Source organism: Phyllobates terribilis, unplaced genomic scaffold, assembly GCF_046119375.1.
Source record: "Phyllobates terribilis strain yellow unplaced genomic scaffold, ASM4611937v1 Scaffold_1__5_contigs__length_1240528914, whole genome shotgun sequence".
Taxonomy (NCBI): Eukaryota; Metazoa; Chordata; class Amphibia; order Anura; family Dendrobatidae; genus Phyllobates; species Phyllobates terribilis.
The window spans coordinates 597,972,300-598,197,679 of record NW_027362761.1 but is presented as its reverse complement, the minus strand read 5'-3'; the positions used below and the strand labels follow the sequence as shown (position 1 = coordinate 598,197,679).

Sequence of the window (225,380 nt, the reverse complement as noted above, 5' to 3'; positions counted from 1 at the left end):
CTCTCTCCCCTGTTGTCTCTCTCTCCTCTGTTGTCTCTCTCTCTCCCCTGTTGTCTCTCTCTCTCTCCCCTGTTGTCTCTCTCTTTCTCCCCTGTTGTCTCTCTCTTTCTCCCCTGTTGTCTCTCTTTCTCCCCTGTTGTCTCTCTTTCTCCCCTGTTGTCTCTCTCTCTCCTGTTGTCTCTCTCCCCTCTGTTGTCTCTCTCTCTCCCCTGTTGTCTCTCTCTCTCCCCTGTTGTCTCTTTTTCTCCCCTCTGTTGTCTCTCTCTCTCCCCTCTGTTGTCTCTCTCTCTCCCCTCTGTTGTCTCTCTCTCTCTCCCCTGTTGTCTCTCTCCCCTGTTGTCTCTCTCCCCTGTTGTCTCTCTCCCGTTGTCTCTCTCTCCCCTCTGTTGTCTCTCTCTCCCCTCTGTTGTCTCTCCCTCCCCTCTGTTGTCTCTCCCTCCCCTCTGTTGTCTCTCCCTCCCCTCTGTTGTCTCTCCCTCCCCTCTGTTGTCTCTCTCTCCCCTCTGTTGTCTCTCTCCCCTCTGTTGTCTCTCTCCCCTCTGTTGTCTCTCTCCCCTCTGTTGTCTCTCTCCCCTCTGTTGTCTCTCTCTCTCTCCCCTGTTGTCTCTCTCCCCTGTTGTCTCTCTCTCCCCTGTTGTCTCTCTCTCCCCTGTTGTCTCTCTCTCCCCTCTGTTGTCTCTCTCTCCCCTCTGTTGTCTCTCTCTCCCCTCTGTTGTCTCTCTCTCCCCTCTGTTGTCTCTCTCCCCTCTGTTGTCTCTCTCCCCTCTGTTGTCTCTCTCTCCCCTGTTGTCTCTCTCTCTTTCCCTTGTTGTCTCTCTCTCTTTCCCTTGTTGTCTCTCTCTCTCTCCCCTGTTGTCTCTCTCTCCCCTGTTGTCTCTCTCTCCCCTGTTGTCTCTCTCTCCCCTGTTGTCTCTCTCCCCTGTTGTCTCTCTCCCCTGTTGTCTCTCTCCCCTGTTGTCTCTCTTTCCCCTGTTGTCTCTCTCTCTTTCCCCTGTTGTCTCTCTCTCTTTCCCCTGTTGTCTCTCTCTCCCCTGTTGTCTCTCTCTCCCCTGTTGTCTCTCTCTCCCCTGTTGTCTCTCTCCCCTGTTCTCTCTCTCTTTCCATTGTTGTCTCTCTCTCTCTCTCCCCTGTTGTCTCTCTCTCTTTCCCCTGTTGTCTCTCTCTCTTTCCCCTGTTGTCTCTCTCTCTCCCCTGTTGTCTCTCTCTCTCCCCTGTTGTCTCTCTCTCTCCCCTGTTGTCTCTCTCTCCCCTGTTGTCTCTCTCTCCCCTCTGTTGTCTCTCTCTCTCTCTCCCCTGTTGTCTCTCTCTCCCCTGTTGTCTCTCTCTCCCCTGTTGTCTCTCTCTCTTTCCATTGTTGTCTCTCTCTCTTTCCATTGTTGTCTCTCTCTCTCCCCTGTTGTCTCTCTCTCCCCTGTTGTCTCTCTCTCCCCTGTTGTCTCTCTCTCCCCTGTTGTCTCTCTCTCTCCCCTGTTGTCTCTCTCTCTCCCCTGTTGTCTCTCTCTCTTTCCATTGTTCTCTCTCTCTCTTCATTGTTGTCTCTCTCTCTTTCCCCTGTTGTCTTTCCCCTGTTGTCTCTCTCTCTCCCCTGTTGTCTCTCTCTTTCCATTGTTGTCTCTCTCTCTTTCCATTGTTGTCTCTCTCTCTTTCCCCTGTTGTCGTTGTCTCTCTCTCTTTCCATTGTTGTCTCTCTCTCTCCCCTGTTGTCTCTCTCTCTCTCCCCTCTGTCTCTCCCCTCTGTTGTCTCTCTCTCCCCTGTTGTCTCTCTCCCCCCCTGTCGGCTCTCTCCCCCCCCCCCCCCGTCGTCTCTCTCTCTCTCTCTCCCCCCCTGTTGTCTCTCTCTTTCCACTGTTGTCTCTCTCTCTTTCCACTGTTGTCTCTCTCTCTTTCCACTGTTGTCTCTCTTTCTTTCCACTGTTGTCTCTCTCTTTCCACTGTTCTCTCTCTCCCCTGTTGTCTCTCTCCCCTGTTGTCTCTCTCTCCCCTCTGTTGTCTCTCTCTCCCCTCTGTTGTCTCTCTCTCCCCTCTGTTGTCTCTCTCCCCTCTGTTGTCTCTCTCTCCCCTGTTGTCTCTCTCTCTTTCCCTTGTTGTCTCTCTCTTTCCCTTGTTGTCTCTCTCTTTCCCTTGTTGTCTCTCTCTTTCCCTTGTTGTCTCTCTCTCTCTCCCCTGTTGTCTCTCTTTCCCCTGTTGTCTCTCTCTCTTTCCCCTGTTGTCTCTCTCTCTTTCCCCTGTTGTCTCTCTCTTTCCCCTGTTGTCTCTCTCTCTCCCCTGTTGTCTCTCTCTCCCCTGTTGTCTCTCTCTCCCCTGTTGTCTCTCTCTCCCCTGTTGTCTCTCTCTCCCCTGTTGTCTCTCTCTCCCCTGTTGTCTCTCTCCCCTGTTGTCTCTCTCCCCTGTTGTCTCTCTCCCCTGTTGTCTCTCTCTCTTTCCATTGTTGTCTCTCTCTCTCTCCCCTGTTGTCTCTCTCTCTCTCCCCTGTTGTCTCTCTCTCTCTCCCCTGTTGTCTCTCTCTCTCCCCTGTTGTCTCTCTCTCTCCCCTGTTGTCTCTCTCTCCCCTGTTGTCTCTCTCTCTTTCCATTGTTGTCTCTCTTTCCATTGTTGTCTCTCTCTCTCCCCTGTTGTCTCTCTCTCCCCTGTTGTCTCTCTCTCCCCTGTTGTCTCTCTCTCTCCCCTGTTGTCTCTCTCTCTTTCCATTGTTCTCTCTCTCTCTCTCTCTTCATTGTTGTCTCTCTCTCTTTCCCCTGTTGTCTTTCCCCTGTTGTCTCTCTCTCTCCCCTGTTGTCTCTCTCTCCCCTGTTGTCTCTCTCTCTCCCCTCTGTTGTCTCTCTCTCTCTCTCCCCTGTTGTCTCTCTCTCCCCTGTTGTCTCTCTCTCCCCTGTTGTCTCTCTCTCCCCTGTTGTCTCTCTCTCTTTCCATTGTTGTCTCTCTCTCTCTCCCCTGTTCTCTCTCTCTCCCCTGTTCTCTCTCTCCCCTGTTGTCTCTCTCTCCCCTGTTGTCTCTCTCTCCCCTGTTGTCTCTCTCTCCCCTGTTGTCTCTCTCTCTCCCCTGTTGTCTCTCTCTCTTTCCATTGTTCTCTCTCTCTCTTCATTGTTGTCTCTCTCTCTTTCCCCTGTTGTCTTTCCCCTGTTGTCTCTCTCTCTCCCCTGTTGTCTCTCTTTCCATTGTTGTCTCTCTCTCTTTCCCCTGTTGTCGTTGTCTCTCTCTCTTTCCATTGTTGTCTCTCTCTCTCTCCCCTGTTGTCTCTCTCTCTCTCCCCTGTTGTCTCTCTCTCTCTCCCCTCTGTTGTGTCTCTCTCCCCTCTGTTGTCTCTCTCTCCCCTGTTGTCTCTCTCCCCCCCGTCGGCTCTCTTCCCCCCCCCCCCGTCGTCTCTCTCTCTCTCTCTCTCTCTCTCTCCCCCCCCTGTTGTCTCTCTCTTTCCACTGTTGTCTCTCTCTTTCCACTGTTGTCTCTCTCTTTCCACTGTTCTCTCTCTCCCCTGTTGTCTCTCTCCCCTGTTGTATCTCTCTCTTTCCCCTGTTGTCTCTCTCTCCTCTTCTCTCTCCTCTTCTCTCTCCTCTTCTCTCTCCTCTTCTCTCTCCTCTTCTCTCTCCTCTTCTCGGCCGGGGATATGGGCAGATAATGGCGGCCATCCAGTAGCAGCAGCTCCTGTGTACCCGGTGATGATGATTAATCTTCCTCAGCGCTTAGTGTCTCCGCGGAGGCAGAGGATCAGTGTTGTCCCTGTTCAGGACTGATCACCTCGTGTAATAACAGATGAGATTCATTCTGCTCCTGGATTCTAGTCGTAGACTTTCCACATCTCCTCGGTCTCTGCTACACTTTACACTGAACAGACGGTAATAACATTTCACACTTCTCGGTGTAAATAAACTTTCCCCCAGTGATTATACCAAGAGCAGAAGGTCTGTCCAGCTCTGTCTGACCTGTGGCCTCCATTATACAGTCAGAGGCTTCTCCACAGACAATACTACTTCTATAATGTACAGATATAGATTGTGGAAGCACAATTGCCGTTTGTTTTGTCAGGAGCAGCTTTTTTATTACCACATTACCTGATCACTGTATTTACATATGGTCCACAATGGGTTAATCTCAATTGGTCTATTGTAACCATACAATGACAACTATTCTAAGTGTAGTGCTGCTGTCAGATTACTCTGGGCCTGGGGCTCCTTCCCTGTCCTAACACTAGGGGCGCCCTAGCTATCCCTGCTCCCCAGGTTACTTCTGATGGTGAAGATGCCGGGGCCACCGACCTTGCTGTACTCCTGAATCAACCCTTATTTGTCCCCTCCCCCACCCAGGAAAGTGGGGGAGAATAATGTATATAAATACACAGGGATAATAAAAATACCAATCCTACAGATATGTACTGACAGACAACAGAGAGGAACACTGGGGAGGAAAGGAAGGAAAAACCAAATAGGAGAGGAAGGGGCAATGCACACAACTGAAACACCAAGCAACAGTCAAAGATCAACACTCCAGATGCCTCTACCGAACACCGAATCTTGCGCTCCTCACCAGGCAATACAAGACTTACCCTGGCAATGCAGAGAGCCAGAGCAAAGACTATATAGGAGAGGGGAGTGGCTGATGCTGCACAGCTGAGAACCTCCAAGAAGGAAGCTACAGAGACTCAAAGTTGAGTAGTTTAACTCCTGCACTGCTGACAGAAACCTGAACTGTTCAATATGAAGGAGAAGTGCTTCTATTCAATGCAGGAGTACGTGAACTCAGGCGCTGCCGTCTTCTGACCTCTCTCTGTCGCGGTAAAACTGTGACAGCTGGGTTTTCTGTTCCATGTCTGTTCTCACTTGCTCTCAATGAGTAACTTTGCTATTTAATTAAGACACCGGTGTGTTAACCGGAACTCTGTATATAAGCCACTACTCACCATTGTCGATCATCATGATTAAGGGTAGCTATCACCGGTCATGTGAGTTGTATCGCCGATGGCTTGTTTTATCCTCCACTGAGCACTTTGTGAATAAAGCCATTTCACAGTCCATTGAGCTGGATTCCCCTCTCTTCTTTGGGTAACAGATAATCCCTGGACCCACTGCTTGAAGTTGCTTCTGAGCCCGTCCACCACATCACTGTAGCTGTCGTGAGGTCCACGTTAGAGGGTCCAGAACTTTTTGCGGTGCACCTCAGGAGTCTGCTGCTATTTCCCTTTCAGGGCCTATTTGATGGCCTCATAGTCTCTGTCTTGATCTTGAGGGAAAGAGGCGAACACATCCAGAGCTTTGCTTCGTAGCAGCTACATATCGGGCTCACTGCTAATCAGGCAGTTGGTATTGACAGCAGACCTTCGCAAACCTTCTCAAAAATGTGTCCCGATCAGCGTCTTTCTTCATGACAGGAAAATGCTCAGGGTGGGGTTTAACCCTTACTGACATTGTAAGTAATAGTACGTCCCTGTGTCCTGGGCCTTATGGACCAAGTCCGTACTATTACGCACAATGTTATCGCGCCCGCACAGAAGCTGAGCGGGGTGATCGCCGCCGGGTGTCAGCTGATTCTCACAGCTGACACCCGGTGCTATGTGCCAGGAGCGATCCCGCACCACTCCCGGCACATTAAGCCCCGAAATGCTGCACTTCGAGTAGATCGTAGCATTCCGGAAGCAAGTAGCGGGTCACCAGACATCAGGAAGTTAGGTAGATCGTGCTCAGTGCACGTTCTACCTAACTTGTGTCTGGTGGGCTGACAGCCTGCAGGCTGCTGCATCTGTATGCTACGTAAGCGATGAGCTTCAAAAAGTGTAAAAGAAAGTGAAAAAAAAAAAAAGTAAAAATAATAAAAAAAATATATATATATATATATACTAGTCAGGAACTCCACAGGGACGACACCGGGGGGATCACGCAATATCTCGTCGTTGCCGTCACGCTGTCAGTATTTCGTCCAGAATCGTGAGCACACGATCCAGGCTACTCACTCCTTAGGTATCGGCAAGCGACCAGTGAGCGTATGGGCATCACACCTCTGGATTCCAACGCATGGAATACGTGTTTACGCCCTCTGTACTGTCACTGTCAGCTTCACGATAGCCCGATTATTAATATTTTTCTCTACCACCACCATCCAGATTTGAAATATAATACAGGCCCGGGTGGACGCCTGCGTTTTGGTAGCGTATATCGCTTCGGGGGGAGGGAACGATTACAGGACAAAAGAAACAGAACTATTTCATTTTATATTTAATCCAAAAGGGAGGCAGTGTTTAGGAAAAATATATACAAGGATGTTAAAAAGGAGACATTAAAATACATAAGCAGTTACAAAAAATAAACAGGATTAAAAAGGAAACTTACGCTATACAGTTCACAGGGAAGAATCCGCATAGGTGGAGGGGAGACGCTCCGCTTAAACTGCTATCGAACAGGGTCCTCCGTTATGATAGACATATACTCCAGAACAAAGAACATCGCTCCAGCCTCAGGAAACCATTTTATGCTGAAGGGAGAGACACCCCCCCACTTGGGATGACATCAGAGGGGCTGGGCTCCAGCTTGCATGATTTATTAAAACTTTAACTTCTGGGATAACTTATCGCTCATTGATGCCAGAAGCCCAAAAGTGGTATCATATTTTCTATTATGATTTTACCTTCATTTAGAGACCACACATCGCATAGTTGCAGTCTGATATTCTGGTGTTTTTGTGCTACCGCTCTACGGAGGGTTTTTCAGCGACAGAAAAATATCCCTATCATTCCCTAGCTGGTCCTACCCCTAAAAATATGGGTCCCGTTATTGTCGGACGTATGGAACTTACAATATTTCATATTTCTTTTTCGGCTCCGGAGTGCCTGGAGATTTCTTTTTGAAGCTCGAGGAGCAAGCTTCCACAGTTACACGTAAATTATTGCAAGCCTGCGTTTTAATCACCCCCTGCGTCTTCCAGGGAGAAGGATGCTCGCATTTTAAGTAGCTTGGTGGAACCTCTTGGCTGCCCGCGTTTGTTTAAGGCCTTACTCATGACTGTGTTAATTGGGGCTTTGTGATGAGGTTTTTATGGAGACAGTTTTTGTACTGACCAAAAGGGGAATAAGGGAGGGGGTGAAGAGAGGCTTGGGAGAAACGGTCAAGATCGATGACAGGGGGAGGAAGAATATTTTCAGTATTTCCCTGACAATACTGTACCAATAAATAAATATTATGAAAAATAAATAAATAAAAGTACAAATATTTGGTATCGCCAAATCCAGAAGGACCTGACCTATAAAACTTTTCCACTAGTTAACCCCTTTAGTGAACACTGTAAAAAATAAAACATGAAGCAAAAACAATGCTTTATCATCATACCGCTAAACTGAAAATGGAATAAAACGCGATCAAATAGACGAATGTAGATAAAAATGGTACAGCTGAAAACGTCATCTTGTCCCGCAAAAAACAAGCCGCCATACTTACATAGTCTGTTATGGTAAATATTTATACTTTGTTTTTTTCTATAGACAATTCATATATCTTTGATAATTTTGTATTTTAATATTAGCTTTATAAGTGTTATTCATAAAAGCAGGGTGTTGTCTCTGAAATTGTTAGAACTCTCCTGTTAGGTTTTTTCTAGTTTGCTGGTCACATGACCTTTTTTGCCTATTTAATCCTGCCCGCCCTCCTGGCCTTGCTGGACTTCATTGTAATTTCTACTCTAAAGTTAGCCTGGTGCTTAGTTACCTTTCTCAGTCAGTTTAGCTAGGTCTTCGGACCTTTATGTTCTATGTTGTGTGTTTGTCTTTTACTGCTACAATTTCTGCTAGGAGGTGTCCAACTTTATCCCAGTCCCTAGTTCTTGTAGGGATCCCTCCCTTGCATCTATAGGTCTTCGTACAGACTAGCCGAGGACTTTAGCGGGTCTGATCGCAGGATCAGGTTCCCCGTTACATTGTAGGGATCTAGCATAGTTCTATTGTAGGGACAGATCTCCTTTCTTTCCTTAGTGCTTGTAGCAGATCATAACAGTAAGTCCAGCCCAAAAATATCTCTAAGGAAAGACTTCCAGTTTCCATCATGGTGTCGGTTCAGGATTTGGCTCAACGCCTGCAGGGACTCTCTCTGGAGGTGGCCGAGCTCCAACAACACGTGAGTAGCTGTTCTGGAGCACATTTTGTGGAGCCAAAGGTACGTTTGCCTGATTTATTTTTTGGTGATCAAGAAGAATTTTTTTCCTTTAAAAATGCTTGTTTGTTGTATTTTCATTTGAGACCCAGATCCTCTGGTGATGAATCACAGCGCATAGGGTTCATAATGTCACTTTTGCGCAAAGAACCTCAGGGATGGGCCTTTTCTCTCCAACCTAGTGATCCATGCTTTAGATCAGTGGATAGTTTTTTTTTCTGCTTTGGGTTTGTTGTATGATGATCCTGATCGTGTCTCATCAGCTGAGACTGAATTGAGAAGTTTGAGGCAGGAATCAGGTAATGTGGAAAAATATGGTTCTCACTTCCGTCGGTGGTCTGCCCAGGTGGGGTGGAACGATTCAGCTTTGAAAAGTTTGTTTCTTGCGGGGCTAGGTGAAAGGGTTAAGGATTTGCTGATTGCTTATCTCACACCTGGAAACTTGCAGGAGGCAATGCAATTAGCTATACGGGTGGACAGGAGACTGCATGCAAGGGTTAATGAGAGTAATCCTCTGCCATGTCAGCTCCGAGTCTTGAGAGGGTCTGTACTGACTTTGGAGAGCCGATGGAGATTGGGGCGATGGCACTCCGCTCTCAGGAAAAAGACCGCAGATCTTCTGAAGGTTTGTGCTTTTATTGCGGGAAATGTGACCATTTTATTAAGAACTGTGTGCTTCATATGAACAAAGAAAAAAAAAAAGGTCAGTTACGCCCGTATTGCCTGTTTAAATACTAAGGGGGTATTTCTTTCTGCTACTACTGCTGCTCAGGAAGAATTAATTGAATTTTGGATATTTGTGGATTGTGGTTCTTCTCTGAATGTGATTGATGGGGGATTCTTGGAAAAACTTAAATTAAAACCCAAACCTTTGTCATCCCCTATTGCTGTGGTTTCTGTCGATGGCTCCCCCTTGAAGAGTGTTACTCACAAGGTCTGTGAATTTCCCCTCACTATTAATGGTATTCACCAAGAAAATTTGGATTTGGTGGTATTAAATAATTTGCCTTCTCCAGTAATTTTGGGGTTACCCTGGTTAAAATTGCACAATCCTGTACTGGATTGGTCTACCAATGAAATTAAGTCCTGGAGCCCTAAGTGTTATGACAAGTGTTGTAACGGACGTATTGCTGCGGTGGAAAAAGGGGAATTACCTGTACCTATTCAGGATTTTTGGAGAGTTTTTTCTGAGGAGGAGTCACAAATTTTGCCTCCCCATAGAGACTATGATTGTACCATTGAATTTGTCCCTGGAGCGACTCTTCCTAAAAGTCGTTTATTTAATCTTACTATTCCTGAGAGAAAGGCTTTGGAGGAATACATACAGACAAGCTTGGCTGCCGGTCACATTAGGCCTTCCAAGTCTCCTGTGGCTGTTGGATTTTTTTTTGTTAAAAAAAAGGACGGCGGTTTACGTCCTTGTCTGGTTTTTCGTGAGATTAATAAAATTACTGTACGCAATCCTTACCCAGTGCCATTGATTCCTGATTTGTTTAACCAGTTAGTGGGGACCAAGTGGTTCTCTAAAATTGATCTCCGGGGGGCATACAATTTGTTGCGCATGAAGGAGGGTGATGAATGGAAGACTGCTTTTAACACTCCTGTGGGTCATTTTGAGAACCTGGTTATGCCTTTTGGTCTTACCAATGCTCCAGCATTTTTTCAGAATCTTATTAATGACATCCTTAGACCTTTGATCGGCAAAAATGTGGTTGTGTATTTGGATGACATTTTGATTTATTCACCGGATCTGGAGTCTCATTGGCGGAGCGTACGTGAGGTATTACAGTTATTAATTGACAATTCGCTTTTTGCTAAGCTGGAGAAATGTGAGTTCGCTGTACAGAGAATTAGTTTTTTGGGCTACATTATCTCCAGCGAGGGCTTTGAGATGGACCCTGTGAAGGTTCAAGCGGTTCAGGAATGGCCTAGGCCTATTGGTTTGAAATCGATACAGAGGTTTTTGGGTTTCGCCAATTATTACAGAAAATTCATTAAAATTTTTTCTATTATTGTCAAACCACTGACCGATCTCACCAGGAAAGGTGCTAATGCAGTTCAGTGGACTACTGAGGCCATTGAAGCTTTTGTGTTTCTAAAGGAGAGGTTCAGCTCTGCTCCCATCCTTATGCAGCCTGATGTGACTAAGCCGTTTTTGGTTGAGGTTGATGCTTCTTCGGTGGGGGTAGGTGCGGTGTTGTCTCAGAAAAACAAGGATGGAGTACATCCCTGTGCCTTTTTTTTCAAAAATTTTTTCTGAGACTGAACTTAATTACGATATTGGTAATCGGGAATTGCTGGCTATTAAACTCGCATTTGAACACTGGTGTCATCTCTTGGAAGGTGCTGAATTTCCCATTCAGGTTTTCACTGATCATAAAAATCTGATCTATCTTGATGCTGCCAAGCGCTTGAATGCCCGTCAGGCTAGGTGGGCACTTTTTTTCTCGCGGTTTAATTTTTCTGTAACTTACATCCCCGGTACCAAGAATGTTAAAGCTGATGCTTTGTCTCACAGCTTTTCTCCCATGGTCGGTGCTGAGGAGGAGGGGAGCATTTTACAAGAAGGTGTTGTGATTGCGGCATTGGACTCCGTTTTGGAAGATGAGATTCTTAAAGCACAGGAGAATGCCCCATCTAACACTCCCCATGGGAGGTTGTGCCTAGGACCTTTAGGAGAGATTTGTTTGTTGAGTGTCATGAGTCTCGGTTGGCAGGTCATCCAGGAATTTCTGAGACCAAGAGACTTGTGGGTCGCAGTTTTTGGTGGCCTGGATGGCAGAAGGAAGTCATTAAGTGGGTGCTCATAAACTCCTAGATGAAGAAGCCATAAGTTGTACCTGCACTGATGTGTAGTGTTGTATGTACCTGCCCATTCAGTGTTGTGAAGACTTCCAGGGGTCTCTCTGTCTTGGTGAAATTGCTTCTCTGATCTTCCAGACGGATGATGTTTAAAAACTCCTTGGTGATGAAGTGAGTATATATATAGATATATATATATAGATAGATAGATAGATAGATATAGATATAGATATAGATATAGATATATAGTACAGACCAAAAGTTTGGACACACCTTCTCATTTAAATATTTTTCTGTATTTTCATGACTATGAAAATTGTACATTCACACTGAAGGCATCAAAACTATGAATTAACACATGTGGAATTATATACTTAACAAAAAAGTGTGAAACAACTGAAAATATGTCTTATATTCTAGGTTCTTCAAAGTAGCCACCTTTTGCTTTGATGACTGCTTTGCACACTCTTGGCATTCTCTTGATGAGCTTCAAGAGGTAGTCACCGGAAATGGTCTTCCAACAATCTTGAAGGAGTTCCCAGAGTTGCTTAGCACTTGTTGGCCCTTTTGCCTTCACTCTGCGGTCCAGCTCACCCCAAACCATCTCGATTGGGTTCAGGTCTGGTGACTGTGGAGGCCAGGTCATCTGGCGTAGCACCCCATCACTCTCCCTCTTGGTCAAATAGCCCTTACACAGCCTGGAGGTGTGTTTGCGGTCATTGTCCTGTTGAAAAATAAATGATGGTCCAACTAAACGCAAACCGGATGGAATAGCATGCCGCTGCAAGATGCTGTGGTAGCCATGCTGGTTCAGTATGCCTTCAATTTTGAATAAATACCCAACAGTGTCACCAGCAAAGCACCCCCACACCTCATCCTCCATGCTTCACGGTGGGAACCAGGCATGTAGCGCCCATCTGTTCACCTTTTCTGCGTCGCACAAAGACACGGTGGTTGGAACCAAAGATCTCAAATTTGGACTCATCAGACCAAAGCACAGATTTCCACTGGTCTAATGTCCATTCCTTGTGTTCTTTAGCCCAAACAAGTCTCTTCTGCTTGTTGCCTGTCCTTACCAGTGGTTTCCTAGCAGCTATTTTACCATGAAGGCCTGCTGCACAAAGTCTCCTCTTAACAGTTGTTGAAGAGATGTGTCTGCTGCTAGAACTCTGTGTGGCATTAACCTGGTCTCTAATCTGAGCTGCTGTTAACCTGCGATTTCTGAGCCTGGTGACTCGGATAAACTTATCCTCAGAAGCAGAGGTGACTCTTGGTCTTCCTTTCCTGGGGCAGTCCTCATGTGAGCCAGTTTCTTTGTAGCGCTTGATGGTTTTTGCAACTGCACTTGGGGACACTTTCAAAGTTTTCCCAATTTTTCACACTGACTGACCTTCATTTCTTAGAGTAATGATGGCCACTTGTTTTTCTTTACTTAGAATTTGTATTATGGCAAGAAAAAAGCAGCTAACAGTCTATTCAGTAGGACTATCAGCTGTGTATCCACCAGACTTCTGAACAACACAACTGATGGTCTCAACCCCATTTATAAGGCAAGAAATCCCACTTATTAAACCTGACAGGGCACACCTGTGAAGTGAAAACCATTTCCGGTGACTACCTCTTGAAGCTCATCAAGAGAATGCCAAGATTGTGCAAAGCAGTCATCAAAGCAAAAGGTGGCTACTTTGAAGATCCTAGAATATAAGACATATTTTCAGTTGTTTCACACTTTTTTGTCAAGTATATAATTCCACGTGTTAATTCATAGTTTTGATGCCTTCAGTGTGAATGTACAATTTTCATAGTCATGAAAATACAGGAAAATCTTTAAATGAGGTGTGTCCAAACTTTTGGTCTGTACTGTATATCGGGGTTTCTATCTAAATCTCTGAGTGACGTGATTTAGATGAAAACCCCCAAGGGATCCATTCACTATAATGAGGCAGCAGAGTTACTCTGGACTCTGTCTGGCCTCTGTTCAGCAGTGTCTTTTTCAGAAGTGCACAAAACTGTAGTCAAACACGCTTAAAAAGATGGACACAGGCCAGAGAGTCCACAGTGCCTCCATCTGCCTCATTATAGGGAATCTTCCGCCGGGGGTTCGGTCTGAATCATGTATTTCAGAGATTTACACGGAAACCCCTGTGTAAGTGCTCAGCGCAGAGCGCAGGATAAATGTGAGCCGAGCCTTAGGCCACGGCCCCACTATCAGTATTTGGTCAGTATTTTTTCTCAGGAGTGGGAGCCAAAACCAGGTGAATAAATAAGGGAAAAGGTATAATAGAAATAAGTCACCAATTCTGCATTTATCACCCACTCCTGGTTTTGGCTCCCACTCCTGTGAAAAAATACTGACCGAATACTGACCAAATACTGATAGTGGAGCCGTAGCCTTAGGCTATGTGCCCACGATGCAGAAATGCTCCGGATTTTTCCTGAGCGTTTCTGCATCTCCCCTGGCAGAAAAAACGCATGCGGATTGTACATGTGGATTGTACATGCGGATTGTACATGCGTTTTTCACTTGCATTTCCGCATGCGGGTTGACAAGCGCTTTGTGATTTTAGCATCACTTGGAAAGTGCTTGTCAACTTGGTCATACTATATAAATCCATGCAAACAGCATGGATTTATATAGTGTGACCGGAAAAAATGTTTAAAATAAAAAAATAAATCTATACTTAACTTCTGATGGCCCCCGCAGTCTTGCTTCCCTCCGTCCTGGCTGCCGGCACATGGCGGTACACTGAAGGACCTGCCGACGTCAGCGTCACGTGACCCGTCACATGACTATGACGTCAGCGCAGGTCCTCCAGTCCATCGCGATCTGCCGGCAAGCACAGACAAGGAGACCGGGGGCCATCAGAAGTTAAGTAGAACATTTATTTTTTATTTTATTCTTTTTTTTTTTCAACAGTTTTTTATGGTACCCGGGTCCGGAGGAGAGTCTCCTGTCCTCCAGATCTGGGTACCATCCGCACATTGAACGCATGTATTTCGCATGTGCTTATCTAGTGAAGCGGAATGCACGCGTTCTAATGCAAGTTAATGGCGGCGAAAACGCAGCACTTCTTCAAAATAATTGGTAGTGCTGCGTTTTTTTCCGCAATGATAATCCGCAGCGGAAATTTCCGCAGCATGTGCACAGCACATGCGGATTATCATTGGGGAACATGGCAGGCCTTCTACTATGCGTTTTTTAAGCGTTTCTGCAGTGTTTTTGCAGCTGCGGAAATGCTTAAAAAACGCATCGTGGGCACACAGCCTTACTGCGATTTTTGGGAGGCAGAATGAACAAATCAACAGCAGGTGAAGAATTGGTTTAATTTATTTTTTACACTGTTCCTCGTGTGGTATAAGTGATTAGACGACTTTATTATTGTTTTATTTTTTTGCCATCACAAACTGAATTGCGATATTTTGATAGCTATAATTTTTCCATATTTCTGCCCACAGAGTCATGTGAGCGCTTGTTTATTGATGGACGAGTTGACGTATTACTGGTACCATTTTTGGGCACATGCATTTTCTGAATCGCTTTCTATTCTGATTTTTGGGAGGCAGAATGAACAAAAACCAGCAACTCAGTTTTTTTTTTCTATGCTGTTAACACTTTAACCACATGGTGAAGGCAGCTTTACTCTTCAGGTTGTCATAGTGATACCACATTTATATGATTTCTTTTATGTTTTGGCGCTTTTTACTATAAAATTGCTATTGCTTTTTTATTTCTCCTGTGATGGAGCTGTACGGCGTTTTTTTTGCGGACAAAATAAAGTTTTTAGATATACCATTCTTTTTGGTTGCATTTTATTCCACTTTTTTTGGTGATATCATAAAAAGGATATTTTTTTGCCATGTTTTTATTTATTTTTTTAACCAGTGTGACAGTTTTATAGTTAGGATTATTCCGAACATGGCGATATCAAATATGTGCACTTTTTAGTTTATTTTTGTTTTTACATAAATGTACGTCCTTATTGGTATAATGTTTTTTTTCATTGTAAAAATAATTACAAAATAAAGAACAAAAACAATCTTTTTAAACTTTTTTTTTTTACCTCTATGGTACTAAAGTCTATTACTCTGATCGCTGGTATAATGCACCAGCATTGCAATGCATTATACCTGTCAGTGTGACACAGAACACTGACAGAACACCTTTTAGACCATCCATGCTCCTAGCATGGTCTAACAGGCCATTGTAGCTGGTAGACCCAGAGGTCATTATTTTACCTTCTGCTGTCATGGCAACCACTGGACTCCAGTGATCATGTTGCGGGGGAGCCCCCTCCCTTTCCTTCGAATGGCTATTAGAGAGTTAAACAGCCAGAGCTAAGCTATCACTTAAGCAGAGCGCATAGCGGCATGCATGCAGGCACAGCTCCTGCGCCCGCACAACTACCATCATGTACCCAGGAGTGGGATTCAATTTTTTAACAACAGGTTCCCTATTTGTGTTTGGAAACCACGTCCAAGTTTGAAACGCGCCCATTTGGGGGCCACACCTATTTTCACTCACACTTTCCTCAACACAAGATACTTGTAATGGTAACTGAAAGTAAAAGTGCTTTACCCTTGTTACCCTACTTATACCTTTATTTATAGTCTCATTGACTCCTGGCAAGTACATGTTGTTCCAGACACTTCTTAGTATGCTGACTAGCGTTAAAGGGGTACACCGGGGAAAAAAAAAATTATTCTAATGGCTATGCCTTCATAAGCCATAAAGATAGCATCCGTAGTGCTGTTTCCCATCCTCTCACTGCCTGCGATCCCGAGTGAGGTGGACCGGCTGCTCCCCCTCCAGTCTGGGACATTACGGAGTGAGGTCTGCTACTAGTAGTTACCAGCCCCCTGATACTATCTGCTGCAAGCAGCAGTAAATCTATGTAATGCTAAAACATGCTGCGATCCTCTGCTGTGCAGCCATGACAGTCCGTAATGTGTACTGTCATGTGCCAGACAGGGAACACAGGCAGAGCACTGCATTGACTTATTCAGTACTGCCACAGTCAGTCTCCCCTCACCCCATATCAATTTGGTTGTGTTCTGACCCCTGCAACTTTATCACTCTGGATTCTGTCAGACATGGTAAAATCCACCCCACCTCGTCTCATTATTATGCCCTGATCCTTATACTGTGCACTAAACATACATGGGTTTATAGTCTGTCTATCCATCATCTATGTATATATTCTTCTACCCATCTATTTACCTATCCTTTTATCCTTCAATCTATCCTATCTATGTATCTTTTCATCTATCCTTCTATCGCTCCATTTACCTAGCCTTCTATCTGATGAGGATAGATAGATAGATAGTTTGTTACGCCGGAAAAGCGTCAGCGTTGCAATATGGAGCCATGCATATAACTTTTAAAACAAATGCACCACATTTTTAATGTTCTTGGAAATGTCAGCTCTTTTTTCTTCATCCTTTCCTACTAAAGGAACCCTGCTCAAATAGGAAAGGACGAGCCCCAGTCCATCTGTCACCTCAACTGTCTGCGGCACCTAATCTGTCGCCTCAGCGGACAGAGGCACAATATACAGTATAGGTATGTCATAAAAATATCAAGAAAATATTAAGGATTTCTCTCTCCCCCCTGAAACTCTCCCTTCCTTCCTCCATACCAATTGTCAAAGGAGAAGAGCTGACACTTTGGCCAGTGGCTTCTATGCAAATTAGCACACACAGGAGAAGTGGCTAACAGGCAGATGCTAGCCCAAAAGCTGCTACCAACCCAATTAACATGCGAGTGTATTTTCCAGTGGCACAGGCCTGCGATAAATTTACACTTAGATGAGAAGTATACAGTTCCTGGCTTGAAAAGAATTCAACAGAAACCACAAAAGGTTAACATACAGTAGTCTTATTTCAACTAAATATCATTCTAAATGTAAGAGATATAAATGACTTTTAAAAGTTAATGAATATCAAAATAAGAAAAGACTTTATTACAATTACTATAACAATCCTACTAATTCTTTCAGTACCCCCTTACATTGTCTTTTGGAGGAGGGTTTGGTATCGGCTGTACTTAATGCCAAACAAATAGAAAAAGACTAAAGGAAAATCACCCACAATGTCCAATATTTCATACATTACCGAAAACGCACAAAGAAGGAAACATCCATCAGTCTAGAGATACATTCAATACTGGCTGCAGAGAAGATTCCTATAATATAGTGAATATTACCAGAAAACATTTACCTATGTTATACACTGACAAGGATCCAGCAACAAGAAACGCAACTGACACGTGGAGGACAAACACCAAAGGTTTCATTGAATGTGGGAGAAATAAATGTGGTTTGTGCAAGTCTGTGCACAAAGCAAAAATGTCTGCATCTACTAACCATAATAAACCCTATAATATCCGACATCTCATTAGTTGTAGCTCCACACGTCATTGACACCATACAATGTGAAGCTTGTCTGCTGCAATATGTGGGGGGCACGGTCAGACCCTTGCGTCACCGCATTGGGGGACACGTTAGGGACGTTCTTGGCCCCACAACACGTAATACATCTCCAGCATCACAACATCTCATACAACACAATAGGGATTAATCACTTTACAGTTGTGGGTATTGAATATGTCACCAGACCAGCTAAGGGGGAGATTGGTATAAAAAGTACACCCCCGAGAAGCCTTGTGGATTCTGGAATTGGACCCCAGATTCCCCAGTGATATGAAGCTTCATTCAGACCTTGTATCCATTTACTGAATTGTGTTTTTTCCTCTTTTATAGTAATTATACATAATATACACATTATAGATGCAGACACTTCATTCTTCTATTGCACGGATGCTTTTTGTTGTGGACATATGATCATCCATAGGGGTAATGTAGACATACTTGCACATGTCCATTTGGGGCTGGGGGTCTCCGCTGTGCATTAGACCCTATGATGTGTATAAGAAGCCGGTTACTGGTGATTTATTATGTCATGAAGAAGAACTGAACACAAATACCAGGTAGAAACGCAGAGATGTTTTGCTCCTATCTGTTTTTTAATGTTTCTATGATTTTAATTTGGATGTTTCAATAAAAAAAAAATTATTCACACTGGAAAACAAGTGCTATCAGTAACTTTCTTTGGCCCGTCCATTCCTTCCTAACTGTGATTTTCCATCCGAGCATTGAGAGATGAGCTGAAAGCAGACATGGGTGTTGTCTACATAGAAAGCCTCTCATTAAGCCCATGGACAAAAAAGCCGACCTACAATCTGCCAGGACACATGCTGAAACATATGAAGACTCCGGGGACTCTATACTCTGGAGTGATGAGACCAAGATAAATGTTTTTGGAACTGATGGCCTCAAAACTGTATAACATTGAAGAGGTGAGGAATACAATGAGAATGCATGGTGTCTACAGAGAAACCTGGTGGTGGCCGTGTCCTTATGTGGGGCTGCTTGAGCGCAGCTGGTGTCGGGGAGCTACAGGTCATTGATGACATCATGAATTCACAGATGTTCTGCTCTATAGTGAAAAAGAAGAGGTCATCACTCCATGCCATTGGTAGACCTGCATTTTCCAACACGACAATGAACCAAAACACACATCTAAGGCCACTGTTGCATTTCTAACGAACAGGGTGACAGTGATTCTGTGGCCAAGTGTCTCCTGATCTGAACCCAACCAAACACCTATGGGGGATTCTGTAGAGACAAGTTGTCATCACTCCATCCAGCATCCAGGCTCTAAGAGAGCTCATTATTGAAGAAGGGAAGATAGATAAATGATGTATTATGTTACTAACTTGTTCATTCGAGGCCTAGAAGACTTGGTGCTGTCCTTAAAAATCAATGAGGCCATACAAAATACTAGATGTAGTGGCTTTTGATGTGGGGTGTACTCATTTTTGCATTAACTAATTTGAGTTAAACTGAAGATTTTGTAAAGAGAGTTATATTATTACTCTTACTTTCATGTTTTGATTAAAAAAAAATGTTCTATGAAACTCAGTGTTGGCAAAATGTTAGAAATTGTTCTTGTGTTCAGTGAGATATTAATTAAAATCTTACTTATCAAAGGGGGTGTACTCTTTTATGCTGAGTAATGTTTGTTAAAATTTATAGAACATAATTACAGTTTCTTTCCTGTATGACTTCTCTCATGTTTTGCAAGGTGTGATTTATGTATAAAAGATTTCCCACATTCCGAACATGAATACGGCTTCTCTCCTGTGTGAATTCTCTGATGTGTATTAAGGTTCCCTTTCTCTGTGAAGGACTTCCCACATTCTGAACATGAATACGGCTTTTCTCCTGTGTGAATTCTTTGATGTTCAACAAGATTTGATTTATCTCTAAAACATTTCCCACATTCTGAACATGAAAATGGCTTTTCTCCTGTATGAATTCTCTCATGTGTAGCAAGATATGATTTATATAGAAAAGATTTCCCACATTCTGAGCATGAAAATGGCTTTTCACCTGTATGAATTCTCTCATGTGTAGCAAGGACTGATTTATATATAAAAGATTTCCCACATTCTGAGCATGAAAATGGCTTTTCTCCTGTATGAATCCTCTCATGTGTAGCAAGGTGTGATTTATTTAAAAAAGATTTGCCACATTCTGAACATGAAAATGGCTTTTCTCCTGTGTGACTTTTCTCATGTGTAGCAAGGAGTGATTTATATAGAAAAGATTTCCCACATTCTGAACATGGATACGGCTTCTCTCCTGTGTGACTTCTTTCATGTTTCACAAGACCTGATTTATCAGTAAAGCATTTCTCACAGAATGAACATGAAAACGGCTTTTCTCCTGTGTGAATTCTCTGATGTGTATGAAGATTCCTTTTTTCTGTGAAGGACTTCCCACATTCTGAACATGAATACGGTTTTTCTCCTGTGTGAATTCTCTGATGTATAACAAATTTAGATTTTTTTGTAAAGCATTTCCCACAATCTGAACATGAATACGGCTTCTCTCCTGTGTGAATTTTCTGATGTTTAATAAGGTTCCCTTTATATGTAAAGCATTTCCCACATTCTGAACAGGAGTATGGGTTTTCTCCTTTGTGTTTTCTTTGTGTTAAAAAATCTAAACTTGTAGTAAATTGCTTGTCACACTGAAATCTTGTATCCACTGTGTCACCTGGAATTGTGGTAACAATGTGAGATTGTTCAGGAGATGATTCCTCATGATCAGGAGGATTATAAGTAAGTGAAGTGCTGTGAAGTCCAGGAGGTGCAGGAAGGGTGATGAGGTTTTCTCCATTAGAGTGCTTCCTGATATCTTCTTTTTTACAATTTAGTGATAAACCGTTATTCTCACAAGGATTTCCTGTAAGGATGAAAGATAGATTGGACTCACTGAAATGCATGCTAAAACATAACTTTTATTCAAACTTTTTATTTAAAATAACCCCTATGACATACAACATGACGCACTCATGTGTTTCAATTCCTAGAGTGACAGAATTGACAAGAGACAACAAAAAACAAAACCACAAACTACCCACAAATCTACTCTAGATTAAAATACGCTGTCTCTGTCCTGTCGCTCCGATTAGGGCAACTCATCAGGAGACACACACTAAAGAATTGGAGACAACCTAGCTTAACCCCTTCACGCCGCAGCCCTTTTCCATTTTTGCGTTTTCGTTTTTTGCTCCACTTGTTCCCAGAGCCATAGCTTTTTTATTTTTTGGTCAATATGGCCATGTGAGGGCTTGTTTTTTGCGGGACGCGTTGAACTTTTGAACGCCACCATTGGTTTTACCATATCATGTATGGGAAAATGAAAAAAAAAATCAAAGTGCGGTGAAATTGCAAAAAAAATGTAATACCACAGTTTTTTTTAATTTTTTGACCACATTCACTGAATGCTAAAACTGACCTGCCATTATGATTCTCCAGGTCATTACGAGTTCATAGACACCAAACATGTATAGGTTCTTTTTTATTTAAGTGGTGAAAAAAAATCCAAAGTTTGTTACAGAAAAAAAAAAAGGCGCCATTTTCCGAGATCCATAGCGTTTCCATTTTTCGGGATCTGGGGTCGGGTGAGAGCTTATTGTTTGCTCACAAAGCTGACGTTTTTATTGATACCATATTGGTTTAGATATGATCTTTTGATCGCCCGTTATTGCATTTTATTGCAATGTTGCCGCGACCAAAAAAAACGTAATTCTGACGTTTAGAATTTTTTTTTCGTTACGCCGTTTACAGATATGATAAATTCTTTTTTATACTGATAGATCGGGCGATTCTGAACGCGGCGATACCAAATATGTGTATATTTGATTTTTTTGTTATTGTTTTATTTTGAATGGGGCAAAAGGGGGGTGATTTAAACTTTTACATTTTTAACCCCTTTACAACCCAAGGTGGTTTGTATGTAAATGACCAGGCCAATTTCTACAATTCTGACCACTGTCACTTTATGAGGTAATTACTCTGGAAAGCTTCAACCGATCCCCCTGATTCTGAGACTGTTTTTTCGTGACATATTGTCCTTCATGATTGTGGTAACATTTCTTCGATATCACTTGCGTTTATTTGTGAAAAAAAATCGGAAATTTGGCAAAAATTTTGAAAATTTTACAATTTTCAAAATTTGAATTTTTATGCCCTTAAATCAGAGAGATATGTCACACAAAATAGTTAATCAATAACATTTCCCACATGTCTACTTTACATCAGCACAATTTTGGAACCAACATTTTTTTTTTATTAGGGAGCTATAAGGGTTAAAAGTTGACCAGCGATTTCTAATTTTTCCAACAAAAGTTTACAAAAACATTTTTTTTAGGGACCACATAACATTTGAAGTGACTTTGAGGGGCCTTTATGACAGAAAATACCCAAAAGTGACACCATTCTAAAAACTGCACCCCTCAAGGTGCTCAAAACCACATTCAAGAAGTTTATTAACCCTTCAGGTGCTTCACAGGAATTTTTGGAATGTGGAAGAAAAAAATAAACATTTAACTTTTTTCACAAAAATGTTACTTTAGACCCAATTTTTCTTATTTTCGCAGGGGTAACAGGAAAAAATGGACCCCAAAATTTGTTGTGCAATTTCCCCCGAGTACGCAGATACCCCATATGTGGGGGAAAAAAAACACTGTTTGGGCGCACGGCAGGGCTCGGAAGGGAAGGAGCGCCACTTGACTTTTTGAATGTAAAATTTGCTAGAATAATTAGCGAACGCCATGTTGCGTTTGGAGAGCCCCTGATGTGCCTAAACAGTGGAAACCCCCCACAAGTGACACCATTTTGGAAACTAGACCACTCGGGGAACTAATCTAGATATGTGGTGAGCACCTTGAACCCCCAGGTGCATCACAGAAGTTTATAACATTGAGCCGTAAAAATAAAATTTTCACATTTTTCCCACAAAAATGTTTTTCAGCCCCCAATTTGGCATTTTCATAAGGGTAGCAGGAGAAATTGTACCCAACAATTTGTTGTGCAATTTCTCCTGAGCACGCAGATACCCCATATGTGGGGGAAAACCATTGTTTGGGCGCAAGGCAGGGTTCGGAAGGGAAGGAGCACCATTTGACTTTTTGATTGTAAAATTTGCTTGAATAATTAGCGGATGTGCCCCTGATGTACCTAAACAGTGGAACCCCCCACAAGTGACACCATTTTGGAAACTAGACCCCTCAGGGAACTTATCTAGATGTGTGGTGAGCACCCTGAACCCCCAAGTGCTTCACAGAAGTTTATAACATGGAGCCATGGAAATAAAAAAAAAAATCTAACTTTTTCCACAAAAATTATGTTTTAGCCCCAATTTTTTTTATTTTCACAAGTATAAGAGGAGAAAACGGACCCCAAAAACTTTTGTGCAATTTCTCCTGAGTACGCCAATACCCCATATGTGGGGAAAATACAGTGTTTGGGCGCACGGCAGAGTTCAGAAGGGAAGGAGAACTGTGTGACTTTTTGAATGCAAAATTGTCTGGAATCGAGAGCGGACACCATGGAGAGCCCCTGATGTGCCTAAATAGTGGAAACCCCCCACAAGGGACCCCATTTTGGAAACTACACCCTGAAGGATTTTATCAAGGGGTATAGTGAACATTTTGAACCCAGAGGTACGACATAGAATTTGATAACATTAGGTCATCATATTGAATAAGTTGTCATTAGTCTTGAGCGCAAGTGCTCGCTACTTGAGTTTGCATCGGGTACTCAGGTATGCACCATGTATCGCGCGTGCTCGAGTGACATGCTCGAGTCCCCGCCCGCATGATTCACAGTTATTAGACACCCAAAAAAAAACATTCGGGGATCGCTCGTGCATGGCAGGCAATACCCGCGAGTTATTTTTGGCCATGAAGCATATGGGGCGGAGACTCGAGCATGTCACTCGAGCACCCGCGATACTCAGTGCATACCCGAGCAACCAATGCAAACTCAAGTAGCGAGCACTTGCGCTCAACACTAGTCACCATATCGCCATCTTTTTTTTTACTTTTGAAAAAAATCCCAACCCTAACCCCAACCCCAGCCCTAACTCTAAGCCTAGCCCAACCCCAACCCTAGCCCAACCCTAGCCCAACCCCAACCTTAACCCTAGCACAACCTTAAACTTAACCCGAGAGTTTATATTTTACGCCGTTCCTAATGCGGTATAAGTGATTAGACAACTTTATTCTTCGGGTCGGTGCGATTACAGAGATACCAGATTCATATCGGGTTTTTATGATTGACAGCTGTCACATGCTAAAAGACGCTTTTTTTGTAAAATCTAGTTTTTGCATCGCCATATTTTGGGAGCTATAATTTTTCCATATTTTGGCAGACAGTCATGTGACGGCTTGTTTTTTGCGGGATGAGTTGACGTTTTTATTGGTGCCATTTTCGGGCACGTGAAATTTTTTGATCGCTTTCTATTCCGATTTTTGGGAGGCAGAATAAACACAAACCAGCAATTCCGGAATTGTTTTTTTTTTTTAATTTTTTTTTATGCTGTTCCGCGTGTGGTAAAATTGATAAGGTAGCTTTATTCTTCGGGTCAGTACGTTTACAGCGGTACACATTTATATCGTTTTTCTATGTTTTGGCGCTTTTACACAATAAAAGCTATTTTATAGAAAAAAATTTTTTTTTGCATTGCTTTATTCTGAGAGCTATAACTTTTTGATTTTTCGGCTGATGGAGCTGTATGGCGGCTTGTTTTTAGCGGGACAAGATGACGTTTTCAGCGGTACCATTTTTATTTATATTCGTCTTTTTGATCGAGTGTTATTCCATTTTTTGTTTGGCGGTATGATGATAAAGCATTGTTTTTTGCTTCTTTTTTTTTTTCTCTTTACCGTGTTCACTAAAGTGGTTAACTAGTGCGACAGTTTTATAGGTCAGGTCGTTCCAGATGCGGCAATACCAAATGTGTGTCCTTTTATTGTTTTGTTTTTTCATAATAATATTTATTGATGGGTACATTATATTTTTATTTTTGGTGGATTATTTTTTTTATTTTTTTTTTTCACTTTCTGACACTTTTTATTTTTATACTTTGTCCCACTCTGGGACTTTCACTTTTTTTTACTCTGGTCGCCTGCATAGCACAGTAATGGAGCACCATCCCTGTGGTATGCAGGCTGTCAGCGCTGAACAGGGAGAAGATAGTTTGGTCATGCACTGCGCATGATCAAAACTTCTTCCTGCTGTCTGGTGACCCGGATGTTGTCATGACGACATTGGTCATCATGGCAACATCCGGGAAGCCGCGGCAGACAGCGCAGGAGGCCGGAAGAGGAGGTGAGTATTGCGATCACCTCCCCTTGCCACCGCAATGCTGCGATCGACTTGGATCGCATCATTGCGGGGGTTAATGTGCCGGGAGCGGTGCGGGACCGCTCCCTGCACATTGTCACAGCTGACACCCGGTACTATCAGCTGACAACCGGCGGCGATCGCGCTCGCACAGCCTGTGTGCGCGCGCGATCGCAATGACATATTAATACGGGTCAGGCTCTTAAAGCCCAGGGCACAGACGCGTATTAATACGTCTTGGGCTTTAAAGGGTTTAAACACATTTTTTTCTACTTTTTACTTGCTTCAATAGTCTCCATAGGAGACATGAAGCTGCGATTGTCTGATCCCCAGTGTTACACATAGCAGGGCTATGAAAAAATGAAATGAAAAAACGCACACATAATTGGTATCGTCGCATCCGGAACGACTCGGGCTATAAAACTGTCACGTTATTTATTCCATTTGGCGAATGGCGTAAAAAAAAAAAAAAACAACATGGCAAAATGACGCTTTTTCATCATACTGAATAAAAAAGTCGCATGTAAAAACAAAAATGATGTAAATAAAAACGCCAAACCATCCGGCAAAAAAAAAAGTCATAATATGGCTCATTCGGCAAAAAAATAAAAAAGCTACAGCACTCAGAATATGGTGATGCAAAATCAAATTCTTTTTTGTAAAATCCTGCTGTTTTTAGTCTGTAAAAATAACACAACATAAAAAAAAATAATCATCTGGTATCACTGTAATCGTACCGACCCGACGTACAAATCGGTTTTATCACTTTTACCGCATGGCGAACGGTGCAAAAAATAAAAACAATAACTGAATTGCTGGTTTTTGTTCATTCTGTGTCTGAAAAATCTGAATAAAAAGGGATCAAAAATTACTATGTGCCCCAAAATGGTACCAAAAAAATCTGCAATCCGTCCCGCAAAAAATAAGCCATCATACAGCGATGTTCACTAAAAAAATAAAAAAAAGTTACAGCTCTCAGAATATGGCGACTAAAAAACTACTTTTTATTTAAAAAAAAAAAAAAAAAAAAAGCATTTTTACCGTGTGATCACAAAAAAACCCTAAAACCCATATAAATCTGGTATCAATGTAATCACACCGACTCGAAGAATAAATCCGTCTTATCACTTACCGCACAGTGAACCACGCAAAAATAAAAATAAGAACTATTCTTGTACTGCTGTCTATATGTTCATTCTGCCTCACATTTATCCTGCGCTCTCTGCTGAGCGCTTACGTCGGGTTTCCGTGTAAATTCACCAAAACTGGAATTCAGACAAAAAACCCATATGGAGTCAATCACTTATGAGGCCAATGGAGTCCCTTTAGACTGGTCTGTGTTCCCGACGGAGTCCCATCATTTTAGGCTTTTTTTTTTAGCGCACAAGTTTGGACGACCACAGATCTTTGTGCGCCTAAAAAAATGGAGACCACCGGATCAGATGCCAAACTGACTCCAAAGTGTCTCCATCTGCCTCATTATGGTGGGTGGTTCCGTCGGGGGTTTCGTCTGAATTGCATTTTTGTGAGATTTACATGGAAACTCCGACGTAAGTGCTCAGCGTAGCCTGGCGATCCAGTCTTATTCTGGAAGCAATCAAAAATTATGTACTCCGAAATGTTACCAATAAAAACCCTAATTTATCCCACACAAAACCAGCCCCCTCTCAGGTCTGTCATCTGTCACTGCAACTATGGGGGGTCCCACATTACAGGAAGAATAAAGACTCTTTAAAAGAAACAGCTCCCACCCCCTCAAATAAAATCCAGTGAATTCTGCGCTTCCAAATCCAGCTGCCCCCCTCCTTCTGAGCCCCACAGTGCCTAAACCACAGTAAGCAGCCACATGTTTGGCATTATTGTAGAGGGGAGAGCACTTAATTTACAGGGTGTGTGTCACCAGGAGAAATGTATGAGGGCGCTACAATATATGGGGGCACTACAATATATGGGGGCACAATATATGGGCACTAAACTGGCATATTTGGAATTCTCCAAAATAAAGCCTGGCGAGGATGGATGTTACATAATAGTCACAGCAGAAGTAGATGAATTCATTGAGATGTGTAATTTCTAAAATGGGGTAACTTTTGGGGTTTTTCTGCTGTTGTGGCATCTTTGGGGCTCCGTAAAGGTCACCTGCAAACTATTCTACCGAAATTTGTGCTCCAAATCCAAATAGCGCTCCTTCCTTCTCAGCCCTGTGTGTGGCCTAACAGTAATTTCTGACAACATATGGGGTATCATCGCGTTCTGGAGAAACTGCATAACAAATTATGGGTCCGTTTTCTTCTACTATCCATTGTAAAAATTACAAATTTGGGGCTAAAATTACATTTTTGTGAAAAAATGAACATTTTCAATATGACGACCTAATGTTAACAAATTCTGTGCAGTACCTGTGGGTTCAAAATGCTCACTATACCCCTGGATAAAATCCTTGAGGGGTCTAGTTTCCAAAATGGGGTAACTTGTCAGAGTTTTCCACTGTTTAGGCATATTAGGGGCTCTCCAAACGCGACAGGACACCCGCAGAACATTCCATCAAAGTTTGTGTTCCAAACGTCACTCCTTCCTTTCCAAGCCCTGCTGTGCGCCAAAACAATAGTTTTCGCCTACATATAGGGTATGTCCGTACTCAGGAGCAATTGCACAACAAATTTTGGGTTCCATTTTTTTCCTGTTACCCTTGTGAAAATAAAAAAATGGTGTCACTTGTGGGGTGTTTCCACTGTTTAGGCACGTCAGGGGCTCTCCAAACCAAACATGGCAATCGGTTTTGATTCCAGCCATTTTTTGCATTCAAAAAGTCAAAAGATGCTCCTTCCCTTCCGAGCCCTGCCGTGCACCCAAACAGTAGTTTTACCTCACATATGGAGTATCAGTGTACTCAGGAGAAATTGCACAACAAATTTTGTGGTCCGTTTTCTCCCGTTACCCTTGTGAAAATAAAATAATTTGGGTCTGAAGTTAACATTTTGTGAAAAAAAGTTAATGCAAATATTTTTATGCCCAAAAATGACAAAAGTATGGAAAGTAGGAATGATATATTTTTTGGGGGTTAGCCAATAAAGGTATGTATGCAAGCTTTCAGAGCGCAGAGGCCCCTTCTTCAGGCTATATTACGAATGAACTGATAAGACAAAAGGCAAAAAAATGTTTAGTTTCAAAAATTGCGCTGATAAAAAGTAGACATGTGGGAAATGTTATTTATTAACTGTTTTTCTTGTCACATAACTCTCTGATTTAAGGACATAAGAATTCAAAGTTTGAAAATTGTAAAATTTCCTTAAATTTCCGTTTTTTTCACAAATAAACGCAAGTCATATAGAAGAAATTTTACCACAATCATGAAGTACAAGATGTCAAGAAAAAATAAATCGCAGAATCACCGTCATCGGTTGAAGCGTTCCAGAGTTATTACCTCAAAGTGACACTGGTCAGAATTGTAAAATTTGGCTTGGTCATGAAGGACATAATTGGCTCCGTCACTAAGGGGTTAAAATAACCCATATGACATACAACATGATGGACTCATGTTGGCTGTAAGCCATAATCATCAACATGAACAGAAATAAACACGTGAAATATCTCACTCTGCGTGTAATGACTCTATATAATATAGGAGGTTCACTTTTTGTGTTGAAGAACTGAAATAAATTAACTTTTTGATCATATTCTAAATTAGTGAGAAGCACCTGTAGAAAGTATTAATCAGCCTCTGAACCCCCCGATCACCCCCCTATTACATAGAGCAGCAGGACACTAATGGATTTAGCATCTGAATAGATTCGATGGGAATTTTTCTACAACACGAGAGAGATTTCTCAATGTATTTTCTGGATCTCACAGTGAAGACCCTCGTCAGTGAAAGTACCGGTAATAAGGAGGATGTTATGATCTGCTACAGAGACTAAGGAAAGACAGGAGATCTGTCCCTACACGAACTAGGGACTGGGAAAAGTTGGACACCTCCTAGCAGAAATCGTACCAGTCAAAGACAAACACACAACAAAAAGTAAAGAGGTCAGAAGACCTAGCAAAACTAACAGAGAACGGCAACAGAGCACCAAGCTAGCTCAACAGTAGTAAATACAAATGAAGTCCAGCAATGCCAGGAGGGCGGAGCCGGATTAAAAAGGCAAAACTGGTCATGTGACCAGCAAACTAAAAAAAAACTAACAGGAGAGTTGTAACAGTACCCCCTCTTCTAAGAGGATCCTCCGGATCCCCTAGGCCCAGGCTTACCAGGAAACCTCCTGTGAAACGCTCGGACAAGTCTGGAAGCGGAAACATCATCCGCCCTCACCCATGAGTTATCCTCAGGTCCGAAACCCTTCCAAGCGACGAGATACTGCAAACTCCCTCTATACCGTCTAGAATTTAGGATGCGGGAAATTTCATATTCCCCGTCCTCCACCACCGGAGGAACAGTGGCAGAGGCGTCACCATCCGACACATCAGCTTTTTTCAACAGAGAAACATGAAACACCGGATTAATCCTCCAGGACGTAGGAACCTCCAGCCTAACAGCAGATTGGTTAACTATCTGAAGCACCTTAAAGGGCCCTACGAACTTGAGACCCAATTTTTTAGAAGGAATCCTCAATCGCAGATTCTTAGAGGACAACCAAACCATGTCACCAACAGCAAACAAAACCTCTTGCCGTTTCCTATCAAAGTACCTCTTAGATTTTTTGTTAGCCTCCTGAAGATTACCACGCACATCCGTCCAAACTCTCTCCAAATCACCGGAAAAACTCTCCTCCTCAGGCACAGCCAAAACCAATTTGGAGAATGACCCAAAAGACGGATGTCTCCCAGAACAACAAAAAAAAGGCGAACACCCAGCAGAAGAGGATGTATGGTTGTTAAGAGCAAATTCAGCAAGTGGCAGAAACTCAGACCACCCCTCTTGATTGTCTGCCACAAAACAACGCAAGAACTGCTCAACATCCTGGTTCTTCCTTTCTGTCTGGCCATTAGACTCAGGATGATATCCGGATGAAAACGACAAATGGACTCCCAACCTGTCACAAAAGGCACGCCAAAAACGAGCCACAAACTGAGGTCCCCTATCAGAAACAATGTCAGTAGGAACACCATGTAGTCTGACAATCTCCTTGACAAAGGCCTTAGCGAGTGTCTTAGCGCAAGGCAGTTTGATAAAGGGAACCAAGTGACACATCTTGCTAAAACGGTCCACGACCACCCAGATGACCGTGAAACCTTCAGAGGGAGGAAGGTCAGTAATAAAGTCCATAGCCAGATGTGTCCAAGGTGCACTAGGAACCTCCAGAGGGCAAAGCAACCCCGCAGCAGGAGCATGCGTAAACTTGGATCTAGCACACACAGTACATTGGCGCACCCACTTAATGACTTCCTTCTGCCATCCAGGCCACCAAAAACTACGACCCACAAGTCTCTTGGTCTCAGAAATTCCTGGATGACCTGCCAACCGAGACTCATGACTCTCAACAAACAAATCTCTCCTAAAGGTCCTAGGCACAAACAACCTCCCATGGGGAGTGTTAGATGGGCTATTCTCCTGTGCTTTAAGAATCTCATCCTCCAAAACGGAGTCCAAAGCAGCAATCACAACACCTTCTTTTAAAATGGTCTCCTCTTCCTCCTCAACACCGACCATGGGAGAAAAGCTCCGAGACAAAGCATCCGCTTTAACATTCTTGGTACCCGGGATGTAAGTAACGGAAAAATTAAACCGCGAGAAAAAAAGTGCCCACCTAGCCTGACGGGCATTCAAGCGCTTGGCAGCATCAAGATAGATCAGATTTTTATGATCAGTGAAAACCTGAATGGGAAATTCAGCACCTTCCAAGAGGTGACGCCAGTGTTCAAATGCGAGTTTAATCGCCAGCAATTCCCGATTACCAATATCGTAATTAAGTTCAGTCTCGGAAATTTTTTTTGAAAAAAAGGCACAGGGATGTACTCCATCCTTGTTTTCCTGAGACACCACCACACCAACCCCCACCAAAGAAGCATCAACCTCAACCAAAAACGGCTTAGTCACATCAGGCTGCATAAGGATGGGAGCAGAGGTGAACCTCTCCTTTAAAAACACAAAAGCTTCAATGGCCTCAGAAGTCCACTGAACCGCATTAGCACCTTTCCTGGTGAGATCGGTCAGCGGTTTGACAATAATAGAAAAATTTTTTATGAATTTTCTGTAATAATTGGCGAAACCCAAAAACCTCTGTATCGATTTCAAACCAATAGGCCTAGGCCATTCCTGCACAGATTGAACTTTAACCGGGTCCATCTCAAAACCTTCACTGGAGATAATATAGCCCAAAAAACTAATTCTCTGTACAGCGAACTCACATTTCTCCAGCTTAGCAAAAAGCGAATTGTCCATTAATAACTGTAATACCTCACGTACGCTCCGCCAATGAGACTCCAGATCAGGCGAATAAATCAAAATGTCATCCAAATACACAACCACATTTTTGCCGATTAAAGGTCTAAGGATATTGTTAATAAGATTCTGAAAAAATGCTGGAGCATTGGTGAGACCAAAAGGCATAACCAGATTCTCAAAATGACCCACAGGAGTGTTAAAAGCAGTCTTCCATTCATCACCCTCCTTCATGCGCAACAAATTGTATGCCCCCCGGAGATCAATTTTAGAGAACCACTTGGCCCCCACTAACTGGTTAAATAAATCAGGAATCAATGGCAGTGGGTAAGGATTGCGTACAGTAATTTTATTAATTTCACGAAAGTCCAGACAAGGACGTAAACCGCCATCTTTTTTTTTTACAAAAAAAAATCCAACAGCCACAGGAGACTTGGAAGGCCTAATGTGACCAGCGGCCAAGCTTGTCTGTATGTATTCCTCCAAAGCCTTTCTCTCAGGAATAGTAAGATTAAATAAACGACTCTTAGGAAGAGTCGCTCCAGGGACAAATTCAATGGTACAATCATAGTCTCTATGGGGAGGCAAAACCTGCGACTCCTCCTCAGAAAAAACTCTCCAAAAATCCTGAATAGGTACAGGCAATTCCCCTCTATCCACAGCAGCAATGCGCCCGTTACAACACTTGTCATAACACTTAGAGCTCCAGGACTTAATTTCATTGGTAGACCAATCCAGTACAGGATTGTGCAATTTTAACCAGGGTAACCCCAATATTACTGGAGAAGGCAAATTATCCAATACCACCAAATCCAAATTCTCTTGATGAATACCATTAATAGTGAGGGGAAATTCACAGACCTTGTGAGTAACACTCTTCAAGGGAGAGCCATCGACAGAAACCACAGCAATAGGGGATGACAAAGTTTTAGGTTCTAATCTAAGTTTTTCCAAGAATCCCCCATCAATCACATTCAGAGTAGATCCACAATCCACAAATACCCGAAATTCAATTAATTCATCCTGAGCAGCAGTAGTGGCAGATAGGAATACTCCCTTAGAATTTAAAAACAGGCAATACGGGCATGACTGACCATTTTTTTTTCTTTTTTCATACGAAGCACACAGCTCTTAATAAAATGACCAGAATTTCCGCAATAGAAACACAAGCCTTCAGAAAGTCAGCGGTCTTTTTCCTGAGAGCGGGGTGTCATCGCCCCAATTTCCATCGGCTCACCATTGTCAGCACTGAACCTCTCAGGACTCGAAGCTGACATAGCAGAGGATTTGCTCTCATTAACCCTTGCACGCAGTCTCCTGTCCACCCGTATAGCTAATTGCATTGCCTCCTGCAAGTTTCCAGGTGTGGGATAAGCAATCAGTAAATCCTTAACCCTTTCACCTAGTCCTGCAAGAAACAAGCTTTTCAAAGCTGAATCGTTCCACCCCACCTGGGCAGACCACCGACGGAAGTGAGAACAATATTTTTCCACATTACCTGATCCCTGCCTCAAACGTCTTAATTCAGACTCAGCAGATGAGACACGATCAGGATCATCGTACAATAAACCCAAAGCAGAAAAAAAACTATCCACTGATCTAAAGCACGGATCACTAGGTTGGAGAGAGAAGGCCCATCCCTGAGGATCTTTGCGCAAAAGTGACATTATGAACCCTATGCGCTGTGATTCATCACCAGAGGATCCGGGTCTCAAACGAAAATATAATAGACAAGCATTTTTAAAAGAAAAAAAATCTTGTTGTTCGCCAAAAAATAGATCAGGCAGACGTACCTTTGGTTCCACAAAATGCGCTCCAGAACAGCTACTCACGTGTTGTTGGAGCTTGGCCACCTTCAGAGAGAGTCCCTGCAAGCGTTGAGCCAAATCTTGCACCGAGACCATGATGGAAAACTGGAGGACTTTCCTTAGAGATATTTTTTTTTTTTTTTTTTTTTTTTAAGGCTGGACTTACTGTTATGATCTGCTACAGAGACTAAGGAAAGACAGGAGATCTGTCCCTACACGAACTAGGGACTGGGAAAAGTTGGACACCTCCTAGCAGAAATCGTAGCAGTCAAAGACAAACACACAACAAAAAGTAAGGAGGTCAGAAGACCTAGCAAAACTAACAGAGAACGGCAACAGAGCACCAAGCTAGCTCAACAGTAGTAAATACAAATGAAGTCCAGCAATGCCAGGAGGGCGGAGCCGGATTAAATAGGCAAAACTGGTCATGTGACCAGCAAACTAAAAAAAAACTAACAGGAGAGTTGTAACAGAGGACAACTACATGCCATAACATTAACGCAATGACGGGTAAAGAGAATAACACTTATAATCTGGTGACATTGGCACAAGTCAGGGGTGGCAGAGATTAGACAGCAAATAGACAGTTCTTAAAGGGAACCTGTAATCAGGAATTACCCCCTTAATGCACCACCAGTGACATTTCACTCAATGCAATTAAAAATGGAGTTTTAATCTATCATAAATGTATGTAAATGAGATTGATGAGTGACACAGGCGGCCGTACATCCAGGAGCAGTCGAGCTCCAGCCGCCATCATCATGTCCACAGTATGTCTAAGGGCATGATGGGAAACATTAGGAGGAGACTGGAATGGGGGCGTGGCCTGAAGTCCTGTCATGTAAGACGCAGGATTTCTGAGCTCTGTGAGAACACCCTATAAAGCGACTGATATCTCTACTACAAGAAGCTAGTCTAGTCTGAAACCTTTTGGAGAAGATATAGATTTGCCTCTGGATCATTTTAAGACCACCCGTGTCTTTTTACACCCTGGCACAGCCGAGATATTGACTTTGAAACAGACATGACAGGTCGGCGAGTGGAGCCGCAGTACAGACCCCTGCGCCATAAAAAAAATAGTGCCCCGTTTTCAGCTGCCAGTGTGGCCATCAAGTGATGGTCACTTATTTTATTTATATAAACTATCTCTGGACCTCAATGGGTACTTATTAAATCATCCTCACCTCCCTATACGCCGGCACACCCGAGTGGTTACTGCTCTTAACAAGCGGGTACGGACGCTGCGGTCTGGGGAGAAGAGCCGCAGTACAAATCCTTGCACCCAAAATAGTCCCCTGTTCTCGTCTATTTGAGTGGCCATCTGGCGATGGTCACGCAGAAAATTTGTCTCTTCCACTTCTAACAATCGGGGGGACCATCCCCAACCCGCTCCTATCTCCCCTGTAAGTGGCACACCGGTGCAATATCCCTTCAATAGAACGCATCTGCCGGACGATCCCTGCTGCGGATCATTGCTCGTGCCTGCGGTCTCCATCCAGCTCTCTCATACTCGCTGAGGAGCGCTACAAGTCAAGACTCAAGACCCCTACAGACACCAGGGATTTAATCTAAAGTATCAGATCACCCTCCTCTTTCTTTTATTACAGAGAGGAACCATAAAAAAACCTTGTACGATTTTGGCCAGATCTAAATATTGCGATCTAAAAAATAACAGTTTAACCGCAGAACCTCATAAGAAATCCCTCCACAGCGATTACTTCATAGCAACCATTTTCCTCTTGCTCCCTCATAAACAGTGGTTAATAGCCTAGGTGTGTATGGACTACAAAAACCATAGATAGTACCTCTGATTTCATCCACTCAATATCTACTATATGTGGAAGCTCTGTCTGAATCAGACTTAGTAAATGAAAAAAAAAACCTTAATTTCCATGCCATACACTATGCATTAGGTTCTCACAGTCAACAATAAACCTATCCACTATAGTTCCTTTGGTCAATATCTATCACCATTGAATTATACAAGTGACTTACTCTACTCTGTGAACCTATTACGTTCGGCACTGAATTCACCTACTAATCCATAATAAATCTCATCTGAATCCATTATAGGAGTGAGCAACAACTTTGTCTCTTCTGGTGGAGTCTCTGATCCGGGGTTACCCCTCATCATATACAGCCCTAATCCTAACCTACGCTTTATCCTCCCTATTCAGGATCTCATCATCAATTATCTTATACTTTTCCAACTTTCTTTTCCATCCTCCAAAATGGACAAAAGTGGTCTCAAATCTAAATCCACAAGCTCCAAAAACATTAAATCTGTACACAACATAAAAATGGGCTCTCAGAAAGAAAATCAGAGCCTTCTTCGAAACACTAGACACATTTCTCTCTCATCTACTTCATAAGAATCCCCTAACTCGATTAGCCCTTAAGGAGACTATATAACAACCCGGAGTCTTCCAGACAAAAACAATACTCCTCTTATGGTGGACAACCAAAATCCAACACACATCTTAATAATTCTATTAAATCTGGTATAAACAAACACCATCTTTCTGCTACTGAAGACCCTCCTGTCGATGAAATGGATTTTTCAGTATCGTCAAAGAGGAAGGAACCTGATAACAGAGAAGTCAAAGACTCTACCTGTCAGGGGTTTTCTGGGATTGAAGATGACGTCACCTCTCCCACTCAAAGTCCGAATAGATACCATCGTAGGCAAAATCAATTTCCTTTTTCTTCCCAATCTCGAGATAATAAACTAAAATCCTCAATCAGTTTTGAAGACATTAACTCTTCTGATAAAAACGCCTCTGAAAACTTTATGAGGAAATTGACAAAAGCTTTAAACAACAATATGGAACTAGGCTTTGAACGACAAGCAAATCTTCTCCAATCCACTCTTAATGCCATCACTCAGAGAATTGAAGACAGTAAAATAAGAATCACTTCAGTTGAAAAAAAAAAAACCAGACCAATTATCAAAATCCCACCAAGATTTGCATCAGGAAATTTCTAAACTTAGATCTAAGCTGTCAGATCTAGAGGATCGTAACCGGAGAAATAACATCAAACTCCTAGGGATTTCTGAAAACATCTTGCAAAATAATTTAACAAACTATGTCATAGACCTATTTCATAAAACTATTCTAAACCTAGATATGTCTATCGACAGAATCCATCGCCTACCTCGTCCCCCTGGTCTTCATCCAGATTCCCCAAGAGATACCATTTTACGAATCCGCTTTTTTTCCACCAAAGAGAAGATCCAAAATTTCATCAAACACAATAAATCTTTCCCATATCCATTCTCCCATATTAATTTTTTTTTTCGGATCTATCTAAAGACACTATAAACACTCGGAAATCCTTCGGTGAAGTCACCTCTTCGCTGAGATCTTTGGAGGTTCCCTACAGGTGTGGCTTTCCTACTAAGCTCCTTGTTTTTTTTTCAAAGGAAAGACTATACCCCTATTCACTCCAGAAGAAGGCATCAAATTTATTTCTTCATTAAAATCTGTCTCTCCAACCAGAGTGAATCGCTGAGTGAGACTTTTGTTTTTTTTTTGGGACTTCCTCACCACCATTTATAAACATTTTTTGTATATTTTTTTTTGTACACCCTTCATGTCATTGCTAACCTTTGACGGTTTCCTCACTTGTTGAACTCTGCATTCCAGACCTAGTCTTTTTGACTTGAAATATTGAGTAGATATTTTTTGTTACGCAGGTCTTTAATGTCATTTTAGCTGTATGTTGTTTGTATTTTTCTCTAATTCAAATTACATTACAAGGCTTCCGAAAAGTTAATCGGGATGTCCCTCTTCACTGAACTTTCCCCCACCAAGAGGAGAGATCCCTTTCTTTGGCGGTGCTCCTTCAGGAGAACTTTTTCTTCTATGTTTGTTCCTTTTAAATATCTCAAGTAAGATTTTATAGTTCATATTTAATTAAATTTCTATTTTACACCGTGACTGCTGTGACTTACTGCGGTCTCACTCTGCGATTCAGAACGTATTTGTTCTGCAGTCTGAGAATTTCGCCGTTCTTCACAGCACTTACTGCCTATATTCCATCTCTTAGCTTGACTTCATTTTGCTTGGTTCCATCATTATTTAATTAATATAATCTTACCCCTAAATACATTACACCACGTCATGAGCACCAATTTTCTCTCATATAAATGTCAGAGGCCTAAACAGTCCCATGAAAAGGTTCACAATTCGGAGAGAGATCAAAAATAGCCGTGCTGACATAATTTGCCTTCAAGAGTCCAAATTTAGTAAATCTAACCACCCATCTTTCCAACAAAGAGACTTTCCCCATATTTTTAAAGCTCTCAATGATAATAAAAAAGCAGGAGTTATTACAATTATAAAGAACACTATCCCTTTCAAATTGATAGAGGAACTAGGGGATGACTTGGGTAGATTCCACATATTAGTTTGTTATCTTAATAATTGCCCATGCACCATTGCCAATATCTATGCCCCTAACAAAAGAATTTTCAAATTCCTGGAATTTTTTTAATAAGTTTATCAACTAATAAGAAAAGGCGATCTAATTTTACTCGGTGACTTTAATATAGTACCTGAATGCTTTATTGACTCCTCCAATTCCAAAAGACAATCCTCCCCTAGTCTAAATTCCTGGTTGACAAGAAATTAGTTTTTTGATGTATCAACTAATTTTCTAGAGAACACACACATTTCTCTGATGTTCACAACTGCTCTTCTAGAATTGATTTACTACTTACCGACACCTTCTCTATTTCCAAATTTGTAGAGGTCTCAATCCTACCAAAATCCATCTCTGATCACTCACCAGTTTTGGGAAAAATTCAAAATTGGTCCTAATCTACTAAACAAACAATTATGGAGATGTAACTCCTCCCTCCTTCATTTCCCCTCCTATAAATCTGAAATTGAATCATCTATTAAACAGTATTTTATTGAAAGGACGTCCAATGAAGTAAGCCGTTCCATATTTGGAACGCTCATAAAGCGGTTATAAGAGGTATCCTGATGAAATTACCCTCAATTCACAAGAAGAAATACAGAGAAAAAATTTCCTATTTACAAACCCAATTAAATGTTAAAATAGCCTCACAATCTAACTTAGCCTCCCCCTCGCCCACCCTTCAAGAAGAAATAATTACACTCAGACAGGAACTCAAAAAATAACTCTTTTCCTCATACGATACATACATCAATTCATGTCAATTTAAATCTTATTATTCCCTTAACAAACCATCTAAATTCATGTCCCAGAGAATTAAACATTCCAGAATCAAACAAAGAATTGATAGAATCCTATCTCCATCAGGCGAAATTAAATATCATCCTAAAGATATTGCTGAATCATTTGCCAAATATTACTCAAACTTACATAATCTTGATTCTGACCCTTCCATTAAACCCCCAAATGAGGAATCCATTAACAACTTTCTCTCCAGTATTAATCTCCCTAAAATCAATCCATTAGACCTAGAATCTCTTAATCTTCCCTTCTCAACTGATGAAATTCTAGCCACAATACAAAAACTCAAATCTATGAAGTCTCCTGGTCCTGACGGATTCAGCAAAGAGTATTATAAAAATTTTGGCACCCTCCTTGCTCCTCATCTTGCAACAGTCTTTAATTTGGCCTCGGCTCAGGGCTCCTTTCCAACAGAAATGATGGAAGCTACAATCATTCTCATCTACAAATCTAAAGGAGATCCTGACCAGGTTAAAAATTACAGACCGATCTCTTTAATTAATTCCGACTTAAAAATATATGCAAAAATATTAGCAAATAGATTAGAAACAATCTTACCTAAACTCATTAATAACGATCAGATAGGATTCATTGTGGGTCGTCAATCGACCGATGGTACCAGGAGACTTCTAAATATTATAAATAAAATTAATACCTCTAATCTTTCATCTATCATCCTTTCCTTAGACGCCCAAAAGGCATTTGATAGACTAAATTGGAGATTCCTCAAACTTACCCTTGCCAAATTTGGGTTTAATAATAAAAGTCTGTCCTCTATTTTTGCACTCTATTCTTTCACTAAGGCCAAAGTATACGCAAACAATCACCTTTCAAACCCCGTTGAGATATCAAACGGCACTAGGCAGGGTTGCCCCCTATCTCCTCTATTATTTGTCCTTGCTCTCGAACCCTTAGTTCAATCTATAAGAGATAACCCTGCTATCAAGGGTATCCATACTCCTACTCGTCACTTCAAAATCAAACTTTTTGCAGATGATTTGATTCTCTCCTTAACTGACCCCGCTACCTCTATATAAGAACTTTTAATTACGTTAAAAGCCTTTTCTGAAGTCTCACACTTTAAAATCAATTCTGACAAATCTCAAATTCTTTACTTTAATCTAAAAAGCTCTACCATCGACGACATCAGGAATTTATCCTCTTTCAACTGGGAAAATAAGGAAATACCGTATCTGGGAATCTTCCTAACTAAAAATTTGAAATCCCTTATTCCTACAAACATGGATAATATTTCTAAAACTATTTCTAATGACCTAATCTCTTTTAACACCTCCGAATTATCTTGGGTAGGTAGGGTAATGGTAATCAAAACCTATATATACTCCCTAAAATCTTCTATATCTTTAGAACTCTCCCCATTATCATTCCTATGTTCTATCTCTCCAAGCTACAAAAATTACTAAACGACTTTATTTGGAATCATAAAAAAATTAGAGTAGCTTCTAAGGTCCTGTATGAAAACAAACTTCATGGCGGAGTCTACCAAAACTTCACGCATACTACCTCGCTAATTTAGTTAAACAAAGTAACGGGTGTTTTAACCTTAAATTCACTCCTGCTTGGCTAGACCTAGAATTAGCTCATAACAATTACCAAACCTTGAGAAACCTTCTATTTAAACATTTGCTTAATCCAAAGTCTCACGAACCAACCCATCCCATTCTACAAGCTACCATCTTCGCTTGGAAAACATTGGCCAAACCTAGAAAAAAAAAATATAAAAAAAATCAGACCAAATCGTAAAACCTCTCCTTCCTGTCTGACAATTTAATTCTTGATCAACATTTACTCCCTTCGTGGAATTCAGTTGGCCTCCAAAATATAAAAGATATTTATAATGGCTCCAGTTTTACTCCCTTCAAAGATTTAAAAAAGAAACAATCTTTCTATGACTGTTTTTTTATATTCTACATCTCTGAAGGATAATATAAACACTATCTTATCTAACAAAGCTCCTCTATCTGAGGTTACATGTAACCTAATTAATGATGGGGATCACAAGGTCTTCTGGAACACTAAATATCTTTACGATACTTTTAATGACGACCCTTCTTTTTTCAAACTTTTCTACATGCACAAGTGGGAAACAGATCTAAACAAAATATTCACCCTTGAACAATGGGAGAATGCAATAGATTACTCCTATTCTTCAAATATCTCTATGCTCCTTCATGAGTCTTTCTTCAAAATTTTATCCAGATGGTACCTCACCCGTTAAGACTCGCTCATTTTTCTAATGATGGTTCCTCTCTTTGTTGGAGAAACTGCGGCCAACCAGGCACACTTTTTCACATCTTTTGGAGCTGCCTCAAAATTAAATCACTTTGGAGCCAGGTTTTTTCCTCTGCTAACAAATTTATTCAATAATAATTTTCCCAATTACTCCTCAAATAGCCCTCCTCTCTCTAGATTTAGAAAATGTTGAACCTTTCCAAAGACAACTTGTGATACACATCTTTCTCGTAACCAAGAATTCTATTGCCGCCCTTTGGAAGGATTCTCAACCTCCTAAACTTTGTGACATCATTGAAAAAAACTCTCTCTCTCCATAGCTCATTAGAATCTAGATATGCCCTAATCAATAACTATCTTCCTAAAGATCACAAAAAATGGAACTGCTGGACCTCAAAATCCCCCTGATTCTCTCATCTTTGACATTGTTATTTGAATACTTCTCTTTTTTCAATTGGTACTTTAGTGGGTAAGTTAAATATTGATTATATATAGTATAAACCTAATGATAATTCTCAAACGTTTTTTTTTATATCTCTAATTTGCTATACTCGTTACTATCTACTTTGTAACAAATTAAGTTCTCCCTTTTTCCCTACCCTTCTCCCTCCTTTTTCCTTGTCGGTGGAAAATTAAATACATTTCTCACCTCCCCCTCTTTATCATTCCCTTCCCTTTGTTAAATCTAAATTTAATAAAAATTATTGGAAAAGAAAGACTGAAATAGCACTGAAGGCACATTAACCCCTTAAAGGACCGAGCCACTTTGTATGTTAATGACCCGGCCTCATTTTACAATTCTTTTTAAATCAGATGTTTTTTTATTGATTTGTATAAAATTTTACACAAAGGAAAAAAAAAAAAAAGGAAAAGAAACACAGCTCTCCACCCCCCAACCTTAAGAAGCATTAAATATGAGTTATTTATACATCTTGGCTCTGCACAACCAGCATAATTAGATGAACAAACATTTGAGCATAGTAACAATAGTCCATCCAATTACATATAACTGGTGGAAGTGCTAATAACATTTTTATTAATTTCCAAAGAACTTTCATTTGAGGCATCGTATAAACGTAACTCAAAGCAAGCCGAGGCGAAATCCCCTCAGTTCTCTAGATGTCAAACCAGAACCATCAATCCATAGACCCCATATCTTGTCAAATTTACAGATAGCATCTCTTTTTTAGGTAAATGCCTTTTCCCAAATTTACTAGCCAGTTACCTTTATCATTCTGGTATCATGGGCTCCTGATCTGCTATTAATTTTCTTGCCATATATAACATAAGTGCCGCCGCAATTTTGCCGTACTCCTCAATAGTCAAATCTTCAACATATCCCAGTATACATCCTAATGGTGAAAGCTCTATGTCAATTGAATAAACCCTGTTAATCATTGCTACAACACTCTTCCAGAAGGACACCAGGTTAGGACCGTTCCACATCATATGAAGCATGTCTGCTATGCTAGTTTTGCATCTAGGACAGTGCGGACTTGAACGAAATCTGATGTTAAATAAGAATTGATGTGTCCTGTATACCCGGTGTATCACATATATATGGGATTCACTTAAAGACAATTGTGGAACTCTTTCCAGTATATCTGACCAGTGATTTTCCTCTATGGGTCCCATTACACTCTCCCATTTCTCTTTTGATCGCGTCGGCTGGTTTGTCAATATAATGTAAGAAAAATATTTAGATTTGAGAGTCCTCAGTGGTTGATACCTTTTAATGGCTGACTGAAAAGATGGTAACAAATTGCAAGCTTTCAAGACTACTGAGGTCTCTTCATCAGGCTAGTATACCACAAAATCTGAAGAGTCACATATTTATACACAATAAGACACACAGACTCTCAAATCTAAATATTTTTCTATCTACTGGCTAACACGGTACAAGAATATATATTTTCCCTATATCAATATAATGTCCAAGAGAATGTTATAAAGTAATGAGATCAGTCCTCGAGAACTGTGTAGATTAGCTATTCTCTGTATTATTGAGTTTCGGGGTACCCCTCCTTCCAGAACAATGCCTTCCCCCCGATATGCGCGCCTAAATTGTAAGTATCTATAGAATTCAGAGGAGGTAACTCATATTCATTGTGTAGCTGTGAGAATTCCTTAATCACACATTGTACAATTCTGACCGGCGTCCCTTTATGTGGTGATAACTCTGGAGCGGCCGCACATCCCAGCGATTCGGAGACTGTGGCTTCCTGGCACATTGCTCTTCATGTCAGTGGTAAATTTCGGTCGTTATTATTTGCATTTATTTATGAAAATATAAAAAATGTAACAAAAAAAAACTGAGTATTTTGCAGTTTAGAAACATTTAATTTTTATGTCCTTAAACCAGATAGTTTTACCACCACAAATAGTTAATAAATAACATTTCCGCTATATCTACTTTATATCAGCATCATTTTTTTAAAAAAAAATTTTTCTTGTTAGGAAGTTAAGGGTTAAAATTTTATCAGCAATTTCTCATTTTTACAACAAAATTTACAAAACTAATAATTTTTAGGGACCACATCACATTTGAAGTGACTTTGAGGGGCCTATTTGACAGAAAATACCCCAAGTGACACCATTCAAAAAAATTGCACCCCTCAAAGTGCTCAAAACCACATTCAATAAGTTTATTAACCCTTCAGGTGCTTCACAGGAATTAAAGCAATGTGGAAAGAAAAAATGAAAATTTTACCTTTCCCACAAAAATGTTGCTTTAGCCCCAAATTTAGCATTTTCACAAGGATAACAGGAGAAAATGGACCATACCATTTGTTATGCACTCTCTCCTGAGTACACCAATACCCTATATGTGGGGGAAAACCAATGTTTGGGCGCACGGCAGGGCTCAGGAGGGAAGGAGCGCCATTTGACTTTTGAAGTGCAACATCAGCTGAAATTGATAGCGGACGCCATGCCGCGTTTGCAGAGCCCCTGATGTGCCTAAACAGTGGAAACCCCCCACACAAGTGACGCCATTTTGAAAACTACACCCCCTCAAGGAATTTATCTAAAATGTATGGTGAGAAATTTGAAGCCACAGGTGCTTCACAAAGTTTCAAAACATTGGACTGTGAAAATTAAAAATTAATTTTTTTCCCCAAAAATTTTGTTTTAGCTCCAAATTTTCTATTTTCACAAATAAATCATCTAGGGGTGCAGTGATCATATTGACTCCATATGTATTTTACAAAGTATTATACTATTGAACGGTGAAGAAAAAAAAATACATTTTTACCACTATAATGTTGTTTTAGCCCCAGATTTTACATTTTCACAAAGGGAAATGGGTAAAGATGACCACATAATTTGTTACACAACATCTGCTGAACGTGTCAATACCCCATGTGTGTCTGTACAGTACTGCTTAGCCATACGGTGAGACTCGGGAGGGAAGGAGCAATATTTGACTCTTGGAGAACAAATTTGTATAGAATAGCTTACGGTCTCCATATACAAAGCCCCTAAGTGGCAGAAGAGCAGAATCCCCCCCTCAACTGACCCCCATTTGGAAATTACCCCCCTCTGTGCATTTATCTACAGGAGTAGTGATGAATTTGACTCAATGGGTGTTTTCCAGAAACTATCATCAATGGATGTTGCTAGGTGAAAATGCAAATCTGCCAATATAGTGCCCAGTACATTGCAGTACCTTTACATTGTAGCGCCAATACATCATGCCCAGCTCGCGCTTCTGGAGTCACACACCCTAAAAATTAAGTGGGCTCTCCTCGCTACAGTAATGACAAACATGTGGATGCTAACTGCACACTGTGGGGCCCAGGAGGAGGGGGGGGGGGTATTTGGATTTGGGAGCGCAGATTTTGCTGAATTTCTTTTAGTGGGAGCCACGTCACTTTTCCAGAGCCTTTGTTCTACCAGTAATGTGAACACCCCCTATATTACTGTTTACAGATGATGAACCTGAGTGGGGACTTGTTTTTTTGAGGGTTGAATAGAAGCTTTTAATGGTGGCATTTTTGGGTACAGAACATTTTGGATCACATTTATCCTGTGCTCTACGCTGAGCACTTACATCGGGGTTTTAATCTAAATCTATAAAATACGTGATTCAGATGACATCCCGAGAAGAATCCATTCACTATAATGAGGCAGCAGAGTTACTCTGGACACCGTCAGGGCTCTGTTCAGCGTTGTCCTTCTTTTCAGAAGTGCACAACACTGTGGCAGACTGCGCTTTTATGTACGCTTAAAAAGACGGACACTGCCGGATCACAGGTCAGACGGCGTTCACAATGTCTCCATCTGCCTCATTATAGGGAATCTTCCCCCGGGGTTTCTGTCTGAATCACAAGCTCAGTCATTTATATGGCAGCACGGGACTTGTGTAAGAAAAATATGAAAGTAAAGGATGGAAGTAATATAAAAGCCAGTCATTATTATACATTGGACATTATTACACACCTGTGGAAACATCTACCGTAATCTCCTCCTTCACGTCCCTCACACACGGCTGATCCCCGCTCGTCATCGTTTCTTCTTCTGTTTCATCCTTCACTTCATTCTTAGTTGGATCTTCCTCCTGATATATCAGATGTAACAATCAGCACAATACAAGAAACCACCAAAATCTATGACCTCGATCAGAAATGTCCCCCCATATACAGATCCAGTACAGGGCTCAGCACCATCTACCTGATGACTCTCCGGGATGTTGTGATTCTCCTCTGGACAGTCCTGGGGATACAGAGGACGGGGACATCTCTCTGGTGGATTTCTTTCCATGAATCCATCTGTAGGAAACACACAGTGAAGGAATACAGTGGGATGTAAAAGTTTGGGCACCCCAGGTCAAAATTTCTGTTATTGTGAACAGTTAAGTAAGTTAAAGATGAAATGATCTCTAAAAGGCCTAAAGCTAAAGATGACACATTTCCTTTTAATTTTAGGCAAAAAAGTATATATTTTCATCTTTTACATTTTAAAAATTTCAAAAAGGAAAATGGTCTGATGCAAAAGTTTTGGCACCCTGCATGGTTAGTACCTAGTAACGCCCCCCTTTGCAATTATTACGCTTTTTGTAGCCAGACAAGAGTATTTTAAATCTTGCTTGAGGAATTTCCATCCATTCTTCCTTGGAAAATTCTTCCAGTTCTGTGAGATTCCTGGGTCGTCTTGCCTCCTCTGCTATTTTGAGGTCTAGACACAGATTCTCAGTGATGTGAAGATCAGGGGAATGTGAGGGCCATTGTAAAACCTTCAGCTTGTGTCTTTTGAGGTCATCTATGGTGGATTTTGACGTGTGTTTAGGATCATTATCCATTTGTAGAATCATCCTCTTTTCACCTTCAGCTTTTTTACAGATAGTGTTATGTTTGCATCAATAATTTGTTGAAATTTCATTGAATTCATTTTTACCTCTACCCGTGAAAGGTTCCCCGTGCCATTGGCTGCAGCACAACCCCAAAGCATGATTGATCCTCCCCCATGCTTAATGGTTGGCGAGATGTTCTTTTCCTGAAATTATGTGCCCTTTTTTCGCCACACATACCTTTGATCATTGGGGCCAAAGAGTTCTGTTTTAACAGGACTTGTTTCCAAAATGCATCAGACCTTCTTAGAGGTACTTTTGCATACTTCTAACACTGAATTTCATGGTGAGGATGCAGGAGAGGTTTTCTTCTCATGACTCGTCCATGAAGGTCATATTTGTGCAGGTGTCTCTGAACAGTAGAACAATGTACCACAACTCCAGAGTCTGCTAAATCTTTCTGAAGGTCTTTTGCAGTCAAGCGGGGGTTCTGATTTGCCTCTCTAGCAATCCTACAAGCAGCTCTCACTGAAATTTTGATTGGTCTTCCATTTCTTTATTACATTTCAAACTGAGGAAAGGGTAACTTGAGAACGCTTTGCTATCTTCTTATAGCCTTCTCCTGCTTTGTGGGTTTCCACCATTTTCAGAGTGCTAGAAGAACCCAAGGCTGCAGTTTTTGGTACAAGGTTAGAGGAGGCTGGTTTTTATAAAGCTGGGAAATTTGCATCACCTGGCCTTTCCTAACGATGACCGTGAATGAGCCATAACCCTAACAGGCTAATTAAGGTCTGAAACTTTGTTCAAAGTTATCTGAGCACACAAATCTCCAAGGGTGCCCAAACTTTTACATGACACTGTAGATTGTTATGTGATGATGAGATGACGGGAGTAGTAGTAGGTGACCACAGAACAGACATGACAGTCTCCCCTCCTCACCCTGCTGATCGGCCCATGAATCCATCATCTCTTCTGCTTCATCTATAAACTCAACCTTAATATCAATCAGATCTTCACCCTAAAAAGAACAATGTAAGATGAGCTCAGGTCCCATCACTTCATGGTCAGATGTTGTGGGGACTTCAGTGTTATCTACCTGATGATCCTCCGGGATGTTGTGATTCTCCTCTGGACAGTCATGGGGATACAGAGGACGGGGACATCTCCCTGGCGGATTTCTCCTCCTGGATCCATCTGTGGAGACACAGAGACTGAATACATGACCTGCCGTGTATCTGTCTATATATGAGACTCATCTCTCAGAACCGGTAATTCAATGTTTATGTATCAGGGAATAAATTACATTGTTGTGGTCCCCACCACAGGTACAGAGGTCCCAGCACATTGTGGGCCCCAAGTATGAAGTAATAATCAGCGAGGCCAAAGCCTAATGCTCTCTGCTCTGCACTCGGAGGATGAGGACCCCGAGGAGAGGGACAGAGAAGACCCTCGTCAGTCAGATGATATCTGGTGTTCATTCATGGAGGATGCCAGGTGTGCGTCTGTGGAGCGAGCTCCGATTGCTGCCATTTAACCACTTCAGTTCTGCTGCTGACAGCCTGACAGTGCCATTTAAAGGGAATCTGTCGTGTAAAATAACACTATTTGTAGCGCCGGCGTCCCTGCCCTCTGCTAGGCAGGGACGCTGTTCCCCTCACCTCCCTGCTCCGTGCCCGGCGTCCTCCTCCCGCTCTGCTGGCAGCGCGCGCTCCTTCCCGGCCACTGTGCTTAGGGCGCGCGCGCGCTCTCCCTCCCTCTTAAAGGGGCCGCGCGCGCCGTCCTAAGGAGTCCCCGGCCAATGGCCGGAGGACTTCACCATATATAAGGCACCTCCTCCAAAATGGAGGTGCCCGAGCAATGTTGTTGCACTGTTTACTACTCTGCTTCAGCCCTCAGGTCCCGTTGCCAGTTACCTGCCAGATTCCTGCCTGATTATCTGCTACCTGCCTGTTAGTCTGAGGTCCGACGGTCTGCCTTACTACTCCTGTCAGTCTGTCTATGGACCAGCTTGCCCGCTCACCTGGGAGCGCACATCAGCCACCTGCCTGCTTGCCCGAGGTCCGACGGTCTGCCTTCCAACTCCTGTCAGTCTGTCTATGGACCAGCTTGCCCGCTCACCTGGGAGCACACACCTGCTACCTGCCTGCTAGTCTACCTGGAGGCTCCGCCGTCACGTGCTGTGATCACCTGCCTGTCCAGTGACACCTGCTCGCTCACCTGGGAGCGCTCATCTGCTGCCTGTCTGCTAGCCTACCTGGAGGCTCTGCCGTCACGTGCTGTGACCACCCGCCTGTCCAGAGACTTCTGCCCGCTCACCTGGGAGCGCTCATCTGCCGCCTGTCTGTTGGTCTTCCTGGAGGCTCCGCCGTCACATGCTGTGACCACCCGTTCATCCAGAGACTCTCGCCTGCTCACCTGGGAGCCCACGTCTATCATCAGCCGCCACAGGTCGTACCAACCCTTTACCTAGAGACTGCCCCGGTCACTTGCCGTGACCATCTGCCCGCTCATCCAGAGACTGCCCCGGTCACTTGCCGTGACCATCTGCCCGTTCATCCAGAGACTGCCCCGGTCACTTGCCGTGACCATCAGCCCGTTCATTCAGAGACTGCCCCGGTCACTTGCCGTGACCATCAGCCCGTTCATCCAGAGACTGCCCCGGTCACTTGCCGTGACCTCCAGCCCGTTCACTCAGAGACTGTCCCGGTCACCTGCTGTGACCTCCTGCCCGTCTTCCCTGGTCGCCACCCGCTCCCTTACAAGGACTGCCCCCTTGTATAGTAGCTCTGAGGTTCAGCCTCCCAGACCCGTTACACTATTAACCTGCAGATATGGGGTTAATCTGCAAGTTAATAACATTTTGAACCTCCCCGGCGCTCGCACTGAGAGCCCCGCTCAGCTCCCCCGGCACTGACTGACAGTCAGCTCAGCATGACAGTCGGCTGTCAGTCAGTGCCGGGGGCGCAGTAACCGCCACAGCTCTATATACAATGAGCAGTGACTGTAGCTGCGCCGGCCGAAACTATGACTGAAAGCCGAACACTGCGGAGTGGAATAAGGTTCATTTCCTCCTGGCAGCGGGGCTCTCTGTGCAGGTGCCAGGAAGGTTCAAAACACTATTAACCTGCATGTTAACCGCATATCTGAAGTGTTATTTTACATGACAGGTTCCCTTTATGTGGTTGGGTGTCCCATTCTCCTGCCAATCAGTCACTAAATCGCAGGGTTCCAACAACTGGATCCTGCAGAAGACCCCTGTCTCTGCCGCCAAGGTTTTCCTATGAAGCCCGGTATGAATATGATCTCAGGTTGAAGTCCGCATTAGTTTTGCTTTGTCTCCAAAAATGAGAGCAAAAAAATTTTTTGCCCATTGTCACATCAGGATTTATCCCACACCGTAAACGTCATAAGAAAAAAAACATCAAAACATCAAAAACACCTCCCCAAAAATGCAATGAAAAAACAACGATCAAAAAATCACAGGTTCCCCCAATATGGTACCAATAAAAAGGTCATCGTGCCATTCAAGAAGAGAATCCCTCACACAGCGCTGATAACGGAAGATAAAGTGATGGGTGTCAGGAACAGTTCTGAATATTTAATTCTGTGAAACATATTCTTAACCCCTTTACCCCCGCGGGTGGTTTGCACGTTAATGACCAGGCCAATTTTTACAATTCTGACCACTGTCACTTTATGAGGTAATTACTCTGGAACGCTCCAACGGATCCCCCTGATTCTGAGACTGTTTTTTCGTGACATATTGTACTTCATGATTGTGGTAAAATTTCTTCGATATCACTTGCGTTTATTTGTGAAAAAACGGAAATTTGGCGAAAATTTTGAAAATTTTAATTTTTATGCCCTTAAATCAGAGAGATATGTCACACAAAATAGTTAATAAATAACATTTCCCACATGTCTACTTTACATCAGCACAATTTTGGAGACAATTTTTTTTTTTTTTTTTTTTTTTTATTAGGGAGCTATAAGGGTTAAAAGTTGACCAGCGATTTCTCATTTTTCCAACAAAATTTACAAAAACATTTTTTTTTATGGACCACATCACATTTGAAGTCACTTTGAGGGGTCTTTATGACAGAAAATACCCAAAAGTGACACCATTCTAAAAACTGCACCCCTCAAGGTGCTCAAAACCACATTCAAGAACTTTATTAACCCTTCAGGTGCTTCACAGGAATTTTTTGAATGTGGAAGAAAAAAATTAACATTTAACTTTTTTCACAAAAATGTTACTTTAGACCCAATTTTTTTTATTTTCGCAGGGGTAACAGGAAAAAATGGACCGCAAAATTTGTTGTGCAATTTCCCCTGGGCACGCAGATACCCCATATGTGGGGAAAAAACACTGTTTGGGCGCACGGCAGGGTTCGGAAGGGAAGGAGCGCCATTTGACTTTTTGAATGTAAAATTTGCTTGAATAATTAGCGGACGCCATGTTGCGTTTGGAGAGGCCCTGATGTGCCTAAACAGTGGAAACCCCCCACAAGTGACACCATTTTGGAAACTAGACCCCTCAGGGAACTTATCTAGATGTGTGGTGAGCACCTTGAACCCCCAAGTCCTTTACAGAAGTTTATAACATAGAGCCGTGAAAATAAAAAAATCAAAATTTTCCACAAAAATGTTTTAGCCCCAATTTTTTAATTTTCACAAGGGTAAGAGGAGAAAACGGACCCCAAAAACTTTTGTGCAATTTCTCCTGAGTACGCCAATACCCCATATGTGGGGAAAATACAGTGTTTGGGCGCACGGCAGAGTTCAGAAGGGAAAGAGCACTGTGTGACTTTTTGAACGCAAAATCGGCTGGAATCGAGAGCGGACACCATGTCGCGTTTGGAGAGCCCCTGATGCGCCTAAATAGTGGAAACCCCCCACAAGTGACCCCATTTTGGAAACTACACCCCTCAAGGATTTTATCAAGGGGTATAGTGAACATTTTGAACCCAGAGGTACGACACAGAATTTGTTTACATTAGGTCATCATATTGAATAAGTTGTCATTAGTCTTGAGCGCAAGTGCTCGCTACTTGAGTTTGCATCGGGTACTCAGGTATGCACCATGTATCGCGGGTGCTCGAGTGACATGCTCGAGTCCCCGCCCGCATGTTTTACGGTTATGAGACACCCCAAAAAAAACATGCGGGGATCGCTCATGCATGGCAGGCAATCCCCGCGAGATTTTTTGGGCTGCGAGGCATATGGGGCAGACTCGAGCACCCGCGATACTCTGTGCATACCCGAGCACCTGATGCAAACTCAAGTAGCGAGCACTTGCTCTCAACACTAGTCGCCATATTGTCATCTTTTTTTTTTTTACTTTTGAAGAAAAAAAAAAACAAAACAACTCTAACCCCAACCCTAAGCCCAACCCCAGCAGTTATTTTTCACGCCGTTCCTAGTGCGGTATAAGTGATTAGACGACTTTATTCCTCGGGTTGGTGTGATTACAGCGATACCAGATTCATATTGGGTTTTTATGATTGACAGCTGTCACACACTAAAAGACGCATATTTAGTAAAAACTAGTTTTTGCATCACCATATTTTGAGAGCTATAATTTTTCTATATTTTGGCCGACAGAGTCATGTGACGGCTTGTTTTTTGCGGGACAAGTTGACGTTTTTATTGGTGCCATTTCAGGCACGTGACATTTTTTGATCGCTTTCTATTCCGATTTTTGGAAGGCAGAATAAACAAAAACCAACAATTCAGGAATTTTTTTTTTTTTTTTTAATTCTGCTCCGCGTGTGGTAAAATTGATAAGGTAGCTTTATTCTTCGGGTCAGTACGTTTACAGCGGTACACATTTATATCATTTTTCTATGTTTTGGCTCTTTTACACAATAAAAAGCTATTTTATGGAAAAAATTATTTTTTTGCATCGCTTTATTCTGAGAGCTATAACTTTTTTATTTTTTGGATGATGGAGCTGTATGGCGGCTTGATTTTTGCGGGACGAGATGACGTTTTCAGCGGTACCATTTTTATTTACATCCGTCTTTTTTATCGCGTGTTATTCCGTTTTTTGTTTGGCGGTATCATGATAAAGCATTGTTTTTTGCTTTGTTTTTTATTTTTTTACTGTGGTCAGGTCGTTCCAGACGCTAAATTTTCAGAATTTTCGCCAAATTTCCGTTTTTTTTCACAAATAAACGCAAGTGATATCGAAGAAATTTTACCACAATCATGAAGTACAATATGTCACGAAAAAAACACTCTCAGAATGAGGGGGATCCGTTGAAGCGTTCCAGAGTAATTACCTCATAAAGTGACAGTGGTCAGAATTGTAAAAATTGGCCTGGTCATTAACGTGCAAACCACCCTCGGGGGTAAAGGGGTTAAAATACATAGGCAGTTACATAAAATAAAACAGGATAAAAAGAAGACAACTCACTCTATACGATCGTGGAGACGATTCACTATAGGTGGAGGAGGGGGCTCTCTGGTTGGTATATGCTGTTATTGCACAGGACCCGTTGCTTATAATTCTTATTCCCCCCTGGCAATGAGTGCTCCTGTCTTCTCCATAGATTCTTTTATACCCAAGGGGAGATCTGGCCACACGCCCCTTGTGGTGACATCATGTGGGCCGGTCTCCAGCCTGTACATTTTTATTAGAAACGCTAACTTCTGCGATAACTCATCGCCCGTTGATCGCAGAAGCTTGCAGACGCCATTTTTTCCGTTATGATTTTATCTTTATTTTGATATCACACATCCCATAGCTGCAGTCTGCCATTCTGGTGTTTTTGCGCTGCAGCTCCCTGATTTTGGTTACAGCCCTGGAAAACTACCTACACATTCCTGAGCTGATTTGGTCACTACCCATTTGGGTCTCGTTATTGCGGAACGTATGGAACTCATAATATTTCATATCTAATATCGGAGTCAGTGCGTCTAGAAATTTTCCTTTGAGGCTCGGGAAGCCGCTTCAACAGTTACACGCAAATTAGTGCAAGCCTGCGTTTTAATTACCTCCTGCGTTTCTCAGAGACAAGATGCTTGTTTCCTAACGAAGTTATAACACTCCTTGGCTGGCCGTGTTTGCATAAACTATTTACCAGGCGTGTGTTAATTGGGGCTTTTGTGCTGAGCAGAAGGGGAATAAGGGAGGGTGGTGAACATCTATGTCAGGCAGATATGGAAGAACATTTTCCTGACACCAGGGAACAGACGCGTATTAGTACGTCATGGGCTTTAAAGGGGTTAAAAAACAAACAAACAAAAAAAAAACACAACACATAAGATTGGTGTCGCCAAAACCAAACTGGAAAATAGCAGCGAGGTTATTCTTACCGCCCAATAAATGCCGAGAAACAAAACCCCAAAAAAGACGTGCAATAGTGGGGTTTTTTGTGTGTTTTTTTTAATTAACTGTTTCACCTCAGCTGGAATTTTTTTCCTGTTTGTTAGCACATTATATGGCAAAATGCATCCTGCAAAAAAAAAAACACAGAAGACCTTAAACATCTGTGGATGAAAAAATACAAAAGTTCTGTCTTATAGAAGGAGAAGAAAAAAAATACAAAAATTGAAATTGGCCCCAACAGGGTGGAGTTGAAACATTGATATTGACCCCTGGGATTGCTGTGTCCTATAGGTGGCGATACAGACCCGGTTATCAGCATCTGGGAAAAAAATTGCATATCTTATTTCCCATGGGGAATTGCATGGCCCGACCTTCTCCTCCAGTACGGAAAGTTCTGTGCTTCTACGCCTGCAGAGCGAGTGGTGAATAGACGCGGGGGCCGGAGAACTGCTGGCGCCTCCATGTCAGGCTCTGGTGGGTGATCGGCTCCACCACGCTCCATCTTTATGTCAGGACTCGTGTTTCGAGCTCTGAGGGACGGTCTGGAAGGAGAAGCCAGAAGCCCGACCACGACTGATGACGACATTGAGCCTGATCGATTCAGAAGTATAGACGAGCGACAGCGGATTAGGGGGAAAATCATCAGTAAATTAACCCCGACTCTGCTGAGTAACAATCAGACTGCGGTGCCAAAATAACTCACAGGAGAGAAGGGACAGAAACTCTGGGAAATCTGCAGACAAAATGTGACCGATGCTCTAAGGAAGGTGAAAGATTCTGAAAGAAGCCGCCGAGGACGAAGACTCAAGAATGATGGAGACGACAGCGGAGAAACCGCGACTCACAGATCAGAAGAGAATAATCAGGGAATGAAAGCTGTGAAAAAATGTAGAGAAAACCAGAGCAAGTCTGGAGAAAAATCATCTATTATAGGACGAGGCCGAGAGACGTCATCACATCCACCGGAGCCAACAAGAGTCTCCTCTCACCTGGTGATGTCAGAGGCCGGAGCTCCTCCATCATCACCTCCTGGTACCGATCCTGGTGTCCTTCTAGATACTCCCACTCCTCCATGGAGAGATAGACAGCGACGTCCTGACACCTTATAGGAACCTGACAACAACGACACCGTCATCACCCAGAATCCTCCAGTGCTGTCCTGTATAATGTCCCAGCAGTCACCTCTCCGGTCATCACGCAGAATCCTCCAGTGCTGTCCTGTATAATGTCCCAGCAGTCACCTCTCCGCTCATCACCCAGAATCCTCCAGTGCTGTCCTGTATAACGTCCCAGCAGTCACCTCTCCGGTCATCACCCAGAATCCTCTAGTGCTGTTCTGTATAGTTTCCCAGCAGTCACCTCTCCGGTCATCACCCAGAATCCTCCAGTGCTGTCCTGTATAATCTCCCAGCAGTCACCTCCCCGGTCATCCCCCAGAATCCTCCAGTGCTGTCCTGTATAATGTCCCAGCAGTCACCTCTCCGGTCATCCCCCAGAATCCTCCAGTGCTGTCCTGTATAATGTCCCAGCAGTCACCTCTCCGGTCATCCCCCAGAATCCTCCAGTGCTGTACTGTATAATGTCCCAGCAGTCACCTCTCCGGTCATCCCCCAGAATCCTCCAGTGCTGTCCTGTATAATGTCCCAGCAGTAACCTCTCCGGTCATCCCCCACAATCCTCCAGTGCGGTCCTGTATAATGTCCCAGCAATCACCTCTCCGGTCATCCCCCAGAATCCTCCAGTGCTGTCCTGTACAATGTCCCAGCAGTCACCTCTCCGCTCAGCAGCTCAATCATCTTGTTGCTGAGCTCTAGGATCTTCTTCTTCTTCCTCTCATGTATGGGGGGGTGCGGGGGAGGCTCTGTGATGGGGTCCGGGCTCCGCCCTCCTGACTCCTGGAGATGGATGATGGGAGTCACACCCTCCCCCGGTGTCTTCCTCACTATTGTGTAATCCTGTGTATGGAGAGAGACACTTAGGGAGAATAATTCCTTCCTGACTCCAGATCTGACAATCAGTAGAAATCCCGGGATCAATAACCGTCTCCAGTAATCTGGGGCCATAACCTGGAATATTATTACACTCAGGACAGACATCCAGGATCCTCTACAAATCTTATAGGGAATGCCCATGACAACTCCTCCTGGCAGAGAGCTGCACACAATCACTGCTCTTACAGTAAAGAATCCTTCTCTTCCTCTTCTGGATTTCCTCTTCCCGATGTCGGACTTGTTACATAACACAATAAAGCTGATAGAAATGTAGAGGAGTTACCTCTCCGCTCAGCAGGGAGATGATCTCCAGGGTGAAGTGTAATAATCTTCTGGTGGTCTCGTCCTCGTCCATCCTCGGGGTCATTCCGGAGAAGGAGGGATGAACACTGGATCAGCTGGAGGGATCTCGTCCTGCCGGCGTCTTCATGATAAAGGAGAAGATGGAGATCACAGGGGGGACGGTCACCGTGGTAACTACACAGCCGGCGGGGGACGGTCACCGTGGTAACTACACAGCCGGCGGGGGCGGTCACCGTGGTAACTATGCCTCCAGCGGGGGCGGTGAGGTGAGGAGGAGCCGCTGCACATCCCCCATACAACACTGAGGAGCCGCAGTCACATGGAGCAGGAGCCTCCACAGGAACAGCTCTGATCTCACCCCACACTCTCCTCTCACAGATTCACCACAAACCCTCCCTGTAATCTCACCGGAATGGCGGGAAGCGGAAACCTGCTGCTGGCTGATAACAGAGAGCAAGAACTGCACACAACCAGGCCAGAGTTGCACACAACTAGGCCGGAGCTACTGCACTGAGAGCGGGAGGACCTGTGGTGACGTCACCGCCATGTGATCAGGGGGCGGAGCTCAGGAGAGAAGTGGTGAAGGACCTGTGGTGACGTCACCGCCATGTGATCAGGGGGCGGGGCTTCGGTTAGTGATTGTCTCCGCAGTGTTTCCTCACAGACTGTAATGATTCTATAAAGTATAAAGTTATTATAAAGATGAAGGAGCTGTGATGAGGCTGCGGTCATGTGACGGTGATGACGTCACCGCAGCTCCTCCCCCTCAGGGGTCATTGCCCCGCCCAGATCTGCAGATGATCCCGGCGCAGTCGCTCCTCCGGCTCCTCCTCCCTCTGACGTCACATAGTGGCCGCTTTCTCCAGTGATGAGGATTTCTCTGCTCCCGCAGGTTCTGTAAGTCCAGTAGTCTCATCAGGTCCACATCTATAGTAAGTTCATCTGTTTCCCCAGTCAGGGCTCGCTCTCACTTCAATCTGATAAAACACCAGACTGCGTCCGGACCCAGTAATCCTCGGATTCTCTGCTCAGCGGCGTTTTGTTTTCCAGCTCCGATCGGATCGCACGCACCCATATAATCTACAGGTGCATGTGAAACATTGCGCTGCACTCAGATACCACCCGAGTGCAGTGTGATTCCCGCCAATGCCAGCACCAGAGGAGATGGAGATAGTGATTTCCCCGTCCCCTCCGCAGCCGTGCGAGAGGATCAGAGCATGGAGCACTGACATTCGGCTCCCGCTCGCAGCAGAGCAGCAGCGAGTGTCATTAGCATATCGCATCGGGGGGTCTCGCATCGCACACCGTACGCTAGTGGGACCCCGGCCTAAGAGATACGTCTGTGTCTTGTATAGCAGAGCGGAGTTGTACAGATACCTGTCTTTACGTAGGCTCAGGTTCTTCCGGGGGCGACTCAGCCTCAGCATCCTCCCGCGCCATCTCCTCCTCTCCATGTTGTTGTGCAGAGTTCTCGGCGCCATCTTGTGATCAGGGTCTGGCGAATTTTTAATATTTTAATTATTATTTTTTTCTCCTATTTTTTTTTAATTTTAATTTTTTTTTATTAAAATGTTCTAATGCTGATAATTTAGTCGTCCGTTCAGATATTAAAATATTCACCCAATGACAAATGAAAGCAAACTGCATGGATTTATATAGTGTGACCCAAGAGAGTGGTTAAAAATAAAAAAATAAATATATACTTGCCCTCCGATGGCCCGCGCTGTCTTGTTTCGCTCGGTGCCCGCAGCAGTGGATTGAAAGACCTGCCGACGTCAGTGTCGCGTGACCCGTCACATGACTCTGACGTCAGCGCAGGTCCTTCAATCCACTGCAAAGTGCCGGGAAGCAAGGAGGAGCGCAGCGCGGGCCGCCAGAAGGTAAATATACATTTATTTTTATTTTTTTTTTACAGATTTTTTAATGGTACCTGGGTATGGATGAGACTCTCCTGTCCTCTACACCCGGGTACCATAAGCACATTAGAACGCGCCAATAACGCAAGTACAGATGCAGTCTTGCGGAATTGGTGCATTCCAATGCAAGTCAATGGCGGCGAAAACGCAGCATTTCCGCAAAATAATTGGTAGTGCTGCGTTTTTTTCCGCAATGATAATCTGCAGCGCAAATTTTCCCTTCCCCCATGACAGCACACCTGAGAGAGGATCTGCCCTTCAAGAACAGGAAACCATCTGAAATAAAAGGGCGGCACCTCTCCCCCGCTTCAGTTGGTTTCCTGTCCTTGATGGGAATCCTCACGAAATAATCAGGCGGCTGTTATGCTGAAGAAAACTTACCCAGGCCTGTCCCGGCGCTGGAAGAGCGGGCTGTTTTGTCCGTGGCGCTGGCCTTCAGGTGCTGGTAGAGCCGTCCGCAGGTTCCCCGGGGACCTGTCGCACGTGCTGGCGCAGGCGGTGCATAGGTCCTGGGCTTCCGTACACCGCCGCGCCGCCCTCCCCCGGCCGCAGTCATGTGCCTCTGACGTCATGGTGTGGGGCACGCTGGGTAGGGCGTGCCCGATGACGTCCGGGGTGGCGCCGAAGGAAAACATGGCAGCGCCTTGTATAATGCCGGCCGGCATGGCAAAAACGCTGGTGGCGTTTGCGAGGGGAGAACGGCGCCAGGGGGAGGGGCCTAATTACCGGAAGGAGACCGCAGGGACCAGGAGGTGGCTGACTTCGCCCGTCTCCCTATAAAGAGGAGCACCTGGGGTCAGAACGCTGCTCGTCATACTGTCTGACATGGAGCAATAGCAGCTGTCGCCACGGCCACAATCGCTACCACCTTCATCGCCACCTCTGTCTGCTCGCCGGTCTAGAGGGTCCAGCGGAAGGAGCAGCAGTCGTCCGAGTCAGAGGGGTAAAGCTTCTCATGACTCCACGGTCTCCAGGAGGGATGCGTCGCGTATCCTGAAAAAGCCTTCAATTCCGGTATCCGCAGTGGCGGGGTGAGTGATCTTCGTGAATGTCACTAGATATATTTGCTAATGGGCTCCTACTGTGTGTTTAAATCACCAGGAGGAACCCAGGAAAGTAACCGCCAAGAAGCGGAACAGAGAATGTGCCATATGCAAATGCCCGCTAGCGATAGACTGGCAGAAGGAGCTCTGCTCGGACTGCATTCAGAAAACTATTTGTGAGGGCACCCCGGAATTTGCAGCCAGCCTCAGATCGGTTATCAGATCGGAGGTAGAGGGCTCCCTTAAAACAATTTTGAAAAAAAGGAAAATCATATCTGATCCTTCTTCTGACTCTGACTCCTCTGTATTATCGGATGTACAGTGTCATAGTGGGGCCTTATCCTCATCCTCTTCAGACAGCGATAGAGGGGGGAGACCATGCTTCTCTATAGAAGACACAGACAAATTGGTAAAGGCTGTCAGAACCACTTTGGGGTTAAAGTAAGATAAATCCTTTAAGTCCCTAGAGGATATCATGTTTGCAGGGTTAGAAGAAAAGAAAAAACGCACCTTTCCGGTGAACGCTAAGGTCCAGGCAGTTATCAATAGAGAATGGAGGAAACCTGAGAAAATAGGAGCCTTGCCTTCATCCTCAAAGAGGAAGTATCCCTTTGACCTAAAGGACTCTGAGAACTGGGACAAGGTGCCAAAAATTGACACTGCAGTGTCTAGATCATCAAAAAGATCGGCACTCCCTCTTGAAGACTCAGGGGTGCTTAGAGACCCCTTAGACAAGAAGGCGGATACCTTTTTAAAACATGCCTGGGAATCCGCAGCAGGAGGTCTAAAGCCGGCCATTGCAGGAATATGTACCGCTCGTTCCCTTATGATATGGTTACAGCAGTTGGAAGATCAGCTGAAAAATAAAAAGACCTCAAGGGAAAAAATTCTAGCCAGCCTCCCCCTGTTGCATGGTGCAGCTGCCTTCCTAGCAGATACCTCTGCTGGGTTATCAAACGCGGCTAGACGAGCTCTGTGGCTCAAGGGGGATGTCCTGGGGACTTACAATCAAAGTCTAGACTGTGTTCTATCCCCTGTGACGGCCAATTTCTCTTTGGCAAAAAATTGGACGATGTCCTTGAGAAAGCAAGTGACAGAAAAGAAAGGTTCCCTGGGTTTTCGGCAGATGGCAGAAAGACCTATTTTCGGAGGGGGAAATTTAGTAGAGGTCGGCCCCCGGGAGAAAAAAGAAAGTGGGATTTTAAGAACAAAAAAGAGTCCGGATATATGTTCTTGGGTCCCTCCGCTGCCTCCACAATGACGCCAGGCCACAAGTTGGAGGGAGACTTTCTCATTTTTCTTCATGCCTGGGAAAACATTTCCTCCAGTCCCTGGGTCCTCAACATAGTGAGAGATGGACTAAGGATTCAATTGGTTCAGCAGCCATGCCGCTCGTTTGTGATAACTCCGGTAAGAAAATTCCCAGACTAACAACTGGCCCTAGAATCAGAGATCTTGAACCTGTTGAACAAGCAAGTGCTATGCGAGGTACCGGTCAGTCAAAAAGGAAAGGGATTTTATTCCCCTGTCTTTTTAATAAAAAAACCGGACTGTTCATTTAGAACTATTATAAATCTAAAGGGCCTCAACCGGGTTGTAAACAACCATACGTTCAAAATGGAATCAATAAACTCAACAATGAAGCTTCTTTTTCACAATTGCTTTATGGCAGTGATAGATCTCAAAGCCGCGTACTATCACGTCCCAATTCACCCAGGTCATCAAAAGTATCTAAGGGTTGTTCTTTACATTCATGGAAGTCTCAGACACTTCCAGTTCCAAGCTCTTCCCTTCGGGTTGTCGATTGCTCCAAGGGTATTCACCAAGCTGATAGCCGAGGTAACAGCCTTTCTCCGCATTCAGAATACAGTTATAATTCCATATCTGGATGACTTCCTTACAGTGGCTCTCTGAATTCCCCACTATATTTCACAACTGAATCAAGTCATGGCTGTCTTGCAGAACTTAGGCTGGATGATCAATGCCCAAAAATCAAGGCTAGAGCCCGCAAGGATGCAGGCCTTTCTGGGGTTTACCCTAAACTCAGAGTGTCAGACTTGTCTTCTACCCGACAGCAAAATAGACAAAGTCACAAATTTGGTGTCAGCTGACATACACACCCCAGACATGTCCTTAAGGAAGGCTATGTCCCTGCTAGGTACTCTAACATCTTGCATTCCGGTGGTCAAGTGGGCCCAATTTCACACAAGAAACCTTCAGTGGGAAATCTTGTCAGCACAAAGATTGTTAAAAGGGTATTTAGAAGGAAAGGTACATCTCTCCTTGCGAACCAGGGACGCCCTCTTGTGGTGGACAGACAGGTCAAATTTATCTCGGGGGGGGGGTCCAGTGGGACACACCAGTACAAGACATCACGACCGATGCAAGCAACTCAGGGTGGGGCGCACACCTAGAAAATCACATGATTTAAGGCCCTTGGTCATTCCTAGAGAAAAAGGGGTCATCAAATCTAAAAGAACTATGGGCGGTGAGAAACGCTTTAGAAGGCTTCCTCCCTTTACTCCAGGGTCGCCATGTTCGTGTTATGTCGGACAACAGAACCACTGTGGCCTACATAAACCACCAGGGGGGAACAAGATCTTATTCTCTTCTGGAAGCAGTAGGCAGGCTTTTTCGAATAGCGGAGAAAAATCTTCTATCTCTCACAGCGCTACACATACGAGGCATAGACAACGCGAAAGCAGACTTCCTAAGCCGCAACAAGTTGAGACAAAGGGAATGGGCCCTGAATCCCAGAGTATTCCATCAGATAGTACAGCTGTGGGGTCTACCAGAGATAGATTTGTTCGCCAACAAAAACAGGAAAGTGGAGAAATTCTGCTCACTAGACCCAAGGGGAAACCCTTTGGCAATAGATGCTCTCCAGATTCCTTGGAGCTTCAAGTTGGCCTATGCATTCCCGCCAATAGCTATGATACCTTTGGTGGTGAGGAAGATCAGAAAGGATCAAGTGAGGGTGATTCTCATAGCCCCCTTCTGGCCAAAGAGTCCATGGTTCTCCCTTTTGAGGATGATGTCACAATCAGACCCATGGATCCTACCAGAGACCCCGGACCTTCTAGCTCAGGGACCAATATTCCATTCTCAAGTGAAGGGTTTCCACCTAGCAGCATGGAATTTGAGAGGGCAATATTGACGGGCAAAGGGTTTTCATCAGGTTTAGTGTGTACTCTATTAAAAAGTAGAAAGCCCATAACCACCAAAATCTACGGTAGAACATGGAGAAAATGTTTACATTTTCTAGGAAAGCCATTAAGCCAAAAACCTCCAATTAAATCCATCCTGGAGTTCTTACAGAAGGGGTTTGAGTTAGGTCTAGCTACCAGTACACTTAAGGTCCAGGTTTCTGCCTTGGGTGCGCTATATAACCATAACTTTGCAGCCAATAAATGGATTACAAGGTTCATTAAATCCTGCGGTAGATCTAGGCCAATCTCAATACCCAAAGTTCCTCCATGGAACCTAAATTTAGTACTTGACGCACTAACTATGGAATCCTTTGAACCAGTTCAGGAGTTGTCCGCAAAATACATAACTCGCAAAACAATCATTTTGGTAGCCTTAACATCGGCCGTAGAGTAAGTGATTTACAGGCCCTATCCATAAATCCTCCATATACGCAAATATTTGAGGATAGAATAGTATGGAGGCCTGATCCAGCCTACCTTCCTAAGGTTGCTCTCAAGTTTCGTAGATCTCAGGAAATTGTTCTGCCCTCCTCTTGTAACAGCCCAAAGAACCCAGGGGAGCAAAAGTTTCATAACCTTGATGTTAGAAGGGCTCTATTACAATACATAAAAGTAACTAGCCAGTGAAGGCGTAGCCAATCCCTGTTCGTAGCCTTCCAGGGGAGTAGGAAGGGGTATGGGGTGACGAAAGCAACTATAGCCAGATGGATTAGGGAGGCCATTTGCTTAGCCTACTCTACAAGTAACACCCCGATCCCTGACGGCATCAAAGCTCACTCCACCAGGGCCGTGGCTACCTCCTGGGCAGAGAAGGCAGAGGTATCGATAGATCAAATCTGTAAGGCCGCTACGTGGTCATCACCATCTACCTTTTTCAAACACTACCGTTTGGATCTATCCTGCCTATCTGACTTAACCTTTGGTAGAAGGGTGCTACAAGCGGTGGTCCCTCTCTAAGGTGTTTCTTTCTCCAAAATTCTCTCAGGTGTGCTGTCATGGGTGAAGGGAAAACACCAAGGTTACTTACCGGTAGCCGGTTTTTCCAGAACCCATGACAGCACCCGTATATTCCCCCCGCCCCTTCTTTCTCACCATATAGGTGTGCACGTGTGTTCGGTGTTATTTGATGTGGTGTTGGATTTGTATATAACTCTTTTTTTTTTATGGAGGTCCTCTCAATGCTCTGTAACCAACTGAAGCGGGGGAGAGGTGCCGCCCTTTTATTTCAGATGGTTTCCTGTCCTTGAAGGGCGGATCCTCTCTCAGGTGTGCTGTCATCGGTTCTGGAAATAATTGCAATAGTAGGTGGAGCAGTAGGCTTGGTATTGTTATTTGTTTGGTTGTGTGTAAGAATCTCCCTAGCTCACAGGACTGGAGAATCGGTGTTAGTACTTCCTTAAAGATCTGTCTTCCGAGGCTCAGAGGAGACTGGGACAGGACCAGATCCGTCTTTCGAGGATCAGAGGAGACTGTGACTGGATCAAATTTAGAGTCTGAGAGGCACTAGATGTGCTGAAGAGAGTTCTGCGGTAACTCTGGCACAGTGGTTGCAGTCATCGGGACTGGCAACAGTAAGGAATTGATTAACCTAAAGGGCAAGGCCCCAGTTCCAGCATGTGAGATAGTGGAGAGACTGAAAGGGAAAGAAGCAGTAGAGGGATGTGAAATAATATTGAGGAAATTTGGAAGAGAAGGAATGGGAGAACTATATCTGCAATTGGGAAGGATAGTTGAAAGATGAAAACAAACTAGAGCAGGCTAGGATGTGGTTAGAAGTAGCAAAACGTCTCTCAATGAGTGAACATAAATCAGAGGAAACCAGGTATGGAACTGTCTATGTAATCTATGATAGTTTGAAAAACTCTCAAACCCCTGTAGTCTCTTTACCTGATGTAAATTCTGCACCCCCTTCAGCACCACCGCCTTATGCTGGGTCAATGGGATGGACTTGCAGACATTGTGGTCATCAGAATTCCCCTGGGGTTAATTGTTGCAGGTTCTGTGAGTCTTCACACCCAGGGACAACACCCAGGGTTCCTCTGTTCTCTATGAGGACCACTAGTCATGTACAGTTTCAACCTCCTAAGATGGTTGATAATGTTCCGGTACACGATCCCCCCCCCCCCCCAAATATGGCCAATAGAAACATATCGACCTTGGTCCCCCAGTGAACTTATTGCCCTCGCTACACAGCTCCCAGATCCCCGAAAACCCCCTTAACATTTAGAATGCGCCTCCATGGTGTTCAGGAGGCATATTGGGCCACATGGGATGATCTAGTTTCTGTCATTCTGCAGAAAGGCAGTGACCCCTTATGGAAATTACTCAGATGCTGCCAGGCCAGGAACCAGCCATTAAAAATACACCAGAGTTGGGTCGGGTGTTTATACAAAGGATGGAAAACTGGGCACGGGCAGAGCAGGATAAAAAACAAGACCTGTTACAAACTGTAGTACAGGATAAGGCTCAGTCAGTCTCAGAATATGCCTCTGTATTAGAACAAATATGGTTGGATTTTGGATATGAGCATAATGATGATAAGGATCGCAGATTATTGTTGCAGTGTTTTTATGAATGGTCTTATACCTACGGTTCAGACTGCAGTACGCGCTACTTGCCCGGAGTGGCGCAATATGCAATGGGTTGATTTAAAGGAAATAGCCCGAGGTGCTGAACTAGAAAGCATGTCAAAGAAAAGGGTTAACTTGGCTCCTGTGCAGCCCAGGAAGGGAAGATGGGGAGGGAGAGGAGGAAGTAACCACCAAGGAGGAAATAGAGATTACAGCAATGTAGAATGTTGGTCTTGCCGGCAAAAAGGACATATATCCATCAAATGTCCCGCAAAATCAACAGCAACTGCCCAGCCCCCTCCATAGGAAACTGGCAATCCAGATGTCTCCCTCTGCCCCGTTGTCACCCCCCAGGGACCCACACTCACTGTCCCCATATCCCTGGGGGAGGGACAAACTATTTTATTCATGGTAGACACTGGAGCTGCCCGTACAGTATTAATGCAAGAACATGTTCCAGAGGACATTTTGTCCCCCGACTATGTGACTTGTGAAGGGGTAGAGGGACGACTTACTAAATTACAAATGACTCATCCTCTCCGGTTAAATTTGCATGACTCAATTTCAATTGTAACCCAGTTTCTAGTTTCCCCTGATGTGCCTTTTAATTTGTTGGGAACAGATGTGTTGCAGAAAATTGGGGCCTGCATAGAATTCACTCCAAATGGCCCCAAGATGACTACCCCCTGGATGATGACACATTGTGTAGTCTTCTGTCCCTAACAATTCCCACAGTTCTAGACCATACAGACTCTAAACCTCATTCCCATCCTGTTTGGCTTGAGGATATACCCAGTCAATTGTGGGCATGTAGCAAACTTGATGTAGGAAAACTACCCATCCCTCCGGTGACTGTAAAACTTAAACCAGGTGCCCAACCCCCCTGTATAAAGCAGTATCCTTTAAGTGCTGCTCAGGATGCAGCAATACATGAGAATGTCCAGGAGCTTTTGTTAAGAGGTCTAGTTATTCCGATAACCTCCCCATTTAACACTCCCCTGTACCCAGTCAAAAAGAAAACCCCACCTGGACAGCCAGTAGCCTATCGTATGGTACATGATCTTAGGGCATAGTTTTTAAGGTTGAAGGAAGACTAAGTCCATCTAGTTCAACCCATAGCCTAACTTGTTGATCCAGAGGAAGGCAAAAAAAAACCATGTGGCAAACACTAAGCTCCACATTGGGGAAAAAATATTCCTTCCCGACTCCATACGACAATCAGACTAGTTCCCTGGATCAACGCCCTATCGAGGAATCTAGTATTTATAACCTGTAATATTATACTTTTCAAGAAAGGCATCCATGCCCTTCTTAAATTTTAACAATGAATCACTCATTACAACATCATGCGGCAGAGAGTTCCATAGTCTCACTGCTCTTACAGTAAAGAATCCCCATCTGTGATTATGATTAAACCTTCTTTCCTCCAGATGTAGAAGATGCCCCCTTGTCCCCGTCTCAGGCCTCAGAGTAAAAAGATCAGTAGAAAGGTCTTTGTACTGTCCCCTCATATACTTGTACATAGTAATAAGATCACCCCTAAGCCTTCTTTTTTCCACAGTAAATAACCCCAAGTGTAATAACCTGTCTTGGTATTGCAGACCCCCCTGTCCTCTAATAACCTTGGTCGCTCTTCTCTGCACCCGCTCTAGTTCAGCTATGTCTTTCCTATACACCGGAGACCAGAACTGTACACAGTATTCTAAGTGTGGTCGCACCAATGACTTGTATAGAGGTAAAATTATGTTCTCCTCATGAGCATCTATGCCTCTTTTAATGCATCCCATTATTTTATTTGCCTTTGCAGCAGCAGCCTGACACTGGCCACTAAACGTGAGCTTGTCGTCCACCAATACTCCCAGGTCTTTTTCAGTTACAGTTTTGCCCAGTGTTTTACAATTAAGCATATAATTATACATTTTATTTCCTCTGCCCAAGTGCATTACTTTACATTTATCCCCATTAAAGCTCATTTGCCATTTATCAGCCCAAGCTTCTAGTTTACATAGATCCTCCTGTAATATAAAATTGTCCTCCTCTGTATTGATTACCCTGCAAATATTGAAATATTACTCTGTATGCCCCCTACAAGGTCATTAATAAATATGTTAAAAAGAAGGAGGCCCAATACTGACCCCTGTGGTACCCCATTGTTAACTGAGACTCAGTCTGAGTGTTTTCCATTAATAACCACCCTTTGTTTCCTATCACTGAGCCAATTCTTAACCCACATACATATATTTTCCCCTATCCCCATTGTTCTCGTTTTATGTATCAACCTTTTGTGTGGAACCGTATCAAAAGCTTTTGAAAAGTCCATATACACAACATCCACTGCATTACCTTGGTCCAGTCCTGAACTTGCCTCCTCATAAAAACTGATCAGATTAGTCTGACAGGAACGGTCCCTCGTAAACCCATGTTGATATTGGGTCATGAGGTTATTCTTCTTCAGATACTCTAGTATAGCATCTCTTAGGAAACCTCCAGGATTTTACCCACAGTAGAGGTTAAGCTTACCGGCCTATAATTTCCGGCCTGCAGTTAATGCAGAAACTATAGTGGATACTCCACTTGTACCCAACCCCCATACTCTCCTGAATCAGGTCCCCTCCACAGCCACCTGTTTCACAGTGATTGATCTGGCCAATGCTTTTTTCTCTGTCTTCTTGTCCATGGAGTGTACCTCTTATTTTGCCTTCACCCACAGAGGTGCTCAATATGCATAGGCAGCCCTTCCTCAGGGAGCTGCTAACTCCCCTTCCTTATTTTCCACATCCCTAAAGACTGTACTCGATAACTGGTGCCCCTTTGATTCATCCACCATACTCTTACAATATGTGGATGACCTTCTCCTTTGCTGCACCACTGAGCAGATATGCCACAATGAACCGCAATCTCTGCTGATATTCTTAGCAGAAAATGGGTGCAAAGCTTCAAAAGATAAACTGCAATTGTGCAAAGTCCACAGTCACTTTCCTTGGGCATTGCCTGTCTCCAGGCATTAAGCATCTCAGCCCAGGGAGGATTGAGGCTATACTAAAAATACCCCTTCCAAGATCTACCAAGTCCCTTCGGGCATGCTTGCGCCTAGTCCAGTACTGCCGTCTCTGGATGCGAAATGCCTCTAGTATTATGGCCCCATTGTTCCAATGCCTCAAAACTGAGCCTTTCACCATTAATTCTGAGGCTATTGATTCATTTTACACCCTCAATCTCACTCTTTCTGCCTCACCAGCTCTAGGTATACTGAATTATGACAAGTATTTTACTTTGTACTGCCACGAACAGGCTGGACATGCGTCTGGTGTCCTTACCCAAGAACATGGTGGTAGGCAGCGCCCTCTAGGGTATTACTCTGTAACCCTAGATCCAGTCATTATGGGTTCTCCTACTTGTGTTAGAGCTGTGGCAGCTCCTTCAGAACTTGTTAAAAAGACAGAGGACATAGTGTTAGGAAGCCCCCTCACACTTCAAGTTGCTCATGCTGTATCTGAAATACTTCAACAGGCTCAGACCCGTCACCTCTCAGCATCAAGGTTGACAAAATATGAAGTCTCACTCCTTACACCTCCCCATATAACTATCAAACACTGTAATGTTCTAAATCCAGCTACACTACTTCCAGTGGATTTAGAAAAGGGAGGAAAGTATCAGGATGTGGAAGAGGGAGAGACCATGAGCCAAGATTTGCCCCTGTTTTTCAAATTAGCAGATGAGGAAGCTCAGTTTGATATGGCACATGAACATGATTGTCAGGCATTGATGAAAGCTGAAATAAGGGACTTGGTAAATATGTACCACTCACTAACCTCTCTGCTGAATATTTTGTAGATGGATCCAGAGCTTGGGACAGTGAACAAGGACGGTTCACCGGGTATGCAGTAGTCCACAATGGTAAGGCAGTGATACAAGAACCACTCCCCTCCAGCTGCTCTGCGCAAGAGGCAGAGCTTAAAGCACTCGCTGCAGCGTGTAATCTGGGAAAAGGTAAAGAAATTAATGTATTTTCTGACTCGCAATATGCTTATGGTGTTGCACATGACTTTAGCGCCATTTGGCGAAGCCGTAATTTCTTAACCTCTGCTGGCAAACCTATAAGGAATGAACGAGCGGTTGAGCAGCTACTCGCAGCACTCACCCTTCCCCAAAGGGCAGCCATAGTCAAAGTGTCAGCACACACTCAGGAACAAACTCCCCTTGCAGTAGGGAATGCTTTGGCCGATCAGGCGGCTAAGGAAGCAGCACGATTACCTCTGACAGAGATACTGGCTATCCCAAGTGCGGGAACCCCAGGAGACTCAGTCAGGGAGTGCAAGAAGCCCCCTTTCAAATAAGGAGACATCCCCTGCACCGGCCCCAGTGGCCGTGGACCTCGAACTACTGCAGGGCTTCCAGACCCAGGCTTCCCCCAACGAGCAGAATGCATGGGTCAAAGTGGGCGCCGTACAGTCAGTGTCAGGGGTATCGCAGGTAAACAAACGTATTTGCCTTCCACGCTGCCTGTTCCCCATGATGGCTGCCCTTGCACATTCTCCGGTGCATAACTCAAAGGGTGTTATGTGTGCAGTGGTGCTGCAAAACTGGTGTGCCCCAGGGTTCCCGAATACAGCTGCAAAGTATGTTCAAGAATGTCTAGTTTGTGCAAAACATAACCCTGGTAGGCCTATTCGAGTCCCACGAAAATGCACACCAAAACCAGATTACCCATTTCAGAGACTGCAGGTGGACTACATACAGCTACCTAAGGTGGGTAATTATGAATACGCCCTGGTATGCATTGACCTTTTCTCTGGGTGGCCAGAAGCTTGGGCAGTGACTAAAGCAAACACAAAAACTACTGCTAAAAAATTGATCAGTGAGGTGGTTTGTAGATATGGGGTGCCCGAAACTATAGAAAGTGACAGAGGAACCCACTTTACTGGGGAACTAATGAAACAAATCATGGTCACTCTCGGGATAGAACAGGATTTCCATGTTCCCTATCATCCACAAAGTAGTGGGAAGGTGGAACGTCTCAATGGTACCTGGAAGCTAAAAATCCAAAAATGCATGGAAGAAACTCACTTGTCCTGGGTAGATTGTTTGCCCATAGCATTGTATTCAGTGAGGACCGCCCCAAGGGGGAGGGAGAAGCTGTCCCCATATGAAATACTGTTTGGTAGTGTCCCTAAGACAGGGTTGTTTTTCCCACAGCAGCTGCAGGCCTCCTATGGTTCTCTCACTGAATATGTTCTGGAATTGCATAAACATTTGACTGTTACTCATAATCGTGTTCTTTCCTCTATCCCAGACCCCAAATGCCTCAGCGGCACTCACATTTTGGTACCAGGAGACTGGGTCGTGGTAAAGAGACATATGAGGAGACCACTGGAGCCCAGATACAGTGAACCATTCCAAGTGCTGTTAACCACTGCCACTTCGGTCAAGCTTCAAGACAAGGACACTTGGATCCACGCCAGCCATTGTAAAAAGATTTTGAACCCCAGCAGCAGCAAAGATGATGACCCTGTTTGTTTGGACTATGGTGATAGCAACCGTACCCCTTGCCCTAAAGCCCCCGTCTCACATAGCGATATCGCTAGCGATATCGCTGCTGAGTCATGGTTTTGGTGACTCACCAGCGACCTCACCAGCGATGTCGCTGTGTGTGACACTTTGCAACGATCAGGCCCCTGCTGTGAGGTCGCTGATCGTTGCAAAGTGTCCTGGACCATTTTTTGGTCGTTGGCCTCCCGCTGGTGAGCACACATCGCTGTGTGTGACCAGCGGGACCAACGATCTGGCTGGTAACTATGGTAAACATCGGGTTACTAGGGGCACACGCGCACTTAGTAACCCGATGTTTACCATAGTTACCAGCCTGCTCCTGCTTGCAGCAGGCTGGTAACGGGAGCAGGACATCGTGGAACGATTCTTTCCACGATATCGCTGCTCCCCTGATCGCTGGTGAGCCTGCCTGTTTGACAGCTCACCAGCGATGTATTAGCGATGCAGCAACGATCCCTGACAGGTCGTATCGTTGTCGGGATGGCTGCTGCATCGCTTAGTGTGACGGGGCCCTAACTCTCCATGAAGTACTTAAAGAGAACTGGGATAACAAACTGATAAAGCATCACCAAGTCTTAATCCAAGACATGAACTCCTATGACCGTCCTAAGAACTGTTGGATATGCACCCATAGTCCAATATCCTCCAATACTATCCCTTATTTAGCTATTCCAGTGACTTTGAATGAAATGTTTTACTTAAGTAACCACACTCTTCCTATTAGATTAAGAACAACAAAGAAAACGAAGGCTGTAGGTCTAACTGTAGCTGCTTGGGCGACTGAGCCATGGTTGTTGTTTAACAGGAGTGGTCCACCTTTAAGTCAGACTGAAATGCCTTGGGCGACCAGTTGTGTCGACCTCTCCTGTTATCCGAACTTTACCTCTTGCAGCTGTATTCAGATAAAATCCAGAGGGTTTCCTTTCTCTACAGCTGACTATACAGAGTGTAATGGATCGGCTACCACTACTACGCAGTGTATAGCGGTTGATGCCACTCTCAATCCTAAGCTTCATTGTGTAAATGTCACCTTGCAAAATCTAATACCAGGTTTTACCTCAGGGAAAAATTATGGAACAATTAAGCACCACCTTGTTATCTAAATGGATTGCTAGTCTGTTCAACAACATTGTGGTTGGAGCACCAGAGAGTTTATATATTGTATGTGGACATCAGGCTTACAAGTGGTTACCCAACAATTTCACAGGAGTTTGCACCCTGGCCTTTCTGACACCTTCTACTTTTACAGTACCACACACAAGAGTAGATATTAAAGCAATCCCACTACACACACTGTGCAGACGACAAGCCCAGACCAAATGGTAAACCACATCTTGTAGAAATGGGGGTGGCTAACAAATTTTTTAGTGTTTTATTTATTTACCCATTCATAATGCAAATGTGGGATAAGTTGGTAGAAGCGACTGATTATCTAGATGACCAGATCTTCCAGATTCTTGACGTTCTCAATACATCTAATATTGTACAGCAACAACTAATTGCAGTTACTAACCAACACACCATAGTGCTAGATTACTTGACTGCTAGAGAGGGTGGGATGTGTCAGATAATAGGCCCTACCTGTTGCCACTACATAGACCCTGCAGGAAATTTCCAGGTAAAGATAGAGATAGTTAGAGAAATGAGGGATGCGTGGCTCCAAGAACATCATGTCAACAAAGATTCCTAGTGGAGTGACACGTTCTCATTTCTTAATCCTGTCAATTGGTTCAAGGGTATAGGTGGATGGCTAATGGGTATCCTACAAGGTATTCTACAAATAGGAATTTTGATATTTCTAGTGTATATAGTTGCCAGGATTAGTATATTTTCTATTAAGAGACTATGCAAGAAAACACACAAGATTAAGCATCACAGGCCTGCAAAATATAATACCACTTCTCCTATAAACATATATGATGAGATTTACAAGCAAGTGTTACGGGTCAGGGAGGAGGAACCTCTGTGCTACGGTGCAAGGAGGGAGCCAGAGGGGCGTAACTAAGTATCAACTCGGACCGACCCTGGTCGTACGGCGGCTAACGACTCCGTGACCATGGAGGGACCAGGTGCTACTCTGGGGACGACCTTGTAAGGGAGCAGGTGACTCCCACGGTACAGATGGCAGGGACTGACCGGAATAGCAGGTAGGCATAGCAGGCAGGCTGACGAGCAGAAGCCTCCAGGTAGGCTATCAGGTAGACACGGCAAGTGACGTCAGGAGTCTCTAGGTGGGCTGGCAGGGGGTCACGGCAAGTGACGTCAGGAGTCTCTAGGTGGGCTGGCAGGGGGTCACGGCAAGTGACGGCAGGAGCCTCCGGGCAGGCTGGCAGGGGGTCACGGCAAGTGACGGCAGGAGCCTCAAGGTGGGCTGGCAGGTGGTCACGGCAAGTGACGGCAGGAGCCTCCGGGTAGGCACGGCAGGTAACAGGCAAGTGCTCCCAGGTGAGCGGGCTGGCAGGCAACAGGCAAGTGCTCCCAGGTGAGCGGACAGGCAGGTAACAGGCTGGCGGGCAAGACTGGAAGTCAGGCTAGCAGCGGGACCTGAAGGCTGAAGCAGAGGTCTGAAACACTGTGCAACAACTTTTGCTCCGGCACCTCCATTTTGGAGGAGGTGCCTTATATATGGGAGGACCCTCGGCTATTGGCCGGGGACTCCTTAGGACGGCGCGCGCGGCCCCTTTTAAGAGGGAAGGAGCGCACGCGTGCGCCCTAAGCACAGTGCCCGGGGAGCTGGGTGCGCCGGCAGCCGGAAGAAGAGCGCTGGTGAACGCAGAGCGGGGAGCGAGGAGGTGAGTCGGACGGCGTCTCTGCCTGGCAGGGGGCAGAGACACCGATGCTACAGCAAGATATTTGTCGGTGAACGGGATTCGTCCCCTCCAGGCTTTTATAGCATGGGGAAGTAGCTGATGAATAAATTGTTTTGTAAAATAATAAAAAGGGAGGAGTTGTTATGGTTATTTTTTAATATCTAGATATCATTATTAACCCCTTTACGACATAGGGCGTATTAATACGTATCTGTGCCCTGGGCCTTATGGACCAGATATGTATTTATACGCCCTATCTTTAATGCGGCACCACGACCGAAGTCGCGGTGATAGCATTAAAATTCCGGTGCCATCTTACCTTAGGGTAGATGGCGCCGGCATCTCGGTGGGTGTCGCCGCCCCTTCACACCCACGATCGCTGTGATTGGCTGTTCAATTCTGAACAGCCAATCACAGCATTTCTCACTGTTTCCGGCAATCAGATTGCCGGAAACAGTGATGTGCAGCCTAGGATCGAGCACCGATCCTAGGCTGTTGCCTAGTAACCCCAGCCCTCTTCCCAAACTGCTAGGATCGGTGTGATCGCCGATCAAATCGATCACAGCGGGACCGCGCAGTAACAGGGCGGTGACCGGCTTGTGACCTGCCTGTCACCTCCCCATGATCCCCTGTGATGTCATAGATTCCCCAGCCAGCTCTGATTGGAGCGATCGATGATGACATCGATCGCTCCAATCAGAGTACCTGAACACAGGGCGGTGACCGGCTTGTGACCTGCCTGTCACCTCCCTGTGACCCCCTGTGGTGCGTGCCCAGGCCCCAGCCATCTCTGGTGCGATCGATGTCATCGATCGCACCAATCAGAGTACCTGGCCGGGTGGTGACCTGCCTGTCACCCCCCTGTGACCGCCCTGCAGATCCTCACACTTGGTGAGGATTTCTACAGCGCGGTCACGTCTGATCTGCGCTGTGCTGGGCCTTGTAGTGCCACAGAATCTTCTGTTACACTACAAGACCTTTCTCCTACCTGCTCCAGTCGCTGCTGCTGCTCCGGCATCCTGCTTCGGTCTCCAGGGTCCTGGATCTCCTGCTCCGGCGTCCTGCTGCTGTCTCCAGGTTGCTGGGTCTCCAGCTTCGTCATCCTGCTGCTGTCTCCAGCTCCTTATCCTGCTGCTGCGGATCCTGCTCCAGAGCCTCTTCCAGAACCTGCTGCTAATCCTGCTAAAAGAAGAATAGAGAAGACTTTGGTAAGTCCATCTCTGTTCTCCCCTCATCCACCCCTCTCCCCCTCCTCCTCTCCCACCCTCCTTTTACCCCCAATCCTCCTCCCCCCCCAGTTTTGTTTTTTTTCGTGCGTTCTGCAGCGGCTGAGCAGTGTCTACGTCACTGATCAACGTCCGTGCTCGCTGCTTTTCAGTACTTTTTCTTGTCCCTGTCAATTCTCCCCCCCACCTTTGCACCACATCTGCGCACACACCCAGCAGCTGCGGAAAGTTGATTGGTGACATAGTTCACCGATCTGCACTCGTGCTCGCTGTTTGCACCACCTACGGTAGTTCCTTTTTTTTTTTCAGAAAAAAAAAGTTCACACCAAGGACACTGACACACACACACTCTAAATAAAGTACTGACACACACGCACCACATACACGAGAAAAAAAAAATGTCCGGCTCATCCCAAACCCGCTATTCAGCGGAGAAGGCATACGCTATTGTTGCCTCCGACACTGAGACTGAGGGCGAGGATCCCACATTTCTTTACTTTTCCGACGCCTCATTGTCCTCCTCTTCTTCCTCCTATTCCTCCTCAGGTGCTGCTGGACCGCCCCGCAGTCGTCGCAGGAGAGAAGATGTTCCAGCGCCGCCCACTACTGATCCAATATGGACCTTGCCCCCCGAAAATTTTGAGCCACTAATTCCTGATTTTGTGGCGGAATCAGGAATCAAGTTTGACACCACCGGCCTCACAGAAATAGACTTTTTCAAAGTCTTTTTCTCTGAGGATTTTATAAACCTCATGGTGGGCCAAACTAGTTTGTATGCTCATTAATTTTTGGAACAAAACCCCTCTTCATCATTTTCTAACTGGTCTCCTGTAGACACAGAAGAAATTATGAAGTTTTGGGGCCTGGTCCTTCATATGGGGATCCTGAAAAAAACAGAGGTTCAGCAATACTGGAGTTTTGACATTTTATATAACACTCCAGTGTTCCGAATGGTCATGACCCGGAAACGTTTTGAGGCCATCCACAAGTTCTTGCATTACCAAGATAATGCAAGGTGTCCTGCACACGATGACCCGAACTTTGATCGTCTTTTCAAAGTTCGGCCGGTCATCGAGCACTTCAACAACAAGTTTGGTGAAGTGTACGTGCCCCAAAGGGACATCTGCGTGGATAAGTCCTTAATTTCTTTTAAGGGGCGGCTTGGATTCTGGCAGTACCTGCCCAGTAAAAGGTCCAGGTACGGGATCAAGCTGTATAAACTTTGTGAGAGTACCTCAGGGTACACTCACAAGTTTAGAGTTTATGAAGGGAAGGACTCCCGGATTGAACCCCCTGAGTGCCCCCCTGTTCTGGGAGTGAATGGGAAAATTGTGTGGGATTTGGTGCACCCACTGCTGGATAAAGATTATCACCTCTACGTGGATAACTTTTATACAAGTATCCCGCTCTTCAAGTCCCTCTCTGCACGACATACCGCAGCTTGCGGTACGGTCCGCAAAAATCAGAAAGGCCTCCCAAAGACGCTAATTGGGCAGCTGCTCAGAAGGGGTGAGAGCAGAGCCCAATGTAGCGACCACCTGTTGTTGGTCAAGGACAAGAGGGATGTCCTTCTCTTGACCACCATACATGGTGATGGCAGCACCCTCAGCACTGTAAGAGGTTCCACTACACAGGTCGCCAAACCAGACTGTGTAGTGGGGTACAACAAGTACATGGGGGGAGTTTATCTCTCCGATCAAGTCCTCCAGCCGTACAGTGCTTTGAGAAAGGCGAAGGTATGGTATAAGAAGCTGGCCGTGCACATTGTTCAGATGGCAATGCACAACGCTTTCCTTCTGTCAAAATGTGCAGGCCAGACTTCTGCGTCATATTTTCACTTTCAGGAGACAGTTATCAAGGCCCTGATATTTGGCAGTGGTGACAGAGTCGGCCCAACTACTTCTGAAACGGAAGGACCTCGAATTGTACCGGGCCAGCATTTCCCGGGGCAGATCCCTCACAGCGGAAAAAAAGGTAAGTCACAAAAGAAGTGCCGAGTGTGTTACCAAAGGGGAATACGCAAGGACACCATTTACCAATGTGACACCTGCCCCGACAAACCTGGCCTCTGCAGGAAAGACTGCTTCAAAAGGTACCATACTTCCATGGACTATTGAATTAATTTCTGACGTATGACAACCTGACGAACACTACACAGCTGACGTAGTGTTCGTCAGGTTGTCATACTTCAGTTGTGTAGTGTTTGTCAGGTTGTCCTACACAACTGGCGTATAACAATACATTATAAAATTGACAAATCAGGTATCCGTTCCAAAAAGGGGGCACTTGTTGGGCACTTCCACTGTTTAGGCACATCAGGGGCTCTGAGAACGTGACATGACGCCCGCAGACCATTCCATCAAAGTCTGCATTCCAAAGAATCACTCCTTCCCTTTCGAGCCCTGCCATGCGCCCAAACAGTTTTCTCCAACACATGGGGTGTCAGCGTACTCAGGAGAAATTGCACAACAACTTTTGGGGTCCAATTTCTCCTAGTACCCTCGTGAAAATAAAAATATTGCGGCTAAAAGAGAGTTTTTGTGGAAAAAAAAAGTTTTTTTTTCACGGCTCTACGTCATAAACCTTTGCAAAACACTTGGGGGTTCAAAGTGCTCACCACACATCTAGATAGGTGCCTTGGGGGGGTCTAGTTTCCAAAATGGGGTCACTTGTGGGGGAGCTCCAATGTTTAGGCACACAGGGGCTCTCCAAACGCAACATGGCGTCCGCTAATTATTCAAGCAAATTTTACAATCAAAAAGTCAAATGGCGCTCTTTCCCTTCCGAGCCCTGCCGTGCACCCAAACAGTGGTTTTTCCCCACATACGGGGTATCTGCATGCCCAGGGGAAATTTCACAACAAATTTTGGGGTCCATTTTTTCTTGTTACCCATGCGAAAATAAAAAAAATTGGGTCTAAAGTAACATTTTTGTGAAAAAAGTTAAATGTTCATTTTTTTCTTCCACATTCCAAAAATTCCTGTGAAGCACCTGAAGGGTTAATAAAGTTCTTGAATGTGGTTTTGAGCACCTTGAGGGGTGCAGTTTTTAGAATGGTGTCACTTTTGGGTATTTTCTGTCATAAAGACCTCTCAAAGTGACTTCAAATATGATGTGGTCCCTAAAAAAATGGTTTTGTAAATTTTGTTGGAAAAATGAGAAATCGCTGGTCAACTTTTAACCCTTATAGCTCCCTAACAAAAAAAAAATGTTTGTTCCAAAATTGTGCTGATGTGAAGTAAACATGTGGGAAATGTTATTTATTAAGTATTTTGTGTGATATATCTCTGATTTAAGGGCATAAAAATTCAAATTTTGAAAATTGCAAAATTTTCAAAATTTTCGCCAAATTTCCATTTTTTTCACAAATAAATGCAAGTGATATCGAAGAAATGTTACCACTATCATGAAGTACAATATGTCACGAAAAAACAATCTCAGAATCAGGGGGATCGGTTGAAGCGTTCCAGAGTAATTACCTCATAAAGTGACAGTGGTCAGAATTGTAAAAATTGGCCTGGTCATTAACGTGCAAACCACCCTCGGGGGTAAAGGGGTTAATTAGAAAATCAATTTATATAAACAACCTATTCCATGAGGCCTCTGCTTGAGTGTTTAAAGGCCCCGTCACACTTAGCGACGCTACAGCGATCCCGACAACGATACGATCTGTCAGGGATCGTTGCTGCGTCGCTATGTGGTCGCTGGTGAGCTGTCAAACAGGCAGGCTCACAGCGATCAGGGGAGCAGCGACATCGTGGAAAGAATCCACGATGTCCTGCTCCTGGTTACCAGCCTGCTGAAGCAGGAGCAGGCCGGTAACCATGATAAACAGCGGGTTACTAAGTGCGTGTGTGCCCCTAGTAACCGGCTGTTTATCATGGTTACCAGCCTGATCGCTGGTCACACACAGCGATGTGTGCTGACCAGCGGGAGGGCAAAGACCAAAAAATGGTCCAGGACATTCAAAGACCGTGTCACACATAGCGACATCGCTGGTGAGGTCGCTGTTGCATCACCAAAACCGTGACTCGGCAGCGATCTCGCTATGTGAGACGGGGGCTTAAGACATACATTGTGAAATATCTGATTAAGATACTGGCTTCCTGTGAAGTCCCTGAGAAGGTTTTTACATTGGGCCAAGGGAAATGTGTTTGTTACTGATAAGGCTATTTTCGGTTTTCTGTTCAGTTGTATGTAACAATGAAGTATCTTAATTTGAATCTCACTGGCAATGTGAAGACCCTTTTGCTGTCTATTCCAAAGTTCTCCTTAAACCAAAGAGGGTCTCCATAACTAAATAAAAATTATTTTGGTTTTTTTTGCATTTCCTATATACGCCTATATATATATATATATTTGTGGCAATGTGTATTGGTGTAAAAGTAAACATTTTATTTGATAGTTAATATACTTTGTTATGGACGTTTTTTTCATCTTTGTGTATATACACTGCTCAAAAAAATAAAGGGAACACTCAAATAACACATCCTAGATCTGAATGAATGAAATCTTCTCATTGAATACTTTGTTCTGTACAAAGTGGAAAAACACACTACAGGCTGATCCAACTTTGATGTAATGTCCTTAAAACAAGTCAAAATGAGGCTCAGTATTGTGTGTGGCCTCCACGTGCCTGTATGACCTCCCTACAACGCCTGGGCATGCTCCTGATGAGGTTGCGGATGGTCTCCTGTGGGATCTCCTCCCAGACCTGGACTAAAGCATCCGCCAACTCCTGGACAGTCTGTGGTGCAACATGACGTTGGTGGATGGAGCAAGACATGATGTCCCAGATGTGCTCAATCGGATTCAGATCTGGGGAACGGGCGGCCAGTCCATAGCTTCAATGTCTTCATCTAGCAGGAACTGCTGACACACTCCAGCCACATGAGGTCTGGCATTGTCCTGCATTAGGAGGAACCCAGGGCCAACCGCACCAGCATATGGTCTCACAAGGGGTCTGAGGATCTCATCTCGGTACCTAATGGCAGTCAGGCTACCTCTGGCAAGCATATGGAGGGCTGTGCGGTCCTCCAAAGAAATGCCACCCCACACCATTACTGACCCACTGCCAAACCGCTCATGCTGAAGGATGTTGCAGGCAGCAGATCACTCTCCACGGCGTCTCCGGACTCTGTCACGTCTGTCACATGTGCTCAGTGTGAACCTGCTTTCATCTGTGAAGAGCACACGGCGCCAGTGGCGACTTTGCCAATCCTGGTGTTCTGTGGTAAATGCAAAGCGTCCTGCACGGTGTTGGGCTGTGAGCACAACCCCCATCTGTGGACGTCGGGCCCTCATACCACCCTCATGAAGTCGGTTTCTAAGCGTTTGTGCAGACACATGCACATTTGTGGCCTGCTGGAGGTCATTTTGCAGGGCTCTGGCAGTGCTCCTCCTTGCACAAAGGCAGAGGTAGCGGTCCTGCTGCTGGGTTGTTGCCCTCCTACGGCCCCCTCCACGTCTCCTGGTGTACTGGCCTGTCTCCTGGTAGCGCCTCCAGCCTCTGGACACTACGCTGACAGACACAGCAAACCTTGCCACAGCTCGCACTGATGTGCCATCCTGGATGAGCTGCACTACCTGAGCAACTTCTGTGGGTTGTAGAGTCCGTCTCATGCTACCACGAGTGTGAAAGCGCAACCAACATTCAAAACTGACCAAAACATCAGCCAGAAAGCATTGGTACTGAGATGTGGTCTGTGGTCCCCACCTGCAGAACCACTCCTTTATTGAGGGTGTCTTGATAATTGCCAATAATTTCCATCTATTGTCTATTCGATTTGCACAACAGCATGTGAAATTGATTATCAGTGTTGCTTCCTAAGTGGACAGTTTGATTTCACAGAAGTTTGATTTACTTGGAGTTATATTCTGTTGTGTAAGTGTTCCCTTTATTTTTTTGAGCAGTGTATATTTTATATAATGAGACTAATATGATTATATGAATGTTTGTGGTTTTCTTCATTTTTTATTTCATTGTGATGTAATTTCTTTGTTTTTTTTCTATATAAATGTTGTATTTCTATGTGATTGCCCACAATTGAGAAAAGCTCTGGAGGAGCTGAAACGTTTTGCAGATCTGTGGATGTTGAATAAATGATTGACTACAGGTGAGTGCCGAGATCTCTTTCCTTTCCTTCTCCATTACTAACCTGAGGGCTTGAAAACAGCTGTGTTTTTTGACAAATCACAGCTGTCAACAACCCTAACCACCATTACCCCGATCGCCACCGCACCAGGGTAATCGGGCAGAGCCGTGCAAAGCACCAGAATTGGTGCGCCATTTCTGAGGCGGCTGAGGGCTGGTATTTTTAGGTTGCGAAGGGCCCAGTAACCGAGGACCTTCCCACCCTAATATCCGCCCACAGCTGTCTGCTTTACCTTTGCTGGTTATCAAAAATAGGGAGGATTCCACATCTCTTTTTTAATTTATTAGCTAAACACAAGTACAGTAAACTCCACACACAGGGCACTAATTATATATCTCACGGATATCGATCATCTATCTCGATGTTTGCACATCTAACACCTAAATATCTGTCATTTCTATTCTGCACTCTCTTCCGGCACGTGTCACACAGACGTGTGTGCGGATGTCTCACTTTATGTCATCTGTGTACAGGACATACTGACGTCCGAGCTGCAGGCAAAAAACGGATATGTCCGGTCCGTGTGACCATGTGCGCAGCCTATAGCTTATAATGGGTGTACGTGTGTGTCTCCGGTACGTGTGAAGGGGGCCTAAAGGGTATGAGCACTTTTAGTATGAATTACCAGTAGGGGGCGTGATCACTTAAAGTACCTAGGGCAGCATGAATGCCAGATACGGCCCTGAGCACAGCCCTAATAAAGTCATTAGAGCTGCAGATAAAGGGGGCTCGATCACAGCTCTGGATAGTGGGTTGTATGAGCCGGAGGTTATGAACATGGGTGACGATACTAATATATGCCGCACTCTAGATGGAGATCCTACTAATTCATACAATACCCCCTTACATTGTCTTTTGGAGGAGGGTTTGGTATCGGCTGTACTTAATGCCAAACAAATAGAACGATTAAAGGAAAATCACCCACAATGTCCAATATTTCATACATTACCGAAAACGCACAAAGAAGGAAACATCCATCAGTCTAGAGATACATTCAATACTGGCTGCAGAGAAGATTCCTATAATATAGTGAATATTACCAGAAAACATTTACCTATGTTATACACCGACAAGGATCCAGCAACAAGAAACGCAACTGACACGTGGAGGACAAACACCAAAGGTTTCATTGAATGTGGGAGAAATAAATGTGGTTTGTGCAAGTCTGTGCATAAAGCAAAAATGTCTGCATCTACTAACCATAATAAACCCTATAATATCCGACATCTCATTAGTTGTAGCTCCACACGTCATTGACACCATACAATGTGAAGCTTGTCTGCTGCAATATGTGGGGGGCACGGTCAGACCCTTACGTCACCGCATTGGGGGACACGTTAGGGACGTTCTTGGCCCCACAACACGTAATACATCTCCAGCATCACAACATCTCATACAACACAATAGGGATTAATCACTTTACAGTTGTGGGTATTGAATATGTCACCAGACCAGCTAAGGGGGAGATTGGTATAAAAAGTACACCCCAGAGAAGCCTTGTGGATTCTGGAATTGGACCCCAGATTCCCCAGTGATATGAAGCTTCATTCAGACCTTGTATCCATTTACTGAATTGCGTTTTTTCCTCTTTTATAGTAATTATACATAATATACACATTATAGATGCAGACATTTCATTCTTCTATTGCACGGATGCTTTTTGTTGTGGATATATGATCATCCATAGGGGTAATGTAGACATACTTGCACATGTCCATTTGGGGCTGGGGGTCTCCGCTGTGCATTAGACCCTATGATGTGTATAAGAAGCCGGTTACTGGTTATTTATTATGTCATGAAGAAGAACTGAACACAAATACCAGGTAGAAACACATACAGTGCTGGGCAAAAGTATTGGCACCCCTGCAATTCTGTCAGATAATACTCAGTTTCTTCCTGAAAATGATTGCAATCACAAATTCTTTGGTATTGTTATCTTCATTTAATTTGTCTTCAATGAAAAAAACACAAAAAGAATTGTCCTAAAGCCAAATTGGATATAATTCCACACCAAACCTAAAAAAAGGGGGTGGACAAAAGTATTGGCACCCTTTGAAAAATCATGTGATGCTTCTCTAATTGGTGTAATTAACAGCACCTGTAACTTACCTGTGGCACCTAACAGGTGTTGGCAATAACTAAATCACACTTGCGGCCAGTTAACATGGATTAAAGTTGACTCAACCTCTGTCCTGTGTCCTTGTGTGTACCACATTGAGCATGGAGAAAAGAAAGAAGACCAAAGAACTGTCTGAGGACTTGAGAAACCAAATTGTGAGGAAGCATGAGCAATCTCAAGGCTACAAGTCCATATCCAAAGACCTGAATGTTCCTGTGTCTTCCGTGCGCAGTGTCATCAAGAAGTGTAAAGCCCATGGCACTGTGGCTAACCTCCCTAGATGTGGACGGAAAAGAAAAATTGACGAGAGATTTCAACGCAAGATTGTGCGGATGGTGGATAAAGAACCTCGACTAACATCCAAACAAGTTCAAGCTGCCCTGCAGTCCGAGGGTACAACAGTGTCAACCCGTACTATCCGTCTGCGTCTGAATGAAAAGGGATTGTATGGTAGGATACCCAGGAAGACCCCACTTCTTACCCCGAGACATAAAAAAGCCAGGCTGGAGTTTGCCAAAACTTACCTGAGAAAGCCTAAAATGTTTTGGAAGAATGTTCTCTGGTCAGATGAGACAGATGAGTGTATAGGAAAAAAAAAGAGGCATTCAAAGAAAAGAACACGGTCCCTACAGTCAAACATGGCGGAGGTTCCCTGATGTTTTGGGGTTGCTTTGCTGCCTCTGGCACTGGACGGCTTGACCGTGTGCATGGCATTATGAAGTCTGAAGACTACCAACAAATTTTGCAGCATAATGTAGGGCTCAGTGTGAGAAAGCTGGGTCTCCCTCAAAGGTCATGGGTCTTCCAGCAGGACAATGACCCAAAACACACTTCCAAAAGCACTATAAAATGGTTTTAGAGAAAGCACTGGAGACTTCTAAGGTGGCAAGCAATGAGTCCAGACCTGAATCCCATAGAACACCTGTGGAGAGATCTCAAAATGGCAGTTTGGAGAAGGCACCCTTCAAATATCAGGGACCTGCAGCAGTTTGCCAAAGAAGAATGGTCTACAATTCCAGCAGAGCATTGTAAGAAACTCATTGATGGTTACCGGAAGCGGTTGTTCGCAGTTATTTAGGTTAAAGGTTGTGCAACCAAGTATTAGGCTGAGGGTGCCAATACTTTTGTCTGGCCCTTTTTTGGAGTTTTGAGTAAAATGATCAACGATTTGATTTTTGCTTCATTCTCTTTTGTGTTTTTTCCTTGCAAGCAAATTAAATGAAGAGAATAAGACCAAAGAATTTGTGATTGCAATCATTTTCAGGAAGAAACTGAGTATTATCTGACAGAATTAAAGGGGTGCCAATACTTTTGGCCAGCACTGTAGATGTTTTGCTCCTATCTGTTTTTTAATGTTTCTATGATTTTAATTTGGATTCTTCAATAAAAGTTTTTGGTTTTATTCACACTGGAAAACAAGTGCTGGATTATCAGTAACTTTCTTTGTCCCGTCCATTCCTTCCCAACTGTGATTTCTCATCCAAGCATTGAGAGGTGAGCTGAAAGCAGACATATTTTTCTATAGAGGAATGGCAGACATGGGTGTTGTCCACATAGAAAGCCTCTCCTGAATCCCATGCACAAAAAAGCCGACCTACAATCTGCCAGGACACATGTGGAAACATATGAAGATTCCTGGGACTTTCTCTTCTGGAGTGATGAGACCAAGATAAATGTTTTTTTTTTGGAACTGATAGCTTCAAAACTTTATAACATTGAAGAGGTGAGGAACACAATGAGAATGCATGGTGTCTACAGTGAGACCTGGTGGTGGCCGTGTCCTTATGTGCGGCTGCATGAGGAGCTACATTTCATTGATGGTATCTTGAATTCACAGATGTTCTGCTCTATAGTGACAGAAAAGATGCTGCCATCACTCTGTTCCCTTGGTAGGCCACTGTTGCATTTCTGAAGAACAGGGTGACAGTGATTCAGTGGCCAAGTGTCTCCTGATCTGAACCCAACCAAACACCTATGGGGAATTCTGAAGAGACAAGTTGTCATCACTCCATCCAGCATCCAGGCTCCAAGAGAGCTCATTATTGAAAGAGAGAAAAAATATAGATGTAGTATTGTCACTAACTTGTTCATTCCAGGCCTAGAAAACTTGGTGCCGTCCTTTAAAATTATCAAGGCCATACAAAATAATAGATGTAGTAGCTTTTGATGTGGGGTGTACTCATTTTTGCATCAACTAATTTGAGTAAAACTGAAGATTTTCTAATGAGAGTTATATTATTACCCTTACTTTCATGTTTTCATTACAAAAAAATGTTCTATGAAACTTCGTGTTGGCAAAATTTTAGAAATTGATCTTGTGTTCAGTGAGATATTACATAAAATCTTACTCATCAAAGGGGGTGTACTCATTTATGCTGAACAATGTTTATTAAACTTTATAAAACACAGTGAACATAATTACACTTTCTTTCCCATATGACTTCTCTCATGTTTTACAAGAATTGATTTACGCATAAAAGATTTCCCACATTCTGAACATGTATACGGCTTCTCTCCTGTGTGACTTCTCTCATGCTGCACAAGATAATTTTTTTTTGTAAAGCATTTCTCACAAAATGAACATGAATACGGCTTTTCTCCTGTGTGAATTCTTTGATGTATAACAAGCTCTGATTTATTTGCAAAGCATCTTCCACATGCTAAACATGAAAAAAGTTTTTCTCTTGTGTGAATTCTGTGATGTTTAACAAGATCTGATTTAGAACTAAAACACTTCCCACATTCTGAGCATGAATATGGCGACTTTCCAGTATGAATGCTCTGATGTCTACTAAGATGCCATTTAGCTGTGAAGGTCTTCCCACATAGTGAACACAAAAATGGTTTTTCTCCTGTGTGAATTCTCTGATGTGTTATAAGACCCCCTTTAAATGTAAAGCATTTCCCACATTCTGAACATGAATATGGCTTTTCTCCTTTGTGAATTTTCTGATGTATAATAAGACCCCCTTTAAATGTAAAGCATTTCCCACATTCTGAACATGAATATGGCTTTTCTCCTGTGTGAATTCTCTGATGTATAATAAGACTTCCTTTACCTGTGAAGGACTTTCCACATTTTGAACATGAATATGGCTTTTCTCCTGTGTGAATTCTCTGATGTATAAAAAGCTGTGATTTATCTGTAAAGCACCTTCTACATTGTAAACATGAAAAAGGTTTTTCTCCTGTGTGAATTCTTTGATGTTTAACAAGGTTTGATTTACTTCTACAACATTTCCCACATTCCGAACATGAATATGGCTTCTCTCCTGTATGAATTCTCTGATGTATAATAAGATCCCCTTTATGTTTAAAGGACTTCCCACATTCCGAACATGAAAACGGCTTTTCTCCAGTGTGAATTCTTTGATGTTTAACAAGGTCTGATTTACTTCTACAACATTTCCCACATTCCGAACATGAATATGGCTTCTCTCCTGTATGAATTCTCTGATGTATAATAAGATCCCCTTTATGTTTAAAGGACTTCCCACATTCCGAACATGAAAATGGTTTTTCTCCTGTGTGAATTTTCTCATGTATAACAAATCTTGATTTATATGTAAAGCATTTCCCACATTCGGGACAGGAGTATGGCTTCTCTCCTTTGTGTTTTCTGTGTGTTAAAAAATCTGAGCTTTTTGTAAATTGCTTGTCACACTGAAATCTTGAATCCACTTTGCTCCCTGGACTTTTGGTAATAATGCGAGATTGCTCAGGAGATGATTCCTCATGATCAGCAGGATTATAAGAAAGTGAAGTGCTGTGAAGTCCAGGAGGTGCAGGAAGGGTGATGAGGTTTTCTCCATTAGAGTGCTCCCTGATATCTTCTTTTTTACAATTTAGTGATAAACCGTTATTCTCACAAGGATTTCCTATCAGGATGAAAGATAGATGAGATATGAGTTTGTTCTTCAACCCAAAAGAGATTTCTGAATGTATTTTCTGAAGCTCACAATGAAAACAGTCAGTGAAAGTACCAGTAATAAGGAGGACAACTACATGCCATCACATTAACACAATGACAGGTAAAGTGAATGACACTTATAAACTGGTGACATTGGCACAAGTCAGGGGTGGCAGAGACTAGACAGCAAATAGTTCTTTAAGTGGTAATTACTGATGACAGGTTCCCTTAATGTACCTCCAGTGCCATTTCACTCTCTCAAGTTTCGTATCTTGGCCTTAGTATAGAAAAGTGTCCACGCAATTAAAGAAGATGTCAACTACTATTAAAAATGCCCCCACTGTAATTAACCCGTTGAGATATTTTTTTCTAATTACCTTGCTTTGTCTTTATTGCCTGTGAGCGGCGCTATCGCTGGCCACTCACAGGCATCACGCGACCCCCGGCCTCAGCCGGCTCTTGCTTCCCCTGATGTCACGTCAAGTGAGGCGTGACTCGGTGATGCGATCCCCGCGGTGGACGCCGGGGTGTGGGTGGGGTTTCCCCGAGCGTCACACCCAGCATCCACCGCGCACTTTCCCAATAAATACAAAGTAATTGTGATTCACAAAATGTTATACAATTGAAAGGTGAGGAAAAAAAAAATTACATTTTTACTACTATAATATTATTTTAGCCCCAGATTTTACATTTTCACAAGGGAAAATGGGTAAAAATGACCACATAATTTGTTAAACAATTTCTGCTGAAAGGGGAAATACCCCACATGTGTCTGTACTGTACTGCTTAGCCACATGGCGAGACTCGGGAGGGAAGGACTGCTATTTGACTCTTGGAGAACAAACTTTAGTAGAACAGTTTGCAGACTCCATATACAGAGCCCCTAAGTGGCAGAAGAGCAGAATCCCCCCTCAAGTGACACCAGTTTGGAAATGTAACTACAGGTGTAGTGATGAATTTGACTCCATGGGTGCTTTCCAGAAACGAGCAGCAATGGATGTTGCGAGGTGAAAATGCAAATATTTCATTATAGTGGCCAGTACATTGTAGTGTCCGGTACATTGCAGTGCCCTTACGTTGTAGCACCCAGTACATGATTCCCAGCTAGTGCTTTCTGGAGAAATAAATTGGCTCTCCTCGCTACAGTTATGCCAAACATGTGGATGCTAACTGCACACTGTGTGGCCCAGGAGGAGGGGGCATTTGGATTTGGGAGCGCAGATGTCACTGGATTTCTTGAAGTGGGAGCCAAGTCACTTTTCCAGAGCCTTTGTGCTACCAGTAATATGGACAACCCCTATATTACTGTTTACAGATGATGAACCTGAGTGGGGACTTGATTTTTGTGGGTTGAGTAGAAGCTCTTAATGGTGGCATTTTGGGGTACAGAACATTTTAGATTATATTTATCCTGTGCTGTACGCTGAACACTTACAGTCGGGAGGTATTCAGACCTCTTTAAATTTTTCACTCTTTGTTTCATTGCAGCCATTTGGTAAATTCTAAAAAGTTCATTTATTTTTCTCATTAAAGTCCACTCTGCACCCCATCTTGACTGAAAAAAAACAGAAATGCAGACAATTTTGCAAATTTATTTAAAAAGAAAAACTGAAATATCACATGGTCATAAGTATTCAAATCCTTCGCTCAGACACTCATATTTAAGTCACATGCTGTCCATTTCCTTGTGATCTTCCTTGAGATGGTTCTACTCCTTCATTGGAGTCCAGCTGTGTTTAATGAAACTCATAGGACTTGATTTGGAAAGGCACACACCTGTCTATATAAGACCTCACAGCTCACAGTGCATGTGAGACCAAATGAGAATCATGACCTCAAAAGGAACAGCCCAAGGAGCTCAGACACAGAATTGTGGCAAGGCACAGATCTGGCCAAGGTTACAAAAGAATTTCTGCATTACTCAAGGTTCCTAAGAGCACAGTGGCTTTCATAATCCTTAAATGGAAGAAGTTTGGGACCACCAGAAGTCTTCCTAGACCTGGCCGTCCAGCCAAACTGAGCAATCGTGGGAGAAGAGCCTTGGTGAGAGAAGTAAAGAAGAACCCCAAGATCACTGTGGCTGAGCTCCAGAGATGCAGTAGGGAGATGGGAGAAAGCTCACATAAGTCAACTATCACTGCAGCCCTCCACAAGTCGGGCCTTTATGGCAGAGTGGCCAGATGGAAGGATCTAGTCAGTGCAAGACATATGAAAGCCTGCATAGAATTTGCTCAAAAACACATGAAGGACTCACAGACTATGAGAAATAAGATTCTCTGGTCTGATGAGACAAAGATAGAACTTTTTGGTTAGAATTCTAAGCGGTATGTGTGGAGAAAACCAGGCACTGCTCATGACCTACCCAATACAATCCCTACAGTGAAACATGGTGGTAGCAGCATCATGCTATGGGGGTATTTTTCAGCTGCAGGGACAGGATGACTGGTTGCAATTGAAGGAAACATGAATGCAGCCAAGTACAGAGATATCCTGGATGAAAACCTCTTCTAGAGTGCTCTGGACCTCAGACTTGGCCGAAGGTTCACCTTCCAACAAGACAGTGACCCTAAGCACACAGCTAAAATGACAAAGGAGTGGCTTCAGAACAACTCTGTGGCCATTCTTGACTGGCCCAGCCAGAGCCCTGACCTAAACCCAATTGAGCATCTCTGGAGAGACATGAAAATGGCTGTCCACCAACATTCACCATCCAACCTGATGGAACTGGAGAGGATCTGCAAGGAAGAATGGAAGAGGATCCCCAAATCCAGTTGTGAAAAACTTGTTGCATCATTCCCAAGAAGACTCATGGCTGTACTAGCTCAAAAGGGGCTTCTACTCAACACTGAGCAAAGGGTCTGAATACTTATGACTGTTAGAACCCTCCTGTTAGTTTTGGCTATCTTGTGTTTTGCGGTCACGTGACCAGCTGCCTATTTATTCCAGCTCCGCCCTTCTGGCTTTGCTGGACTTCAGTGTTTTCTAGACTCTCTATCTAGCCAGGTGCTTCTGTGCCTATCTCTGGCAGTTTGCTTGGTCCCCTGGGACCTCTAGTACTTCTTGTCAGTTGGTCTTTTGCTCTGCAACAACTTCTGTTAGGAGGTGTCCCATTTTTGTCCCAGTCCTTAGTTCTTTTAGGGACCCCTCCCTTTATTCTATAGGTCTCCGTTCAGACTAGCCGAGGACGAAGGAGGGTCTGTTCACCAGGAACAGGCAGCCCGCTACATCGTAGGGATTCAGCTTAGTCTTACTGTAGGGACAGCTTTCCCCTATCATTCCTTAGTTTATGTTGCAGATCATAACAATGACCATGTGATATTTCAGTTTTTCTTTTTTAATAAATTTGCAAAAATGTCTGCATTTCTGTTTTTTTTCAGTCAAGATGGGGTGCAGAGTGTACTTTAAGGCTGAGTTCACACGATGCGTCTTTCATGCGTTTCCGCGGCGTTTTTGCAGTTGCGTAAACGCCGCGGAAACGCATGAAAAACGCATGGTAGAAGGGAAGCAATGTTCCCCAATGGAAATCCGCATGTGCTGTGCCCATGATGCGGATTTTTCCGCAGCGTTAACGCTGCGGTCAAAAATCCGCAGCATGTCAATTAATTTTGCGGAAACGCGGCGTTTTCGCCGCCATTGACTTGCATTAGAACGCGCCAATTCCGCAAGACTGCATCTGTACTTGCGCTATTGGCGCGTTCTAATATGCGGATGGTACCCGGGTGTGGAGGAGAGGAGAGTCTCATCCACACCCAGGTACCATTAAAAAAGCTGTAAAAACAAGAATAAAATAAAAAATAAATGTATTCTTACCTTCTGTCGGCCCGCGCAGCGCTCCTGCTTGGTTCCCGGCACTTGCAGTGAGTTGTAGGACCTGCGCTGACGTCAGAGTCATGTGACGGGTCACGTGACGCTGACGTCGGCAGGTCTTTCAATTCAAAGTTGCCGGCAGCCGGGAACTTTGTAAAGCAGGACAGCGCGGGCCATCGGAGGTAAGTATATACACTCTCTCGGGTCACACTATATAAATCCATGCCGTTTGCATGGATTTATATAGTGTGACCTAGTGGTCAAGCACTTTCCAGGTGATGCTAAAATCGCCTGGAAAGCGCTTGTCAATCTGCATGCGGAAACGCATGTGAATCTGCATGTGGATCCGCATGTATTCTGCAGGAAAAACGCATGCACAATCTGCATGCGTTTTTTCTGCCAGGGAGATGCAGAAATGATGCAGAAATTTTCTGCTTCATTTCTGCATCGTGTGCACATACCCTGATGAGAAAAATAAATGAACTTTTTAGAACTTACCGAATAGCTGCAATAAATCAAAGAGTGAAAAATTTAAAGGGGTAAGAATACTTTCCGTACCCACTGTACATCGGGGTTTCCATCTAAATCTACAAAATACATGATTCAGATGACACCCCTGAGGGATCCATTCAGAATAATGAGGCAGCAGAGTTACATCGGACTCCGTCTAGCCTCTGGTCGACTGCACTTTTATGCACACTGAAAAAGATGGACATCACTGGATCATAGGCCAGACGGCGTCCACAGCGCCTCATTATATGGAATCTTCTCCTGGGGTTCTGTCTGAATCGCAAGCTCAGTCATTTATATGGCAACATGAGACTTGTGTAAGAAAAATATATGAAAATAAAATATGGAAGTAATATTAAAAGACACAATTAGGAAAATTAAAAATGTGCTTATTAAATCATTAAGAAGAGGTGTGTATGCGGCCCAGTAATTCATCGGTGCTCAATCGGACTCTGTACAAGAGCAGCCGCGCCATCACCGGACGCTTCTGCTGTGATGTGGACAGCGGATAAAGCTTCACTGCACCGGAGACTTCATACAATATCACACACCGGTCATCGTCAGGCGCCGCTAATCATAGTCACATGCCAATCATCATCGTCATACACCAGTCATCATCATCACACGCCGCTAATCATAGTCACATACCAATCATCATCGTCATACGCCAGTCATCATCATCACACGCCGGTCATTATTACACACCTGTGGAAACATCTACAGGAATCTCCTCCTTCACGTCACTCACACACGGCTGATCCACGTTCGTCATAACTTCTTCTTCTGTCTCGTCCTTCACTTTCTTAGTTGGATCTTCCTCCTGATATATCAGATGTAACAATCAGCGCAATACAAGAAACCACCAAAATCTGTGACATCCATGACCTCGATCAGAAATGTCCCCCATATACAGATCCGGTACAGGGCTCAGCTCCATCTACCTGATGACTCTCCGGGATGTTGTGATTCTCCTCTGGACAGTCCTGGGGATACAGAGGACGGGGACATCTCTCTGGTGGATTTCTTTCCATGAGTCCATCTGTAGGAAACACATAGTGACAGAATACAGTGACATGTAAAAGTTTAGGCACCAATGGTCAAAATTCCTGTTATTGTGAACAGTTAAGTTGAAGATGAAATAATCTCTAAAAGGCCTAAAGTTAAAGATGACATTTCCTTTGTATTTTAGGCAAAACAATAAATAATAAATTATATATATTTTCATCTTTTACATTTAAAAAAAAATTCAATAAGGGAAAATGGGCAAATACATAAGTTTTGGCACCCGGCAAGGTTAGTACCTAGTAGCGCCCCCCTTCTGAAAGTATCACAGCGTGTAAATGGTTTTTGTAGCCAGACAATAGTCTTTCAATTCTTGTTTGAGGGATTTTCATTCTTTCATTCATTCTTCTTTGGAGAATTCTTCCACTTCTGTGAGATTCTTGGGTCGTCTTGCATCGTCTGCTATTTTGAGGTCTAGCCACAGATTTTCAATGATGTTCAAATCAAGGGACTATGAGGGCCATTGTAAAACCTTCAGCTTGCGCCTTTTGACGTGTGTTTAATATAATTATTATTTGCCATCCTCTTTTCACCTCCAGCTTTTTTGCAGATGGTGTTATGTTTCCATCAAGAATTTGCTGAAATTTCATGGAATCCATTCTTCCCTCTACCCGTTCCCTGTGCCATTGGCTGCAACACAACCCCAAAGCATGATTGATCCACCACCATGCTTAATGGTTGGCGAGATGTACTTTTCCTAAAATTCTGTGCCCTTTTTCCTCCACACAACTTTGATCATTGCTCTATGTTAACCTCATCGGTCCACAAGACTTGTTTTCAAAATGCATCAGACCTTCTTAGATGTACTTTTGCAGACTTCTGACGCTGAATTTCATGGTGAGGTCGCAAGAGAGGTTTTCTTCTGATGACTCTTCCATGAAGGCCAGATTTGTGCAGGTGTCTCTGAAGAGTACAACAATGTACCACAACTCCAGAGTCTGCTAAATCTTTCTGAAGGTCTTTTGCAGTCAGGCGGGGGTTCTGATTTGCCTCTCTAGCAATCCTACTGAAAATTTGCTTGGTCTTCCAGACCTTATCTTGACCTCCACTGTTTCTGTTAACTGCCATTTCTTTATTACATTTTGAACCGAGGAAAGGGCAACTTGAAAAAGCTTTGCTCATAGCCTTCTCCTGCTTTGTGGGCCTCCACCATTTTCAGAGTGCTAGACAGCAGATTAGAAGAAGCCATGGCTGCTGTTTTTTGGGCACATTGTTAGAGTAGGCTGCGTTTTTATAAAGCTGGCCTTTCCTAACGATGATAGTGAACGAGCCCTAACCCTAACAGGCTAAGTAAGGTCTGAATCATTGGTCAAAGTTATCTGAGCACACAAATGTCCAAGGGTAATACAAAGGAAATGTGTCATCTTTAACTTTAGGTCTTTTAGAGATCTTTTCATCTTCAACTGGTCACAATAACAGTAATTTTGACCAGGGGTGCCCAAACTTTTACATGCCACTGTAGATTGTGTTATGCAATGATGGAAAGTAGTAGTAGATGACCACAGAACCGACATGACAGTCTCCCCTCCTCACCCTGCTGATCGGCCCATATTGCGGTCGCCTCTTGTGCTCCATGTATAACCTCAACCTTAATATCAATCAGATCTTCACCCTAAAAAGAACAATGTAAGATGAGCTCAGGTCCCATCACTTCATGGTCAGATGTTGTGGGGACTTCAGTGTCATCTACCCGATGATCCTCCAGGATGTAGTGATTCTCCTCTGGACAGTCATGGGAATACCGAGGACGGGGACATCTCTCTGGTGGATTTCTCCTCCTGGATCCATCTGTGGAGACACAGAGACTGAATACATGACCTGCCGTGTATCTGTCTCCATATGAGACTCGTCTCTCAGAACCGGTAATTCTATGTTTATGTATCAGGGACTAAATTACATTGTTGTGGTCCTCACCCCCGGTACCAAGGACCCAGCACATTGTGGGCCTCAAGTATGAAGTGATAATCAGCAAGGCCAAAACCTAATGCTCTGCACTCGGAGGATGAGGACCCTGAGGAGAGGGACAGAGAAGACCCTCGTCAGTCAGATGAAGGAACCGTACTAAAAAACGCAACTTCTCCAAGTTTCGTCTCCAGGGATGGAACCACAGAGGAGCTGGAGAAAGCTCCACATTTCTATCCATTGGTTTCTTCTCTCCTAATTCACTCTATGCAGATTGGGGGGAGGACGGTGACCATTTACCAGTAATTGCTTTTGAGAGCTCATGATGTCACCATGACGTCACGGCCTCCCTCCTGGAAAGGATCCTCTGGGATCACTAAGAGGAGAGAACCTGATCTATTAAAAGACGGGCTACAACGTTTTTCTTCTTCTTTAAATAGAGATAAATCTCAACATCCGCCTCGGTATAAACACTTAAATAAGCAGCAAGTTTAGACACAAAAGTTTGGACACACCTTCTCATTTAAAGATTTTTCTGCATTTTCATGACTATGAAAATTGTACATTCACACTGAAGGCATCAAAACTATGAATTAACCCATGTGGAATTATATACTTAACAAAAAAGTGTGAAACAACTGAAAATATGTCTTATATTCTAGGTTCTTCAAAGTAGCCACCTTTTGCTTTGATGACTGCTTTGCACACTCTTGGCATTCTCTTGATCAGTTTCAAGAGGTAGTCACCGGAAATGGTCTTCCAACAATCTTGAAGGAGTTCCCAGAGTTGCTTAGCACTTGTTGGCCCTTTTGCCTTCACTCTGCGGTTCAGCTCACTCCAAACCATCTCGATTGGGTTCAGGTCTGGTGACTGTGGAGGCCAGGTCATCTGGCGTAGCACCCCATCACTCTCCTTGGTCAAATAGTCCTTACACAGCCTGGAGGTGTGTTTGGGGTCATTGTCCCGTTGAAAAATAAATGATGGTCCAACTAAATGCAAACCGGATGGAATAGCATGCCGCTGCAAGATGCTGTGGTAGCCATGCTGGTTCAGTATGCCTTCAATTTTGAATAAATCCCCAACATTGTCACTAGCAAAGCCCCCCACACCATCACACCTCCTCCTCCATGCTTCACGGTGGGAACCAGGCATGTAGAGTCCATCTGTTCACCTTTTCTGCGTCGCACAAAGACACGGTGGTTGGAACCAAAGATCTCAGATTTGGACTCATTAGACCAAAGCACAAATTTCCACAGGTCTATTGTCCATTCCTTGTGTTCTTTAGCCCAAACAAATCTCTTCTGCTTGTTGCCTGTCCTTAGCAGTGGTTTCCTAGCAGCTATTTTACCATGAAGGCCTGCTGCACAAAGTCTCCTCTTAAAAGTTGTTGAAGAGATGTGTCTGCTGCTAGAACTCTGTGTGGCATTGACCTGGTCTCTAATCTGAGCTGCTGTTAACGTGCGATTTCTGAGGCTGGTGACTCGGATAAACTTATCCTCAGAAGCAGAGGTGACTCTTGGTCTTCCTTTCCTGGGGCGGTCCTCATGTGAGACAGTTTCTTTGTTGCGCTTGATGGTTTTTGCAACTGCACTTGGGGACACTTTCAAAGTTTGCCCAATTTTTCGCACTGACTGACCTTCATTTCTTAAAGTAATGATGGCAACTCGTTTTTCTTTACTTAGAATTTGTATTATGGCAAGAAAAAAGCAGCTAACAGTCTATTCAGTAGGACTATCAGCTGTGTATCTAACCAGACTTCTGCACAACACAACTGATGGTCCCAACCCCATTTATAAGGCAAGAAATCCCACTTATTAAACCTGACAGGGCACACCTGTGAAGTGAAAACCATTTCCGATGACTACCTCTTGAAACTCATCAAGAGAATGCCAAGAGTGTGCAAAGCAGTCATCAAAGCAAAAGGTGGCTACTTTGAAGAACCTAGAATATAAGACATATTTTCAGTTGTTTCACACTTTTTTGTTAAGGATATAATTCCACCTGTGTTAATTCATAGTTTTGATGCCGTCAGTGTGAATGTACAATTTTCATAGTCATGAAAATACAGAAAAATCTTTAAATGAGTAGGTGTGTCCAAACTTTTGGTCTGTACTGTATATATATATTTATTATTTGGCAGTTTCACGTCAGGATTTATCTCACACGGTAAACGCCAAAAGAAAAAAACAAATCAAAAACACCTCCCCAAAACTGCAATGAAAAAACAACGATCAAAAAAGTCACCAACAAAAAGGTCAGCGCGCCATTCAAGAAGAGAAGCCCTCACACAGCTCCGATAACGGAAGATAAAGTGATGGGTGTCAGGAACAGTTCTGAATATTTAACCCATAAAATATATTCTAAAAAAATAAACCCAACAAGTTTGGAATTGCTGTAACTGTACTGACCTGGAAAATGGCAGCGACGTCGTTCTTACCGCCCAATAAATGCTGAGAAACAAAACCCAAAAAGCCAGAAGCCCGACCACGACTGATGACGACATTGAGCCTGCACCGATTCAGAGGTATGGACAAGCGACCGCGGATTAGGGGGAAAATCATCAGTAAATGAACCCCGACTCTGCTGAGTAACGATCAGACTCCGGTACCGAAAGAAATCATAGGAGAGAAAGGACAGAAGCGCTGGGACATCTGCAGACAAAACGTGACCGATGCTCTAAGGAAGGTGAAAGATTCTGAAAGAAGCCGCCGAGGACGAAGACTCAAGACTGATGGAGACGACAGCGGAGAATCCGCAACTCACAGATCAGAAGAGAATAATCAGGGAATGAAAGCTGTGAGAAAATGTAGAGAAAACCAGAGCAAGTCTGGAGAAAAATCATCTATTATAGGACGAGGCCGAGAGACGTCATCACATCCACCGGAGCCAACAAGAGTCTCCTCTCACCTGGTGATGTCAGAGGCCGGAGATCCTCCATCATCACCTCCTGGTACCGATCCTGGTGTCCTTCTAGATACTCCCACTCCTCCATGGAGAAATAGACAGCGATGTCCTGACTCCTTATAGGAACCTGACAACAACGACACCGTCAGCACCCAGAATCCTCCAGTGCTGTCCTGTATAATGTCCCAGCAGTCACCTCTCCGCTCATCACCCAGAATCCTCCAGTGCTGTCCTGTATAATGTTCCTGCAGTCACCTCTCCGGTCATCACCCAGAACCCTCCAGTGCCGTCCTGTATAATGTCCCAGAAGTCACCTCTCCGCTCATCACCCAGAATCCTCCAGTGCTGTCCTGTATAATGTCCCAGCAGTCACCTCTCCAGTCATCGCCCAGAATCCTCCAGTGCTGTCCTGTATAATGTCCCAGCAGTCACCTCTCCGCTTATCACCCAGAATCCTCCAGTGCTGTCCTGTATAATGTCCCAGCAGTCACCTCTCTGCTCATCACCCAGAATCCTCCAGTGCTGTCCTGTATAATGTCCCAGCAGTCACGTCTCCGGTCATCACCCAGAATCCTCCAGTGCTGTCCTGTATAATGTCCCAGCAGTCATCTCTTCGCTTATCCCCCAGAATCCTCCAGTGCTGTCCTGTATAATGTCCCAGCAGTCACCTCTCTGCTCATCACCCAGAATCCTCCAGTGCTGTCCTGTATAATGTCCCAGCAGTCACGTCTCCGGTCATCACCCAGAATCCTCCAGTGCCGTCCTGTATAATGTCCCAGCAGTCATCTCTTCGCTTATCCCCCAGAATCCTCCAGTGCTGTCCTGTATAATGTCCCAGCAGTCACCTCTCTGCTCATCACCCAGAATCCTCCAGTGCTGTCCTGTATAATGTCCCAGCAGTTACCTCTCCGGTCATCACCCAGAATCCTCCAGTGCTGTCCTGTATAATGTCCCAGCAGTCACCTCTCCGCTCATCACCCAGAATCCTCCAGTGCTGTCCTGTATAATGTCCCAGCAGTCACCTCTCCGCTCATCACCCAGAATCCTCCAGTGCTGTCCTGTATAATGTCCCAGAAGTCATCACCAAGAATCCTCCAGTGGTGTTGTGTATAATGTCCCAGCAGTCACCTGTCCGGTCATCACCCAGAATCCTCCAGTGCTGTCCTGTATAATGTCCCAGCAGTCACCTCCCTGCTCATCACCCAGAATCCTCCAGTGCTGTCCTGTATAATGTCCCAGCAGTCACCTCTCTGGTCATCACAGAGAATCCTCTAGTGCTGTCCTGTATAATGTCCCAGCAGTCACCTCTCCAGTCATCACCCAGAATCCTCCAGTGCTGTCCTGTATAATGTCCCAGGAGTCACCTCTCCGGTCATCCCCCAGAATCCTCCAGTGCTGTCCTGTATAATGTCCCAGCAGTCACCTCTCCGCTCAGCAGCTCAATCATCTTGTTGCTGAGCTCTAGGATCTTCTTCTTCCTCTCATGTATAGGGGGGTGCGGGGGAGGCTCTGGGATGGGGTCCGGGCTCCGCCCTCCTGACTCCTGGAGATGGATGATGGGAGTCACACCCTCCCCCGGTGTCTTCCTCACTATTGTGTAATCCTGTGTATGGAGAGAGACACTTAGGGAGAAGAATTCCTTTCCGACTCCAGATCTGACAATCACTAGAAATCCCGGGATCAATAACCGTCTCCAGTAATCTGGGGCCATAACCTGGAATATTATTACACTCAGGACAGACATCCAGGATCCTCTACAAATCTTATAGGGAATCCCCATGACAACTCCTCCTGGCAGAGAGCTGCACACAATCACTGCTCTTACAGTAAAGAATCCTTCTCTTCCTCTTCTGGATTTCCTCTTCCCGATATCGGACTTGTTACATAACACAATAAAGCTGATAGAAATGTAGAGGAGTTACCTCTCCGCTCAGCAGGGAGATGATCTCCAGGGTGAAGTGTAATAATCTTCTGGTGGTCTCATCCTCGTCCATCCTCGGGGTCATTCCGGAGAAGGAGGGATGAACACTGGATCAGCTGGAGGGATCTCGTCCTGCCGGCGTCTTCATGATAAAGGAGAAGATGGAGATCACAGGGGACGATAGAACGACAATCACTGAATTCTGCCCCAAATATCCGACATTTATCAGGAAGAATCTGGAGGAAAAGCCACAAACTCCACCGCGGCCTCCTCCGCCGATCTGACCACTCATTATCAGCCTCGTAGGAGGTCGGTCACCGTGGTAACTACACCGCCAGAAGAGGACGGTCACCGTGGTAACTACACCGCCAGCAGAGGACGGTCACCGTGGTAACTACACCGCCAGCGGGGGACGGTCACCGTGGTAACTACGCCTCCAGCAGAGGACGGTCACCGTGGTAACTACGCCTCCAGCAGAGGACGGTCACCGTGGTAACTACGCCGCCAGCAGAGGACGGTCACCGTGGTAACTACAGCGCCAGCGGAGGACGGTCAACGTGGTAACTACACCTCCAGCTGAGGACGGTCACTGTGGTAACTAAACCTCTAGTGGAGGACGGTCACCGTGGTAACTACACTTCCAGCTGAGGACGGTCACCGTGGTAACTACAGCGGCAGCAGAGGACGGTCACCGTGGTTACTACAGCTCCAGCAGGGGACGGTCACCGTGGTAACTACACCGCCAGCAGGGGACGGTCATCGTGGTAACTCCACCTCCAGCAGAGGACGGTCACCGTGGTAACTCCACCTCCAGCAGAGGACGGTCACCGTGGTAACTCCACCTCCAGCAGAGGACGGTCACCGTGGTAACTCCACCTCCAGCAGAGGACGGTCACCGTGGTAACTACAGCGCCAGCGGAGGACGGTCAACGTGGTAACTACAGCGGCAGCAGAGGACGGTCACCGTGGTTACTACAGCTCCAGCAGGGGACGGTCACCGTGGTAACTACACCGCCAGCAGGGGACGGTCATCGTGGTAACTCCACCTCCAGCAGAGGACGGTCACCGTGGTAACTCCACCTCCAGCAGAGGACGGTCACCGTGGTAACTCCACCTCCAGCGGGGGCGGTGAGGTGAGGAGGAGCCGCAGCACATCCCCCATACAACACTGAGGAGCCGCAGTCACATGGAGCAGGAGCCTCCACAGGAACAGCTCTGATCTCACCCCACACTCTCCTCTCACAGATTTACCACAAACCCTCCCTGTAATCTCACCGGAATGGCGGGAAGCGGAAACCTGCTGCTGGCTGATACCAGAGAGCAAGAGCTGCGCACAACCAGGACGGAGCTGCTGCACTGAGAGCGGGAGGACCTGTGGTGACGTCACCGCCATGTGATCAGGGGGCGGAGCTCAGGAGAGAGGTGGTGAAGGACCTGTGGTGACGTCACCGCCATGTGATCAGGGGGCGGGGCTTCGGCTAGTGATTGTCTCCGCAGTGTTTCCTCAGACTGTAATGATTCTATAAACTATAAAGTTATTATAAAGATGAAGGAGCTGTGATGAGGCTGCGGTCATGTGACGGTGATGACGTCACCGCAGCTCCTCCCCCTCAGGGGTCATTGCCCCGCCCAGATCTGCAGATGATCCCGGCGCAGTCGCTCCTCCGGCTCCTCCTCCCTCTGACGTCACATAGTGGCCGCTTTCTCCAGTGATGAGGATTTCTCTGCTCCCGCAGGTTCTGTAAGTCCAGTAGTCTCATCAGGTCCACATCTATAGTAAGTTCATCTGTTTCCCCAGTCAGGGCTCGCTCTCACTTCAATCTGATAAAACACCAGACTGCGTCCGTACCCAGTAATCCTCGGATTCTCTGCTCAGCGGCGTTTTGTTTTCCAGCTCCGATCGGATCGCACGCATCTATATAATCTACAGGTGCGTGTGAAACATCGCGCTGCACTCAGATACCACCCGAGTGCAGTGCGATTCACGCCAATGCCAGCACCAGAGGAGATGGAGATAGTGATTTCCCCGTCCCCTCCGCAGCCGTGCGAGAGGATCAGAGCATGGAGCACTGACATTCGGCTCCCGCTCGCAGCAGAGCAGCAGCGAGTGTCATTAGCATATCGCATGGGGGGGTCTCGCATCGCATACCGTACGCTAGTGGGACCCCGGCCTAAGAGATACGTCTGTGTCTTGTATAGCAGAGCGGAGTTGTACAGATACCTGTCTTTACGTAGGCTCAGGTTCCTCCGGGTGCGACTCAGCCTCAGCATCCTCCCGCGCCATCTCCTCCTCTCCATGTTGTTGTGCAGAGTTCTTGGCGCCATCTTGTGATGAGGGTCTGGAGAATTTTTAATATTTTTTTTTCTCCTATTTTTTTAATTTTAAAAAATGTTATTAAAATGTTCTAATGCTGATAATTTAGTCGTCCGTTCAGATATTAAAATATTCACCCAATGAGAAATGAAAGCAATTCTAAACCCATAACCCTTCTATGACCTGATCACTGTCTACATACTGAAAAACAATGAGTATACCGACATTATCACAACATAAGAGCCGAAGCCACAAATAGTAATGTGAAAGCTTCTGTCCCGGAATCCAATGTTGCTCTATCCATAAAAAACCTTCATCAAATCTCAACTTCATTCCTGACCCCGATCATTTCTATAACCATAGATGTGTTAGTGCACAATGCGGTATCTGCGCTCCAGCGAGACCACCGTGTCTGTACTGTCTGCAAGAAGAAAGAAGAGAAAGGGAACATTTGTCCCCCAGCTCTACTGACGGACTCACATTATACTCTAGATTCAGGCCTTTAGGAGACAGACGATTTACAGTCAATATCCAGAAGGCTTCGCTCCTTAATAACCTTCTCTTAATACCGCCTCCTCTCCTAGGAGCACTCACTTGTTCTATCACCTGGTATTTTGTCTCAGACAACGATATCTACGGACTTTCTCAAAATATCCACAAGTGAATTCAGGAGACGTGACTGGGAAAAGAATCCAAAAGGTGAGTCTCCTATGAACTTCATGCTGCAACTGTAATGGAATACTGTGGAGAAAAACGCCTATCACGAGGACTGCGAGTCCATCTGCGCCCCACTCTGTTTTCAGAGGATGGGACTTTCTGCGATCAATTCCAGCAGATTAATAAGTGTTCCCTGGATTTAATCTTGTTGACTGCTGATAGACTGCAGGCGGCAGATACAGATTTAAAAGTGGAGATTGCGAAAAATGTAAAATAAATAATATATAAATTAGGTCAATAATTTTTCCTTCCCGTTTATGATATACAGAGGAGAATTAGAATGTGTTGTGGGTGAATTATGATATATGTTTTTTAGACTTTGGTGCGTATAGTTAAATGGTACGATGATTATCTTGTTTTAACTTCTGCTTTCTCACATCTCGCCCGCCCTTTAACACATTCTGTGCACTCTCTCCATATCCACCCCTCCCTTCTCCCCTCTCTCATGTATAACTCTGAGGCTCTACTGACATTTCTCACCCACTCCAAACCATCCACTTCCTCCATACAGCACGCAAAACGTTCATACAAATCATTGGACCACCTGCTCTTTCTCTTTTGTTCTCCTTCTCCTAGTCGCTGGCAACATCTCTCCCAACCCTGGGCCTCCCTCCACTAGCATACACTACTATCCTCCAGCTGCATATAGAAACCCTGCTCATCTTATTAACATTCAGTGCATGCCCTCTCCTATTGCTTTCATTGTGCTCTCTGGAACGCACGGTCTGTGTGTAACGAACTAACTTACGATCATGATTTTTTTCCACTCTAATTCCCTTAACCTTCTGGCTATTACAGAAACCTGGATCCAGCATTCAGACACCAACACAGCTGCTGCTCTCTCATTTGGTGGCCTGAAATTTTCACATACCGCCAGACCTGAGAATAGACTGGGTGGAGGTCTTGGTTTTCTCCTTTCACCACAATGTGCTTTCCAGGTCACCCCCCCACCCCGGTTCCCTCACTCATGTTTCCTTCCTTTGAAGTCCACACCGTCAGGATCTTCAAACCCTTCTCCCTGTGAGTGGCGGTTGTGTATTGCCCTCCAGGCTCCTCCCACCAGTTCTTGGATCACTTTGCCACCTGGCTTCCTCACTTTCTATCCTGTGACATCCCCACCCTCATCATGGGAGACTTTAACATCCCTATCAATGATCCCCTCTCCCAATCTGCCTCTCATCTACTTTCTCTAACCTCCTCATTCAGCCTCTCACAGGTTACTAACTCTCCTACACATGAAGACGGGAATACTCTGGACCTGGTTTTCTCCCGTCTCTGCTCGCTGCATGACTTTACTAACTCCCCTCTCCCGCTCTCGGACCACAACCTTCTTTCCTTCTCTGTCAAGAACTGTCACCTCACCTGGGACACCCCCCACTTACCACACTTATAGGAATACACGTACCATTAATACCCAGCAGCTTATGGACAATCTCCACACATCTTTAGCCCTCATCTCCTCCCTCTCCTGTCCAGACTTGGAATTGTCACACTACAATAATACAGTGAAGAGCGCCCTAGATGAAGCAGCACCTTCTACACGCAGAAAGACCCGACACAGACAACGGCAGCCCTGGCACACAATGCAAATACTTTTTCTTCAGCGTTGCTCAAGGTGTGCTGAGTGGAGAAAATCACTTTTAGCAGAAGACTTCATCCACTAAAAATTCATACTCAAAACCTATAACTCTGCCCTTCATCTGGCCAAACAATCCTACTTCCCCACCCTCATCGCTTCACTGCCCAACAATCCAAAACGACTTTTTGAAACCTTAAACTCCCTCCTGAAACCTAAAGCACAGACCCCCATCACCAACCTCAGCGGGGAGGATCTGGCCACTTATTTCCTAGAAAAAATCAACCATATCCATCAGGACATCTCAGCCCAATCTCCTCAGTGCCTGGTTCCCTTCCCTGCCGCACGTCAAGCTCACTTGCCATCTTTGAGCCTGTTACAGAAGAAGAAGTTACCCAGCTCCTCACTTCTTCTCGACCTACAACTGGCAACAGTGACCCCATTCCTTCACATCTCCTGCAGTCTCTCTCACCGGTGGTCACCACTCACCTGACTAAAATATTTAACCTCTCTCTTTCTTCAGGTATCTTTCCCTCCTCATTTAAACATGCCATCATAACCCCTTTACTTAAAAAGCCATCCCTGGACCAGAACTGCACTGCTAACTATAGACCTGTCTCTAACCTTCCTTATATCTCTAAACTCCTGGAATGCTTTGTTCTCTCCCGTCTAATCCGCTATCTCTCAGATAACTCTCTCCTCGACCCTTTACAATCTGGTTTCTGCTCCTTACACTCCACTGAAACTGCCCTCACTAAAGTCTCTAATGATCTATGAACAGCTAAATCCAAAGGTCACTGCTCCCTGCTGATTCTCCTGGATCTCTCTGCAGCATTTGACACTGTGGATCACCAGATCCTCCTCACTATGCTCCGCTCTATCGGGCTCAAGGACACCGTTCTCTCCTGGTTCTCCTCCTACCTCTCTGACCGTTCCTTCACTGTATCTTTTGCCGGTTCCTCTTCCTCTCCTCGTCCCCTTACTATCGGGGTCCGCAGGGCTCAGTCCTAGGCCCCCTTCTCTTCTCTCTATACACTGCCCCTATTGGACAAACAATCAGCAGATTTGGGTTCCAGGATCATCTCTATGCTGACGACACCCAATTATACACTTCTTCCCCCGACATCACCCCTACCCTAATACAAAATACCAAGGATTGTCTGTCTGCTGTCTCTAACATCATGTCCTCCCTCTATCTTAAACTGAATCTCTCCAAAACTGAACTTCTTGTGTTTCTCCCCTCTACTAACCCAACTCTACCTAACATCGAAATTACCTTGGATGGTTCAACCATAACCCCCAAGCAGCACGGCCGCCTTGGGGTCATATTCGACACTAACCTTTCCTTTACTCCCTATATCCGATCACTCACTCGCTCTTGTCACCTGCATCTTAAAAACATCTCCAGAATCCGACCTTTTCTCACCTTTGAAACTGCTAAAACTCTGACTGTCGCTCTTATTCACTCTCGTCTGGACTACTGCAACTCTCTTCTGATCGGTCTCCCTCTTACCAAACTTTCTCCTCTCTAATCCATCCTGAATGCGGCAGCCAGGGTCGTATTTCTGTCCAGCCTCTTCACCGATGCCTCCATCTTGTGCCAGTCATTACACTGGTTGCCCATTCGCTACAGGGTCCAATATAAACTCATCGCTCTCACCCACAAAGCTCTCCACAGTTCTGCACTGCCTTATATCTCCTCTCTCATCTCTGTCTATCGCCCTGCACGTGCCCTCCGTTCTACAAATGACATAAGACTAACATCCCTCATAATCCGAACCTCGCACCTTTGTCTCCAAGACTTCTCTCGTGCTGCGCCAGTTCTCTGGAATGCTCTACCCCAGACGATCCGACTGATGCCTAGCCCCCATGTCTTCAAGCGCGCTTTAAAAACCCATCTCTTTAAACAAACCGACCACCTCAATTACTCAGTAAACTAACTTTCCCCTGTTCCCTCCTTCTAAATATTATTGAGAATCTGTTCCCTCCTATTCATCTGTCTCCACACCCTCCCTGCACAAGATAACTGCACTTTATACTTGATTATTGCACTTATACATACTGGCTGATGACCGGATCATGCAGCTTTATATGAAAATCCCTATTTATTATAATTGTCAGACCTGAAATAACAAGCACTATTCACCTACTGTGTCCCCCGTCATTTCTTGGAAGAATGTAAGCTTGCGAGCGGCCGGACCCTCGCTCCTAATGTAACTGTTTAAACTGTCTTAAATTGTATTGAATTTATTGTCTGTACATGTCCCCGCTTATATATATATATATATATATATATATATATATATATATATATATATATATATATATATAATTTGTGGCAAAGTGTATTGGTGTAAAATTAAATATTTTATTTGGTAGTTAATATACTTTATGGACTTTTTTTCATTTTTGTGTATATACACTGCTCAAAAAAATAAAGGGAACAATCAAATAACCCCTCCTAGATGTGAATGAATGAAATATTCTCATTGAATACTTTGTTCTGTACAAAGCTGAATGTGCTGACAACAAAATCACATAAAAATCATCAATGGAAATCACATTTATTAACCAATGGAGGCCTGGATTTGGAGTCACCCCCAAAATTAAAGTGTAAAAACACACTACAGACTGATCCAACTTTGATGTAATGTCCTTAAAACAAGTCAAAATGAGGCTCAGTATTGTGTGTGGCCTCCACGTGCCTGTATGACCTCCCTACAACGCCTGGGCATGCTCCTGGTGAGGCTGAGTATTGTGTGTGGCCTCCACGTGCCTGTATGACCTCCCTACAATGCCTGGGCATGCTCCTGATGAGGCTGAGTATTGTGTGTGGCCTCCACGTGCCTGTATGACCTCCCTACAACGCCTGGGCATGCTCCTGATGAGGCTGAGTATTGTGTGTGGCCTCCACGTGCCTGTATGACCTCCCTACAACGCCTGAGCATGCTCCTGATGAGGTTGCGGATGGTCTCCTGTGGGATCTCCTCCCAGACCTGAACTAAAGTGTAGTATCTGCGTCTCTGCCCCCTGACAGGCAGAGACGCCGTCCCACTCACCGCCCTGCTCCCTGCCCGGCGTCCTCCGGCGCTCCTGCCTCTCTTGCTGCCGGCAAGCGCAGCTCCCCAGGCACTGTGCTTAGGGCGCGCGCTCTCCCCCCCCCTCTTAAAGGGGCCGCGCGCACCATCCTAAAAAGTCCCCAGCCAATGGCCGTTGGACTTCCCCTATGAAAAGCACCTCCTCCAATATGGAGGTGCCAGTGCAAGGTTGTAGCTTTGTGTGCTTAACTCTTCTTCTGCCCTCAGGTCCCGCTGCTAGCCTGACTACCAGTCCTGCCCGCCAGCCTGACTTCTAGTCCAGCCCGTCTGCTTGTCTACTCTCCAGCCCGACAGTCTGTCTACAGTCCAGTCCGCCAGTCTGTCTATGGGCTCAGTCCACCTACTTACCTGGAGGCTTCCTGCCTGTCACTTGCCGTGACCACCTGACAGCCTACCTAGAGGCTCCTGCCTGTCGCTTACCGTGACCACCTGACAGCCTACCTAGAGGCTGCTGCCTGTCACTTGCTGTGACCACCTGACAGCCTACCTAGAGGCTGCTGCCTGTCACTTGCCGTGACCACCTGACAGCCTACCTAGAGGCTCCTGCCTGTCACTTGCCGTGACCACCTGACAGCCTACCTAGAGGCTCCTGCCCGTTACCTGCCTGACAGCCTACCTAGAGGCTCCCGCCTGTTACCTGCCGTGTCTACCTGTCAGCCTACCTGGAGGCTCCTGCTTGTTCCTGCCGTGTCTGCCAGTCCGTCTGTCCGGAGCTCCCATCAGCCGGCTTGCCGTGCTCATCTGCTGTACCGGTCAGTCCTTGCCATCTGACCCGTGGGGGTCACCTGCTCTCTTACAAGGTCGTCCCCAGAGTAGCACCTGGTCCCTCTGCTCGGTCCCTCCCTGGTCACGGAGTCGATAGCCGCCGTACGACCTTGGTCGGTCCGAGTTGATACTTAGTTACGCCCCTCTGGGTCCCTCCTTGCACCGCAGCACAGAGGTTCTACCACCCGGATCCGTAACAGTTTGCACAGGCCATGGAACCCCAGGCCCCTTCGCTTGCTGACCTGTACCAGGAGGTTTCTCGTCAGAGATCCCAACAGGACACCATCCTGACCTTCCTGCGGTCTGTCAATTCCCGCCTGGACACGCTGACTGCCCCACCTGTGTCCGCCTCTAGTCGAGCGACAACCGCTCCGGCAGCGCCGCTGCCTACCAGTACCACGGCATCCAGCCTAGGACCCCGGCTTTCCGCACCTCCTCGTTTCGGAGGTGACCCCGTCCTATGTCGGGGCTTTCTGAACCAGTGCACGCTGCACTTTGAACTTCTGCCACATCAGTTTCCTTCCGACTGGGCCAAGGTGGCGTTCATCATGTCTCATCTCACCGGGAAAGCATTGGCATGGCTTAACCCTCTATAGGAGAGAGGGGACTCCCTGGTGTCCGATCTTCCGGCTTTCCTCACTGCCTTCCGGAAGGTCTTCGATGAACCCAGACGTAGGATCTCTACTGCTTCCTCTTTGCTCCTTCTCCGCCAAGGGAGTCTCACCGTGGCCCAGTATGCCATACGGTTCCGTACCCTCGCTTCTGAGCTTGCCTGGGACAACGAGGCCTTGCTGTCCACTTTCTGGGAGGGCCTTTCCAGTCGGATTAAGGATGAGTTAGCCGGCCGGGACATTCCTACCACCCTGGATGACCTGGTGTCACTAGCAACCCGGATTGACATCCGTTTCCTAGAACGTGCGAAGGAAACTACCCGGGAGAGAAGATTCCTCGTCTCGCCCCTGCTTTCCAGAACCCTGCTTCCCAACCTGCAACTCCCCGGGCACGCTCGCCCGAACCTATGCAGATCGACCAGACCAAGATGGTCAAATCTCGCCAGGAGACTCGCCGAGCCGAAGGGAGCTGTTTCTACTGTGGTAGTAAGGAGCATCTGATACGTTCCTGCCCGGTGAAGCCGGGAAACTCGTGTCTAGGACCGCTCGGAGAGGTCATCCTAGGCAAAAGTAAACCTTCTCCAGTCTTGACTTTATCCGTCTGTTTCCTGTGGAGAGAACCGCTTCTTTGAAACCGCACATCTGGACTCTGGAGCCGCTGGGAATCTCATATCCCAGTCCCTTGTAGAGAAATATCAGATTCCTACCAAACCTCTGGCCGAGCCACTGGCAGTCGCTTCCGTGGATTGAAGACTCCTTCCGGTGACTATCTTGCTCGTCACTTAGCCTGTAACCCTGCAGGTGGGAAAGCTGCACTCTGAGAGGATTTCCTTCCATGTGCTTTCCAGACTCTCACCCCCTTTTGCTAGGCCTGCCCTGGTTACAGAAACATGAACCCGTTCTGAATTGGCAATCCGGTGAGGTGCTCCGTTGGGGGCAGGATTGCCATGCAACATGCCTGGTTCCGGTTCGCCCGGCTTGACCTCCATCTTCTCCGACTAACTTACCCGGTCTACCGGCACCCTACTGGTCCTTTGCTGATGTCTTCGACAAGAAGGAGGCAGAGACTTTGCCACCCCATAGGCCCTATGATTGCCCCATCGACCTGATACCCGGTGCCACTCCACCCCGTGGGCGTATCTACCCGTTGTCGTTGGCCGAAACCCGGGCCATGTCTGAATACATCGAGGAAAATCTGGCTAGGGGATTCATCCGGAAATCTTCCTCCCCGGCGGGAGCCGGATTCTTCTTCGTTAAAAGGAAAGACGGTTCACTACGTCCATGTATCGATTATAGAGGACTCAACCAAATCACTGTCAAAAACAAATACCCCCTGCCGCTTATCTCTGAGCTATTCGACCGCCTTTAAAGGCGCAAAGATCTTCACCAAGCTCGATCTTCGTGGGGCGTATAACTTGGTCCGGATCCACCAGGAAGACGAGTGGAAGACTGCATTCAATACTCGGGACGGTCACTATGAATACTGTGTGATGCTCTTCGGTCTCTGCAACGCACCCGCCGTCTTCCAAAAATTAGTTAATGACATCTTCCTTGACCTCTTATACTCTTGCGTGGTGGTATACCTGGACGACATCTTGGTCTTCTCTCCGGATCTTCCCTCACACCGGAGGGATGTTCATCAGGTCCTGCTTAGGCTCAGGCAGAATCGCCTATATGCAAAGTTTGAGAAATGCCTCTTCGAGCAGTCCTCTCTTCCGTTCCTGGGCTATATTATCTCCAAGACTGGTCTACGGATGGACCCCGAGAAGGTTTCTGCCGTCTTAAAGTGGCCCCGTCCGGAGGGGTTGAAGGCGATTCAGTGATTCCTATTACCGTCTCTTCATTCCACATTTCTCTTCCTGGACTGCTCCCATCTCTGCGCTCACCCGAAAGGGAGCAAATCCTAAGGAATGGCCGTCCGAAGCTGAGGAGGCCTTCCTCTCGTTAAAACAAGCCTTCTCTTCTGCCCCTGTGCTGCACCGTCCGGATAACAACAAACAGTTCTTTCTGGAGGTTGATGCCTCCTCTGCCGGAGCGGTGCTCACCCAGAAATCTTGATCCGGGAGAATGGTAACCTCCGGCTTCTTCTCCAAGCTCTTCTCCTCGTCTGAGCACAACTACTCCATAGGAGATCGAGAACTGCTGGCCATCAAATTGGTGCTGGAGGAGTGACGTTACCTGTTCGAGGGGACTCTGCACCCGGTGGTCATCTATACGGACCACAAAAACTTGGCTTATCTTCAGAACGCCCAAAGACTCAATCCGCGTCAGGCCCGGTGGTCTTTGTTCTTTGCCCGCTTTAACTTTACCCTACATTACCGCCCGGCGGACAAGAACGTTAAAGCAGACGCCTTGTCCCGATCCTTCCTGTCTTCCGATCAAGAGGAGGAGCCCATGCATATCATCGATCCCTCTAAAGTGATGAATGTGGCCCCCTTGGATCTGTCTCATCTCCCACCCGGTAAGACATTTGTAGCAGTTCCAGATCGTAAGAAGGTTCTTCACTGGGGTCACTCATCCAAACTAGCCGGCCATGCTGGCCAGAAGAAGACCTTCCTGCTCATTACCCGGCATTACTGGTGGCCTACCCTGCGCCAGGATGTGGTAGACTTCGTCTCGGCCTGTTCGTCCTGTGCCCGCTACAAGGTTCCCAGACATCTTCCTGCTGGCCGTCTCCTGCCTCTTCCCGTACCTGCTGCCTCGTGGCAACACATTGCTATGGACTTCATTACAGATCTCCCTGTTTCTGCCGGTTGTACGGTCATTTGGGTGGTCGCTGACCACTTTTCTAAAATGACCCACTTCATCCCTCTGCCTGGTCTCCCGTCTGCATCTGCGCTGGCTAAGGACTTCATCCAGCACATCTTTCGTCTCCACGGCCTACCTCTCCACATTGTGTCTGATCGTGGGGTCCAGTTCACTTCTCGCTTCTGGAGAGCCATGTGTAAACTGCAGGATGTCACCCTGGATTTCTCCTCCGCTTACCATCCGCAGTCCAATGGTCAAGTAGAGCGTATCAACCAGATCCTTACCAGCTACCTCTGGCACTTCGTCAACGCTCACCATACCGATTGGGTGGAGCTCCTACCATGGGCCGAGTTCTGCTACAACAACCATGAGAACGAATCTTCTTCCAAGTCCCCGTTCTTTGTGGTCTACGGTCAACATCCTCAGATTCCGTTTCCCGTCTCCGTTTCGGTGGACAACCCGGCCGCGGAGTCATTGGTCAGCGAATTTTCCACTATTTGGGAGGACACTAGATCCGCACTTCTTCAATCCTCCGAGCGGATGAAGAAGCATGCTGATAAGAGACGTCTGGATCCACCTCAATTCCGTCCGGGAGACAAGGTTTGGTTCTCCTCTAAGCATGTTCGTCTCAAAATACCCTCCTATAAGTTGAGTCCACGGTTCATCGGTCCGTTTGAAGTTCTCAAGCTAATCAACCCAGTAGCCTACAAATTAAAACTCCCGGCCACCTTATGGATTCCCAACTCCTTCCACATATGTCTCCTCAAACCAGTTGTGCTTAATTCTTTTTCCGACAATCCAGGTACCTCCCCAGCTCCGGTCTCCGCAGAGGACGTCTATGAGGTAGAGCACATTCTGGCCACCAAGATGGAAAACCTTTTTTCTGGTGAATTGGAAGGGGTTTGGCCCAGAGGAGAGAACTTGGGAACCCAGGGAGAACATCCACGCCTCGCTTCTCCTTTAAAAAATTTCTTTCAGGCCTAAAAATGAGGGAGCGTAAAGGGGGGGGGGTACTGTGGTATCGGCGTCTCTGCCCCCTGACAGGCAGAGACGCCATCCCACTCACTGCCCCACTTACGGCCCTGCACCCTGCCCAGCGTCCTCCGGCGCTCCGGCCTCTCTTGCTGCCGGCAAGCGCAGCTCCCCGGGCACTGTGCTTAGGGTGCGCGTGCTCCCCCCCTCTTAAAGGGGCCGCGCTCCGTCCTAAAAAGTCCCCGGCCAATGGCCGGAGGACTTCCCCCTATAAAAGGCACCTCCTCCAATATGGAGGTGCCCGTGCAAGGTTGTAGCTTTGTGTGCTTAACTCTGCTTCAGCCCTCAGGTCCCGCTGCTAGCCTGACTTCTAGTCCTGCCCGCCAGCCTGACTTCTAGTCCAGCCCACCAGCCTACTACTAGTCCAGTCCGTCTGCTTGTCTACTCTCCAGCCCGACAGTCTGTCTACAGTCCAGTCCGCCAGTCTGTCTATGGGCTCAGTCCGCCTGCTTACCTGGAAGCTTCCTGCCTGTCACTTGCCGTGACCACCTGACAGCCTACCTAGAGGCTCCTGCCTGTCACTTGCCGTGACCACCTGACAGCCTACCTAGAGGCTCCTGCCTGTCACTTGCTGTGACCACATGACAGCCTACCTAGAGGCTCCTGCCCGTTACCTGCCTTGCCTGCCTGACAGCCTACCTAGAGGCTCCCACCTGTTACCTGCCGTGTCTACCTGACAGCCTACCTAGAGGCTCCTGCCCTTTACCTGCCGTGTCTACCTGACAGCCTACCTAGAGGCTCCTGCCCGTTACCTGCCCTGCCTGCCTGACAGCCTACCTGGAGGCTCCTGCTTGTTCCTGCCGTGTCTGCCAGTCCTTCTGTCCGGAGCTCCCGTCAGCCGGCTTGCCGTGCTCATCTGCTGTACCAGTCAGTCCTTGCCATCTGACCCGTGGGAGTCACCTGCTCTCTTACAAGTTCGTCCCCAGAGTAGCACCTGGTCCCTCTGCTCGGTCCCTAGTCACGGAGTCGATAGCCGCCATATGACCTTGGTCGGTCCGGCTTGATACTTAGTTACGCCCCTCTGGGTCCCTCCTTGCACCGCAGCACAGAGGTTCCACCACCCGGATCCGTAACATAAAGCATCCGCCAACTCCTGGACAGTCTGTGGTGCAACGTGACGGTGGATGGAGCAAGACATGATGTCCCAGATGTGCTCAATCGGATTCAGGTCTGGGGAACGGGCGGGCCAGTCCATAGCTTCAATGCCTTCATCTTGCAGGAACTGCTGACACACTCCAGCCACATGAGGTCTGGCATTGTCCTGCATTAGGAGGAACCCAGGGCCAACCGCACCAGCATATGGTCTCACAAGGGGTCTGAGGATCTCATCTCGGTACCTAATGGCAGTCAGGCTACCTCTGGCGAGCATATGGAGGGCTGTGCGGTCCTCCAAAGAAATGCCACCCCACACCATTACTGACCCACTGCCAAACCAGTCATGCTGAAGAATGTTGCAGGCAGCAGATCGCTCCACAGCGTCTCCAGACTCTGTCACGTCTGTCACATGTGCTCAGTGTGAACCTGCTTTCATCTGTGAAGAGCACAGGGCGCCAGTGGCGACTTTGCCAATCCTGGTGTTCTGTGGCAAATGCCAAGCGTCCTGCACGGTGTTGGGCTGTGAGCACAACCCCCATCTGTGGACGTCAGGCCCTCATACCACCCTCATGGAGTCGATTTCTAACAGTTTGTGCAGACACATGCACATTTGTGGCCTGCTAGAGCTCATTTTGCAGGGCTCTGGCAGTGCTCCTCCTGTTCCTCCTTGCACAAAGGTGGAGGTAGCGGTCCTGCTGCTGGGTTGTTGCCCTCCTACGGCCCCCTCCACGTCTTCTGGTGTACTGGCCTGTCTCCTGGTAGCGTCTCCAGCCTCTGGACACTACGCTGACAGACACAGCAAACCTTCTTGCCACAGCTTGCATTGATGTGCCATCCTGGATGAGCTGCACTACCTGAGCAACTTCTGTGGGTTGTAGAGTCCGTCTCATGCTACCACGAGTGTGAAAGCACAACCAACATTCAAAAGTGACCAAAACATCAGCCAGAAAGCATTGGTACTGAGATGTGGTCTGTGGTCCCCACCTGCAGAACCACTCCTTTATTGAGGGTGTCTTGATAATTGCCAATAATTTCCATCTATTGTCTATTCCATTTGCACAACAGCATGTGAAATTGATTGTCAATCAGTGTTGCTTCCTAAGTGGACAGTTTGATGTTGTATTTCTATGTGATTGCCCACAATTGACAAAAGCTCTGGAGGAGCTGAAACATTTTGCAGATTTGTGGATGTGAAATAAATGATTGACTACAGGTGAGTGCCGGGATCTCTTTCCTTTCCCTCTCCATAACTAACCTGAGGGCTTGAAGACAGCGGTGTTTTTTTGACAAATCACAGCTGTCATCAACCCTAACCACCATTACCCCGATTGCCACCGCACCAGGGTAATCGGACAGAGCTGTGCAAAGCACCGGAATTGGTGCACCATTTCTGAGGCGGCTGAGAGCTGATATTTTTAGGCTGGGAAGGGCCCAGTAACCAAGGACTTTCCCACCCTGATAATATCCGCTCACAGCTGTCTGCTTTACCTTTACTGGTTATCAAAAATAGGGAGGATTCCACATTGCTGTTATGCACACGCCCGGGCTAAGCGGCGTGTGCGTGTGATTGGTAGTGATTCCACTGGACCGTGCCGGAGAGTGAATGCCTGGAGGGGCGTGACTAAGTATTCACCCGATCCGACCAGGGTCGCACGACGGCATACGACGCCAGTGCACCAAGGAGGAACCGAGCAAAGGGACCAGGTGCTACTCCAGGACAGACCCCGGACACGGCTGTTGACCCACACAGGGGAATACAGGAACAGGCTGGTAGGCTGGCACACAGACTGGAGGGTATAGGCAGGCACGACTGGTATGCAGGCAGGCGGGTATGCAGGCAGGGGGGTAAAGGCAAGCACAGCTAGAGTGCAGACAGGGAGGCACTAGCAGGTAGGAACACAGGCGGGATAGGGCCCAGTACACACTGGGACTCAGGAACATTACAGGCAGAGGGGTACAGGCAGGGCAGGACAGGACTGCCGGAGCAGCGGGCAGAAGCAGGGCAGGACAGGACTGCCGGAGCAGCGGGCAGAAGCAGGGCAGGACAGGACTGCCGGAGCAGCGGGCAGAAGCAGGGCAGGACAGGACTGCCGGAGCAGCGGGCAGAAGCAGGGCAGGACAGGACTGCAGGAGCAGCGGGCAGAAGCAGGGCAGGACAGGACTCTGTTCACACGGAACAGACAGGAAGGGAAAGACAGAGCCAGATACTCACACAGTACTTGCAGGGACAACAAGCAGGAGTTAGGTACGAGTTCAGACTCTGCAGAAAAAGGAAGGGAACGGACATAGAGGCAAAACAGGTAAAGGACAGGAGAAAGTTCAGACTGGAACTGAGTGTACGGAGGAGACCGACACTGCAGAGGGATACAGGAGCGGGTCTGGGAATACGGCCCCCAGAGAGGCGGAACGAACAGGCAAGGAGCGTGTTCAGACAGGACAGACCAGACACAGGAGCGGGTCTAGGAAATCGGCCACTAGAAGGCGGAACGAACAGGCAAGGAGCGTGTTCAGACAGGACAGACAAGAGAACACAGAAAGGACTCAGTTCAGACACGGGAACTAATACCGCAAAGCAGGAGACATACAGGACTTAGTTCAGACACGGGAACTAATACCGCAGAGCAGGAGACATACAGGACACAGTTCAGACACGGGAGCTGATACCGCAAAGCAGGAGACATACAGGACTCAGTTCAGACACGGGAACTGATACAAAAAGCAGGAGACATACAGGACTCAGTTCAGACACGGGAACTGATACAAAAAGCAGGAGACATACAGGACTTAGTTCAGACACGGGAACTAATACCGCAAAGCAGGAGAAATACAGGACTCAGTTCAGACACGGGAACTGATACAAAAAGCAGGAGACATACAGGACTCAGTTCAGACACGGAAACTGATACAAAAAGCAGGAGACATACAGGACTTAGTTCAGACACGGGAACTAATACCGCAAAGCAGGAGACATACAGGACTAAGTTCAGACAGGCCTGGAAATACAGCCTCCAGGAAAGGCAGACAAGGAAACAAAGATGGGACCTGGCACCTACAGAGTGCAAGCACACACTGAAGGAAAACACTATGCTCAGGCAGGAATAGAAGGGAGCTGCTGAGCTATATACCAAGTGTCAGACAGCAATAGGCTGAGGACGCACAAGGGGTGTGACCCACAGCAGGTACAAAAAGCAGGAAGTGATCGGGCGCCGCCCTTAAGCAGCAGAGACAGACACAAACAGACAGCATGGAGGGAAGCCAGAGAGACATTCTGGACAGGAGATCAAGTGCGCGCTCCTGCACAGTGGGAAATGGACCACTATGCAAGGACGCCGCCAGGTATGTTACAGTACCTCCCCCCTTACGCCCCCTCTTCTTCAGGCCTGCCAGAATCTTCCGCAGGGAATTCGAGGACCAGTCGTTCACTGGGTTGGAGGGGGACAGAGACTTGAGGGTAATCTCTGCTTCGAGGTACATCTTGTCAAGCTCACAGGAAAAAATAGACGGGTTATCAGGTACATAATGAGGAAAAGTCACTGTCTCTTTGTTATCTGGTGGTACCCCGGAGGATTCAGGAAACAACTGGAGGTCCTCCGCCGGGTCAGAAGAGTGCAGAGGCTCAGAGAAAACAACTGCTTCAGAGTACACTAGGTCGGACTCACTGGAGGAAGCAGGCGAGGTATCGGGTACCGAGTATAGGAAAGTCTCTGTCCATTCACCACCAGGTGGCACCCCGAAGGGTTCTGAACACAACTGGAGGTCCTCCGTCTGGTCGGAGGGGTGTAGAGACTCGGGAGTAACCTCTGCTTCGGAGTACACTAGGTTGGACTCACTGGAGGAAGCAGGCGAGGTATCGGGTACCGAGTATAGGAAAGTCTCTGTCCATTCACCACCAGGTGGCACCCCGAAGGGTTCTGAACACAACTGGAGGTCCTCCGCCTGGTCGGAGGGGTGTAGAGACTCGGGAGTAACTTCTGCTTCGGAGTACACTAGGTTGGACGAAGCGAGCGAGGTATCAGGTACAGAGTATAGGAGAGTCTCTGTCCTTTCGCTACCAGGTAGCACCCCGAAGGGTTCAGGAGACAACTGGAGATCCTCCGCCTGGTCGGAGGGGTGTAGAGACTCGGAGGTAACTACCACTTTGGGGTACCCATTGTCAGGCTCACAGGACGAAGCGGACAAAGTATTGAGTACCGGGTGTAGAGAAGTCTCTCTCCATTTGTCATCGAGTGGTATCCCGGAGGATTCAGGAGGCAACAGGGGATCCTCCGCCAGGTAGTAGAGGTGCACAGACTCAGAGGTAACCACAGCTTTGGAGCATCCTTGGACATGCACACCGGTTAAAGAGAGAGAAGCATCTGATGCCGGGTGCAGGAAGTTCTCCTGTGTGGAGTCTGGATGGGCAGAAGTCTCTTCGGGCAGGAGAACTGGTGCACTACCCACGCACATTACCCATTGGGGTTTCTCCGGGATACAGGGAGATGAAGCTTCAGTAGGGACTTCAAGGTTGGGGTCAGGAGGTCTCAGGGAGGACAGACCCTGGCGTGACGGCTTGCCTCTACGTCTAGCACGTCTGGACTGCCTCTTGAGGTTGAGAGAAGTATTCCGGAAAGCGTAGTCACCCTGTGAGGATTCTGGGTGGGCAGTAGTCTCATTGGGCTGGAGGACTATTGCGCTACCCACACACATTACCCATCGGGGCTGCTCCGGGATATTGGGAGGTGAAGCTTCAGCAGGAGCCTCCGGGTTAGGATCATCGAAGACCATTAGAAAGGCCACCAGGAAGGCCATTAGGTCCCGGAGGATCGGATCCTGTGTTTCATATAGGGGGTTGATCCATTCCAAGGCATCACCCGCCAGGTAAGACATAATAAAGGCCACTTTAGCCCAATCGGAAGGAAAATAGAGAGGGTAGGCCTTAAAGTGTAGCATGCATTGCTCCACAAATGCACGACACTGTCTTGGATCCCCATAGTAACGTGGCGGATCCGCAGGAACGAGAGCTGATAGATCCATCTGGACGGTGCGTAATTTCGCCTGGAACTCAGCTAAGAGAAAAAAAAAATTTATTTTATTTTAATGCATATATTCGCTGGAAAACTTCTCAGAGAGCGAAGGCCGTGGGGCTCAACGGGAACCATGGCCTGAGCATGCTGTTATGCACACGCCCGGGCTAAGCGGCGTGTGCGTGTGATTGGTAGTGATTCCACTGGACCGTGCCGGAGAGTGAATGCCTGGAGGGGCGTGACTAAGTATTCACCCGATCCGACCAGGGTCGCACGACGGCATACGACGCCAGTGCACCAAGGAGGAACCGAGCAAAGGGACCAGGTGCTACTCCAGGACAGACCCCGGACACGGCTGTTGACCCACACAGGGGAATACAGGAACAGGCTGGTAGGCTGGCACACAGACTGGAGGGTATAGGCAGGCACGACTGGTATGCAGGCAGGCGGGTATGCAGGCAGGGGGGTAAAGGCAAGCACAGCTAGAGTGCAGACAGGGAGGCACTAGCAGGTAGGAACACAGGCGGGATAGGGCCCAGTACACACTGGGACTCAGGAACATTACAGGCAGAGGGGTACAGGCAGGGCAGGACAGGACTGCCGGAGCAGCGGGCAGAAGCAGGGCAGGACAGGACTGCCGGAGCAGCGGGCAGAAGCAGGGCAGGACAGGACTGCCGGAGCAGCGGGCAGAAGCAGGGCAGGACAGGACTGCCGGAGCAGCGGGCAGAAGCAGGGCAGGACAGGACTCTGTTCACACGGAACAGACAGGAAGGGAAAGACAGAGCCAGATACTCACACAGTACTTGCAGGGACAACAAGCAGGAGTTAGGTACGAGTTCAGACTCTGCAGAAAAAGGAAGGGAACGGACATAGAGGCAAAACAGGTAAAGGACAGGAGAAAGTTCAGACTGGAACTGAGTGTACGGAGGAGACCGACACTGCAGAGGGATACAGGAGCGGGTCTGGGAATACGGCCCCCAGAGAGGCGGAACGAACAGGCAAGGAGCGTGTTCAGACAGGACAGACCAGACACAGGAGCGGGTCTAGGAAATCGGCCACTAGAAGGCGGAACGAACAGGCAAGGAGCGTGTTCAGACAGGACAGACAAGAGAACACAGAAAGGACTCAGTTCAGACACGGGAACTAATACCGCAAAGCAGGAGACATACAGGACTTAGTTCAGACACGGGAACTAATACCGCAGAGCAGGAGACATACAGGACACAGTTCAGACACGGGAGCTGATACCGCAAAGCAGGAGACATACAGGACTCAGTTCAGACACGGGAACTGATACAAAAAGCAGGAGACATACAGGACTCAGTTCAGACACGGGAACTGATACAAAAAGCAGGAGACATACAGGACTTAGTTCAGACACGGGAACTAATACCGCAAAGCAGGAGAAATACAGGACTCAGTTCAGACACGGGAACTGATACAAAAAGCAGGAGACATACAGGACTCAGTTCAGACACGGAAACTGATACAAAAAGCAGGAGACATACAGGACTTAGTTCAGACACGGGAACTAATACCGCAAAGCAGGAGACATACAGGACTAAGTTCAGACAGGCCTGGAAATACAGCCTCCAGGAAAGGCAGACAAGGAAACAAAGACGGGACCTGGCACCTACAGAGTGCAAGCACACACTGAAGGAAAACACTATGCTCAGGCAGGAATAGAAGGGAGCTGCTGAGCTATATACCAAGTGTCAGACAGCAATAGGCTGAGGACGCACAAGGGGTGTGACCCACAGCAGGTACAAAAAGCAGGAAGTGATCGGGCGCCGCCCTTAAGCAGCAGAGACAGACACAAACAGACAGCATGGAGGGAAGCCAGAGAGACATTCTGGACAGGAGATCAAGTGCGCGCTCCTGCACAGTGGGAAATGGACCACTATGCAAGGACGCCGCCAGGTATGTTACAATTGCTTTTTTAATTTATTAGCTAAACACAAGTACAGTAAACTACACACACAGGGCACTAATTGTATATCTCACGGATATTTATCATCTATCTCTATCTTTGCACATCTAACACCTAAATATCTGTGTTACGGATCCGGGTGGTGGAACCTCTGTGCCGTGGTGCAAGGAGGGACCCAGAGGGGCGTAACTAAGTATCAACTCAGACCGACCCTGGTCGTACGGCGGCTAACGACTCCGTGACCAGGGAGGGACCGAGCAGAGGGACCAGGTGCTACTCTGGGGACGACCTTGTAAGAGAGCAGGTGGCTCCCACGGGTCAGATGACTGGGAGTGACCGGTATAGCGGATGGGCACAGCAAGCAGGCAGAAGTCTCTGAGTTAGCTGACAGGTGGTCACGGCACGTGACGGCAGAGCAGGCTTCTCTAGGTTAGCAGACAGGAGGTCATGGCAAGTGATGGCAGGAGCCTCCAGGTAGGCTATCGGGTGGTCACGGCAAGTGACGGCCAAGCAGGCTGAAGTCTCTTGGTTAGCAGGCTGGTGGTCACGGAAAATGACGGCAGAGCCTCCAGGTAGGCTAGCAGGTAACAGGCGAGTGCTCCCAGGTGAGCAGGCATGGCAGGTAGCAGGCAGGTAACTGGCAGATGCTTCCTGGTAAGCAGACGGGCTTGCCCATAGACAGACTGGCGAGTAGAACGGAAGACAGACTGTCGGGCTGGAGAGTAGTCAGGCTGGCAACTGGACCTGAGGGCTGAAGCAGAGGTAAGAATACTTGTGCAACAACTATTGCTCGGGCACCTCCATTTTGGAGGAGGTGCCTTATATATGGGAGGTCCTCCCGCAATTGGCCGGGGACTCCTTAGGATGGCTCGTGCGGCCCCTTTAAGAGAGAGGGAGCGCGCGCGCCCTAAGTATAGTGCCCGGGTAGCTGCGCGCGCCGGCCGCAGCAGGAATAGGAGCGCAGGAGGACGCCGCGTGGGGAGGTGAGAGGGACGGCGTCTCTGCCTGGCAGGGGGCAGAGACGCCGATGCTACAATCTGTCATTTCTATTCTGCAATCTATTCCGGCACGTGTCACACAGACGTGTGTGCGGATGTCACACTTTATCATCTGTGTACAGGACGTATTGACATCCGAGCTGCCGGCAAAAAATGGACATGTCCGGTCTGTGTGAACATGTGCGCAGCCTATAGATTATAATGGGTGTACGTGTGTGTCTCCGGTATGTGTGAAGGGGGCCTAAAGGGTATGAGCACTTCTAGTATGAGTTACCAGTAGGGGGCGTGATCACTTAAAGTGCCTAGGGCAGCATGAATGCCAGATACGGCCCTGAGCACAGCCCTAATAAAGTCATTAGAGCTGCAGATAAAGGGGGCTCGATTACAGCTCTGGATAGTGGGTTGTATGAGCCGGAGGTTATGAACATGGATGACAATACTAATATATGCCGCACTCTAGATGGAGATCCTACTAATTCATACAATACCCCCTTACATTGTCTTTTGGAGGAGGGTTTGGTATCGGCTGTACTTAATGCCAAACAAATAGAACGATTAAAGGAAAATCACCCACAATGTCCAATATTTCTTATATTACCGAAAACTCACAAAGAAGGAAACATCCATCAGTCTAGAGATACATTCAATACTGGCTGCAGAGAAGATTCCTATAATATAGTGAATATTACCAGAAAACATTTACCTATGTTATACACTGACAAGGATCCAGCAACAAGAAAGACAACTGACACGTGGATGACAAACACCAAAGGTTTCATTGAATGTGGGAGAAATAAATGTGGTTTGTGCAAGTCTGTGCACAAAGCAAAAATGTCTGCATCTACTAACCATAATAAACCCTATAATATCCGACATCTCATTAGTTGTAGCTCCACACTTCATTGACACCATACAATGTGAAGTTTGTCTGCTGCAATATGTGGGGGGCACGGTCAGACCCTTACGTCACCGCATTGGGGGACACGTTAGGGACGTTCTTGGCCCCACAACACGTAATACATCTGCAGCATCACAACATCTCATACAACACAAAAGGATTTAATCGCTTTACAGTTGTGGGTATTGAATATGTCACTAGACCAGCTAAGGGGGGAGATTGGTATAAAAAGTACACCCCAGAGAAGCCTTGTGGATTCTGGAATTGGACCCCAGATTCCCCAGTGATATGAAGCTTCATTCAGACCTTGTATCCATTTACTGAATTGTGTTTTTTCCTCTTTTATAGTAATTATACATAATATATACATTATAGATGCAGACACTTCATTCTTCTATTGCACGGATGCTTTTTGTTGTGGACATATGATCATCCATAGGGGTAATGTAGACATACTTGCACATGACCATTTGGGGCTGGGGGTCTCCGCTGTGCATTAGACCCTATGATGTGTATAAGAAGCCGGTTACTGGTGATTTATTATGTCATGAAGAAGAACTGAACACAAATACCAGGTAGAAACGCAGAGATGTTTTGCTCCCATCTGTTTTTTAATGTTTCTATGATTTTAATTTGGATTCTTCAATAAAAGTTTTTGGTTTTATTCACACCGGAAAACAAGTGCTGGATTATCAGTAACTTTCTTTGTCCCGTCCATTCCTTCCCAACTGTGATTTTTCATCCAAGCACCGAGAGATGAGCTGAAAGCAGACATATTTTTCTATAGAGGAATGGCAGACATGGGCGTTGTCCACATAGAAAGCCTCTCCTGAATCCCATGCACAAAAAGCCGACCTACAATCTGCCAGGACACATGCGGAAACATATGAAGACTCCGGGGACTCTATACTCTGGAGTGATGAGACCAAGATAAATGTTTTTTTTGGAACTGATGGCTTCAAAACTTTATAACATTGAAGAGGTGAGGAATACAATGAGAATGCATGGTGTCTACAGTGAGACCTGGTGGTGGCAGAGTCCTTATCTAGGGCTGCATGAGGAGCTACATTTCATTGATAGTATCTTGAATTCACAGATGTTCTGCTCTATAGTGAAAGAAAAGATGCTGCCATCACTCTGTTCCCTTGGTAGGCCACTGTTACATTTCTGAAGAACAGGGTGACAGTGATTCAGTGGCCAAGTGTAACGGGTCTGGGAGGCGGAACCTCTGAGCTACTATACAAGGGGGCAGTCCTTGTAAGGGAGCGGGTGGCGACCAGGGAAGACGGGCAGGAGGTCACAGCAGGTGACCGGGACAGTCTCTGAGTGAACGGGCTGGAGGTCACGGCAAGTGACCGGGGCAGTCTCTGGATGAACGGGCTGATGGTCACGGCAAGTGACCGGGGCAGTCTCTGAATGAACGGGCAGATGGTCATGGCAAGTGACCGGGGCAGTCTCTGGATGAACGGGCAGATGGTCACGGCAAGTGACCGGGGCAGTCTCTGGATGAACGGGCAGATGGTCACGGCAAGTGACCGGGGCAGTCTCTAGGTAAAGGGTTGGTACGACCTGTGGCGGCTGATGATAGACGTGAGCTCCCAGGTGAGCAGGCGAGAGTCTCTGGATGAACGGGTGGTCACAGCATGTGACGGCGGAGCCTCCAGGAAGACCAACAGACAGGCGGCAGATGAGCGCTCCCAGGTGAGCGGGCAGAAGTCTCTGGACAGGCGGGTGGTCACAGCACGTGACGGCAGAGCCTCCAGGTAGGCTAGCAGACAGGCAGCAGAAGGACGCTCCCAGGTGAGCGAGCAGGAGTCACAGGACAGGCAGGTGGTCACAGCACGTGACGGCGGAGCCTCCAGGTAGACTAGCAGGCAGGTAGCTGGTGTATGCTCCCAGGTGAGCGGGCAAGCTGGTCCATAGACAGACTGACAGGAGTTGGAAGGCAGACCGTCGGACCTCAGGCAAGCAGGCAGGTGGCTGATGTGCGCTCCCAGGTGAGCGGGCAGGCTGGTCCTTAGACAGACTGACAGGAGTAGTAAGGCAGACCGTCGGACCTCAGACTAGCAGGCAGGTAGCAGAAAATCAGGCAGGAATCTGGCAGGTAACTGGCAACGGGACCTGAGGGCTGAAGCAGAGTAGTGAACAGTGCAACAACATTGCTCGGGCACCTCCATTTTGGAGGATGTGCCTTATATATGGTGAAGTCCTCCGGCCATTGGCCGGGGACTCCTTAGGACGGCGCGCGCGGCCCCTTTAAGAGGGAGGGAGAGCGCGCGCGCGCGCCCTAAGCACAGTGGCCGGGAAGGAGCGCGCGCTGCCAGCAGAGCGGGAGGAGGACGCCGGGCACGGAGCAGGGAGGTGAGGGGAACAGCGTCCCTGCCTGGCAGAGGGCAGGGACGCCGGCGCTACAGTACCCCCCCCTTTAGGCCCCCCCTTTTTTAGGCCAGACAGAAATTTAGCTAGGATAAGAGGGGCATGGATGTTCTCCCAGGGCTCCCACGTTCTCTCCTCAGGACCAAACCCCCTCCAATCTACTAGAAAAAAGGTCTTTCCTCTTACCCTTTTGGTGGCAAGAATGTTCTCTACCTCAAACTCGTCCTCAGCAGAAACCGGAGCAGGAGGCGTACCTGTAGACTTGAAAAAAGAGTTAAGTACCACAGGTTTGAGGAGAGATACATGGAAGGAGTTAGGGATCCGTAAGTTGGCCGGGAGTTTTAACTTATAGGCCACCGGGTTGATCTGACTGATGACCTCCAGAGGACCGATGAACCGAGGCCCTAACTTGTAAGAAGGTATCTTGAGTCGGACATATTTAGATGAGAGCCAGACTTTATCTCCAGGACGAAATTGTGGAGGATCCAGGCGTTTTTTGTCAGCGTGTCTTTTCATCCGTTCGGACGACTGAAGGAGTGCGGATCGGGTACTCTCCCAAATGGAGGAAAATTTGCTAACGAGAGATTCCGCAGCCGGGTTGTCCACAGAGGTGGAGACAGGAAAAGGAATCCGAGGATGCTGACCGAAGACTACAAAAAACGGGGATTTGGAGGAGGATTCGCTCTCGTGATTGTTATAGGAGAACTCGGCCTATGGTAGGAGATCCACCCAGTCAGAATGATGGGCATTAACGAAGTGCCGGAGGTAACTGGTCAGGTTCTGATTGATCCGCTCCACTTGACCATTGGACTGTGGGTGGTAAGCGGAAGAGAAGTCCAGGGTGACGTCTAGCAGTTTACAAGTGGCTCTCCAGAAACGTGAGGTGAACTGTACCCCACGATCCGACACGATGTGGAGGGGCAGGCCATGAAGACGGAAGATGTGGCGGATAAAGTCTTTAGCCAGCTCGGGTGCAGACGGGAGACCAGGCAGGGGAATAAAGTGAGCCATCTTGGAAAAGCGGTCAGCGACCACCCAAATGACCGTACAACCGGCAGAGACGGGGTGATCAGTTATGAAGTCCATAGCAATATGCTGCCAGGGGGCAGCAGGCACAGGAAGCGGAAGAAGGCGACCGGCTGGCAGGTGTCTCGGGATTTTGTTGCGGGCGCAGGACACACAGGCAGAAACAAAGTCTATTACGTCCTTGTGCAGGGTAGGCCACCAGTAGTGCCGGGCAATAAGCTGGAGGGTCTTTTTCTGACCGGCGTGGCCAGCTAGTTTAGACGAGTGACCCCAGTGTAGGATCTTCTCCCGATCAGGTACTGATACGAACGTCTTACCGGGAGGGAGACGATTTAGGCTCACGGGAGCCACCTGCATTACTCTGGCGGGATCGATGATATGTTTAGGTTCCTCCTCGAGATCGGACACCAGAAAGGATCGGGACAAGGCATCTGCTTTGACGTTTTTGTCAGCCGGGCGAAAATGAAGAACAAAATCAAAGCGAGCAAAAAACAAGGACCACCGGGCTTGGCGCGGGTTAAGTCTCTGGGCATGCGGGAGGTAAGCCAAGTTCTTGTGGTCAGTGTAAATTATTACCGGGTGAAGAGCCCCCTCGAGTAGGTAACGCCACTCCTCCAATGCCAGTTTGATGGCCAATAACTCTCGGTCTCCTATGGAATAGTTGCGCTCAGAAGAGGAGAAGAGTTTGGAGAAGAAGCCACAAGTTACCATTCTCCCGGAAGATGATTTTTGAGTAAGTACCGCTCCGGCTCCAGAGGAGGAGGCGTCAACTTCCAGGAAGAACTGCTTGTTGCCGTCCGGGCGATGCAGCACCGGGGCGGAAGAGAAGGCCTGTTTTAGGGAAAGAAAGGCCTCCTCTGCTTCGGGCGGCCACTCTTTGGGATTAGTACCCTTACGGGTGAGCGCGGAAATTGGGGCAGTCCGGGAAGAGAAGTGTGGTATGAAGAGGCGGTAGTAGTTGGCGAAGCCCAGGAATCGCTGAATGGCCTTCAACCCCTCCGGTCGAGGCCATTTCTCGATGGCAGACAGTTTCTCTGGATCCATTCGTAGGCCGGTCTGAGAAATAATGTAGCCCAAAAACGGAAGCGAGGTCTGCTCAAAGAGGCACTTCTCGTATTTAGCGAAGAGGTGATTCTGCCTGAGCCTGAGCAGGACCTGACGAACATCCCTCCGGTGAGTCTGGAGATCCGGAGAGAAGACCAAGATGTCGTCCAGGTACACCACTACGCAGGAGTAGAGAAGGTCCCGGAAGATGTCATTGACCAACTCTTGAAAGACGGCAGGAGCGTTACAGAGACCAAAGGGCATTACCAGATATTCATAGTGGCCGTCCCGGGTGTTGAATGCCGTCTTCCATTCATCCCCCTGACGGATACGAACCAGGTTGTACGCCCCACGGAGGTCCAGTTTGGTGAAGATTCTAGCCCCCCTCAGACGATCAAATAACTCCGGAATGAGCGGAAGGGGGTACTTATTCTTCACCGTGATCTGGTTAAGGCCTCTATAGTCTATACAGGGACGGAGAGAGCCGTCCTTCTTTTTGACGAAAAAGAAGCCTGCTCCCGCCGGGGAGGTAGATTTCCGGATGAATCCCCTGGCCAGATTCTCCTCAATATATTCGGACATCGACCGGGTCTCAGCAGCGGATAAAGGATAAATACGCCCACGGGGAGGAGTAGTACCAGGTAACAGGTCGATAGGGCAGTCGTATGGTCTATGAGGAGGTAGTGTCTCTGCTTCCTTTTTATTAAAGACATCAGCATAAGACCAATAAGAAATCGGAAGTCCAGGTAGATTAGCTGGGGTAGGAGAAGGACGGACGGGATGGACGGGAACCAGACAGGTCTTATGGCAGTCCTGTCCCCAGCGAAGGACTTCTCCGGTCTGCCAGTCAAGCACGGGTGCATGTCTCTGGAGCCAAGGTAGGCCTAGCAAGAGGGCGTGAGAGAGTCCAGGCAGAACATGAAAGGAGATACTCTCAGAATGCAGCATTCCCACCTGCAGAGTAATGGATTCGGTGATGAGTTGGATGGGGCGTGGTAAGAGGCCCCCATCCACGGCAGCAACAAACAAGGGTACAGCCAGAGGTTTGGTGGGGATGCGGTATTTCTCTACCAGGGACTGTGAAATAAGATTCCCGGCTGCTCCAGAGTCAAGTTGGGCTAGTTCGAAATAACGGTTCTCCCCGCAGACGATTGAGACTGACAGCAGCAGAGATGGAGAGGATTTATTCTTGTCTAGGTTGACCTCTCTGAGCGAACCTAGACACAGGCGTTTCCCGACCTCTCCGGGCAGGCACGGATCTGGTGCTCCTTACTGCCACAGTAGAAGCAGCTCCCCTCGGCACGGCGTAAGTCCTGACGGGTTTTGACCATCTTGGTCTGGTCGACCTGCATAGGCTCAGGAGAGTGTACCTGGGTAGAGACGGAGGGAGTGACGGGTTTCTGAAAAGTAGGAGCTAGACATGGTAACCTCCTCTCACGGGTGACCTCTTTGGCACGCTCCTGGAACCGTAGGTCAATCCGGGTGGCAAGAGTTATTAGGTCATCGAGAGTGGTAGGAATGTCCCGACCGGCAAGTTCATCTTTAATACGGCCGGACAGACCCTCCCAGAAGACGGATACCAGAGCGTCGTTATCCCAGGCCAGCTCCGAGGCAAGGGTACGGAATCGTATGGCATATTGGCCCACGGTGAGACTTCCCTGACGGAGGCGTAGCAGTGATGATGCGGATGAGGTCTTCCGTCCGGGTTCGTCGAAGACTTTCCGGAAAGCCGTGAGAAAAGCAGGCAAGTTGGACACCAGGGGGTCTCCTCTCTCCCATAGAGGATTTAGCCAGGCCAGGGCCTCCCCGGTGAGATGGGACATGATGAATGCAATTTTGGCCCGGTCGGAGTTAAACTGGTGGGACAATAGTTCAAAGTGCAGGGTGCACTGATTTATGAAGCCCCGAGCCTGGGCGGAGTCGCCTCCGAAGCGAGGAGGTGCAGTCCGGGGTAGGATACCATGGTATTAGTGGGCAGTGGAGCTGCCGGATTGCGAGACATGGCACTGGCGGAGGTTGCTGGTGGAGCAGTCAGAGTGTCCAGGCGAGTATTGACATTCCGCAGGTGACCCAGGATGGACTCCTGTTGGGACCTTTGACGGGACAGTTCATGACACAGGTCCGAGAGCGAGGGAGCTTGGGTGCCACCGGGTTCCATGGCCCGAGCAAACTGTAACGGGTCTGGGAGGCGGAACCTCTGAGCTACTATACAAGGGGGCAGTCCTTGTAAGGGAGCGGGTGGCGACCAGGGAAGACGGGCAGGAGGTCACAGCAGGTGACCGGGACAGTCTCTGAGTGAACGGGCTGGAGGTCACGGCAAGTGACCGGGGCAGTCTCTGGATGAACGGGCTGATGGTCACGGCAAGTGACCGGGGCAGTCTCTGAATGAACGGGCAGATGGTCACGGCAAGTGACCGGGGCAGTCTCTGGATGAACGGGCAGATGGTCACGGCAAGTGACCGGGGCAGTCTGTGGATGAACGGGCAGATGGTCACGGCAAGTGACCGGGGCAGTCTCTAGGTAAAGGGTTGGTACGACCTGTGGCGGCTGATGATAGACGTGAGCTCCCAGGTGAGCAGGCGAGAGTCTCTGGATGAATGGGTGGTCACAGCATGTGACGGCGGAGCCTCCAGGAAGACCAACAGACAGGCGGCAGATGAGCGCTCCCAGGTGAGCGGGCAGAAGTCTCTGGACAGGCGGGTGGTCACAGCACGTGACGGCAGAGCCTCCAGGTAGGCTAGCAGACAGGCAGCAGAAGGACGCTCCCAGGTGAGCGGGCAAGCTGGTCCAGAGACAGACTGACAGGAGTTGGAAGGCAGACCGTCAGACCTCAGGCAAGCAGGCAGGTGGCTGATGTGCGCTCCCAGGTGAGCGGGCAGGCTGGTCCTTAGACAGACTGACAGGAGTAGTAAGGCAGACCGTCGGACCTCAGACTAGCAGGCAGGTAGCAGAAAATCAGGCAGGAATCTGGCAGGTAACTGGCAACGGGACCTGAGGGCTGAAGCAGAGTAGTGAACAGTGCAACAACATTGCTCGGGCACCTCCATTTTGGAGGAGGTGCCTTATATATGGTGAAGTCCTCCGGCCATTGGCCGGGGACTCCTTAGGACGGCGCGCGCGGCCCCTTTAAGAGGGAGGGAGAGCGCGCGCGCGCCCTAAGCACATTGGCCGGGAAGGAGCGCGCGCTGCCAGCAGAGCGGGAGGAGGACGCCGGGCACGGAGCAGGGAGGTGAGGGGAACAGCGTCCCTGCCTGGCAGAGGGCAGGGACGCCGGCGCTACACCAAGTGTCTCCTGATCTGAACTCAACCAAACACCTATGGGGAATTCTGTAGAGACAAGTTGTCATCGCTCCATCCAGCATCCAGGCTCTAAGAGCTCATTATTGAAAGAGTGAAAAAAGATAGATATGGTATTGTCACTAACTTGTTCATTCCAGGCCTAGACAACTTGGTGCCGTCCTTTCAAATTATGGAGGCCATACAAAATAATAGATGTAGTAGCTTTTGATGTGGGGTGTACTCATTTTTGCATCAACTAATTTGACTAAAACAGGATTTTGTAATGAGAGTTATATTATTACCCTTACTTTCATGTTTTCATTACAAAAAAATGTTCTATGAAACTTCGTGTTGGCAAAATTTTAGAAATTGATCTGGTGTTCAGTGAGATATTAAACAAAATCTTACTCATCAAAGGGGGTGTACTCATTTATGCTGAACAATGTTTATTTAACTTTATAAAACACAGTGACCATAATTACACTTTCTTTCCCATATGACTTCTCTCATGTTTTACAAGGTATGATTTATGTATAAAAGATTTCCCACATTCTGAACATGAATACGACTTTTCTCCTGTATGAATTCTCTCATGTGCAGCAAGAATTGATTTACGCATAAAAGATTTCCCACATTCTGAACATGAATACGGCTTCTCTCCTGTGTGACTTCTCTCATGCTGCACAAGATAATTTTTTTTTGTAAAGCATTTCTCACAGAATGAACATGAATACGGCTTTTCTCCTGTGTGAATTCTTTGATGTATAACAAGATCTGATTTATTTGCAAAGCATCTTCCACATGCTAAACATGAAAAAAGTTTTTCTCTTGTGTGAATTCTTTGATGTTTAACAAGATCCGATTTATATATAAAACATTTCCCACATTCTGAACAAGAAAATGGCTTTTCTCCTGTATGAATTCTGTTATGTGCAGCAAGAATTGATTTACGCATAAAAGATTTCCCACATTCCGAACATGAATACGGCTTCTCTCCTGTGTGAGTTCTCTGATGTCTAACAAGATGTGATTTACCTGTAAAGCATTTTCCACATTGTAAACATGAAAACGGTTTCTCCCCGGTGTGATTTCTTTGATGTATAACAAGCTCTGATTTACTTATAAAACATTTCGCACATTCTGAACAAGAAAATGGCTTTTCTCCTGTATGAATTATCTTATGAGCAGAAAGATTTGATTTACGCATAAAAGATTTCCCGCATTCTGAACATGAATACGTTTGCTCTCCTGTGTGAATTTTCTCGTGTATCACAAGTTTTGATTTCTCTGTAAAGCATTTCCCACATTCTGGACATGAATACGGCTTTTCTCCTGTATGAATTCTCTTATGAGCAGAAAGATTTGATTTACGCATAAAAGATTTCCCGCATTCTGAACATGAATACGGCTGCTCTCCTGTGTGAATTTTCTCGTGTATCACAAGTTTTGATTTCTCTGTAAAGCATTTCCCACATTCTGGACATGAATACGGCTTTTCTCCTGTGTGAATTCTGTGATGTCTAACAAGATCTGATTTATAACTAAAACACTTCCCACATTCTGAGCATGAATATGGCGACTTTCCAGTATGAATGCTCTGATGTCTACTAAGATGCCATTTCGCTGTGAAGGTCTTCCCACATAGTGAACACAAAAATGGTTTTTCTCCTGTGTGAATTCTCTGATGTGTTATAAGACTCCCTTTATTTGTGAAGGACTTCTCACATAGTGAACATGAAAATGTTTTTTCTCCTGTGTGATTTCTCTGATGTGTAATAAGATTCCCTTTATTTGCAAAGCATTTCCCACATTCTGAACATGAATATGGCTTCTCTCCTGTGTGAATTCTCTGATGTGGAATAAGAATCCTTTTATCTGTAAAGGACTTCCCACATTCTGAACATGAATACGGCTTTTCCCCTGTGTGAATTCTCTGATGTATAATAAGACTTCCTTTACCTGTGAAGGACTTCCCACATTCTGAACATGAATACGGCTTTTCCCCTGTGTGAATTCTCTCATGTATAACAAATTGTGATTTATATGTAAAGAATTTCCCACATTCTGAACAGGAGTATGGCTTTTTTCCTTTGTTTTTTCTGTGTGTTAAAAAATCTGAGCTTTTTGTAAATTGCTTGTCACACTGAAATCTTGAATCCACTTTGCCCCCTGGACTTTTGGTAATAATCCGAGATTGCTCAGGAGATGATTCCTCATGATCCGCAGGATTATAAGAAAGTGAAGTGCTGTGAAGTCCAGGAGGTGCAGGAAGGGTGATGAGGTTTTCTCCATTAGAGTGCTCCCTGATATCTTCTTTTTTACAATTTAGTGATAAACCGTTATTCTCACAAGGATTTCCTATCAGGATGAAAGATAAATTAGATGAGTTTTTTTCTTCAACACAAAAGAGATTTCTGAATGTATTTTCTGGATCTCACAATGAAGACCCTCGTCCGTGAAAGTACCAGTAATAAGGAGGACAACTACATGCCATAACATTAACACAATGACAGGTAAAGTGAATGACACTTATAAACTGGTGACATTGGCACAAGTCAGGGGTGGCAGAGACTAGACAGCAAATAGTTCTTTAAGTGGTAATTACTGATGACAGGTTCCCTTAATGTACCTCCAGTGCCATTTCACTCTCTCAAGCTTCGTATTTTGGCCTTAGTATAGAAAGGTGTCCACGCAATTAAAGAAGATGTCAACTACTATTAAAAATGCCCCCAATGTAATTAACCCGTTGAGATATTTTTTTCTAATTACCTAGCTTTGTCTTTATTGGCTGTGAGCGGCGCTATCGCTGGCCACTCACAGGCATCACGCGACCCCCGGCTTCAGCTGGCTCTTGCTTCCCCTGATGTCACGTCAAGTGAGGCGTGACTCGGTGATGCGATGCCCGCGGTGGACGCCGGGGTGTGGGTGGGGTTTCCCGCGTCAAACCCAGCATCCACCGCGCACTTTCCCAATGAATACAAGGTAATTGTGATTCACAAAATGTTATACAATTGAACGGTGAAGAAAAAAAAAATTACATTTTTACTACTATAATATTATTTTAGCCCCAGATTTTACATTTTCACAAGGGTAAAAATGACCACATAATTTGTTATACAATTTCTGCTGAACGGGGAAATACCCCATATGTGTCTGTACTGTACTGCTTAGCCACATGGCGAGACTTGGGAGGGAAGGAGCGCTATTTGACTCTTGGAGAACAAACTTTAGTAGAACAGTTTGCAGACTCCATATACAGAGCCCCTAAGTGGCAGAAGAGCAGAATCCCCCCTCAAGTGACACCAGTTTGGAAATTACACCCCTATGGAAATGTAACTGCAGGTGTAGTGATGAATTTGACTCCATGGGTGCTTTCCAGAAACGAGCAGCAATGGATGTTGCGAAGTGAAAATGCAAATATTTCATTATAGTGGCCAGTACATTGTAGTGTCCGGTACATTGTAGTGCCCTTACGTTGTAGCGCCCAGTACATGATTCCCAGCTAGTGCTTTCTGGAGAAATAAATTGGCTCTCCCCGCTACAGTTATGCCAAACATGTGGATGCTAACTGCACACTGTGGGGCCCAGGAGGAGGGGGCATTTGGATTTTGGAGCGCAGATGTCACTGAATTTCTTGAAGTGGGAGGCAAGTCACTTTTCCAGATCCTTTGTGCTACCAGTAATATGGACAACCCCTATATTACTGTTTACAGATGATGAACCTGAGTGGGGACTTGTTTTTTGTGGGTTGAGTAGAAGCTCTTAATGGTGGCATTTTGGGGTACAGAACATTTTGGATCATATTTATCTTGTGCTCTACGCTGAACACTTACAGTGGGTACGAAAAGTATTCAGACCCCTTAAAATTTTTCACTCTGTTTCATTGCAGCCATTTGGTAAGTTCTAAAAAGTTCATTTATTTTTCTCATTAAAGTGCACTCTGCACCCCATCTTGACTGAAAAAAAGCAGAAATGCAGACAATTTTGCAAATTTATTAAAAAAGAAAAACTGAAATATCACATGGTCATAAGTATTCAAATCCTTCGCTCAGACACTCATATTTAATTCACATGCTGTCCATTTCCTTGTGATCTTCCTTGAGATGGTTCTACTCCTTCATTGGAGTCCAGCTGTGTTTAATGAAACTCATAGGACTTGATTTGGAAAGACACACACCTGTCTATATAAGACCTCACAGTGCATGTGAGACCAAATGAGAATCATGAGCTCAAAGAAAATGCTCAAGGAGCTCAGAGACAAAATTGTGGCAAGGTACAGATATGGCCAAGGTTACAAAAGAATTTCTGCATTACTCAAGGTTACACAGTGGCTTTCATAATCCTTAAATGGAAGAAGTTTGGGACCACCAGAAGTCTTCCTAGAATTGTCCGTCCAGCCAAACTGAGCAATCGTGGGAGAAGAGCCTTGGTAGGAGAGGTAAAGAAAAACCCCAAGATCACTGTGGCTGAGCACCAGAGATGCAGTAGGGAGATGGGAGAAAGCTCACAAAAGTCAACGATCACTGCAGCCCTCCACCAGTCGGGCCTTTATGGCAGAGTGGCCAGATGGAAGCCTCTACTCAGTGCAAGACATATGAAAGCCCGCATAGAGTTTTCTCAAAAACACATGAAGGACTCACAGACTATGAGAAATAAGATTCTCTGGTCTGATGAGACAAAGATAGAACTTTTTGGTGACAATTCTAAGCGGTATGTGTGAAGAAAACCAGGCATTGCTCATGACCTGCCCAATACAATCCCTACAGTGAAACATGGTGGTGGCAGCATCATGCTATGGGGGTATTTTTCAGCTGCAGGGACAGGATGACTGGTTGCAATTGAAGGACACATGAATGCAGCCCAGTACAGAGATATCCTGGATGAAAACCTCTTCTAGAGTGCTCTGGACCTCAGACTTGGCCGAAGGTTCACCTTCCAACAAGACAGTGATCCTAAGCACACAGCTAAAATGACAAAGGAGTGGCTTCAGAACAACTCTGTGGCCATTCTTGACTGGCCCAGCCAGAGCCCTGACCTAAACCCAATTGAGCATCTCTGGAGAGACCTGAAAATGGCTGTCCACCAATGTTCACCATCCAACCTGATGGAACTGGAGAGGATCTGCAAGGAAGAATGGAAGAGGATTCCCAAATCCAGTTGTGAAAAACTTGTTGCATCCTTCCCAAGAAGACTCATGGCTGTACTAGCTCAAAAGGGTGCTTCTACTCAATACTGAGGAAAGGGTCTGAATACTTATGACCATGAGATATTTCAGTTTTTATTTTTTAATAAATTTGCAAAATTCTCTGCATTTCAACTTTTTTTTCAGTCAAGATGGTGTGCAGAGTGTACTTTAATGAGAAAAAAAAATGAACTTTTTAGAACTTACCGAATAGCAGCAATGAAACAAAGAGTGAAAAATTTAAAGGGGTAAGAATACTTTCCGTACCCACTGTACATCGGGGTTTCCATCTAAATCTACAAAATACATGATTCAGATGACACCCCTGAGGGATCCATTCAGAATAATGAGGCAGCAGAGTTACACTGGACTCCGTCTAGCCTCTGGTCGACTGCGCTTTTATGCACGCTTAAAAAGATGGACATCACTGGATCATAGGCCAGACGGCGTCCACAGGGCCTCATTATACGGAATCTTCCCCCGGGGTTCTGTACGAATCACAAGCTCAGTCATTTATATGGCAACATGAGACTTGTGTAAGAATAATATGAAAATAAAAGATGGAAGTAATATTAAAAAACACAATTAGTAAAATTAAAAATGTGATTATTAAATCATTAAGAAGAGGTGTGAAGGCGGCCCAGTTATTCATCGGTGCGCAACCGGACTCTGTACAAGAGCAGCCGCGCCATCACCGGACGCTTCTGCTGTGATGTGGACAGCGGATAAAGCTTCACTGCACCGGAGACTTCATACAATATCACACACCGGTCATCGTCAGGCGCCGCTAATCATAGTCACATGCCAATCATCATCGTCATACACCAGTCATCATCATCACACGCCGCTAATCATAGTCACATGCCAATCATCATCGTCATACGCCAGTCATCATCATCACACGCCGGTCATTATTACACACCTGTGGAAACATCTACAGGAATCTCCTCCTTCACGTCACTCACACACGGCTGATCCACGTTCGTCATAACTTCTTCTTCTGTCTCGTCCTTCACTTTCTTAGTTGGATCTTCCTCCTGATATATCAGATGTAACAATCAGCGCAATACAAGAAACCACCAAAATCTATGACATCCATGACCTCGATCAGAAATGTCCCCCCATATACAGATCCGGTACAGGGCTCAGCACCGTCTACCTGATGACTCTCCGGGATGTTGTGATTCTCCTCTGGACAGTCCTGGGAATACAGAGGACGGGGACATCTCTCTGGTGGATTTCTTTCCATGAGTCCATCTGTAGGAAACACATAGTGACAGAATACAGTGACATGTAAAAGTTTGGGCACCAATGGTCAAAATTACTGTTATTGTGAACAGTTAAGTTAAAGATGAAATAATCTCTAAACGGCCTAAAGTTAAAGATGACATTTCCTTTGTATTTTAGGCAAAACAATAAATAATAAATTATATATATTTTCATCTTTTACATTTAAAAAAAAATTCAATAAGGGAAAATGCAAAAGTTTTGGCACCCGGCAAGGTTAGTACCTAGTAGCACCCCCTTTTGAAAGTATCACAGCGTGTAAATGCTTTTTGTAGCCAGACAATAGTCTTTCAATTCTCATGTGAGGGATTTTCATTCATTCATTCATTCTTCTTTGGAGAATTCTTCCAGTTCTGTGAGATTCTTGGGTCGTCTTGCATCGTCTGCTATTTTGAGGTCTAGCCACAGATTTTCAATGATGTTCAAATCAGGGGACTATGAGGGCCATTGTAAAACCTTCAGCTTGCGCCTTTTGACGTGTGTTTAATATAATTATTATTTGCCATCCTCTTTTCACCTCCAGCTTTTTTGCAGATGGTGTTATGTTTGCATAAAGAATTTGCTGAAATTTCATGGAATCCATTCTTCCCTCTACCCGTTCCCTGTGCCATTGGCTGCAACACAACCCCAAAGCATGATTGATCCACCACCATGCTTAATGGTTGGCGATATGTTCTTTTCCTAAAATTCTGTGCCCTTTTTTCTCCACACAACTTTGATCATTGCTCTATGTTAACCTCATCGGTCCACAAGACTTGTTTCCAAAATGCATCAGACTTTCTTAGATGTACTTTTGCATACTTCTGACGCTGAATTTCATGGTGAGGTCGCAGGAGAGGTTTTATTCTGATGACTCTTCCATGAAGGCCATATTTGTGCAGGTGTCTCTGAAGAGCATAACAATGTACCACAACTCCAGAGTCTGCTAAATCTTTCTGAAGGTCTTTTGCAGTCAGGCGGGGGTCCTGATTTGCCTCTCTGGCAATCCTACTGAAAATTTGCTTGGTCTTCCACACCTTATCTTGACCTCCACTGTTTCTGTTAACTGCCATTTCTTTATTACATTTTGAACCGAGGAAAGGGCAACTTGAAAACGCTTTGCTCATAGCCTTCTCCTGCTTTGTGGGCCTCCACCATTTTCAGAGTGCTAGACAGCGGATTAGAAGAAGCCATGGCTGCTGTTTTTTTGGCACATTGTTAGAGTAGGCTGGGTTTTTATAAAGCTGGCCTTTCCTAATGATGATAGAGAACGAGCCCTAACCCTAACAGGCTAAGTAAGGTCTGAATCATTGGTCAAAGTTATCTGAGCACACAAATGTCCAAGGGTAATACAAAGGAAATGTGTCATCTTTAACTTTAGGTCTTTTAGAGATCTTTTCATCTTCAACTGGTCACAATAACAGTAATTTTGACCAGGGGTGTCCAAACTTTTACATGCCACTGTAGATTGTGTTATGCAATGATGGAAGTAGTAGTAGATGACCACAGAACCGACATGACAGTCTCCCCTCCTCACCCTGCTGATCGGCCCATATTGGGGTCGCCTCTTGTGCTCCATGTATAACTTCAACCTTAATATCAATCAGATCTTCACCCTAAAAAGAACAATGTAAGATGCGCTCAGGTCCCATCACTTCATGGTCAGATGTTGTGGGGACTTCAGTGTCATCTACCTGATGATCCTCCAGGATGTTGTGATTCTCCTCTGGTGGACAGTCCTGGGAATACAGAGGACTGGGACATCTCTCTGGTGGATTTCTCCTCCTGGATCCATCTGGGGAGACACAGACTGAATACATGACCTGCCATGTATCTGTCTCCATATGAGACACGTCTCTCAGAACTAGTAATTCTATGTTTATGTATCAGGGACTAAATTACATTGTTGTGGTCCTCACCCCCGGTACCGAGGTCCCAGCACATTGTGGGCCTCAAGTATGAAGCGATAATCAGCAAGGCCAAAACCTAATGCTCTGCACTTGGAGGATTAGGACCCTGAGGAGAGGGACAGACAAGACCCTCGTCAGTCAGATGAAGGAGCCGTACTAAGAAACAGAACTTCTCCAAGTTTCGTCTCCAGGGATGGAACCACAGAGGAGCTGGAGAAAGCTTCACATTTCTATGCATTGGTTTCTTCTCTCCTAATTCACTGTATGGAGATTGGGGGAAGGACGGTGACCATTTACCAGTGATTGTTTTTTGAGAGCTCATGATGTCACCATGAGGACACGGCCTCCCTCCTGGACAGGATCCTCTGGGATCACTAAGAGGAGAGAACCTGATCTATTAAAAGACGGGATACCATGTTTTTCTTCTTCTTTAAATAGAGATAAATCTCAACATCCGCCTCGGTATAAACACTTAAATAAGCAGCAAGTTCTGCGTTTGTCTCTAAAGGAGGAAAAAAGGGCACATGTACGACGAACGTAAGAAGTCACAGAACCCGGAAGGACGGTGTTGTGGGGAGCCCCTGGTACACAGCGGTTAGTGCCTATCAATGTGTAGAAAGGACAACTAGAGAGCCGGCACCGGGGTCATGGGCGCTTACTGATGCACACGGGGAGCCAAGGAGAGATTGTCCGGTCAGACTCCACAGAAAAGCTCCATAATACATATTCTTCTGAACAAACATCCCTTTAAGGGAGACTTACAATTATTACCACAAGACCAGTTTCTCAGATTGAAGTCCCCATTATTTTTGCTTTGTCTCTCAAAATTAGAACAAATGTTTTTGTATAAAAAAATAAATAAAAAATTATATAATATATAGATATTGAATGTTTGAATGTTGGTTGTGCTTTCACACTCGTGGTAGCATGAGACGGACTCTACAACCCACAGAAGTTGCTCAGGTAGTGCAGCTCATCCAGGATGGCACATCAATGCGAGCTGTGGCAAGAAGGTTTGCTGTGTCTGTCAGCGTAGCGTCCAGAGGCTGGAGGCGCTACCTGGAGACAGGCCAGTACACCAGGAGATGTGAAGGGGGCCGTAGGAGGGCAACAACCCTGCAGCAGGACCGCTACCTCCGCCTTTGTACAAGGAGGAACAGGAGGACCACTGCTAGAGCCCTGCAAAATGACCTCCAGCAGGCCACAAATGTGCATGTGTCTGCACAAACGGTTAGAAGCCGACTCCATGAGGGTGGTATGAGGGCCCGACGTCCACAGATGGGGGTTGTGCTCACAGCCCAACACCGTGCAGGACGCTTGGCATTTGCCACAGAACACCAGGATTGGCAAAGTCGCCACTGGCGGCCTGTGCTCTTCACAGGTGAAAGCAGGTTCACACTGAGCACATGTGACAGATGTGGAGAGCGATCTGCTGGCTGCAACATCCTTTATCAGGACCGGTTTGGCAGTGGGTCAGTAATGGTGTGGGTGGCATTTCTTTGGAGGGCAGCTCAGCCCTCCATGTGCTCGCCAGAGGTAGCCTGACTGCCATTAGGTACTGAGATGATGTCCTCAGACCCCTTGTGAGACCATATGCTGGTGCGGTTGGCCCTGGGTTCCTCCTAATGCAGGACAATGCCAGACCCAATGTGGCTGGAGTGTGTCCTAGATCTGAATGAATAAAATATTCTCATTGAATACTTTGTTCTGTACAAAGTTGAATGTGCTGACAACAAAATCACACAAAAATTATCAATGGAAATCAAATTTATTAACCAATGGAGGCCTGGATTTGGAGTCACCCCCAAAATTAAAGTGGAAAAACACGCTACAGGCTGATCCAACTTTGATGTAATGTCCTTAAAACAAGTCAAAATGAGGCTCAGTATTGTGTGTGGCCTCCACGTGCCTGTATGACCTCCCTACAACGCTTGGGCATGCTCCTGATGAGGTTGCGGATTGTCTCCAGTGGGATCTCCTCCCAGACCTGGAATAAAGCATCCGCCAACTCATGGACAGTCTGTGGTGCAACGTGACGTTGGTGGATGGAGCAAGACATGATGTCCCAGATGTGCTCAATCGGATTCAGGTCTGGGGAACGGGCGGGCCAGTCCATGACACACTCCAGCCACATGAGGTCTGGCATTGTCCTGCATTAGGAGGAACCCAGGGCCAACCGCACCAGCATATGGTCTCACAAGGGGTCTGAGGATCTCCTCTCGGTACCTAATGGCAGTCAGGCTACCTCTGGCGAGCACATGGAGGGCTGTGCGGCCCTCCAAAGAAATGCACCCCACACCATTACTGACCCACTGCCAAACCAGTCATGCTGAAGGATGTTGCAGGCAGCAGACTCTGTCACATGTGCTCAGTGTGAACCTGCTTTCATCTGTGAAGAGTACAAGGCGCCAGTGGCGACTTTGCCAATCCTGGTGTTCTGTGGCAAATGCCAAGCATCCTGCAGGGGGTTGTGCTCACAGCCCAACACCGCATCTGTGGACGTCTGGCTCTCATATCACCCTCATGGAGTCGGTTTCTAACCGTTTGTGCAGAAACATGCACATTTGTGGCATGCTGGAGGTCATTTTGCAGGGCTCTGGCAGTGCTCCTCCTTGCACAAAGGCGGATGTAGCGGTCCTGCTGCTGGGTTGTTGCCCTCCTACGGCCCCCTCCATGTCTCCTGGTGTACTGGCCTGTCTCCTGGTAGCGCTTCCAGCCTCTGGACACTACGCTGACAGACAGAGCAACCCTTCTTGCCATAGCTCGCACTGATGTGTCATCCTGGATGAGCTGCACTACCTGAGCAAGTTCTGTGGGTTGTAGAGTCCGTCTCATGCTACCACGAGTGTGAAAGCACAACCAACATTCAAAAGTGACCAAAACATCAGCCAAAAAGCATTAGTACTGAGATGTGGTAAGTGGTCCCCACCTGCAGAACCACTCCTTTATTGAGGGTGTCTTGATAATTGGCAATAATTTCCATCTATTTTCTATTCCATTTGCAGAACAGCTTGTGAAATTGATTGTCAATCAGTGTGGCTTCCTAAGTGGACAGTTTGATTTCAAAGAAGTTTGATTCACTTGGAGTTATATTCTGTTGTTTAAGTGTTCCCTTTATTTTTTTGAGCAATGTATATACCAGTGATTAGCTGCAGAGCATTGCAGTAACATGGAGATACAATGCAGATTTCAGAAGAAATAATACATAGCAGAGGAGTGACATATTAACATGACGGGGGGAGGAAATGTGTAAGAGGGTGATCAGGACGGTCATGTGCCTCTTCCCTCTTTCTGCACATATTGCTGTACCCTGTGTTTTTATATGAGTATGTATGTGACCTAATGTCTGATGTGTTAGTTATAGGGTGAGTATATATAGAGTATTAGATTAGGTGCTGCATGTTAGCAGACATTTCAATTAATATATATTCAGCTCTGGCTCAGGATAGCACGCGTGCAACAAACTTTAAGTGCAATAGCTTAAAGTGCTTTTAATAAGCAGTTATACAATGGCAGTTGGACAGGGCAGGAGACAGGTAAGGTGCATAAGATATTCATACAAACATGCAGCTTCTTGGTCAGTTGTATTACATTATACATTGGTCATGACAATCTGCCTCTTACTTGTTTTAACTTCTGCTTTCTCACATCTCGGCCGCCCTTTAACACATTCTTTGCACTCTCTCCATATCCACCCCTCCCTTCTCCCCTCTCTCATGTATAACTCTGAGGCTCTACTGACATTTCTCACCCACTCCAAACCATCCACTACCTCCATACAGCACTCAAAACGTTCATACAAATCATTGCACCACCTGCTCTTTCTCTTTTTTCTCATCCTAGTCGCTGGCGACATCTCCCCCAACCCTGGGCCTCCCTGCACTAGCATACACCACTCTCCTCCAGCTGCATATAGAAACCCTGCTAATCTTATTAACATTCAGTGCATGCCCTCTCCTATGGCTTTCATTGTGCTCTCTGGAACACACGGTCTGTGGGTAACAAACTAACTTACATTCACAATTTTTTCCTCTCTAATTCCCTTCACCGTCTGGCTACTACAGAAACCTGGATCCAGCATTCAGACACCACCGCCACTGCTGCTCTCTCATTTGGTGGGCTGAAATTTTCACATACGGCCAGACCTGAGAATAGACAGGGTGGAGGTGTTGGTTTGCTCCTTTCACCACAATGTGCTTTCCAGCTCACCCCCCACCCTGGTTCCCTCACTTAGGTTTCCTTCCTTTGAAGTCCACACCGCCAGACTCTTCAAACCCTTCTCCCTGTGAGTGGCGGTTGTGTATCGCTCTCCAGGCTCTTCCCCTCCAGTTCCTGGATCACTTTGCCACCTGGCTTCCTCACTTTCTATCCTGTGACATCCCCACCCTCATCATGGGAGACTTTAATATCCCCATCAATGATCCCCTCTCCCAATCTGCCTCTCATCTACTTTCTCTAACCCCCTCATTCGGCCTCTCACAGGTTACTAACTCTCCTACACATGAAGACGGGAATACTCTGTACCTGGTTTTCTCCCGTCTACGCTAGCTGCATGACTTTACTAACTCCCCTCTCCCGCTCTCGGACCACAACCTTGTTTTCTTCTCTGTTAAGAAATGTCTCCTCACCCGGGACACCCCACTTACCTCACTTATAGGAATACACGTACCATTAATACCCAGCAGCTTATGGACAATCTCCACACATCTTTAGCCCTCATCTCCTCCCTCTCCTGTCCAGACTTAGCATTGTCACACTACAATAATACACTGAACAGCGCCCTAGATGAAGCCGCACCTTCTACTCGCAGAAAGACCCGACACAGACAACGGCAGCCCTGGCACACAATGCAAATACGTTTTTTTCAGCGTTGCTCAAGGTGCGCTGAGCGTCAGTGGAGAAAATCTCTTTTAGCAGAGGACTTCATCCACTATAAATTCATTCTCAAAACCTATAACTCTTCCCTTCATCTGGCCAAACAATCCTACTTCACCCCCCTCAACACTTCACTGTCCAACAATCCAAAATGACTTTTTGAAACCTTAAACTCCCTCCTGAAACCTAATGCACAGGCCCCCACCACCAACCTCAGCGGTGAGGATCTGGCCACTTATTTCCTAGAAAAAAATCAACCACATCCATCAGGACATCTCAGCCCAATCTCCTCAGTGCCTGGATCCCCTTTCCTGCCGCACTTCAAGCTCACTAGCCATCTTTGAGCCTGTTACAGAAGAAGTTACCCAGCTTCTCATTTCTTCTCGACCTACAACCTGCAACAGTGACCCCATTCCTTCACATCTCCTGCAATCTCTCTCACCGGTGGTCACCACTCACCTGACTAAAATATTTAACCTCTCTTTCTTCAGGTATCGTTCCCTCATTTAAACATGGCATCATAACCCCTTTACTTAAAAAGCCATCCCTGGTCCAGAACTGCACTGCTAACTACAGAGCTGTCTCTAACCTTCCTTACATCTCTAAACTCCTGGAACGCTTGGTGCACTCCCGTCTAATCCGCTATCTCTCAGATAACTCCTCAACCCTCTACAATCTGGTTTCCGCTCCTTACACTCCACTGAAACTGTCCTCACTAAAGTCTCTAATGATCTACGAACAGCCAAATCCAAAGGTCACTGCTCCCTGCTGATTCTCCTGGATCTCTCTGCTGCATTTGACACTGTAGATCACCAGCAAATCCTTACTATGCTCCGCTCTATAGGCCTCAAGGAAACCGTTCTCTCCTGGTTCTCCTCCTACCTCTCTGACCGCTCTTTCACTGTATCTTTTGCCGGCTCCTCTTCCTCTCCTCGTCCCCTTACTATCGGGGTCCCGCAGGGCTCAGTCCTAGGCCCCCTCCTCTTCTCTCTATACACTGCCCCTATTGGACAAACAATCAGCAGATTTGGGTTCCAGTATCATCTCTATGCTGACAACACCCAACTATACACCTTTTCACCTGACATCACCCCTACCCTAATACAAAATACCAAGGATTGTCTGTCTGCTGTCTCTCACATCATGTCCTCCCTCTATCTTAAACTGAATCTCTCTAAAACTGAACTTCTTGTGTTTCTCCCCTCTACTAACCCAACTCTACCTAACATTGAAATTACCTTGGATGGTTCAACCATAACTCCCAAGTAGCACGGCCGCTGACTTGGGGTCATATTCGACACTAACCTTTCCTTTACTGCCTATATCCGATCACTCACTCGCTCTTGTCACCTGCATCTTAAAAACATCTCCAGAATCCGACATTTTCTCACCTTTTAAACTGCTAAAACTCTTACTGTCGCTCTTATTCACTCTCGTCTGGACTACTGCAACTCTTCTGATCGGTCTCCCTCTTACCAAACTTTCTCCTCTCCAATCCGTCCTGAATGCGCAAGCCAGGGTCGTATTTCTGTCCAGCTGCTTCACCGATGCCTCCATCTTGTGCCATTCATTACACTGATTGCCCATTCGCTACAGGGTCCAATATAAACTCATCGCTCTCACCCACAATAGCTCCAGTGCAGGAGGAGCCGGGGTAGTTAACAGGAGGTTTATTGACTGCAGCAGGGGAGTAACGGGGAAGTCTGCCCAGCAACCGAAGGAGGATTGGTGATTGGCCCAGTCAAAAGGGGAGGAGATTAGGCCAGGGCAAAGCAACGTTTTTTCCTGTCAGTTCTGAGAGAGAGATGTGACAGAGCAGTAGTTGGAGGTCCAGGCAGCACAGAAACCCGGTCCGACCAGCAGCAGAGGAATGTTAGTCAGGAACTCTAAAACGACTTTCCCTTAATGTTCGGGGCCTACGGTCCACAGGAGTCAGCAGAGTAGCTTGTCTCAAAATCTTCCCAGAAGGGGAAGTAGGACGGGGAATAGTACAGAGGAAAGCCTTAGTTACTTACCGGTAACGGGATTTTTCGGAGCCCATGACAGCACCACGAGAGAGAGGATCCGCCCATTAAGGACAGGAAACATACAGGTTAAAAAGGGCGGCACCTCTCTCCCGTTTCAGTTTAGTTAACAGAGCATGAGAGGACCGCCAAGGTTAATTACAACAAAACAAATTCATTTTAAGCCAATTACTTTAACTAACTTCCCCTGAAGGTGCAAAAAAGGAAAATAACTCTATGGGAGTGCAAAGAAAACACCAGTGTAGGGAGGGAATATAAGGGTGCTGTTATGGGCTCCGAAAAATCCCGTTACCGGTAAGTAACTAAGGCTTTATTCGTACTTCCATGACAGCACCACGAGAAAATTACAGAGATGAAAGGAGATTAGGGAGGGACCACAGCTTAAAGCACTCTTCTCCCGAAGGTGAGATCAGAAGAGTCACCTAAATCCAATCTATAATGCCTATAGAAGGTGGAGGGAGAAGACCAGGTGTATTTAAAGCGAGTGTAGTGCTACAAAGGATTAAAACTTAGCATTTATTACAACTGAATAAAAAGGTAATACACAAGTCCAAAGGACCTAAAAACAAGTATAAGCCTGTCTGTGATAGTGAGTGACCCTAACAATCAATAACTCATTATGTCCAGGAATAAAACCGTATGTGGTCTACCTGTAACATCACACAGAGAATGGCGGGAAAATAGTAGCGGAGCTCTCAAGACAGTGTCTCAAACGTATCATGTCTCAGGCCACAAGAACCTTAATACATTTACACACTCAATGGTGAGCCTTTAAACACTTATAAATATGTTAATGGAACGACCTCACCGGATAGAATATTGGTTCTTGCTCTCTGGCCTTAGAACAGCTCCATGTGATGGGGCATCCAAAACCTTATTCAGCCTCCAGCAACTCACAGCACACCGCTCCCAACGCGTTTCATTGCCTCAGCTAATCATCAGGGGAGAAGAGGGTGTCATGCGGTATAGAAGCTGGCATCAAACGCTCAGCTTATCCATTAGACGGTGCCGATAACAGGCAGATAGGTCCTCCTTTTAAATATGCCCGCGCTGACAAGCGGGCGCGTCACTTCCGGTTCCGGCCAGACGGCATCCGGTATGTGGAACGCAGGAGCCGGCCGTGACACGCAAACGTCACTTCCGGCCCGCGCGTCCCACAGGAAGCCAGTGCGCAGACCAGGAGAAGACGAATAGGGGGAATGAACACAGTGTGCCCACACATAGCACACCGCGGTGGGTGGTAAAACGAACTCCCACCCACCCAGGATCCCCCCACACACCAGGAGGAGTGTCAGATAAAAAGGTGACAACAATATAATATATGACACTCCTCCGGTCACATACCATATGCCTCGCAGTCTATAATTACCACGCTAGACATACCCCAATGGTAAAAAGACTGGAGATACTTCACGGGTCAAGTCAGATCAGTGGTAATGAGACAGAGGACAAACTCGCGCACATAAAGCCCAAAAAGGAGGGAGAGGTAATTTGTACAAATAGGGAGAAAACTGGGGAGGACCGCACCTCCAGAACAAGGGAGAGGGGAAGGGGAGATGAGAGACAAGAAGAAGGAGAGTGGATAATGGGGCATAATACCGGGATAGATATTGAGCAAAAAAACACAACATCGACCCAGTGAATACACCAAGGGGAGTAGAGACAGCAAAGGGGACTACATAGCCCTATTGATGAACTAATAAGGACTGTCCCTACCTGTCAGTGGAGGTTGGCACCCTAAAACCTGCGCCAGTGGCGCCCCCACTCCGCGGCGACTGTCCCTACTCTCCTTGCCCTAGTTCGCCCTGCACTCATAAGAAAGACCGATAGGACAACTGTTCATTTAGGCCCTGAGGGGCCATTGTCTGCAATCTAAAGATCCACTTGGTCTCCCTTTGGAGAATCAATTTGTCCCAGTCACCCCCTCTTGGCGGGGCAATCACTTTATCGATTCCCATGAAACGTATCACGTTCGTGTCGTTAGGATGCACATTGTTCACATGTCTCGCCAGGGGGGTGACTCTTTTCAAGGCTATATCCCGTAGGTGTTCCCCCACTCTTCTTCTTAGTTCTCTTTTAGTTTTCCCCACATATTCCACCCCGCACACACAGATGGCCATATAGATTATCCCCTTGGATCTGCAATTGATAAAATGTTTGACGACAAAGGTTTCTCCGGTGACATTGCTTCTAAAGTCCTTTCCTTGTATCATAACCTTGCATGATACACATCCACTGCATCTGAAACTACCGTTGATAGAACTTCTTAACCAATTGTTTCCCAGGTGACCCGTGTAGTGGCTGTGGACCAGTCTGTCCCTAAGGGATCTGCCCCTTTTATAGGTAATCATGGGTCTTGAATCGACCACATCACCAATGTCTTCATCCATTTGGAGGATCGGCCAATGTTTGTGTAGTATCTCACGAACTGTATGTGCCTGATTAGAAAAGGTAGTAATAAGTCTACATGGAGCACTATCTTTGCTCGGTTTGGGGGGTGGGTGTAGTAGGGAGGTGCGGTCACTAGCCAGAATCTCACCATAAGCCTCGGCCACCACCCTCCTAGGGTAACCCCTCTCGTAAAAACGCCGACAGAGGTCACTGGCCTGATTTCTAAAAGTGACCTCATCCGAGCAGTTTCTTCGGATCCTCATGAACTGCCCCTTTGGTATACCCTTCTTAAGGGGGACAGGGTGGTTGCTTTCCCACCTAAGAAGGGAATTCGAAGCAGTTGTCTTCCTATAGGTACTTGTTGCTATCTCACCATCCATACCTATCCGGATGAGGATATCGAGGAAGGGCAGCTCATGAGGACCAAACTCAAAAGTAAAATGTAGATTGAGATCGTTGTGGTTTAGTCTATCGACGAGATCCCCGAAGGATTTTTTGTCCCCTTTCCACAATACTAGGACGTCGTCAATGTATCGAACCCACAACAGGATGTTTTCACCACCCATCATAGGAATATCACCAAACACGACAGTTTCTTCCCACCAGCCCAGGTATAGATTAGCGTACGATGGGGCACAGGGGCTCCCCATCGCAGTGCCCCTGAGCTGGTGGAAATACTTCCCGCCGAAGAGGAACACATTTTTTGTCAGGCAAAACTGTAGGGCCTCCATCATAAAGTGGTTATGTCTCTCAAATTGCTTGCCCCTCCCACTGAGGAAGAACCGTATCGCTTCCAAACCCCTGTCGTGAGGTATTGAGGAGTACAATGACTCAACATCAATACTAGCTAAGGTCACGTCCTTGTCCACAGTTATACTTTCCAATTTACGGAGCAAGTCATTGGTGTCGCCAATGAATGAATTAAGGCTTAGGACAAAAGGTTTGAGTACCTTCTCAAGGTATATTCCCAGATTTTGGGTTAGATTATTGACCCCAGATACGATTGGGCGTCCTTTGAGTGGATTCAAGCCCTTATGCACCTTTGGCAAGCTATAAAAAGTAGCCATTACTGGATGGGTCGGGCAAATGAAGTCCCTCTCTTGTTTATTCAGGACACCGTCATTTAGAGCCCCGTTAGCCAGTTCCTCCAGCTGTTGGGAAAATCCCTTAGTGGGATCCCTGTTTAACATGTGGTAGCATTCAGTGGCGTTCAATATTGCACTGCACATCGAGTGATAGTCACTGGTGTCCATGATCACCACATTACCGCCTTTGTCTGACGGTTTAATGGTGATAGAATGATCATTTTCCAAAGACACCAGTGCCTGTATCTCGCGACGCGTAAGGTTATGCCTGGTCCATCCTGGATGGTTCTCAAGGTCTCTCAAATCCTTGGTTACCATACTCAGAAACACATCAATTGGTCCCAGATCAGTCTGTGGGGGTGGCATTTTTGTGCTCTTCAATTTGAGCTCGGTAAACGGGCCCTTGCCTTCCAAATTGGGATCGGGATCGCTAAGGTGGAAGAGGGTCCTAATGTCGGGCAAGAGTTCATCACGTACCCCCAGTTCAGCACAGGCATGTCTATCGTTCTTAATGAAGTGCTTTCGCCACTTCAGCTTGCGCACAAAAAGGTTTACATCCTTGATGGCATCAAAAGAGTTGAAGTCTGTTGTCGGTACAAAGGTCAGGCCCTTACTCAAGATCTCCAATTCTGGAGAGCTGAGGCTTCTAGTGGATAAGTTAATAATCTGGGGGTCCATTATGTCAGTACCTATAGGAAGACAACTGCTTCGAATTCCCTTCTTAGGTGGGAAAGCAACCACCCTGTCCCCCTTAAGAAGGGTATACCAAAGGGGCAGTTCATGAGGATCCGAAGAAACTGCTCGGATGAGGTCACTTTTAGAAATCAGGCCAGTGACCTCTGTCGGCGTTTTTACGAGAGGGGTTACCCTAGGAGGGTGGTGGCCGAGGCTTATGGTGAGATTCTGGCTAGTGACCGCACCTCCCTACTACACCCACCCCCCAAACCGAGCAAAGATAGTGCTCCATGTAGACTTATTACTACCTTTTCTAATCAGGCACATACAGTTCGTGAGATACTACACAAACATTGGCCGATCCTCCAAATGGATGAAGACATTGGTGATGTGGTCGATTCAAGACCCATGATTACCTATAAAAGGGGCAGATCCCTTAGGGACAGACTGGTCCACAGCCACTACAAGGGTCACCTGGGAAACAATTGGTTAAGAAGTTCTATCAACGGTAGTTTCAGATGCAGTGGATGTGTATCATGCAAGGTTATGATACAAGGAAAGGACTTTAGAAGCAATGTCACCGGAGAAACCTTTGTCGTCAAACATTTTATCAATTGCAGATCCAAGGGGATAATCTATATGGCCATCTGTGTGTGCGGGGTGGAATATGTGGGGAAAACTAAAAGAGAACTAAGAAGAAGAGTGGGGGAACACCTACGGGATATAGCCTTGAAAAGAGACACCCCCCTGGCGAGACATGTGAACAATGTGCATCCTAACGACACGAACGTGATACGTTTCATGGGAATCGATAAAGTGATTGCCCCGCCAAGAGGGGGTGACTGGGACAAATTGATTCTCCAAAGGGAGACCAAGTGGATCTTTAGATTGCAGACAATGGCCCCTCAGGGCCTAAATGAACAGTTGTCCTATCGGTCTTTCTTATGAGTGCAGGGCGAACTAGGGCAAGGAGAGTAGGGACAGCCGCCGCGGAGTGGGGGCGCCACTGGCACAGGTTTTAGGGTGCCAACTGTTATGTTCTGCTACCAGAGCTAAGGAAAGAGAGGAGATCTGTCCCTACGATAGAACAGGGGACCTGATCCTGCGATCAGACCTGCTAAAGTCCTAAGCTAGTCTGTACGGAGACCTATAGATGTGGGGAAGGAATCCCTACAAGTACTAAGGACTGGGAGGAAAATGGGACACCTCCTAACAGAAATAGTAGCAGACAGACAAACAAACAAAATATATAGAACACTGAGGTCCGTAGACCAAGCAAACTAACAGAGTTAGATACAGAGCACAGGCTAGCTAGAAAGTAGTTATACAATGAAGTCCAGCAAAGCCAGAAGGGCGGAGCAGGATTAAATAGGCCAACAAGGTCATGTGACCAGCAAAGGAAAAAACCTAAGAGCAAGGTTCTAACAGTACCCCCCCTTCTAAGAGGATCCTCCGGATCCCCTAGGACCAGGCTTATCAGGAAATCTCCTGTGAAACGCTCTGATAAGTCTGGACGCGGAAACATCATCTGACCTCACCCAAGAGTTATCCTCGGGTCCGAAACCTTTCCAGGCCACAAGATACTGCAAACTACCTCTATACCGTCTAGAGTTAAGGATGCGAGAAATTTCATATTCCCCGTCCTCCACCACCGGAGGAACAGAGGCAGAGGCGTCACCATCCGACACAACAGCTTTTTTTAACAGAGAGACATGAAATACCGGATTAATTCTCCAGGAGGTAGGAACCTCCAACCTAACAGCAGATTGGTTGACAACCTGAAGCACCTTAAAGGGCCCTACAAACTTGGGACCCAATTTCTTAGAAGGAATCCTCAACCGCAGATTCCTAGAGGACAACCAAACCATGTCATCAACAGCGAACAAAACCTCCTGTCGTTTCCTATCAAAGTAGTCTTTAGATTTTCTGTTGGCCTCCTGAAGATTACCACGCACATCCGTCCAAACTCTCTCAAAATCACCGGAAAAATTCTCCTCCTCAGGCACGGCAGATCCCAACTTGGAGAACGACCCAAACGACGGATGTCTCCCAGAACAACAAAAAAAAGGCGAACAACCAGCAGAAGAAGATGTATGATTGTTCAGAGCAAATTCAGCAAGTGGCAGAAACTCAGACCACCCCTCTTGATTGTCTGCCACAAAACAACGCAAGAACTGCTCAACATCCTGGTTTTTCCTTTCTGTCTGGCCATTAGATTCAGAATGATATCCGGACGAGAACGACAAATGAACTCCCAACCTGTCACAAAAGGCACGCCAAAAACGAGCCACGAACTGAGGACCCCTATCAGAAACAATGTCAGTAGGAACGCCATGAAGTCTGACAAATTCCTTGACAAAGGCCTTAGCGAGAGTTTTAGCGCAGGGCAGTTTGACGAAGGGAACCAAGTGACACATCTTGCTAAAACGGTCCACGACCACCCAGATGACAGTAAAACCCTCAGAGGGGGGAAGGTCAGTTATAAAGTCCATAGCCAAATGTGTCCAAGGAGCACTGGGAACCTCCAAAGGACAAAGCAACCCCGCAGCAGGAGTATGTGAGGACTTAGATCTAGCACATATAGTACATTGACGCACCCACTTAGTGACTTCCTTCTGCCATCCAGGCCACCAAAAACTGCGACCCACCAGTCTCTTGGTCTCAGAGATTCCGGGATGACCTGCCAACCGAGATTCGTGACACTCAACAAACAAATCTCTCCTAAAGGTCCCAGGCACAAACAACCTCCCATGAGGAGTGTTAGATGGGGCATTCTCCTGTGCTTTAAGAATCTCATCTTCCAAAACGGAGTCCAAAGCAGCTATCACAACACCTTCTTGTAAAATGTTCTCCTCTTTCTCAGCACCGACTATGGGAGAAAAACTGCGAGACAAGGCATCCGCCTTAACATTCTTAGTACCAGGGATGTAAGTAACGGAGAAATTAAACCGCGAGAAAAACAGTGCCCACCTAGCCTGACGGGCATTCAGGCGCTTGGCAGCATCAAGATAAATCAGATTTTTATGATCCGTAAGAACCTGAACGGGAAATTCCGCACCTTCCAAGAAGTGGCGCCAGTGTTCAAATGCGAGTTTAATAGCCAATAATTCCCGATTACCAATATCGTAATTCAGTTCAGTCTCCGAAAAATTTTTTGAAAAAAAGGCACAGGGATGTAATCCATCCCCGTTATCCTGAGACAATACTGCGCCAACCCCCACAGAGGAAGCATCAACCTCAACCAAAAACGGCTTAGTCACATCAGGCTGCATAAGGATGGGAGCAGAGGTGAACCTCTCCTTGAGATACACAAAAGCTTCAATGGCCTCAGAAGACCACTGAACCGCATCAGCACCTTTCCTGGTGAGATCGGTCAGAGGTTTGACAATACTAGAAAAATTTTTTATGAATTTTCTGTAATAATTGGCGAAACCTAAAAACCGCTGTATCGATTTCAAACCAATAGGCCTAGGCCATTCCTGTACAGCTTGAACTTTAACCGGGTCCATCTCAAAACCTTCACTGGAGATAATGTAACCCAAAAAACTAATTCTCTGTACAGCGAACTCACATTTCTCCAGCTTAGCAAAAAGCGAATTGTCCATTAACAACTGTAATACCTCACGTACGCTCCGCCAATGAGACTCCAGATCCGGCGAATAAATCAAAATGTCATCCAAATACACAACCACATTTTTGCCGATCAAAGGTCTAAGGATGTCATTAATAAGATTCTGGAAAAATGCAGGAGCATTAGTAAGACCAAAAGGCATAACCAGATTCTCAAAATGACCCACAGGAGTGTTAAAAGCAGTCTTCCATTCGTCACCCTCCTTCATGCGCAACAGATTGTATGCCCCCTTAAGGTCAATTTTAGAGAACCACTTGGCCCCCATTAACTGGTTAAACAGATCAGGAATCAATGGCAGTGGGTAAGGATTGCGTACAGTAATTTTGTTAATCTCACGAAAATCCAGACAAGGACGTAAACCGCCGTCCTTTTTTTTTACAAAAAAAAATCCAACCGCCACAGGAGACTTAGAGGGCCTAATGTGACCGGCGGCCAAACTTGTCTGTATGTATTCCTCCAAAGCTTTCCTCTCAGGAATAGTAAGGTTAAATAAACGACTTTTAGGAAGAGTCGCTCCAGGGACAAATTCAATAGAACAATCATAGTCTCTATGGGGAGGCAAAACCTGCGATTCCTTCTCAGAAAAAACTCTCCAAAAATCCTGAATAGGAACAGGCAATTCTCCCCTATCCAAAGCTGCAATACGTCCGTTACAACACTTGTCATAACATTTATGGCTCCAGGATTTAATTTCACTGGTAGACCAATCCAGTACAGGATTGTGAAATTTTAACCAGGGCAATCCCAATATTACTGGAGAAGGCAAGTTATTCAAAACTACCAAATCCAATTTCTCATGGTGAACACCATTAATAGTGAGGGGAAATTCACAGACCTTGAGAGTAATATTCTTCAAAGGGGAACCATCCACAGAAACCACAGCAATGGGGGATGATAAAGGTTCGGGTTTTAAATTGAGTCTTTCCAAGAATCCCCCATCAATTACATTCAGAGTAGACCCACAATCAACAAACACCCGAAATTCCATTAATTTTTCCTGAGCAATCGTGGAAGCAGCTAAAAATACACCCTTGGAATTTAAACAGGCAATACGGGCATGACTGACCATTTTTTTTTTCTTTCTTCATACGAAGCTCACAGCCTTTAATCAAATGACCAGATTTTCCGCAATAGAAACACAAGCCTTCAGAAAATCGACGGTCTTTTTCTTGAGAGCGAGGTGCCACCGATCCAATCTCCATCGGTTCACCACTGTTAGTACACACATTCTCATAACCAGAAACTGACATAGCAGAGGATTTGCTCTCATTAACCCTTGCACGCAGTCTCCTATCCACCCGTATAGCTAATTGCATAGCCTGTTGCAAATCTTCAGGTGTAGGATAAGCAATTAGCAGGTCTTTAACCCTTTCATTGAGCCCAGCAAGAAATAGACTTTTCAGAGCAGAATCGTTCCACCCTGTTTGAGTAGACCAACGACGGAAATGAGTACAATATTTTTCCACATTACCTGATCCCTGTTTCAAACGTCTCAACTCAGTCTCAGCTGATGCGACACGGTCAGGATCATCATATAATAGCCCCAAAGCAGAAAAAAAACTATCCACTGATCTGAAGCATGTATCACTAGGTTGCAAAGAAAAGGCCCACTCCTGAGGCTCTTTGCGCAAAAGTGACATTATGAACCCTATGCGCTGGGATTCATCCCCAGAGGACTTGGGTCTCAAACGAAAATACAATAAGCAAGCATTTTTAAATGAAAAAAATTCTCGGTGTTCACCAAAAAATAAATCTGGCAAACATACCTTAGGCTCCAAGAAATGTGCTCCAGGACAGTTACTCACGTGCTGACTGAGCTCGGCCACCTCCAGAGAGAGTCCCTGCAGGCGATGAGCCAAATCCTGAACCGACACCATGATGGAACAGAAAAATCTTTCCTTAGAGAATTTGCGGGCTGGTCTTACTGTTATGTTCTGCTACCAGAGCTAAGGAAAGAGAGGAGATCTGTCCCTACGATAGAACTCAGCTTTATCCCTACGATGTAACAGGGGACCTGATCCTGCGATCAGACCTGCTAAAGTCCTAAGCTAGTCTGTACGGAGACCTATAGATGTGGGGAAGGAATCCCTACAAGTACTAAGGACTGGGAGGAAAATGGGACACCTCCTAACAGAAATAGTAGCAGACAGACAAACAAACAAAATATATAGAACACTGAGGTCCGTAGACCAAGCAAACTAACAGAGTTAGATACAGAGCACAGGCTAGCTAGAAAGTAGTTATACAATGAAGTCCAGCAAAGCCAGAAGGGCGGAGCAGGATTAAATAGGCCAACAAGGTCATGTGACCAGCAAAGGAAAAAACCTAAGAGCAAAGTTCTAACACCAACCTCCACTGACAGGTAGGGACAGTCCTTATTAGTTCATCAATAGGGCTATGTAGTCCCCTTTGCTGTCTCTACTCCCCTTGGTGTATTCACTGGGTCGATGTTGTGTTTTTTTGCTCAATATCTATCCCGGTATTATGCCCCATTATCCACTCTCCTTCTTGTCTCTCATCTCCCCTTCCCCTCTCCCTTGTTCTGGAGGTGCGGTCCTCCCCAGTTTTCTCCCTATTTGTACAAATTACCTCTCCCTCCTTTTTGGGCTTTATGTGCGCAAGTTTGTCCTCTGTCTCATTACCACTGATCTGACTTGACCCGTGAAGTATCTCCAGTCTTTTTACCATTGGGGTATGTCTAGCGTGGTAATTATAGACTGCGCGGCATATGGTATGTGACCGGAGGAGTGTCATATATTATATTGTTGTCTCCTTTTTATCTGACACTCCTCCTGGTGTGTGGGGGGATCCTGGGTGGGTGGGAGTTCGTTTTACCACCCACCGCGGTGTGCTATGTGTGGGCACACTGTGTTCATTCCCCCTATTCGTCTTCTCCTGGTCTGCGCACTGGCTTCCTGTGGGACGCGCGGGCCGGAAGTGACGTTTGCGTGTCACGGCCGGCTCCTGCGTTCCACATACCGGATGCCGTCTGGCCGGAACCGGAAGTGACGCGCCCGCTTGTCAGCGCGGGCATATTTAAAAGGAGGACCTATCTGCCTGTTATCGGCACCGTCTAATGGATAAGCTGAGCGTTTGATGCCAGCTTCTATACCGCATGACACCCTCTTCTCCCCTGATGATTAGCTGAGGCAATGAAACGCGTTGGGAGCGGTGTGCTGTGAGTTGCTGGAGGCTGAATAAGGTTTTGGATGCCCCATCACATGGAGCTGTTCTAAGGCCAGAGAGCAAGAACCAATATTCTATCCGGTGAGGTCGTTCCATTAACATATTTATAAGTGTTTAAAGGCTCACCATCGAGTGTGTAAATGTATTAAGGTTCTTGTGGCCTGAGACATGATACGTTTGAGACACTGTCTTGAGAGCTCCGCTACTATTTTCCCGCCATTCTCTGTGTGATGTTACAGGTAGACCACATACGGTTTTATTCCTGGACATAATGAGTTATTGATTGTTAGGGTCACTCACTATCACAGACAGGCTTATACTTGTTTTTAGGTCCTTTGGACTTGTGTATTACCTTTTTATTCAGTTGTAATAAATGCTAAGTTTTAATCCTTTGTAGCACTACACTCGCTTTAAATACTTATTTTCCCTGTGTGGTTTTCTTGAACCCCTATTGCTATACCTTATAGAAGACCAGGTGGCAGCCTTGCATACGTCTTCGATGGAAAGCCCCGTCTTCTCGGCCCAGGAAGTTGCTACTGCTCTGGTGGAATGTGCCCTCAACCCTTCCGGTACTTCCTTATCCCCCAAGGAGTAGGCGAGGGTGATGGCCTCTCTAATCCACCTCGCAATTTTAGATTTTGAAGCTTTACAACCCTTCCTAGCCCCCTGATGGCATATAAATAGGGAACTATCTTTCCTAAAACTCTGTGAAACCTCCAGATATTTAAGCACGCACCTTCTAACATCTAATGTATGTAGTTTCTCCTCTTTCTGATTTTTAGGGGGAAAACAAAAAGTTGGAAGATTTACCTCTTGAGTTCAATGAAAACGTGAGACTAATTTTGGAAGAAAAGCTGGGTCAGGCTTTAGTACAATTCTATCATCCATAATTTGAGTTAATGGTGGGGATATAGAAAAGGCCTGTATGTCACTTACTCTTCTGGCCGAAGTTAGGGCCACTAACAGGGCTGTTTTAAGAAGAATAATCTTATGGGTGGCTGAATCTAGAGGTTCGAAGGGGGGGTTAGTCAAGGCATTTAAGACCAGGTTTAAATCCCAGGGAGAGGGTCTGGATTTAAAAATACGTCTACATCTGAAAGAGGCTTTTATAAACCGTGCTACCCAATAATTAGCTGCTATATCAAAAGCAAATAAGGCTCCTAAAGCCGAAACTTGTACCTTCAAAGTACTAGTGGTTAGGCCCTGTTCTAAACCTCGCTATAGAAACTCTAGTATCTTTCCAATAGGGATCCCATCCTCTAGTTTGAATTCTGCAAAGGACAGGAACTTTCTCCAAGTTCTAGCATAGATGTGGGTGATAAAGGGCTTTCTGCTAGATAGGAGAGTGTTTACTAAATTTGTGGAAAACCCTTTGCTGGTTAACAGTGCCCTTTCAAATTCCATGCCGTTAAATGGAGATTTGAGGCTGGAGGATGGGAAACCGGACCCTGAGTAAGAAGGTCCGGAATTTCCGGAAGGACCCAGGGGTCTGATACTGACATTCTGCGGAGACAAGAAAACCATGGCCTCTTGGGCCAAAAGGGGCATATGAGGATCATTCTGGCTCTGTCTGCCCTGATCTTCCTTAGGACTGACGGAAGCAGGACCATAGGAGGGAATGCATACGCCAAAGGAAACTCCCAGGGAATCATGAAGGCGTCCACTGCTAGGGACTTTTCTCTGGGGTTTAGAGAACAAAACGTTGCCACCTTCCTATTGGATTTCGTTGCGAACAAGTCCACTGCTGGAAGACCCCACATTGCCACAATCTTGGAGAATATTTGAGGGTTCAAGGACCATTTTCCTTCTTTTAGGGAATTGCGGCTGAGAAAATCTACTTTGATGTTTTCTTTTCTTTTTAGATGATCACAGAAAGGGAGAGAAAATGATCTTCTGCCTTCTGAAGAAGTCTGTCTGCTACTCTCATTAAGTCTTTTGAACGGGTTCCCTCTTGATGATTTATATATGCTACTGAGACTTGATTGTCCGAGACTATACGGACATCCTGGCCCTGTAAATATACAAGGAACCCATTGAGCGCATAAATCAACCGCCAAAAGCTCCTTAACATTCGAGGAAAACTGTACCTCATTTTCTGACCAGGTTCCCTGAATTAAGTTATTTCCAAAATGAGCTCCCCAACCTGTAGCACTTGCATCTGTAGTCAAAACTGCAGTAGGTTTACTTTCCCAAGAGACTCCCCTAGAAAGATTAGTGTATACCAACCACCAACGAAGGGATTGTAAGGAGCGAGGGGCCAAAGTAAACTCCTGTTCTAGATATCCATCTAGAATTAAGTCATTATATAATACATCCCATTGGGACCAACGCACCGCAGTAAAACTTGAGGTCAGGGTTCCTAATGATGACATGGCTTTAAGGAGTGTCATAGAGGGTCTATCCATACAATGTCTCACTAGTCTCTGGATTTTTGCAATCTTCTCATCTGATAAATGGCATAACTGTCTTTCTGAATCTAAAATGACCCCAAGGAACTGTTGGGCTTTTTGAGGGGTCAACCTAGATTTTTCCAGATTTAGAAACCAACCTAGGCCTTGTAGGACAGAAATTGTTACCTGAAGGTGGGCCTCGCATTGTACAAAGGAATTCCCCACTATCAGGAAATCATCGAGGTAAGGGATTATTAAGATATCCTTTTCTCTTATATGGGCCATAACTTCTGCCACCAGTTTGGTAAAAACTCTCGGGGCTATTGCCAACCCAAAGGGAAGAGCAGTATACTGGAAGTGTTTTACTACCCCTTTTAGTTTGATGGCCAATCTTAAATACTTTTGATAATTCTTATGAATGGGAACATAGTAATAAGCGTCTTTAAGGTCTAGGACTACCATATATAGCAGTGGGGAAAAAGTTATTTTATTATTGTTTCTAATGATTCCATCTTAAAGGTGTCTATTTTAAGAAACCTATTTAAGCATTTTAAATTTATAATTATCCTGAAACACCCATCTGGTTTGGGGACCAGGAAGAGCGTGGAGTAAAATCCGTGTCCCTCTTCTGTTTTCGGAACCTCAATCAGGACGTTTTTCTTGGTTAGGTCTTGAATTTCCGATATGAGGGCAGTCTGCCGCTCTAGGGAGAAACTAGAGGGAATAATTATGAATCTTCTGTAAGGAATGGCTTGAAATTGGAATTTAAGACCAAATCTAATCAGGCTCAAAATCCAATTGCTATGTGAAATACGTTCCCAAGCCGGAAAAAACAACGACAATCTCCCTCCCACCTGGGCAGATTGTGATTCCCCTGGTTTCTGCTCATCTCTGGAGGAAGAACCAAAGAGTAGGCCTCTACCTTTGCAACTTCTTTCCTCAAATTTCTCCTGTTCTCTAAAGAATCTTCTTCGGACAAACTTTTTTTTCCGAAAAGATTTCTTAAAAGAGGGAAGAGGTACAGATGGAAAGCCCCTCTTAGGATCTCCGGCTTTCTCCAACAGATCATCCATGGTTTGGCCGAAAAGATATTCACCCTCACAAGGAATTGTACAAAGTCTAGATTTTGTTTGTACATCTCCATTCCAGCACTTAAGCCAAAGGGCTCGCCGAGCAGCATTTGAAAGAGCTGACGATTTCGCTGCTAGTCTAACTGAGTCCGCAGATGCGTCAGCAAGAAAGGCAGCTGCACCCTGGACTAGGGGGAGAGAAGAAATAATCTCCTTCCTGGAGACACCCTCCTTTAGTTGGTTGTCTAGCTGTTCCAGCCAGACCATCAGGGCTCTGGAAGTGCAGGTGGCAGCCACAGCTGGTTTCAGAGCTCCTGTAGCTGTCTCCCAAGTACCTTTCAAAAAGGTATCTGCTCGTCTGTCCAGGTGGTCTCTTAAAGCTCCCATGTCGTCGAAGGGGAGGGAAGCCTTTTTTGATGCCTTAGCAATGCCAACATCAAGCCTTTGTGCCTTTGACCAGGAGGAGCATGCGGTATCATCAAACGGATACCTCCTTTTGAAAGAGGGAGGGATGCTACCCTTCCTGTCTGGCTTTTGCCACTCTATCAATGAGATCCTTAATTTTTGTATTCATGGGGAAGCATCTTTTCTTTTTTTGACCTAATCCTCCAAACATTACATGCTCTAAAGACTTCTCTGGTCTAGTGTCCACAATGCCCATGGTAGAAAGGACAGCTTTCACCAAGGCATCCACCTCATTTAGAGGAAAACATTGTCTCTCAGATTCGCTATCAGAGGAAGAGAGGGAAGAGGAAGAAATATCTGAGATATCGGAGTTTGAACCTGGTCGAGGGTCCTGAGGAGAATGTCTGGCCTCAGAATTCCTTATGCTTTGATTTAAATGGACATTTCTGGCTCTGAAAACATTTTATAGACAGAGAAGTAGAAGAAAAAATTAGTAGAACTTTCACGAAGATTGCTTATGCGGTACTGTAGAAGCAGAGGAATCCTTCTTAACCGGCGGAGGATCCCGCCGAACGACAGGACCTTCCTTCCTGCTTTTTGCGGTGAATTTCCTAGTTGAACGACTGGACCCGGATCGGGAACGACGTTGCACCGCCTGTTGTGAGGGCTCCCCAGAGGGCTGCTCCTGCAGCAGTTGTTCTTGTTGAGGTGATAGCTCCTGTGTATCTCCCATTGCCAACGAAAAAACAAGGGGCTGGGAAGCACCTCCGTATGTAACCAGGTCTTTTTCTATACTGGCCATACAGGTACCTGTGTGGAAAGAGGGGGGCAGCACACTACTCCCAGCAGTACCGGTGGGACGCCCATCCTGTTCCGGTGAGCAATGTTCCGGCGTCCCCACTCTGCTCGCATGCGGCCCGTACTTCCTGGCCGAGTGCGAGCTGCGCCCACTTCCGGTGGAGGTCGACGCACCAGAAATACGTCACAGAGCCGCCGTCACAGGGCCGCGCCGGCGGGGAACGTGCAGATCTCTTGAATAGTGTAGCGGGGGGGGGCTGCCTGCATGCGGTCCCACACATCGTGGACCATCTGGCTCCACCGAAGGGATGTCACGCTGACCGCAACGCACACGGAGATGCCCCAATGAGCCCTGCCGTGGCGTCTCCAGAAAGAACAGGACAGACTAGGGCAGGAACTTCACCGCTCCGGGCACCCTGTCTATCCATCTGGGCAAGAGACTGATCTTCATCCTGCAGGTACCTGATAGGTCTCCCATCAAGGACAGGAAACCTAAACTGAAGCGGGAGAGAGGTGCCGCCCTTTTTAACTTGTAGGTTTCCTGTCCTTGATGGGCGCATCCTCTCTCTCGTGGTGCTGTCATGGGAGTACGAATAAATGGAACGGGACTCTTAAAACTGCGTGTTAGAACCTTGCTGTTAGGTTTTTTTTCCTTTGCTGGTCACATGACCTTGTTGGCCTATTTAATCCTGCTCCGCCCTTCTGGCTTTGCTGGACTTCATTGTATATCTACTTTCTAGCTAGCCTGTGCTCTGTATCTAGCTCTGTTAGTTTGCTTGGTCTACGGACCTCTATGTTCTATCTATTTTGTTTGTTCGTCTGTCTGCTACTATTTCTGTTAGGAGGTGTCCCATATTCCTCCCAGTCCTTAGTACTTGTAGGGATTTCCTCCCCACATCTATAGGTCTCCGTACAGACTAGATTAGGACTTTAGCAGGTCTGATCGCAGGATCAGGTTCCCTGTTACATCGTAGGGATTCAGCTGAGTCCTATAGTAGGGACAGATCTCCTCTCTTTCCTTAGCTTTGGTAGCAGAACATAACAGTAAGTCCAGCCTGCAAATTCTCTAAGGAAAGATTTTTTTTTTTTTTTTTTGTTCCATCATGGTGTCGGTTCAGGATTTGGCTAAACACCTGCAGGGACTCTCTCTGGAAGTGGCCGAGCTCCGTCAGCACGTGAGTAACTGTCCTGGAGCATATTTCTTGGAGCCTAAGGTATGTTTGCCGGATTTATTTTTTGGTGAACATCGAGAATTTTTTTCATTTAAAAATGCTTGCTTATTGTATTTTCGTTTGAGACCCAAGTCCTCTGGGGATGAATCCCAGCGCGTAGGGTTCATAATGTCACTTTTGCGCAAAGAGCCTCAGGAGTGGGCCTTTTCTTTGCAACCTAGTGATACATGCTTCAGATCAGTGGATAGTTTTTTTTCTGCTTTAGGATTATTATATGATGATCCTGACCGTGTGGCATCAGCTGAGACTGAGTTGAGACGTTTAAAACAAGGATCAGGTAATGTGGAAAAATATTGTACTCATTTTCGTCGTTGGTCCACTCAAACAGGGTGGAACGATTCTGCTCTGAAAAGTCTATTTCTTGCTGGGCTCAGTGAAAGGGTTAAAGACCTGCTAATTGCTTATCCTACACCTGAGGATTTGCAACAGGCTATGCAATTAGCTATACGGGTGGATAGAAGACTGCGTGCTAGGGTTAATGAGAGCAAATCCTCTGCTATGTCAGTTTCTGGTTATGATAATGTGTGTACTAACAGTGGTGAACCGATGGAGATTGGATCGGTGGCACCTCGCTCTCAAGAAAAAGACCGTCGTTTTTCGGAAGGCTTGTGTTTCTATTGCGGAAAATCTGGTCATTTGATTAAAGGCTGTGAGCTTCGTATGAAGAAAGAAAAAAAAAAATGGTCAGTCACGCCCGTATTGCCTGTTTAAATTCCAAGGGTATATTTTTAGCTGCTTCCACGATTGCTCAGGAAAAATTAATGGAATTTCGGGTGTTTGTTGATTGCGGGTCTACACTGAATGTAATTGATGGGGGATTCGTGGAAAAACTCAATTTAAAACCTGAACCTTTATCATCCCCCATTGCTGTGGTTTCTGTGGATGGCTCCCCTTTGAAGAATATTACTCTCAAGGTCAGTGAATTTCCTCTCACTATTAATGGTGTTCACCATGAGAAATTGGATTTGGTAGTGTTGAATAACTTGCCTTCTCCAGTAATATTGGGTTTGCCCTGGTTAAAATTTCACAATCCTGTACTGGATTGGTCTACCAGTGAAATTAAATCCTGGAGCCATAAATGTTATGACAAGTGTTGTAACGGGCGTATTGCAGCTTTGGATAGGGGAGAATTGCCTGTTCCTATTCAGGATTTTTGGAGAGTTTTTTCTGAGAAGGAATCGCAGGTTTTGCCTCCCCATAGAGACTATGATTGTTCTATTGAATTTGTCCCTGGAGCGACTCTTCCTAAAAGTCGTTTATTTAACCTTACTATTCCTGAGAGGAAGGCTTTGGATGAATACATACAGACAAGTTTGGCCGCCGGTCACATTAGGCCCTCTAAGTCTCCTGTGGCGGTTGGATTTTTTTTTGTAAAAAAAAAGGACGGCGGTTTACGTCCTTGTCTGGATTTTCGTGAGATTAACAAAATTACTGTACGCAATCCTTACCCACTGCCATTGATTCCTGATCTGTTTAACCAGTTATTGGGGGCCAAGTGGTTCTCTAAAATTGACCTTAAGGGGGCATACAATCTGTTGCGCATGAAGGAGGGTGATGAATGGAAGACTGCTTTTAACACTCCTGTGGGTCATTTTGAGAATCTGGTTATGCCTTTTGGTCTTACTAATGCTCCTGCATTTTTTCAGAATCTGATTAATGACATCCTTAGACCTTTGATCGGTAAAAATGTGGTTGTGTATTTGGATGACATTTTGATTTATTCGCCAGATCTGGAGTCTCATTGGCGGAGCGTGCGTGAGGTATTACAGTTATTAATGGACAATTCGCTTTTTGCTAAGCTGGAGAAATGTGAGTTCGCTGTACAGAGAATTAGTTTTTTGGGCTACATTATCTCCAGCAAAGGTTTTGAGATGGATCCGGTTAAGGTTCAGGCTGTGCAGGAATGGCCTAGGCCTATTGGTTTGAAATCGATACAGAGGTTTTTGGGTTTCGCCAATTACTATAGAAAATTCATAAAAAAAATTTCTAGTATTGTCAAACCTCTGACTGATCTCACCAGGAAAGGTGCTGATGCGGTTCAGTGGTCTTCTGAGGCCATTGAAGCTTTTGTGTATCTCAAGGAGAGGTTCACCTCTGCTCCCATCCTTATGCAGCCTGATGTTACTAGGCCGTTTTTGGTTGAGGTTGATGCTTCCTCTGTGGGGGTTGGCGCAGTATTGTCTCAGGATAACGGGGATGGATTACATCCCTGTGCCTTTTTTTCAAAAAAATTTTCGGAGACTGAATTGAATTACGATATTGGTAATCGGGAATTATTGGCTATTAAACTCGCATTTGAACACTGGCGCCACTTCTTGGAAGGTGCGGAATTTCCCGTTCAGGTTCTTACGGATCATAAAAATCTGATATATCTTGATGCTGCCAAGCGCCTGAATGCCCGTCAGGCTAGGTGGGCACTGTTTTTCTCGCGGTTTAATTTCTCCGTTACTTACATCCCTGGTACTAAGAATGTTAAGGCGGATGCCTTGTCTCGCAGTTTTTCTCCCATAGTCGGTGCTGAGAAAGAGGAAAACATTTTACAAGAAGGTGTTGTGATAGCTGCTTTAGACTCCGTTTTGGAAGATGAGATTCTTAAAGCTCAGGAGAATGCCCCATCTAACACTCCTCATGGGAGGTTGTTTGTGCCTGGGACCTTTAGGAGAGATTTGTTTGTTGAGTGTCACGAATCTCGGTTGGCAGGTCATCCCGGAATCTCTGAGACCAAGAGACTGGTGGGTCGCAGTTTTTGGTGGCCTGGATGGCAGAAGGAAGTCATTAAGTGGGTGCGCCAATGTACTATATGTGCTAGATCTAAGTCCTCACATACTCCTGCTGCGGGGTTACTTTGTCCTTTGGAGGTCCCCAGTGCTCCTTGGACACATTTGGCTATGGACTTTATAACTGACCTTCCCCCCTCTGAGGGTTTTACTGTCATCTGGGTGGTCGTGGACCGTTTTAGCAAGATGTGTCACTTGGTTCCCTTCGTCAAACTGCCCTGCGCTAAAACTCTCGCTAAGGCCTTTGTCAAGGAAATTGTCAGACTTCATGGCGTTCCTACTGACATTGTTTCTGATAGGGGTCCTCAGTTCGTGGCTCGTTTTTGGCGTGCCTTTTGTGACAGGTTGGGAATTCATTTGTCGTTTTCGTCCGGATATCATTCTGAATCTAATGGCCAGACAGAAAGGAAAAACCAGGATGTTGAGCAGTTCTTGCGTTGTTTTGTGGCAGACAATCAAGAGGGGTGGTCTGAGTTTCTGCCACTTGCCGAATTTGCTCTGAACAATCATACATCTTCTTCTGCTGGTTGTTCGCCTTTTTTTTGTTGTTCTGGGAGACATCCGTCGTTTGGGTCGTTCTCCAAGTTGGGATCTGCCGTGCCTGAGGAGGAGAATTTTTCCGGTGATTTGGAAAGAGTTTGGACGGATGTGCGTGGTAATCTTCAGGAGGCCAACAGAAAATCTAAAGACTACTTTGATAGGAAACGACAGGAGGTTTTGTTCGCTGTTGGTGACATGGTTTGGTTGTCCTCTAGGAATCTGCGGTTGAGGATTCCTTCTAAGAAATTGGGTCCCAAGTTTGTAGGGCCCTTTAAGGTGCTTCAGGTTGTCAACCAATCTGCTGTTAGGTTGGAGGTTCCTACCTCCTGGAGAATTAATCCGGTCTTTCATGTCTCTCTGTTAAAAAAAGCTGTTGTGTCGGATGGTGACGCCTCTGCCTCTGTTCCTCCGGTGGTGGAGGACGGGGAATATGAAATTTCTCGCATCCTTGACTCTAGACGGTATAGAGGTAGTTTGCAGTATCTTGTGGCCTGGAAAGGTTTCGGACCCGAGGATAACTCTTGGGTGAGGTCAGATGATGTTTCCGCGTCCAGACTTATCAGAGCGTTTCACAGGAGATTTCCTGATAAGCCTGGTCCTAGGGGATCCGGAGGATCCTCTTAGAAGGGGGGGTACTGTTAGAACCTTGCTGTTAGGTTTTTTTTCCTTTGCTGGTCACATGACCTTGTTGGCCTATTTAATCCTGCTCCGCCCTTCTGGCTTTGCTGGACTTCATTGTATATCTACTTTCTAGCTAGCCTGTGCTCTGTATCTAGCTCTGTTAGTTTGCTTGGTCTACGGACCTCTATGTTCTATCTATTTTGTTTGTTCGTCTGTCTGCTACTATTTCTGTTAGGAGGTGTCCCATATTCCTCCCAGTCCTTAGTACTTGTAGGGATTTCCTCCCCACATCTATAGGTCTCCGTACAGACTAGATTAGGACTTTAGCAGGTCTGATCGCAGGATCAGGTTCCCTGTTACATCGTAGGGATTCAGCTGAGTCCTATAGTAGGGACAGATCTCCTCTCTTTCCTTAGCTTTGGTAGCAGAACATAACACTGCGAGCGTCTCAGAGGCCAAAGAGGTCGACTATGGAAGGGACATCTCAGGACAAACAGAAGGTGAATATTAACATACGCTGTGCAATGAACTGTGAACCTGGAAAAGGATGTGTCCAATACTGCGTGTTCCCTCATGTTGAAGTTGGACTGTTAAGTAAAGTTCTTTTTTATAAAACGGAGTGCAAGTCCCCTATTGTGTGTGCGGCGGTTCCTGAAGTGGAAAAACTGAAGACAGCAGAGATCTGCGACCAAAACTTGAGTGTTCTGCATCACACGCACAGCACAGGAGAATTGGGACATTTGTCTTTGTCAGGGAGCCAGGGTGTAGGAACACAACAGTCCCTCGCCACTACTACCACCCTCACAAAAAATGCATAGGCCAGACTGTAATCCCAAGGAATCAAGGTGTAGCTACAGTCACCAATGGTAGCACTGTGGGCGACAGCTGTAACTGCGCCCTGACACTGAGTGACGGTCGCTCTGTACTGATGCACTGATGAGCCGGCTGTCAGTCTCAGTCCCGGACGCAGTTACAGTCGCCGCTCAGTGCTGCATACGGTGACTGTAGCTGCGTTGGCGCCTGCATGACTGAAAGCCGGCAGCTTTCGGGTGCCGCACACTCAGTACAGCAGCCGGGCACCTCCCTAATGCTATTAACCAGCAGATTAACCCCATATGTGCATGTTACTGGCGATATCCAACCAGACAGGATCCCTGTAAGGAACAATGCACAATAAATGTAAATCACTACAAATCTGAGACCTCAGAGACGTGTAACATCTTATTCTGGTCGTGTCCGATACGAAACTCCTTCTATTCCCCCTCCCATGTAGACTGTGAGCAGGGCCCTCCCTTATATTGTACCATACTGATACCGGGGGGGGGATGTCACCAGAGTAACTGCACCGCCCAGTGTGGGACGTCGGATCAGGGGACAGAGGACCCCATCAGTCATCAGTACAGGAGTCCTGAGACCCCAACAAGCTCAGGAGGAGCGACCCTTCATAGCCCTCATTACTGATCGGCCATTATGTCATGAAGCGATGAATCTTCCTAATATTTCTTCTGCTGTCGCCTTATGAGGCTTCATTGTCCTCCAAACACAATCGGAAATCTGCTGATTTATCCACAGAATGTAAAATCAAATGTTGCGGACAATCACTCTCCTGTGTGAGCGTTGGAGGAGGGGAGAGGAGAAGATGAGACAGGGAGGGAGCGAGAACAGCAGCACAAGAGTCACATGTACAAGGCAAAAAAAGAGGAGAAAAGCCAAAAATGCGAGATTCATCATTACATGTCATCTACAGCGAACCTGGTGTAAGAGGCCGGAGCTCCTCCATCATCACCTCCTGGTAAAAATCCTGGTGTCCTTCTAGATACTCCCACTCCTCCATGGAGAGATAGACAGCGACGTCCTGACACCTTATAGGAACCTGACAACAACGACACCGTCATCACCCAGAATCCTCCAGTGCTGTCCTGTATAATGTCCCAGCAATCACCTCTCTGGTCATCACCCAGAATCCTCCAGTGCTGTCCTGTATAATGTCCTAGCAGTCACCTCTCCGCTCATCATCCATAATCCTCCAGTACTGTCCTGTATAATGTCCCAGCAGTCACCTCTCGGGTCATCACCCATAATCCTCCAGTGCTGTCCTGTATAATGTCCCAGCAGTCACCTCTCGGGTCATCACCCAGAATCCTCCAGTGCCGTCCTGTATAATGTCGCAGCAGTCACCTCTCGGGTCATCACCCAGAATCCTCCAGTGCCGTCCTGTATAATGTCCCAGCAGTCACCTCTCAGGTCATCACCCAGAATCCTCCAGTGCCGTCCTGTATAATGTCCCAGCAGTCACCTCTCGGGTCATCAACCAGAATCCTCCAGTGCTGTCCTGTATAATGCCCCAGCAGTCACCTCTCGGGTCATCACCCAGAATCCTCCAGTGCTGTCCTGTATAATGTCCCAGCAGTCACCTCTCGGGTCATCAACCAGAATCCTCCAGTGCTGTCCTGTATAATGCCCCAGCAGTCACCTCTCGGGTCATCACCCAGAATCCTCCAGTGCCGTCCTGTATAATGTCGCAGCAGTCACCTCTCGGGTCATCACCCGGAATCCTCCAGTGCCGTCCTGTATAATGTCCCAGCAGTCACCTCTCAGGTCATCACCCAGAATCCTCCAGTGCCGTCCTGTATAATGTCCCAGCAGTCACCTCTCCGCTCCTCCCCCAGAATCCTCCAGTGCTGTCCTGTATAATGTCCCAGCAGTCCTCTCTCCGGTCATCACCCAGAATCCTCCAGTGCTGTCCTGTATAATGTCCCAGCAGTCACCTCTCCGGTCATCACCCAGAATCCTCCAGTGCTGTCCTGTATAATGTCCCAGTAGTCACCTCTCCGGTCATCACCAAGAATCCTCCAGTGCTGTCCTGTATAATGTCCCAGCAGTCACCTCTCCGCTCCTCCCCCAGAATCCTCCAGTGCTGTCCTGTATAATGTCCCAGCAGTCCTCTCTCCGGTCATCACCCAGAATCCTCCAGTGCCGTCCGGTATAATGTCCCAGCAGTCATCTCTCCGGTCATCACCCAGAATCCTCCAGTGCCGTCCGGTATAATGTCCCAGCAGTCACCTCTCCGGTCATCACCCAGAATCCTCCAGTGCTGTCCTGTATAATGTCCCAGCAGTCACCTCTCCGCTAATCACCCAGAATCCTCCAGTGCTGTCCTGTATAATGTCCCAGCAGTCACCTCTCCGGTCATCACCCAGAATCCTCCAGTGCTGTCTTGTATAATGTCCCAGCAGTCACCTCTCCGCTCAGCAGCTCAATCATCTTGATGCTGAGCTCTAGGATCTTCTTCCTCCTCTCATGTATCGGGGGGTGCGGGGGAGGCTCTGTGATGGGGTCCGGGCTCCGCCCTCCTGACTCCTGGAGATGGATGATGGGAGTCACACCCTCCCCCGGTGTCTTCCTCACTATTGTGTAATCCTGTGTATGGAGAGAGACACTTAGGGAGAAGAATTCCTTCCCGACTCCAGATCTGACAATCAGTAGAAATCCCGGGATCAATAACCGTCTCCAGTAATCTGGGGCCATAACCTGGAATATTATTACACTCAGGACAGACATCCAGGCCCCTCTACAGCTCTTATAGGGAATCCCCATGACAACTCCTCCTGGCAGAGAGCTGCACACAATCACTGCTCTTACAGTAAAGAATCCTTCTCTTCCTCCTCTGGATTTCCTCTTCCCGATGTCGGACTTGTTACATAACACAATAAAGCTGATAGAAATGTAGAGGAGTTACCTCTCCGCTCAGCAGGGAGATGATCTCCAGGGTGAAGTGTAATAATCTTCTGGTGGTCTCGTCCTCGTCCATCCTCGGGGGGTCACTCAGGAGAAGGAGGGATGAACACTGGATCAGCTGGAGGGATCTCGTCCTGCCGGTGTCTTCATAATAAAGGAGAAGATGGAGATCACAGGGGACGATAGAACAACAATCACTGAATTCTGCCCCAAATATCCGACATTTATCAGGAAGAATCTGGAGGAAAAGACACAAACTCCACCGCGGCCTCCTCCGCCGATCTGACCACTCATTATCAGCCTCATAGGAGGAGGACGGTCACCGTGGTAACTACACCTCCAGCGGGGGACGGTAACCGTGGTAACTACAGCGCCAGCGGGGTACGGTAACCGTGGTAACTACAGCGCCAGCGGGGTACGGTCACGGGGGAGACTCCACGCAAGTAACAGGACCCCCTCCTCACCCACGCAGTCCCACACCTTCAGAATCCCCCTGCTCCCTGTGTAGCCCCCACACAGGAACATCCACTTATCAGCGCCCCCAAATCACCTCAGCTCCTTAGAGTAATCACCACAGCCTCAGCAGCAGAGAGCAATGGAGAACGATGCCCCGCCCCTTTCAACTAACATCATCAAGTCACATGGGTATGATGTCAGGTCCTTTAGCCCACATGGATATAGTCTCTACCTTTCCTGAGCTCCGCCCCCTGATCACATGTTTGTGACGTCACAACAGGTCCTCCGCTGTCAGTGCAGAAGCCTCTTCCTGTGTTGTTGTGATGCTCTGTTGTTTCTCGGTTGAGCCTAGAATCTATGGGCTCCTGTCAGGTATATATTATTGGAGATTTTCTCAAATTTCACCACAGGGGATATGTCACTCTAGACTTTACATGTATCACACAACACCCACTACATATATAGGTAGAGGGAAAATAGAGTATAGACAATTCATATTACTTTTAAAAAATTCTTTTATTTAATCCATTAAAAAAGATTGCATTTAAAATTAAGCAGGAGGAAAATGTTCAGTACCAGGATTTATTACATAGGTCTCAATCCTATAGAATTAGTTAACACCAAATGAATTTATATTATTGCTGAGCTTAAAGTGTATAATTAATCAATCACAGAATCCGAATTCCTTTCTCATAAAGTGCAACTATAAATAAAGTGTCCAGTGCCATCTGCTGAAAACGAGCCTTACAAAGTTGTAGGACAACAGAGAAAGTGTGTAATACTAGCAGCTGTAATAATTATAGAGCCATATATATAAAGTGTCTAGTGCTAGCAGCTATAATGATTATAAAGTCATATATGGGCTAATAATATCCCACTGTAAACTTGTATATATGAGAAGCCATACGGCACGCATGCGCCCGCTACATCGAAACATCACGTGGGTGCCCTAACGCCAAATGATTGGTAGCAATGAATATTTAAAGGTCCCAGCTGTCATATGGTAGTCACCGCCCCCAGGAAGAAGCGTGGCGAAACGGCCGTCGGGGTGCAGCGCCAGGACTACAGGGACATTACTCTCTCCTGTAAGTTTATCACCAGATTGAGAAAGGATCTGGATTGTATTTTTCGTCTCACAAGTGCCTTCTGCTCTGGTTAGAACGACATATGTGATATGAGATATGTGAATTGCTCAGTTTATGTCACAAGTTTAGAGTGGGATATTATTAGCCCATATATGACTTTATAATCATTATAGCTGCTAGCACTAGACACTTTCTTTGTTATTAATACAACTTTATAAAGTCCGTTTTCAGCTGATGGCACTGGACACTTTATATATATGGCTCTATAATTATTACAGCTGCTAGTATTAGACACTTTCTCTGTTGTCCTACAACTTTGTAAGGCTCGTTTTCAGCAGATGGCACTGGACACTTTATTTATAGTTGCACTTTATGAGAAAGGAATTCGGATTCTGTGATTGATTAATTATACACTTTAAGCTCAGCAATAATATAAATTCATTTGGTGTTAACTAATTCTATAGGATTGAGACCTATGTAATAAATCCTGGTACTGAACATTTTCCTCCTGCTTAATTTTAAATGCAATCTTTTTTAATGGATTAAATAAAAGAATTTTTTAAAAGTAATATGAATTGTCTATACTCTATTTTCCCTCTACCTATATATGTAGTGGGTGTTGTGTGATACATGTAAAGTCTAGAGTGACATATCCCCTGTGGTGAAATTTGAGAAAATTTGAATAATTTTTCTGTTTGCTAGCAGAGTACCACAATTTGTCCATGGATCTTAAAGCTAAAGAGACCTCATGGCGGTCCAAAGCTACGGATTTATTTAAGCAGGGGAATACATATGTGTCTCAAGAGGTCTCACAAGAGGGTAAAGATAATATTGTTGTCTATAAGAATAAATTGCAGAAAAAAACCAAGCTATGGTGGAATAAGGCGTCGCTGGAAAACTACTTGGAGCAAAAAATAATACCCAGGGGCTTACGAGTGCAGGTTTACCCATCCTTTGAATTAGAGGATATAGATTTGGTCAAAAGATGGAAATTGGCGGCACAAACCTGCTCCTTAGAGTTTATTAATATTATAATTGAAAAGAATACGCAATCTCTGAAGATTTTGGACAAAGAAATTGAAGAACTCAATAAAACTTTGCTCAAGGATATACCTAGAGATAAATTCGAGGAATATTTAAAGAATCTTGAAAAAGACCTCGACAAATGGGAGAGTGAGATAAGTGCCATTAAATACAAGAAATACCAAAGGGACGTAAGAGATTACGAGAATAACAGAGTCTTTAGATGGCAAAACCCAAAAAAAACATCTCTTGGGCCTGCTACCAATCCACCACGTGACAATCAAATGTCCCGATCGGAAGATAGTGCATCATGTAGCGAGACAGAGAGTATAGGAGATCCATATCCAAGAACTAGGGCCGGCATGAATGGGACAAGGAAATACCCTGAAATATTCTCGAGAAAGGGAAGCAAGAAAGGGCATGACCATATGAAGGTAGTTAACCTCTCTGACCATGTCCTTACAGACCCCCAACGTCGGGTATTGGAAAAGGGCTTAACATTTTCTCCGACCTGTCATCTAGATAAATTCACGGTGGTGAAGGATTTACACCTCTTCGCCAGAAAGGTACTCTTGAAAAAATTTCATCACAAAACGGATAAGGATAAGGATGAATTATTCCCTACTACTCAAGAACAGGAAGCTTTACAGACTTTGGAGGACTTATCGGAAGAACAGTCAAATGACGAGAATGGTAAGTTTCCAATGAATTTAATCACAAAATCTAAATCTTTTCCCCCTTTAGGCTCATGTGCCCCTATTGATGTTTTCATGAAGATGGTGGTTGCGGACATCGAGAAATTACCCTCCAGTCCCAAATGGATATCAAACCTATCAAGAGAAGAAAGGCTAGCCCTTCAGGAATTGCAAGATTTGAAAAGTATAACGATTAAGCCGGCGGACAAGGGTGGCAATCTGGTGTTGTGGCCGAACAATTTATATGAAAATCAGGCCAATAGGATTTTGGATGCACCCAATTGTTATAAAAAATTATCGTGGAATCCGATTGGAGATTTCCACGACCAACTGATTAATATTCTGAGGAGAGCTTTTGAACAGGGCATTATACCAAAAAAATTTTTGGACACTATAATGAAATTGCATCCAAAATTGCCCACTTTTTATTTGTTGCCCAAGCTACATAAAGACCAATTTGATCCACCGGGGAGACCCATAGTATCCGGCAATGGGGGCCTGTGCGAGGTGGTGTGTGCTGTCATCGATCATTATTTAAAACCTATAGTATGTACTCTACCCTCATACATCAAAGACACTACTGCAGCTTTACAGCGGTTGAGTGAACTACAGTTAGAAGAGAATATGACTATGGTGACGGTAGACGTAGAAGCGCTCTACTCCTCGATCAGACACAGAGATGGTATTAAGGCTGTAGAGTGGTTTTTGGGATCTAGTGGACTAGACCCTGCTTTGGCTGATCTATTGATCACACTCCTTACATTTGTACTAGAACATAATATCTTTACATTTAAGAACAAAACCTATCTACAGTTACAAGGGACTGCCATGGGGGCGGCATGTGCCCCCTCTTATGCAAATTTATTTTTGGGGGCTTGGGAGCGTCAAATTTTCTCGGTAGAACCCGTGACAGGCATTGAGAATGCACATGGGTGGATGCGTTACATTGATGACGTTTGGTTCATCTGGGAGGGCCCGATCGATGGATTAAATAATCTAATGGGTCATCTGAATAATAACCAACTTAATATCAAACTAACCTATAATTATGGTAGACAACTTGAATTCTTGGACCTTCGTATCGCAGCCCTCCCGGATGGACTGATCGTCACCGAAGTATTTCGCAAATCCACCGCTACTAATACACTCCTGCATGCTTCGTCATCCCATGTCCCTTCTACGATTAAAGGAATACCGATTGGCCAATTTATACGAACCAAAAAGATCTGCTCAAATGAAGAAGCTTTCTTGGATCAGGCCCAGGATTTGGCATGGAGATTTGAGGAACGTGGTTATAGCAGAAATTGCATACGAAGAGGTTTCCAAAAGGCATATCAGATCCCTAGGAAACAATTAATATTCGGAAACACTTCTAAAAGGAATCAGAAAACGGATCAGCCATTAAGATTGATTACCACCTACAACAAGCAATGGAGAGAGATGTCGGATATTATCCACAAACATTGGAAGATACTTCTAATAGATCCCACTCTGAAAAAACTTCTCCCACAGATCCCTTCCATAGTGGCAAGAAGAGCCAAAAATTTGAAAGACGTCTTGGTTCATAGCCACTATGACCCCAAGACTTCCTCTGAAAAAATTGATACAACCATGTCTCCTGGCTTCTTCCCATGCAGTTTCTGCAAAGCCTGTCAGAACTTGAGAAGAAGTAAAATCTTCACGAATCACGATGCATCCAAGACTTTTCAAATTAGGAAACATCTAACTTGTGGGTCAAAAGGAGTGATTTATCATGCTGAATGCCCGTCATAAAATTTATATAGGACTAACATCAAGAGAGCTAAAGGTACGTGTAAGAGAACATGTCCGTGACATAGAGAAGGCTGGGTCAGTGGTTGATGTTAAAACCTTAAAAACATTACCGAGACACTTCAGGGAATACCACAGATGCAAAACAGATGGGCTTATAATCAAAGCAATTGACCAGGTCTCTTTAGGCGTGAGAGGGGGCGATTTGGATAGGATCTTGGCACAAGTTGAGAGTAGGTGGATATATAGACTGGGCACGATGTCTCCCCAAGGCTTAAATGAGAGTTTGGGTTTTACATCTTTCTTATAGACTTCCCATACATCAGCCTCTTTGAATAACATATGGTTTCTGGTTTTATTTTATTATATTTACTATGTATTGATTGTTTTTACTTTTATGTTTTAGATTGATAATGATTGGGACTTGGGACTTTGTATGAGGCCAGCATTATCCCGGAACGGACGGAACAAGATGATGTCTGGATTCCCGTCAAAAAGATGACACTGTCTATGATAACAATATGCTCCATCTGTGTGTATTCAGCAAGAGTGTCAAGAAATTTGATTTGATTTTTTTGCTCATGACTACATTTTGGTTGTGGAGTCATCTAAGACTACATGTAGAATATTGTTATGTATAGGGATGCAAGGTTTATTATATGTGTGCTATATTTCTATTTTGACTCAGGGAAATGGGTTTGAGGTCTATTAGGGGTTAAACCCCTATACCTTTTGGCAAAATAACTATGGTTTTTAAAGGCTCTAAGAACGTAGGATTCCAACATTCAGTAGTAATGTGAGGGGATAATTATAGCTTTAAAACATGTCCTTTAGAATGTTGTTCTTTATAGCTTGAATAACATATATTGATCATCTTAATTGATATTGGTTAGCATATATTGATTACTTTAATTCTATCGTACGTATACAAATCCTCCATTATAAATGCCATTTCCCATTTAGTATCAATTAGCATATATTGATTTTTCTAAGTATATCTAACACATACATATCCTTTTTTCATGTCATCTCCTTATTATCATCCCCACTCCATTCTCAGTGATATTTACCTTCTTCCTTCTTTCTTTCTTTCTTCTTTCTTCTCCCCTTTTTCTTTTTTCTTACTTTTCGACACTTTTCTTTCATTTTTGTGTCAATTTTGCTTATTTTGTTAATTTTGCTTATTTTTCTACTTTTATTTATATATCCACTTATGGAGCATCTTTCAATATATTTTCCTATATTTCTTTATATTTTTCTCACATTTTTCTAACCTTTTTTCACTTTCCCATATTCTTCTTCGGTATCCTCGATGGGTGCGCATGCGTAGCTGTTGGCGCTCATGGACTTCCGGTGGGTTGCATCTGGGAACGTCATGCAGTCCACGCTTGCGTTCCAAGCGCCTAAACCGGAAGTCCGCCTTCTATATATGAGAAGCCATACGGCACGCATGCGCCCGCTACATCGAAACATCACGTGGGTGCCCTAACGCCAAATGATTGGTAGCAATGAATATTTAAAGGTCCCAGCTGTCATATGGTAGTCACCGCCCCCAGGAAGAAGCGTGGCGAAACGGCCGTCGGGGTGCAGCGCCAGGACTACGGGGACATTACTGTCTCCTGTAAGTTTATCACCAGATTGAGAAAGGATCTGGATTGTATTTTTCGTCTCACAAGTGCCTTCTGCTCTGGTTAGAACGACATATGTGACATGAGATATGTGAATTGCTCAGTTTATGTCACAAGTTTACAGTGGGATATTATTAGCCCATATATGACTTTATAATCATTATAGCTGCTAGCACTAGACACTTTCTTTGTTATTAATACAACTTTATAAAGTCCGTTTTCAGCTGATGGCACTGGACACTTTATATATATGGCTCTATAATTATTACAGCTGCTAGTATTAGACACTTTCTCTGTTGTCCTACAACTTTGTAAGGCTCGTTTTCAGCAGATGGCACTGGACACTTTATTTATAGTTGCACTTTATGAGAAAGGAATTCGGATTCTGTGATTGATTAATTATACACTTTAAGCTCAGCAATAATATAAATTCATTTGGTGTTAACTAATTCTATAGGATTGAGACCTATGTAATAAATCCTGGTACTGAACATTTTCCTCCTGCTTAATTTTAAATGCAATCTTTTTTAATGGATTAAATAAAAGAATTTTTTAAAAGTAATATGAATTGTCTATACTCTATTTTCCCTCTACCTATATATGTAGTGGGTGTTGTGTGATACATATATTATTGGAGGCAGGAGAATGTATGGGCTCCAGTCAGGTATATATTATTGGAGGCAGTAGAATCTATGGGCTCCTGTCAGGTATATATTATTGGAGGCAGGAGAATGTATGGGCTCCTGTCAGGTATATATTATTGGAGGCAGGAGAATGTATGGGCTCCTGTCAGGTATATATTATTGGAGGTAGGAGAATGTATGGGCTCCTGTCAGGTATATATTATTGGAGGCAGGAGAATGTATGGGCTCCTGTCAGGTATATATTATTGGAGGCAGGAGAATGTATGGGCTCCTGTCAGGTATATATTATTGGAGGTAGGAGAATGTATGGGCTCCTGTCAGGTATATATTATTGGAGGCAGGAGAATGTATGGGCTCCTGTCAGGTATATATTATTGGAGGCAGGAGAATGTATGGGCTCCTGTCAGGTATATATTATTGGAGGCAGGAGAATGTATGGGCTCCTGTCAGGTATATATTATTGGAGGCAGGAGAATGTGTGGGCTCCAGTCAGGTATATATTATTGGAGGCAGCAGAATGTATGGGCTCCTGTCAGGTATATATTATTGGAGGAAGGAGAATGTATGGGCTCCAGTCAGGTATATATTATTGGAGGCAGGAGAATGTATGGGCTCCTGTCAGGTATATATTATTGGAGGCAGGAGAATGTATGGGCTCCTGTCAGGTATATATTATTGGAGGCAGGAGAATGTATGGGCTCCAGTCAGGTATATATTATTGGAGGCAGCAGAATGTATGGGCTCCTGTCAGGTATATATTATTGGAGGCAGGAGAATGTATGGGCTCCTGTCAGGTATATATTATTGGAGGCAGGAGAATGTATGGGCTCCTGTCAGGTATATATTATTGGAGGCAGGAGAATCTATGGGCTCCTGTCAGGTATATATTATTGGAGGCAGCAGAATGTATGGGCTCCTGTCAGGTATATATTATTGGAGGCAGCAGAATGTATGGGCTCCTGTCAGGTATATATTATTGGAGGCAGGAGAATATATGGGCTCCTGTCAGGTATATATTATTGGAGGCAGGAGAATCTATGGGCTCCTGTCAGGTATATATTATTGGAGGCAGGAGAATGTATGGGCTCCTGTCAGGTATATATTATTGGAGGCAGCAGAATGTATGGGCTCCTGTCAGGTATATATTATTGGAGGCAGGAGAATGTATGGGCTCCTGTCAGGTATATATTATTGGAGGCAGGAGAATGTATGGGCTCCTGTCAGGTATATATTATTGGAGGCAGGAGAATGTATGGGCTCCTGTCAGGTATATATTATTGGAGGCAGGAGAATGTATGGGCTCCTCTCAGGTATATATTATTGGAGGCAGGAGAATGTATGGGCTCCTGTCAGGTATATATTATTGGAGGCAGCAGAATGTATTGGCTCCTGCCAGGTATATATTATTGGAGGCAGCAGAATCTATGGGCTCCTGTCAGGTATATATTATTGGAGGCAGGAGAATGTATGGGCTCCTGTCAGGTATATATTATTGGAGGCAGGAGAATGTATGGGCTCCTGTCAGGTATATATTATTGGAGGCAGGAGAATGTATGGGCTCCAGTCAGGTATATATTATTGGAGGCAGCAGAATGTATGGGCTCCTGTCGGGTATATATTATTGGAGGCAGGAGAATGTATGGGCTCCTGTCAGGTATATATTATTGGAGGCAGGAGAATGTATGGGCTCCTGTCAGGTATATATTATTGGAGGCAGGAGAATCTATGGGCTCTTGTCAGGTATATATTATTGGAGGCAGCAGAATGTATGGGCTCCTGTCAGGTATATATTATTGGAGGCAGGAGAATGTATGGGCTCCTGTCAGGTATATATTATTGGAGGCAGGAGAATCTATGGGCTCCTGTCAGGTATATATTATTGGAGGCAGCAGAATGTATGGGCTCCTGTCAGGTATATATTATTGGAGGCAGCAGAATGTATGGGCTCCAGTCAGGTATATATTATTGGAGGCAGGAGAATATATGGGCTCTTGTCAGGTATATATTATTGGAGGCAGGAGAATCTATGGGCTCCTGTCAGGTATATATTATTGGAGGCAGGAGAATGTATGGGCTCCTGTCAGGTATATATTATTGGAGGCAGGAGAATGTATGGGCTCCTGTCAGGTATATATTATTGGAGGCAGGAGAATGTATGGGCTCCTGTCAGGTATATATTATTGGAGGCAGGAGAATGTATGGGCTCCTGTCAGGTATATATTATTGGAGGCAGGAGAATGTATGGGCTCCTGTCAGGTATATATTATTGGAGGCAGGAGAATGTATGGGCTCCTCTCAGGTATATATTATTGGAGGCAGGAGAATCTATGGGCTCCTGTCAGGTATATATTATTGGAGGCAGCAGAATGTATTGGCTCCTGCCAGGTATATATTATTGGAGGCAGCAGAATCTATGGGCTCCTGTCAGGTATATATTATTGGAGGCAGGAGAATGTATGGGCTCCTGTCAGGTATATATTATTGGAGGCAGGAGAATGTATGGGCTCCTGTCAGGTATATATTATTGGAGGCAGCAGAATGTATGGGCTCCTGTCGGGTATATATTATTGGAGGCAGCAGAATGTATGGGCTCCTGTCAGGTATATATTATTGGAGGCAGCAGAATGTATGGGCTCCTGTCGGGTATATATTATTGGAGGCAGGAGAATGTATGGGCTCCTCTCAGGTATATATTATTGGAGGCAGGAGAATCTATGGGCTCCTGTCAGGTATATATTATTGGAGGCAGCAGAATGTATTGGCTCCTGCCAGGTATATATTATTGGAGGCAGCAGAATCTATGGGCTCCTGTCAGGTATATATTATTGGAGGCAGGAGAATGTATGGGCTCCTGTCAGGTATATATTATTGGAGGCAGGAGAATGTATGGGCTCCTGTCAGGTATATATTATTGGAGGCAGCAGAATGTATGGGCTCCTGTCGGGTATATATTATTGGAGGCAGGAGAATGTATGGGCTCCTGTCAGGTATATATTATTGGAGGCAGCAGAATCTATGGGCTCCTGTCAGGTATATATTATTGGAGGCAGCAGAATCTATGGGCTCCTGTCAGGTATATAGTATTGGAAGCAGGAGAATGTATGGGCTCCTGTCAGGTATATATTATTGGAGGCAGGAGAATGTATGGGCCCCTGTCAGGTATATATTATTGGAGGCAGCAGAATGTATGGGCTCCTGTCGGGTATATATTATTGGAGGCAGGAGAATGTATGGGCTCCTGTCAGGTATATATTATTGGAGGCAGGAGAATGTATGGGCTCCTGTCAGGTATATAGTATTGGAGGCAAGAGAATGTATGGGCTCCTGTCAGGTATATATTATTGGAGGCAGGAGAATGTATGGGCTCCTGTCAGGTATATATTATTGGAGGCAGGAGAATCTATGGGCTCCTGTCAGGTATATATTATTGGAAGCAGCAGAATGTATGGGCTCCTGTCAGTTATATATTATTGGAGGCAGCAGAATGTATGGGCTCCTGTCAGGTATATATTATTGGAGGCAGCAGAATGTATGGGCTCCTGTCAGGTATATATTATTGGAGGCAGCAGAATCTATGGGCTCCTGTCAGGTATATATTATTGGAGGCAGCAGAATGTATGGGCTCCTGTCAGGTATATATTATTGGAGGCAGGAGAATGTGTGGGCTCCTGTCAGGTATATATTATTGGAGGCAGCAGAATCTATGGGCTCCTGTCAGGTATATATTATTGGAGGCAGGAGAATGTATGGGCTCCTGTCGGGTATATATTATTGGAGGCAGCAGAATGTATGGGCTCCTGTCGGGTATATATTATTGGGGGCAGCAGAATGTATGGGCTCCTGTCAGGTATATATTATTGGAGGCAGCAGAATGTATGGGCTCCTGTCAGGTATATATTATTGGAGGCAGCAGAATGTATGGGCTCCTGTCAGGTATATATTATTGGAGGCAGCAGAATGTATGGGCTCCTGTCGGGTATATATTATTGGGGGCAGCAGAATGTATGGGCTCCTGTCGGGTATATATTATTGGAGGCAGCAGAATGTATGGGCTACTGTCGGGTATATATTATTGGAGGCAGCAGAATGTATGGGCTCCTGTCAGGTATATATTATTGGAAGCAGCAGAATGTATGGGCTCCTGTCAGGTATATATTAATGGAGGCAGCAGAATGTATGGGCTCCTGTCAGGTATATATTATTGGAGGCAGGAGAATGTATGGGCTCCTGTCAGGTATATATTATTGGAGGCAGCAGAATGTATGGGCTCCTGTCGGGTATATATTATTGGGGGCAGCAGAATGTATGGGCTCCTGTCAGGTATATATTATTGGAGGCAGCAGAATGTATGGGCTCCTGTCAGGTATATATTATTGGAGGCAGCAGAATGTATGGGCTCCTGTCAGGTATATATTATTGGAGGCAGCAGAATGTATGGGCTCCTGTCGGGTATATATTATTGGGGGCAGCAGAATGTATGGGCTCCTGTCGGGTATATATTATTGGAGGCAGCAGAATGTATGGGCTCCTGTCAGGTATATATTATTGGGGGCAGCAGAATGTATGGGCTCCTGTCGGGTATATATTATTGGAGGCAGCAGAATGTATGGGCTCCTGTCAGGTATATATTATTGGAGGCAGCAGAATGTATGGGCTCCTGTCAGGTATATATTATTGGAGGCAGCAGAATCTATGGGCTCCTGTCAGGTATATAATATTGGAAGCAGCAGAATGTATGGGCTCCTGTCAGGTATATATTATTGGAGGCAGCAGAATGTATGGGCTCCTGTCAGGTATATATTATTGGAGGCAGCAGAATGTATGGGCTCCTGTCAGGTATGTATTATTGGAGGCAGCAGAATGTATGGGCTCCTGTCAGGTATATATTATTGGAGGCAGGAGAATGTGTGGGCTCCTGTCAGGTATATATTATTGGAGGCAGCAGAATCTATGGGCTCCTGTCAGGTATATATTATTGGAGGCAGCAGAATGTATGGGCTCCTGTCAGGTATATATTATTGGAGGCAGCAGAATGTATGGGCTCCTGTCAGGTATATATTATTGGAGGCAGCAGAATGTATGGGCTCCTGTCGGGTATATATTATTGGGGGCAGCAGAATGTATGGGCTCCTGTCGGGTATATATTATTGGAGGCAGCAGAATGTATGGGCTACTGTCGGGTATATATTATTGGAGGCAGCAGAATGTATGGGCTCCTGTCAGGTATATATTATTGGAGGCAGCAGAATGTATGGGCTCCTGTCAGGTATATATTATTGGAGGCAGCAGAATGTATGGGCTCCTGTCAGGTATATATTATTGGAGGCAGCAGAATGTATGGGCTCCTGTCGGGTATATATTATTGGGGGCAGCAGAATGTATGGGCTCCTGTCAGGTATATATTATTGGAGGCAGGAGAATGTATGGGCTCCTGTCAGGTATATATTATTGGAGGCAGCAGAATGTATGGGCTCCTGTCGGGTATATATTATTGGAGGCAGCAGAATGTATGGGCTCCTGTCAGGTATATATTATTGGAGGCAGCAGAATGTATGGGCTCCTGTCAGGTATATATTATTGGAGGCAGCAGAATCTATGGGCTCCTGTCAGGTATATATTATTGGAAGCAGCAGAATGTATGGGCTCCTGTCAGGTATATTTTATTGGAGGCAGCAGAATGTATGGGCTCCTGTCAGGTATATATTATTGGAGGCAGCAGAATGTATGGGCTCCTGTCAGGTATATATTATTGGAGGCAGCAGAATGTATGGGCTCCTGTCAGGTATATATTATTGGAGGCAGGAGAATGTGTGGGCTCCTGTCAGGTATATATTATTGGAGGCAGCAGAATGTATGGGCTCCTGTCAGGTATATATTATTGGAGGCAGCAGAATGTATGGGCTCCTGTCAGGTATATATTATTGGAGGCAGGAGAATGTATGGACTCCTGTCAGGTATATATTATTGGAGGCAGGAGAATGTATGGGCTCCTGTCAGGTATATATTATTGGAGGCAGCAGAATGTATGGGCTCCTGTCAGGTATATATTATTGGGGGCAGCAGAATGTATGGGCTCATGTCAGGTATATATTATTGGAGGCAGCAGAATGTATTGGCTCCTGCCAGGTATATATTATTGGAAGCAGCAGAATGTATGGGCTCCTGTCGGGTATATATTATTGGAGGCAGCAGAATGTATGTGCTCCTGTCAGGTATATATTATTGGAGGCAGCAGAATGTATGGGCTCCTGTCAGGTATATATTATTGGAGGCAGCAGAATGTATGGGCTCCTGTCAGGTATATATTATTGGAGGCAGGAGAATGTGTGGGCTCCTGTCAGGTATATATTATTGGAGGCAGCAGAATCTATGGGCTCCTGTCAGGTATATATTATTGGAGGCAGCAGAATGTATGGGCTCCTGTCAGGTATATATTATTGGAAGCAGGAGAATGTATGGACTCCTGTCAGGTATATATTATTGGAGGCAGGAGAATGTATGGGCTCCTGTCAGGTATATATTATTGGAGGCAGCAGAATGTATGGGCTCCTGTCAGGTATATATTATTGGAGGCAGCAGAATGTATGGGCTCCTGTCAGGTATATATTATTGGAGGCAGGAGAATGTGTGGGCTCCTGTCAGGTATATATTATTGGAGGCAGCAGAATCTATGGGCTCCTGTCAGGTATATATTATTGGAGGCAGCAGAATGTATGGGCTCCTGTCAGGTATATATTATTGGAGGCAGCAGAATGTATGGGCTCCTGTCAGGTATATATTATTGGAGGCAGCAGAATGTATGGGCTCCTGTCGGGTATATATTATTGGGGGCAGCAGAATGTATGGGCTCCTGTCGGGTATATATTATTGGAGGCAGCAGAATGTATGGGCTACTGTCGGGTATATATTATTGGAGGCAGCAGAATGTATGGGCTCCTGTCAGGTATATATTATTGGAGGCAGCAGAATGTATGGGCTCCTGTCAGGTATATATTATTGGAGGCAGCAGAATGTATGGGCTCCTGTCAGGTATATATTATTGGAGGCAGCAGAATGTATGGGCTCCTGTCGGGTATATATTATTGGGGGCAGCAGAATGTATGGGCTCCTGTCAGGTATATATTATTGGAGGCAGGAGAATGTATGGGCTCCTGTCAGGTATATATTATTGGAGGCAGCAGAATGTATGGGCTCCTATCGGGTATATATTATTGGAGGCAGCAGAATGTATGGGCTCCTGTCAGGTATATATTATTGGAGGCAGCAGAATGTATGGGCTCCTGTCAGGTATATATTATTGGAGGCAGCAGAATGTATGGGCTCCTGTCAGGTATATTTTATTGGAGGCAGCAGAATGTATGGGCTCCTGTCAGGTATATATTATTGGAGGCAGCAGAATGTATGGGCTCCTGTCAGGTATATATTATTGGAGGCAGCAGAATGTATGGGCTCCTGTCAGGTATATATTATTGGAGGCAGGAGAATGTGTGGGCTCCTGTCAGGTATATATTATTGGAGGCAGCAGAATGTATGGGCTCCTGTCAGGTATATATTATTGGAGGCAGCAGAATGTATGGGCTCCTGTCAGGTATATATTATTGGAGGCAGGAGAATGTATGGACTCCTGTCAGGTATATATTATTGGAGGCAGGAGAATGTATGGGCTCCTGTCAGGTATATATTATTGGAGGCAGCAGAATGTATGGGCTCCTGTCAGGTATATATTATTGGGGGCAGCAGAATGTATGGGCTCATGTCAGGTATATATTATTGGAGGCAGCAGAATGTATTGGCTCCTGCCAGGTATATATTATTGGAAGCAGCAGAATGTATGGGCTCCTGTCGGGTATATATTATTGGAGGCAGCAGAATGTATGTGCTCCTGTCAGGTATATATTATTGGAGGCAGCAGAATGTATGGGCTCCTGTCAGGTATATATTATTGGAGGCAGCAGAATGTATGGGCTCCTGTCAGGTATATATTATTGGAGGCAGGAGAATGTGTGGGCTCCTGTCAGGTATATATTATTGGAGGCAGCAGAATCTATGGGCTCCTGTCAGGTATATATTATTGGAGGCAGCAGAATGTATGGGCTCCTGTCAGGTATATATTATTGGAGGCAGGAGAATGTATGGACTCCTGTCAGGTATATATTATTGGAGGCAGGAGAATGTATGGGCTCCTGTCAGGTATATATTATTGGAGGCAGCAGAATGTATGGGCTCCTGTCAGGTATATATTATTGGAGGCAGCAGAATGTATGGGCTCCTGTCAGGTATATATTATTGGAGGCAGGAGAATGTATGGGCTCCTGTCAGGTATATATTATTGGAGGCAGGAGAATGTGTGGGCTCCTGTCAGGTATATTTTATTGGAGGCACAGAATGTATGGGCTCCTGTCAGGTATATATTATTGGAGGCAGGAGAATGTGTGGGCTCCTGTCAGGTATATATTATTGGAGGCAGGAGAATCTATGGGCTCCTGTCCGGTATATATTATTGGAGGCAGGAGAATCTATGGGCTCCTGTCAGGTATATATTATTGGAGGCAGGAGAATGTATGGGCTCCTGTCAGGTATATATTATTGGAAGCATCAGAATGTATGGGCTCCTGTCAGGTATATATTATTGGAGGCAGCAGAATGTATGGGCTCCTGTCAGGTATATATTATTGGAGGCAGCAGAATGTATGGGCTCCTGTCAGGTATATATTATTGGAGGCAGCAGAATGTATGGGCTCCTGTCAGGTATATATTATTGGAGGCAGCAGAATGTATGGGCTCCTGTCAGGTATATATTATTGGAAGCAGCAGAATGTATGGGCTCCTGTCAGGTATATATTAATGGAGGCAGCAGAATGTATGGGCTCCTGTCAGGTATATATTATTGGAGGCAGGAGAATGTATGGGCTCCTGTCAGGTATATATTATTGGAGGCAGCAGAATGTATGGGCTCCTGTCGGGTATATATTATTGGGGGCAGCAGAATGTATGGGCTCCTGTCAGGTATATATTATTGGAGGCAGCAGAATGTATGGGCTCCTGCCAGGTATATATTATTGGAAGCAGCAGAATGTATGGGCTCCTGTCGGGTATATATTATTGGGGGCAGCAGAATGTATGGGCTCCTGTCAGGTATATATTATTGGAGGCAGCAGAATGTATTGGCTCCTGCCAGGTATATATTATTGGAAGCAGCAGAATGTATGGGCTCCTGTCAGGTATATATTATTGGAGGCAGCAGAATGTATGGGCTCCTGTCAGGTATATATTATTGGAGGCAGCAGAATGTATGGACTCCTGTCAGGTATATATTATTGGGGGCAGCAGAATGTATGGGCTCCTGTCAGGTATATATTATTGGAGGCAGCAGAATGTATTGGCTCCTGCCAGGTATATATTATTGGAAGCAGCAGAATGTATGGGCTCCTGTCAGGTATATATTATTGGAGGCAACAGAATGTATGGGCTCCTGTCAGGTATATATTATTGGAGGCAGCAGAATGTATGGGCTCCTGTCAGGTATATATTATTGGAGGCAGCAGAATGTATGGGCTCCTGTCAGGTATATATTATTGGAGGCAGCAGAATGTATGGGCTCCTGTCAGGTATATATTATTGGAGGCAGGAGAATGTGTGGGCTCCTGTCAGGTATATATTATTGGAGGCAGCAGAATCTATGGGCTCCTGTCAGGTATATATTATTGGAGGCAGCAGAATGTATGGGCTCCTGTCAGGTATATATTATTGGAGGCAGGAGAATGTATGGGCTCCTGTCAGGTATATATTATTGGAGGCAGGAGAATGTATGGGCTCCTGTCAGGTATATATTATTGGAGGCAGGAGAATGTGTGGGCTCCTGTCAGGTATATATTATTGGAGGCACAGAATGTATGGGCTCCTGTCAGGTATATATTATTGGAGGCAGGAGAATGTATGGGCTCCTGTCAGGTATATATTATTGGAGGCAGGAGAATGTGTGGGCTCCTGTCAGGTATATATTATTGGAGGCAGCAGAATCTATGGGCTCCTGTCAGGTATATATTATTGGAGGCAGCAGAATGTATGGGCTCCTGTCAGGTATATATTATTGGAGGCAGGAGAATGTATGGACTCCTGTCAGGTATATATTATTGGAGGCAGGAGAATGTATGGGCTCCTGTCAGGTATATATTATTGGAGGCAGCAGAATGTATGGGCTTCTGTCAGGTATATATTATTGGAGGCAGGAGAATATATGGGCTCCTGTCAGGTATATATTATTGGAGGCAGGAGAATGTATGGGCTCCTGTCAGGTATATATTATTGGAGGCAGGAGAATGTGTGGGCTTCTGTCAGGTATATATTATTGGAGGCACAGAATGTATGGGCTCCTGTCAGGTATATATTATTGGAGGCAGCAGAATGTATGGGCTCCTGTCAGGTATATATTATTGGAGGCCGGAGATTTATTATTATTGGAGAAAAAAACAAGCAATGTGAACTGAGGTCTAAGATGGTACACATCCAAGAAATAGGAGCATGTTCACACTAGCAAAAAGAAGCAAATCCTACAAAAGACAAAAAATATATCTCATACCCTACCATCATTATATATAAATGTAAAGCAAAGTTGCATATTAAATATAGGGTACTTAGTGAACTATTTTTGATTAAAAAAAAGTATACAAGCCGTCCCACCAGCGACAAGGTGACCCTAAATTGGGACGGTACCTACACTGTCTATATTGGGCTCCTGTCAGGTATATATTATTGGAGGCAGCAGAATCTATGGGCTCCTGTCAGGTATATATTATTGGAGGCAGCAGAATCTATGGGCTCCTGTCAGGTATATATTATTGGAGGCAGCAGAATGTATGGGCTCCTGTCAGGTATATATTATTGGAGGCAGGAGAATGTATGGGCTCCTGTCAGGTATATATTATTGGAGGCAGCAGAATCTACGGGCTCCTGTCAGGTATATATTATTGGAAGCAGCAGAATGTATGGGCTCCTGTCAGGTATATTTTATTGGAGGCAGCAGAATGTATGGGCTCCTGTCAGGTATATATTATTGGAGGCAGCAGAATGTATGGGCTCCTGTCAGGTATATATTATTGGAGGCAGCAGAATGTATGGGCTCCTGTCAGGTATATATTATTGGAGGCAGGAGAATGTGTGGGCTCCTGTCAGGTATATATTATTGGAGGCAGCAGAATCTATGGGCTCCTGTCAGGTATATATTATTGGAGGCAGCAGAATGTATGGGCTCCTGTCAGGTATATATTATTGGAGGCAGGAGAATGTATGGACTCCTGTCAGGTATATATTATTGGAGGCAGGAGAATGTATGGGCTCCTGTCAGGTATATATTATTGGAGGCAGCAGAATGTATGGGCTCCTGTCAGGTATATATTATTGGGGGCAGCAGAATGTATGGGCTCATGTCAGGTATATATTATTGGAGGCAGCAGAATGTATTGTCTCCTGCCAGGTATATATTATTGGAAGCAGCAGAATGTATGGGCTCCTGTCAGGTATATATTATTGGAGGCAGCAGAATGTATGTGCTCCTGTCAGGTATATATTATTGGAGGCAGCAGAATGTATGGGCTCCTGTCAGGTATATATTATTGGAGGCAGCAGAATGTATGGGCTCCTGTCAGGTATATATTATTGGAGGCAGGAGAATGTGTGGGCTCCTGTCAGGTATATATTATTGGAGGCAGCAGAATCTATGGGCTCCTGTCAGGTATATATTATTGGAGGCAGCAGAATGTATGGGCTCCTGTCAGGTATATATTATTGGAGGCAGGAGAATGTATGGACTCCTGTCAGGTATATATTATTGGAGGCAGGAGAATGTATGGGCTCCTGTCAGGTATATATTATTGGAGGCAGCAGAATGTATGGGCTCCTGTCAGGTATATATTATTGGAGGCAGCAGAATGTATGGGCTCCTGTCAGGTATATATTATTGGAGGCAGGAGAATGTGTGGGCTCCTGTCAGGTATATATTATTGGAGGCACAGAATGTATGGGCTCCTGTCAGGTATATATTATTGGAGGCAGGAGAATGTGTGGGCTCCTGTCAGGTATATATTATTGGAGGCAGGAGAATGTATGGGCTCCTGTCAGGTATATATTATTGGAGGCAGGAGAATCTATGGGCTCCTGTCAGGTATATATTATTGGAGGCAGGAGAATGTATGGGCTCCTGTCAGGTATATATTATTGGAAGCAGCAGAATGTATGGGCTCCTGTCAGGTATATATTATTGGAGGCAGCAGAATGTATGGGCTCCTGTCAGGTATATATTATTGGAGGCAGCAGAATGTATGGGCTCCTGTCAGGTATATATTATTGGAGGCAGCAGAATCTATGGGCTCCTGTCAGGTATATATTATTGGAGGCAGCAGAATGTATGGGCTCCTGTCAGGTATATATTATTGGAAGCAGCAGAATGTATGGGCTCCTGTCAGGTATATATTAATGGAGGCAGCAGAATGTATGGGCTCCTGTCAGGTATATATTATTGGAGGCAGGAGAATGTATGGGCTCCTGTCAGGTATATATTATTGGAGGCAGCAGAATGTATGGGCTCCTGTCGGGTATATATTATTGGGGGCAGCAGAATGTATGGGCTCCTGTCAGGTATATATTATTGGAGGCAGCAGAATGTATTGGCTCCTGCCAGGTATATATTATTGGAAGCAGCAGAATGTATGGGCTCCTGTCGGGTATATATTATTGGGGGCAGCAGAATGTATGGGCTCCTGTCAGGTATATATTATTGGAGGCAGCAGAATGTATTGGCTCCTGCCAGGTATATATTATTGGAAGCAGCAGAATGTATGGGCTCCTGTCAGGTATATATTATTGGAGGCAGCAGAATGTATGGGCTCCTGTCAGGTATATATTATTGGAGGCAGCAGAATGTATGGGCTCCTGTCAGGTATATATTATTGGGGGCAGCAGAATGTATGGGCTCCTGTCAGGTATATATTATTGGAGGCAGCAGAATGTATTGGCTCCTGCCAGGTATATATTATTGGAAGCAGCAGAATGCATGGGCTCCTGTCAGGTATATATTATTGGAGGCAACAGAATGTATGGGCTCCTGTCAGGTATATATTATTGGAGGCAGCAGAATGTATGGGCTCCTGTCAGGTATATATTATTGGAGGCAGCAGAATGTATGGGCTCCTGTCAGGTATATATTATTGGAGGCAGCAGAATGTATGGGCTCCTGTCAGGTATATATTATTGGAGGCAGGAGAATGTGTGGGCTCCTGTCAGGTATATATTATTGGAGGCAGCAGAATCTATGGGCTCCTGTCAGGTATATATTATTGGAGGCAGCAGAATGTATGGGCTCCTGTCAGGTATATATTATTGGAGGCAGGAGAATGTATGGGCTCCTGTCAGGTATATATTATTGGAGGCAGGAGAATGTATGGGCTCCTGTCAGGTATATATTATTGGAGGCAGGAGAATGTGTGGGCTCCTGTCAGGTATATATTATTGGAGGCACAGAATGTATGGGCTCCTGTCAGGTATATATTATTGGAGGCAGGAGAATGTGTGGGCTCCTGTCAGGTATATATTATTGGAGGCAGCAGAATCTATGGGCTCCTGTCAGGTATATATTATTGGAGGCAGCAGAATGTATGGGCTCCTGTCAGGTATATATTATTGGAGGCAGGAGAATGTATGGACTCCTGTCAGGTATATATTATTGGAGGCAGGAGAATGTATGGGCTCCTGTCAGGTATATATTATTGGAGGCAGCAGAATGTATGGGCTCCTGTCAGGTATATATTATTGGAGGCAGGAGAATGTATGGGCTCCTGTCAGGTATATATTATTGGAGGCAGGAGAATGTATGGGCTCCTGTCAGGTATATATTATTGGAGGCAGGAGAATGTGTGGGCTTCTCTCAGGTATATATTATTGGAGGCACAGAATGTATGGGCTCCTGTCAGGTATATATTATTGGAGGCAGCAGAATGTATGGGCTCCTGTCAGGTATATATTATTGGAGGCAGGAGAATGTATGGGCTCCTGTCAGGTATATATTATTGGAGGCAGCAGAATCTATGGGCTCCTGTCAGGTATATATTATTGGAGGCAGGAGAATGTATGGGCTCCTGTCAGGTATATATTATTGGAGGAAGGAGAATGTATGGGCTCCTGTCAGGTATATATTATTGGAGGCACAGAATGTATGGGCTCCTGTCAGGTATATATTATTGGAGGCAGCAGAATGTATGGGCTCCTGTCAGGTATATATTATTGGAGGCAGGAGATTTATTATTATTGGAGAAAAAAACAAGCAATGTGAACTGAGGTCTAAGATGGTACACATCCAAGAAATAGGAGCATGTTCACACTAGCAAAAAGAAGCAAATCCTACAAAAGACAAAAAATATATCTCATACCCTACCATCATTATATATAAATGTAAAGCAAAGTTGCATATTAAATATAGGGTACTTAGTGAACTATTTTTGATTAAAAAAAGTATACAAGCCGTCCCACCAGCGACAAGGTGACCCTAAATTGGGACGGTACCTACACTGTCTATATTGGGCTCCTGTCAGGTATATATTATTGGAGGCAGCAGAATCTATGGGCTCCTGTCAGGTATATATTATTGGAGGCAGCAGAATCTATGGGCTCCTGTCAGGTATATATTATTGGAGGCAGCAGAATGTATGGGCTCCTGTCAGGTATATATTATTGGAGGCAGGAGAATGTATGGGCTCCTGTCAGGTATATATTATTGGAGGCAGCAGAATCTATGGGCTCCTGTCAGGTATATATTATTGGAGGCAGGAGAATGTATGGACCCCTGTCAGGTATATATTATTAGAGGCAGGAGAATGTATGGACCCCTGTCAGGTATATATTATTAGAGGCAGGAGAATGTATGGGCTCCTGTCAGGTATATATTATTGGAGGCAGGAGAATGTATGGGCTCCTGTCAGGTATATATTATTAGAGGCAGGAGAATGTATGGGCTCCTGTCAGGTATATATTATTGGAGGCAGGAGAATGTATGGGCTCCTGTCAGGTATATATTATTGGAGGCAGGAGAATGTATGGGCTCCTGTCAGGTATATATTATTGGAGGCAGGAGAATGTATGGGCTCCTGTCAGGTATATATTATTGGAGGCAGCAGAAACTATGGGCTCCTATCAGGTATATATTATTGGAGGCAGGAGAATGTATGGGCTCCTGTCAGGTATATATTATTGGAGGCAGGAGAATGTATGGGCTCCTGTCAGGTATATATTATTGGAGGCTGGAGAATCTATGGGCTCCTGTCAGGTATATAATATTGGAGGCAGGAGAATGTATGGGCTTCTGTCAGGTATATATTATTGGAGGCAGCAGAATCTATGGTCTCCTGTCAGGTATATATTATTGGAGGCAGCAGAGGGTATGGGCTCCTGTCAGGTATATATTATTGGAGGTAGGAGAATGTATGGGCTCCTGTCAGGTATATATTATTGGAGGCAGGAGAATGTATGGACTCCTGTCAGGTATATATTATTGGAGGTAGGAGAATCTATGGGCTCCTGTCAGGTATATATTATTGGAGACAGGAGAATCTATGTATGTACCGCCACATTTGGATGACATCATATCCCGATGGACGCTAGTTAGACACCGTTACTTCCGGGTGTGTGCGTTCCAGATGCGCTTCAGATACTCTGATGCAGTCTGGTGACGTCACTTCCGGTGGGCGTCATTAGCATATCGTCATTTCCGGGTGCGTGCGTTCCATGTGCGGTCCACGGACTTACATTTGGCGGTGGACGCCGGGCATGTGTACGATGACAGCAGTACACAGGCGTTTGCGATTATCACTAATTATGGGGCTGAGCTGAGTTTATAAGGGAGGTATCTGTGCAAGAATTTCCTACACATGCAGCATTGTCTGGCAATCTGGGGTGAGGGATTGAGGTCTTCCCCAGATCCCCTGATGAACCCTGGTGGAAACTAGGGGGAAACGCGTTGGGACTACTAAGGATAAGTGTCATTTTTTTACTTACTAATGATATCTACTTTCTGACTGCTGGAATTGGGGACCATTAAGGTTTTAGTGTTATTGTTTTTTTACTAATGAAAATGTATATTCTGATTGCCATTTTCTGGTCTTTTGAAAAGGAATAGGGACTAATAATGATGAGTGTCTCTCTTTGAAAAGGTATAGGGACTAATAATGATAAGTGTCCTTCTTTCTGTCTACTATTATGTACATCTATGACAGACAGAGTCTGGACCTGATACTTTGATATAGATATTATGCTTTTTCAAATACCAATACTTAAATTCCATTTGATGTATGGGGAGACATCTACCTGGGTGGGATTTTGCTTTCTGAGCCCCCTTTTGAGGTATATAGCTGGACTATCAAAGTGTAGCATGTGTCCATATTTGATTGCTCTGGCTGCTATTTGATTTGTTTTGGCTATGGAGAAACAAGCACTGTGCTCCTCTACCCTAGAGCATTTATGTTTACCCGACCAAATGAATTTGGCCATCTATAATCATTGACCTATTATCGGCTTCTGTATTTATACGTTCACTTTTTCTACCCTTTCTCACTATTGTGGTTTTGTTTAATTTAAGACAAGGGTCCTTGTAGGGACATTAGGGATACCGACGTTGAGCGGGGGCGCCACGAAGTACAAATTAGGATGCCAACCTCCGCTGTCAGGTAGGGACAGGATTTAGGGACATAACAGGGACAGCTTGAATCTGTATTCCCTCCCGGTCGGTGTATTACCTGATTCTATATGTCCTATCATTTAGAGTATTATTGTTGTTTGTCTATGGACTTTTAGGTCCTTTTTAGAGATTATTAATAAAAGTTATTTTTTAGGGGGGCTATGTGTCTGCTGGTTGTCTCCCTCTCCTGTCAGGTATATATTATTGGAGGCAGCAGAATGTATGGGCTCCTGTCAGGTATATATTATTGGAGGCAGCAGAATGTATGGGCTCCAGTCAGGTATATATTATTGGAGGCAGGAGAATGTATGAGCTCCTGTCGGTTATATATTATTGGAGGCAGGAGAATCTATGGGCTCCTGTCAGGTATATATTATTGGAGGCAGCAGAATCTATGGGCTCCTGTCAGGTATATATTATTGGAGGCAGGAGAATGTATGGACTCCTGTCAGGTATATATTATTGGAGGCAGCAGAATGTATGGGCTCCTGTCAGGTATATATTATTGGAGGCAGGAGAATGTATGGGCTCCTGTCAGGTATATATTATTGGAGGCAGGAGAATGTATCGGCTCCTGTCAGGTATATATTATTGGAAGCAGCAGAATGTATGGGCTCCTGTCAGGTATATATTATTGGAGGCAGCATAATGTATGGGCTCCTGTCAGGTATATATTATTGGAGGCAGCATAATGTATGGGATCATGTCAGGTATATATTATTGGAGGCAGGAGAATGTATGGGCTCCTGTCAGGTATATATTATTGGAGGCAGGAGAATGTATGGTCTCCTGTCAGGTATATATTATTGGAGGCAGCAGAATCTATAGGCTTCTGTCAGGTATATATTATTGGTAGCAGCAGAATGTATGGGCTCCTGTCAGGTATATATTATTGGAGGCAGGAGAATGTATGGGCTCCTGTCAGGTATATATTATTGGAGGCAGGAGAATGTATGGGCTCCTGTCAGGTATATATTATTGGAGGCAGGAGAATGTATGGGCTCCTGTCAGGTATATATTATTGGAGGCAGCAGAATGTATGGTCTCCTGTCAGGTATATATTATTGGAGGCAGCAGAATGTATGGGCTACTGTCAGGTATATATTATTGTCGGAAGGAGAATCGATGGGCTCCTGTCAGGTATATATTATTGTCGGCAGGAGAATCTATGGGCTCCTGTCAGGAATATATTATTGGAGGCAGCAGAATGTATGGGCTCCGGTCAGGTATATATTATTGGAGGCAGCAGAATGTATGGGCTCCTGTCGGTTATATATTATTGGAGGCAGGGGAATCTATGGGCTCCTGTCAGGTATATATTATTGGAGGCAGCAGAATGTATGGGCTCCTGTCAGGTATATATTATTGGAGGCAGGAGAATGTATTTACTCCTGTCAGGTATATATTATTGGAGGCAGGAGAATGTATGGGCTCCTGTCAGGTATATATTATTGGAGGCAGCAGAATGTATGGGCTCCTGTCAGGTATATATTATTGGGGGCAGCAGAATGTATGGGCTCATGTCAGGTATATATTATTGGAGGCAGCAGAATGTATTGGCTCCTGCCAGGTATATATTATTTGAGGCAGGAGAATGTATGGGCTCCTGTCAGGTATATATTATTGGAGGCAGCAGAATGTATGGGCTCCTGTCAGGTATATATTATTGGAGGCAGCAGAATGTATGGGCTCCTGTCAGGTATATATTATTGGAGGCAGCAGAATGTATGGGCTCCTGTCAGGTATATATTATTGGAGGCAGGAGAATGTGTGGGCTCCTGTCAGGTATATATTATTGGAGGCAGCAGAATCTATGGGCTCCTGTCAGGTATATATTATTGGAGGCAGCAGAATGTATGGGCTCCTGTGAGGTATATATTATTGGAGGCAGGAGAATGTATGAACTCCTGTCAGGTATATATTATTGGAGGCAGGAGAATGTATGGGCTCCTGTCAGGTATATATTATTGGAGGCAGCAGAATATATGGGCTCCTGTCAGGTATATATTATTGAAGGCAGCAGAATGTATGGGCTCCTGTCAGGTATATATTATTGGAGGCAGGAGAATGTATGGGCTCCTGTCAGGTATATATTATTGGAGGCAGGAGAATGTGTGGGCTCCTGTCAGGTATATATTATTGGAGGCACAGAATGTATGGGCTCCTGTCAGGTATATATTATTGGAGGCAGGAGAATGTGTGGGCTCCTGTCAGGTATATATTATTGGAGGCAGGAGAATGTATGGGCTCCTGTCAGGTATATATTATTGGAGGCAGGAGAATCTATGGGCTCCTGTCAGGTATATATTATTGGAGGCAGGAGAATGTATGGGCTCCTGTCAGGTATATATTATTGGAAGCAGCAGAATGTATGGGCTCCTGTCAGGTATATATTATTGGAGGCAGCAGAATGTATGGGCTCCTGTCAGGTATATATTATTGGAGGCAGCAGAATGTATGGGCTCCTGTCAGGTATATATTATTGGAGGCAGCAGAATCTATGGGCTCCTGTCAGGTATATATTATTGGAGGCAGCAGAATGTATGGGCTCCTGTCAGGTATATATTATTGGAAGCAGCAGAATGTATGGGCTCCTGTCAGGTATATATTAATGGAGGCAGCAGAATGTATGGGCTCCTGTCAGGTATATATTATTGGAGGCAGGAGAATGTATGGGCTCCTGTCAGGTATATATTATTGGAGGCAGCAGAATGTATGGGCTCCTGTCGGGTATATATTATTGGGGGCAGCAGAATGTATGGGCTCCTATCAGGTATATATTATTGGAGGCAGCAGAATGTATTGGCTCCTGACAGGTATATATTATTGGAAGCAGCAGAATGTATGGGCTCCTGTCGGGTATATATTATTGGGGGCAGCAGAATGTATGGGCTCCTGTCAGGTATATATTATTGGAGGCAGCAGAATGTATTGGCTCCTGCCAGGTATATATTATTGGAAGCAGCAGAATGTATGGGCTCCTGTCAGGTATATATTATTGGAGGCAGCAGAATGTATGGGCTCCTGTCAGGTATATATTATTGGAGGCAGCAGAATGTATGGGCTCCTGTCAGGTATATATTATTGGGGGCAGCAGAATGTATGGGCTCCTGTCAGGTATATATTATTGGAGGCAGCAGAATGTATTGGCTCCTGCCAGGTATATATTATTGGAAGCAGCAGAATGCATGGGCTCCTGTCAGGTATATATTATTGGAGGCAACAGAATGTATGGGCTCCTGTCAGGTATATATTATTGGAGGTAGCAGAATGTATGGGCTCCTGTCAGGTATATATTATTGGAGGCAGCAGAATGTATGGGCTCCTGTCAGGTATATATTATTGGAGGCAGCAGAATGTATGGGCTCCTGTCAGGTATATATTATTGGAGGCAGGAGAATGTGTGGGCTCCTGTCAGGTATATATTATTGGAGGCAGCAGAATCTATGGGCTCCTGTCAGGTATATATTATTGGAGGCAGCAGAATGTATGGGCTCCTGTCAGGTATATATTATTGGAGGCAGGAGAATGTATGGGCTCCTGTCAGGTATATATTATTGGAGGCAGGAGAATGTATGGGCTCCTGTCAGGTATATATTATTGGAGGCAGGAGAATGTGTGGGCTCCTGTCAGGTATATATTATTGGAGGCACAGAATGCATGGGCTCCTGTCAGGTATATATTATTGGAGGCAGGAGAATGTGTGGGCTCCTGTCAGGTATATATTATTGGAGGCAGCAGAATCTATGGGCTCCTGTCAGGTATATATTATTGGAGGCAGCAGAATGTATGGGCTCCTGTCAGGTATATATTATTGGAGGCAGGAGAATGTATGGACTCCTGTCAGGTATATATTATTGGAGTCAGGAGAATGTATGGGCTCCTGTCAGGTATATATTATTGGAGGCAGCAGAATGTATGGGCTCCTGTCAGGTATATATTATTGGAGGCAGGAGAATGTATGGGCTCCTGTCAGGTATATATTATTGGAGGCAGGAGAATGTATGGGCTCCTGTCAGGTATATATTATTGGAGGCAGGAGAATGTGTGGGCTTCTGTCAGGTATATATTATTGGAGGCAGAAGAATGTATGGGCTCCTGTCAGGTATATATTATTGGAGGCAGGAGAATGTATGGGCTCCTGTCAGGTATATATTATTGGAGGCAGCAGAATCTATGGGCTCCTGTCAGGTATATATTATTGGAGGCAGGAGAATGTGTGGGCTCCTGTCAGGTATATATTATTGGAGGCACAGAATGTATGGGCTCCTGTCAGGTATATATTATTGGAGGCAGCACAATGTATGGGCTCCTGTCAGGTATATATTATTGGAGGCAGGAGATTTATTATTATTGGAGAAAAAAACAAGCAATGTGAACTGAGGTCTAAGATGGTACACATCCAAGAAATAGGAGCATGTTCACACTAGCAAAAAGAAGCAAATCCTACAAAAGACAAAAAATATATCTCATACCCTACCATCATTATATATAAATGTAAAGCAAAGTTGCATATTAAATATAGGGTACTTAGTGAACTATTTTTGATTAAAAAAAGTATACAAGCCGTCCCACCAGCGACAAGGTGACCCTAAATTGGGACGGTACCTACACTGTCTATATTGGGCTCCTGTCAGGTATATATTATTGGAGGCAGCAGAATCTATGGGCTCCTGTCAGGTATATATTATTGGAGGCAGCAGAATCTATGGGCTCCTGTCAGGTATATATTATTGGAGGCAGCAGAATGTATGGGCTCCTGTCAGGTATATATCATTGGAGGCAGGAGAATGTATGGGCTCCTGTCAGGTATATATTATTGGAGGCAGCAGAATCTATGGGCTCCTGTCAGGTATATATTATTGGAGGCAGGAGAATGTATGGACCCCTGTCAGGTATATATTATTAGAGGCAGGAGAATGTATGGACCCCTGTCAGGTATATATTATTAGAGGCAGGAGAATGTATGGGCTCCTGTCAGGTATATATTATTGGAGGCAGGAGAATGTATGGGCTCCTGTCAGGTATATATTATTAGAGGCAGGAGAATGTATGGGCTCCTGTCAGGTATATATTATTGGAGGCAGGAGAATGTATGGGCTCCTGTCAGGTATATATTATTGGAGGCAGGAGAATGTATGGGCTCCTGTCAGGTATATATTATTGGAGGCAGGAGAATGTATGGGCTCCTGTCAGGTATATATTATTGGAGGCAGCAGAAACTATGGGCTCCTATCAGGTATATATTATTGGAGGCAGGAGAATGTATGGGCTCCTGTCAGGTATATATTATTGGAGGCAGGAGAATGTATGGGCTCCTGTCAGGTATATATTATTGGAGGCAGGAGAATGTATGGGCTCCTGTCAGGTATATATTATTGGAGGCTGGAGAATCTATGGGTTCCTGTCAGGTATATAATATTGGAGGCAGGAGAATGTATGGGCTTCTGTCAGGTATATATTATTGGAGGCAGCAGAATCTATGGTCTCCTGTCAGGTATATATTATTGGAGGCAGCAGAGGGTATGGGCTCCTGTCAGGTATATATTATTGGAGGTAGGAGAATGTATGGGCTCCTGTCAGGTATATATTATTGGAGGCAGGAGAATGTATGGACTCCTGTCAGGTATATATTATTGGAGGCAGGAGAATCTATGGGCTCCTGTCAGGTATATATTATTGGAGACAGGAGAATCTATGTATGTACCGCCACATTTGGATGACATCATATCCCGATGGACGCTAGTTAGACACCGTTACTTCCGGGTGTGTGCGTTCCAGATGCGCTTCAGATACTCTGATGCAGTCTGGTGACGTCACTTCCGGTGGGCGTCATTAGCATATCGTCATTTCCGGGTGCGTGCGTTCCATGTGCGGTCCACGGACTTACATTTGGCGGTGGACGCTGGGCATGTGTACGATGACAGCAGTACACAGGCGTTTGCGATTATCACTAATTATGGGGCTGAGCTGAGTTTATAAGGGAGGTATCTGTGCAAGAATTTCCTACACATGCAGCATTGTCTGGCAATCTGGGGTGAGGGATTGAGGTCTTCCCCAGATCCCCTGATGAACCCTGGTGGAAACTAGGGGGAAACGCGTTGGGACTACTAAGGATAAGTGTCATTTTTTTACTTACTAATGATATCTACTTTCTGACTGCTGGAATTGGGGACCATTAAGGTTTTAGTGTTATTGTTTTTTTACTAATGAAAATGTATATTCTGATTGCCATTTTCTGGTCTTTTGAAAAGGAATAGGGACTAATAATGATGAGTGTCTCTCTTTGAAAAGGTATAGGGACTAATAATGATAAGTGTCCTTCTTTCTGTCTACTATTATGTACATCTATGACAGACAGAGTCTGGACCTGATACTTTGATATAGATATTATGCTTTTTCAAATACCAATACTTAAATTCCATTTGATGTATGGGGAGACATCTACCTGGGTGGGATTTTGCTTTCTGAGCCCCCTTTTGAGGTATATAGCTGGACTATCAAAGTGTAGCATGTGTCCATATTTGATTGCTCTGGCTGCTATTTGATTTGTTTTGGCTATGGAGAAACAAGCACTGTGCTCCTCTACCCTAGAGCATTTATGTTTACCCGACCAAATGAATTTGGCCATCTATAATCATTGACCTATTATCGGCTTCTGTATTTATACGTTCACTTTTTCTACCCTTTCTCACTATTGTGGTTTTGTTTAATTTAAGACAAGGGTCCTTGTAGGGACATTAGGGATACCGACGTTGAGCGGGGGCGCCACGAAGTACAAATTAGGGTGCCAACCTCCGCTGTCAGGTAGGGACAGGATTTAGGGACATAACAGGGACAGCTTGAATCTGTATTCCCTCCCGGTCGGTGTATTACCTGATTCTATATGTCCTATCATTTAGAGTATTATTGTTGTTTGTCTATGGACTTTTAGGTCCTTTTTAGAGATTATTAATAAAAGTTATTTTTTAGGGGGGCTATGTGTCTGCTGGTTGTCTCCCTCTCCTGTCAGGTATATATTATTGGAGGCAGCAGAATGTATGGGCTCCTGTCAGGTATATATTATTGGAGGCAGCAGAATGTATGGGCTCCAGTCAGGTATATATTATTGGAGGCAGGAGAATGTATGAGCTCCTGTCGGTTATATATTATTGGAGGCAGGAGAATCTATGGGCTCCTGTCAGGTATATATTATTGGAGGCAGCAGAATCTATGGGCTCCTGTCAGGTATATATTATTGGAGGCAGGAGAATGTATGGACTCCTGTCAGGTATATATTATTGGAGGCAGCAGAATGTATGGGCTCCTGTCAGGTATATATTATTGGAGGCAGGAGAATGTATGGGCTCCTGTCAGGTATATATTATTGGAGGCAGGAGAATGTATCGGCTCCTGTCAGGTATATATTATTGGAAGCAGCAGAATGTATGGGCTCCTGTCAGGTATATATTATTGGAGGCAGCATAATGTATGGGCTCCTGTCAGGTATATATTATTGGAGGCAGCATAATGTATGGGATCATGTCAGGTATATATTATTGGAGGCAGGAGAATGTATGGGCTCCTGTCAGGTATATATTATTGGAGGCAGGAGAATGTATGGTCTCCTGTCAGGTATATATTATTGGAGGCAGCAGAATCTATAGGCTTCTGTCAGGTATATATTATTGGTAGCAGCAGAATGTATGGGCTCCTGTCAGGTATATATTATTGGAGGCAGGAGAATGTATGGGCTCCTGTCAGGTATATATTATTGGAGGCAGGAGAATGTATGGGCTCCTGTCAGGTATATATTATTGGAGGCAGGAGAATGTATGGGCTCCTGTCAGGTATATATTATTGGAGGCAGCAGAATGTATGGTCTCCTGTCAGGTATATATTATTGGAGGCAGCAGAATGTATGGGCTACTGTCAGGTATATATTATTGTCGGAAGGAGAATCGATGGGCTCCTGTCAGGTATATATTATTGTCGGCAGGAGAATCTATGGGCTCCTGTCAGGAATATATTATTGGAGGCAGCAGAATGTATGGGCTCCGGTCAGGTATATATTATTGGAGGCAGCAGAATGTATGGGCTCCTGTCGGTTATATATTATTGGAGGCAGGGGAATCTATGGGCTCCTGTCAGGTATATATTATTGGAGGCAGCAGAATGTATGGGCTCCTGTCAGGTATATATTATTGGAGGCAGGAGAATGTATTTACTCCTGTCAGGTATATATTATTGGAGGCAGGAGAATGTATGGGCTCCTGTCAGGTATATATTATTGGAGGCAGCAGAATGTATGGGCTCCTGTCAGGTATATATTATTGGGGGCAGCAGAATGTATGGGCTCATGTCAGGTATATATTATTGGAGGCAGCAGAATGTATTGGCTCCTGCCAGGTATATATTATTTGAGGCAGGAGAATGTATGGGCTCCTGTCAGGTATATATTATTGGAGGCAGCAGAATGTATGGGCTCCTGTCAGGTATATATTATTGGAGGCAGCAGAATGTATGGGCTCCTGTCAGGTATATATTATTGGAGGCAGCAGAATGTATGGGCTCCTGTCAGGTATATATTATTGGAGGCAGGAGAATGTGTGGGCTCCTGTCAGGTATATATTATTGGAGGCAGCAGAATCTATGGGCTCCTGTCAGGTATATATTATTGGAGGCAGCAGAATGTATGGGCTCCTGTGAGGTATATATTATTGGAGGCAGGAGAATGTATGAACTCCTGTCAGGTATATATTATTGGAGGCAGGAGAATGTATGGGCTCCTGTCAGGTATATATTATTGGAGGCAGCAGAATATATGGGCTCCTGTCAGGTATATATTATTGAAGGCAGCAGAATGTATGGGCTCCTGTCAGGTATATATTATTGGAGGCAGGAGAATGTATGGGCTCCTGTCAGGTATATATTATTGGAGGCAGGAGAATGTGTGGGCTCCTGTCAGGTATATATTATTGGAGGCACAGAATGTATGGGCTCCTGTCAGGTATATATTATTGGAGGCAGGAGAATGTGTGGGCTCCTGTCAGGTATATATTATTGGAGGCAGGAGAATGTATGGGCTCCTGTCAGGTATATATTATTGGAGGCAGGAGAATCTATGGGCTCCTGTCAGGTATATATTATTGGAGGCAGGAGAATGTATGGGCTCCTGTCAGGTATATATTATTGGAAGCAGCAGAATGTATGGGCTCCTGTCAGGTATATATTATTGGAGGCAGCAGAATGTATGGGCTCCTGTCAGGTATATATTATTGGAGGCAGCAGAATGTATGGGCTCCTGTCAGGTATATATTATTGGAGGCAGCAGAATCTATGGGCTCCTGTCAGGTATATATTATTGGAGGCAGCAGAATGTATGGGCTCCTGTCAGGTATATATTATTGGAAGCAGCAGAATGTATGGGCTCCTGTCAGGTATATATTAATGGAGGCAGCAGAATGTATGGGCTCCTGTCAGGTATATATTATTGGAGGCAGGAGAATGTATGGGCTCCTGTCAGGTATATATTATTGGAGGCAGCAGAATGTATGGGCTCCTGTCGGGTATATATTATTGGGGGCAGCAGAATGTATGGGCTCCTATCAGGTATATATTATTGGAGGCAGCAGAATGTATTGGCTCCTGACAGGTATATATTATTGGAAGCAGCAGAATGTATGGGCTCCTGTCGGGTATATATTATTGGGGGCAGCAGAATGTATGGGCTCCTGTCAGGTATATATTATTGGAGGCAGCAGAATGTATTGGCTCCTGCCAGGTATATATTATTGGAAGCAGCAGAATGTATGGGCTCCTGTCAGGTATATATTATTGGAGGCAGCAGAATGTATGGGCTCCTGTCAGGTATATATTATTGGAGGCAGCAGAATGTATGGGCTCCTGTCAGGTATATATTATTGGGGGCAGCAGAATGTATGGGCTCCTGTCAGGTATATATTATTGGAGGCAGCAGAATGTATTGGCTCCTGCCAGGTATATATTATTGGAAGCAGCAGAATGCATGGGCTCCTGTCAGGTATATATTATTGGAGGCAACAGAATGTATGGGCTCCTGTCAGGTATATATTATTGGAGGTAGCAGAATGTATGGGCTCCTGTCAGGTATATATTATTGGAGGCAGCAGAATGTATGGGCTCCTGTCAGGTATATATTATTGGAGGCAGCAGAATGTATGGGCTCCTGTCAGGTATATATTATTGGAGGCAGGAGAATGTGTGGGCTCCTGTCAGGTATATATTATTGGAGGCAGCAGAATCTATGGGCTCCTGTCAGGTATATATTATTGGAGGCAGCAGAATGTATGGGCTCCTGTCAGGTATATATTATTGGAGGCAGGAGAATGTATGGGCTCCTGTCAGGTATATATTATTGGAGGCAGGAGAATGTATGGGCTCCTGTCAGGTATATATTATTGGAGGCAGGAGAATGTGTGGGCTCCTGTCAGGTATATATTATTGGAGGCACAGAATGCATGGGCTCCTGTCAGGTATATATTATTGGAGGCAGGAGAATGTGTGGGCTCCTGTCAGGTATATATTATTGGAGGCAGCAGAATCTATGGGCTCCTGTCAGGTATATATTATTGGAGGCAGCAGAATGTATGGGCTCCTGTCAGGTATATATTATTGGAGGCAGGAGAATGTATGGACTCCTGTCAGGTATATATTATTGGAGTCAGGAGAATGTATGGGCTCCTGTCAGGTATATATTATTGGAGGCAGCAGAATGTATGGGCTCCTGTCAGGTATATATTATTGGAGGCAGGAGAATGTATGGGCTCCTGTCAGGTATATATTATTGGAGGCAGGAGAATGTATGGGCTCCTGTCAGGTATATATTATTGGAGGCAGGAGAATGTGTGGGCTTCTGTCAGGTATATATTATTGGAGGCAGAAGAATGTATGGGCTCCTGTCAGGTATATATTATTGGAGGCAGGAGAATGTATGGGCTCCTGTCAGGTATATATTATTGGAGGCAGCAGAATCTATGGGCTCCTGTCAGGTATATATTATTGGAGGCAGGAGAATGTGTGGGCTCCTGTCAGGTATATATTATTGGAGGCACAGAATGTATGGGCTCCTGTCAGGTATATATTATTGGAGGCAGCACAATGTATGGGCTCCTGTCAGGTATATATTATTGGAGGCAGGAGATTTATTATTATTGGAGAAAAAAACAAGCAATGTGAACTGAGGTCTAAGATGGTACACATCCAAGAAATAGGAGCATGTTCACACTAGCAAAAAGAAGCAAATCCTACAAAAGACAAAAAATATATCTCATACCCTACCATCATTATATATAAATGTAAAGCAAAGTTGCATATTAAATATAGGGTACTTAGTGAACTATTTTTGATTAAAAAAAGTATACAAGCCGTCCCACCAGCGACAAGGTGACCCTAAATTGGGACGGTACCTACACTGTCTATATTGGGCTCCTGTCAGGTATATATTATTGGAGGCAGCAGAATCTATGGGCTCCTGTCAGGTATATATTATTGGAGGCAGCAGAATCTATGGGCTCCTGTCAGGTATATATTATTGGAGGCAGCAGAATGTATGGGCTCCTGTCAGGTATATATCATTGGAGGCAGGAGAATGTATGGGCTCCTGTCAGGTATATATTATTGGAGGCAGCAGAATCTATGGGCTCCTGTCAGGTATATATTATTGGAGGCAGGAGAATGTATGGACCCCTGTCAGGTATATATTATTAGAGGCAGGAGAATGTATGGACCCCTGTCAGGTATATATTATTAGAGGCAGGAGAATGTATGGGCTCCTGTCAGGTATATATTATTGGAGGCAGGAGAATGTATGGGCTCCTGTCAGGTATATATTATTAGAGGCAGGAGAATGTATGGGCTCCTGTCAGGTATATATTATTGGAGGCAGGAGAATGTATGGGCTCCTGTCAGGTATATATTATTGGAGGCAGGAGAATGTATGGGCTCCTGTCAGGTATATATTATTGGAGGCAGGAGAATGTATGGGCTCCTGTCAGGTATATATTATTGGAGGCAGCAGAAACTATGGGCTCCTATCAGGTATATATTATTGGAGGCAGGAGAATGTATGGGCTCCTGTCAGGTATATATTATTGGAGGCAGGAGAATGTATGGGCTCCTGTCAGGTATATATTATTGGAGGCAGGAGAATGTATGGGCTCCTGTCAGGTATATATTATTGGAGGCTGGAGAATCTATGGGTTCCTGTCAGGTATATAATATTGGAGGCAGGAGAATGTATGGGCTTCTGTCAGGTATATATTATTGGAGGCAGCAGAATCTATGGTCTCCTGTCAGGTATATATTATTGGAGGCAGCAGAGGGTATGGGCTCCTGTCAGGTATATATTATTGGAGGTAGGAGAATGTATGGGCTCCTGTCAGGTATATATTATTGGAGGCAGGAGAATGTATGGACTCCTGTCAGGTATATATTATTGGAGGCAGGAGAATCTATGGGCTCCTGTCAGGTATATATTATTGGAGACAGGAGAATCTATGTATGTACCGCCACATTTGGATGACATCATATCCCGATGGACGCTAGTTAGACACCGTTACTTCCGGGTGTGTGCGTTCCAGATGCGCTTCAGATACTCTGATGCAGTCTGGTGACGTCACTTCCGGTGGGCGTCATTAGCATATCGTCATTTCCGGGTGCGTGCGTTCCATGTGCGGTCCACGGACTTACATTTGGCGGTGGACGCTGGGCATGTGTACGATGACAGCAGTACACAGGCGTTTGCGATTATCACTAATTATGGGGCTGAGCTGAGTTTATAAGGGAGGTATCTGTGCAAGAATTTCCTACACATGCAGCATTGTCTGGCAATCTGGGGTGAGGGATTGAGGTCTTCCCCAGATCCCCTGATGAACCCTGGTGGAAACTAGGGGGAAACGCGTTGGGACTACTAAGGATAAGTGTCATTTTTTTACTTACTAATGATATCTACTTTCTGACTGCTGGAATTGGGGACCATTAAGGTTTTAGTGTTATTGTTTTTTTACTAATGAAAATGTATATTCTGATTGCCATTTTCTGGTCTTTTGAAAAGGAATAGGGACTAATAATGATGAGTGTCTCTCTTTGAAAAGGTATAGGGACTAATAATGATAAGTGTCCTTCTTTCTGTCTACTATTATGTACATCTATGACAGACAGAGTCTGGACCTGATACTTTGATATAGATATTATGCTTTTTCAAATACCAATACTTAAATTCCATTTGATGTATGGGGAGACATCTACCTGGGTGGGATTTTGCTTTCTGAGCCCCCTTTTGAGGTATATAGCTGGACTATCAAAGTGTAGCATGTGTCCATATTTGATTGCTCTGGCTGCTATTTGATTTGTTTTGGCTATGGAGAAACAAGCACTGTGCTCCTCTACCCTAGAGCATTTATGTTTACCCGACCAAATGAATTTGGCCATCTATAATCATTGACCTATTATCGGCTTCTGTATTTATACGTTCACTTTTTCTACCCTTTCTCACTATTGTGGTTTTGTTTAATTTAAGACAAGGGTCCTTGTAGGGACATTAGGGATACCGACGTTGAGCGGGGGCGCCACGAAGTACAAATTAGGGTGCCAACCTCCGCTGTCAGGTAGGGACAGGATTTAGGGACATAACAGGGACAGCTTGAATCTGTATTCCCTCCCGGTCGGTGTATTACCTGATTCTATATGTCCTATCATTTAGAGTATTATTGTTGTTTGTCTATGGACTTTTAGGTCCTTTTTAGAGATTATTAATAAAAGTTATTTTTTAGGGGGGCTATGTGTCTGCTGGTTGTCTCCCTCTCCTGTCAGGTATATATTATTGGAGGCAGCAGAATGTATGGGCTCCTGTCAGGTATATATTATTGGAGGCAGGAGAATGTATGGGCTCCTGTCAGGTATATATTATTGGAGGCAGGAGAATGTATAGGCTCCTGTCAGGTATATATTATTGGAGGCAGGAGAATGTATGGGCTCCTGTCAGGTATATATTATTGGAGGCAGGAGAATGTGTGGGCTCCAGTCAGGTATATATTATTGGAGGCAGCAGAATGTATGGGCTCCTGTCAGGTATATATTATTGGAGGCAGCAGAATGTATGGGCTCCGGTCAGGTATATATTATTGGAGGCAGCAGAATGTATGGGCTCCTGTCAGGTATATATTATTGGAGGCAGGAGAATCTATGGGCTCCTGTCAGGTATATATTATTGGAGGCAGCAGAATCTATGGGCTCCTGTCAGGAATATATTATTGGAGGCAGGAGAATGTATGGGCTCCTGTCAGGTATATATTATTGGAGGCAGGAGAATGTATCGGCTCCTGTCAGGTATATATTATTGGAAGCAGCAGAATGTATGGGCTCCTGTCAGGTATATATTATTGGAGGCAGCAGAATCTATGGGCTCCTGTCAGGTATATATTATTGAAGGCAGGAGAATGTATGGACTCCTGTCAGGTATATATTATTGGAGGCAGGAGAATGTATGGTCTCCTGTCAGGTATATATTATTGGAGGCAGGAGAATGTATGGGCTCCTGTCAGGTATATATTATTGGAGGCCGGAGAATGTCTGAGCTCCTATCAGGTATATATTATTGGAGGCAGCAGAATGTATGGTCTCCTGTCAGGTATATATTATTGGAGGCAGCAGAATCTATGGGCTACTGTCAGGTATCTATTATTGTCGGCAGGAGAATCTATGGGCTCCTCTCAGGTATATATTATTGGAGGCAGCAGAATGTATGGTCTCCTGTCAGGTATATATTATTGGAGGCAGCAGAATCTATGGGCTACTGTCAGGTATATATTATTGGAGGCAGGAGAATCTATGGGCTCCTCTCAGGTATATATTATTGGAGGCAGCAGAATCTATGGGCTCCTGTCAGGTATATATTATTGGAGGCAGCAGAATGTATGGGCTCCTGTCAGGTATATATTATTGGAAGCAGCAGAATGTATGGGCTCCTGTCAGGTATATATTATTGCAGGCAGCATAATGTATGGGATCATGTCAGGTATATATTATTGGAGGCAGGAGAATGTATGGGCTCCTGTCAGGTATATATTATTGGAGGCAGGAGAATGTATGGTCTCCTGTCAGGTATATATTATTGGAGGCAGCAGAATCTATGGGCTCCTGTCAGGTATATATTATTGGTAGCAGCAGAATGTATGGGCTCCTGTCAGGTATATATTATTGGAGGCAGGAGAATGTATGGGCTCCTGTCAGGTATATATTATTGGAGGCCGGAGAATGTCTGAGCTCCTATCAGGTATATATTATTGGAGGCAGCAGAATGTATGGGCTCCTGTCAGGTATATATTATTGGAGGCAGCAGAATCTATGGGCTACTGTCAGGTATATATTATTGGAGGCAGGAGAATGTATGGGTTCCTGTCAGGTATATATTATTGGAGGCAGGAGAATGCATGGGCTCCTGTCAGGTATATATTATTGGAGGCAGCAGAATCTATGGGCTACTGTCAGGTATATATTATTGGAGGCAGGAGAATGTATGGGCTCCTGTCAGGTATATATTATTGGAGGCAGGAGAATGTATGGGCTCCTGTCAGGTATATATTATCGGAAGCAGTAGAATGTATGGGCTCCTGTCAGGTATATATTATCGGATACAGGAGAATGTATGGGCTCCTGTCAGGTATATATTATGGGAGGCAGCAGAATGTATGGCCTCCTGTCAGGTATATATTATCGGAGGCTGCAGAATGTATGGGCTCCGGTCAGGTATATATTATTGGAGGCAGCAGAATGTATGGGCTCCTGTCAGGTATATATTATTGGAGGCAGGAGAATGTGTGGGCTCCAGTCAGGTATATATTATTGGAGGCAGCAGAATGTATGGGCTCCTGTCAGGTATATATTATTGGAGGCAGCAGAATGTATGGGCTCCGGTCAGGTATATATTATTGGAGGCAGCGGAATGTATGGGCTCCTGTCAGGTATATATTATTGGAGGCAGGAGAATCTATGGGCTCCTGTCAGGTATATATTATTGGAGGCAGCAGAATCTATGGGCTCCTGTCAGGTATATATTATTGGAGGCAGGAGAATGTATGGGCTCCTGTCAGGTATATATTATTGGAGGCAGGAGAATGTATCGGCTCCTGTCAGGTATATATTATTGGAAGCAGCAGAATGTATGGGCTCCTGTCAGGTATATATTATTGGAGGCAGCATAATGTATGGGCTCCTGTCAGGTATATATTATTGGAGGCAGCATAATGTATGGGATCATGTCAGGTATATATTATTGGAGGCAGGAGAATGTATGGGCTCCTGTCAGGTATATATTATTGGAGGCAGGAGAATGTATGGTCTCCTGTCAGGTATATATTATTGGAGGCAGCAGAATCTATAGGCTTCTGTCAGGTATATATTATTGGTAGCAGCAGAATGTATGGGCTCCTGTCAGGTATATATTATTGGAGGCAGGAGAATGTATGGGCTCCTGTCAGGTATATATTATTGGAGGCAGGAGAATGTATGGGCTCCTGTCAGGTATATATTATTGGAGGCAGGAGAATGTATGGGCTCCTGTCAGGTATATATTATTGGAGGCAGCAGAATGTATGGTCTCCTGTCAGGTATATATTATTGGAGGCAGCAGAATGTATGGGCTACTGTCAGGTATATATTATTGTCGGCAGGAGAATCTATGGGCTCCTGTCAGGTATATATTATTGTCGGCAGGAGAATCTATGGGCTCCTGTCAGGTATATATTATTGGAGGCAGCAGAATGTATGGGCTCCGGTCAGGTATATATTATTGGAGGCAGCAGAATGTATGGGCTCCTGTCGGTTATATATTATTGGAGGCAGGAGAATCTATGGGCTCCTGTCAGGTATATATTATTGGAGGCAGCAGAATCTATGGGCTCCTGTCAGGTATATATTATTGGAGGCAGGAGAATGTATGGACTCCTGTCAGGTATATATTATTGGAGGCAGGAGAATGTATGGGCTCCTGTCAGGTATATATTATTGGAGGCAGGAGAATGTATGGGCTCCTGTCAGGTATATATTATTGGAGGCCGGAGAATGTCTGAGCTCCTATCAGGTATATATTATTGGAGGCAGCAGAATGTATGGTCTCCTGTCAGGTATATATTATTGGAGGCAGCAGAATCTATGGGCTACTGTCAGGTATATATTATTGGAGGCAGGAGAATCTATGGGCTCCTCTCAGGTATATATTATTGGAGGCAGCAGAATCTATGGGCTCCTGACAGGTATATATTATTGGAGGCAGCAGAATGTATGGGCTCCTGTCAGGTATATATTATTGGAGGCAGGACAATGTATGGGCTCCTGTCAGGTATATATTATTGGAGGCAGGAGAATGTATTGGCTCCTGTCAGGTATATATTATTGGAAGCAGCAGAATGTATGGGCTCCTGTCAGGTATATATCATTGGAGGCAGCATAATGTATGGGATCATGTCAGGTATATATTATTGGAGGCAGGAGAATGTATGGGCTCCTGTCAGGTATATATTATTGGAGGCAGGAGAATGTATGGTCTCCTGTCAGGTATATATTATTGGAGGCAGCAAAATCTATGGGCTCCTGTCAGGTATATATTATTGGTAGCAGCAGAATGTATGGGCTCCTGTCAGGTATATATTATTGGAGGCAGGAGAATGTATGGGCTCCTGTCAGGTATATATTATTGGAGGCCGGAGAATGTCTGAGCTCCTATCAGGTATATATTATTGGAGGCAGCAGAATGTATGGGCTCCTGTCAGGTATATATTATTGGAGGCAGCAGAATCTATGGGCTACTGTCAGGTATATATTATTGGAGGCAGGAGAATGTATGGGTTCCTGTCAGGTATATATTATTGGAGGCAGGAGAATGCATGGGCTCCTGTCAGGTATATATTATTGGAGGCAGCAGAATGTATGGGCTACTGTCAGGTATATATTATTGGAGGCAGGAGAATGTATGGGCTCCTGTCAGGTATATATTATTGGAGGCAGGAGAATGTATGGGCTCCTGTCAGGTATATAGTATTGGAGGCAGGAGAATGTATGGGCTCCTGTCAGGTATATATTATCGGATACAGGAGAATGTATGGGCTCCTGTCAGGTATATATTATGGGAGGCAGCAGAATGTATGGCCTCCTGTCAGGTATATATTATCGGAGGCTGCAGAATGTATGGGCTCCTCTCAGGTATATATTATCGGAGGCAGGAGAGTGTATGGGCTCCTGTCAGGTATATATTATCGGTGGCAGGAGAATGTATGGGCTCCTGTCAGGTATATATTATCGGAGGCAGGAGAATGTACAGTCATGGCCAAAAGTATTGAGAATGAGACAAATAGTAATTTTTCCAAAGTTTACTGCTTCATTTTTTGTAATGGCAATTTGCATTCCTGAATGTCAAAGAGTGATCAGCTTAACAGCAATTACTGTACTTGCAAAGTCAATATTTGCCCAGAAAATGAACTTTAACCCCCAAAACACATTTCAACATCATTGCAGTCCTACCTTAAAAGGAGCAGCTAACATTGTTTTAGTGATTGATCCATTAACACAGGTGTGGGTGTTGATGAGGACAGGGCTGGCGATCAATCATGATTAAGTAAGAATGACATCACTGGACACTTTAAGGCTATGTGCCCACGTTGCGGAAATGAAGCATATTTTTTACGCTTCTCCCTGGCGGGAAAATCGCATGCGGATTTTACATGCGGTTTTCCCGCCAGGTAGAAGCGTATGTGAGGCGTCTTTGCAGCGTCTTTACATGCATTTCCGCATGCGGGTTATCAAGCACTTCTCCAAGTGATTCAAGCATCACTTGGAAAAGTGCTTGACAACTTGTTCACACTATATAAATCCATGCAACCGGCATGGATTTATATAGTGTGACCAAGTAATAGTTAAAAAAAAAGAATCAGAATGGTAAAAAATAAAAAAATAAAGTTTATACTCACCTACCGATGCATTCTGTTCCCCCTTCCTGAGTTTTGAGCGGCTCACGCTGTTGTGTGCAGGACCTTCGGTGACGTCATTGAGTCATGTGATGGGTCACATGACTCAATGACGTGGCAGGTCCTTCACACACCTCGCAACGGTGGGAAAACACCGGGAAGACATCAGAAGATAAGTATAAACTTTATTTTATTCTTTTTTTTTACAGGTTCTTTGGTACCCAGGTCTGGATGAGAGTCTCCTCTCCTCCAGACTTGGGTACCATCCGCATGTGGAAACGCAAAATGAATGAACATGCTGCGGATTTTTGACCGCAGCATATACGCTGCGGAAAAATCCGCAGCATGGGCATTGACATTGCGGAATGCCATTGGGAACCATGGGGTGCGGATATACAGTGCCTACAAGTAGTATTCAACCCCCTGCAGATTTAGCTGGTTGACACATGCGGAATTAACTTGGCATTGTGACATTTGTACTGTAGATCAGCCTGGAAGTGGGAAATGCACTGCAGCAAATTTTTTTTTTTTTTTTTTTTTTTTAAAACGTAAAAGTTAATTCAGAGTGTCATTTATTATTCAACCCCTCAAACCACAAGAATTCTGTTTGGTCCCCCTAAAGTATTAAGGAGTAGTTCAGGCACCAAGAATAATGAGCTTCACATGTGTGGATTAAAGATCTCTTTTGCCAGCCTTTTCTGACTATTTAAGACCCTCCCCAAACTTGTGAACAGCACTCAGACATGGTCAACATGGGAAAGACAAAGGAGCATTCCAAGGCCATCAGAGACAAGATCGTGGAGGGTCACAAGGCTGGCAAGGGGTACAAAACCCTTTCCAAGGAGTTGGGCCTACCTGTCTCCACTGTTGGGAGCATCATCCGTAAGTGGAAGGCTTATGGAACTACTGTTAGCCTTCCACGGCCAGGACAGCCTTTGAAAGTGTCCTCCCGTGCCGAGGCCAGGCTTGTCCGAAGAGTCAAGGCTAACCCAAGGACAACAAGGAAGGAGCTCCGGGAAGATCTCATGGCAGTGGGGACATTGGTTTCAGTCAATACCATAAGTAACGTACTCCACCGCAATGGTCTCCGTTCCAGACGAGCCCGTAAGGTACCTTTACTTTCAAAGCGTCATGTCAAGGCTCGTCTACAGTTTGCTCATGATCACTTGGAGGACTCTGAGACAGACTGGTTCAAGGTTCTATGGTCTGATGAGACCAAGATCGAGATGTTTGGTGCCAACCACACACGTGACGTTTGGAGACTGGATGGCACTGCATACGACCCCAAGAATACCATCCCTACAGTCAAGCATGGTGGTGGCAGCATCATGCTGTGGGGCTGTTTCTCTGCCAAGGGGCCTGGCCATCTGGTCCGCATCCATGGGAAGATGGATAGCACGGCCTACCTGGAGATTTTTGCCAAGAACCTCCGCTCCTCCATCAAGGATCTTAAGATGGGTCATAATTTCATCTTCCAACAAGACAACGACCCAAAGCACACAGCCAAGAAAACCAAGGCCTGGTTCAATAGGGAAAAAGTCAAGGTGTTGGAGTGGTCTAGTCAGTCTCCTGACCTTAACCCAATTGAAAACTTGTGGAATGAGCTCAATAATAAAGTCCACATGAGACACCCAAAGAACCTAGATAACTTGGAGAAGATCTGCATGGAGGAGTGGGCCAAGATAACTCCACAGACCTGTGCCGGCCTGATCAGGTCTTATAAAAGACGATTATTAGCTGTAATTGCAAACAAGGGTTATTCCACAAAATATTAAACATAGGGGTTGTATAATAATTGACCCACACTTTTATGTTTAAAATTTAATAAAATTATACTGAGCAACATAACTTTTTGGTTTGTAAGATTTATGCTTCTGTTCATAAAACCTACTCTCGTTTGCAGTTTGAAGGCTCTAACTTATTTGCATCTTATCAAACCAGCTAAATCTGCAGGGGGTTGAATACTACTTGTAGGCACTGTACATGCGTTTTACAAGCGTTTACGCTGCGGAAATTCCGCAGCATATACGCTTGTAATACGCAACGTGGGCACGCAGCCTAAAAGGAGGCTGGTTCTTGGTATCATTGTTTCTCTTCAGTTAACCATGGTTATCTCTAAAGAAACACGTGCAGCCATCATTGCACTGCACAAAAATGGCCTAACAGGGAAGAGTATCGCAGCTACAAAGATTGCACCTCAGTCAACAATCTATCGCATCATCACGAACTTCAAGGAGAGAGCTTCCATTGTTGTCAAAAAGGCTCCAGGGCGCCCAAGAAAGATCAGCAAGCGCCAGGACCGCATCTTAAAACTGTTTCAGCTGCGGGATCGGACTACCAGCAGTGCCGAGCTTGCTCAGGAATAGCAGCAGGCTGGTGTGAGTGCTTCTGCACGCACTGTGAGGCGGAGACTCTTTGAGCAAGGGCTGGTTTCAAGGAGGGCAGCAAAGAAGACACTTCTCTCCAGAAAAAACATCAGGGACCGACTGATATTCTGCAAAAGGTACAGGGAGTGGACTGCTGAGGACTGGGGCAAAGTCATTTTCTCTGATGAATCCCCTTTTCGATTGTTTGGGACATCTGGAAAACAGCTTATTCGGAGAAGAAGAGGTGAGCGCTACCACCAGTCTTGTCTCATGCCAACTGTAAAGCATCCTGAAACCATTCATGTGTGGGGTTGCTTCTCAGCCAAGGGAATCGGCTCACTCACAGTCTTGCCTAAAAACACAGCCATGAATAAAGAATGGTACCAGAATGTCCTCCAAGAGCAACTTCTCCCAACCGTCCAAGAGCAGTTTGGCGCCCAACAATGCCTTTTTCAGCATGATGGAGCACCTTGCCATAAAGCAAAGGTGATAACTAAATGGCTCATGGAACAAAACAGAGATTTTGGGTCCATGGCCTGGAAACTCCCCAGATCTTAATCCCATTGAGAACTTGTGGTCAATCATCAAGAGACGGGTGGACAAACAAAAACCAACAAATTATGGCAAAATGCAAGCATTGATTATGCAAGAATGGACTGCTATCAGTCAGGATTTGGTCCAAAAGTTGATTGAGAGCATGCCAGGGAGAATTACAGAGGTCTTGAAGAAGAAGGGGCAACACTGCAAATATTGACTTGCTGCATTAACTCATTCTAACTGTCAATATAACCTATTGGTACTCATAATATGATTGCAATTATATTTCTATATGTGATATAAACATCAGACAAACACGAATAAAACCAGAGGCCAGCAGATCATGTGAAAATATAATTTTGGTGTCATTCTCAAAACTTTTGGCCATGACTGTATGGGCTCCTGTCAGGTATATATTATCGGAGGCAGGAGACTGTATGGGCTCCTGTCAGGTATATATTATCGGAGGCAGGAGACTGTATGGGCTCCTGTCAGGTATATATTATCGGAGGCAGGAGAATCTATGGGCTCCTGTCAGGTATATATTATTGGACGCAGGAGAATGTATGGGCTCCTGTCAGGTATATATTATTGGAGGCAGGAGAATCTATGGGCTCCTGTCAGGTATATATTATCGGAAGCAGGAGAATGTATGGGCTCCTGTCAGGTATGTATTATCGGAGGCAGGAGAATGTATGGGCTCCTGTCAGGTATGTATTATCGGAGGCAGGAGAATGTATGGGCTCCTGTCAGGTATATATTATTGGAGGCAGGAGAATGTATGGGCTCCTGTCAGGTATATATTATTGGAGGCAGGAGAATGTATGGGCTCCTGTCAGGTATATATTATTGGTACCAGGAGAATGTATGGGCTCTTGTCAGGTATATATTATTGGAGGCAGGAGAATGTATGGGCTCCTGTCAGGTATATATTATGGGAGGCAGGAGAATGTATGGGCTCTTGTCAAGTATATATTATTGGAGGCAGGGGAATGTATGGGCTCCTGTCAGGTATATATTATCAGAGGCAGGAGAATGTATGGGCTCCTGTCAGGTATATATTATTGGAGCCAGCAGAATCTATGGGCTCCTGTCAGGTATATATTATTGGAGGCAGCAGAGTGTATGGGCTCCTGTCAGGTATATATTATTGGAGGCAGGAGAATATTTGGGCTCCTGTCAGGTATATATTATTGGTACCAGGAGAATGTATGGGCTCCTGTCAGGTATATATTATTGGAGGCAGGAGAATGTATGGGCTCCTGTCAGGTATATATTATTGGTACCAGGAGAATGTATGGGCTCTTGTCAGGTATATATTATTGGAGGCAGGGGAATGTATGGGCTCCTGTCAGGTATATATTATCGGAGGCAGGAGAATGTATGGGCTCCTGTCAGGTATATATTATTGGAGGCAGGAGAATGTATGGGCTCCTGTCAGGTATATATTATTGGAGGCAGGAGAATGTATGGGCTCCTGTCAGGTATATATTATCGGAGGCAGGAGAATGTATGGGCTCCTGTCAGGTATATATTATTGGAGGCAGCAGAATGTATGGGCTCCTGTCAGGTATATATTATTGGAGGCAGGAGAATCTATGGGCTCCTGTCGGGTATATATTATTGGAGGCAGCAGAATGTATGGGCTCCTGTCAGGTATATATTATTGGTACCAGGAGAATGTATGGGCTCCTGTCAGGTATATATTATCGGAGGCAGGAGAATGTATGGGCTCCTGTCAGGTATATATTATTGGAGGCAGGAGAATGTATGGGCTCCTGTCAGGTATATATTATTGGAGGCAGCAGAATGTATGGGCTCCTGTCTGGTATATATTATTGGAGGCGGGATAATGTATGGACTCCTGTCAGGTATATATTATTGGAGGCAGGAGAATGTATGGGCTCCTGTCAGGTATATATTATTGGAGGCAGCAGAATCTATGGGCTCCTGTCAGGTATATATTATTGGTACCAGGAGAATGTATTGGCTCCTGTCAGGTATATATTATTGGTACCAGGAGAATGTATGGGCTCCTGTCAGGTATATATTATTGGAGGCAGCAGAATGTATGGGCTCCTGTCAGGTATATATTATCGGAGGCAGGAGAATGTATGGGCTCCTGTCAGGTATATATTATTGGAGGCAGCAGAATGTATGGGCTCCTGTCAGGTATATATTATTAGAGGCAGCAGAATCTATGGGCTCCTGTCAGGTATATATTATTGGTACCAGGAGAATGTATGGGCTCCTGTCAGGTATATATTATTGGTACCAGGAGAATGTATGGGCTCCTGTCAGGTATATATTATTGGAGGCAGCAGAATGTATGGGCTCCTGTCGGGTATATATTATTGGAGGCAGCAGAATGTATGGGCTCCTGTCAGGTATATATTATTGGAGGCAGTAGAATGTATGGGCTCCTGTCAGGTATATATTATTGGAGGCAGGAGAATGTATGGGCTCCTGTCAGGTATATATTATTGGAGGCAGCAGAATGTATGGGCTCCTGTCAGGTATATATTATTGGAGGCAGGAGAATGTATGGGCTCCTGTCAGGTATATATTATCGGAGGCAGGAGAATCTATGGGCTCCTGTCAGGTATATATTATTGGAGGCAGGAGAATGTATGGGCTCCTGTCAGGTATATATTATTGGAGGCAGCAGAATGTATGGGCTCCTGTCAGGTATATATTATTGGAGGCAGGAGAATGTATGGGCCCCTGTCAGGTATATATTATCGGAGGCAGGAGAATCTATGGGCTCCTGTCAGGTATATATTATTAGAGGCAGCAGAATCTATGGGCTCCTGTCAGGTATATATTATTGGTACCAGGAGAATGTATGGGCTCCTGTCAGGTATATATTATTGGTACCAGGAGAATGTATGGGCTCCTGTCAGGTATATATTATTGGAGGCAGGAGAATGTATGGGCTCCTGTCAGGTATATATTATTGGAGGCAGCAGAATGTATGGGCTCCTGTCAGGTATATATTATTGGAGACAGGAGAATATATGGGCTCCTGTCAGGTATATATTATCGGAGGCAGGAGAATCTATGGGCTCCTGTCAGGTATATATTATTAGAGGCAGCAGAATGTATGGGCTCCTGTCAGGTATATATTATTGGAGGCAGGAGAATGTATGGGCTCCTGTCAGGTATATATTATTAGAGGCAGCAGAATGTATGGGCTCCTGTCAGGTATATATTATTAGAGGCAGCAGAATGTATGGGCTCCTGTCAGGTATATATTATCGGAGGCAGGAGAATCTATGGGCTCCTGTCAGGTATATATTATTAGAGGCAGCAGAATGTATGGGCTCCTGTCAGGTATATATTATTGGAGGCAGGAGAATGTATGGTCTCCATCCAGGTCTTCACTGCAGCCCATACATTCTAGCCGTTTCACTGTTAAAGACACTATAATGTAAGGGCTCCTGGTGGTATATAATAGTGAAGTCATCACAATATATTGGCTCCTGCCAGGTATACAATAGAACATCAGAATCAGGGGCGTAATTTACCCGGCGGATAAGGGGCTCGCCGGTGCCTGCCCCTATTTCAGCTGAATGTGCATCATCGGACACACATTCAGCTGAAGTGTATTGCAGCGCAAAAACTTGCCAGATCCGTGCTCCGCAATACATGCTGCTGGCCAATCAGAGGCGGCCAGGGGTGCATGGCAGTGACTTTATGCGCTCCTGTCAAAATCAACCAAAATCAGCTGCCAGCTTCAGATGTGGACGCCGCACAGCATGGTGAGTGCTAGGAAGGTGAGTAGGAGCGTTTGTTTTTTTCTGCGTATTGACCAACAGCGGGGCCATATATCAGGATGGGGGCCCAGGATGGGGCCATATACCAGGATGGGGGACATATTCCAGGATGAAGGCCATATTCTAGGATGGCGCCATATACCAGGATGAGGGCCATACACCAGGATGGGGAATATATACCAGGATGAGGGCCATATACCAGGATGGGGCACATATTTCAGAATGGGCTGTGCATTATACTATATAGAGGACTATAGGCTGTGCATTATACTACATGCATGACTATAGGGTGTGCATTATACTGTATGGAGGAGTATGGGGAGTACATTATACAATAGGGAGGACTATGGGCTGTGCATTATACTGTATGGAGCACTGTGGGGTTATAGTTTATGGAGGAGTATGGGGAGTGCATTATACAATACAATATGGGCTGTGCATTATACTGTATGGAGCAGTGTGGGGTTATAGTGTATGGAGGAGTATGGAGAGTACATTATACAATACAATATGGGCTGTGCATTATACTGTATGGAGCAGTGTGGGGTTATAGTGTATGGAGGAGTATGGAGAGTACATTATACAATACAATATGGGCTGTGCATTATACTGTATCGAGCATTGTGGGGTTATAGTGTATGGAGGAGTATGGTGAGTGCATTATAGTATAAGTAGGAGCATAATACTGTAGGGGGGACTATGGGGCACTATGACTTCTGTGCTCACCCCTGGGGAGTGTAATGCTTTACTTTTTTTTTTCTATATGGTAAAGAACAGCACCAGAATGGGGGATATATACTGTATATACCAGTATGGGGCTCTAAGATAAGGGACCATAATGAGGGACATATATACAAGGATGGAAGTCATATATATATATATATATGGCTTTCTCCACTGATCCTGGAGCAAGAGAAGGACGTGTGCAATAACGGTGCAAACCTGGTGGCGGCCCTACGCTGGGGCAACCTCACACTCCGGGGCAACCTCACACACGTGCCTTGCATGTCTTGCATCCTCTACCTGATGGTACAGCAATTTCTCCGCCACTATCCCGGCATGGATGCGCTGCTGCAGAAATCACTGTTTGTGTGTTTAAAACTATAAAAACAGTAGGATCTTTAGTATAAAAACCAGACTCGCCAATGTAACCTCTTAATCCTCGCAAGCTTCAACACAAAGTTCACAAGGTAGACAGCAGCAGTGATCGGTCCCCTAGACAACGAGCAAACTCCTTCATGATGACAGAGGCCACTATCTCCTTAGCTTGATGCTGGTACTTTTCTGTGGGAATGAGCTGGTCTCCAACCAGTCAGGAATATCCAGTGACTGGCACGCCATGGTTTGATATTAGCACCCAGTACCAGAAATGAAGCCATCCACAATTTCCATATGTCAGGAATTTTATTTTGTAGAATGGCTGCCCAAACATTAGTTTCTCACAAAGGAGCTGAAGACACTGAGTGGCAGTAGGTGCAAGTTTCTCCAGCATGTTAGACCGAAGATTACGAAAGGAAATATAGCGGGAGATTAATTCAGAGATGTCCGGAGGAAAAAGGTTATGGATGGCTTTGTAGGTCAGTGTTAGTAGTTTGAACTGGATACGCTAGGCAATTGGGAGCCAGTGAATGGATCTTATAGATTGCTGAAGCCAGTCCACAGTAAAAAAGTAGCCATAGAGTGTCCGGGAACCTTGGCCAGGGATGCTTCTCGGCAGGGTTGCACGGGCCCACCAGAGAACCGGAGACTCCCCCCGGTGGGCCCTGGCTTCTCCTTCAGGAGAGTTCATAATGCAAACCTTGCAACTGCTATGGAGCTCTTGAGCAGGGGAGAAAGGTGGGCCCTCAGAATCAAATTCTCTGGTGGGCCCAATGTTCTTCAGTCTGACATTGCTTCTTGGTGACAGTTGTATTTCACCACAGCCATATTCTTTAGCTCGGTGAAAGGACTGGCATAGAGGGAAACTGAATCTATGCCGGCTGTCATTTCTCCCAGGAAAGTCCTTTAATGCAGCTTCTTCCATAAGCAATGACAGCCCACCCAACATCAGCTCACACTTCTTGGTGGTACTTCAACATACAAAGATGTTTCTTTGCGCCTTGAATTTCATGACTACAGAGTTGGGCAATGGGCTGATCTACAATGCATTTTCAGAAATAACATGCATAAGCAAAGCCACTGAAGGTCATAATTAAGCGAAACTCGTACAGCTTTCCCACAGACTGAAAGAGGGGTATTAAGACTGCCAAGAAAGCCAAGACTTCCCTGTCCTCACTAAGAGGATGATTGTTCATGTTCTCCTCCTCCTCCTTGAGATAAGATGAGGCTGGGATGTGTAGCATCACCCTGTATAGTTCCCTGCTCTGCCTGCAAGGTCTTGTCTTTGTGAGCTGCGAGCGTTTCAGTAAACAGAGAAGCTGGATGGTGATGCTAATTATGAAGTCATCGCCACTCACCATCTTGGTGGAGTTCTCAAAGTTTTGGAGACAACACAGATGTCAAACATCCATCCCCACTCATCAGCTGTTATGTGCGGAGGCTGACCTGAATTCCAACGAGCATGTTGAAGCTGGTACTCAACAACTGCCCTCTGCTGCTCACAAATCCTTCCCAACATCTGCAACGTTCATTTCCAACGTATGGTCACATCGCACACCAGTCGGTGAGCTGGAAGATGCAAACGCTGCTGAAGCACTGCCAGGGTGGGGAAAGCTGTAGCTGACCTAAAATGGGCACACACACGGCGTTTTCATGAGCAGCTCTGGCAGATCTGGGTAATTTTTGAGAAACCGCTGAATCACTAAGTTGAGCACATTTAGTGCTCGCTCATCACTAATGGGTACCCATGTCTGGAGAACAATATCATCACCAAAGAATTAAAAGATGAAATGTAGCCTGCTTTATATACCACAGTACTAAGAAAACCAATTTCGATTATATCATGTGTACTCCTGTGACAATATCTGTACCAAAGAATTAATTTCACCTGGTATAGAACTAGTATAATGGGGACCGACAACTCTTCCACTACAGCCAATCCAGCAGATGAAGACCCAACCAGGAGTGTTCACATTTCGAACAATTAGGGCCTGACACCACCATTTCCGTGGCCAATAGTTTTGAAATGGTGGCGTTCAATCTCTTAGCTTTGTCATGTGTAGGAGGAAACAATCTTTTGCTGGCTGCAGTGCTGAGAGAGGGCAGAGTATGGTGGACTGGACAAACAGCTGGACCGTGAGATGCAGACGGAGATGTTACGATGGATAAGGCTGTGGTGTGCTCGTTCTCTGAGATCAGTCAAAAACAGCAGGCATGTCCGCTTCCATTACAGGAGATGGGCTCTCACTCAGCCTGACTGGAGCGGGCAAAGAATCGGAGATTCTGCGGTCGGAGACCTGCTTGACAATACTTGGCACGGTAACAAAAGAGGAGGAGGAAGCAGCAGATGCATTTTATGGGGTGGCTGATGGTTGTTTATTGAAAATCTATTTTGAGTTTAACATGTTTGTGTACCCCTGTGTGGAGATCAATATCTGCACCAAAAATTAATTTTACTAAAGTATAACTATTACAATAGAGACCAAAACCTCTTCCACTACAGGCAACCCAGCAGATGGAGACCCAACCTGGAGTGTTCACATTAAAAAATTAGGGCCTAACACCACCGAAGTGGCATCTATTTCAGTAGATTAGGAGTAGTATAACGGGGACAGACACCTCTTCCACTACAACCAACCCAGCACCATCCTCTCCAGTCGTTCATGTGTCAGACTTGTACTCTGTTGTGCTGGTGCACGAGCTGGTCTAAAAAAATGGACTGTTGCTTCTGCCACTTACACTACTGCTGCTACTAATATTTTTGCGTTGATAAATTGACGTGCCAGAGGTTGGAAGTGTAGAGCTGCAATGCACTCTGTGTGCCTCATTGCTGTCTTGGGAAAAACCTCTCTTAAGATTGTGTAAAAATGTGTTTCGATACTCTAATTTACTCTTATAACATGGATCTAACAGAATTGCAAGCCAGTAGTCAGCACTATTTAGAATCATAACTATACGGGGATCATGTTGCAGATAGTGCAGCTAGAAGGCATTCATATGTTGGGCTCTTCCATGAGGTTCAAGCCCATATGCTTAGTTGGTGGCTGGGTAATTCTGAAGCTTGTTTCCTCTGTCCCCTCCCACCAAACATGAACAGAGAGGGGATGATTATCCTCTTCATGTTCAGACTGTTGCTCGCCCCCATCACCTCTTCCATTTGTTCCTCGCCTCTTGCACCTTCACTAACAATTTGTCTGGTATCACCAACCCCCCTCGATCGCAGTGAACCACCCTCCCTTGGCACCCTGAGATGTCCCCCAGTGTATGACGTTAGTAACAGAAGAAAATATTTTAGTGTGGATGAGGCCTCTATAACATAGCAGATATGCTCTAAACTATTTCAAACTGAGATGTCTTCTGCTGTATAATGTTAGGAACAGAAGAAAGTATTTTTTTTACTGTGGATGAGGCCTGTATAACATGGAATATATGCTCCAAGATATTTCAAACTCAGATCTAGCCTGCTGTATCACGTTAGTCTCAGCAAAAAAAAAATATTTTTTTTTCACTCTGCATACAGCTGAATTTTACCACCACAAAAGGACTAGGTGGACTCTGGCTAGCAACTGAAAAAAATATATATATTTTTTTACTGTGCATACAACTGAATTTCACCCCCAAAAACTGATAAGGTGGGCTACTATAGCTTGCTATCACATTAGCAAATTAAAAAAATATATTTTTGTGCTGAATTTCAACCCCACAAAATGAAAAGGTGTGCTAGTCTCTACTAAAGCCATAAAAATTAAATAAAATGTAACACTAAAGCCATCTTCACACAACATAAAGACTGCGTTTTTTTATGCAGGTGTCCGCACCATACAACAAAATAACAATCTTATTATTGTGTGATTGCGTTTTGTTTGAGTTTCTTTTGAGTTTTCCCCCTAAAAATGTGTTTTGGTTAAGTTGTGAATCTACATTTTTAATACCACAGAAAAACTTTGATTTTTGAGCTTAAAAATGTTTTTTTTTTATTTTTTTTACAGGCTCCACATAGGCATATATATATATATATATATATATATATATATATATATATATATATATATATATATATATATATATATACACACAGACCAAAAGTTTGGACACACCTTCTCATTTAAATATTTTTCTGTATTTTCTTAACTTTGAAAATTGTACATTCACACTGAAGGCATCAAAACTATGAATTACCACATGTGGAATTATATACTTAACAAAAAAGTGTGAAACAACTGAAAATACGTCTTATATTCTTGGATCTTCAAAGTAGCCACCTTTTGCTTTGATGACTGCTTTGCACGCTCTTGGCATTCTCTTGATGAGCTTCAAGAGGTAGTCACCGGAAATGGTTTTCACTTCACAGGTGTGCCCTGTCAGGTTTAATAAGTGGGATTTCTTGCCTTTTAAATGGGGTTGGGACCATCAGTTGTGTTGTTCAGAAGTCAGGTGGATACACAGCTGATAGTCCTACTGAATAGACTGTTAGAATTTGTATTATGGCAAGAAAAAGGCAACCAAGTAAAGAAAAACGAGTGGCCATCATTACTTAAACAAATGAAGGTCAGTCAGTCCGAAAAATTGGGAAAACTTTGAAAGTGTCCCCAAGTGCAGTTGCAAAAACCATCAAGCGCTACAAAGAAACTGGCTCACATGAGGACCGCCCCAGGAAAGGAAGACCAAGAGTCACCTCTGCTTCTGAGGATAAGTTTATCCGAGTCACCAGCCTCAGAAATCGCAGGTTAACAGCAGCTCAGATTAGAGACCAGGTCAATGCCACACAGAGTTCTAGCAGCAGACACATCTCTACAACAACTGTTAAGAGGCAACTTTGTGCAGCAGGCCTTCATGGTAAAATAGCTGCTAGGAAACCACTGCTAAGGACAGGCGACAAGCAGAAGAGACTTGTTTGGGCTAAAGAACACAAGGAATGGACATTAGCCCAGTGGAAATCTGTGCTTTGGTCTGATGAGTCCAAATTTGAGATCTTTGGTTCCAACCACCGTGTCTTTGTGCGACGCAGAAAAGGTGAACGGATGGATTCTACATGCCTGGTTCCCACCGTGAAGCATGGAGGAGGAGGTGTGATGGTGTGGGGGTGCTTTGCAGATGACACTGTTGGGGATTTATTCAAAATTGAAGGCATACTGAACCAGCATGGCTACCACAGCATCTTGCAGTGGCATGCTATTCCATCCGGTTTGCGTTTAGTTGGACTATCATTTATTTTTCAACAGGACAATGACCCCAAACACACCTCCAGGCTGTGTAAGGGCTATTTGACCAAGAAGGAGAGTGATTGGGTGCTACGCCAGATGACCTGGCCTCCACAGTCACCAGACCTGAACCCAATCGAGATTGTTTGGGTTGAGCTGGACCCCAGAGTGAAGGCAAAAGGGGCCAACAAGTGCTAAGCATCTCTGGGAACTCCTTCAAGATTGTTGGAAGACCATTTCCGGTGACTATCTCTTGAAGCTCATCAAGAGAATGCCAAGAGTGTGCAAAGCAGTCATCAAAGAGAAAGGTGGTTACTTTGAAGAACCTAGAATATAAGACATATTTTCAGTTGTTTCACACTTTTTTGTTAAGTATATAATTCCACATGTGTTAATTCATAGTTTTGATGCCTTCAGTGTGAATGTACAATGTTCAAAGTCATGAAAATACAGAAAAATCTTTAAATGAGAAGGTGTGTCCAAACTTTTGGTCTGTACTGTATATATATATAAAAATGTATGAAATCTGCATAGTTCAGCAGCGTCTTTAGCTGCACTGCAGGCGTAGATTTCATTATATCACATCCACTGTGCTTGGACATTTAGGCCGTGTTCAGATGTAGCATAAATGCTGTGTTTTTTTTCAGCTGCTTTTTTTGGAACAGTCATTTTGCAGCATTTAAATGGCCAAGAAAAGTGGATGCGATTTCATGAAAACCGCTCTGTGGTCTAAAGACGCTGCTGATCTGTACGGTTATGTTTTATTTTACGTCTAGAGGCTTCTATGTGGAGCCTAAAAAGAGAGAAAACGGATGTAAAAAGACTGCAGTTACTATAAGTGCAGAATCAAAGCTATTCTGTATTATAAAAAAAAATGAACAATGCGGCTTCACATCTGCACCAAAAAACATCAAATAAGGGGGAAAAGGCATAAAAAAAATATGCAATAATCAGAGATGATTGTTATTGTGTAGTTTGGTGCGGACAACTACAGAAAACAAAAAAATACAGTATTTATTCAACATGTGAACACGGCCTTGCACACACAAAAAAGCCAGATGTCAAATTGTGAAGCTACATAAAGATGAGAAAGTTGAACGGATAGAAAATAAATCCATAGATCCCAACTGAAAGAAGCACGACGCACATATGACATCATGCCAGCCCTGGCCAATCAAAAGTCATGCCGGATGAGGTAAGGTTAGTAGTGTTGCATGAGCGTG

The 225,380-nt window shown here is 45.2% G+C and overlaps 1 protein-coding gene and 1 long non-coding RNA gene across 2 annotated transcripts; one reads left to right on the top strand and one right to left on the bottom strand.

Annotated features, from left to right (window-relative positions):
* Positions 1-14,221: 14,221 nt before the first annotated feature.
* On the bottom strand, positions 14,222-168,833 carry LOC141274224 (uncharacterized). The gene is made up of 18 exons (XM_073686288.1): positions 168,732-168,833; positions 168,183-168,325; positions 167,684-167,863; positions 166,196-166,316; positions 136,528-136,628; positions 136,371-136,449; positions 134,727-134,824; positions 134,490-134,604; positions 128,870-130,743; positions 84,293-85,459; positions 61,283-61,447; positions 58,731-58,982; positions 55,242-55,638; positions 46,731-46,828; positions 46,574-46,652; positions 45,019-45,116; positions 44,788-44,905; positions 14,222-20,233 (listed from the first exon to the last, which is right to left on the bottom strand). Exons 2-18 carry the CDS (start codon positions 168,252-168,254, stop codon positions 19,026-19,028), a joined length of 6,222 nt encoding a protein of 2,073 aa, XP_073542389.1. The 5' UTR covers positions 168,255-168,325; positions 168,732-168,833; the 3' UTR covers positions 14,222-19,025.
* Positions 168,834-170,346: 1,513 nt separating this feature from the next.
* On the top strand, positions 170,347-175,248 carry LOC141272194 (uncharacterized). Its single transcript, XR_012321989.1, has 3 exons — positions 170,347-171,179; positions 171,268-171,438; positions 173,617-175,248. It is a non-coding gene; the product is annotated as an uncharacterized lncRNA (long non-coding RNA).
* Positions 175,249-225,380: the final 50,132 nt, after the last annotated feature.

Excerpts from the sequence above, each read along its gene's own strand:
- LOC141274224 (XM_073686288.1), bottom strand. The coding sequence starts at position 168,254 with ATGGACGAGGACGAGACCACCAGAAGATTATTACACTTCACCCTGGAG. Across the intron at positions 136,450-136,527 it reads ACATCCTGGAGGATCATCAG|GGTGAAGATCTGATTGATAT; the intron begins GTAGATGACACT and ends TGTTCTTTTTAG. Across the intron at positions 134,605-134,726 it reads ACATCCCGGAGAGTCATCAG|GAGGAAGATCCAACTAAGAA; the intron begins GTAGACGGTGCT and ends CTGATATATCAG.